Below are 282,783 nucleotides of genomic sequence, written 5' to 3'. Positions count from 1 at the left end.
TTCCTAAATGCGACCGAATCTTTTTCTGATTTTTCATTTGTTTATATTGTCTTCTACGATTAAATAGAATAATTGATTGAATGTATCTCAATTATCGACTTAGTTAATAAAACGACGACACATTTATTATCATTAGGTATCGGCATGGTTATGATATTATGTTGTCTTATTATTATGCATATTATGCTGAAATAGTAAATAGTAGGTAAAATCTCAAATCATATTAGTAGGTATTTAATGTTTTCGCAACCGCAGTAGTTTCTATAGCTGAATAAATGATACCTACTGATACGTTAACATAAATGTCTCAATTTGCTGCAAAACCGAAGACGTACGTAATTTATAATAGTATCTAGTGTGTTCAGTAATAGTGTTAGGTATAACGCACAGATTTGTACAATAGATATTATAAAATGTAAAAAATATGATGAAACAAAATATACAAAAAATAATTATATTCTCATATAAATAATGTGTAGGTACCTAGGTACTAACTGTCCAAAAAGGATTCGTATAATATTTAAGTCATATTATCATAATCATTGAAGAGGTTTCTTAATCATAATCCTCATAATCATTGAAGAAATTCTAAATATTATATTGTAATATTGCCTACCCATGCGGCGAAACGGCGTGATGGTTAGTTAGTTAGTTTTTTAGGATTCTAAAAACATTGTAGGTACCTATACAAGAAATGTTACTAACTCGACCGCGAAATGTCCAGGTAGGTACCTAAGTACAAACATTTTTAAGTTAGGAATTTTTCAGAATATGCTATACTGTCTTATTGCCATTGGGAGGGGTGAGAATATTTATATAATTTTAGAATATTGGCAGTGGTAAGAATGCTGCCACTTAACCGCGATAAAAACAGGGTGGTCATTCACGATCACGCAAGAAAAGGTACAAATAATGTTTTTCGTGCAGAACAATTCTAATTTTCTAATTTTCAGTAAAAATAATTTTGTAATCGAGGCTTAAATTTCAAAATTGTGTTTACGAAATTCAAATGCGATGGAGATCTACGATGTCAGATGAGTGTAAGTGAGACAGAGCGCTGGGCTACTGGGCTAAATGGAACATTTCTCTTCATTTAAATTTGTATAGAAGGCACTTCTAGTTTTCTTCTTTTTTTCTATGGCATAAGCACAATATTACTGGTATAATAAATAATTACCTAAGAGATATGTATATTAAATTTAAAATATGTACATTTACCCATAATACAATAATACAATTAATACAATTTATTTATAACACAATATTACGTAGTTAAGCGTAGTTCCAGGTTGGAATAATACTTTATTTATTTAAAGATAGATACAAAAGAAAGTACAAATTACATATTAGGAAGCTTTGCCTGTCCAACTAGGAAAGTTTACCGTTGCAGGACAGACAAATTGACAGGTGTAGTTCATATTATTCCTTAAGAAATGTACATAATTACATAACAAAAAATTCAATTTTTCTCTTCAACTAAGTTGTGTAATAAAGAAATATATATTTATATGTAAATTTTTTTTACAGTAGTATTTGTAAAGATTAACATGGTAACATATATTGCATTCGGATTTACAGTAGGTATAAGAGATAAATTACGTATTTACCTAATGAAAAGTAGAAATGGAGATTTTTTGTTGTTGTTTGTAGTTGTAACAATGTAGAAAAAGTAACCTGTTAGCATGTATTATATTCGAAATTTACCGAAATATAATATAATAAATAATTACCTAAGAGATATGTATCTTAAATTTTAAAGATGTACATTTAACTATATATAATACAATATTACGTAGTTATGCGTCGTTCCAGGTTGGAATAATACTGTTAATATCGCCATGGTTGAAAGCCCTACCAGTCGGAATCGAAACATATTTTGTTATTAAATTAAACTATCTTGTAATATTTCCTACATAGGTCCAATAATAACTAAATGGTTGATTGGACTAGGTAGAGGAGAATCTGAAAAAATGTTAAAAAACGTCACATAATAAATAGACATAGACTGATCAGTACTAATCACACACTATATGTATCGTCCACTATTCTAATTATTGCTCATACACAACTGAAACAAACACAACAGCTCAAGTTCGATTCTATCATAAGATTGTAACGATTAAACATCACAAATTAAAAAATTAATGAGATATATTATAGACATACACAAATCACACACTTACTTTCACATATTTTGGTTCCTTGGAACGGGCAATTTGCCTAGTTAGGAACCAATAATTTCGACCTGATAAGGTACAATAATCTATAGTCACTAAAAATATTTTAATTATATCTTGTATCATATTGTACTGTGTGTAAATCTAAATAAATAAATAAATAAAATAAATATTACACCCACCTTGTACTTTACGCCAGGACATCCTGTGTAAGGCGTTTCATAAAAAAATAATCCGCACGCCAAAAAGCAATCAAATCATGCATCATGCTTGGCTCTTTCGTAACATACGGCCGCAGAATACGATAATAACTATGATTGCATAACTATGGTAAGAACTTAATATCTGACAATTTAAATATATTTCATAGTATTAGGCGACCCAGTTATTAAAACTGTGTGGTACGAGATGTTAGTCACATGATACCTGAGTCAATAATGTTTATGAGAACTAAATTAGAATCGTTATTAATGGGTTTTTTTTGCACTCGTCTACGGCGAACCTACCTTTTCATGGGATTTTTTTAAAAATAGTACTAAATTATGTTTAGTAAAAATAACATATTTGAGCCCAAGAACGCGATTATTTGAAATATTTTTATTTATTTATTCAAGCCTTATTATAGGTAAGTTGTTCAGGTGTACAATAATAAGTGCATAATAGGTACATAGCATAATAAATTGAGTATGAACGATAACGCAGTTACAATACAAGTTATCATAGAGAGTTATGTTGTATAAAGGAGTTCAATAATTGTACATAATAATAAGTGTACAAAATAAGTACTTAAGGTGCTATGAAAGTAGTTATATGGCATTGTAACTTGTAAACTAGTAACTTTGTATTTAGCGAATTTTTATTACGCCAGGATGGGTGTTTTACAGAACATAGCTATGACGAAGTATGAAATTTGTATTTAAAGATATATCAAAAGTTGTACAATGGAGTTTAAAAAGTGTATTATAGTAATATAATAAATACATTATTTGACGGATAATGGCTGTCAGGGGATAGTGGTTATAAAAAACTTCTAAAGATGAATTTGAAAGCGAAGCAATGCCAAATCACTATTTTGATTATTCCTTATAACTTATAAAGAATTGGTGAACATTATGAATACCAAAAAATATGCTTTAGATAAATTGAAGGTTTTCCTATCGTTTCGCTTGAGTAGAGTACAAATAAAAAAATAAATTACTCAATAAAAAATTTAAATGTAAACTACTAAAAAAAATATTTTTTCAATAGAAATGTATGAACGCATAAAGAAAACAACATTTAAAAATACAGTATTATAGCTAAGATTACCTGTGACAGTTTCACTTGATTAACTCTTTTGCTTTCTTGTAAAATTATTTACAGAATAAATAAAAACCAGTTTTGTGCTTGAAATCGAACGTTTCTAGACTCCGTTTGTCAAGCGATTTTAATGCCTATTACCTACAATATAAGGTATACCAAGAATATACACATTTTTGGCTTGTAGCTTCCTCTTAATTTTATACAATACTAGTGGACCCGGCAGTGCTTCTCTATTTCTAGTGTATTCTCGGGCGTCTCCGACTTTTCCACCATTGACTACTGTATACCTCAATGTTACTGTTAAAAAATTACACTACATTGACATTATTTCGACTCCGTATCTCGTTCCGGTGCTTAGATATTGCGTTAAGTATTCCTCGGGCGTCCCCGACTCCTTCTACCAATCAAACAACTCTCTAAACACTGCTGGCACTAATAAGAACAATCATTGAAATTTTCAGCGATATCATTTATTTATTTTCAATTTTTAATATTTATTTTCACATACACACAATTTAACTTTCTTGCCTAAAAACTACCTCAAAACGTTACTTGCATTACCATGTAGAATCATCCCCCTAAGTTAGCACACTTTACCCCCGGAAACCCACTATATTAAGACTAGTTGAAGTCCCCGGCGTTGCCCAGGCTTTTAGAAAATCAGATGTAGACAGTAATAATTTTCATCTTATTTTGAACGTCAAATATGCAAAATTTCATCAAGAAAGAGGGTTCGAAAGGGAAAGAATCTCATCTTCGGAATAAACTGCCGATTTGTATTAAAAAAAAAAAACAAAGCCATGTCTCCCACTCGCCCGCCCCCTACAGACACGCTTCTTTAGATGGATTGATCTGAAATTTAACCTGGACTTTTTACCACTAAAGTCATCGATGCTTATAATATTGATTTTTAAAAATCGATAACCGATAAATTTCTGCTCAAATTTTGGTGGTCAATTTTTTTTTTTATGTAGCTAAGGGTCAATAATTTGGGTTGAGAAAACATCTGTATTAATTAGGCGCAGTTGTATTCAAGCCCTTATCATTATCAATAATGAATGTAGGTACCCCATTGATGTAATTTAGTCTATGAGGTACCCACAAGTGACATGTAGGTAGATACTAATGAAATTGGGTAGTTTGGGTAGTGCATAGACATATGAATATTAGTAGACCTGCCCTAAGTGATTAAAAGCGTATTATCCCCACTCCCCATACCGGTTCCATTGAGCCGGCTGGGCTCGCGTACGGCCTCAAGTGATATTTGAAAACGTGACGTCATCATTCTTGTGCGAACTATGGTCGAGGCATCATCGGTTCATTTTACGAAATAACACGGCAAAATGTTTACTTGTACTATGAAAACTGGTAAAAATAGATGCGAAAAAAGAGAATAAACCCAATTGTCGTATTACATTCCATATATAAGCATTATTTTATTTTATTTTAAGCATATTCACATCGTATAATATGAATCAGTTGTTACTATTACATCGAGAAACGTCTGGACGCGAAACACAAAGCTGGTTGGTTGCTGGGAAGTAAATTATGAACATTTATAAAAGTGTCTTAACTAAATACTCTGAAACTAACTACGACTCTGAATATAGAAGCTGCCTTACTTTGCCGAATTTGGACTTCACAAATTTGTTCATAACGTGGCGAGTAATTTGCGCTCCCATGTAAAAATGTCTATTCATTCAAAGCAGATTTTACTTTTAAGAAGTAAATGGTGATATTATAATGCGAGATGCCTATTTACTGTCAGATTGATTTATTGACGAATCACAGTCATCTTCACTCCCTTCGTTCTTCAACAGTTGATTTTACCCCTCGCCTTTATCTTCTCGTCTATTAATTCCTATGTCTGTGGGGTAGTGGTAGGAACCAAAGAAGTTTAGTAGGTAGGTAGGTACTCCGCAAATGGTAAAGAAAATTACACAATACATTATCTATTATTATAAATTCTATGATTTGTGAAAATTATCGGTACATAGTCATTTCCTATTATTTTAATGGGGTCATTAAAATAAAGTTTTATCGATGTTTGCTTATATGTAAGTGTGAGTATTTTAAATAAATTTTAAAACAAAAGGTATAGGAATTATCTAGTGCTCACTGTGAACTTTAACCTTGTCGTCTTCACGATTTTTGCTATGTGCATTGCAAATTATGTAATGTATTGATAGTGGGTATTTAAGAACATGTTATCCATTGGCAGTACGTCGGTTGATTTTTTTTGTTGTGCGCGGTGCGTGATACACAGGGAGTGGAAAATTTGCTATAAATCTTTGATTTTTTTACATTTAATTGAGCTACCCGTATGCGTGGTCGGCCCTGAGCCAAACGGCGCCTGCCGCTGTTGCAATTTTGGCACTCCTTGTCGAAACCAGTAAACGCCTAGGTAGGAGATCACTGTAATCAATAACATTCGGATGATTTGTATTTTTGTGTAGCGTAGTTTTTATGAAAAATAATCTCAAGGGCGATTTTTTGTTTAGGCTGTTAGGTATTATCAGCGCCTTGGCGCCTTGGTAATTCGGCGCCCGGAGCGGACGGCACCAATTGCGCCCGCATAGGCAGGCTCTGCGCCCATATGGTAAGACACGGAAAAGCACCGTTTATATGGTATGAATGGAATGGAATATGAATTATTACATCCACAAGGACAAGGAAAAAACACAGCAGGCGAAAAATTTTCTGGGTCGGAGGACAAACTAATGCTTTCGATTTTTATATTTTGGATAGTTAGTATCCCAACAATATTTAGAAGGGAACCTTTTAGTGTTTTTTTTTAAAGAAAATATGTTAGTATTGTTGAAAACAATAACCCTGCCACAAGGTTCTGTGGCTAAGTTTCTCTGTGCAGATAGAGAAACAATAGCGCGTGTTGCTTTCACGTCCAACAGATGGCGCTGTTTTCACAAAAGCCATTTGTATACTTTTACCGGTCCCAGGTGACATCTATATAAAATAGGTATATAAGAAAACATGAGTAATCGAGATTTAAGGTTTGGAACGAACGAACATTTACATTTTAATTTATATAGACTAATTTATAGAATATTAACTTATTTATAGAATTACCTAGTGTAAATTGTCACAATAATTTGTAAAATGTTCCGAAATGCATTTTTAAACATTGAAAGTAGGAAAATAGGAAATTATTCAGGTTTTTTATGTGATTAATAATACAATATTTAACAATCAAACTAAACAAACAAATTTTATTTGATTAATTTGTGTTATTTCAAAATTTATTAATTTAAAATGATATATAGTATACTTGCGGCACGTTCCAGATACTCTCAGAATTGCTCTGGTGTAAGACCACCATTCAGAATTGAAAATGTTGCTTGAAATGGCTTTGGTCATCTTTGGTGACCAGATCTGAATAGCCAGGTACTCCCCAACCTTCATATTACCCATCTCCTTCTCCTCCCCACTAACTTCAGCCCCATAACATATCCCTGTAGGGGAAGCCACATAGTCTCACTGGCTGACCTATATTTTATAATTTAAATCTCAAACAAATAAATTAGCATAATAATTATACCCGTGCCAGATATTTGCTACACCTGTTGATTAATAAATAATTTATCAGTTTGGTTACACTTTGGGACAATATTATTCCCTTTTTTAGACTGTAGGCATTTTCCTCATTTAACCTTTACAATATCTTTAGCCCTTATAGAAAGTGAAACTAAATTCGAGGATTCTGAACAAAATGGTGTATTTAGTTTGTTTTGACAAAATGATGGACTATTTCCCCTTCTCTCCCTGTTCCCTTCATTTAAGAGTTCAAGTTTTTACGGTCGTCTTTCACAGTATTATGGTTTACGAACTCAAGAATTTCTGTTGGGATTGTCCTTGTGAATTTCTTAATGGTTTGTTCCTGAACGATCCTGTTGCCATGGGCTTCTCCAGGCTAGTTTGTCCCTTCCTTACAGACGAGGTTATTGAGCAGTATTGAGGTTATCTTCAGCACTTGTAGCTTTGATAATGTTTTTCCTACACGTAGGCCCGGTCAGTCCGAAGCAGTCCGCTCCGGGTGCCACCACACAAAAATACAAATGATCCAAATATTGTACTGGTTTTGACAAGCGGCGCCAAATTTTTGCCGTTTGGCTCTGAGCCGGCCCTGCCTACGTGTCGTCCAGGCGATTCTCAGCATTTGCCTCTAGCTCCAAGGAAACCGAGTTAACCAGCCCTGTAGACAATTAGTAGGTACCTACTTACATAATTGATGCACAGAGAAAAATAATTCGTGCACTTGATTGTACAATATGATTAACATATCTACAAATTTATATTTATAATCTATTTAGCAGATCAGTGGGTATACAGACACAATTTATATAGATAGGTAATGGGTTCAATGACTAAACAGAACGGTGATGATAGTCCCAGCGAGAGCTCGTACGGATGTCATCGACGATTGTTCTCTTCCTTCTCACGCTTTTTGTTTAAAAACGAAAAAGACAGACGATACTAGAACGATGACGTTACGTACGATCTCTCGCTGGACTAGTATAAAACAGAATACTTGAAAAGTAAAATAAAATCGTTTAAAGTGATAAAAAACTAATCTAACCTAACCTTACTATGTTAACCTAGTTTTTTTTTTTCATCACTTTTCTTGACTTTATATCACGTCCACTGACACTGAAGCGTATTGAAATAATTTACGTATTCAAAATTGAAGAGATTTAATTGAAAAAAATTATAATGTAGAAATTATACGATGAATTTAAGGTTGATGAAATTTTTATAGAAAAAAATATTATCCGACATCATTTTATTTCAATTTTCTCAATTTTTCTTTCATATCATATTTTTAATATTTTAACAATACGAGTAAAAAATTTCAATTTTGCGGGTTATGAATAATAATCATTGTTTAGAAAATAGCAAAACATCAAATCTTCTTCATGAGATTAAACAAATTTAATGTTTTTACATGTATTTACCCTTGTACGTAGGTAGTATTATTAATTTTAATTGTTCGTCTGTCATATCGTATTATAGTAGTCAATATTTTCTCTTTGATTTTTCCATGCCAATTTAAGAATTTTGGGAAATATGATTTTATCGATGTTCAAACTAACAACCTCGCTAAAACCAACCAACTTTCCTTTTTAACCTAAATTATATTTATAACAAAAATATAAGGCCTTTACTTTTATTGGGACATAATTCATCAACTGTTAAACATTCTGCAACGGCCAACTAGTCAGAATGGCAAAAATACAATTATTATTGTCGACCTAATCTGACCAGATATACTTAGAGTAGGTGCCTACTTTTATTTTACATTCATAATATGTATATATACCTACTCCTGCCTAGTTTCTGTCTCCAGAATCAAGGAGATAAGATAACGCTCGTGAATCAGTGGTCGTCATTGGTCATCAGTGGAATTGAGTGAAATATACCTACTTAGCGTTTTTTCCACGAAGTGCGAAGTGCGAATGTAAATAATAAAAATGACATAAGTGGGTCAAAGAGAGGAAAGGTCGAGTATGAAGCGGTGCATTCTGATATGAACCAAAAGTGTATATTTAGTTTTTACCTAGGTCCTACTTATAACCTATTTTATCCTATTTTAGACAGCCGAGAGAAATATTGCACGCCTTGAGCCCGGATATTCTTTCCATGCCCCCAGATCATTCGATCGATTAAATTTAATTATACATGAACCAACAAACAGCTGATTCATTGCCAGATTGGCCAGTGACGTCACGAATGTGTACCTATCTGTCTTGCGAATCAGTCATAAGCGCAATTAACGCCAGTAATGTGCGTTTACTTTGAAGCTCATGTTTATTTGCAGAGGTTAAATTATTATGATAGTGCCTTGAAGTAGGGCAATGTTGTCGGTATCGGTAGCGGCCAAGGTGACCCTGTGTTTCTGTTTCTAGTGCACTTAGCAAGCACCTATGTCTGCCTCTGACAGGACCGCCCCAGGGGGAAATGGCATAATCATTGTGATTGCATGTATTTGCCACGGACAAATGAACACCGACCGTGTGATACGATGAGGCCATCGTTTTCCCCTCTCTAATACAATAAATTAACAACTTACAACTGTGTCTATTGTTAAGGTTTTAATATAGGTATATTCAGAATGTTGTGAATGTATTTTAATTGGGTCAATTTGACACAGAAAACATATTTTCTAAAGTGAATATAGTTGGAATCCCACCTGATCTAGCTATATCTATGATTTATTTCATAGAAAGAACCCTTTGAAAATGGAAAGGAATAATAGGCCACTTGCATCATATATTTTTTTATTTTTTTTCCGGTTAAGGAAAATATTCTAAGACATTCTGTACTATTATTATTTTTTTAATCGTATTTTTGAAACCCTGGGGATTTTTTGAAAATTTCAATCCGAAAAATCAGACCTTTTTTTATAAACCGGAAAGACGGGACATAATTTTATAGGCGAGAAAAAACAATGATTACATAGCCGAAAATCATTTTAAAAAAAAGAACGTTTTCCACACGAATGACACAGCGGAATAACGAGGCATACCAAAAATATTACATCTCATAAATATTTTTTTCCTTGATCCATCTTATTGATCATAAATCATTATAATGTACAACGTCTATATTAATAAATCCAATGTAATATACTTGTACTTGTAAATTATAATAATAATAAGAATATTATAAAATTTGATTTTGATAAAATCAGCACCATGACCATTATACCTCTAAAACACATACCGACATCTAAATTGTACGGGGTTCTCTTCACATCTGTCAAAAATTCAAACCAAATGAAAAGTTCGCAGAGAACAAACAATAAATCTAGTGAACGAATTCAAAAATTCGCCTGAAATCAAAGTGATGCCATATAAAAAAATTAAATCAGTGTGGAATTTTACCAAATTAATAGGAATTTTTCAGTAGACGGGACATTTTCATGTAGTGACGACACGAGCCCAAATAATGGATTTATTTATTTAAAAATAAAAATAAATGTACATTTCTACAAAATTTTACTAACATTTTCGTAATCTTAATAAAAAGATCTATCCACACGATTTTTTCCAAGTCGTTATGAAATCCATGCAAGTGGCCTATTGTTGTGCATACTGCATTCACACTTGCTCTATTGCATATATTATGCTGTGCATAAATAGGAGAAATTGACCGCGATCCGATTTGCGGTTGCAATTGCTTCGTTCCTTTCCTGTAATTCGTAGTTCGGCTCGCGGTAAATTTCTCCTGTTTATACGCAGCCTTACATTTCGTTCAAATTCGCTCTCTTCTATGGTCAATTCTATACAGAATAGAATGAAAATTGAAGTTGATTAAACATAATGGCGGATTCAGACATTTCAATTTTAGTCGATCAACTTTTATTGTATTACAAGAATTCTAACAAACAAACTTGATCAACTTTGTGAAAAGAAGGTTCACACTTGTCAATATACTTTCAAGTATCGAGTTGATCAACTAAAATTGAAACGCCTGAACCATAAATAAATCACTCGCGCCTGAACCCGCTATAAGCGGCTATTACTAATTACACGTCCGCGCAGAAAAGTAGTCCAAAAGTAAGGTAGGTTTACAGCAGCTTTTCCAAGAAGACCATTGTCCACTAGCAGGGTAACGGTACGAAATCGACAAAAAACGGAGACCCTGAGCAGAAAAATCCCACAGTGGCTACTCTGCAAAACGTAGTGAACTTTACTTTTATGCGCATGGTCTCCGATTCAGACGGTGCAATTTTAGTTGAACGACTTTTATCGAATGACTAAAATTAAACAAGATTAAGTTCAGACGTTTCAGTTTAACTCGAACCGATATTGATAATCAAAATGGCGTCAACTGAAATTGTTCGTGCGTGCGTCTCTATAATTTCTGAAATTTTGCGGAACGAACTTGAGAACATGTCATTGAAAAAGAGCAAAAACGTCATATCTGGGTTAGAAAATGGACTGGGTTAGTAGAATTGAATTAGGTGTATGTAATACTATTTTGAGAGAGATAGCATTACAATATTAAAAGTTACTGAAGGGTATCGAATCATTTACGAAATTTGGATAACAATTTGGTAAAGTTTCCGAATTCCGCTGCACATATTATATGCTTTTGTATAAAAATCAAATTATTTGATTTCAACTTAATTACAACCGGAAATAACAATTTAAGTCGGGGGAGATGGAAATACATGCACAAAATAGGTTATTTGTTTGGTTAATTGAAAGAATTTAAACGTGTTTTCTAACCTTCAAAATGAAATCAGAACGCGATTGCGGAAAAATGGAACCTATATTGATCTTTACCATCTCCCCCGAAATAAATAGTTTTTTCTTGTATTAGGTAATTAAGTTGAAACCAAGTGTTATTTAAAAAAAATTGCATACTAAGCGTGCAGCGGAACTCAACAACTCCCTCGTAAAAAACTTTTTTCCATGTCCCATTTCGAAAATAATATAATATTATTCGCAATTTTATTTTTAAATATTTCTTGATTTTGATCCCAAAGACAGGCATCGCTTTGGTAGAGATCAATAAATCTGAACATTATGTCATCTGACCACTACATACATTTTTGCCACTTATATTATGTTTCTAAATATAAACGTCTTCTGTCGCTAGAGGACGCAAGGAACTAAAAATCGCGAGGGAGTTGAAAGATTGTGTTCAGACGTGTCGATTTAGTGTAAAAATCGAACGATGATTCACACTTAAACAAAAAAAGTAGACGGGCTTTCTATTTTAGTTTCTCAACTAAAAACTTGATCAACTCCGTTAAAAGGGTGTCTATTAAATTTCAAGGGTCATTCAATAGAGAGTTGATCGAGTAAAATCGCCATGTCTGAATGGGGTATTGTAGCGGGTTCAGACGTTTCAATTTTAGTTGATCAACTAAACACTTGAAAGCATATTAGGCTCTGCCACACGTACACTTTGGAGCGGCGGCACCACGCGCCACTCCAGGTCGCCGCGTAGAAAAGTGGTACCGCCGGTCGGAAATATACGAATGTTTCACATGGGACAGACAGGAAGGGCTTTTTCACTAGATTCAAAGAGCATATTATTAGCGTTGCTATAATTATTGTAAATCCGTTTTTATCGAAAATAGTGATGAATCTAAAACGCATAAAAATAGGTCTGAGGGTAAATAAAATCATGTAAATTTCGCAATAAAAAAATAAATTTCTTGCAAAACTTCACAATAACATGATTTACTTAAAAAATATTAAGGTAATATACCAATTAAAAAAACAGTAAAGATATCTAGGGAAATGCAATAAATTGAACCTACTTATCGTTGAAAGTAAGTTTTTTTACATTGAGCCGGGTCATTTACGGGCAGTAATACAAAAATAATACTTAGAAAAGTTTGTCGAGTTCCAAAATGCCTGCATTTGGATGAACATGAAGTTGTTGAACAGGGAATTTTATTTAGTCATTGGTTAAACTATGTATTTACAACATTATGAAAAGTATTATTATTTTTCGGAATAACTTATTGAGTAAAACCTCAAATTATAATATTTAAATACTGAAGACAATATTAGTGATTTTTTCAAACGAAAATCTGAAACAGAAAAATCAGAAAAGGAAACGGTCACATCTGGGACTCGAACCCAGGACCCTTGTCTTTCCGGGACAATGCTCTACCAACTGCGCTAATGTCACTTTCCTTGTCTTAATGCCACTGTCACTTTTAACTGTATGGCATACAGTTAAAAGTGACCGAATAGGATAGGGTCCCATTAGCGCAGTTGGTAGAGCATTGTCCCGGAAAGACAAGGGTCCTGGGTTCGAGTCCCAGATGTGACCGTTTCCTTTTCTGATTTTTCTGTTTCAGATTTTCGTTTGAAAAAATCACTAATATTGTCTTCAGTATTTAAATATTATAATTTGAGGTTTTACTCAATAAGTTATTCCGAAAAATAATAATTCATTTTCTAGACTTGCAGAAAAAGTCAATAGATGTCGCACATTAAAAATAAAAAACAATAAGATAGGTTTATCTACAAGACGCTGACTAGGATTGCATTTAGTTCGGGTTGAATCTTGCGATCATACATAAAGATAGTTGCCAGTAAAAATGTGCGGTGAAAAAATGAAGACAACGTTGGTAGTTCTTATTCGAAGTATGATACAGTTAAAAGTGACCGAATAGGATAGGGTCCCATTAGCGCAGTTAGTAGAGCATTGTCCCGGAAAGACAAGGGTCCTGGGTTCGAGTCCCAGATGTGACCGTTTCCTTTTCTGATTTTTCTGTTTCAGATTTTCGTTTGAAAAAATCACTAATATTGTCTTCAGTATTTAAAAATTATGAAAAGTAATAAAAATACACGAAAACATGAGAAAGTTAATTTTAATCTGGCTGAAAAGGGTGAATTTATCAATTTTCAACTGTGAAACTAATTGACGTTTTTATTTAACAACTTGACATTTTGTCGGAAGATTTTGTGTTATATTTATTGCACATATTAACGGTCCATTTATTCATTTATGAATTATAAACGTCCTGATGGACTTTAACATGTTTTTTTTTAATATTTTATATGATTTAGTATATGATACAAAGAACAAAAAAGGTTTAAATGTTTAGATAACAAAAAAAATGAACATAATACAGGGTGGGTATAACGGTGCATTTAAGTGTATGTAATTTATAAGAGAAAAATAGAAAGAGAAAACAATAACCAGTCTTTAAATTATTGGAGATGACAAAAATAATATGGTGTAGGTTACATAACAAAATAGATGTCACGGAAAAATGAGAGGAACAATTTTTTCACTATATATAAATAGAAATTAAAAAAATTAAAAATATATATACACGCATTATACAATAATGTGATACTCCTAAATAATAATAAGATGCAACGTAAAAATATAATTACGATATCTCAACGGGTAAACTAAATTGAATATGTCGATATTTGAATTGAATTGTAATCATTTGTTTCCAAGTAAATGAAGGCGAGAAATTATGAAATCGAAATATGTATGTTAAAAAATTGGTTCCATGATAACTCCTCAAAATGAAAATTCAACACACATTTAAAAGGTGTTATAAAGTCATTAAAAGTGATGAAACAAAAACTAGGTTAAATAGTTACATATATAACCAATTTAACCTAGTTTTAATTTCATCACTTTTTAAATCTTTTTATAGGTGTGTTGAATTGTCATTTTTATGAGTTATCCGGTCACCTAAAAAATTGTATATGTGTTTGGGGAGTTAAAAAAAAACATAGTGATAAAAGTCACTTTTTGGAGTGGGACGACTTGAAATACCATTTTTTATAAGCTTATTACAACGTATATCCCCATAATATTGATAAAAATGCGATTTAGAAAAATACTAGTATGTAGTTTTATTATATATATCTCAAAAGACACTGATTTATCCGCGATGGTAAATTCGTCCCATATAATGGTACATATACATTTGCGAACCGAAACGCGAACCAAGCCACGAACTACGGGAAAGAAACGAAGCAACTGAAAACAGCGTTTCGCGCCATTTTCGGTTTTTTAATTTTCATCCCATAAGTTGAGGTAAAATTCGGCAGTTCGGCTCGCGTATGTATACGTAGCATTACAGTACCTACCTACTAACTGTAATGCGAATGTAGTTTTAACATTTTATCTTTTATCTTGACAGTGACAGAAGAAAGTAAAACTTTTATCTAAGCTTAAAGTTGAGTTTTGGTTTTGAGAGTTTGTTAAAGTTTATTTTGGGAGTTAAATTTGAATGCTAATAAAAAACTAATTCGAAGCGTTAAACGACGTACTTTAAAGTTGAAATATAGTCAGTGCTAATGTTTAATCAAAGTGATAATTTATTTGTCATTTGCGAACTGATACAAAACCCAAAGGGTTTGTGGTTTAGATAACATTAATGTTGTGACAAAAGAGCCAGTGCGAATGGTTACAATATGAGTGTAAGTTATAAATGACATGTTAATTATGATTGCAGTTGAGTTGTTCAAATATAAAGATTTACATACGCGACTGTTACCTGCATGATATATTTTGTATGCATAATTATTAACATCCACTGACAATGCAATAAGTTGGTTATTTTGAGGAATCATTTATTAATGTATTTCACAAGCGAACTAAAAGATCCCGTCTGGTTTGCCTTTATGTATGACAAACTGGATAAATCGCTGTTTCATGTTTCATTTCCAACTGAATTGAACACGCAAAAAAATAAGTTCATTCTATTCCGGTCAATGACATTACATTTTATACATCAATGACATTAGGTTGTAGAGCTCTTAAAATGGCAAACAAAAGATGCGGTAATTGTCGTACTTTCCATTTAGTACTAAACTGTTACGTGTTGTGTGAGGTGCGTTCTATCTTTGGTAAATATACGGAAAATAGAGACACGCTTTATACACACATTTAATTTTAAAAACACTTTGTACCAGTGAGATAAAATGAAAAGTAAGTATTTCAGTTACCAGAAATCGATAATAATGCATTTTCGTAGCTATTTCGTTAAACAAAATGGATAATTTAACGTCTTTTCTCTATGCCATATTTGACATAATAATATTAACCCCTCCGACTTTTCGCGAACTTGAAGCTAAAATGTCTTTATCGAAATGTCAATTTCACGAAAACGTTGTGTTATTACCGCCTCACAATCAAAGCTCTATAAATGAAACATTACTGAACGGAGCCGAATAGTAAAAACTGTTTTAGAAAGGTTACAAAATAGGCTTTCAAATTGTTGTATCATAAATAAATATTAACATTTGTAAATATTTAAATTTAGAATGGAAACATGAAAAAATTGTAAAAATGACTCACCTGTAATGTTTTATGTAAAAACGATACTAAAATCACGGATAATGTAAAAAAAAAACACTTATTTCATCGTACAAATGTACAATAAACAATTCTGTCACTTCACTTTTTGACCATTTCATACAAAATATATTTTTAAAAAAATAATTAAACTTGCGAGGCGGGTCGGCACGTCAAACGGCTTTCTTGGCGTCGTTTTACGATTTGGCGGGTAAAATTTGCTTCCACTGAGTAGGTCTTTTTACGGGTTTCTATGGATAACTTTGAATAGAGATGTGAAGCTTCATTCAATACGAATATTCTACTTTTTGTTTTAGGGATATCACTAGAAGAATAACGGAGTTATGACGATTTTTGTGGAAACACACGCGTTGACGTGTAAACACGCTTATTGTACTTGACTGCTATCGTTATTTTATCGTGTATATCTGCTTACGTTGCTGACCGGTTAAAACAGTTTTTTTAGGTAAGCATTTAAAAAAAAATCTTTTTAATTAAACTCGAACTAAGAATCTATTTTAGGATAAGGTAGGCGACACATTACGCTATACGCATCATGGCTTGGTTTATTTTAGCACATCACTCGCTCTACACTACCAATGGGAATGTATGGCGAGCGATATTATGTACATTTGCTATTAGTATGTACAAAATGTTTATTAGTGTGAATTATTACATTTTTTAGGGCAAAATGGAAAGCGCAGCTTCTAGAAATGTGGATAATGGCTTCTCTCGTCCTGCAGGGTCAGAGTTCCCTCCAATAGCTCCTGACTATGCTGTACCCGTCCACACTCCTCCACAGGGTGAGTACTACCTACCTACAATATTACCTCTCATCTGTATTACATAGACAACCAAATTGATAGACTTGCCCTAACATGAAATCCGAATATCATTTCGACGAGCTGACTATATTTTTGGCACCAGGAGGGTTCGAGAATTCTTTGAATAAACTACAATATCAGTTATACATTGACCACCGAAAGCTTTCATTTAAATAACCAGACCCTGAGCAGAAAAGTAAATTTCACTAAAGTCATGCAAATCCAATGTGGCACTTTTCTGTGCAGGATCTAAATGTTCGTTTTTAAACAAACCGCCTAGCAGCGCCAAAAATTATTGAGTTGGGTAAATTATAACACATTTGTAAAAGTGTCTACTTAAATAGTGTAACAAAATATTAATGTTATTTACACAGCCATCAATTTAAACGTCATTATAAAAAAGACTGAATAGTGATATTACAAAGCGAGTTGCCTGTATACTGTCAGATTCATTTAGTGACAAATCACTGAAAGAAAGATGGCCACGCTGCTTCCGTGCTCCGAGCGACTCATTTTGTTCCTCTTTCCCTGATTGGCTAGTCTATCAATTTAAATGTCTATGCGTATTATAAATAAAACCCGCAAGTTTAATACATCCTTTTTAATGATTTCCTAGAAAATATTTTGTGGTTTGACAATAATACACATAATGAAATAAAACAGTCACTTTGTAAAATATTACTGAGTTGTTAATAATTTAGTTTTGAAGTGAAAACAGTAGGTGACAAAAAAATTGTAACAAATTAACAGTAAATAATTAAAAAAAAAATTGTTTTCTTTCACAGTGTGTATTTCAAAATGCATAATATTATTGAGAGGGAGAAGTATTAATGTGGTACGTGTTTTCACTCATCACAACAACCATACAATAAAAGAATAGTTTAGACTTAATGATATACCTATTATGGTGTGTGTATTGTAGGTGGAATGGCTGGCCTGCAGAGCTTGTGTGCCGCATGCCAGCGTCTCTATCCCGAGCAGCCCAACCCGCTGCAGGTTACTGCTCGCCTCAAGTACTGGTAAGTTCCCTCCTCCTCCTATCCACTTCAATACCCTTCACTAGATGTTACCCTCTTGTTCACCTCTATAACTTGTCACTATAATGTGTACCTCAGTTTATTAATCAAAGTGACCAGTTTAGGTACATATTTTATCGAGCTACAGTATAGTGAAATTTGCCTGTCAGAAGCTGGGTATGCTGTAAAAAGCCTACAGGTAAATCAATAGTACACATCAGAGTCTACCTCTGGTCTGGAGCTCTTAGCTACCTGAAAAAAACCCTGGACTCGGCTATCCACCTCATAGATTTCAGTAATTAATGCCTTGCAATCGTTAGAGCACGAACAACAAGTGGAATTGCTTTCCATTTTATCAGCATTTCAATGAAAGACACTCCGATGAACTAGCATAATTGTATCTCTTCGGCAATCACATAGTTTATAAGGTTTTGTGATAAATCAATGCCCAGCCTATGTGCTCAGTAATGATGGTGATGCTCACAATATGGGTTTTTATCCCTAAAATACCCCCTGTACAGCATCCCTAGAGATAAGTCCTAAGGAATACTTTAGGATATATTATAGAGTTAATATAAGAAAACACAATGACAACAGCTGTTTGAAGTTTTCCTCAGTATGTTTAACAAGTGTGTTAAAGGTGTGCTTCTATGTTGCAGGCTTGGAGGCCCAGATCCCCTGGACTATATCAGTATGTACTGGAACCCCGGCCAGCCCGATCTCAGAGTCCCTCCCCACTGGCACTACATCAGGTCTAACATTATCTATAATGTACAACTTATTTGTTTTGTGATTTAAATTTGAACGACCAATTAATTTGAATGAATTGTTTTGTAGTTTTGGGCTTTCGGATCTCCATGGAGATGGGCGCGTGCACCCCAGACCAGCGGGGCCACCTTCCCCGGATCGTCCATCAGGTGAGTTAACATTTTGGAAGGAATATTAGAACATATTGAACAATTAACCATTTTTTAATAGTAAATCTCTCTGTTCGGGCATATATACCGATATATTTTCAACTATTATGTCCTACCTACCCGTCCTTATAACCCTGTCACCAGGAGAAGAAAGGTTCGTCAGTACGTGGCCAGTACAATTTCTACACCGCCGCTGTAAGGTTCCATTAAAAGTGTATTCGTGAATTTCTTTACGTGCTGGCCAAGAGGAACATTGGAGACACCATAACCAAGGTAGGACTTTTATTATTCTGGTGGCATCCCCTATAAATCCCGTTCGTTCCCTTTCGCTATACAATATTCAAGGAAGAAATTCGCGGCCGGAAATATATCCGGTTATTTCCAAGAGCTATCGAAACACTCTCTCTCAAGGAACCATAACAAAAAAACTTATTGAAAAACCTAGTTATTACATGAACTGCAAGATGTGTAAGCTATGTATGTTTTTATTTTTTTTATTTTCCAAGGGTCTGAAAACTAAACTTCTAAGTGTGAAAACTTTCTTATATGGGAACCAGTTGTGCTGGTTTTGCTGTGTATTATGTAGTTGTCTATTGAATTTTTTTTTTAAATGTAAATCCTTTAATATTTTATGCAATTATTAAGATCTTTTACAGCACGATTCCATTTTTTATTTACAGTTTTATAAATTTGTCAGAATGTTGACAGTGCTATGTGTGTATTGCAGGGCTGGGGATGGAGTTGACCATGCGGGTTGCGGGAGAGGAAGGTGGAGCACCCACGTGGCCGGCAGCCCTTCTTCAGAGGCTTGCACGGTACATCTTCACAACAGGTAAATTTTATCCAAATCATTGGTTACTTTAATATTTGTTGATTTCTCAAGGTTGTCTGTAATACTCAAAACTGAATATTGTTTAATTCCGGGTCCGGGCGCGTATAATGTGTAATAAGATTAAATATAAGGCATAAGATTAAAAAGTATTGCCCAATTCTATTTTTGATGTTATCACCATCAGCGATACAATCCTTAGAGAGTCCTGACCGCCTCTTGAGGACACCTCTATTCCTGCCAGTCTCCTGCTGTCTCTCTCCAGTTCCTTATGCCCAATGATTCACTGTTAGCCTCCGTACCATCCAGTCAAATAAAATAATATCTTTCATCACTCCACTCACATCACTCTCCATTAAGAAAAAAATTTGATGGTCAGTTATCTTCCATCCTTGCTACCCGCTCTACTCAATGGAGCTATCCCAGTTTTATAAGTTAACTTAGTTTATGAATTTGGTTTTAAAACAACACTATAGTTTGTGATTGTATTCAAAACTACATATTGTGATTATTTGCGACAGTACTTATCTGCCAGTCACCATTTTCTTAAGTGTTGATCTTTAAAAATATCAGACCCTTTGACCCTGAGTGTTTTAGAGTTTGAATTTGATTCGTTGAAGAAAGGAGTCTGGATTTCAAGCATCTTCGGAGATTACTACTACTTATACTACTTTTGGCTAAGAAGATCAACAAGCTCTAAGAGGAAATCTTTCTTTAAATGTTTTTATTAACCTTATCTACGCGGCTGTCGCATATGTGATTCATCTTTGGCTATTCACTTAAGTTGTTGTCGCATATGTGATTCATGAACTTTCTCTAAAACACATATATTGTGTCAAAATGTGCCGCGTGATGTGATAGATTGCGTTATAAAGGCTAAGGTTGTAGTGAAACCCCTTTAACCCTTTGCACGCGGCCGTATCAACTGTTGTTACAGTAAAAAGTCCATACTCACACGCGGCTGTATCAACAGTTGATACGGAAACTTTGAATGCCGATATTCCAGCGGTCTTTTGACATAAATTTATTTCCCGCTCGCTTGAACATTCGTAGAACTATCACGATGCTGACATCTACAAGAATTTCTCGAAAATAAAATTGTATTTCATTAAAAAACATCGATAATCAAGTGAGCCTCTTTGCGCCTTCGAGTGCCATAGTTTACAATTTTGTCAACGGATGGCGTTAGTTCAATTTTGTTTTTATATTAAGTGACATAAAATTTAAGTGTCCAGTTTTAGAAAAAGTTTTCATAACAAAAAATGATTAGTGCTCATGGTGTCCCACTTGTGTCTATCAACGCAGTGGCCTAAGTACACACACGCCGAGTGAATGGCGGGTCCACATTCAAAAGATACGGAACGTCTTTGTATGATATTTTATGTTTTCGTTTTTATAAACATCTAAGAGTGTTGACACACGAGGATTTGTTATCATATTGTGGAGAATAATCTGTTCTGTCTATATAGTCCAATAAATCATGCCAGAATGCTATAATTTGACATTTAATTGCGTGCATAGGTATTTGAAAATATGTACCGCGTACGGGTATAGATAAAGCGGAGCAAATTAACGCGTTCAAAAGGTTAAGAAGTTTATTTTCCCTTCCTTTGGAAAATAATATAGAGTTTCACCATAATTATAGTAATGTGTTTTGTTTCCAGGTAATTGCCTTTGTGTAGGCGATCATGTGTCTTGGCACAGTCCCCTGGATGGGGGCCCGGCTGGGGCGATCCGCCACATGCTGGTGGGGGCGGACCCTCGCCTTTCCACCACACACACACCCCTGGGAAAGGTCGACTATGTACAGGTACTCTACAAATATACTTTTGTGTTAATTGATAGTTGATGAAATATTTAAAGATGATTGGACGTCATAGAAAAATGAATTGTCTTAGAAGTGAGATCTATACAGATATTACAAGAAATAACTATTTATGTGGTGGGAGATGGTAAAATATGCAAGTAAAGTTATTTAATTTTTTCTCAATCAAAGTTAGGTTTGAAAGTTAGGAAATATGCACAAATTATTCAAATAACCGAAACTAAACCTATTTTGTGCATGTGCGACTTAAACCCCAACCTAAACAGTTGTCTCAATTCGATATTTAAGTTGAAATCAAGTGTTGTTTTTTTAAAAAGTTTAAAGGAATTCAACAGGTTTATCAAAAAAACTTCTGCGGGATAATTTGGCCTATTTTTCAATTTCGGTCTTCAAGGGAAAGAAAAACCAAACTTCTAAAGCCATTTTTAAGTGAGAACTTCTTAAGTGAGTTTCTCTATATTGTTAATTGATCATACTATTCTAAAATAGTATAATCGATTTCACCGGAAGCAAGATAAAATTGACCTTATTTCAGGCGTTCAGATGGCTACAATCCACTTCTATCGGTTTATCTCTTCTGTGTTGGACATGTAACTCCTTATGTTCTTCTTACCACACTCGTCTTTTTCTTTAGTCATTTCCTCATCGCTCCCTCTGAGAACTTCACCATATTGCTAGTAATCAATAATACATAATTATGTTAAGTACGTACATCAAATTGATTGTCATTGCATTCTGAAGTTACATAGAACAACATGCACTCCTTTTTGAACAACAGTCATAATATATTTTATTTTAAAATTTGGAATTTATGTTTAGCACTGAAAACACTGATTATTGAAGAATAATATTATCATATACAGTCGAACTTGGTTATAACGATCACGGCTATAATGAGCAATTACAAAACAATATTTTAGTTCAGGCTTACCTTTATATAATTGTTGGCTCTTATAATGAGGTCAATTCACTTATATACCATGCAAATAATTTTGTCGACACAATTTCTGAATACTTGAATGGGTTGTCGTCAGGTCTGAAAAAAACCCGAATAATTTGGGAATTACTCTCGAAGTAGTAACAAACAAAGGGGCGGTTAAGTGCAGTGGTTAGCTGCCCGGCGCACAACGGCGGCTGGCGGGAATTTCCTATCCCGTTAAGGACTGATTCATATTTTTAAGGCACTACCTGTGTAAGATTGTTGACTAAGTGAAACATTGCTATCCATCGGGCACTATGTAAATTTGAGCTTTGCAAATTTGTTTCCTTTTTATGTCTTCTTTTGTATTACAATTCATCGTCAATTTTGTTTTAAAACCAATAAATATGTTTATGAAGGTACCTTGTTACGAGTACCTCCATCACTCCACGGGGTAAATTTAAGAAAGTGATGCACAACTTTTTCTTTGCCTATTTTTCAAGCTGCTTGCGACCTACAAGTGTTTTTTTTGTTTGAGTGGGAGGGGGTTGACAGCGAAATTTAAGATTTAGGGTTTCTGTTGATTTTTTAGAATTTCGTGTTATGCAAACCGTTTCTTCAAATTTAGTTCCATTTATAGGCCAGTGCAATTAGCGATTCGCGATCGAAGTAATTCCGGTAGTCCCAATTTTTTTATAAGTTATATAAACTGATCCCCTGATGTAAAATCTGAGTTTCCGACCTTGGCGCACCTGTGCTCGCGCCGCCATTTTGAAAAAACTGGCCGAAATCGGGCCAAAATCTAGTTTTTCCCAAATATCTCATTTCCAATGCAAATTTCGGCTAAAATATTTTAACAAGTATAATAGAACATAAAATAACCTACAACTTTTGTTAAAACAAATTTCTTCTATCTCTAATAGGTACCGAGGTAGAAAGTTCGTAAAGGTGCGTATATTTTTGAAAAACAAGTTTTTTGCGCGACTAGGTTTGGTTTTTTATAAATACCTCGTTTCCAGTACAATTTTGTGAAAAATTTATTGATAATAATTTTGTAGAAAATAAAATTTCGTTAAAGAAATAGGTTTATAATTTATATTTTTTATCTCTATTACATATCCAAACTCTAATCCACCAAAACCAGGCCAAAAATTGAAACAGAGGTTAGGTGTTTTAAACTTGGCATTCCTTGATTTTATTTTTCTTTAACAATTATTGTTCTAAGAACATATACGTTGACAACAATCGTCATGCCTGTGTCAGACCTAGCTATAAATATAGTAGATAGACTATTTCAGCATATCGGTCGCCATACATTCCCAATGGGAAGACCACTAAAATAGGCCAAGCCACTACATTTGTGCTCGTAGCTTGGTCTGACATGCCTATCAACGTGATCACAACATACATTTAAGATTATTAATACAATTAAGATGATAAGGTACATAAAAATGATAAAAATTTATTTTCGTAAAATTAACATTTATTGACATTCTTTTCTTTATTAGTTAAGTTGTCAGCATAACAAACAATAAAATTAATGCTATATCAGTTTAGACAGAAGTACGAGCCCTTGACTATAGTTTCTTACTTCTGGCCCTGAATAGCTTCTTCGTCTGTCTTATCACCCAAATTTGTGGTGACTGGGTCATCATATTCCTCATCATCGTCATTAACGAAGGCTTCTACAGCATTCTCGCAGGAGTTTCCATTGCAATGAATGCAGAGTAGGGAACATTTCAAACCCGACTTTCTGCAGGTGCACTTTCCATCGCAACCTTTTTTGCATTGACATGATATGAAGTTCAGAAAGGCCTGAGGTGCAGCTTCCTTCAACATTGTTACTGGAGTAAGTAACCCAACAGCATCCCTTTTCCACCCCCATTCAGTCGGATCTTTATCGTTACTAAGCCAAGTCTGCACTTGCAAGTATGTTCTTGAAGCGTGTTGCTGGACTGCATCTTTGGTGGGTGGTAGCCTGGATAAATTGAATTTGTTCTTTTTTACTCCTTTGACAAAAATGATGTACATTAAATTTTCCAAATTTGATTTCTCGTTGCCGCCATACAAAAGTGCAAATAGTTGTTCGGCAGCCAAAGTGATTGTTTCTGTCTTTGCTTTTGGGTCTTGAAATACACGAACAAGTTTATTCACTGAGTGGTTCTTTAGAAGAATATTACAAAATTTGTGTTTGCCTTGACCGAACGGAGCTCCAGTTGTATCGCAACCACACATTTCAATGTGTTTAAAACATTTGTTCGAGTACAACGCGTTAGGTGATTTACCTTTTCCAACTTGTTGATAATATACGTTGGGAGGTGAGAGAGCTGTGAGGAGTACCAGCAGATCAATATCCTGACCAACGATTATGACTACATCATGTTGAGATGACATCGAATTTGCTGTGTTCACTATGAGAACGTCAGCATCCTCTTCAGCTTGTACTGTCGTTATGTGGGATCGTGCAAATGAGGTTCTGAGTAGGGAAATAAAACGATACTTGTTCTTCTCATTTCCCAGAAACTTTTCCTGTGGCACTTGTGGGTGCATGCTTTCAAAAAACCAAACTTCAGCAGAAGTTGTAACTCTAGCACGCCATGCTCTTTCCACCCCTTTAGTGCTTTTCTTTTCCATAGAATCTGGATATCCATCGAATACCAATACTGCATTGGATCCATAATGATTTTGTACATACCTGACATATTGCTGGAAAATTACTGAAAAAGGTAGAGCACGACCCCATACAACTTTGTGCAGTAAATATCCTCCATCAATTAGGTGTATTTTACTGCTTCCCAGTTCTGTATTATTTGGTAGAGGGTTGAATGATGAATAAAATATAGACTAGGCTATACTATACTATAATATATAATTATACTATAATATAGGCTCAAGACGTGAGACGCGGCAACTGAAGGGAACCGGCGGGAAGGAATAGAAGGGTGGGGGGTAGCCCCCCCCATACCGAAGTGCCCTCTAGTAAATTTATAGATGTATGTATTTAAAAATGCAAACAAAAATCTAATAACGTGATAATAAACCGTGATAGATTTTCTGTGCGTACCTACCTAGATTTGTTTATTCTTTATATCGGTAAAAAAAACTATATAAACATAAAAACTGCACTCTTTTTTGAAATTTTATGTTCTACATAATTGGTATCAATAAAATTTTCATGAAATTCCACTGGAAACGAGGTATTGATAAAAAACCAAACCTAGTTCAATTTTTGGCCTGGTTTTGGTGGATTAGAGTATGGATACGTAATAGAGATAAAAAATATAAATTATATACCTATTTCTTTAACGAAATTTTATTTTCTACAAAATTATTATCAATAAATTTTTCACAAAATTGTACTGGAAACGAGGTATTTATAAAAAACCAAACCTAGTCGCGCAAAAACTTGTTTTTTCAAAAATATACGCACCTTTACGACTTTCTACCTCGGTACCTATTAGAGATAGAAGAAATTTGTTTTCACAAAAGTTGTAGGTTATTTTATGTTCTATTGTAGTTGTTAAAATATTTTAGCCGAAATTTGCATTTGAAATGAGATATTTGGAAAAAACTAGATTTTGGCCCGATTTCGGCCGGTTTTTTCAAAATGGCGGCGTGAGCACAGGTGCGCCAAGGTCGGAAACTCAGATTTTACATCAGGGGATCAGTTTATATAACATATAAAAAAATTGGGACTACCGGAATTACTTCGATCGCGACCCCCTTTTTGGCGCTAATTGCACTGGCCTATTAGGACATGCAGCATAAATTAACCAAAACTCTATAAAGAAATGTTTTCAGCCAGGGTTTTCAAGAATTACCCCAAATATTTTTGTTTTTTCTCTATAGCTCTGGGCCGTATGAAAATGACATGCGAGCCGCAAGAATTGTGCTGCGGGCTGTGCATCACTGGTTTGTGACAAGTAAAATTTTACAGCCACGATAACAATCCGGCAAGCTATGACAAGTGAGATTTTACAAGCACTGATTGCACAAGAATGATAATACTATAGACAATTTAGTGATATTTTCTTGGAAGCCATGAACGAGGTGATGATAGTTATAGTTGATTGTTTTGAAGAGGAATTTGACAAGCACGAAAGCGACATCTTTAAAACAATCATTAACAGTAAATTTGGTTAGTAAAAGTGTATTTTCTAATTTATTTTTTTACTGGTAAGTAATACTTACTCGTATTTTGAAAATATACTGTACATTTGCGAATATATTGATAGTAGAGTTAGGTAGGTAGGTAAATACAACTTAAAAAAAAACCTATCAGGGATATAACGAGTAATGGCTATAAGGAGCAAATTTAGTTAGTCCTCTGGTGCTTGTTATAATCAAGTTTGACTGTATTGGGTTAATGTTTCAGCCTCGAGCCTCCAGAATTGGAAGACAATTTCACTCACCCATAAAAGTTTACTGATTTCTGAAAATATTTTGCTATCTTTTTGTTGTTGTTTATTTTATTGAATTTTGGTTTATCATGGTGATGTAAATTATATGTTATCTCGCTTGCAGGTGGTTGGAGTGACGGACTCGGAGCTCCGCTCAGCTCAACGTTGCGGGGGTGCCCCACTCCTCGCAGCCCTAGCCGATCTCGAAAGGTAGAATGCAGTGCTTTTTATTTCTCATTCTATTTTATTAAGTGTTTGAACAACCTTTAATCTTTTGTTATACATAGATAAAGCACAATGTTCTATCTAAGCACAATGGTGCCTATAGGTGATGAGGTCTGCAAGCTCATGTAAACACCTTTGTGCTTTCTTCAATGATTAACCTTGCTCCCATGACTTGCCCTTTAACCTTTCCCTTACTGTGCTAAAAAAATCCACGCATTCCAGTGCTGTGTAGTCAATACACATCTCAAAATAAGCGATTTAATATCGGAAAAATATGAATATTCATAGCAAATCGCTTATGTTTATTATATTTTATATCAAAAGTCATAATAATTAAATTGCTAGTAATTTAGTAATAGTAATAGTAATTTAATTGCTGAAAACATGAAAAAACCATCGGCAGATGCTAAAGAAACAAGCGAGAGGTCCACATCTAACGACGGTCTGCTTCCGACTGCCTGGCGGCTGGCGGCTGGCACACACAGAGCTGTGCAGTCGTAGGTATCGATGGTCTAAATCAAAATACAACTGCGGACGTGTGGATTTCTCAAGTTCCCGCGTAGCGAACTATAGCGGGACTTCAATAGCGTGTCATTTCCTCGCACACTCTTCGCGTAGCAGTATCACACTGTTGATTGTATTGGTGTATTTGTTTCCGATTTTTAACAAAAATCTCTGATTTTTAATTGAATTTGAAAAGTATTTAAAATATTATTTTTTAATTCAGTGCATAAATGTATAACGGAGGAATACCTAAAATCTGATCCCATAATTTACCATATTTATAGAGTTATTAAAGTTATTAGAAGCAATGTGTAGTAAATACACACCACAGATAAGGAAAGGTTAATAAAGTTCATCTGGGTTGTCATTGAGAGTTTGGCTATATCTCCTGGTTAATTATTTGATTATCGACTTAATCCTCTTTAATTTCCTACAGTTATATTATTTATTATTATTATTTTTTTAGTTATTTGTGTTTTTCAGTCTCAACAAAGTGTATTTATTGTTTTTGTGTTTAATTTGTAGAACTGCATTTAATTTAAAAAAAATTGAATTAAAATCAAATTAAATTATTAAATCCTAAAAAAATCAACAAAGTGTGTTCCTGAGGTGGTAGTGCCCTGTTATTAATGTATCCTAACCTTTAAGTAAAAATAATCTTTTTAGTTGTGGTCCCTGGCTGGTGACAGACATGCAGCGTGTTCAGTCGGCTGAACTCCCTGTGGACCCACAGGGCCCCTCTGACCTCAGTGGGGTGGCTGCCTCCTGCCGCTGGGAGCCCCTGCCCCCCGCCGCTCCGCCAGCGCCCGAACGGGACTCTTCAGACATCTCCCAAACCGTCAAAGAAGAGATCAAATGTGTCCTGCAACGCGGACTGTCTGATATCATCTCAAAATCTACAAGTCGGGATGACGCTCCTGTGGATGAGTGCAAGATGTCAACTGACAGTACTAAACTTTGTGAATCTTCCAAAAAGCTCCATGTCAACGATTTGACTGCAAAGTCATTAGCTGCCGATAAAGATATTTCCATGTCCACGGATAGTTTTAAAATGACTGACATGGAGAATGCCTTGTTGGAAGAAGTTATGCAGCTTCCTCCCAAGGGGGTGGTGGCAGGGGAAGGGGACCTGTCCAGGGTGCACTTGTTTTTCGATAAGGAAGCGGCCAGCCTTCTGCCCCTGGCGCTAAGAGGAAGGGTGGTGCACGGGGCCCACTTCACCTGGACTGCCGTTGGAGGGGTTCAGGCCATCACTCTGCTGGGCCCCGGAGTGGGTGGGGCTCTAGCTAGTGCCACTAAACCCATTGCAGCCCTTAATGGCTGGCTACAGGTAATTATCTGAATATCTCTGGATTTGTCAATAATTAAAGTTTCTCTTTGTATATGCATCTTGATGATGCGTATTTCCCTTTTCATAAAGTTTAATTTAAGCCATGAGGTAGATAAAAACTTATTTAATATTTTTTACAAATAAGTTACTGTGAATTACAGGGTCTTTGTAAGGGGATGATAAAGCGTACAAAACATTACTTATCTTACTACATATTTTTTTTGTTTAAATAAAAACCTTATTAGCATCACTTTTATTTTTTTTATATCTGTTACCGAACAGATTTCGCTATTACTGTAGCTTCTTCAGGGCCGTATAATACTCTCTTAAAGAATTCATTAATTTCTATTTTCATCTTTCCTCTGCCAGTTCCATGCCTCACTGCCATATACACCAGGGTTGTTTATCAGCCCTTCATTTTGGACTGCAAGCTTTGCCTCTTTGGATAATTTATTGTTTATTAGATCCGACCGCATTCAGTCCTCCGCTAATGGAGTTGCCTGCTTTATTCAACCTTCTTTCAATATTAATTATAATTGCAGGTGTTTATCCCATCTCCGCTGGCCCTGGAGATGGCAGAGCAGTTGGCGGGGCTGGAGGGTGCCGCCGTGGAGGGAGAGGTGGCCTCTCACTATGAGTGGCCTCACCACGGACTCGCCATCACCGTGCTGGACACCTTCTCATGAGAAAAGGCTGTAATATTAGAAATGCAAAACTAGTAATGGAATTAATAAAGTATACATATCTTCATACCTTAGTAATAGACAGAATAGTAATAACTAAAATGTAAATCTCCGTGAACACTCAAAAAGAACACAGCACCTTTTGCTTCCACTCCTAGGAAACGCTTCCTTGCAAATAGAGTAGTCGATGCATGGAACAAACTTCCACAACATATCATCGATGCTACTAATATAAACCAGTTAAAGCTTGATTGAATTCTTATTTGTAGAGAAGAAGGAAAAAATACTGTTAAACTTATTGCGAAATCAGATATGAGTGCATCATCGGAACGCTGCTTGCTCAGTAAATAATAATAATAACTGATGCTCTTAGATAAGGATACCCAACATTTTTGAGGTTAGGAGCTAATTTAATTTTCATGGTGATCGACTTCTAATAAGAATCTTATAAGAATTTTTGTTGTTAAACCATACCTTATGGTGCTAGAAAATTTCTCATGCTGTGTACTCAGAACACAGGATACACATTTACAGCCTTACTAATAAAAAAATCACTTCCCAACCGTTAAACTAAGTTGTTACATAATATACGCATAAAATATGCTTTTTGCAAGATATTGCTTTACAATTTTAAGACAAATTATTCATAGTCATATTGCGTATGTACGGGCGCAAACAAATAATTTGTCTTAATATAAAGCAATACATACCTTGCAAAAAGCGTATTCTAGTAAAATAAATTAATTAACGCCATCTATGAAAATATAGAATATAACGAGTGTCGCGTTTAACCTTAAGTAATTATACAATAATTACATGTTGTTAGTTCTACTTTCATTTTATGTCAAAAAGTTTGACTTTGAAACGTTTTAAATTTTATTGTAAAAATTTTATAAGATTTTCATGAAAGTGATGTTTTTTATAACATAAATGCCTAATGTATGTGTTGGTAAATATGTATCTGAGAAATAAAGGTTTTAAGATTTTCAAGCAATGAGTTTTTTTTTTTGGGAATTAATTGCAACTTATTTTATTTTATGAACATGGTAAAAAGTGAAGTGACAGTTTCTTTCAAATTTATTTAATAAAAGGGGCTCTGATTTTGAATTTTGAAATCTGAAAAAAAAAAATTTCAACTTTGATATTAAAATATTTGAATTTTTTATAAGTGTATTTAAAATACAAAAATCTAAAAAGTAATTTAAACTAGTTTCTTAAGTGGTATTTGATTTTGCGACATCTTCAAAAAGAAGAAATAGAGTAAGGATGCCATTTACCGGGTACTTTTTTTTGATCAGCCATAAAACGAAGAAATGATTGAATTTTCTGAAAATGAGTTTGTATGTGTATAACTGTATTAATCTTTTTTCATGTATGTACAATAAAAATAATTTAGCAGCCGTACTTAAAAACACAAAAGGAAAAATATGTGAAAGGAGAAATTTTGTCTTTGAATAAAAGAGGTCCTTATATCGGGTACCATACCTGCCTTTTATCGGGTACCCGGTGATAGGATGCCTACCATTTATCGGGTACCCGGTAATACGCATAAAAAGTATTTCTACAGGTGCTTTGAAAAAAAAAAAAAAATTTTTTAATAAAACATAGTTAATTAAGTTATAAAAAGGCTGTTTATTTTACGTACTGTTAAGTTCAACCGTTAAGGCAAATATCACATATGAAATCGAAATTCCCGTTACCGGAACATTCTACGTGAGCCCATTTTTTACATGCAATGCATTTTATCCATTTTTCTCCTCTGAAATTAGATGAATATGCTTTGTTACAGTAAACGCACGCTGCATCTTCTTCATCGGTATCTGGATCATCGTCGGTATCCATGAAAATAACAGAGTCATCGTTACTCTCACCACTGCTGGAATCTGATGTGTCCACTTTTTTTTGCTTCCGTTTCATCTTCGTTGTATTTTCAGTTTTCGTCTGTTTTTTCATAATGCGTTGTTTACCTATAACCAAATTTAATTTACTGACGCCTTTCTTATCTTGTTTAGCTGAAGACTCACTTAAATTGTTTTTGTATGGGGATCCTGAAATTAAACAAGCAGATCCGGTTCTTTTACTTGTGTTAGGTTTAACAGTGGGTAGTTTTTTAATGTCAATACATCTAATAGGATCATTGCTTGAAGATGCAGCAGGGGTATCTACAGTGCCAAAAGTTGCCAACGCCTGAGTGAGATGTATGCCAGAATCAAGTAACTCAGCTTCTAGCGTAATATTTTGTGATTCTTCCGGTTCTGGAACATCGTGAGCAGCAAAATCGTGGTCTCTGAATATGAAACGATTGTAAGGAAATATGCCACTTTTGCGGAAACCATTGATGGCCACTTCAACAGTTGCACTACGTTAGTATGCTTGCACCATAAGACTTACGACTTGTAATGGAGTCACCATTCTTCTGACATTATTCCTCAACCACGTAGTTACAGCTTTTGAATAATATGTTTTAAATGGCCCCATAAAAGCTAGGTCTAGCGGTTGCATCTTATGAGTTGAATGTGGGGGTAAACAAATTATTATAACGCCATTGTCGCGGGCCATGTTGATTACGTCAATATTTCGTGTATGCGAGTAATGACCATCAAGAATAAGAATAATTTGATCCCCTTTAGAAGCCCTGGTGTATTTAACGAAGTGGCGAAACCAATCAGTAAAAATATTTTGCCGAACCCAGCCTGAAGGATGGCACGCCGATATAGCTCCTGGAGGAGCTCCATCCATAAGTTCTGCTTTCATGTTTTTACGGGGAAATATGAGCATCGGAGGTACTTAGTTGCCAGATGCACTCATACGTGTTATAACAGTTATGAGGGCTCCTCGTTCTGCAGATGTTATAGCTCCGACTTGCTTCTTTCCTTTCAGCGATAATATTTTTGCAATTTACTTTGCACAACGCTGATACCGGTTTCATCTAAGTTGTAAATTCTAGTTGGGGAATTATCAACACTGTCTAGTTGTGCCTCCAAAATATCAAAAAATTTTGAAACATTGTCTGGGTTGAAACCTTTAATACGTGCCAAAGACGTGCCTTGGGGCTTCCTCTTGGCAAGATAGGGGTGTCTCTGTAAAAATAATTTAATCCATTTTCCACCAGCAGACCTTTTTTCGACGTTAAAATGATGTGGTATTTTGTTTAAATCGGCAAGTTGAAAAGCTAAACTTTTGACATCAGCGAGAGTGAGTCCGTAGAACCGTTCATCCATTTGAATACAGTACTGCACAAGCTGTTTTTCAAATCCTGCTGACAGTGTAGGCTTTCTTCCAGACTTCAGGGAAATCAGTTTGTCGATGCAACTTATTTGCTTCTTATTTCTCACGTAATCTTCCAAAGTAGTCTGTGGGACATGGAACTCCCGGGCTGCTTTCATATATCCCATCGTTTTGTTTTGAACAGCTTCTATAGCTCTTTTCATATCTGAAGGATCCCATTTTTCGCGTGTTGAAGTTGCCATCTAAAACAAATATTAGCTGAATAAATTAAGCCTTTTATCGGGTACCCGAAGTTGGCTATTACCGGGTACCCGGTATTGCGGATATCACAAATCTGAACAACGAAATGATGACAGAAACGTAACAGAGCGATGAAATGTCCAAAGAATGCATGTCGTGTGAACTTAACTACATAGGTTAAAAGAAAAATAATAATAACTCTAAAAAACACTTAACCTTGTTATCAAAATATGCCGTGTTAAAACTGCCTTGATAAACTATTTATCAGATTTTTTACAAAAATGCCTGCCACTTAATGAACGTGCGAGTGACGGTTGTCGATCTTCGCCTTATGATGGCAGATGGTAAGATCTCTATTTTACCGGTCGATTAGTTCGCGCAGTTGGCACCAGTTTCGACATAAAGGGATGATAAAGGGGTACCCGGAATTGGGCAACTACCCGGTAAATGGCGTCTTTACTCTATACAGTACATATAAAATATCTTGGAAAAATTCCGAAATTCGAATCTAGAAATTATTATTATTACATATTATAATATATAATATAATAGTTTATACAACCAATAAACAACCCTCTTTGGCTGTATAGACAATGTATATATTTTTCCTTGAACTATTTTTGGTCAGTTTTTATTTTACATTTCTATTAGTAAGGTTTTCACATACACATAATAATCGGGAAGTGGGTTAAATTCCACTTCAAAGATTTCTTTATGTAATTCATTCACGAAAACAAAAGTGAAATTCAAAAAGATGTATTTAAATAGCGGATTAGAAGAATGTTATAAATACGTAATATATTCCTGCAATAGTCAGGAATGAATGAGCATATCCCCGTAGCTTACCAACAGGGTTTCATTATACTAGAAAATTACAACTAGATGACTGAAATTTACAATTAATTTAAAAAAAAATTGTAATTAATTATTAATTAATTGAAATTGAAATTTAATTTAATTGTCTGGAAATAATTGAGTACAAATATGTATTTGGTACATTGTCATTTTTAGATACTTTCATAATTAATTGTCCCTAAAGAATGATCAATGGTCTTATTATTATTAATAACTTGAAAACCCTTTTTCAATATATTTTTTACTGTATAAATATGGAAAGGTAATGGTAAAATGTTTTATTTTTTGATAACTAAGCATATGTTTAGAAGTTCCATAGCTTGTGGTAGAAATATGATAATAGACAGTAAAAAAACGCAAATTTGATGATACCAGAATTCACAGATGTGTTGTTGGTTATTAGTGAGACAGACACTATAAGGAATTGAATTTATTTTATATTTAGTAAGAATCTCTACTGTACAAATATGCTTATTTTTTTAGTTAAGTCTTTATATTAAAATATTATGTATGTATATATTAGATTTACTCTGATTATGTTAGAAATTTTTTATATCAGTTTATATATTTTAATTTAGAAAAATATTTTGAATCTCATAGAACTACATATTTTTTGTTCATTACCTTATTTTAAATTTTAGTTCATCTGAAATTATACGAATTTGGTGATTACAGACTATTGTCAAAAATTGTGTCTAAAATAGCTTTAATAACATAATAATTGTTACACTCACAAAGGTTTTCGCCCACATTCAATAGAACTCTTCGGACTCTTAGGACGGGTTGTTTCGGAGAATTTGAACAATTCATCAAATTTCAACGTTCATTTTCAAGTTCTGTGAAAGATTTTTTCAAGTTCTGTTTTTATTTCAGTTTTGTCAAGCAACTAGCCTACAATTATATAATAACAGAACTTGAATAGGACTTTCACAGAACCCGAAAATGAACGTTGAAATTTGATGAATTGTTCAAATTCTCCGACACAACCCGTCCTTAAACTTCATTATAAATAGGAGTCATAACCAAAGTTTTGTGAACTTACTAATTATTATGTTATTCAGACATATTTTTTCGTGCATTTGTATTATGGAAATATAAATGTAAATCTCCCTTTTGACAATAATTATTATTATATAAAATCATATGTAAATATTAGATAATGTCTAGGTAAATAAAAAACTTTAAGCATTTCGAAAAAAGAATTATTATCATTGAAAAAGAAGATAATACTAACAAATCTAAACGAAACATGAAACAGAACAAGACACTGAAAATAAAAAGATAATGGTGGGAATTTGTCCCATATTTTTGGCAGCTACCTTTTTGAATGATCACAAATTTCTAATGAATTGGTTTGTAAACTAGATAGTGTCTCGGATAAACATATCCGATTTTTATTTATATGAGATGCCTATTGACTTTTTTCTAAAAGTCTGAATATTCAAACAACTTTTTTCAAGGTTAATCCCAAAAAGGTCCCATCAATTTAATTTACAGGGTGCAGCAAAACAGACAGTGCAGTTTAGAAGGGTACATCCCATGTGGTGGGGGTAGGAACCTGGGATGGGTCTCATTGTGTCTGGAGGGTCGTGCCGTTTTCACTAGTTACCGTGGTTTGGTCCGGATAACACCGGGGCTTCGCCGTATGCACATTTCTTAAAAATGGCGTTCTTTTCGGCTGCACTTCAATCGAAAAAATGTTGAACTGGATCCATGCAAGGTAAAGATTTTTGAGTTTACCTCGCGGTAAAACAAAATAGCATTCCAGGTTGTTACGCTCCTTAACAATTAATAAACGTTAAAAATAAATTCAATATTTTTTTGACATGGAATGCATTATAGTATTTTACATTGATTTATATGGGAAAAATTGTTTGAATTAAAATCGTTATGAGAGGTTCCACTGTAAGATTATTCTTTCATTATGAGGGAAAAAATTTCAACATTGTTCTCAAAGTTTAAAAAAAAAAATGTTTGAAAGATTGCATACCTTGTAAATAAGTTCATAAACAAATTCTTATTTATTAAAAACGCTCGGCATATAGATCAAATAATGTGATATTTTCAAAAGATAAGTTTCAGATCAATATAATTAGTATAATTTCCAATCGACAAATTGACAATCCACCTTAGGTTACTTTTGATAGCAAGATGACATTTCATCAGCATGTAAATGGCTAATGCAGCAGAGCATGTAAATTCCAGGGATTCATTATTCAGAGCTCTAGAACAGGGGTCTCCAAACTTTTCCGCCGGAGGGCCACATTGACTACTCCAGTGAGTTCAGAGGGCCAAAACCGTTTTAATTTCTAGACACCCATATTTTCTGTCCTAGGGTGGGGGGGGTGGGGGTAGACAATAGAATTTTCAGGGATGAAAATATAGATTTAGATAACGTAGCTTTGAAGATAATTTTTGATACTCGTTTCTCAGACATCATTGATAGATATCATTGCGAATCAAATAAAGATTTTTCAAAAAAATCCTCTCGACATATTCGCGCGATATTGGTGCCAAGTACCTCGCCAACGAGCATATTTATTTATTCGCACGAAAAAAATCTCGGCGTTTTCGCCCCTTCTGAGCAAGGTCTTAGCCATTAGCTGTCGCGGGTTCTTGATGACACTGGTCATAAGATGTCGCGGGCCGGATGGAAGACACTGGCGGGCCGGATGCGGCCCGCGGGCCGTAGTTTGGAGACCCCTGCTCTAGAAGATTCCGTAGCACAAATATAACTTGTGACATTGGACATCTATATATGTAATATAGGTATAAGAATATTTTTATTTATATAGATTGATAATCACCTTCTAACTTAAGTGTAATGTTCATTACTGTATTAAATAAATAGGTTCTTTTATACGAAGTTAAGTTTATTAATAATTCAGTTGTTTATAAAGTACAATGCAGTCTAACTGCTAGGAAGGAATTTACGAGAATGCGCTCCCGCGTTGCCCGACCGCCCGCTGTCCAGCAGAGTCGGAAACGTTCAACAACCCTCGGCTATCTCCGGTGAGCATGAACGCCTATATGATATACTACACCCTTCCCTCTTTAACTGCAGCGCTACGACTACTAAATAACAGAGATATAGGGTCCCTAGTTACCGCTTTATGTGGTAACCCTACTGCTAAAATCTTATCATTGTCAACAATATACTTGAAAAAACATATAAAATATACCACAAACATAAACTAAATATTTTAAACTAAATATTTCACACAATTAATAATATGTACATAATTTAAAACTCTTCAATAAACTGACAGTTGACTTGAGAAGTAGCCTGCTCTTCTGGGGTATTTTGTCTGGGCCGAAGTCGATTCGCCCACGGACTCCTTTGTGTTGGTATTGGTGATGCTCCTGATGGTCCTGGCCCGGCACCCTCCACATCTGCCAACCTGAAATCAGGAGAATACCCCTTAAAACCACGTAGTAAAACCGAGGTCTCCAACTCCTGAGGGTCGTTCCAACTGATCTCAGACGCGGACTGCGACCCGTTGAGCTCCTCACCCAGGGGCATTTCTCTCAGCTTTGGCCTTGAAACTCATTTGAAACCGCCACGCCCACCTCAAAATTCTTATAGAAAACGAATAATATGGCTAAAATCTCAGATCTCATTGGTGAGAGCAGAAGGGTTGGTTTGATCTCTCGCTCTACCATAATGACTCGTGTAACAGAAAGAGATGACGGAATTTTGCCGTGAGTGGTTTATTTATACACGCGGGTTGTCATTTGCTGCCGAAATACTATCATTTCCGTCGTTTTAAAGTTGTTCGTGATAAAAATACAATATAAGCCAGTATAGTGTTAGCGAGTTACAAACATATATTCAACCTACCTACGTAAGTTCAAGTTTAAAGTGAATTGACAGTTTTTAGGTTATTACGTAACATACTTGGCATATGTCTTCCTCCACAACGTATAAATGTTATTTATTATATCGACCAACTTATTCATGTTATTGATTAGTGTTATCCTGTATTATCTTATTGTTTTGGTGAAATTAAAGATTTTTAAACATATGTAACCATGAGTTCATGAGGCTAAAAAATGTCGGAATTCTTCGCCGTACTGTCGGACAATCATGTTTTGGAAATTTTCTTCAGTGTTGTTGCAAATTTCTTGTCATTTTGGGTTTCTTCTTCTCAGATTAACAAGTTTCATCTTGAGGAAATGCACTGTAAAAGTTTATTTTCTTAGTCAGATGAACCTTGCCCTTGGAAAACATTTCGACATTTTTCTGCTTCAAGGACATTTTTATTTTTAAAATATTTTTTTGGGCTAGTGAATGAATGGAGTAGGCCGAGAGCAATTATATTGTCTATGGTTGCATCTTACTTTTAGATGACCTTGAGTTTTTTCTATCTTGTCTACTGCTCTTTTCCGCACGGTAGGTACTGCTTGTATATCTGTGGTTAAGTACTGTATAATTCTGTTGTATACAAAAAGCCCGAAGATATCGATCTAGAGAGTGGTATATTTATGTCCTCACCCCAGCTTACTGACAGCTCCCTGATTTGATCCAAGTGTCTCTTCTACGTCACATTCGAATCTCCCACTCTTACAGTGAAAACCTTTTTTCCCAGAGACTTACAAATCACAGCTTTTGTCCATAATACTTTATTATTTTGGCGATAATCTCGCACAAGGCATTTTTGACCTATCCTAAATTTGCGAGCCTTGGCTCCACCAAAACCTTTAATCTGTCTATTCTGACTTTTCGCAATATTATCGTTGGCACGCTTAACCAACTCTGAGTCTAGTTCTAGCTCTCCCACCTTGGGTAGAACTAACCCGTCAAACGAGGAACGAAGCCTCCTGCCTACTAACAAAACAGCGGGTTCAACACCCGTCGAACAGTGAGGCGAGTTTCTATAATCTAATAGAAAATTCAGTAGTTTTATTCTATAATCTTTGTGTAAGCTAGAACCAACCATCACCTTTTTAAGAAAACCTTTTACAGTTTTCACTGCGTTTTCTGCTAGTCCGTTACTTTGCGGGTGTCTTACCGGTGACGTCATAAACTTAATGTTATTTTCACTCAAGAATTTCTTAAAATCTTCACTCGTGAAAGCAGTACCATTGTCTGACACAATCAATTCAGGGTTACCAAAAATCGCAAAAATTTTCCTTAATTCTAAAATGGTGTGAGTACTATCTGCTTTTGTAACCTCGATGCAGTCTATCCATTTAGAAAATGAATCGCAAATTACTAAGAACATCTTGCCTGATAAAGGCCCACAGTAATCTATATGCAAACGACTCCACACTCTCCCTGAATTTGGCCAAACAATTAATTGACTCTTTGGTGGTGATTGCCTATTAACAGCACAATCCTGGCATGATTGAACCGTCTTTTCTAGATCCTTGTTCAACGATGACCACCAGAAATACGCTCTAGCAACTCCTTTCATCTTGACTATACCTAAGTGCGAACTATGTAACAAGGTTAACACATGATTTTGTAAAGAAGCTGGAATAATTATCCTATGGTTCCAGAACAAACAATCATTTACAATAGAAAGTTCGTTTCTCTTAACCCAAAAATTCCATAAAATATTGTCACGTTTCATAGACTTAGGCCAGCCCTGCCTCAGATGAGTAACTACTAGCTGTAGAACTGTGTCTGAAACGGTCGCTGCTTTAACCGAACGCAAATCTAATTGTGTTCCTTCTTCTATAAAACTCACAAAATCTGCACTAAAATCATCATTCCCGATTTTATCTTTTAACGTGAACGGTACCGGTCTCGCGTTATGAAATACTGGATTTGAATCCCGATTGACTTTAAAACATACTTTATGTTTGTTAAATTTCCCTAATTTGTCTGAAAAAACTTCTGGAAATTCCTTAAAAAGTTCCTCTTTTTTTCCATTCACTGTAGAAACTGAATCACGATTAATCGGCGCAATTCCCAAGTCGAAAAGTTCCATGAAATCACGACCCACAATTAATTCTGAACCCTTAGCGACAACTATAAAATACATATTATTTTTAGTGTTGTTGTATGTTACCGAAAAAATTGATTTACCCACGATTTTTAATGGATATCCGTCGTAACCAGAAATTGTACGCTTGTCAGTTGACAACTCTATATTTTTAAACGATTTTTTAAAAACAACCTCAGGAATCACCGATACACTCGAACCGCTATCTACCATAGCTGAACATGAAATCTCATTAATTTTAATCTCGACTTTATATGGACTAATAAATGCAATGTGCTCTTTATGAATTGCCTTTTTTACAAACAACGGAGACACTTTATTATTCTTGCACATATTTTTAAGATGACCCACTTGTTTACAGATGAAGCATTTTGCGCTTTTAAACTTACAATCACTTAACGCGTGATTCGCTCCACAACAAGTACATTTCTTAAAACCCGAGAATTTCCTCACACTAGGGCTTCCCGACCGTGAATCCGTTCTTGAAAACTCCTGTTTCCCTCTAGAACGCGACCTTTGATCACCCCATGTGTTCGTTTTTTTCTTGATTGTACTCACAAAACTACCTACAGAACCCTCATCCTTAACTTTCACCCCTAGATGGTCCAACCCCGCAATCCTAATTGCCAGTTCCTCCATCTTAATGAAAGACAGACTAGGTCCCTCCAAATAGATTTTCTCCTTTGCTCTCCCAGGGATCAACCCCAGAGCAAATACATCCGCTAAATTCGCTTCTAAACGCGTCCCAAATTCACAAAATGTACTAAGACCGCGTAATCGCACCGCGAAGTCCTTAGCCGACTCCCCTGGCGATTGTTTAGCTGAAAAAAACAATTCTCGTTCCCTAAAAACCGACTTTGGCTTAGAACAATGCTTTTCTAATAATTCCAATAAATTATCGAATGACGTATCTGTGACCTTGGTAGGAAAACATAAATTGATCAATAAAGTGAGCGTTTCAGCTTCGAGAGAGCTCAACAAATATGCTCTCTTTTGAGATGCATCGAGTTTGACGGTTTTTGTGTCATCACGGATCAGCAGGAACTGCTCAATCCTCAGTCGGAAGATTCCCCAGTCATCACGTAAGTGGCTAAACCGCGGGATTCCACCTGACTCCATAGCTGCGAGATGCCTGGTCCGACACCCGAACCAGCAATGACACAGCAAAAATACCAACACAACTCGACAACAATAACCTCCAAAAGAGAAGACTACTTAACTCAACCAGGGTCCACGGCGATGGGCTGCTTGGCTAGTTAATTTGCTGACTGCTTGGCTAGTTTAGTCTTCCTTCTGGTCGGATTGACCGTCTTCCTTCAGGTCGGATTGACCGTCTTCCTTCCTTCTAATCTTAATAAAACAGACCGGAAACTTCCTTCACCGGATGGCAAGTCTTCCTTCCTTCTCAATATTAAGATTCAGCCGCCTTGGCCTGAATTTCCGTACTTCTTCACAACTGAAGCTCCTTGCTCCGGATAGTCCTTGCACAGAAGCGACCTTCAGATGTTTGTGACAATAAAATCCGTCTGAGCAAATCTGTCGAGTAACCCGCACACCCAAGTAACTTGTGTGTGCTAAACGACTTTAATTAAACACTTCGCAACGTATAAATCACTTCAGCTGCGCCAATTTGTAATGTTCATTACTGTATTAAATAAATAGGTTCTTTTATACGAAGTTAAGTTTATTAATAATTCAGTTGTTTATAAAGTACAATGCAGTCTAACTCCTAGGAAGGAATTTACGAGAATGCGCTCCCGCGTTGCCCGACCGCCCGCTGTCCAGCAGAGTCGGAAACGTTCAACAACCCTCGGCTATCTCCGGTGAGCATGAACGCCTATATGATATACTACATTAAGTAACAATATATTTTTAATTGTATAATTAGTTTTAACGGTTAAAATAATTTCCAAGATTTTAATTTTTCGGGACTCATGAAAACGCATAAAATCTATGGACGAAAAGTCTACCCTTTTTTTTCAACCGGTGCTGCATTTTGTATGGGAGTCTCTTTGGGAGTTTTTTAAAGAATTACCCGCTTTTAACATTGAAACACTAGGTAAAATTTCAGCATCTTGTCACTAATGAAACGAAGGAATAGAGTGGAATGGTTCTTCGTTGCGGACGTGTTTTAACCGCTCCGGTTTGTTTGATCCTTTCAGAAGGTTTCCCTTGCTAAGAGATCGCTGAAAATTGTTCAGCATCCGTGTTTTATATAGTGCTTACCTTCTTATTTCACGAAATGTGCGTAACTTCTACCGTTTAGCCGGAATTTGCAATTATTATAGCATTTTAAACCGATTAATTTTTAAAAGTGAAGCTAGAACGAAGATTTCTCAATGCAGTCGAAGATTTTATACCTGACTCAAGTGTCAAGTGGTGTTGGGATTTACGGGACCTTTTCAACCGAGGATGTCTGCATGGAGGACAGATAAGCCATATTTTGTTTAAAGTTTTTGTCTTTGTTTTTATTTTCTGTTTTTGTTTATGTATTTTGTTACAGATGACACTCATAAACTTCACTTTGACTTTGGTTCAAGATTTTGCTTATGATAGCCTGCGATAAGCGAGCCCTAAGGGTCTGAGACAGAGGTGTGAAATCGTCGGATCACGACAATAGAAAGAATGTATTGGAGCCAGGAAGGAGTCTGAAAGGGTCGAGAGGATGCACTAGGTGGCATGAAAGGCTGGGAGGTGACTGGAGAGACTAAGGTAAACTAGGATGAGGTGATTTTGCACAGCGGTGCTGCCAAGGTCTGTTATCTATGTGAGGATATTGTGTCGGCGCTCTTTATTGGCAGCAGACACATGTCAGCGCTATATTAGCGGCGGACACATGCCTGAACGGATGACGAGCCTCGTGCTGGCACAGTTGGTGGACGGGGTAGTCTCTCTCCCTGCAGCAGCTGGTACAGTTCCTTCGCTACCTAGGACTCTTGCAGCAGAGTCTCCATCTTCTGTCTTCGTCGAGCGTCACAGCGGTGCTGCCAAGGTTTGTTGTCTATGTGAGGATGTTGTGTCAGCGCTCTTTATTGGCAGCAGATACATGTCAGCGCTATATTGGCGGCAGACACATGCCTGAACGGATGACGAACCTCGTGCTGGCACAGTTGGTCTAAATAACAAATGTAGATCCTAGGAAATAAATTGTACAGCGCCCTTGAGGTGATTTTTCACAAAAACGGCGCTATACAAATTATCCACTTATTATTATTATTGTTATTGTATTGAACCAAAGTGCAAAAAATGCATTCATGACCGCACCTGATAAAACAATTTACTGGTGTTTAAAACCCTGCATTAAAAGATTTTCATCGGTTCAAAGCTGAATGTTGATCAGAGTTGCCAATGCATTTGTTCTAAAATACCCACAAGATATATTCAAATTCTCCACAAGTTCTGTTACTTCCAAAATGAAACAAAATTCTATTGAAATTAGCATTTTTTTTATTATCTTGTCATTTTCGGGTTTTCTCTCTCATTCAGGGTTTTAAAAAAAAATACAGTGTGTGGCAAGCCTACGCACGACGAAGTGAAACTTTTAGTATTCTTCTCTTTCTCTCTTTTCATTTCATATTATTATTATTCAGAATGCTGTACATTATAGTTAAAGCATAAATTTATTAATAGGCGTGTTGTTAACAAATGAACGTTTAACTAGATTCCTAATATTGACATATTTATAAGTAGCATGTGATAAAAAAAAATTAAAAGTTATAAAAATATGGGATTCGAACCCGGGTCCTGCATAACGAGTGTCGAACGCTCTGCCTCTAGACCGCGAGAGGTATCTCGCGCGACGAGAACCGCGTATACTCCTATCACATAACGTCTCGTTAACGCTTTATATAGGGTCGAATCGAAGATATATCGGCAGTGTGTAATAAGTCATATCTGTCGTTTTTCAAAATATTTCCGTATATTTGTCCGTTTTGGAAAAGATCTATCGTGTTTTAAGTCTCATACCCGTATGGAGTCTGAATTTGAAAAACATTTCTAAATTTTGAAAAACTCACTTACGGCTGTGTTTTTTACTAAAAAAACTTGTCATGCACATCTGCGAGGGTAATTAGTCGCGTTATCGGCCTTGATTAGTAATTTTAATGATTCAAAATAAAAATAATTAATCAAAATACCGAGTGACTCTACCGGCTCGATTTGTAAGCTATAATTCGACCAAAATATCATATAGTCAAAATATCTAAAAGTCGCAGCACGAGAGCATTTTATCACTTTTCCTCGTATTAAAAAAATCACAAAAAGAAAAAAAAAATTAGTTAAAGCGGGGATCGAACCTCGGTTCTTCACGACGATAGTCGGGCGCTCTGCCTCTAGACCGCGAAGCTGAGTTTGGAGAGTGACCTAAACTAGGTATATAATATTAGCTAGGCTCCTATAGCGAAATGATCACGGTTTTTCGTGACGGTCATGAGTCGGTTTTACTCCGGTCCTCGAAAAGTTTCACTTCAATATACTTTTGAAAATTCACTGCGGCCGAAAACGAAATATAGTGCGTTCTCACAATTATTGTAAATTTAAATTTACCAAGATTTGGAACCCTTGATGTGGATTTTTGTTGACCATAAATATATTACTCACGTAAACTGGTTGTAATGATGTGATGTGATGACAGACAGCAGTTGGGTCGATGTTTTAATGGGATGGTGATTTATTCGTTTTTAAATTCTATACAATATACAACTTATATATTCAGAATCAGCTTTTGTTGATCTATATGAAGATTTATTTTTTAAGCCATAATATTTTCACTGGAGATCCTTATCATGAACAAAATAAATAAACCTAAATTTCACTACACTAAAAAAAAAAACACAGTTTGTTTATATATGGGTAATCCATTTTTTGTTTCTTTTCGGACTTAAAACAATAATTTCTTAGGGTAAAAGTTTTCTGCCAGAACAGGGGGACGGAATTAGAAATAGAGAATAAGGTAAAGTATAAAACAAGATTACATTTATTATTTTTATTTATAACTCAATAAATTAATTTTTTTATAACTAATGACTAATGAGAAAACAATAATATATATAATATATACATTAGCAGTTATAATAAGATATATTTAGTGTTCTGCGACGTGGTACGTGATGGAGCAACAATACAGTCAAATAATTATAACTGTATTTTGAAAGTAAAATCGGTTTTTAGCAGGTGATAATAAAAAAAAGATTTGGGTAAACAGGAGTTGTTACAAATTGATTAAAGGTTTGTCGAGGGAATGAGATAAGAAAGTTTATTTTGTAGTATACCAACACGCACTGCCGAAGGAACAATACCATCTCCACATAATATGATTAACTCAACCATCCACAAACTGAACTAAGCAAACTCCAATTTATTGGGCACCCTCATAATAAAATTGATACAAAAAATTTAATAACTATGTAAAGTAATAGTTAAAAATGACATAAGATATTTCTAAATGATCTGTAACAGCAACTTCGAAGTAAGCTTAGTTCAATTTGGTTTAGAAAATTGTTCTGATTTTGAATAGTCGTAAAATAAAAGGACAGGACAAATATTCCTAATTCGATGTGTACTTACAGAAAATCACAGACCATCGTTTGATAGTCTAGGAGCTAGTACTGGATAGTGGCCCTTTACATCAGCTATCATAACACCATCCTTACAAATCCAAAATAAAATAATACCCGGCGGTCATTTATTCCGAGAGCCAAAAACTCTGTTCTTAACTTAAGTTGCCACATTCCATGTAATTTAATTTTTTTTTTTAAGTTCAACTATACAGGGTGTATCGGCAAGTACCCGACAAACTTTAACCAGCTATTCCTCAGTACATTTGGAGTAAAAAATGTTATGGGCGCTTTGCTGTCCGGTAACATTTATTTCCATTAAAAAAAAAAATAAATAAAAAATCCACACTCCGTCACTGTCATTTGCATTGAATCTCGTGTTCAACAGCTGTTATTAGCAAGTGTGTCAAAAAGTGTCCTCGCTCTTTCGTACACATTCAATAATAATAGTTAAAAATGAGACGAATGGTGCCGTGCCATTTCGTTGTGATTGTAAAAGGGCGCCAACGTAGGTACGTACGTACATTATTCAACGAAACTCGAACAAAATATTGCCAGATGGGTTTTCAAACTTTGACAAAGGATAAAACATTGGTGACATGTGGTGAAAATATGGATAGTAAATTTTTTATTAAAAAAAAATGTTACCAGACAGCAAAGTGCCCATAACATTTTTTACTCCAAATGTGCTAAGGAATAGCTGGTTAAAGTTTGTCGGGTACGTGCCGATACACCCTGTATGTGTCTACCAGTGGCGGCTCGTGACTTTTGGGTGTACTAGAGTGCTAATATTAAAAAAATGGCATTTCTGATGTTGTTATAGCTGAAAACGATTTTTTATTTTTTTTAGAAAATAGCCATGCGCCGCACGGAATTCCTGAAAATCTTCATACAAAAAACATCAGAAATGCCATTTTTTTAATATTAGCACTCTATTAACCCAAAAGTCACGAGCCGCCACTGGTGTCTACTAATAATTAAGAAATTAGACATGATATGTCTCGCAAAGTTAAGACAAATTTGTATAATGTATGCTTATAAATTTGCTAATGAAAAATTCTATAATAGTCTGTATGTACTCATTATGGGATGAATGTATTTTATGTATACATTGCTAGCATCAACACCACATGGTTCTCGTTAGTTCCTCTTTAAAAAACACAAGTTTATTTTGAAAAATGATTTCTTCTCAGTGAACAGAGTAGGGAACACGTCAACCTAATCGAGTTAGCTTTCGGAACATGAATGCAGATAAGTATCATGTATTTTAATAAAATTTAAAAGATGCATTAACAAAATAATAAAATATTAAAAGAAATTTATCATGCAAGTCATTGGCAACTAACAAAATTTAAATTACAGGCCTATCGACAAATTCTTTCCTTACAGCATCAATTTGGCGGGGTCTCTTGGTCAGGGAAATAAATAATAAACAAATCTTATATAAATAACGATTTCCTACACAGGCTCTGAAAATTTCAATTTAAACCAACTGGTGTAGTTGGTCTATTTACATAATATTATAAGTTATTTTAGAATATTATTTTGCCAACAGTTTTGAAATAATATACCAAACACAAGGATAACCGGATGATGCAACATGTGTGAAAAAAATAACAGTAATAATTCTTAACTTATAACATGTCTTTCTGAATATTATAATATATTACGGGCGGATATTGCTGTTCTATACGATGAAAATAAAAACTTTTCGTTTGAGTTTTGTCGTAAACATCAGAACAAAAAAATGTTTTTAATGTCTTACTATAGTCAATATGTATTAGTTTCATTGGTATATTAAACTGCCAATGAGGGATGGTTGGATCAGTATACATAATTAGAAATTTAATTTTAGGTATCAAAGGAAGTATTTAAAATATTGGGTAGCACAATAGATCTCTAAGGACGGGTTGTTTCGGAGAATTTGAACAATTCATCAAGTTTCAACGTTCATTTTCCAGTTCTGTGAAAGATTTTTTCAAGTTCTGTTTTGTCAAGCAACTAGCCTATAATGATATAATAACAGAACTTGAATAGGACTTTCACAGAACCCGGAAATGAACGTTGAAATTTGATGAATTGTTCAAATTCTACGAAACAACCCGTACTAAGCTATATAGAATTTGATCTTACTAATGTTAATAATGAGGCCTAAAATATCATATAAATGCTTTATAAAATTTTAATAGAAGATTCTCGCAAAGATATGAAGAGTTCAATATAAATTGGGGTAGACTATTTCTGATATCAAGATCTAGAAAAGCAAAATAATTTGTGTACAATGTCATGTTTTTATGAGAAATCACCTTATTGGTGTTTAAAATTGAATGCTTTGTTTTGTTCTTTCACACCCAAATGTTTGCCAACATTAATATCATTGTTATTGACTTGTCAAAGTTAGCTAACTCAAAATGATTTAGAAAAACGGGTGCTAAAATTTACAGTAAAAATTGAAAATGGGGACAGTTGGGAGTGCAGTAAACACTATAATTATTTAAAAGTTTCAACTTACATAACTTTATTCTAATAAATAATAAAAATCTTATAGATTGATTTCTCCGTCAAATAATGTGACCAGTTTATAGAAAAAACTTTTAAAATGACATTCAATATTATTATGCTACCTTCCCATCGTCCCAAACCGGAGACGTGTGAATTAATCTGTAAAAAGATGAACACAAAATTTAATGCAGATATAAGAAGAATAGATAACATATTTCTTCTCACTCAACTATTTTGAGTGCTCTATAAAAGACGCACAAGTTAATATTATTATCATCGTAAACAGTCACACAGTGCCTACCTTACAAACCACATAATAAAATTTTTATATATAGGTTCCCACTGCAATTTTTGTTCGTATTTTGTGAGAAAACATGAAAAATAACCTTATTCATAATGTATGTACATTGGATGTTTTAGTGGAAAATGTTAATGAGTAATGAATAAAACGGAATGCAAATGATCATGAGCTCCAGACGAATATGCATACAAAATACGGGAACATCAGAATTCAACCTTCCAGTATATATGTACTACCTAAAACTGAATATCCTAGTTTCAACAACGCATTTTCCCCAATGATGTTAGAATACATCGTTTTCCTCATTTATTATCTCATAGCTTCTGCCTACAATGATGTACTGTGACAAGTCTATGGAACCAAATACCATATAATATTAACAATACCTCCAACGTCTGACATTTCCCATACATTCTGATGGCAAGGTGAGTTGTGTGCCATCATTTTCTTTCATATATTTTAATGGATTTTATGTGAAATATAATTCTAATTAATTCTATAATTTACCTTAATAAATTATTTACTGTTTTTTTGCTCATACTTAAAACATATTAAAGCGGCGATTAATTCTGTCTTTTATGGTTTAGAAAGGTAATAAAATACTAACATAATAGCGAAAAATTTCTGCACATATAATAAATAAAAATATTTTTTATTTTAGAGCGGAGACGGTTTAGACAGAGTTCCCATGAGCCATCCCGGTCCCATTTATAAAGTTCACCATGGTCGTCATTGGATATGAGGCTATGTTTTCTGGTTCCACAATGTGTCTTCCCAGGTCACATCTCTCCTCTCCACTCCTATTTGGTTCCCTGAAGGCCCCGCGAGGGAAGAGTGCCTATAAATATATATTGATATATAATACATCAATATATAATTATATTCAATAATTCAAAACACATTTTACAAAAAAGGTGTTTTAAACATCAACATTGATGATTTATAACTTCAACATGAACAGAATTAACCTTAAGAATTTTACAAGTATATTTTTCGTGGTATAATCCACTTTTTACATAAACAAGAACATTTTATTTGCTAGGATTTAACAAACTCATATTATATTTCACCAACTAACCCGTCAACGTTTTTTTGCATCCTGAAAAACGACTTGGGAGTTTTTTGTTGTTTGAAATTATTACATCCATAAACTGCACACAGAATCTACTTTTTGGGACATTTTTGCATATTTCATGCCGAGAATCAAACAATTTAGAAAGTGCAAAACACCGCCTCTAGCGACCCAAGTTGTTGATATTGCCAATACTTTACTGGAGTTGGACGTATTATTAATATTCTAGGGTATTTGATGGAACAAAATAATAAAAACAGCATTTTTCGATAATAATTATATAAATCAAAGCAGATTGATCAGATAAATGTTAGCAGATTTCTTTTCAGACATTTTATGCCCATACTATTGCATCAATCAAAAGATTTAACAAGCTAACAATTTAAAAAAAGAAAAGAATGTGTAAATAGTATTTGAAAGAATCGATCAATATAATTTTTGATTGATTTACATACCAGAATGATCTATTCTTGAGTTCAAATGGAGTTCACCAATTTTAGTTAATTCGGGAGGCCAACAGTATTTAAAAAGTTTTAAAGAAGATTCTGCAGTTAACCTGTGGCACTTATGAACAAATTTCCTCAATATGGAATTATTGCACAAGGTTCAAAATAATTTAACCATTTTAAATACAATAACAAAACGTAACAATATAAAGTATTCATATATGTACAAATGTATATATAATTAAAAATAAGAAGTTTAGACAGTTGAATGGTTATCGTAGTACTTTGTAAGGTGGTAACAGTCAGGGAAGTCTGGGGGAGTCCAGCCTACTACCGTGAGGCCTGTTCTAATTGGTGTGGTCAAGCGGTGGCACAATGTTAGGGAGGATGTAAGTTAAGGTAGGAACATAACATTATACTATGTAGATTCGGGAGTCTGAAACTTATCTTTGGAGATTCTGAAGAGTCTCACAAGAAGGCATCTTCATACTCTGCGCAGCCTGGAACTGCTGCTTGTCCCCAAAGTTCTTTGCCTTCCAAGTCATGGAGTCACGGTAGTTGCGTTCCCGGTAACAAGAGTGTCGTAAGTTCCCTATGTATTCTTCCTGCACCGTAAGCTCCAGACGACGCAGTGAGCCCTGGTACTCCGTGTGGAAGTTCTCCTTCACATAGTAAGGTACCTTGAGCTGCTCTGTTTTGCGCTGCATGGGGAACTTGTGGCTGGGCGTGAGGGAGTATACGGGATCAGAGATGAAGAAGGTAGACATCATGGAAAGCAGGATCAGGCCGAGGATGGGCAACATCTGCAAGAGACTGGCGTAGCCACCCTGAGGCTCACGCTGGGCAGGATAAGTCTCCCGAGGGAAGCGTGTGCGCCGAGCGTAGACATGCGTGTTGGCAGAGCCGAAGAACATGTTAAACAGCTCCTCCGCTGTAAAATCAGACTCGAAGCCACGAGTGTACGAGTAATGATGCGCGTGGCCAGAGCGCTGTTGTACACGCTCGTCATCCGCCCCAAAGGCATCGTACTGCTTGCGCTTCTCTGCATCCGTCAGCACAGCGGCTGCATTGCCGATGGCCTTGAATGCCTCGGAGGCTCCGGGCGCCTTATTCTTGTCTGGATGAAGCTGCAGCGCCAACTTTTTGTACGCCTTCTTCACGTCGCTGTCCGTTGCATCCTTAGAGATGCCGAGAATCTCGTAGTAGTCTTTGCATTTCTTAATACTTTTGACGGCTTCTAGTTGCTCGGGACTGTAATCGGGCTCGCTAGGTTCTTCTTCGGCAGATTTTTTCACATTGGCAGGAGAAGCCTTACGACGTCTGACGTTTTCAGAATCGCTGTTCCGAGACTCGCTATTATTGGCACTTGCCACTTTCACTTTGGCCAACAGATCTTTCGCTACGTTCGAAGGGAACAGACGTTCCGCTTTGAGGATGAACTTCTCGGCCTTCTCAAACTTGCCCTCGAAGAATGCCCGTTTTCCAATTTCGAGGCATCGATCCGCTTCGTCGCGATTTCCGTCCATCATTCGATAAGATAACTTTCGAATGGGATAGAAATAATGTCGATTCTGTACGATAACAGAGCACTAAACAGTGTATTAAATTTCCTAGGACTGTAATTTTTTCACTGCACTGGGGAAGATCACGAAATAGGCGAGCAATAGAAATGATCAGAAATTGACAGATTCTGTGTAATCAGCGAACATAATACATAGACAATATGCATGGAAATTCCATAGATTATTTTCTTTTCCCATACATTCTTTATTGATAACCCGGGGCTTGTTGTTCATGATTAGTTTGATTTTTATAGATTGATTAACTCTAGTTGGTGAGTTTTAACACTATGTTCGCGTTATGCATAAGGTAGGAACAACAAAAAAAGAAGAAGCTGATTTTATTAATAAAATATAACCATTTATTTTAATAATACAAAATAGTGGGCTTAATACAAAATCTTAAGAAGGTATTTAATCAGTTCTCAAGTAGATAATTATTTTTATCTTTTCCGATTTTATGTCCGGGTTAAATCTTCCCCATAGGAAAAACTAAACCCTTCCACACACTTTTCCACAAATGATCATATAGTCAATCAACATTATGCAAGTGCATTATATAAGCAAAATAAATACAAAACAATACAAGAACAACACGTCAACTCACCAGAGATCAAATGGGAAAATAATTCACCGACTCCAGATATTTTCATATCAGAGGGTTCGGCTCGGTAAAACTCCTAACAGGGCCTATAAATCCTACTGATCCCTCAACATAAATATTTAAAAAATCTTTAGTTATCCTACATGTATTCAAAATGACCGACTTTTGCATCTTTATATATAAATTTTTTGATAGATCTAATACGCCTAAATTTTTAATGAGAGAGCTAAGTATAATGCCAGTAGCCGAAATAACCAATGGTAATATTTTTATAGTCTGAGAATGCCAAATTCTTTTTATCTCATTTCCTAAATCTGTGTATTTTCTTATTTTTGAATATTACAGGAAATCAGTATTTATTATTTATTTATTATATGATCATTATGGGTTTTTTTATAGTAACTTCACGAGAACAGTCTTACATTTTGATTCCATTATACTGTAACAATATTTTCAGTCCAGCCCTCAACCCAACAGCAGGGCCGGCCCTGAAACAAACAGCGCCTTGCGCGAATACAATATTGGTTCATCTTGTCCAGCAGACGCAAGGCCCTAGGCCAAGGCTGCCCAACCCCAGGCCCGCGGGCCATAATGTGGCCCGCGAACGAATTATAAGTGGCCCGCGTGAACCATTTTCAAAAAACCCGCCAATTTGAAAAAGTGTCGCGGGCCTGCGGTAAAACAAACAATGCCGCTTGCGCGCGGTCACCAGTGTTGCCAACGAAGGCGATTTATCGCTATTTGGGCTACTCAGAACGAGAATCAAAAAATCTAACCTGTTGAACTTACTTTTTAAACAAAAATACACCGGTTTTGATATAGTATTTTTTGCGTCCGAAATGAAATCTTGTAGCCACCCCCCCCATGGATTTCAAATATTTGGTGGGGAGCACTCATTTTGAATTTTTTTTGTGAGGAATTATGTTTTATAGAAATTCTCTAACAACCCCCCCCCCCATGGAAATAGGAGCCGTCAGGGATTCAGTGGCCCGCCAGTGATTCAAAATCGTCAATTTGGCCCAACTGTTAAAAAGGTTGGGCAGCCTTGCCCTAGGCCCTAGGTAGTAGGTTGTAGGTAGGTGATCACTGTAATCAATAATATTTGGATGATTTGCATTTTTGTTTAGCGCTGTTTTTATGAAAAATAATCTCAAGGGTGATGTGTTAAGACTCTAAGGAGTTAAGTATTATCAGCGCCTTGGCAATTCGGCGCCCGGTGCGGACTGCTCCAATGCATACAACCGGCCCTGCCCAACAGTGCCAGTGACATCATATTCGCCATAAATATTATACTTGCCATAAAATCTTGGAATCAATGTTATTGACATTGCAAAACTAAAACGCGCAAGGCGCTTTGGTCATTCATGGTCGGTGGTCCACGATGGATTCCGCAATTAATACATTATTGTTATTTTGATATAATAGATCGCACAGCAAAATGATTATTTATTATTTATTTACGGCACAAGTAGGTACCTTTAATTGTAGGCACAGTGGTCGTGGTTATGATCGAAACCCATCGAATTCAAATATGCAAATTAGATGTCACATTCAGACCTTCTGTTGATACCTACTTTTATGTTATTTTCATGTTAGGTAAGAAGCAATATTAATGATACTTCCAACTTCCGACATTTCCCATTTACATTCTGATGGTATCATGCTACACTAGCGCCTCCTAGCGGCGTGAGTTGTGCGCCTTGGTTTTCTTTCATACAGTATTTTTAATTATTTTACGTGAAATTTATTCTTTAATTTACCTTAATAAATTATAGAAATCGAAAAAAATAAATAAAAATTAAGTAACCCATATAAATATGACCATACTGTTTTTTTTTGCTCAGACATAAAAAAATATGAAAGCGGTAATATTAATATTATTGTGAGAAATATTACAAAACAAATTTCGTATGTTTAAGAAGTCATATACTGATTTAATACATCAATATATAATATTATATTCAATAATTCAAAACACATTTTATATAATTGAGTTTTGAACGTCAACATTGACGATGATTTATAACTTCAACATGAACAGAATGCCAAATGGAACTAACACAGCATTTCTGAATTAACCTTAACAATATTTTTCGTGGAATAATCACCTTTTTATGTAATCAAGACAGTCCTGGATTTGTCAATAGGCCTTATAGGCCGCGGCCTAGGGGCGGCAGAGTTCAGGGGGCGGCACTCGCTCGCTTTGGTAAGCCGTGTATGCGATTAGAAACAAAAAAGTCCCTGTGGATAGACAGAGTTTTATAACTATTAGACGATAAATATCATTTTTTACAGGTTCTAATTCCTAGTACTTTAGTTAGATGGTTACTTATATTTATATTACTGCCCGGGTGGCAAGGGTAAAGGGTGGCGGCGGATCGGGGGCGGGTGATGTGATGAACAGTCACCCCCGCTACCCGCCCGCGCCCGTACGAACACATAATATACCGTATCACGCGCGCGCCGGGCCGGCCTGCAGTGCAAAGCGGCAGTTTCGTGTGTATACTTGTGTCAATTAATTGTAGACTCTAGACCGGATGCAGCACACGTAGATAGCACTTGAAGTGAAACAACACAAAACTGCGCTTTATAAATGCTATGTTATTATTATCAACTGACACTTGTGATTAGATATGTTTTAAATAATGGAGAGCCATGTGAGAGATTTCTTAAATTCTTACCTTCTGTAGGACACAAGGCTCAAGATATGTTTGATGCCATTACTTCAGAGCTAGAAAAGTTGAACATAAATCTAGAAGACTGCCGGGGTCAGTCATATGATAATGCCTCGAACATGTCAGGAATTTATAATGGTTTACAAGCCAAAATTCAAGAACAAGCACCACTTGCCATGTTCGTCTCTTGTGCAGCTCATTCATTGAATTTGGTGGGAACCTCGGCCACTGAGTCTTGTACAGAAGCCTGTCACTTCTTCATGTTGCTGGAAGAGGTATATACTTTCTTTGTGAAGTCAACCGATCGTTGGAAAAAATTGGCCAATGAAATAGGAAAACGAAAGACGCTGAAGAGAGTAAACCTCACACGTTGGTCAGCAAGAGCAGATGCCTGTCAAAGTGTAAGAGATTCCTGGGATGAAGTACTCACGGTTTTAAAAATGATTGAAAATGACGCTACACAGAAACCCATCCCACGAATTGAAGCAAAGGGAATTCGCCTTTGAGTGTGCCTTGTGAGTGTTCAGATTCAGAACTCATCTGTTGATGTACTGGCGGTATCTGATCTTTATGGATCTCTTCTCGAATTTACAATAGCAGAGCGAGAAAACTTTGATTTTTTCGAAAAAAGTGCAATTGAAATGAGCGCACTTAAGCAATATCAGGGCGACATTAAGAGTAAGAGGAACCCTAAGAGAAAAAACTTCATAGACGAAGCATCAAATGAGGAAATTGAAACAACTTCCAGAGACCCTTTCAGAGTCAACACCTTTTTGGTAATTCTGGACAGACTGAGAGCTGAATTAGAGAGAAGACATGGTGCATATATAATTTTTAAAGAATTTTTTTCATTTTTAACAAGAATGAGTGAACTTTCAACATAAAGAGTCTCAGAAAAAGCTCAGTCTCTTGTGCAATATTACTGTAATGATTTAGAAGACGATTTAGTTCAGGAATGTGTACACTTTTGTAGTCTCATTTCCTCTAATAAGACGGCAGAGAAACCTGAATCGACATCATTACTGAATCTTTTTAAGTTTTTGAGGAAACAATCTCTGTGTAATGTTGAAGCAGACTTAATGAATACTATAAGCTATGAAGATATTATAGATGATTTTGTCAATAAAAAAACCCGAAAAAAATTGTAATTCTTTTTATTAAATTTGACTAATTAAATTAAATTGTACTAATTCGTTTGTTTATTTTATTTTTGAATACCTACTTCCTACATTTGAATATTTATTTTTAAAATTGTGTGTCACCTAATGGCAGCCTAAAAATGAGTGATTTTTTTTTTTTTTTCTTAATTTTTTTGATAATAGATATTATCGGTGGCAATTTCCAAGAAGGGGGTAGGGGGCGGCGCAAACGAAGTGGCCTATACTTGTGAAAAGTACAAATACGGCCCTGAATCAAGAACATTATTTTATTTGCGAACTCATATAATATTTCAAAAACTAAACTGTCCATGTTTTTTGGCATCCTGAAAAACGACTTGGAGTGTTTTTGTTGTTTGTAATTATTACATCCGTAAACTGCGCACACAGATTACACTTTTTCATTTTTTTTATCAATTTTGATCAATATACGAATTGAATAGCGCAAAACACCGCCACTAAGTACAAATAAATTCATTTTTCCGCTTTTGAAAGGAATGTCGAATGTCAATATCAACATGCTACACTAGCGCCTCTACCGGCCAGCGTTGTTGATATTAACAATCAGGTAAAAAGACAGGGGAATCAGGTAAATATGGGGGAATCAGGTAAAAAGATGGGGGAATCAGGTAAAAAGATGGGGGCACCCGGTTGGGTAGCGTTGTGAGGCAGGGGTAGGTTAAGGTAGAGGCTTTAGGAAAGGATTTGTTAATGCATGTCTTGAAGAGGCCCAGATTATAAAATGAACGAGGAAAAACAGAGTCTGGTAGCTCGTTCTACATACGAGACGACTTACTCAAATACTTACAGTTTATACTTTGTGTGATTGTCATTCCCTTTTTAAAGTGCTAGATAGTTTTTTTGTGACAAATGAAGTGTTTAAATTTAAAAAAGGTGGCAGTTGGAATTGATTTTAATATCAAGAGTAAATAATAGCATTTTACTGAATTGATGCTTTCAAAGACGAAAATTCGTCTAATTTTTAAGAACTTTTACAATGACCTAAATTTTAAAAAACAACAACGTTAAATTAGAAAGTGTGTTCAGGATGTTTTCAATGCGTTCAGATCTGGAACCTACAATTTTTAAAATTATGTAAGCATGCGTGTGATCGCAAGTAGCGTTTTTTTTCAACAACTTCATGTCGTCATTAGGGGGATAGTTAAGAACTCACAAAGTTTTAGTCATTTTTATTCTCAACATTTATTCATATAATTGGTCACTTTTAATTACGTGAGTACTTCTATAATGTTCATAGTAATTCATATATATTTCTTTCATTTATAATACCTATTCATTTATAAAATTTCGTTGATTCGAATAATATGCGTTCCTACATAGATACATCAATATGTTGACATATTGATAAGCAATAACGATTAGATTTAGGATAGAAATTTCACAAAAATGCATATTAATCTTAAGCATTGCAAATAAGGGAATCGTTGTTGTAAAGTTAGGTATTAACAGTTATGTGGTAAAAATCATGTTAAGAATTTTCAATGTGTTGTCTACCAGCGAATGTACACAATTCGACTTACTTCGTATCTTTGACATTGCTTGGACATTGATATCGACAGATTCATTCAGACCAGAGAACCCACATAGATAAGAGTATATTTTATTAGCCTTCCAGATCTATACACTAACCATAACATACAAAAATTTAACTATAACATGTCGAAGCAGGACTCATATTTATGTATACAGTTTTTGATTAAAAAATGCGGTTAATCTATTTTTTTGACAGTTTTTACAGATACAAATATTTTCTCTGACATCATTTTGAATGGCAAATGATGTGTTCAGACTGCAACAATACATTTCACCTTCAAAAATCCTTTTCTTGATAAGATAATTCAGATTCAAATTGATTAGTTAATAACTATTACCAATATTTAAAATTCATTCATATCTGAAAATACCCTGTAATATTAATAATACCTCCAACTTCTGACATTATTTCCCATACATTCTGATGGCAGCATTCTAGCGCCTCCTAGCGGCGTAAGTTATGCGCATTTGTTTTTTTTTTTCATATATTTTAATCGATTGTATGTGAAATTCTTTATTTTACATTAACAAATTATAGCAATAAAAAAAGGTAATCTACTTAAGACCTTACTGCTTTTTTGCTCATACATTAAATATTAAAACGGCTATTAACTGTGTCTTTGATGATTTAGAAAGGTAATTAGATTTTTATCATTAATTCTATTTATGTATGCTTTAATGAGGACTAATAAATATTAAATGGTATTTATTATGATTATAATTAATTCAATTCAATTCCCACAGTCATAATTAACCTGTCAACGTTTTTGGTATCCTGAAAAACTAGAAATTAGAAAGCGCAACAATGTACTAAATAAATTCAATTTGCCGCCATGCAAAGGAACGTCAACGTCAATATGCTACACTAGAACCTCCAGCGGATAGAGTTGTTCATAATGCCAATATTTTACTGGAGTTGAAAATATTATTAATATCATAGGGTATTTCATATATGTAACCGGATTAAATAAATTCACGGCGCCCATAAAATATGTCACTTATTTTGATTAAACCATTCAACCAATTAATTCGAAACATTATTGGTTAATTCCGTAAAATATTCACAAAACATTCAAAGGCGTTAACGGAATTAATTAATTGAATTGATTCGTCCGGCTTTCATCGTCATTTGTACCTGCACAGTAAAGTTTAAAAGCAAAGTCAAATGCTAATGATATTACGTAAAATAGATTGAGCGGAAGACTTCACATTGAAAACCCAACTCTAAGATCTGTCCAAGAATTAGATATAAGAAAAACGAGAGAAATTAATAATTATTCTTTCATAAGAGATATGTTGTAGTTAAATAAGTTTCCATAATATTTTAAGCATTTTCTACATATTTTATTTCATAGCAATAACATTACTTACAAAATTGGCACTCATTACTAAACGTCTAGATTATAGGAAAAGGGTGATTTATTTTTAGGGGATTTTAAATAATGATTGTCTAATAAAAATGTTAATGAATTGGAATAATAATCAAATATTTGGAAAGACATTTCTATTTTAATAATATTATTTTGTTGCGTTTGGATAAAAATATAACCATTATAAGTGTATAATTTTATAATTTACGTAGGAAGTTTAATTCGTCACTTTTATTGGATTTCCTGTACTCAAAATTCAGTTATTTTATAGCTAGTTTGGCTACAATGTTTCGGATCAACTACTTAGTTGTGATGAATAGAGAAATTATCGAAGAAAGTAAACACTGTGTGGCTTGACATTTTATAAATTACTTTGTTTTAAACCACTTTATTTGAGTTATAATAGGTCGACCGGTTTCGGTTGCACTCATCCTTATTCAGGAGAGTGGTAATATAAAATGATTTAACAGTTTATATTACCATTGTCCAGAAGAAGGTTGAGTGCAACCGAAACCGGTCGACCTATATAACTCAAATTAGGTGGATTAAAACAAAGTATTTTTTTTCATTGAATACAGAAAGATTGATGCTAGTCTATCGTAAGAAAAACTCATAATTGTTTAAATTTTAAATGAAAAAAAAGTGATTTTTAACATAACAACGTTTAAATAATTTTATCCCGCTGATACTCTTGTATTGATATGTGTATAATTTAAAATCAGTCTAATATCATTTATAATATGTACTAAAGATTTAAATTTAAAGCTTTCTTATTATACACCAAAAACGAACTTATTTTAGAAACAAAAACAATATATTTGAAAGTTACAAACAAATTGCTTCTCAAATTGAAATCCACGCGAAGGTTTTAGATGTTTTAAAAAACATTAATGGCTACACGCGATTTTCAATTCGTTACATATTTATAAGATAAACAGGTTACGTAGGTACTACGGGTAGAAAAAGCTTAAAAAGATTTATGAATGGTTTCCCTATAGATTTCCATTTACAGAATAGATTCAGTAGATTTAATGCATGACAAGTAATAACTAATATGTAGAAGAATTGAGGATATTGTTTTAATAAAGGGTTTGTTTATTTTTTTAATATAAATTGACACATTTAGAAGTAAAGTCTAGAAGAGGTCATGACTGGAACAGTTGTAGGGGTCGGGAGGTCTCGGAGTCATGGTGTCCTCGTAGGGCAGGATTCCCGAGGCCTTCTGCTCGGCGCTGACCTTCTCCACGGCCTCCATGACCCTCAGGAGGTTGAGGCCAGCCAGCTTCTTCAGGTCGTCCATCGACCAACCGTTAGCCATTAGCTCAGCGAACAGGAGGGGGTAGGATGACACGTCTTCCAGTCCGCGAGGGGTACTGAAATATTAATATTAATTAAAACATTTATAGTTATCAAGAGCAAACTCTGCAACAAAGCTTCATTTAGGCAAGTTTCTTCCGAATTTATACGGTCGAATTATTCAATTATCTCAACCATTATCACTCATCATTATGTACAGATCATTATTTATTTATTTATTTATTTATTTACACATATACGGCACAATACGTGCCATTAACATAATTGACATACTTATAATAGTACAACAACATGAAGAATAACAGTATAAATGTTAGTAAAATTTAAGAAAATAGGTAAAAAGTAAGGTAATAAGTAGTGTATAAAAACTATAATGTATAAAAGTAAATTGTAAAGTGAATAGTTTAAAATATAAAGTATTAAAGTACAAACCATAAATTATTAGGAAAAAGTAAAAATAAAAATTTAAAGATTGAAATAAAACAATAAAATGTACCAATAAGATACCTATCTCAAGGTACCGACAAAGATTCAAATATAAAAAGTAATAAATCCTGGATTATGTTAACCGATATGATAAATTTTACAAGTACTTATGATTTCTAGTGCATTAATGGTTTTAGAAGTACTGGTAGGCATATTATGTTTACATGATGTATTTACGTGGTACTAGCAAACAAATTTAGTTTAACGCATCTTTTGTATGAAGACAGATTACCGGCAGCGTGATCAATATTAGCATATTCATTGCCTAAAATATGCAAGCGATTTATGGTTGAGTTTTGTTCTGCGTTCGTCATAGTATTGTCACAGTGGAAAGGTGTTTTGAGTCGAGTCGGTCTACTAGGTACATGGTAATTTATTAATGAGACCAATTCAGGGGAGTCAAACCAGTTATTGTTTATTTTAAATAAAAAAATAAGATCATTGAGTATTCTTCTATCTTTTAACGATAAGAGTCTCATTTTTTGTAATAAAGATTCATAGTTTATGTCAACCGCGGGAATACCTAATTTGAAATTAATTGATCTGAGAAATTTGCGTTGGATTCTTTCAATGGAGTTTGCATGGCTTTTGTAGAAAGGGTTCCATATGGGGGAATTGTATTCTAAATGACTCCTAACCAGAGTTGTATATAGTATTTTAAATGTTTGGATATTTTTAAAATCTTTACAAATTCTTACAATGAAGCCCAGAATTTTCATTGCTTTACCAGTTATTATATCAATGTGATTGGTAAATAGTAGTTTAGAGTCGAAGGTTATTCCAAGGTCCCTTATTACAGGTACTGACAATAAACTGTGATTGTTAAAAGAGTAACTATATTTGATAGGGTTTTTAATTCTATAGAAACTCATGATTTGACATTTTTTTATGTTAAGTGTAAGTTTGTTAATGGTACACCATTCTACGAATTTTATAAAATTGGATTGGAGGGACAAGCAGTCGTATATATTTTTTATGATTTTATATATTTTCATGTCATCAGCAAATAATAATATGTTAACATCAGTGAATATGGAAGTGACATCGTTTATGAATAGTATAAACAATATTGGACCAAGGTGCGAACCCTGAGGCACACCACTAGTGGCTTCAAATTCGTAAGACAGGTGTTCTTTAATACAGACAGTTAGTACACGTTTTGATAAATAATTCTTAATCCAACATAATAAATTACCACTTATTCCTAATTTAGACAATTTATTTATAAGAATTTTAATGCAAACCTTATCAAAGGCTTTACTAAAATCCGTGTAAATTGAATCAACTTGTTCTCTATTAGCAAGAGCACCAGAGATAAAATGTTCATACAGTGTAAGGTTAGTTAAGGTAGATCGTCCAGAGATAAAACCATGTTGAAATGATGAGATATTAAATTTTATGCAAGAACATATTTTTTGGAGAATTAACTTTTCAAAAATTTTTGGTATTGACGATTGTATGCATATTGGTCTGTAATTTTCAACTAAAGACTTGTCTCCGCTTTTAAATATTGGAGTGAGAAAGCTATTTTTCCATATTTGTGGGAACTTGCCTGTTAAAAGTGATTGATTAAATAGTAGGTACAGAGGGTAAGAGACACTACTCCCACAGTTTTTTAGCCTTCATTTCATTATGTACATATCATTATGTACACATCATTATTTATACATCAATAGGTACACATCATTGTGTACACATCATTATGTAAACATCATTATGTACAACCGTGCCTCACAGAGGGTACCAAAAGTACAGATTTTTGAAAAAAAATTCTTCACTTGCTTTTTTAAAATTTTTTAATTCTGCTATATTTTAGTTTAATTTATTTTCAATTTGTTATTTCATATCTTACTATTCTTTTCTTAAATGTTATTAACAAAATGGGGGCCATAGCACGGGTAAAGCATGCAATGAGACCCACGCTATAAAACATTTTTTAAATATTATACCTAATAAAAAAATATTATTTTTATTTGATACAATAACTCTATAATAGTACATTATTTGATCGTGTGGGCCTCAATGGAGCTTTACCCTTGCGGAGGCCCCAATTTTACAGTTTTATTTATTATTCATTTTTCCATAAAACAGTTGAACACCAATATATTACGGAGAAAATTACAAATTTGAGATAAATATAGGCATAAAATGGTCATGGGGCAGTTTTACCATTTTGTGATATGCGACAAAAGGTAGTTGCTGAACTGTCTGTAAGGGACGTTGCAAATGTCGATGGTTTATAAAATGCAATGAATGAATACTATAATAACGGCGGTAGTGAAAAATAGGCAATATGAAGGATGTTAAGAGTCTGAATCACTTTACCTCCGGGAGGAATTAAAAAAGAATGAATTTATTATGTACTGGAACTAACACAGTTGTAAGTACGTGACCGCTAAAAACTTGGGCGTAACGGGCGGCAACATAAGGCAGCGATGCGCGCTTCACAGTCAGTCTACTTACTACTTACATAGTTTTTAACGCGCTAATCAAGATAACTTAATCGATTACTTAAATAATCCTTGCTGTTTCTATTGTAATTGATTACTTGCGTGGTAAATATACAATCTTATTTTTTTTTCATGGCTGGTTTATCCCGGCAACAGAATAAACCGATTATAAAATATTACATAATTTAATTTCAACACCGAACACATCTTCAATCTTCGCAACAAACATTATCAACAAATAAATATTAAAAGAAAGCAGGTGTCCGAACCACAGATTGACAATGCTTACAATAGATCAAACGCCACTGGGCATAAAACTAACAATTTTGATTTAATTTTAATGCGGAATTTAACATAAAATCGATAATGTGAATTTGCTTATTATTAGATACCTCGTGAAATTTTCGCTGAACATTCAAAATTCACCCCATTTTAAACATGCATCCCATACATACAAATTTATTAGCCCTCAATATAAATAACTATTTGAACTGCATTTTCAAGCAGTTAAATTTGGTCAATTGTAAATTAATTTGTAGCCATAGTGTGGTTTTTAATATAAATTGCACCGGCGAAAATATGACGGTTTTTAGAATGAAACATCGGACCAACTATATGGAAAATATCTATAAACCAAACGAATGGAATGGAATTAGAATGGAATTTTAGAATGAAACATCGACCAACTATATGGAAAAGATGTATATATATATCTACATACATACAAGTTATGAAAATTAAATATTATGGAAAGTACCCTAATCCGGGATGAAGTCGTTAAATAAATCATGTTTTTGAGGGTTTTAATTTGTTAGGACGGGTTGTTTCGGAGAATTTGAACAATTCTTCAAATTTCAAAGTAAATTTTCAGGTTCTGTGAAAGATTTTTTCAAGTTCTGTTTTTATTTCAGTTCTGTCAAGCAACTACCCTATGCTGATATAATAACAGAACTTGAATAGGACTTTCACAGAACCCGGAAATCAACATTGAAATTTGATGAATAGTTCAAATCCTCCGAAACAACCCGTCCAGTTTCGAATTTGATACACACACAATATTTTTTCTATCTTTGTTTCAGTGAAATGTCGAATGATAAAGTGGGAGAGACTTTATCCCCCACTTAACCCGTGGGTGCGACGATTTCGTTTCGCTTGAGTTTTGTTTTAAATAGGTTCTTTAAAGTTATTTAAAATTGTTCGTACTTCCAATAATGCTTTTTTTAAGGAATTGCTATTAATATTACCCCGTGAAGCCATGCTATTTTCTGTATATACGTAGCATTATCGACCTCACCCCTCAAAATGTCGAAATATTTTCATTTTGCATTTATCCTCATTTTACATTTACATTTATCCTCAAAAATGGATATTTAAGTAGGTTTTTGACAGAACAGAATTTAGAATATTACTAACAACATGTCAGCTAATGGTTTAAGCATGTGGATAAACTCAAAGCTTTATTAAATTGATCCTTGCACTAGTTTATTTATTTGAGGCAAAACTTAAAACATGTAAAATAAACGAGAACTTTGAAAAGAGAAATTTCTTTCGGCATCGTAAAAGCGACTACCCGTTTTCTTGATCGATATTTTTCTATTGGGTACTGGTGATAAAGCCGAAATTCAAACCGTAAGTTGGCAGCAGTGGTTATAACTGCAAACATAAAATTTAAGACATCACCCCACCCGATCGACTTCGCCCCGTTTTACCAGTATTGAGGATTTATTGTTATTATTATTGTCTCATTTAACCTAAACAAATTGTAAGAATTTGTATATCATAATAATGTCGGCATGTAAATTGATTACTATACATATTTATAAATAGTGACTTTGAATAAATGCTTCAACTTCAAAGTAATTTGAATTGTTACTTACTAATTGATCCCGTCGTAACCAGCTCCCAGTCCCACGTTATCGACCCCTGCCACTTCTTTGATATGGTTTATGTGTGCTGAAACAAGAAAAAATATCAGGGTGAGTAACATTATTATTAAAGCGACACTGGACTCTAATAACTCTAATAACACATTTTAATTAATTCCGACGAATTCGTAACAATTTTTTTTTCAGACCGATACCCAAGGATGTGAGTTATTTATATTTAAGTTTAATAAAAACAGTACCTTACCATTAAAATATTTTACGTGAGACGGTTAGAAAAAATTATATAAACTTTTTTATTTATAAAATTAGCACATGATTTTATATTTTTACAGGATGACTTAGTAACTTCCCGAGGTATTCTTTAGAAACATTTGAAATTTAGTAGCTCATTTACAGAATTAATTAAAATAAACTTTACGAAAAATCAATTTTCTAGGTCAGTTAAGGCAAATACGACGTAGTTCCATCTAATACGCCCGGCCGAACGCCGAAATTCTATGTACACGCCTTCTTCACTTACGTCGTTAAGTTCCCACATTATTTTAGAATATTTGCCAGGGCAAATTGGACCGTAGGTCCATCCAATACACCGGAGACGTGCGTCGAATATTTTTGTACACGCCTTCTTCACTTACTTCGTTATGATTCCGAATTTATTTTAGGGTATTGTGTCGTCTTAATTATTGCGTACATTAGAATAGAACTATCAAACTCAATCAAAGTAGGTATCTACATACTGAAGTTTAGTCATTAAATATGTAAAGCAGTTTATAATTTTAAATTTGCTTATGTTTCAATGACCAAGTGTAAGAAGTATTAGAAACGAAAAAAAAAGACATAAACTTTTAAAAAGTTGATCCATAAAGATCCTAAGCGACTACCGAAGTTTTAAATGCAAGTTTTTTTTTTTTTTTTTTTTTTTTTTTTTTATATTTACTCCACACAGGAGGCCCTGAAGAAAATAATTTCCCTCAGGGCCTATGTCATCTTTGGGGATGCTGTGTGGAGGGTCTTTTTGTGGAGAGGAAGGAGTGAACATGGGTCTTGAAGAGTCCCATGTTGTAGGAGGGAGGAAACACAGAGGCCGGCAGTTCGTTCCACAGCCGAGCTGTTGAACTTAAGAACGAATCGTAGAAGCGACCCGTTCTCATGTGACAAGTGTCAACTGTGTACAAATGTTGGGCGCGCGTTTGGCGTGTATCCCGACTACGCACCGGTGCCGAAGGGATCAATGACGCTAGTTCTTCAGAGCATCTTCCATTGTAATACCGATAGAACAAGGACAGCATACCTACCTGACGCCTGTGCTCTAAAGATTGCAGTCCGTTTGTTAAGATTGGGGAATCTATCAAACGGACCGCCCGTTTCTGCACAGAGTCAAGGGTTTTTTTCAGGTATTTTGGGGCTCCAGACCAGAGATGGCTGCCAAATTCGACAGTAGGGCGCACTTGCGATTTGTACAGGGTGAGCAGTTGTGTACTATTAAAGTATCTGCGGGCCCTGTACAGTACGCCCAGCTTCTGAGAGGCCAACTTTACTCTAGCTTCGATGGAGCCCCCGTACCTGAGCTGGTCACTTATAGTTACACCAAGCATATCAATGGAAGGCCTGTTCGGAAGATTGCTTCCGTTGAAGGAGACTAGATTATCAATATTCAGATTATCAGTAGTACCTGATAAGTATCATGTTTGTCTTATACCTATAAATGTAAATAATAATAAATAATATTAATTTGTGAGAATATTGTAAAGTTTATTTAGCATCATTATGAACTCCTGGCTTTACAACACCACATGGCTTCGTTAGAGATCTGGATAACTAAGATCTGATAAATATGTCCAAAATTTATGATGAAAAACATGTAGACTTGGCGTATCATTTTTAATAATCTCATTTTTTCTTATTGAACTATTGAAAATGTGGAGCATGAAATTTGATGTCATCTTTGACAGTTAACCGGATATTTCAGAACTCTATAGCAGTGACTCTTCTGTGAGCTAGAGTGGTAAGATTTAAAAAAAATACAATATAATTGATATTGTAGCTGAAAAAGAAAATCGAAAAAATTATCTTCAAATTGCTGTTAAAAATCCAGTCACAAATACTAATGTTGATTTCAAGGTGCCTTCACATTTCGAGAGTTTTGATAATTACAATCTACGATGTATAAAACAGTTTTTTTCATTTTTATTTGTCACGTAGATTACAGTTTTTTTCTAGAAAAGCGTTTTAAAACAAATTTATAACTTAAGATCTCAACTAAGTAGAATTTACGGTAAAAATTGGATTAAATTATAAGTTTTAGACCTTCCATTAATTATCGAAAATTACCTTAAAACAATTCAAAGTATTTCAAGACCTCTGATTACGGAAAAGATCATTTAGACTTGGAGGGTCCAGGTATAATCGGATTGTCATGACTGTGATTGATTCAAAGTTATTCTAAAATGATAAAGCATTTCTCGTATTCCCGGAGTGGCTCCGAAAAAAGAAAAACTCCCGGTGCTGAATTAATTTCCTCTCAAGACTGTTGGAAACACGTCGCAATTAGAGCCGAAGAACTATTGCATCATGCATTAAAATGGATGATGCAGGTTTATAAGTGTATTTGAGAGAAAAAAAATACTCTTACAGCTCTACTTTTGACCTAGCTAGATAATGGATCACGAATAACTCGGAATAACTAAAGAAATTGACAATCTAATCGAGCATGATACCATCGTAAGATTTTAAAGGACCCAAAGATTGCGATCGACTAGACTTGTTGAAAGAATGCGAGATGACAGGACAACAGCAAGTTCAACCAAGTGGGTGCCGAATAGAAGCAAACCAGTAGGCAAACCGAGGAAACGTGGAAGAAGATTGGAGACTTGAAATGTTTCTATGTTGTCTATAAAGTGTGATTCCCAAAGTTGACGATATCATTGGAGATGAACGGTTTTTCATAAAAGTCAGAAATTAAAATAATTATAAAATTTGCATAACAATATGGTTTCTGTTGGAATGTAGGTACCGAATGGAAAGCGCCGACAGCAGTGGGTGCATCTCTGCAGGTAGTTCACGTTTTTTGTTATTTGCAGTTAACATCGAAATAAAAATAAGTCAGTTCACAGCAGTTTATTAATAATTCTACTGCATTGGAACAGAAAATTATTAAACTTCCATTTCACTAGACCAAGTACACTACCTATAAACAATATCGTATTACGACCGGTGTATTGCACTTCAAATATATATAATTTTTATTTTAAGGAAGAATAAAAAAATATTACATTTCGCGTTCTGAAATAATAAAATTCGATGTTTTTTGCTGATATTTCGTTATTTATTTCCAACACGGGCGCCGAATTTAAATTTGGTGCCATTTGTTTTATTTGAAATTTCACCTTTGTTTTCGGAAATAAATGAATTTAAATCTTAGAAGCGAAAATTAACCCACTTCCCAACAACTGTTCGAGCTGAAACTTGGCAGAAAGACTCGTTGTTGATGGCAATGCATTCTTTTGACTCTTTCTTAATGAAAATCAAGTACAAACACTCGGACATGTAAGCATTTCTCTGAAGTTAGATCACATTACACCTATATTATATACGAAATAAATGTCGGTCCTACCCGATTGGCATATTGAGAGGACGGTAGAGTTGTCGATTCAAGTTGCTGGGTAGGAAGGTTTAATCCTCAGACAAATAATATTTTTTAATGTGTTAAAAGACCTTTTAAAATAGATATAAAGTAGTATAGTAGCATAGTAAAATAAAATGTTTTTATCATAAAGTTGGCAGCTGTAAATATTTCATCCGTTATCAAAACTTGGGATTAGTGAATACATGGAACGCTACACGACGGAACAACGCATTATTATTGATAATGCTCATGATGAAAGTGGCGTTTTTCTGAAACAGTTAGGAGGGGTTGTTTTATGAAATTTGATAAATTATTTAAATTCTGTGAAACAACCCGTCCTTAGTATTTTTTTCCTTTTGAAATTTCTTTCTTCTTTTCTTCTTTCGGAAAATTTCCTGGTCTTGTAATAACCAAGAGATGCGGATCAGAATTGGCCGACTAACACCATGACCGTTTGACACCATGCAACTTCTTTCTTCCGTGTTATTTGGAGTCAACTGTGTTTGGCAAAAGCCACGAACTATATTATAAGTAAGTTTCAGGAGGAGATCTGACATGTTATTGACATAATCGAACACAATAATTATCCAACGATGTTACCTTTAATTTCATCAAAAGATCGAGAGGTTGCATGACATTTTACACGACACGAGTCTGACATTTTATTCCATACATAATCGAAACATTTGTACTTTACAACAAAAAATATTATTTTCAATAAAGGATGTTTTTAATTCAGAAACTAAATCCGGCGCATTTATTGGGACACCCTGTAATATAATCCGCTTTGGCGCTGTAGAAAAGCTTTGTGTTTTGTTCAGTAATTTTTTATAACTTTTCACTTACCAGTTAAAAACTCATTTCGTTAAATAACAATCAAATCTTAAAGAGCCTAAGCGTAGGTACCACAAAGTCGCTCATATTAAAATGTTATTATAAAATAGCATATTTCACGCTTTCAATCTGAATAGTCCAGCCAAATGAAACGTGAAGTTCTCATTGCGGAATCTGTGGCAGTAATGAATGCTCAGAGGGCAGCAAACGAGGCGGCCATTCGCTGATTGCAGTCCCTACCCCCGCTCGGTCAGAGGCAGTGGCACTGCAACTAGTGCACCCACTGCAAGTACCACTACTGCTACTGTTGGCAATATCACAAGCAAGCCGCGCTAACGACTGAGTGGGCGATGGGGGTATGCCAACCGAAATGGACCGAGAGGATACATTGATTGCACTTTTGCCTTACTGTTTTAATATGTAATAACTTGCGGTCAGTAAGATATTGCAAGAATTGTACCGCCGTACTTCGTGTGGTGTAGTTATTGTATTATTTTTATGCCGTACTTGGTGTAGTGTAGTTATTATATTATTTTAACGTAGGGACGGCTTTAGTTACACTTGTATTATTAAATTTATTACCGGCTTACGGCCTTACCACGGACGTATATATAGCTTTGATAAGGGGGGGGTCCGCAAATTAAAAAAAAATATATAAGGTCATGTTTTCGTGAAAAAAATAGTCAGTCTTAATCAATCAGCCTTTATTTTTAAATATTATATATATAAATCATTCAGTCTCTGATATTTGAACTAAAAATACACATAACATAATTATCGCTCCTTATTTAAATAAAATCGCTTCGTTTATAACATAAAAAAAGAAATAACATAAAATAAAAGGTGGAAAACAAAATAACTTTTTTTTATACCTAATTTGTTAAGGTACACTAAACAAAAATACTCTTTCATCTTAAGAACAAATAATTTGTTTTAAAATTGAAACACCTTTTATTTAATCACATAACCAAATAATTTATTCTAAACTTTGGTCATATTGTAAGGTACTCTTTTTAATGAACTACAATTATAAAATTAAAATCAAAAAGTATCATCCTACCTACAATAACAAAATATTTTTAATGCAAATAATACTTAATGTATGAAAAAAATAAGCGTTTTCTCTCAAGCTAAATGAAGAGCTTTCATCTTAAGAACAAAATAATTTCTTTTAAACTTTGGTCGTATTATTATGACACTCTTTTTAATGAACTACAATATAATTAAAATTAAAAATTACCTACCTACCTACAGTAACACTAACAAAATATTGTAAATTCAAGTTATACATGAAAATAAATGTAGTTTTCTCTCAAACAAAAAAAACTGACACGAGATTCATTGTTTTACAACTACTATTAATTAAAAATTATCATTCCTTATTTCAAATAAATGGTTGTGCTTTTTTAAATAAGTTATAACTTCTTCGTAAATAATATTAAAAAATAAACAGTATCTAGGTATTACCTGTGTGAACATTATTAACGAATAACATAAAATAAAAGGTAGAAAACAAAATTACTTTTTTAGGTGCACTAATTTCTTTAGGTACCTACCTACACTAAACAAAAAATACTCTTTCATTTTAAGAACAAAATAATTTCCTCTAAACTCTGGTCATTTTGTATGGCACTCTTTTTAATGAACTACAATATAATTAAAATTAAAAAGTACCATCCTACCTACAATGACAAAATATTTTTAATGCAATAATACTTATTTGAATATAATGAAAATAAAAAGTGTTTTCGTGGCTCGCAGTTCAGTGCACCGAACATGTCCGACCGCAGGACGAAATCTCCCGAATTCAGTTTCGGTTTCGGCCGTAGTTTCGGCTGGATGGCGGCCGAAACCGAAACTAAGCCGAAACTCGTTTTTTGGCCGAAACTAGGCCGAAACCGAAACCGAAAGTTCGGTCGGACACTACTTTAAAGTAATACATTTAGTCTTACGTTTAATTGCTAACTGATTAATAATTTCTTCGGAATCAAGTTGCACCGCCAGATCTCGGTGTACGCTCATTAAAGCCAGACCAGTAAGTCTTTCGTCGCCCATTTTATTTCTTAGGTAAGTTTTTAACCTCTTTAATGTAGAGAAAGATCTTTCAGGGGTTGCAGTGGACACTGGGAGTGTGGCTAAAATAATTAGAAGCTTTTTTATTAAAGGGAAAAACTGATCATCGCAGTTATCGATGGTGTCGATCACAGTTGCAGGTTTTTGTGCTACAGATTTCCAGTGATTGTGCCATATCTCATATTCACTCAGAAATATTGTGCCTTTATTTTCCCCACCCAGAAATGTTTGTGTAATCTTGTTAAGATTTTCTTTTATCCTGGAGTCATTACTGGTTTTTTCAGGTAGCAGCATTTGAATTCCTTCGATCGTCGATTCATGTGGTTTAAAACGAGCGTCGAGTTCTGTAATAACATGATCAATGAAAGGGTAAAACACATTTCGTCGGTAGTATATTTCGGCAGTTTCTGCTGCAATATTATTGCGCAGGGTTTGCCTTCCAGTTATTCTTGGCATTACTATATCGCTTGAACTCATCTGCTGTGCTTGCTCAAAAAGAATTGCGAACTGACTTTCGTTCCGAACATTTAGTAAAGTCGTTTTTACATTTTTTGTATATTCGCAAATGTTGGTCAAATCGACATTGACTTTCTGCATTGCTTTGTTAAGGTTTGCTGTATATGAAAAAACTTTTCTCAGTATAACTAAAGAAACAATAAACTGGCTGTTATCCATAGCGATTTGAAGATGGTATGCTTGAGTAGCGACGTCGCTACTAGCAGCATCTTGAAGTGCCCCAAGTGTTTCGCATATAACAGGAACCATTTCTGCAAATCTTTCGACAGCCACGTGTTTCTCGGTCCATCGTGTCTCACAAAGAGAGATAAGCGTTGAATGAGATGAATTAATTTGATCCGCAATTTTCTTCAAAAGTCCGTCGCGAAGCGGTGATAGGCGAAAAAAGTTTATTACGCTCTTAATGGTTCCGATACAGTTACGTATTATTGGTATCTCACATGAATGCGCTAAAACTAAGTTGAGAACATGAGCAACACAGTGTACGAATTGCGCTCTCGGGTATTGCTCTGCGATTATTGTTCTTACGCCCCGTAACCGGCCGCTCATCACTGCAGCGCCATCATAGCCTTGACCAATCCATTTATCCATATCCAAATTATATGATAAGAGATGTGATATAATAGTCGTTGCCAAAGCTTGAGCTGAAACATCTTCTACGTGGATGAATTCTAAAAAATCTTCCCGTATAACCGATTTCCCAGATGAGCAGTGTACGTATCGTAAACATAACGCTAATTGTTCTCGCCGTGATATGTCTTGTGTTTCATCAGCAAGTACAGTAAAAAAACCAGCCTCTTTGACCCTATTAAGTACTTGCGCTTGAATAGCACTACCACATAGTTCAATCACTTGATTTTGAATTCCTGGTGACGTATACATGGCTCTACTGTGAATGTTTTGTGTTAGTAAATGATTTTTAAGTGCTTCATCGCCAGATCGCGCACGAAAACGAAGAAGTGCTCTAAAACTACCATCATTATGTTCGGGTTCATTTATCCCAATTTCTCCAAAATCACGACTTCCTCTTAGTGCTATTTCTTGCCTTCCACAAAGAATAATTGTTTCAACAATGGCTTTCAATCTTTTTCTGTTCTCTTCGGCAATTTTGCTGTTTTCTGCATTCATGCACTCTATAACATCAAACGTTTTTCCTTCCATGATCCTTGCAAAATTTGCTGCCTGCTCAACAGCAAATTTATGATACTTAGTATCTGCATGGTGATCAAAGCTCTCTAAAGCTTTCTTCCAGTAAGTAAATGGCTTACTAACCAAGGCTCCAAGTTCTTGCTGACCACGACCGCCATGCTTTTTTCCAAATAAAACACATACTTTGCAAAGTGCTCCCTGCATGACGTTTGAATATACAAGCCATGAGTACCTGGTAGTCCAATGGCGTTGAAAAGAAAGTTTCTTTTTACCAGTGATAGTGACTGGAAATTTAAATGTATCCGGAGGGGTCCAAAGCTCTTTTAATGCTCTCAGCTTTTCCTCGTCATTGCTTGGAGGATGACATACGTAGAGCGCAATATCATATCCCGTCCTGGCTGCGGCTGCGGACGTAGCCGAACACAAATCCATCCTGGCTGTAACAAAGACATATTTGACTAAAACAAAACAACAGCACATACCCATCTTCAAACAGCTTTTTGGTCATATTTAATTGTAAGAATAATAATAATAATTTGTGACTCTAATACTCTAATCCATACTATAATTAAATCGTAAGCGTTCCGTTTCTGTAAGTACATAAATATTTACAAAAAAAAAACAATTCATACGCACTATAATTATGTTACTGAGGTCAATAAAATAGTTATTAAAATTTTTGTCTGTTTGTCTGTGCGTTTGACCACGCTAATCTCAGAAACGGCTTAATCGATTTGTATGCGGTTTTGTTTAACATTTTAGTCTATGTTTCATTCCAATCGGTTCATAAACTAAAAAGTTATGTTAAGAATAAGAATTTTAAACTAAAAATTAAGTCTACGCGAACAATGTCGCGGGCACCAGTTAGTTGTTAGTTAAATATAATTGTATTTCTTTCTGTTAAAAGGCGAAATGATTTTATAACACTTAGGTACACGTCGCATATACACTGAAATTACCATTTGTCAAATATTTTATGCTCACGGCAAAACATTTGTTTACAGAAATTCTCTGGGAATAAAAATAAGAGCAGGATAAAAGTTTTTAAAATTCTAGTAACTGGGTTCCTTCCTAATAAAATAAACAAGAGACTTACCTTTCTTCACTTCATCGTCATCAGTATCTGTGGATGGCCCCGCTCTATTTATTCCTACTTCTTCAATATGACAGGATTCCACATTGTCTTTTGATAAAAGTTCATTGGGATTTGGTCTCTCTTTCTTAGAAAAAAAACTCAAAAGAGATACCTGATTTGATCGTTTCATACTTTTTAAATGCGACACTTCTTTCTGTATTAAAACAACTGACAAATGCGCAACGCGAAGAGACAAAATAGACTAAACTAGATTCTAGCTTGGTATGGTGCGCGCGGCCGAAACGCGGGCGGCGGCGGCGCGCCGCGGTGGGGGCACTGCCCATTCCCCCGCTCCCCGCACTGTGGCGGACTTAAGAAACTATCGTATTCTACAATCGGCGCGGTGCAATGTGGGGCGGGTCCGGACCCCCAAGACCCCCCCCTTATATACGTCCGTGGGCCTTACTAACATAAAAAATCATTTCAAAACCGTTAAACGGTGTTTTTGTTACACATTGTATTAGGACTGTAAAAGTTTAGATTCGAGTTGGTACTAATAAAAAAAATCTTTAACAGGGCTCCGAAAGAATTGGCAACGTCGCATTGCAGCAGACTGACACGTGAAATTCTCGTCTTGAAAAGTGAGGTTATTTTATAGATAGTATTTTTACTGACTGTTAAGGCGCGAATTTAATAAGAATTCTATGAAAGTGATGTTTTTTAATAACACAAATGTTTTATGTATGTGAAATCAACGTTTATATTGCGCTAAAAATATCATTTTTTGTTGTTATTGTTATCCTCTGGGAATTATTATAATAAAAAGTCAGGTGACAGTTTTCTAGCAGATTCCTTAAATAAAAGGAATTTGTTTTCAAAATTTGGCATTCTGTACAAGTTTAGAGTAAAAAATGTATGATTTTTATTTCAACTTTATCATGTTTGAAATTAAAATATTCCAATTTATGCGAATCAAAAAGAAATTTTATCTAGTTTATTAAAATGGTACATGTTTTTACGACGTCTTCAAAAAGAAGAAATATATGCATAGCACATTTAAAACACCTTGGAAATATTCCAAAATTCGATGAAAAATTTGATTGTGTAAACAATGTATATATCTTTCTATGAATTATAGTCAGTTTATACATTAGGAATGTTTTCACATATACGGTCGTTTATAGCGTGTGTTTTAAATTACCACAGGAAATTCATTTACGTTGTACTAAAATTTGCTGAAATAACTATTTGCCATTAGTTTTCAACAGTTTTTAACAATTTTTAGTTCTTAAATTTGATTAAAAACAAATGGACGTTAGTCATTTTTGACGGATTTTAATTATATTTTTTCTAGATTTATAAACAGCTTTAAAAACATAAATTTTAAAACCGATTTGCATTATTTTGAAATTCAACCAGTCTCCAACGCGCGCCGCTGCAGGTCTCATCATTGGCGTATCTAAATACAAGTATCACCATAAGTCAGCGCATCTCAGGCCCAAATGTTCCGAATGATGTAAGCAGTAGCAATGCTCTTGTTTGCTGGATGCCGATTGCTGGTGATGAATGGCTGCTACCTAGTTATTCGAATAATTATGCATTCCTGAAAATACCAAATCATGCTAATCAATCAGCTCTAAGGTCAGCAATGCCATCAGATGTTTGAAGGTTGAAGGAATCAAAGCGCAATTTTGATATCTGATTCAGAGATTGTATCTCGAGTTTGGAATGAATTCTCACTCAGATGAATTCAGATCACAGATTTCAAAAAGCATATCTTCGGAGAATCATATTTATGAAAAATAAATAAATTAGAAAACTTTATTTTAGAACTATCCCGTGTTACTATTATAACCAAACGAAACAGTCTTAAATCTTCTGTGTCAAAAACATTTTTTCATTTTTAATTCTCGATTCTTTTACAGCCTGCGATAAACACGTAAACGACACTTTTCATTTGTTTGGTAAATATGAAAATATCTTTATAAAGTGGTGATATTTCCCAAAATTAGCACTGGAAAAGTTACTGTAATAAATGCCATCTTGGAATAATGCTGACTTTTTCTAGGGATTTTTCGGGATGTCAGTGACAGAAAGCTCTTCAATTGACACCATAAGTTCTAATTAAGTTTTAAAAAGTTCAATGAATATAATGCGAGTAGGTGAAGAATCACGACGCGCGATGCTGTTTAAAATATAAGATATATCAGAATTTACGAAGAGCTTAGGATTTGTTAGAAAACCTACTTAAGCATCTACATTCCTTAATTATGTGCCATCACCGGGAGCGTGTGTTCAAGATGTTGCGCACGTAAAAGTAATTATACTTGAAGGATTAATGTAAGCGCTGGTGATCTTTAAATTACCTTTTCCTAATCTACAAACTTGTCAAATAAACAAATTGAAACTTTCAAAAAAGTCTCGGGTTTGTAAAGTACAAAGACAATTGGAGTGTACAGTCAAAACATTGAAAAATCCAGGTTGTAAAATAAAAAAATGTTTTTTTTGATAAAAAATGTAGTTGATTTATTCCTGAACCGGATATGCCGCATTTGGGATAAATGATAATAATAAAATTAATTTTATTACTTCCTACTTAATTCGCCCTTAAAACGCCAAAAATATGTCAAGACGATTTTTTGAAAATTATATTTTTACAAGTTATAAAGGAAAAATTAAAATAGCCTTTCCTCAACAATAAAGTGACATTGCTTTTCTAAACCTTTAATTTATTTATTTATTTATCGTTTCTTTACATTGTATCTTTTTCTTAAAGTTATAATTTTTAACCTCACTAGGACAAGCCTGTGTTGAGGTTAATAATTTTACAAAATATTAAAAAAAATAGTACAAAGATTATAAGAGATTTAAAATAGTACCAATATTTAAAAAAAAAATAATTCAAATATTAAGATAACAATATTGTTACATTGAAGTTTCTGTGAATTGGATACCTACATGATACCTATCAGCCTATTCATTACAATATAATGCTGTAAACATGTAGGGTGACCATGATATTTAATTGCAATAAAAATGTAACAAACTATTATTTTTTTAAAACAGAAAAGAAAGAAAGAGAGAAAAAAAAAAATTTTCATTAAAAAGAAAAAGATGAAAAAATTAACTTATTCAAAATATTATGCCACAATTTAAAAGGACAAAGATGAAAGAATATGTTGGAAAAATTGAAAAATTGCTCAATAGAAACATATATTTCCCAACAGTGTAGGATCTCGGGTGAAGCCGGGTGAGATACTTTTCACGGATATTACTATTATTTTTTTTATGCGGATACATCACAAGAGTCTCAACTACTCCCAACCGCCTGGAGCCAGTGAGACTATGGCATCCCCAATTGGGGTATGTTGTGAGGCTGAAGGTAGTGGGGAAGGGGGAAGGAGATGGGGAAGGAAGGTGGAGAAGTACATGGAAATTCAGATCTGGTCACCGAACACGTCTAAAGTCATTTCAAGCAACATTTCAATACTGAATTGTGGTCTTACACGAGGGAGATACTGAGAGTATCTTCCACTCTGAAATGTTATATAACTTATATTATTTTACATTGTGAAATAACACAAATCAATCTATTAAAATTTACCTGCGCATGCGCGCCAGGATTCGAACCTGCGATCTGCAGATTGCTAGTCGAGAGTCTTACCCCTCGACCGCGGAGGCCATCATGATTTAAATTTATTTTTTAGTGTATTTTAAAGGGCCATGTCTCTCTCTTGGATTCCACGATTTTTTTACGCGTATAATTAATAAGAACAATTATTAAGAACATTTATATTCAGAATGCATTAATTAATTTAAATGACAAAAATTTTAACCCCAGGGGTTTGACTTGGAAGTTCTTTTTGCTAATTATGAAGAAATATTTTTAGAAACAACCCCTCCCTGCTCATTCATTATACGTGGGTAGCGAAAGTTTGACTTTCTAAAGAGTAGCGGTGTTTGAAAGTTTGGGAGCCCCTGGTATATACTATGTGCACACACTAACGCCTTTTAATTAAAAAGGAAGCCAACTCAAATTTATTCCCAGTTTTTTAAATTATCCCAGCATTTAAAATGGTAAAACGTATTTTACCTAAAATAAAAAATGTTCCACGAATTTCACATTTAGGCCCAGTTGTTTCCCAAAATGTACGTATGACAAAGTCATCAGATCATTCAGCCATTCTTTTTTGACATTTGAAAGGTTCCCGTTAGATACCGATTCTAAGTCCGTTTCAGCTTTGATGTGATCAACAAGGACAACTATCATGTTGGTAAGCTTATTAAAAATTGATGGAAAGCTGAAACACACGTTAAATCAGCGCAATGGGGACCTTCCAACTGTAAAAAATAGCCATTTGATGACAATGTCACATTTAAATTTATGCGAAACAACTAGAACTTAGAAGGTATGAAATCAACCTCTTTCCCACTATAACTGTTATAAGAATTTAAAATATTTTCGATTACCGGGTTAACATTTTATTGTCTTGGGATTTTATAGTTACATGTTTCTCCATACAAGATATGTATACAGACGTAGAAACACAAGTAAGATGCACATCAGGGATGTCACCAACATTTCCAATTAAAGTGGGGGTACACCAAGGATCTGTCCTCAGCCCATTGCTATTCATAATGGTCATGAATTACCTAACGAGTCAAGAAATGAACAGTATTCTCAAGACTATGCTTTTTGCAGATGATGTAGTACTGATAGAAGAAAATCATTGTGATCTACAAAATAGCCTGGAAAGGTGGAGAAAGATCCTGGAGGATAATGGACTAAAAATTAGCAGGAAAAAGACGGAATATTTGTATTTACCATTTGAAGACCCAAATGCTGTAACTCCTTCGATGCAATTGGATGGAGTAACATTAGCCAACTGTGACTCATTTAAGTATCTGGGCTCACTCATCCACAGAGACGGAGGATGTGCAGCGGATGTCAACCATAGGATAGGAGTGGGATGGATGAAATTTAGATCCGTAACAGGAATTTTGTGCGACACGAAAATGCCAATAAAACTTAAAGGAAAGACATACCAGACTATTGTTAGACCCGCGATAATGTATGGCTCCGAATGCTGGACTATGTACAACTCCTATTCTAGGCAACTCGAATCAGCAGAAATGCGAATGCTTAGATGGACGGCAGGAGTATCATTAAAAGATAAAATTAAAAGCTCACGCATTCGTGGTAGCCTGGGTGTCACTGACATAAACAGTAAGCTAGAGGAACGACAGTTAAGATGGTATGGGCACATAAGACGGAGACCACCAGACCACACAGTGAAGCAGGCAATGTCTATAGAGCTTCAAAGACAGTCATCCAGAGGTAGACCAAAGAACTCCTGGATGACCCAATGCTCCAAAATCCTACAAAGAAACGGCCTAGATGAAAGCGACACTCAGAACCGAAGAAACTATAACCTGAGAACGAGAAGAGCCGACCCCAACAGCCTACCTAGGCAATGAGTTGGGATAGTGCTAGGAAGAAGATGTTTATAACTTGGGAATTTAGAGTTACACTTTTATAACTTGGGCTTCTATAGTTACATGTTTATAACTTGGGATTTTAGAGTTACATGTTTATAACTTGGGATTTTAGAGTTACATGTTTATAACTTGGGCTTTAAGAGTTACATGTTTACAATAAATAAGATGATTGGTAATTTTTGTACTTTGGTGTTTGTGCGGTAGTGATAACATAATGAAAAGTCGGCGATGAAAGATTTATCAAAACATGTATACATTTTTTTTGTTTTATTGAGTTTTATGTTTCAATGTACATTTGTTACTTAAATTTTGTTTACTTTTCAACCGGTTTCAACACAACCGTGTCATTAACTAGCAATCTTAAAACTAACTTAAAAATTATACAAGTAGTACAGAAAGATTTTGATTTTATAAGGTGAGTGGGTGAAAAATAAAACTCAATAAAACAAAAATGTCTAAAAATTGTTACATAGTTGATGTCCAAGAAATACAAAAAAATATATAAAAAACCCTCATACAAAAACCTTACATACAAATAAAACATTGTACAAATTAATGAAAAACTAAATATTATGTTGAAGATTTGGCTCGCCGAGATATTAGTCTAATACAAACTATTTTCAACTGCATATATATTTTTATAGTTTCTATATTATGTTATATCTCATTATTATTATTTTTTTTTTGGTAAACTAATGTTTTTAAGACAAGATTTTTTATGCATAGCACAAAGGGTAACAATTATTTTACAAGCAATAATTATTCGCCTGAAACACTCATCCACATTGAAAAATCTCCTGATAAAAGATACATGACGCCAACGGGACTCGAACCCGTGTCCCTTCGATTTCCGGTCGACAGCTCTGACCACTGAGCTATGGCGGCTTATCTCTTACCCGCGAAATTATTCAATATATACTAGTGTTTCATTGAACAATTACTGCTTGTTACATTTTTTCACCTGAAAACAACCAACTTTATTGCACCTTTACAAGCAGTAATTGTTCAATGAAACACTAGTATATATTGAATAATTTCGCGGGTAAGAGATAAGCCGCCATAGCTCAGTGGTCAGAGCTGTCGACCGGAAATCGAAGGGACACGGGTTCGAGTCCCGTTGGCGTCATGTATCTTTTATCAGGAGATTTTTCAATGTGGATGAGTGTTTCAGGCGAATAATTATTGCTTGTAAAATAAATGTTATATCTCTTTAGGTTATACCTCTTACGCATTTACTCATAGTTTTTATTTTTGTTAGATATTATCACGGTTGACGTGCCACATAGTTGATATTTAAAATGTTATTATTTTTAGTTTTTTATTTCTGTTTAAATATTATTATTATTTTATAATATGTTTGTTTGAGAACGTCTTTATGTATTTGTATGAATTGAATAATATGTTTTTTTCCGATACAAAAATATTTTTCCATAGAAGAATATCTATTTTCCCATACAAATAATACATCTTTTTAACAACTAAGATTTGAATTTCGAGAGAAGTTTTATTTAATTCTTCTTTTTTACTTTTAAAATCATGTAGAATCACCCCTGGAAGTTAGCGAACTTTATCCCCGGACACCCTGTATAACTACATGCACAATGTACATACCTACCTCCCTTAAACAAACTGAGTATAATAAGTTTTTTCAACGTTAAAAGCACCGAGTGACAAACGACTCAAAAGTATCATTGAAGAAGTAGATAATACTAAAAAATCTACACGAAACATGAAATAGAACAAGACACAGAAGAATAAAAAGATAACGGCCACAACTAGGAATCGAACGCAGGATCTCTTATCTTGCCGGGACAGGCGTCTTAAACCACTCGACCATTTTAACCTGCGTCTGGTTCTATTTTTTATGTTTCGTTTTGATTTATTGGTATTATCTTCTTCTTCAAAGATATATGAAAAATATATACTGAAAAGTGGTTTATTGGGACTTTTCTCTTTTATTATATTATTTATTTCTAATTATATAAAATTATTTTAATATAAAAAAATAAACAAAACAAAAACTTTTTGAAGAAAATGTCAAAGTTCATGTGTTTCAAATCAAACTGATTGAGAAAAGGTTAACTATTTTATCCAACATAAGTATGAAGCAACCACTTTGAAAATGTTCCCAAAGTCCTTGACATAACTAAAAGACGGATTCAATAAATCACGAATGAAGTTAGGTAGACTTCATCGAAATTTCAAGTTTCCTAAACGGGGTAAAACTTTTCCTAACCCATCTATTTTATATTATTTTACTAAACCATTGGGAAAAAAAGCAAAGCCAAAAATACATGTCTTACCCGTTTCTTCGCAATCATTCAAGATAAGAAGAAACCGAAGATTGTTTCGCTAGATATTTTCAAGAACATATTATTTCGCAAGAGCTTTTAGTTGAAACAATATGTTGTTGTTGCTATTTATTTGGTTTAGGGAATATTGTTTGAGAATAATATAATATATTATTTGATAAAACATTGGCTTCTTCCCTTTAAAAGTTGTGTGTGCCAACTGATTGGCGGTAAGTGCTGGGGGAGGTTTCGTATATCTTACAAAGTAAACAGAACAAGGGGCAGCTCTCCGACATTAGCGGTGGAGGGCGGAGGGATGGTAAACACTATGGCGAAAGGGTAAATTCCTTTTAATCACAGAGGAACACGCCAAATTGTCGGGTATTTTACATTATCGCTAAATAAGTTTGTGAATAAATTTGCTCGCATTAAACAAGGAGATGTCGGTTTTCGAACAAGTTGTGTACATATCTACATAATGAAAGATTTATGTGCTATAATATTACATTCAGGTAGGTGTAGGTACTGTAAAGAAAAATACATAATTTAAGCAAGAACACATTGCTGATCCGTGCAGCGACCCGGGGAAATTTATTTTGGACATGGAAAAAGTCTTAACTTGTCCACAAGTCAAACAGAATACTTGTACAAACACTGTCAGTCAGCGCCATGGATAGGATAGTATTGCGTTAGTTTGTTTTTTAGAATCACTTCCATTGTTTTTATTTACATTTACTCTATTTCCACAAAGTTTTCGTCGAATTCGAGAGTTGGTATTGCTTACTTTCGTGAGCTGGTATGTCAGTAGTCAGTTTTATTATTGGAAGATTATATCGGGTACTGGGTAGGTGCTCACCTATCGCAACTTGAACAGTAGCCATCGAGTTACATGACGAGAATTTGGTTGTTATTATTATTAGAGCAGACCCGTGAATAATCATAGGATATTATAAATATTATACTGATTTATAAGTTTTTCTAAATAACCTATCAGAACAAGGAGAATTAATAATATCAAGAAAAATATTCACCAAAATGTACGTATTTATATGTTGAATTCTATTCCAATTTTGAAAATGACACTTAAAATAATTATCTGTTAAAATATTATTTGTATTAAAAAGTGTTAGGTACTGTATCGATTGTTGAATTATTCACACAAGCATTTACTAATTTGAAAATGACGCATAAACTCAAACCAAAATCAAGTTAATTGAACCAGAATTTCGTAGGAGACATACAAGCGAAATTATTATTTTTGATGATTGATAAGTGGGTAGGTACTCAGTACTCACCTATCGCATCTTGAACAGTTGCCACCGAATTGCAGGATAAGAACTTGGAGTAGAAGTTGACCATAACCAGTCCCCGGTTGTTGGCCAGCCTCCTCAGTACGGGGTCGGGTACGTTGCGCGAGGAGTTGCAAAGCGCGTGCGCCGAGGAATGGGAGAACATCACCGGGGCTTTAGACACGGCGATTGCATCCTTCATAGTCTTGATGGAGACGTGGGACAGATCGACTATAATGCCGAGCCGGTTCATCTCTTTGACTATCACCTGCAATAATTATAACATGATAATATTTAAGAAAATTATATCCACTCTGGAAGAGCTAGGCATCCAATTAAACCTATCAACTTTCTGTCAACAGCATATCCTAAGCTACACAGTACACACGCTTAGTTTTATCTGTGCGATTAGACTGTGCAGTTATATCCGGGCGGGTGTAGCGAAAACTGTGCAGTGTTTCTACAATACAGTCCAACTGAAATCTATTCAAAAATTGAAAAGATAAAACTGTGCATTTTGAACTGCACAGTTTAAACTGCGTATCTGTACCAATGATTGCGCAGTTCTGTAAGTCGATCTGCCAGCAAACCTCGCATTTGGAGTGTAAACATCAAAATTACCACGACATAACCAAAAGAGAAGCAGCATAATAATTAGTAAATTGAAGGAAACCGAGCCCCATGCAAATAAATCACATTTGTCATAAAATATTAAGAATATACGATGCACTTATAAAAAAGAACATGAAAATTCGGAGGCATCCAAATCTGCTTCGAACTGAAATTATGGATAGCACTGATATAAAATGACATCCTACCGACAAATCAGACCATACTGCCTGATCCAAAGCCTGATCGCACAGTTTTAATTGAGCGTCTGGGTGTGTAGAAACAACGGCAATGCGTTTGAATTGACAGTACAGACGCAACTGAGCATGTGTGGCATGCTTAAGATATTTTGGACACGGTAAAGTGGAAGGCAGGAGAAGCTGAGGAAGATGCGTTGGAGTGATCAAATAGCGTCCCAAGGAGTCCCAAGCAAAAGTGACTAAATGGTGTGGAGGTTAATTCTGTAACGTCGTAACGAAAGAGTCCCAATCATAAGTGGCTAAATAGTTTGGAGGTGAATCCTGTAACGCCGTAACGAAAGAGTCCCAAGCAGAAGTGGCTAAATGGTGTGGAGGTGAATCCTGTAACGTTGTAACGAAAGAGTCCCAAGCAGAAGTGGCTAAATGGTGTGGAGGTGAATCCTGTAACGTTGTAACGAAAGAGTCCCAAGCAGAAGTGGCTAAATGGTGTGGAGGTGAATCATGTAACAGGATGAGATGGGGCTAGGATTCTCATAATGATGATATTATTAACTTCCTAAAAAAATGTTCATGAATGTAATGAATCACTTCATACAATCATTCGAATTTCCAGAACGAATATTAATCTGTAGTTATTTTGCGCATTATAGATTTTTTTAAAACTAACCGTTTTTTTTCTATTTATTGTTTTTGTGTTTAATTCGTAGAACTACATTTAATATATTTTTAAAATTCAATTAAAATCAAATAAAATAGTATAATTATTAAGTTCTGAAAGTATTTTTTGGTGTTTGTTATTGTTACAGCTGTTTCGGCTTTCAAGGCCATTTTTAAACTGTCCATTTTCAAAAAAATACTTGCAGAACTTAATAATTATATTATTGAATTAGATTTTAATTAAATTAAAAAAAAAGTTTTTTCGTTATATGCGGTGTACTTGTAAAATATAATAACACTTTGATTGGTTATTAGAGAGATAATGAGGCTATTCGACTCTTTTAGAACATAAATATGATGTTTAATTTGTGTAATCGTATGACGATATTTGACGATGAAATTAGCGCGTGAGGAGAAATATGTTGCATAGGGAAAGTGCAGAGGACACAACGCGCATTTGTAGAACAATTCTATTCTCGGTACTGGTTGTTTTAAAGTTTATATTAATATAGTTTATTATGTATTGACTTGACAGCACGGCACACGCAAATAGTTTTACGCGTTTTTGAGAGTCTGATGATCGGGGGTATGCGGTAGATGAGATGCGTACAAAACCTCTCCGTGACTACTATTTCGAGTAACAATAACACTAAAAAAATTATAGAAAATATATGGATTGCCGAATTTGCTGACTCACTCTCGTAAAATATCAAATTCGATAAAACTGCCTTTGTCTTGAAAGTATCTTAAAAAAACGATGGACGGCGGAAATTTTCCATCAAGGAAACTGTAGGACAGATGGTAGGTCCTTTATTTTCAGAATTATTTAAGTGCCTTTTTAATAATTAATGAACCGCTTTCCAGAAGATTTATTTCAAATTTAATACTAAAAAGGCGAAAATTGCAAAATCATTTTAACTTTTTTTGGCTTCGCGAATGCCATAGAAATTGAGAGCCGAAATGAAATTTTAAAAAGTTGGAATGACCCACTCCTGGGCGTGAAATGAATGAGAGCGAACCACCTGAATACTGTACCACTAATGATGTATGGCTTCTGCCTCACGTACAATCTGTAGGCACTTATACTATACACTTATACTATACACACATACAACCAGGCGCTCATGAACATCGAGCCACGTTACTCGCAGCTCTAGCTGCTTATAGCTGCCACACGCTTTTCACTGCAATACACTAAATTAATTGTATATTCATACCTACGCAAGTCGCGGCTCTTTGTTTGAGAGTTAAATTAACTAGGCATTCTGTTATTAAAATGTGATTAAAATAAGTTTCTAATTCAATGATATTAACTAACTAAAACTAACCAATCATAACGCCGATTCACAACGGCCGCCTTGGCACACACTCCTTGCCTTGATCGTATTCATACATAGTCTCATAAATACTCTTCTGTTATTCTGACTCTTGACATGGTCCGAATTAAGTATCTGGTTCACTTGATCTTAGCATGTCTTCCTCGGGTTTCCCTGACTTCTTCTACTAATCAAATTCGCGTCATATATTCTCCTTACACTCCTTTCTTCGTTTATTCGCTCTACATACCCAAAACTTCTAAGTGTCACTTTTTAAATCTTTCTTATTGCGCTTACAACAGTCTTGCATTATTTGCGAATCTACACACATTACACACGATCATGGTTTTACCACACATACTTAGGGATCGCATTTCTACAGCATTCAGTCTACTTTTGTCCTTCGTCTGCCAGGTCCATGTCTCACTGTCATAAGTTATTGTAGGTACCAGCACTCTATTGTGGACTGTTAGCTTTGCGTTCTCCATTTATGAAATTTCCTGCATTTACCCTTTTTTCAATATCTCTATCAGCCTTTCTACCTATCGTAAACATGCTTCTTTTTCGAATCGCCCCGCAACTTCTTCGAACCCTCCAAAGAATATTATACAGGTGTCCAGAGGTAAAGTGGACTAACTTTGCCATGTAATTCTAGATAATGCTATAAGTAAAAAAGATAAATAAATAAAAAATATAAAAATTCATTGTTTTTCCCCAACAAAAATATTTTTCCCTTGAAGAATTTTATTTTCTTCCTACATACATTTCAAAAGTTTTACCTCTAAACTACCAAAACTTTAAAAACAGTTAATTATCATTTTGTCTTGTCCTATCATCATAGCATCGAAGTTAGTGCACTTTATCCCCGGACTCATTGTAGGTGAAAATTATTAGCACGAATGGACGTGGCCACATAGGTACGTATGAAATATTAATTAAAATATATTTTAAGAAAGCTTTAAACTAGAAATTTGTGGAAGAAAAGGCAGTGCTACTTTTATAACCAGAATTTGTCCATTTGAGTTTTTAACGAAAGATAGACAGAGCATTCCTGATAAAATGTAATTTTGAAACTAAAACCTAGGTACCTACGTAAAACAATATCTCGAAGTAGAGCTAGATTATGATTTAAAAAAATAATTAAGTATTAATACGAGAGTGTAGTCGGGATCTCCATTTCCCAGCATTCAATAAACAAATTTAATGATTGTACCAAACCTGAAAGTTGGACAAACACGAAATCAATGTTATTCTGAACATCGGCAAATAATGGTACAATGATTAATGAGGATGACTCTTCACAAAGTATATGTTGGTTACACTTGTCAGAATATATTGAAGGTTCACGTTGTAATCAACAAAAATATTTCTAGTCATGGGCAGATAATTCCCTTCCATTATTAGAGGTATTTTCTGATTCGACCTCACTTTTTTGACAAGTTAGCAATAGTTTGAATACTTTCTCTTCATTTCATTAAACTGTGAGATTAGAGAGACGTTAGGAGTATGCGATATATGAGTAGCTACAACAATCAGCGAAATACCCTTTAACGTAAAATGCAGTTGACATGGGGTTGCAAAATTGAGAAACTCTTTGTGATGAGTCATTATAAGGCAAAATGTAATGGTTTTCAGTAAAAAGGATTTGAAATGAGGTTTTAAATTGTTCGCAGACAAGGACACTGTGTCCTGATATAAACATACCAAAGTGAATGTAACGACTGAAAAGAGTATTTTTGAGGAATAAATACAGCTTTATTTTCTGTATAACATCCACAATAATAATATTTACAAAGAGATTAAATATTTGAATAGTCTTCCCGAAAAAGTAAAAATGATAATAGGTCTTCTAAAAAAATTTAAACCACAATTAAAAAAATACTGAACACTCGTAACATTATCAATACAAAACGATAAATTAATTAATTCAAACTATATTTATTTTCATTAGTGTTACCTCTTCCTAGTACGTAAGATGCATTACATTCCTTTGTGTTTAATGCGCAGAATTAACACGCGGATCAGCTGGGCGAATCTGTCCGCCAAGCAAATCCGCCCATGGAAACATGGACATCCGAAAATTCGGACAGTCGAGTAGCGGTAGTGATGGTATTTCTAAGGAAATTTTCCTAGATCTAGAGAAAACACTTTTTATGAAAAAGAGAAAAAGCACAAAATGTGGGGAAACTATAAAATTTTGGTTCTGTCTTTAATTATGAAATATTCTGGGAATTCAGGAAAGTTTGGAATACGCCTAATACAAACTCATTCTGAAATCTAGGGAAATAAAATTTGGGCGTACCATCACTGAATAACGTCATGCTCATCGATTGCGAATGAGGTCATGCTCGGCGAACCGATCCGTGCGTTCATTCACACACGGATCGGCTCGGGAATACATGGCGGATCAAGATCCGCCTGGCAGATATGTGTGTGAATTCTGCACATTACTCTTGCATCAAACTCAAGATCCAGTGCTCTTCTTTGGCGTAGAAATTTATATAATATACTATTTTGTAATGTCATTACATGTTCACTGTAAAGGCCGGGAATATGAATGTCCGCTTTCCGATTGTCTGAACAGACTATCGGATCGGATGAACCAAATACACGTACGATTTTCGTGTCCAATTTTTGTTGTGGTTATAGTCGTTTCTGACTGGGGGTCAGTGTGTTCAGGAGAGACGGATGTATGAATCGATCCCTCCCACTGCGGTGCAAGGCGATGTTCTGAGAGTCCTGCTGGAGAGGTCATAAGGTCTCCCTCAATCCGACCTGCCACGCAGTTAGTGGGCAAACGCATCCGTCCCCAAGATCCGGACAAACCTCACGCCATGAATCCGGGCACCCCTGCTAAGTCACCAAACGTAGCGAACCATTTGTGTTGGTTATGCAAAAAATGGTTCTCGGGGCGGCGGTACCCATACCCGCATCCCATTGTGTAGTAAAATTTTCTGAAATGTTTTAAGAATAAGAACACAATCACGATGTTCATAAAATAAATTGGCAATTAATGAACGTTGCACATGCAATAGGAAGCGCCACGCAGCGCGAGGAATGAATATGAATGTTCCGATCAGGGATTTATTTCGCGGTAGATAAACATCGGTAGCGGCGAACATGTGGGTGAATCAGAGCGATCGAATGTAGAAGCCTGGTCCCGGCGTCATTTATATGAAAAGGCCAATTACATGCCGGGACCTTCAGGGCTGGCAGAGGGATCGATCGAAACTTAATTTTTAGAAATATTATAATTGCAGTTCTTGAAATCTTTTCTGAATATCTGACCACTTACTAAGCCAAAACATGACGTACGTATCTTTGTAGACAAGTAATGCAGGAACTAATCAACGATCGAAGATTTTTTTAATGTCAGTAGTATTTTTGTAATTACTGAGTACATCGATATATAGCTGGAACTATACCCACGAGGAACAACTGCGTTATAAAATACTATACAAAAGAAATAAACGGTCATTGTGCATACACAAAGTGATCTTAGCAGTTATTTGAAAGTTAAAATCCTTACTTTTTAAACCAACTCTACTTATAGGTGAATTTAACTCGTATATTATAACTTTCATCTAAGATTATAACTATAACGATGATGTTAATGAGTTTTCAAAGTGGCAAGCAAAAGAAACGTCAATTGCCGCGCTTTCGATTTTGTAATTTTAGTACTAAACTCTCTAATAGTGCTAAAATGCCTTGTGTGTGATGAAAGCTTTTGCATTATATTTCATTCGTGAATACACGTAAATTATTTATCATGATTAAAAATACAATTATTTTGATTGTTTCAAGAAGCGTCATTAGAAAAAAGTGAGAAAGCGAACGTACCAATACAAGTATAAAAAGGACAACCTACGGCACAAGGCCGTCTCATACAGCATTGCATATTCGTCTAGGTGCAAGCGAGTAAGCGTATCTTGTCATCTCAGTCACACCCGTGATGTAGAATGTAGTATTCGACGAATCTTTTAAATACGAAAACACCGTACAAAAAACGACCTTTGAATTAAGAATTTACTGGAAACATACTGGAAACATACTTGCCGCATTTTGTCCAAATTTTATATTCCCAACACTCATACCGCGCCTTTGTGGGTTCTCAATACTTGCTTTTGTTTTAAGTAAAACAATCAAAATTTAATTTAACGAAAATAAATCACTATCCCATGGGCTCCCCAACAGAACGAAGAATAAGTGAACTAAAGAAAAACTGTTTCATTACGATGTTTTTGAAGTTATTGCAGGCATTTATTGTTATGGATACGCTCCAGAAAGACAAAACACGATCAATTGATATAAATACGTGTCATGTTAAGTTTTATAATGAAGACAAGAATGTGTTTACTCTATATTGTGTTGATTATTCCTGGTGTCCGGCCATTCTCAGGGTTGCCACACCACTTTAACCATGACAACGTAACAAGCACGCTGTATTTAACCCGACGCCGACGCCTAAATCGACTAGCAATGCCGATGCTCGATCGCTGGACGCCTAATGGGGAGACGGGAAGTTCGGACAATGGGCGCTATTGGGAACTGGCCGATCTGACCAGCATTTGCACCGATATTGCACGACGTATTTCAATTTTATCGGTTGATTTATGCGAACGGCAAGAGGTCGCCAACGTAAAAAATATGTTCGGTTTTGTGTTTATGCAACCTTTACCTCGAAGTAGGTCGATGGAAACATAATTGACAAGGATTCTCGATTTTTTATGTGGTGCATTAGCAAGTAGTACCGACTTCTCCCTACGCCGTTCTGAACGATATGGTTCTTTTTTGACAATGGAAACAATTTTGTTTCCATGTCTAGACCATAGTTTATGCTTAATAAAGATTTTGGTAAATAATTTATTTTTGCCTACTAATTAAGCTTTTTTTATGAATTTTTTGAAGACCACAAAGGGTTATTTTTTATTAGCCAACACCTACCACACAAACACTTTTTTTATAAAAAAAAAGTTACAGTGTAACATGCATAAATATAAAGTAAAAATAAAAATAATAATGTCCTGCATTCCAAGCAAACGGGAGCTGTCATTATACTAACGGTATTTATTGGCAGAATAAGGATTGAAACGTAGGGAAAAAAAACAGTGGCCATGAGGAATATCGTTCATAAGCGATGCAAAACACGGTGATATTTGTTTAACAAAATCCAGAGATATTAAATATTTCTTCATGTTCCGGAGGAAAAACTCTGGTATCGAAGGGGTTAAATGGACATTTTAAAGATCGTGATGGAAATCATTGTTGATTGCTTTGTCCTAGAAAATCAAAAAAAAGAAAAGCTATGCAAATTTCACAAAATCAGAGTTCATCCTATTTCGGAGGCGAGTATGGATACCACTGCCCTGAGAACCATTTATTGAATAACCAACACCTCTGCCTTGGGTTATATGGGCATATGGTTCGCTACGTTTGATGACTTAACTGGGGTGCCCCCTTCATGGGGTGAGGTTTGTCTACGTCTTGGCGGGATAAGTCTGCACACCTACTGTGTGACAGGCTGGATCAGGCTGATCAGGCTGCAGGACATAGACAAGTTCAGGGAGACTCTGTGATGTCTCTGGCAGGATTCTCTCTATATACACTTAACGTATCCTATTGTTTGATTTTATTTTACCCACCCATTATATCTTTTTCCTACACAGAACTTTCTCTCATTCTTTTCCTTAAAAATACCCTCCCCACAGCATCCATAGAAGATGGCATAGGCCTTGAGGAAAATAATTTTCTTCAGAGCCTCCTGTGTGGAGCTAGTGTAAAGAAATCCTAAGACGGTTTTCAGGGAAAATTATAGCGACTTTCTCCTTAACGATAAGATTAAGAAGGGCTTTTGAAAGTAAATAAGTAAACTCTACATTTTATTATACCTATTGAGCTTTTCTTTTATACGTACGGTGTGAGGATAGGAGAGATGATTGAAAACAGTCATTATATTATTGAGGTTTCTCCGAATTTGCCCAATGAAGTGAACCGTGTAAATAACTTCAAAGAGGTCCCTCTTATCACATTTGAAGGGTTAACGGGGGCTAAACAAGTCCTTAATTTTTAACGGGAATATGTTTTGATCAAAATAAAATTATTTTTCATAAGATTTTACATTATTTAACTCCCTTAAGGAGTAGTGCAAGAAAGACAGATACATGAACTTTGATTGTCTTACAGAACATTATTTTTTTTATTACCCAACAAAAATTCCTAAAATGATTTGAATCGGTTATTTAAAAACAAAAAAAAAAACTTTTATCGTGTGTGACAGAGTGTGAGGTTTTTTTAATAAAATTCTACAGTCTTATTCTGAGATTAATGAAATTTTGCACACTTGACTTCAAAACAAAAATAAGGTCACGGCCTACGTGAGATTTCGAAAAACCACCTCTTCCCTTTTCCCACCTCTTAAAGCAGAATACAGCCCGGGCAACGCATAGCTATTCAACTAGTTCTTTTTAAAATATGTACATATATATATATATATTTATATCTTTATGTAAAAATAAATATAATAAGGCCGCCGCAACACATAAAAACGATTGAAAGTTTGCCTGGAAGCGTGTAAGTAAAATAAATATTAATGCTCTTACAAATAAACTTTAATCTTGAAAGCATCATTTAGTTTGCATGATTAGTTTTTGAAGACTCTACACGCGTAAACACACTTTTCCCCAGAATCTACACATTTAGTTTGTGGAGACTCTATACGCGTTAAAACACTCTTCCCACAATCTAGACATTGTCATCTTCGCTGATGATGAGAGCCGTTTCTTTTCAGTGTTTTTGTAAAACAATGTATTTTCTGTCGTAATATTATCTTTTTCTGTTTGCACATTCTAAATATTTCACGTTTGAGATCACCTTCAACCCAGAGATCTGTTTGCATTTTAGGAACATTTTAAATAATGGTTTTCCAAAACGTACGTACATAATTCAAATGTGTAATGTATTCAAGGGTAGCGGTGAGCTTTCAAGGCGGCCTTCTGCCGACGGAAGGCACTTTGTTTAGTTCCAACCCTGAAAGCGCTGAAGGGAAGAAAATTTACGAAATATACAGGGTGCGATAACTTCGGGAGGTGAATCTACATGATGATAGAAGTAAAAAAAATAAATAACTTTTTTCGAAATAACAAAATATTTTTGCATAGAAGAATATTTTATTTTCCCATACAAACAATTCGATTTTTTTTAAACTAAAAACTACATTAAAACTTTTTTTCACTTGTACTATCATGTAGAATCATGACATCCTGTATTGTATTTCCATATGGCGTATTGCATGATTAGGTAGGTAATGTCGCGGTGAAAACAAAATTCTTTTTTACCATTTCGGGTCGTGATGTGTTTTCATGCCGCCTTATTGAATTCAACTATCATCGTTTTATTTTGTTTCCGGGCGAGGGTGTCAATTTTGCCTATTTTTAAAAGTAACTTAATGAAGTGGAGGGTTATATTCCCAAAGCTGACCGGAAAACAAACATCGAAGGATGGGTTGCTTCATAGAATTTGAACAATTTATCGAATTTCAACGTTCATTTGTGAGTTCTGTGAATGTCTTATTCAAGTTCTGTTATAATATAATTATAGGCCGGTTACTTAAAAGAACTGAAATAATAACAGAACTTGAAAAGAACTTACACAGAACTTGAAAATTATCTTTTAAATTTGAAGAATTGATAAAATTCTCTGAAACAACCCGTCATATTGTCAGTTAATAACGGAATTTAAAAAAATTATTTAATTTTAATACAGCAACTATGATTATTTTCCAGCTCTTTTTAAAAAGCGAATGTACAGGGTTTTCCAATAAGAGGTGTTATTTTGATATTCAATCGTAAAAGATCAATGATTTCGTTGCTTGTGTGGCACGTAGCGCCGTTTTGTTGAAAGTAAACCTTTTCCAGATCAATATCATCCAATTCCGGCTATAAAAAATAATTAATAATCTCTCGATAGCGCAATCCATTCACCGTAACTGTTGCTCCAGCCTCATTTTCAAAAAAGTAAGGTCCAATGACTCCGCCGGACCATAAACCGCACCAAACAGTCACACGTTGAAGATAGAGAGGCTTTTCAACAATAACTTTCGGGTTTTCCGAGCCCCAGATGCGACAATTTTGCTTGTTGACAAAGCCACAGAGGTGGAAATGGGCCTCATCACTCAAGATGATTTGCATTTGATTCACTCAAGTGAATTTTAAAAATTTCAATGCCTTGTCGAATCGTGTATCGTTCCATTTTTGTTAATGGCGTAGTTTCTACATGTCTTATGTCAAAAAATGACAGCTTTAAAAGTAACATCTACCTAAATAACGGGCTATTCAAAATAACACCTCTTATTGGAAATACCTATATTATTAAAACATAATTTAAGTGTTCAGAGTTTTTAGAAAATTAAACGTTAGGTGGAGGGTTAACAAAAACTATTACGCGTGTCTGATGTTGGGGGAGATTTACGTATGAAATTTTCGTGATACTATTTGCTAAAATTAAAATTATTAAAATAATCCAATAAAACACTCATGAAGACTGTCAAGGAAAAAAAACCTTTTGCCTTTTATTAAGTATTTAAGCCAGCTACGTTAACATATAATTATTTTTCATCAGCCATGGCACAAAAATATATACAAATGCCATTTTAATTATAATTTTGTAATCTAACCTGAAAAGCATAATTTCAAGCGTTGAGGTCCGGTCTCTGGACATTCGAAAAGATTATTATATTAAGAGATCAAATAACTGTGTTCAACTCGCAATATTCTTTCCACTGTTGGCTAAAGAGCTTTAAAAGTTTTATTTATTTAACAATTGTTTAAAAATTAAAAGTCTTGAAAAAAGTGGTGAAACTAGGTGTAGCCGGGTTGTAAAACGAGTGTAGTGTGTCGTAGATTAAGGATCAATGGGACAAACTCAAGCGACAGAATGTATTTCTGAGCTGACCGGAGATTAAATCAATATGCTGTAGGAAGATCGATTTGTCTCGTTTGCGGGGGAAACTTTTATTCCTTCATTAATCATGACCCTTATTCCCATTAGCCCGTAAAATAGCATGAAATACTTGATCTATCGTCTTCTATAAAAGCAATCATCAATAAGCAATGACATCCAACATATAAAATCTTAATGGCTCAATTAACCACGGCTTAAAGCTCTGGTCTTTAAGCTTCAATTAACTGTAGACTTTAAAAAAGAAAGATAAAAGTTGAGAATTAGGTCAAGCTCTTGCTTTGTGTTTGAAGAGATCCAGGATTAGAACAGATTTTAAGTCCTTTCTGGAGTAAATTTTAATTTAACATACTCGTAGAAGCAATATTAAATTATTTAGTTTAAAAATGAGATCTTTTTCAAAATGTATTATGAACGAGGCACTCATAAAGTACCAAGAATAAATAATAAAAATTTGAAGAATTGATAACAAAATCCATAGCTAAAGCTTAGAGATAAGCTAGGAATCAAAAGAGTTAGAACAAAGTAAATTCTGAACTCATTTTACAATACAGTCAACTCATGGATGGCATCTTATGTCATCACGACTTTGACATTTGTGAAGTAAGCAGAAGAAGAACGAAGCAGAAGAAGACTTTGAATAAGAACGCTGTATAATAATTGTGTTATTTATAATAATTATTTTTATTTCCAAAGTTCTTTTTAATTTTTCAAATGTTTCTGGCTTTCACCCTTGAAGGAAGTTTCAGACCATCATTTAAAGTTATGGAGAAAGGGAAGGTTATTTTTTGTTGTTGTTTAAATGGGTAAATTTAAAAATTATATGGAAGATTGGAGTGGTGTTAAATCTTAGAAGAAATGAAATGGAGGGGAGGCAATTTTAGATAAGGCTTGATAGAGGATATTTGTTTAGAGAGGGACATCCAAAAAACATGTGATCAAAACTTCCCACTTCTAGAAGTGGGAACTCTCTGATCTAGAACACAGAATATACGATTTGGGGAGTCAAGCACGTGCATTTTATAAAGGTGAGGTGGAACAGAACAATATCTAATCCTTATTCAAATAAGTGAGGAAATTTCTTTTTTGGAAAAATGGGGGAATTGTTGAAACTAAGGTTTTGATGGGATAGTCCTTTGTATTGAGGGATAGCAGACTCCCTTGGATTGACTAGCAATGTGCCAATATTCTGCTCAAGCATAGCGGATATAAATATATATATATTTGAGGATGGAAAAAATGTCAAAGTGAATGTGGTTCATTTGAGGTGATTTTTCACAAAAAACGGAGCTGTACAAATCATCTAATTATTATTATCATTAGAAATAGGGTTGGATACTCCTTGTTTGCCAACGACTCAGCAATATCGTTACGCACGATGCCAACATGTTCAGGAATCCAAATCAGCAAAGCATACAAAGTTAGCATAAGGATGAAAAGGAGGACTGGTTTTAAGTTTTTAGGGGAAACTGAGAGAGTCATAGAGAACAAAGGAATGTTCAAAATTATATTCGATTATATATTTGAGAGATTCAATTATTGCAATGCACTCGGCTAAAAATATTGAAAATTGGTTTGGATTTGAATGAAATATTCTGTCATCAGGATTATTCTGGTAAAAGTAGGTATTAACATTTACCAGAATAATCCTATACAATAGTTAAGAAGAAGATTTGGATGAATCAGTACATAAAATGGAAGGCCATTTAGATGGAATAATGTTATTGAACATATAATTGACAGTACGGGCCGGGAGATTGGAATGGCTTTTAAAAATGTCGATCCCTTCTAAAATTGTAGGGGATAGGTTGACGTGACTATATTTATATTTGTATAAGGGAAGAAGATCATTTTGGATAATTTAATAATCATCTGAGATATACAGATAATTTTGAAGTGATCTATGTGCAAAGGGCATCCGTGGCTTCATTTAGATATTTTACAGCGGGTGGGATGTTTTGGATGATAAGAAATAAGCCATGTCATCTGCGAACTCAATAACTTTTACTTAAGGGGAAAAAGTGACATGCATATCGTACGTGTTTATTATATTATACAGCAAGGGGAATAAAACATCGCCTTCAGGTAGACCCTTACAAATAGATCTACTTTGAGGAGTAATATCTGGTAGCACAAGAAACAGATTAATAACACATTGGACAGTCATGGGGGGGTAGGCCGAGACCTAAAAGTTTTATTTTCTGGATCGGGATAAAAACATTATCGAAGGTGCCTTTTATGTCTATAAAGACTGCAAGATAAACTACCAGGTTATAAATGGATAAATTAATATCAGTGCTGATGATGACAAGGTTATCTTGATTAGATTTTTTTTCCTAAATCCAAATTGAGACGAGAGAGAAGCTATTTACTCTCGAAAAATTCTAACCGTTTTTTTTAAATATTTACTAAACTGAGGATGGATGAAAGAGCCATTGGCCTGTAGTTAGATCCAGAATTGAGCGATTTTAGGATTGGTATGATTATTTGAGAAACTCCAGTCATCAGGAAATATGCCAGTCTGGAAAATTATATTTAAGATGATCAAGAAGTGGCTTATTAACATACTTACTAACATTATAATTACTATTTTTGATTACGCTGTAGGGTGTATCACCTCTACCTAAGACGTTCGAGGAAATGTTGAATTGAAGGAGGATCGAAATCTTCGAATTGCAGACCAAACTTCCGAATCTATTGTGTTCGGAGATACCGAACTGCAGAAGTTATACCACCCGGATCTTTGATTTGACCTCAATACCCTTTCGGCGTTTTTGTATATAATATGGTACTCCATAGTCATGATGCAACGGTAGGAGACAGATTTGACTTTCCGAATTTCATTGGAATATTAGATTAGATAGATTTCAAAGCACTTAGTTCAGATTAAGATTGTTCAATTATTTTTATATATATATATCTAAATTATTTTATGTATTCTTTTGCTATGTAATGATACTGCTACCCGGCTCAGAACAGATATTGTCTAGTGAGTCGGGTAGCGCACATGATTGTTAATAACCCTAAATAAAGATTATATAGGTACTAAAAAAAAAAAAAATCTCATCCCACCAGGGAGTGAGTTTTTTTAAAGAGATTTAGTTATTGATGGAGGAGGAGGATTTGATTTATTTATTTCAGTTATGAGCATTGATTTGAAGTCATTAGAGTCATCTTTGACATTAATATATCGGTGGCGGGTAAATTTAGTAGCAGCTTATCCATATGTGAGTTAAATTCATCACATTATGTGGAGTTTTTGGTGTTTTAAACGTCAACGAAATATGGGACATGTCTGATTGGAATGAAGTTTGATAAGTGATGGTGATCGGGAAGCGATGACTGGAGCAAGGGTTGGGGGACACCACTCACGAGGCGAGAAGAGCCAGACTAGTAAAGCACATGAAGTGATCCACTGCACTGGGGTTTATGTTGTGGCATGAGATACTAGTATGTGCTCCGTCATTCAAAGGCAAAACGTTGGATTCATCTAGGAAATCTACCACAATTCGACAATCTCGGTCAGAGAAATCAGAACCACATATAGACAGACAGGGAAAATGGGTATTAAAATTGCCTTATGTGAAGAAGGAGGGTTTATTTGAAGAACGTTTTGCAACCAAGTTTGCTTATTGAAGTGGGCTGTTGAAAGAAGATAGATTGAAATACGGTATGCGTCCTTTATTTAAGCTGTAACCTTTTAGAAGTCAGCACTGGGGGGGTTTAATTATTTATTGGAAAAAAATTGTTTTTTAAAAAATAATATAAAAATTTTTTTTATAAAAAGGCAGATTCACCGCCCGTGCGTTCCGAGCGATTATCGCGGAGACAAAGATCCTCCCATATTAAAGCAGATGGATGAAGTAAACCATGTCTCAAAGATAGCAGCCACACAAATAAGGTTTGAATTTAATAGTTTACGTAGGTTAGGTTTGTTTGAAATAGCGCTTCGGCTATTCCACGGCAGAATTCTGGCATTAGAATAAATGATTTGTTTAAATAATAAAAGCAGCGTTCGACGGTAGATTAGTTAGTTTTTAGAAAAAATTAGGTCATTTAGAAGCATAATAGGGGTTTGGATAAGTAAAGAATTGTCTGAGGAGAATTTTCAGAAAGGCTGAGAGAGTTTGTTGAAGACGGATTATAATTATTTGCGGACCCATTTTGCATTTGGAAGAGATGAACCATTGTAGCTTAAGAATAGTGAGTTGTGTTGTTGCTGATCATATCTAGGAGCCGGTTTAGATTTAGAGTTTTTATACGTGAACCTAGTTGAACGTGAAGAAATTTTGTTGAAGAGGGAACATTTAGAGGTTGGATGAAGAGCTTACTGTATAAAGCCTCAGCAAATGATTTTCAAGCAGGCGGGAATAGTTAAGAAGCCTGCAGAAAATACAAGTTCTGAGAGGCCATAGAAAAGTCAATCTTTTTGTCGAGATTGTTCTGGGCAAGAAACATTGATATCGGAACGAGATCCTGAGTAGTTGAAACATTTAGGTGGAGAGCAAGAAAGACATTGGTCATTTGGGTGGCTTTCTTCACATTTTAAACATCTGGGCAGGGATCTGCATGCAGCTTTTGTATGACCAAAACAGTAGCAATCGAAACATTGAGTGGTGGGATAAGTGTACATTTCAACCGGTAATGAGTTAAAAAATAAGCATACGCGTGAGAGCGAAGAGATTGTCCTCCAAAGGTGGTGACAGAATGGGCGAGTTTCCAGGAAATGTTGCCCTCAGAGGTGTCCTTGTAATTAAGTCTTTTTTTAATTTTTTTTTTTTTTATTTCTTTTTATTTAGGAAGCAAACAGTAAACAGTACAGTAAAAAAATATAACAATAAACATTCATATGTTCTAGACCAATTAAGTTCCATTGAGTTAAATGTTGATTTAGTATTTTTACCTACACAACATATTAAATGGCAAAAAATAAACATTATAAAGAAATACATAAAATTAAAAACAAATAGAAAAAATACAACTTTTTGCATAGCTATACTATTCACTACGGGTGATAATAACGTTATTTTCACAACAAAAAAAATCGAATAAAATAAAAGTATTTTAATTTATTAATTTATTAAGCTGAATTTTATATGATATCAAATGTCTACATCTCGTAAGGCATTGTGAGTTTCACAGATACGTACTATTACAGAGTTTTGCGCGTATTTGGATTTACAATGTGGTATTCTAAATAAATCGTTCGATCTGGTGTTTTGCTTGGGGCAACGAAATGCAATCCTTTCTAACAGATATGATGAATCAACAAGGCATTTATGGGATTGCTGATATGTGGGGGGGTTAAAAGTGAAGACAGGATTTCTGCGGTCGGTCAGATTTGACCACGCCCATGCGAGTGACATGAAAAGATGGAATCTAAGCCTTGAAATTTGAATTTGATGAAATGAAGATGTTTTTGATGAAGTTGTTGGCGGTTGACCCCGTGAGGAAATCAACGGAGATTCGGAAACAACCCTCAGCTTTTACACCTCCAGAAATGATTGAAAGAGGATGAATGGTTTTACTTAGTTCGAAGCTCGAAGCTCCTTTGGGCCAACAAAATATGTACAGGCTACCGGAATGATGAGAATAAAAGTTTATTGGATGACGTTGAGTAAGTGCTTGTGGAGACTGTGAAATCGAAATCGAGTGGAGTTTAGTTGGGGAAGAGGGACTATACCATTCTTATACAAAATCGTAAACAGTCTTGTTGATTAATCATATCTGCTAGAAAAGATTGCATTTCTTTGCCCTAAACACAACACCAGATCGAACGACTTATTTAGAACACCACACTGTAAAGCCAAATATGCGCAAAACTCTTTAATAGGACGTATCTGTAAAACTCACAATGCCTCTAGAGATGTAGACATTTTCAAGTGTAACTTGAAAACATATAAAATTCAACTTACTAAACTGATAAGTCAATTTTTTATTTTGTGAAATAATCCTATCATATTGTTTATTTTATTGTTTTTATTATAATCATGCAAAAATTGTATTACTACTTACTGTCTTTAATTGTTTTTATAACATTTTGTAATTCCGTATAATGTTTATTCTTTATATTTCTAAGAATTAATGGAAAATTATTGGTCTAATATTGTAAATAATTGTTGTTTATGCTAAATATATAAATGACTGTTTCTTTCCCAAATAAAATAAAATAAAAAAATACATCCTTTTTTTAGTTGATTTTAAAATGGCAGATTCACTGTATGAGATTTCTGAGGTATTGCCGTCTGAGGGCCAGAAAGTAGATCTGGGGGTTTGCAAGGGGACCTTTTAAGAAAATCTTCGTATATTACCAATAAAATTGCAAACAACCACAATAGTATAAAAAGTGACATAAATAAGAAAAGTTTATAAATATCTGGAAATCAACATCGAAAAGTGACTCCTGGAAGATCAGGGGAAAAAGAATTCCCAAGGCAAAACACACTAAACTTTTTTGGCCAGAAAACAGAAAAAACACAAAAAGTTACTGCCTCAGGAAATCGAGTGAAGACTTTAGCTCCACCTTGTGTTTAGATTTTTACCTTCTTTTAAAATAGCCGGCAAACTGTGTTATATTCTCCATTCACTGTGTTTTGCACTAGCCAATCTATTTTTCATAAAGAGTGTGCTAAATGAAGGAACTGTTTTCAATAGGTCAATCACATTTATTATCCAACCAATTCCTTTATAATAATATAACGGTAGTGCACCTTGGTTTCAAAGTCTTGTTCTCTTGAGTTCGTAAATTAGAAAAAATAAAATTTGCTTCTGTTTATGTACGGTAAAACAGGAAATTACTACAATTGCCTTATTGATAAATCAATGGCACTGACAGAGACATCTATTGACAATTAGTTGCTTTATTAATGAGCAAATCTTTTTTAACCATAATCATTTATTAGCATTAACTTATTTATATATTTTTAGTATTACGTAAATTATGTTGTATACATTGCACTCTATTTTATACTTACCCCCTTATTTTAAATAACTTTTTATTCTGTTATTCATATTCAACATACATTAAAACTATACCTTATTATGTATATTTCAGTAAAGTTGTTAACAATTATTTTTCTTGTTACGTACTCCGTGCGACAATAAAGCCACTGTGGTATGAATACGCTTCCAGTAAATCCCACCACATAATGTTGTGATGTTATTATAATAATAATGTCTTTCAGCGAGATTTTAAAGGAAGCAAAAATTATTTTAAAAAACATTGAATGCAAAGGAAATGTGGTCACCGGGACATACACGCGGCGAGCGAGCTTTTCGTTACATTTTCTCATAAAAATGAGTTAGCATTCCGGTCTGTTTATTGTGATATTGTATAATAACAATACTGTCAAACTAAGAACAATACAAAGGCTTCACGGCTGGAGTGAGTAATGAGTTGGGAACATGGAAATCTTTTTTTGTTGTTGTATAATATGTGAAATAATGGTTGGAACAAAGGACGTCATTCGGAGCAGATCAGTAAGATCGTTGGCAATGTGGCCAAAGGTAACTTGTTCAAAATCTGGCCAAGCGCTAATAATACGCATGTCATTGATAAGAGTTTATACACATGCACAATTTAAATTTTATGACATGTTTTGTTTGCAGTTCGTTCCACAGTGAAAGATATGATTCAGAATAGAAACGGTCCTTAAGGTCAATTTCTACCGATTTATAACAACAAGTTTTTCGTTAACTTTTGAAGTTTATAATTTACAAAAAAAAAAATATTTTTGAAGATAATATCTATTTTTTATGTCGAATCGTTAATTATATAAAATTCTCTCGATGGAAAAAAATCGCAAAGTTTTATTTTATTTTTTTTTCATTTTTTTATTATTTTTTCTTAATAGCCTTTTTTTACATTTTTACAAGATTATGTATATTTATATATATGTATAATAGATTTTGATTATATTCGTAGTCCTCCTCACTAGGAGATCCTGTGTTGAGGGGGACTAGTTTTTGGAAGTTTTCAGCGACTTATGATCCTATGATTCGACTTCATGTTTTGTGTAAGGATTTCCATAACCTTCTACGACGATGTTTTAAGTATGCTAGTTAGCTCAACAAAATATTAAAATCACATTTTTTCTGTTATTTAATATGTTATATGCATGAAAAAAATCACAATGTATCTTTAAATGCACTCAAGAATTTGTCGACAGATTTTTGCTCTATTTCAAATGAGTCGTGTTTTATTAAATATTTTCACCATTTTCGCTTAATTATTATCGTTTTTTTTAATATTAGCGCTCTCCCTCTAACATTCGTATTTACATACTTCCTTTTCAGACCATCTTTGAACGCTTACTACGGGGCCTTAAAATGATGAAGGTACTCTGAAACCTTCTTCTCATCCTCCAATATTTCCGCACACTTCACCACATCCCCCCATGGAGGCTGCCACAGTCCCAAAGGCTCTACGCAATATATTTATTGGGTGGTTTATTCATAGCAGTTAAGTAGCCTTCTAAAAACCAAGGCCATGAGTATATATTCTTCGGGGAAAAACAATAATGTTAAATTGACAAAATTTATGTGATGTGAATTTTTGTGAAGATATGTGTAGGTATGTACATTAATTGAACAACGTAAATACAAAATTTACATGAATCGGGTTATAGTCCAGGGCCGGATTTACCAATAAGTGTATGCTTAGGGTGTAATTCGAGTAGTGTAACAGAGAGGGTCTCCATAAATAAATAAAATGTTTACTTATATTATGAAATAAAAATAATAATGAAATTGCATTAGTACCATTTATCAAAGACCTTGGTGTTATTTTTGACAGAAAACTTACCTTTGATCGTCACTGTGAAACAATTTCCAATAAGGCCATGCAAATTCTAGGTTTTGTAATGCGTAACACAAGGACTTTTCAAAACATTGAGTCAATTAAATTACTCTACTGCTCTCTTGTGAGATCGCACCTAGAATATGCATCTCCTGTATTGTCTCCGATTTATACCTGTAACTTACACCGCTTGGAGAAAGTACAAAGAAAATTACTTCGATACGTTCAATTCAAATTGAGACAGCCTGTAATTGATATCTGCTACAATACATTAATGTCTGGTCTAAATCTACCACTTTTTTCTACCCGGCGAACTATTAATGACATTCTTATACTTTTTAAATTACTGAACAATCTCATAGACTGCCCTCAAATGTTAAGTGTTATAAATTTTCGTGTCCCTGTTAAATCAACTCGACTCCACCACCTTTTCCACAGTGACAATCATAGCACTAACTATTTGTATCATTCACCGTTGGCGCGTTTTCACCGCACTGCCAACACGTATACAGGCCTTATTGATATTTTCAAAACCTCATCGTCTTGCATCAAGGCAAAAATACTTGGTTGTGAATGTAACTGATATGTTTGTGAAATGTTAAATGTCTGTTTGTAGTGCATCATACTGACATTTTCTTCTTTATGTGTAACATATATATGGTGTTCTTATACATATACATTCCACATATATACATATATGGGAATTGTATATGTATCGCATCTATATAAACTGCTTGCTTCAGATGTCTTATAGTATTGTCTAACGGATGTATTATTTTAATGAAAAATATATTTTAAATATATAAATATATATTTTTAATTGTCAAGTCTCTGACAGCCCTGAATTGTTGAAGCTACTTTGCCATACCCTCCGGCCATAGTGGCCAAGTGGAGATAAATTTGATTGTAACAATAAACTCACTACTATTTGCGCTATTATAATATTTTTCTAGATTATATCTGTTGGCAAGTCACCTTTTCTGTATATTTTATCCTGTTTAAATGAAGTGTTTTCTATTATTGTAGCATTCTATGCCTTAAGAAAATTTCAGCTGTATCACATTCAATGTTGTTTTGTATACATATTGTTGTGTTCTTAAATGTAATACTAATATTCGACTATGTACCACTGTGTACTTATAATCTCATGTATCACATTATTGTAAAAGCCTTTTATGGCGTTTAATAAATAAATAAAAATAAATAAAAAATTTATCTGATTAAATTTGATGCACGCGGAAATGTATTCGCTTTTTTTTTTTAATTTCGAATAATACTGCTTATTAAGTAACTGGATAGAACAGAACACAGACAAAATAGATCGTGATAAAATTATAGGTTACGTTTTTAGGTTAGGTGTGTTTTTCCACTTCTTTTATCTTCACTTTTCGCCAATGTTATGTTTTGTCATGAAACCGTTAAATTATTTACGTTTTTCCAGGGCTGGCGCAATTAAAGGTTTTACTTCAGCCCTGGTCAAAACCTTTTGGTTCTGTTAGATCTCTTTGTGTTGTTTTGCCGTTTGTGTCTACCCTCGTTGGCTGACATCACGTAGGGGGTATGGTAGGGGCATCAATCACAAAGATTATTCAGGGTCCAAAGTGAATCGAAGAATAAAGCCAATTCGTGACATTTTTACATTTGTGGCGACTTTTCGGTGGGAATGAGAAGGGACATTATTACGCGGTGTAATATAAACACGAAGAAAAATTATAGACCTCTACATCATTCCTTACATTTATAACCTATGAGGAACCTTTATAGACCTTTTTTAAACATAATATACACGATTTATTACCAAATGATTCCTGTACATGTTTGGTTTAAAAATGTAGTTGTCATTGACGTGTGACGGAAAAATGTATTTTTTTTTGTTTTTAATTGAAAAATAATCGTCGGACAGCAAAATGATACATGTTTGTTACTCCAATGTTTTAATTTTTTTTCTAGTTTCTTTAAAATTAACTAAATCAATTTGTAATCGTATTTTTATTCATTTTGCCTCTAACTGTGTTTAGTTTAATGTATGTAGAGGAAATGTATTTCCTGTACATTTTGAATTTTGTCGTTCGCGTCCCGCGTTGCAGATAAAGTTGAGCTTCTGAACTTGCAGATGATATAATGGAAAAATAAAACAGAACGAAAATCAAGATGGCCATATTTCGTCAGATTTCTACATGGTTGAAGTAACTAAACAAAATTAAACCGATTGTTAAAAAGAAATCGATTCAATAAACTTTAATGTCGTTTTATAATATTGAAATGAATTATTTTCAAAAGATTGAATAAAAAAATTGTTTTGGTTGCTCTGTAAAAAACAAAGCATCGCTCTCGAGCCACATACAGCTATTTGGCTACTTAAGTGCTCTCTTCGACGAACGACGTGTTTTAAATATTTATTTTTATTAATTATTAGTAATATTTCATAAATCAAGAAGTCAAAACAATTCTGTGATAACGGTTCTGTTTTCGTCCGCCAGGATGCGCTGTCGGCGGAGGTGCCTTTATGGCCGAAGTTTCCCTTCTTTCCTTATCTATGGGTAGGCATTTGAAGTGTGTCAGTTCTTTGGTGTCGAGAGTTTTTTCAAGACATTTTAAATTCTGCGTGGTTAGCTTTCATAAGTTAAGTGTTTGATTACGAATCGTTTATTTTTTAGACAATTAATTGTAGTTGAAAACGTCAGGAAAATGAAAAAAAAGTAATCTTAATATAATAAAGTATGATAAATTTATAGGTTTATTCAATACACCTAGTTTTAACCATTGAATAGATTATTACAGGAAGTGCCCTAACAGTGCAAAGAGATAAAACAAATAAATTACTTAAAGTATTGCATAGTTGCACTCTTCTCTCACCATCGCGCATCCCTTGTTAGACAGAGACCAGAATAGTTTCATCGATCTCTTTTTCAACTACATTGTCAAATTCCAATTTTTTCCAGTATTACGTGTGGAACCATTGTTAATAGTTTATTTAGTTTGAACTGTCCGTCGGAAAATTATAAAATCTTAATGAATATAAAACAACTACTTTGTTTATAACTACGTAGTTTAACTTATTTAATTTTCTATGACCGACCGGTTTCGCTTAGCACAAACATCTTTAGGGTACAAAATTAAACAACACAATAAGTTTAATTTTGTAGCCTGAAGATGCTTGTGCTATGCGAAATCGGTCGGTCATAGATAATTAAATAAATAAAATTTCGTGTAATTATTTTATGTTCATTAATATTATAAACATACAAGATTCCACGAAAGAATTCAGCCATCGAATATAAAATGTTTCAAAGGTAAGTGACAGATTAGGAAAACATTCCTATCTTTTGGCGTACGATATTTACATATATTTTTAGTTAATATTGTAATTACCGAGGAGCTTATTCTGACAATAAAATCGACCAAATTTTAAATTTCATAAAGTTAACGGCGGCCGTCGTACAAATATTTGAATTAAACAATATAGATACAGTGGCTCAGTGAAAATGCGGGGCGGCCCGGGCACTAATATATTTTGGCTTAAGACGAGACAATACCCCAAAAAAGCCAAAATTTTAACGACATAAGTGAAGCAGCCGTGCACAAAAATATGCGACAATAGTCACAACGAGACCCAAAAAGGCATTTTAAAGAAATAAATTTCAATAAGCATTAAAACCACATCATCTTGATTTGGACATTGCTTTGTCGCTAGGCCACCCCTGTGTGGTTTGTTAATTTAATGTTGCTTTGTTCATTACCTAATATATCAGACAGAACTAAGCCCTCCAGTTCATCGGAGTAGTATCCCGTGGAACTAAGTGAATGCAAGACTCCAGGAAATCACTATTGTTGAAATTGTTGCTGAAAGTTCCTACCCAAGTTGCGGTACGATTTGTTTTGTTTAGAACCTACCTTCCATTTACAATAGTATAACATGTTTGTGATGTAAGTGCACTTCTTAGGTTTCCAAGTGGTGCCCGTTGCAGCGAAAAAAATGGTGCTCAAAGCTACGCGATCTGAGGGTTGGAAGTCAACCACGAACTCTTCTGTATTCAAAACATATTGAAGTACGTTTCGTCAACAGAACATAGAAATTAACTCGATGGATGCATCACAACATAATCATACGTCGGTATGATTATGTTGTGATGTTCCCCCCGTTAGGTTTTCTTTCCGTTCTTAACGTTCACCCGATCTACTCGTTTAGGTTTCTAGCTAAAGGCTTTTTGTGGTACGTCAACCCTTCAATATTATCTAATTAATCTGTCACGTTGTGCATTTTTTTTCGATAGTGAAGATCAAAAAAAAAATTACCACGCCCCTAACCTTTTAATTTACCTAGTATCCACCTAGTAGCCACCTCTCTTTAAATTTTGATTGGAGAGACCAGAATTCGTTAATTTCTACAGTAAATGAAAAAAAAATAATCCAGGACGAGTACATCACATTGTTTATTAGGTTATGGGGTAATAACTAATAAAAAATAGATAATATGAAAAATTATGGATCAACGTTTTGAAAATGTATTATTATATCCTTGATATTTTCTACTCCTAAGCTTGCCAGTAAAATTATTATAAGTAAATAATAATAATAGTAATACAGAATTGTACAAAAAAATGTTTTTTTATATAAATGGAATAGTTTATGACTTATGATATTTTTTGATGTCCCCAAAAATCGAGCCACTGAATAATAACCACGGACACTGTCCAGCATTGACACCATCTTGCAGTCATTTTTATTCTACCGTTTGGACAGAATTTTTTATTGGTATGCCAAGTCCTCTCTTAGGTATTTTCATTTGTTTTAACCGACTTATTAAAACAGGGTTCTTGCACAGAAATTTGACTCTGAAAAGGAATCTAAATCGTTATACTGCTGATATTTAGCTATTATGATTAATGTTTTGCCGACCACTGGATATCTGGCACAATCGATCGATGAAGGATTTATCGATAACTTGTCGTCAGTCCCGAGTACGGCTGTAGATTGCTGACGTACAAACAATAGTTCATGTCGTATAATTAAACACTTTTTCGTTGTGAATCATTGTTTGTTCGTTGACGGTCTGCAGTAATGCTCAGGAACAAGTACAAGTTACCGACATTATCGATAAAAAACCTTATCGATCAACCGTGCTAGACACCCTGCGATAGGTAATGATGGGTTACTTGTTTGTTTACCTTGCCGAACGGCGTCAATCCCCCGTGCTCAGGCTTCGTGCGCGTGTCTGACATGGCGCAGTCCGCCCACGGCGTGTTGCACGTGGAGGTGAGCGTCAGGTAACGCACGCCCACGCGGTGCAGCGAGCGTAGCACGCCCAAAGACCCGCCGAGAGCGTGCCCGCCCTCCACGCCCACCAGCGAGCATACGCGTCCCGCTGCGTGGGCCGCCCTTATATCTGTAACAAACAATAACATTATAATGTTACATTCTGTCAATGTCCTTGCCTAGATCGAACAGACCATATCAAATACCTTGGTCTTATATTTGATCAATATACTAAGTGGAATACACATTGCCTACTTATCACGAATAACCTTAGAAAACATATTTATTTCTTCAAAAACATTAGAACTATACTAGACTCCAAATATATTAAAAAAAGTCTATTATTCTCTTTGTCAATCTATCATTGAGTATGGAATAATCGCATGGGAGGTGCAACACTATCAGCTATAGATTCATTATCGAAGGCACAAAAATTAATTATGAAAGTTATTCTTAAAGTTCCCTTAATAACAAGTACTGCAGATATATTCTACAAATTCCATGTATTACATATTTACACAAAAACTATATAAACTCATCTGTTTAAAAATAAAACACATACATTTTATGAAAATACCCAAAATATTGTAAACACGGTGCACAAAATTAAAGAACTCATACAAACACATAAAACAAAGACAACATTTGGTCAGAGAAATTTCAAATACATAGCGTCTAAAATTTACAATAAGCTACCTGAAAAAACAAGACGGTCGAATAATATTAACAAATACAAAATCCTGATCAAACAATGGATCATCGAAAAAGGTCGTGCAATAATTAGTCACCTCTCCCAAATGTGATCCTCTATCTCATTATTGTTTCCACTGTTGACAAACTGCTTTGGAAGATTAGCGGGTATAAATAATAAAAAATAAATAAAAATAAAAAACTACCTACCAAAGTGAATTTTATTTTTTTAATTTTTAATTTTTTTTTTAAATTTTTTTTTTGTTCGAAACAGCTGTCACATTAAAAACTGTAAAAATAACAGAAATACTTGCAGAACTTAATAATTATTATAACATTATTAAATTTGATTTATTTTAAATTTATTTAAAAAATTAAATGGAGTTCTACGAATTAAACACCAAAACAATAAATAAAGTGAATTTTTTTGTCAAATATTTTTGCTTTATTGAAAAATGTACTTTATTTTAATATTATAAAATATTTGTTAACTAGTCTGTCTCGACACAGAATTTCCTAGTGAGACAGGCAAAGCCAAAAAAATATATGAAATCCATTTTATATAGATGCGATGCACCTAATAAACAAAAAAATAAAAAAGTGTTTTTTTAAAGACGAGACCCTGAGTGGAAAATGAAAAGCAGGTTTTTTTCGTTTTGAATATACGAACTTTATTATCTTAATATATAAAAAAAACATGCGTCACTTTGTTCGTACACGCTAATTTCCGAAACCGCCCAACCGATTTCAATAAAATTTTGTGAATGTGAACGGTTTGTTCCAGTTTGAAATATAGGATAATTTTGGAACAAATACATTTTTTTCAACGATTTTTTTTTCAGATTTTTCATACAAAAATACATACAACCACAAATTTTAACTTACTTTCACTACATAGAAGACGGTCTGTGGCAGGACAACGTCTTATATTATAAAATGAATTCCAAATGGTTGTGTTAAATTCTAAGTGGTTTCTAACCTTCTCTAAATATGTTAACCCTTTAAATGCCGGAAGGTATTTTGCTTGGATGTACCGACAGGCAGCAAATTTTTTAGCAAAAAAAAATTATAAAATAATCGTTTTCTGAATTACATTAAATTGAAGACTTGCACATTATATTTTTAAAAAGTATAAAAAAGTCGATGTTCTGTAATGAAGTCGTAAAAAATATATATTCGGGCGCTTACATTGCTAACGCTGGCTAAACCTTATGAGATACATCAAATGATGTATAACGGAATTATATATCTTAAAACGGCCTACAGAAAAGTTCACGGTGCTATATGTCTAAGGATAACCCCTAGCAACGCCGTGTACATGTCAGCTAGTAATAATATATATATATATATATATATATATATATATATATATATATATATATATATATATATATTATAATAAAAAAAAATTGTACCACCGAATATTTACAGACAAAGAAGTAATCTAAAACTACTGTATGGTTCTGAGGGCCTACTTCCAATAAAGGGTCTTCTTTGGTACATTATTATAATGGATAATGAGGGAGATAGCAAATATAAAAAGCAACCGGTGCATAATCACACAACAAGATTCACTGAAAATAAGGGCCTCATTATTCCAAGAGTAACAAATAAGTATGGAAGCCGAACGCTTAAATATTTAATACCAGAGATTTTCAATAAATTTAATAATTCTTTCAAACCTCAGAATAATGAGAGACCCTGCCCCAAAAACACTAAGCGTTGGCTAATAAGCGACGAATCAATGTATCTCTGAACTTTATTATTGATGTACTCCTGAACATCTCAACGTACCTGCCTAAATAATTTGTATATAGGTAGGTACTTTGAAATATATTATTTTGTGATATTGTTTATTGTATAATTTTGTGACATACATGTATTAAAAATTAAAAATGTTTATATATATTATTTGTAGAACCTACAGACAAGCCGTCATGTGTGACAGCTTTGTGGGACTGCATAAAACTTGTATCTTTAAAAATTTATAATAAATAAAAAAAAATATATATATATATATATATATATAAATTCAGCCTGCGTAAAACTCGAAAAGTAGTCGAACGATATCGCTGGAAATTTCAAAATTGGTTGTTTTTAATGCAAGGGGTGTTTAGGAATGTTTAAATGGTAGAAGAAGTCGGGGACGAACGAGGAATATTTAACGCAATATATCTGCACCGTAGTGAGATACGGAGTCGAATAAAATTTGATGTAATGTAGTTTTTTAACAGTAACATTGTGGTATTCAGTATTGAATAGTGGAAGAAGTTGGAGGCGCCCGAGAAAGACATTAGCAATAGCGAAGTATTGCGGGGGATCCACTAGTAATTAAAAGTAATAATATTTTAAGAAAGACAAACATTCCCGGGTTACGAATGATCCGACAATATTTGACTAGCTCCTACTACCATCAAACTCAGCGGAAATTTAACTTGTGTCACGAGGACTTAGCTATAGTGGAGTTGTTATGTACTAGAACAGAACTACTAGCATAGGTAAGTACTGTTCACAGAACTATTAGCATAGTTAGGTACTGTTCACAGAACTACTACCATAGTTAGGTACTGTTCACAGTACTACCATTTTATTAAGCTACTTATTTTCAATAAAGTTTATTTTTATTTTTTATTTATTCACATTTAAACCCGCTAAACTACTTATGTAGTTTGTCAGCAGGGACATAGAGACAAAATTTATACACTCATAAGATACAATTTGAACGGTACATAATTACATAAATTGGTTACATTGCAGAAAAGTTTAAATAGCAGCATAAAAGCCTTATATAATAAGCAAGTAAAAATAAATGTATGAACAAATTAGTATTATCAACATAAAACATAAAAGCCTTATAAAATAAGCAAGTAAAAATAAATGTATGAACAAATTAGTATTATCAACAAGTACATCAATAGTTTCATAAATAGAGGTAGGTAGTCAGGTATTACAAAACAATTGTTTTTCCATTTTCAAAGAATATGAATTCCATTTCAGGGGCATCAGTATAGATCATTATTATCCAATAACCATTTCCTTAGATTATATTTAACATTAGCAGTATACATGTTATTATTTTTAATTGTCATTGGTAATAAGTTAAACATTTTGGGTACTATATAGTTTAAAGTTCTTTCACCATATTTATTAGTACATTTCGGAACTACCAGTCCTTCATTTTGAGTGAATCTTGTGTTATGTTTATGGCAAATTCTTTACCTATACAATGAATCAGACAATATAACATGTTGACTTACAATATTATAAAACAATAATCCTCTGACAGGTAAAATATTCAGAGACTTGTATATTAATTTAATGTTACTTCTGTGTTGATTGTCATATTTATGGATTAACAATTTTATAATGGAGTTTTGTAATGTTTGTATATAGCTTATATTAGTTTTACAAGAATGTCCACAAGAAGTAATTCCATAACGTATAGTGGATTCAGCCAGAGATAAGTAGATTAACTTTAAAGTACTTATAGGCACGAAATATTTTATTTTATAAATCCTACCCACAATATCTCGTAGACGTTTACAAACATTAGCAATTTGTACATCCCATTTCATGTATCAGTCAATAGTAACACCCAAATATACATAACTTTTGACAAAATCAATGGTTTCACATGAACAGGGCTGTGCAACATTTTTATGTATGCAGTCAAATGTGTGTGTATATAATGAAGGAATTACATTACATCTGGCGTGTGGAGATCTGATGTGCATAATTTTAGTTTTTTTGGCGTTTATAAAGAGGCCTGCATCATGCGACCATTTCAGTAGGGCAATAAAATCATGTTGCATAAGGTTCATTGCAGTAACCAGATCTTCGTGCGATATTACGAGCGCCGTATCGTCTGCATATACAAAATGTTTAACAAATGAAAACAATTTTCTCATAATTGAGACATAAATAATATAAAGGGTTGGCCCTAGAATTGACCCCTGTGCAACACCTGTTGAGATATATTTTCTTTTGCTAAATTTTTTAAGAATTTTTACTCTTATTTGTCGATCAGTTAGTAAATTTTTTAATAAAACTAGCAGCTTTCCTCTAATTCCTATTGCCTCCAGTGTTTCTAATAGTTTATTTGTATCAATGGTATCAAATGCCTTAGAGTTATCTATGAATAAAACCAAAACTTGTTTTTTTAGATTTAATTCATAATTTATGTGATTTGAAAATTCCTGAAGCAGCATTTCCGTACTTTTTTTCTTTTGAAATCCATATTGGTTGGGATCCAACAAAGAGAAAGATTCTAGATATTTATTAAGTTTTATGGAAATGTATTTTTCAAGTATTTTTTCTAGGGCTGGCAATATGCTTATTGGCCTATAATTTTGAATATCTGTATGTTTGCCCCCTTTGTAAATTGGCCTAATGATGCTACTTTTTAGTTCATCTGGTATTACTGCTTGCGATAAAATTAAATTGATAAAGTGTGTTATAACAGGCCCTAAAATATTAATATGTGTCTTAATGTCAAACATTCGAATGTTGTCAATCCCTGGTGACTTTGAATTGTTTAATTTGCTAACAATAATATTGATTTCTTGGCAGGTAGCTCTGGGTAGGTACATACTATGTTGCACTTCATTCGGCCTGACGGTCGATGCTAAATAATCACATTTATGTATCATACAGCTAACACTATTTGTAAAATATTCAACAAACTTATCTGCTACGGTTTCTTCATTATTCGTATTTAACATATATTTCGAGATTATTTCGTCACAACTACTTTTGGACTTGCGTCCTAATAATTTATTTATTTCATCCCAAGTTTTTTTTGTATTTCCAAAATAATTTTTGAATTTATTGTTAAAAAAGGTAGACTTACATTTAATAATTTCTTTTGTCACCTTATTTCTGAAAGTTTTATATTCCAATTCAAAGAATTGATTGCTAGGAAAATTCTTCCACCTTCTGTACAATGAATCTTTTTTTTAATGTTTTCTAAGATATTAGAAGTTATCCAAGGTTTTATTGACAGAGGTCTTTTTTTGGGTTTATAATTCATAACGATTTTACTCTGTTCATAGAAATTCTTAAAGTTGTTTTTAATTTTACTATATAGTATATTGCAATCTTGTTCCTCAAGCAAGGAGTGCCACTTAAAATTATGAATGTTTTTGTCGATTTTGTTTTGCGATAAAAACGAAATTCTTTCCCCGTGTTCTGGGGCTTCTTTCCTTGCACTATATTTAATATTAACTGCAGTTAAAAAGTGATCCGCTATAGTAATATTATTACATACACATGAGGAAAGAGAATCGCTTTGTTTACATCCACTGTTAAATCGGACAAATATGTGGTCTAAACAAGTACGAGTAACTTTTCCTGCTAAAACTGCTTCTCTAGTTACGTCACAAATACATTTGATTAAATAATTATCCGACATTATATATTCATATGCCATAATAATAGGGTTTTGACAATTTAACAAGTCTAGATTAATATCTCCTATAAGTAAAACATTTTCTTTGGGGCTTATAATATGCAGAATGGCAGATATTTCATTAAGAAATTGTGGTTGGCTAGAGTTGGGGGGGCGGTATATTGCTATGATGTTTAAAATACTCTTGTTTGGAAGTGTCATAGAGCCAAGCACACATTCAAAATGATTTGTTTCTATTGTTTTCTGTTGAAATGTGAATTCATTTCGAACATATAGCAATATACCTCCTCCAGATTTTTTAGTTCGGCAATAGTTGTAACAATTAAATCCAGGAATATTATACAGACAGACAAGATTCGGTGTTATAGCCGTTTCACATAACATTAACACATGAATATGCTTCCAACAAGTATTTAAGTAGACATTCAAAGTATCCCAGTATTTATAAATCGATCTAACATTCAACTGAACAATATTAATATTTTCCATATTGTAGTTGCTATGAAACTTTAGCCAATCACAGAAATTATGAGTATTTTCGTAATCTACCTCGTCATCTTCTTCAATGTAATTAGACGCCATAATCAATAGTTGCAAAGTCCTTGGCAAGGGCAGCCTTGTAGGCCGGGCAGGAGTCCTTGTCTCCAGTCGGATGTGCAGCGGGCTTCCCAAATCTTGTACAGGTGGCGCAGACAGGCTCGGCGGCGGCTTTTGGGCAGTTTATCCGGGCGTGACCTTCGCCTGCGCAGTGTCCACATCTTTGCTGGTCCTTGCAAAACTTGAAGGAATGTCCGATCATTTGGCACTTGGAGCACACTTGTTCGTGACTTCATTGTAAGTCCAATGAAGTCACGAACACGGCACACATTCCAGTCCACAAAGACTTTCCCCTGCTCCACCAGCACGTGACGAATGTGGGCAGGAACCTCGAAGACCCGGTGGCAAGTTGATCCAGTTCGAGCGCCAGCAAGGTGACTTAGCTTGCAACTTTTTACTGCGAAATCTAGGCCTGCTTTGTCCTGGGCTCCTGCTAAGGCATTTTTTAGGAAGCACTCGTCCGTTAGGTCACGAGGAACGTTGAAGAAAATCACCCTTGGAAGCCGTTTTGTTGGTAATCGAGCGCTTAGAGTGTCCGAGTTTGCTAGACATGGGGTTTTCAGTATTTTATCCTGATCTTCTTGTGTTGAATTGTGTTGTGTTGAATTATATTTTTGACTGAAGAAAAAAATAATTGGAAGAGAAATATATCCTTATATCACATTCTTTCTTATATCTAGAACAATAAAGATGATAAGGTTTTATTGAGGGGTTATTAGGTCCTGAAGAGAATCTTAGCTGCTATAAAGGCTCCTAAGGGTGTTTATACTCGTATCATGGCTGTGCGTAGGTGTTTAATTCCAGCCCTTGTAATAAAATTACGCGGAGAGCAGGTTTTGAGTTCACGACCTTTTTTATATTTAACTCACGGGATATTACTTAATTTGCATAGATGTTTTTCCTTTTAACAATGACCCACAAAAGTAATCACTATAAAATACATAAGTGGTAGGTATGTACTTAATCGCTTGTCTGGATTTGAATTTTTAATGTAATAATTTCCAGGACAAATAATATGCATTGTAGCAAACTTTGTCATTCAAACAATATTATATGTCTACTAGGTAGGTAATTTGTCGCTTCTCTGAATTATTAATTTATTCAGTTCCAATTTCGAAAATGACGAAAACCTACACGTAACACACAAAACCAATATAAAACACACATCACTCACAAACACACAAGATTATATTTTAAATGTATTATTTTCTCTTTAAATGTATTATGTAGATTATATTTTTATATTATAAAATGAAGGCCTCAGCACGGGCAAGCCACCCAGTGAGGCCAACATCACTGGATAATTTTGAAATGTAAAAAATATTGTACAAAAAAAAAAGATACGCAGGTGGCACAGACAGCCGAAATTAGTATTTTATAGGATAATTTATACTGTCATTAATCGCACTTTTCTGGGAACGAAAACGTATGGGATCAAACGTTGTTATTCTAAAATATTTAAATGATTAAAAAATAAACGAAAAGAGTAGATTCGCCAAATGCAAAAACATAACCAGAAAAATAGTAGAACAATCCTTTTTTACCGAACTAACATCGAACAAAGTTTTCATGAGAAGATCCATCTGGGATAATAAATCGTATAGAATTGAGATTCTGCCCAGTACAGAATAATCTGTTATTCAAATAACATGTATCAGAATACTCGATAAAAAAATCGCGATCTCCCCACTACCTGAGAACGATCGCGAGTTGTATTTGCGAGTATTGCGAGTTGATTCGGTTTATTGATCCAACGAATCACAATCGAATTGGATGCGACGAAGCGAGTCGTATTCATCAAGATCCAACATTAAGGCGATTTGCATAAATCACCATCAACATTCAGTTTGATCAAAATCACTAAATGAACGCTCACGGATTGGAGTCATTGGAATTGATGTGGGTCGTGTCGATCAGGCGTAAGTTGAGTGGATCAGAAGTGATTATCTTCAAGAGACTTCATAAGACTTAATAGTTTTGGATGGGATCACTTACTTACCATACAGCCGTTGCCTACTTCGAGGTTGGCAGAGATAATAGAACGCCACAAAACCCTACTTCACAAATCTTATCGTAAATCCGCATTCTTGAACAATCTGTCAAATTGGAAATACTCTCCCTTATTCAACAATATGTACTGATAACCCAACGATAATTGACAGTTTAGTAATATCGTTTCTAACCTATTTGGAAAATATTATTAAGGCTCCAAAGTCAGCGTTCAAAAAGAAGAAGATTATTTGAAAGGGAGACATGAAAAGACGAATGCGCGCGAATATTACAAAAAACGATAATAATTGAGCGAATAATTTGAAAATATTTTAAAACACGACTCGTTTAAAATATAGCAAAAATCTCTCGACAAAACCTAAGTTGCATTTAAAGAAACAATGTGAATGTTTTCATACATATTACACGTTAAAACATAATAAAATAGTATTTTTATTAATTTTCGATTATTATTATTCGAGCATAATTTAAAATTTTTTCCTATAGAGGGAAATTCATGTAATTACTATTTCTGCTCTAAAAATGTATAGATATTAACTAAAAAACATACATTATTTTAGGAACTTTAAAACCAAGTGTTCAAGAGAAATATGTTATGAATCCGTAGAAATTCAGAACGCGGGGGCTTAAAAAAGGACAGCATTCTTTTGGTTTACCGTTTTATTACGATTTGGCTTAATCATTAGCTCACCCATACATTTTATGACAAGGGTCACAACGAGAGCCAAAAAGGCATTTTAGAGAAATAAATTTCAATGAGCATTAAAAACACATCATCTTGATTTAGACAGTGCTTTGTCGCTAGGCCGCCCCCTGTGTGGTTTGTTAATTTAATGTTACTTTGTTCTTTACCTAATGTATCAGACAGCACTAAGCCCTCCAGAGCTCATCGGAGTAGGGGGGCCCGTGGAACTAAGTGAATGCACGACTCCAGGGGGTGGCACCGAGATGTAAAAATAATGAAACTATCATCCGTAATTAAGACGAGACAATACCCTAAAATAGTAAAAGTCTGAATTTTAACAACTTAAGGCGATGCACTACGACGTGTAATATTTTGAATCGATCCGCTATCAATAATACGCCTTACTTAGATGGCGATAAGGCTTAAATTCCCGCTTAACACAATCCACCTTTTCTGATTTATGCAAGAAAAAAACATGGCCAAAAAGTGCTTTTTATTTTATTTTGTGGATGTTCAGGCACAAATATTTGAATGTTTTTTGATCATTTTATAAATGACTTAATTTGCCACATTATACAATAAAACCATAACCGAAAATGGGTTCGTCAGTAGGAGATTTTGAATTTTAAACAGTTTTCATAAGCCTTATACATTATTTTTTTCTGGGCTTATAAAAAGTCTTATCTAAAAAATACTCGATTATTTTAAAGGCCAGGATGTATTCTACTCGCAGTATTTAATTAAAGCATCTGAAACATTTCTAGGCGACACAAATTTTCAAACCAAAAACACGTGATTTTGCATTACTACGTATGGCATCGCCTTAAGTCGTTGACGTTATTGACTTTAAGGCGAAATAGGTAGACTTGACCTGAAATTTGGCATTTTTGAGGCCACTTTTAGACGTATGGACACTTTTCTAGAAAAAAACACAAATTGATTTCGAAAGATCGTTATTTTATCTTGTAAAGTAAGATGTAAAATTTTGAAAAATAATATTATTTTCATATCATAATAAAGTGTTACCGTTGGACGATGCGCAGATTTGTTGCATTTTCAAAGGTGAAGTTGTATTATACAGCAAATATTTCAAATCATGGAATAATAATGTATAAACAATCAATAAATTATTTATCATATGTATGTATAAGAATTTTGTTTTTATTTCAAATAAAATTACTAATAAATAAATCCGAGTACGCGTTTTGTGACGAAAATCCCTCAATTGGACTATTTATTTATGGTCTTACAAATTGGTATAGTTCAGATTTTTTTAGAAAAATAATTTACCAAGACATAATTGAAACATTAGAAATAATTTATGACCAAAAAATATATTCTTAAAGTATATAATAGTAATTAATTTCGATTCGCGTTTGTTGTTTGTGTCTTGCCCCGGCGCAAGCCGAAATTTTATCATTCCCCGCTGCGACAGGGCGGCGAGCAGACGTCTATTCCACGCCAGTCTACTTGATAACATTTTAAAGAAATTCCTCGCTTAAAAATGAGGAGGAAAATACCCTCGAAAAAAAGTTTTATTAGATAGCACAAATTACGACATCAAAAACGTACGTGGGAGATATATTTTCAGAAAAAACAAAGGTTAGTGATATTTAATTATCCGTGTACATTGTTCGTACTTATATGCTACAGGGTCGTTCGAAACAATCAGTCAGAATAAGCACATATTTTTATAACATTTGGCGATAATTTTGTGTTGTTTAATTTCCAGGGAAAAGAATCAACTATGGACAGGAGTTTATGTCTGTTATCGTTTTTTCATGTATAAATGTTAAAACTTATGCCAAAGTACGTGAAACTGTTTGTGATTGGTAGTCAAAAAGTGACACGAACCAAATGAATTTCGATTCGTGATGTGCGATTCAAATCATTTTTTTGTTCATAATTTCTATTTTATTGTCCAATTCACTATTACATTGGTATAATTCAACATATTTAATGTTTTTTGTGTTACTTTTTGTCAGTTTCATAATGTCATATTGTGAATTGAGCTTCTTGTTTTAGGAAAAAAAAACAAGGTTATTTTTGACATACAAACCTATGATTTTTACTCGTGAATTTAATAACATTTCGAAAATTAGACGAGTCAGGTCGCTCCGTTAATCATGAAAACAAATACATGAAAGCGATACAATATTATGCAATCGCATAACTACATATGTAGGTAGGTACCGTAGAAAATAGTTGGAAATAAAACCTAGTTTTAATATATAAACTACTTCAGTTGTAAGGAATAAACCCTCTTTTCAATGTCATACATATCAAATCAAGTAATACTTTGAAGATAAGTATTAGAAATAAAACTTACCGGTAATACCTTTCGGACAAACGAATAAATAAGTAAAACAAAAGATTTTTACTCACCTTTGGAAAACTCGTGTAAAATATTTAAAAAAAAAAACAAATTAAACAAATATTTGAAATTTTTTTAAATGTATATTTATATACCTACATATTTTATATCTACCATGTCAACAAACTGCATTTGTATTTATTTATGTTTACGCACTCCGACGTATAATTTACAAATATGTATGTAACTACTTATAAGGAAGAAAGCTACAACCAAGAATTAAACAACAATAATTGTTATTTCATCGGAACCATGCTGTAGTTTTCACTGCCGCGCGAGTGGACGGCTCGCAGCGGAATGAATTCGGTATTTCTGTCTCGGTCTAAAAAAACGTCCGATCGCGAGATCTCTTTTAACGAAATTTGAATTCTCGTCCGCTGGTTAAATCGCCTTAACCCTTTCAGTACTGAATTTCAGGCACAAGTCATAAAAAATTGAAAATTGGTGTCTAGACTAATGAAATAATTTCAAAAATATTTTGTTTGAAAACTTTTTTGATAATTGTTATGTTTATTGTTGTACAGAGTGTCCATGTTCATGGACAAATGGTTACAAAGGTATAAAATTTTATTATGGTACTTTTGTATATTGAACCTTGTAAGTCATAAAAAATTGAAAATTGGTGTCTAGACTAATGAAATAATTTCAAAAATATTTTGTTTGAAAACTTTTTTGATAATTGTTATGTTTATTGTTGTACAGAGTGTCCATGTTCATGGACAAATGGTTACAATGGTCCCCTGACCATATTTCTTCGCAACCGTCAAATGCATTTGTCCATGAATATGGACATCGCTTTTCAAACGTAACTTGTAATCATATAACTCAACAGAACTTCGTAACTAAACATTTAAGAACCATCGTAAACATTTAATTTCCATGAAAAAAAATGCTCGGATAAATTAGTTGCTACAAATAATAAAGAAAACTAATTATATTGTAGTGTGTCTTACCAGGCAAGGGATGGTCTGTTTTCTCCATAGCTTGTTTATCATTTTAGTTCTTGAAACTCCGTATGATGGCAGCACCACACTGCTCTACTAATGTCCATGATCATGGACAAGTTGTTGTAATGATCAAAACCTAGCAAATAGCGTAATAACTAAAGATGAAAGTCGATGTCCACGATCATGGACATGGGTACTGAAAGGGTTAAGAAGCCGACATAAGTGATGAAGTCGTGTAAAAACATTGAACGGCGAGCGGCCAGTCCTAATGGACGGACCTAAGGTGGAATTTGCCCTAGCAGGCCTAGATAATTGATCTTTCCGTGAGGTTTTTTTAAATTACTTCTGATAAACTTATTACTAAAATCTCAGATTTTTCTGGAGGAATCTCTCGGGAAGTTAATAAAACATCGTCTATAAAAATAAAATCTGGAGCTGACCACTAATTTTATAGTGGTCAGCTCCAGATTTGAAAAACGTTTTATAAAATTTTCAAACTGTTTTACCAAAAATATTTTAATGGTAAGGCACTGTTTTTATTAATCTTAAATATAAATAACTTACATCCGTAGGTATCGGTAAAAAAAAGAAGCATTAACGGTGCGAATTCGTCGATCTTATTTTAAATGGGAGTCTCGAGTAAATCCTTGTGATTCGAGTCCTGTGTCGCCTTAAAGGGAAATAACCGGTAGTAACTAAGGACGGGTTGGTTCAAAGAATTGGAACAATTCTTCAAATTTCAAATTTAATTTTCAAGTAGGTACTGTGAAAGTTCTTTTCACGTTCTGTTATTATTTCAGGTCTCTCAAGTAACTTGTCTGATGATGTCTTTAAAAAAAAAATACCTTCTATATCGTTAAAAAAAAACTACCACACTAGGCTCATTCCCGTACTATAGCAACTAGAATAAGACATTCACAGAACTCGCAAATGAACGTTGAAATTTGATGAATTGTTCAAATTCTATGAAACAACCCATCCTAAAAATATTTCCTTTTGAATACAAAGTCGGTGTTTTGAAAAGACCACAGCGTGTCGCTTTTAGAGTAATAAATAAGTTTGCCGACAACTTTGAAAGATGCTGGTTTACCGATTGAATGATTAGCGGTCATTATATTTATATAGCACAGACTAAGCGCGTGAATTTGCTTCCACATGAGAAAAGATCTGGGATCTACCTTAGATCAACCGATGGGTCAGAATAGACTAGACCAGAGGTCCCCAAAGTGGTCTATATAAACACCAAGGGGTCGATATCGGCTTGCTGGGGGTTTCCACGAGATTCAAATGGGGGTTCATACGAGCGGACCCCCATTTACCTCAAGTCAACATTTAGGAGTTCCGTAAATGACACAATAGACCTAACACAAATATAATAGACTGAGAAATTAGTTATTTGATATTTTTATTATTATTTTTTTTTTTTTGGTAAACTAATGTTTAAGACAAGATTTTTTATGCATAGCACAAAGGGTAACAATTATTTTATAAGCAATAATTATTAGCTTGAAAAACTCATCCACATTGAAAAATCTCCTGATAAAAGATACATGACGCCAAAGCAGTAATTGTTGAATGAAAAACTAGTGTATATTGAATTATTTCGCGGATAAGAGATAAGCCGCCATAGCTCAGTGGTGAGAGCTGTCGACCGGAAATCGAAAGGACATGGGTCCAAGTCCCGTTGGCGTCATGTATCTTTTATCAGGAGATCTTTCAATGTGGATGAGTGTTTCAAGCTAATCATTATTGCTTATAAAATAATTGATATTTTAATATTTCGTAAAGTTGTTAATTGAGGTATTTAAATAGAGTCTACGTTCTTTTTCTCGTCAGAATTGATATATTCAAGCAAAAAATTGAACATTGGAAGCCGCGAATTTTCCTAGTTCCTCAACTTGTTTTTGAAAAACATCCAGGGTAATAATGACGTTCAACATTTAAATGCACTTCACACAGACTTCAAAACTAAGTTTGAGGACATTTTGACTATGGAAATGGAACTTTGAAGAATCGGATATCATGTAACAAGAAAAAGTGACCAGAATAAGCACTGACAAAGAACTCAAGGGGCAGTTCTGTAGGGCTAGCTACAGAAAGAAATTCCCGTTGCTTATCCTGCTTCATTTTCATTTGGTGTAATACCTCACAAGGACGCCCCTGTCTGCACAATGCAAAGACACAGGAACTATAACGCCGCCCGGTTGGTGGACAGGCAACGGAAGGGAATCTTCTTAAGAAAAAGAGAAATGATTATTACATAGGACGTTAATAGTTTTAGAAAATTTCAATATTCGGCAGGCAAGGGGTATAAGGAATTTTTTTTTTTGGCAAGACCACTGGACAAAAATGTTTGGAAACCTCTGGACTAGACTAACATGTCATTGTTTCAATGGGAAATAATAATATTTTATTGTGTAGACTTTGAGAATGCGGTATAAAAATATTTTCAAATTCTAGTTAAGCGACTAAAGAAAGGCACGAATATATTTTAACAAAATCATATAATATTTAATAATATTTGGCCAATTTATATAGCGCCGTTTTCGTGAAAAATCACCTCATCGGCCAAGATAAAAGTATTACTTAATTGGCCACTGTTAAGGATTTGAAGGTTATAGTGATTGACCTTGCCGTGCGTTTCTTGTATTTTATAATCGTTCATAATTGATAATTCTTTCATGATGGTTTGAATTATAGAGACCGATTGTATCGCGCAAGAAATAAAATTCAAAGCTTTTCTCTAAGCGTTAAGAGCTGCACGTCTGTTTCATTTCTATGAAACACTTCGTATTGGTTGGCACAAAGATGCGATAAGTTCTCCACATTATTGAAAACAACTATAAAAAGGCAAACCGATAAAACAAAATTTTAAGAGATAATATTTGAATTTTATTTGACTTTATACTTTTTATTTCAAAGTACATATTAGATATTTTTTTATTACAGATCACGACAGATTACAACTTTTTTACGAAGTTTACAACTGCCCGAAGCCAGTAGGATTATGATAACTGTCCTATTAGGTTTGAAGCCTAGAGGTTTTTGCAAGGGAAAACGATAGAGCAGACGATGTTTGAGGAACACCTGGCTAACGATTCCAACTATTTTAATGTTAGTTTCCCACGGAAGGCCTGAGGAAAATAATTTTTCTCAGAGCTCACGCTATCTTTGGGGATGCTGTGTGGAAGGCCTTTGTAAGGAAAGGAAGGAGGGAAAGTTCTGGGAAGGAAAAAGGTACGAGGGGTGGGTAGGAGTATGGGCGGTTAATGTGTGTAGGAGTTAAGGATGTATGAATCCATCCTTCCCACTGTGGTGCATGGCGTTGATGGGTCGAAATATTATTGCTGGAAAGGTCTAAGGGTTTCTAACAGTCTCTCTCACGATTCGGCCCACCACACACTGTGTGAGCAGACCTAGACAAACCTCAACCCATAAACCCGGGCACCTCTGCTAAGTCACCAAACTTAGCGAACCACTTGTAGTGACCTATGACAGAGGTGTTGGTTATAAAAAATGGTTCCCGGGGCAGCGGTATCCATACCCGCATCTCAAAATGAAAATGATCCAACCACAAAACATGGTTTAAGTCATTTGAAGCAAAGTTTCGATTATTAAAGGTTGTCTTTCACCAAGGTGACAATGAGAGCATCTATCTCTCTAAAACAAGTTGCAAGTATTATTATGTTTACATCACGTGCAAAATAATGGAAATTTTATTTTTATTTTATTTGAACATTCCAACGAGCTTGTCACTCTGTTAGGAAATTCAAAAATATTTATGACGTCAAATCAATGTACTTTTACTTGGATCATGCATCTTTTCATAGGAGGTTTATTAGATAATAATGAAAAGCACTTACCATAAACCAAACAAAAATGAAGGTTGTAAAATATTAACAACATTAGTACCTACGCGTTGTTTGGCAGATGTTCCGTGGGAAGATACAATTTCGCATTATTACTCCATCGAGGCGCTTTGTATGAGATGTTATATCTCTCGAATCACCAAGTTTTATTGACCAGCGGTGCGCTATTTCGAAGCAGTTATAAAACGATATCAGCAATAAACGTGTATCAATATTCTATACTGCAAGTAAAAGCTTGTCAACGATGCTTTGTGCAACTTTACTATCACTAATATGGTAATAAAAGGATTGTTACGAGACCACTAGGGAGATATTATTTACCATTCGAATTTTAATTGCAAATCAGAATAAATTTGGGAGGCGGGTTTGGGAACCATTTATTGGATAACCAACACCCGTCCATAAGTCATTTTATGTGATTCGCTACGTTTGGTAATTTAGCAGGGGTGGCCGGGTTCATCGGGTGAGGTGTGTTCAAGATGCGCCTGTCCAACAGCTGCTTGGCGTGCCAGATCGGGATTTGTGAAGACCGTTTGACCTCTCCAACTGGCATCTTGACCTATCGCCTTGCGCTTTTACTGGGAAGTATATATGGCCGTTACTCCTGGACACACTGATCCCTAGATTCCTACCCAGCCCTTATACCGTTTACCTTCCCAGAACTTCCTCTCCTTCATTTCCTTCAAAAGATCATCCACACAGCATCCTAAAAGATGACATCGGCCATGAGGGAAATTATATTCCTCACAGCCTCCTGTGTGGGGTTATTGTAAAAAATAAATCTTATTTAGTTACCTACCTTTTGTGTATGGGCACTTGTTACTCCTGATGTTACTCTTCCGCGCCGTGGAAATTTGAAAATGAAATAGAAAATGATCGGAACAAAATAATATGAAACTTTTATGTCTTAGGCGATACGGAGCTCTAATAACGGAGGTTTGCTCAGGGCTCACATTTTAATTCCTTCCGACAAATTCGTAACCACAGGGTTTTCCAATAAGAGGTGTTATTTTGATATTCAATCGTAAAAGATCAATGGTTTCGTTGCTTGTGTGGCACGTAGCGCCGTCTTGTTGGAAGTAAACACTTTACACGGCAACACGATAAAATACATTTAAACACCATACATACTCATTATGGCAAGCAATCCATTGGTTACGAGGGAAGCAACATATACAATTGCCTCCCAGACGAAATTAAAAATGAAAAAAGTATAGGTACATTTAAAAAAAAATATGTTCAGTTTTATGCTCAATCAACAAAACAATGAAAGTGAATAATATCAGTGTGTAATATATTTATGTGTAGTATATATGTTATTTCTAGTTAAATAAGTGAAAAATGTAATTTTCTTTTATCTAGAATAAAAAATAAAAAAATAAAAAAAAACGTTGTCTAGATCAATACCATCTAATTCCAGCCATGAAAAATCATTAATCATCTCTCGATAGCGCAATCCATTCACCGTAACTGTTGCTCCAGCCTCATTTTCGAAAAAGTCCAATGACTCCGCCGGACCATAAACCGAACCAAACAGTCCCACGTTGAGGATAGAGAGGCTTTTCAACAATAACTCTTGGGTTTTCCGAGCCCTAGATGCGACAATTTTGCTTTTTGACGAAGCCACCTAGGTGGAAATGGGCCTCATCACTCAAGATGATTTGCATTTGATTCACTCAAGTGAATTTTAATAATTTCAGTGCGATGTTGAAGCGTGTATTGTTCCATTTTTATTAATGGCGTAGTTTCTAATTGTCAAATATTGAAAAATGGCAGCTTCAAAAGTAACATCTACCGAAATAGCGGGCTATTCAAAATAACACCTCGTATTGGAAAACCCTGTATAATATATTATTTTTGTCCGATACCCTCGGGTAGATGAATAAAAACAGTAACTGACCTTTAAAATATTTAGCATGAAACGGTTTGCAAATTTTATAAAAAAAAATATTTTATAAAATTAGCAGTGATTATAAAAAGTTTTTTATTTTCATGAATAAGAAACATCCCGACGTACTCGACTACATTTGAGATTTTAACACACCTTCGTAACACTAAAATTTTTAGGCCTGCTAGGGCAAATTAGAACATAGGTCCGTCCAATACGCCTGGGCCGCCAGTCACATATTTTTGTACACGCCTTCTTCACTTACGTCGTTTGGATTCCGACTTTATTTTAGGATATTGTGTCGTTGAGCTGACGATGAGAATATAATTTTTGCTAGACTATCAAAGTTATTAATTGTGTCGTTACAGCTCATGTCTCGACGACATGAGTTGCAACGACTTCAAAGGGATGGTCGAGGGAGACTGGCACCGCGGACGAGTTTACAAAATATCGGCAACGTGTGCCTGTGTATGAACATGAGATACTTGAGTCGTCGATTATCGGATACATGCGCATCCCTGTAGAAGAAGGGCCTAAATTGTTGTCGCGCCTTTTTTAAGTATTTAAAACATCTCAAACAAAACAGTAAAAATACACTGCGTTGTGTTGAATTATACTTGACAATATAAGTTGGAAATTATCATACGTGAATGCAACTGTTGATGCAAATTTTTAAACGTTGACGGCATCTGGCTTTTATTTCCAACAACTATGTATATTTTGATACTGTATTAGTGTATACAACGTATTTAGTATGTTATCAATACATAAGTAGGGAAAAAGCTATGGTAAGATGGTATCAATATAATATAATATCTAAGTACGTACGTTCTCATAAAATATGGAACGAAATACCAAAGCGAACGTTAGGTAAATCATGCCACTAGGGCAGATAATACTCTTTTCTAGATCGTTTCAGCTTCAAAAAAGCAATAAAATAGGCAAGAATTGACCCCGGCTTTGAGCAGAAAGCACATCTCGCACAACGTGTAATATCACTTTGTGAAGTCAGATGGCTTTGAGGGGTTCTTGCGGAATTGAAATATCTCACGCTTTAAACACTTTGCTAAAATTACATTGCAACTGAATTGTGTCTACCTTATAAGATTACTGAAGGTTTATTTTAGAGTTTTTCTTTTAAAATTATGATTTTTTTTTACTTATTTTGTAGAATTTCGTTTAGATAGTAGGATAAAACGACGTAACCTTTCGCCTTCATGCAGTAAGAGGGATGTTTAAAACATCATGCATTCATTGACATATCCTCAAGCATAGATGATTTAAAATTAATTGAATTGATCTGAAATGAATACGTGTATCGTGACAATTCGTATTTAGATCAAAAATATTCTATTCACATACGTTTTTTTAGCAGGCACGTGATATCATAAATCAAACCAAATTCGTTATTACACTCAGATGGCAAAACTAATAAATACATATTAATGGACGGTGTCAGAAACACGGAAGGAAGTGGAAGTGTCACGACCGTGTTTTTCAGACAATTTTTTATTGTTACGTTACATTATTATATTTGCAATCTTTTTTATTATTTTATGTTTTTGTTCAAACTTTACCAAACCGTTATTGTTTCTCCATTATTCTATTTCAAAATACCGACAATTCCTATGAAACGACCACGATTTTCCACGTTCCTTGTAAAATGAGCTATCAAGTTTCACCTTTTGTGAGAGAGAATAATCATTGCGTAAAACAGCGCGTAAAACTTAAAGTTCGCTGTGCTTGATACAATGGGCAGAGAAATCGTTCCCAAAGCCAAAAATATTATTCTAAAGTTGTCACTTTCTAAAGCAAACTTCTTGAGAATTCGCTAAAATAATAAGGTGTCGGAATACACTTTGCTAGATTGGGTTTTGGGCGAGTGAATAGAAATAAGTCAGTAAGGAGAGTTCCCTTCAAATGTGTTCATAAAATAGTGACGGCATCCTCCATATGACCATTTTGAAAAACGATTAGAAATTTAAAAAATCTAAAATGGACTCTTTTTTGTTGTTTGTTTTTGGGGTGTTATGCCGTGTTGCGCTAACTCCTTCTTTAGCCGACGTTTCGGACAGCGTTGCAGTGTCCATCATCAGGGCAGATCCGGTAGATCCGAAGATGCACCCCAAAAACAAACAACAAAAATGCTTTTGGCCGTGAGAATCTAAAAACTTACCTAAAATGGACTCTTTTAATCTAACGAAACAAAATAGTCCATAGAAAAACAAAATAGGCCCTTAATCCGTACTAGTTCGGTTGTAGGTAACAAGTAATTCCCGAAGAAAATCCTCTGAAACGGAATGTTATATAATATTATTAAAATAACAAAAACCATGATACATCTTTGTTGACATACTGCATTCTCCAAATATTTGTATTTGGATTTGCTTGAAAGTATTTCAGTTTACTGAAATGTCAAAACTTTAAGAATGCAGTATAGTCAACAAAAAAGGTATCGAGGTTTTTGTTATTATAATAATAATACATAACAAAAACCAAGATACATTTTTGTTGAATATACAGCATTCTCAAAATATTTGTATTTAAATTTGCTGGAATGTATTTCAGTTTCCTGAAATGTCAAAAGAAGAATGGAATGTATTTTACGAATATTGAAGAAGGTCTCAGTTCTTTTATAAATCCTCTGGACAAAGCGTCGATCGTAAGATAAGTCAAACATTTTATTAAGAGTACCTAAACAGTAAATAAATTTAAAACGTACTTGTAATAAAAATATATTAAAATCTGAGAAAGTTTTCTTTACGTTTTCGCTTCTCAGACAAGCCGACACAAAACGAACGAAAATTATAATGGCTATTAGTGGCAACCGTTTGCGTGTAATTTTAAATTAAATCCACGAAAGCTGAAACCTTTCCTACTTGTCTCGTTAAACTTTTAACGCAGCACAAACAATTTTAAAATATTATGCTGTCCTACCTACTTTGCCGCAAAGCGAAAAAAAAGAGAAGCTGAGAGAAGCGGGGAGCCGCTTAGCGAAAGACCGAGCGTCCTTTCCTTAACGTGATGCCGCTACGGGTAGTGTTTTATTTTTTACAAAGAAATGCATGTTCGTATGAAACTTTCCAGACGAATGATTTAAAAGTTTTCACGAGAAACAAAAGATGCAACCAGTAATAATACAGTCCCGCGGGATCGTTAGGTTCTGGACATATTCGGTTAGAACTTTAAAAGAGTCCTTATTTTCAGACATTTGCCTTCATGAGAAGGCCACGCTAATTTAAAACTTTTTATAGGTTCCTCGGATATTGGACACACGCCAAATTGGCTACATCAAAACGTATGTAGATTTGCCAAGCGCCTGGTTAACAGAATGATAGCCGTTACTGATAATTATATGCGATTTATTACGATTATATTAATACGACCAAAAATAGTTGGTGAATTATCTATAATTTTACGTGCCCATATTTATAGGTATCATATAAAGAATTGGGGAGGAAAAGTAGCTTTTAGTTCGTGGAGTTTTATGCGGGTAGGTAGGGACAGTGCGGTACCTATACTACAACCCAACCCCAACAATATTGAAATGTGATCTCGCGTGGGAAATCAACCGATCCGAAAGGTTTTGTTCAAATTTTGTCACTGTGAATACTTATATTCAATGTATCTTGATCCGATTTTTTAGAATTTAAAAAAAATGTCTACATATAATTTCAGTGTGCAAACTTAATATTTGTCAGATTTAATATTCTGTGTTCACAGTTAATTTGTACCAATATATAAATATGTAGTTAATCTTTAAATTCTGACAACTGAAATATGATCCAATACATATTATCAACACGTATTGTATGTTTTTTTTATCCAGATGGGTATATATACCCTAAAAGTTAACAGTTTAAACCAAAATACGTGCTACTTTTAGACTGTTTAGAACATAGAAATTGATAAACATACATTCTATAAGTATATAAACATAAATGTTAATTTATTTAGATTTATATAGGTGCATTGTACCTACGTTAATAAAAATTTTATTGCGTGTTCCCACTAGATTGTATTATTTATTTTCAGATTTTTTTTGTTCACGCGGAGTACTTATCTTACATAGTAAAAAAAGCAAAAATGGGTTTCTTCGCTTGTTTTCCTGCTGCTACAAAACTCCTGTGAGGTATGGTGTTGTGAAATTTCAGAGACACTTTCTTTTGTGATGTTTATAGGTTCTTGATTAAAGAGAGAGATAGAGTGTAATATACTGTTACAATGATAATCGTGTGCCGAATAACAAAGAGAGGAAGAACTAACTAAATACACCCCAATACTTCTGCCGAAGAATGTAAATTAGCCAAGGCTTCAGGGCTAGCTGAAGCTGGCCTGAAAACAACGGTCGCACCAAACCACCTCCTCCGCATTACAATCCAAGGTCTTCCCCAGGAAACTTCGACTGATTTAATTGTCAACGCTTTCATCAATATTCTTCTAATGATACCGGTCTCTCTCTGGACATCATAAATAATCATTTTTGCACAAGCCTGGCCCGCGCACTGGTGGTTGCAATCATATTTTTAGATTGCCTCCTTCCATACACCATTATTTAAACTAAAATGACAACTATACCGTGTGAGAGACTGGGTAGATACCTGAAATACTGACCACATAGCTTCCAAATAACAAGCTAAAGTAGCCACTTTATCTTTACTGCTCTAAAGTTTGACATAACCGCGATGCATGCCTCAATAAGGAGAAATTCTCAATTCATAAAATTCAGAAATTTATTTTCTCCCAAAAACCTGCCCTCCCATATCACTGGATCCGCCCGCCAAGCTGCAGAGAGACGTTAATCATCTGGTGTAATTTTTTTTAGCTTAAACCTAGAACATCTTTTAGTCAATAATGATTTCATTTCGCTTCAGAAAAGCAGAGAACAGAGAACAAAACCTAATGAATTGAAAATGTATTATCAAAATGTGAGTGGTCTTAAAACAAAATTTTGTTTACTTCAGTCAACACTACCAATGTTTGAGCACGATATTATCCTACTTTCGGAAACTTGGTTAGAGCTAAATATGAACTCCTTTATTTTATTAATCATAACGTGCATAGATTAGATAAAAGTATTTTGACAAGTTCTAAAAGTAGAGGTGATGGGGTCTTAATAGCTATCAGCAAGATTAACATGAACAAGTCATTAGATAGCGCTGCAAAAATAGGTATGTGTCAACAGTCCACTTAAAAATGTTCACATCATGCACAGTTTAAGTATCATGTATATAAACTATGTATATAAACAGCAAAACGTGAACAAAGGCAAAAAAAGAAATATCGAAAACAAAACATACAGATCAATATATGATGCAAAAACAAAAGCAAAAAAAAAAAACAGAAAACAAAAAGAGTAAATAAAAAAAACAAACCAACACTCAAAATCTATTGCTAATTTGTTTTTAAAATAAGCGAGACTTTTTGCATATATATCTATGTAGTTACATTCAATAGAATTGTACAGACGACACATTCGAGCCAATGGATTGAAGTATGCAATATTGATGGAATATATTCTGACTCCTTAGATTACGTCTATTAGGAACTTTAATAAGAATATTGCTCAGACAATGAGTTGTTTCAAGCTTGTCATGAATAATGTTGTGTTGACTTATTTAGTCAGGAAATTGTCTTCTTTTATCCAGGGTCGTGAAGTTAAAGTATTGGAGTCGTTCCTAGTAAGACTGGGGTACGGCATTTAGTCCAAGTTTAAATGATAACAATCTTAGATTTTTTTGTACAGATTCAATAGTTTTTGAATATTTCAAGTAGTGTGGATTCCAGATAACACTACCATATTCCAATTTGATTCTGTTCAATGAGTGGTACAAGGTTGGGGATTTTTAATCATAATCTTCCAAATGTGAACTGGGTGAAACAATGGTGAACGGTGACAATGATATCTGTGTTAGTGAGTTTGAAGGCATTATTCTAGATATGGCATTATTCCTGGGACTGAATCATGCAAATATTATACCAAATAAATATAATCGCACTCTTGATTTATGGTTTTCAAACTGTATTATTTCTAATGAACATGTTTACTTTTAAATTGTCTTTCAGTTACCAATTTTTTTCAAAGCATTGTATGAGAAAATTTGTAATTATCTTCAGTCATATGATTTGTACAACACCTACCCAAAATGGTATTCCAAAGAACTTACAAATCTTCTAATCACCAAAAACTTGAACAAAAAAAAATGTTATTTTTATAAATCATTTTTGTTTATATTGAATTTAAAGATTTAAGAAATTCTTGTAAAAAATGTGCAATAGCTGCAATGGTAACGATATAAATAAAATTCAGGGCTCCATAATAAATAACGTCAGTTAATTTTGGAAGTACTCTAAATCTCATGATGATTCTGATTTTCCTAGCATTATGCACCTAAATGGAAGCTATTAAAATAATACTTGTTTATTATTGAAACAGTTTTGAATGATTGAATTTTGAATCTACCATTTTTCCCATAATATACCTACTATCAATTTCCTTCCTTAAAAATAGCCTTACCCACACTTGGAAAGAAGAAGATTGTTGCATTGTAAATTTTCGCAAGTACAGTACATTCGTATTCGTGTTGTGTTGCAAGAAGGTGTTATCGTCGTGTCCTCGTCGTATATTCACATGCTTTGTGCTCGGTTTGCAAATATTAAAATAAAGATTATCTCGTTTTGGAGGAAATTTCACCCTGTGAACAGTGCAAGTTCGTCGACAGCCCTAATGCCGGGATTCATGAGAATTCAAGGTAGGCTGTATCCTTCATTCCACATTTCCCGTGATTTTTCAAACCCAATTGACTGAGCTTTACATTGTATTTTTTGTGGATTTGATTTACAGTTCATTTTCGTGTAATAGAACACGTTACATGGAATTGTTACCTTGTTTGCAAATTTTTTCAAAAGTGTTTATTCAGCCGATTAAAATAGTGTTCCTATACCAACAACAACACTAGATGAAACTCTTAATATTTTACAGTATATCATCGTAAGGCTCTCTGATGTAATAACTAAAATTAAATCTCTAGATAGCTTCAAATCTGCGGGGCCGGATAATATATCCAAAACGTTTATCAAAGCAATAAATTGCTTTTCCATTAACTAAACTTTTTACTCTTTATCTATTGGAATTTTTTTTGACAAGCGGAAAATCAGTTATTTTACTCCAATTTTCAAAAAGGGTGACAAAAGTAATTTCAGACCTGTATGTATTCAATCCACCATGTCTAAACTCTTTGAAAGGCTTATATTGGACAAACTAATTACACAAATAAAACCCGTAATATCACCTCACTGGTTTCGATTTCTGTCAGGTAGAAGTACTCTTTCCAATTTAATTATCTATAAAAACATTTAATAACTACTGCTTTTAAAGAAAAATAACAAGTGGATTCTGTTAATAGTGATTTTAGAAAAGCCTTTGATACAGTTTCCCATATTTTTTTTATTTGGAAATTAGAAAAGCTTTGTATACTGTGCAACATATATGTTTAGTGGTTATCTTACTGGTAGACAAAATAATGTTTAAATAAAATACTATATTTCAGAAAAAAAAATAAGTGGTGTCCCACAAGGTTCACACCTTGATCCAATCTTATTTATAAATGATATGACAAAAAGATATCATAATTTATTTATCTTACTTTTTGCTAATTACCTCAACAATTTTAGAATTTTTCATAATATTTATCACTCTAATATTCTTCAAGATAATATCAACAAATTGATAGACTTTACTTAAATATCAAAAGTCAAATAGTCAGATTTAGAAAATTTAGTGATCTTTAATTACAACATTGATATCAATGCACTGAGAAATTAAAGACTAAGACATAATTTTTCAATCTTATCTTTCTTTTGTTAACCACATAACGGAAATATCTAGTATGTGGCTGTTGGGATTTATAACTAGATTAACTAGACATTTCAACAATATTAAGTGTATTAAACTCTTATATTTTGCCTTCTTTTTCAACTTGAAAACAACTCTCCCGTCTGGAACCCACATTACAATATTTAAGTACAAGCTATTGAAAGAATACAAAAATATTTTTACGTTTTCTTAGTTTTTAAATGAGTATTGTATATTACATAATACATATTACAATACTCTTTAAATGAAATGAATATGCTTAAATTGGTATCTATACATAAAATTCTAAATAATGCTTTTGATAGTCCAGAATTGCTTGCAGAACTAGAAGTTCAGTACAATACAGAAATCCTGGTACTAACTACCATATGTATACCCCACTGTCCAGAATACTTATGGAGGGAAATAGTTATACAAGTCAGTGGAAATCTTTGATGTATCACTTAACAAATACAAAACATTGTTACTGAGGTAGTTTAGTATGTATTAATATATTTTTATCAATATTAACATGTAAAAGCCACTAAAAGGGCGTTAATAAATAATTAAATAAATAAGTACTATGCAGAGTACCTTATGCATCACTGCAAGAATTATTTTTCGCTTACACGCATCCTTACACTATCATGCACACTACAACTTTCTAAGTGAATATCTAGGTCATTGTGTTTTCACGGATCCTTGAAATATGTATTTATTTGTCGAAAAATAGAAATTTTTTTCATACGAGATCTCAAGCCAAGAGGAACGGTAAATAATGTTGGTTGGTATCAGTACGCAAATTGATCATTGCATGACAATTTCATATTTTAGAAAGTTGCCTTCCATATGACCAATCTGGTAAACAGGGTCTTTACTCTCTTTAGTAACCACTTAACCCTTTTATATCTGAAATGAATCTGACAGTGGTAGAACATATTTGATGCTTATTGTCAATTTGTAGTGTTATTTGAAATTAATTGTAAGTATGTTGTTTTGGTCTCAAAGAACGTGTTTCATATAAAATGACAAATCGTACACTATATACGAAAATCGATTAAACACAAAAATTACCTTTCAAAATATAAAATTGACTACCGCCCGAATTGGTAGTTAAAAAAATGGCGCGCAAAGCCAATTATAAGCAATTGGAAAACGAAACCGTCACTTTTTGTAAACTAGGAATAAATTCTGAAATCTACGTATTTTCAAGTGTTAGTTAACTTATATTTTAGTTAGTCGACTTGATGACGCTGTGAATCAATATTACGAAACTTGGCTTCATAACATTTCATTGGCACTTGTGAAAATAGGTCAAAACTTTGAAAACTTCATAATGTAATGAACACATAAATCAACTAACTCGCGTAAAATACCAAAATAAATTACCCACTTGAACGTGTTTACAATATTCGGGTAAATATCTTTATTAGTCTAACAAGAATGTAACGTTATTAATTGAGAGGAAGTTAGAAACATAGTTTGTATTTAATTCAGATTGAAGATAAAACTTTATAAATATGCTTTTTATCGTTATTTAGAGAGTGTTTCGGTTGAGACTGTACAGAAAACTTAATTATGGATTTAATTTAAAGTAACTCTTCTCTAGAATGATGATATTCTGGTATTGTGACGTTAATTTTAAGATTAGAACCTTCAACAGGATTTACAAGTATCGTTTAAATACTAATTAAAAAGTAAAACAAGAATTGTGTTTGAGTTTCTGGTTTTTGAAAACTATTGAGCGTAAAAGCAATTATTTTGTCAGCATTAATTTTGATCTATTTGTTAATTATTCTTTATTGTAAATTATTATTCTCAACATCGGAAAACAATAATAATCGCGTCGCGGAAGTAATGATTGTTCAACGTTTTGAAAGCTTGCACTGATACATTTTTCTACGAATTGTGCCAAAAATGAATTTGAGTGAAAACCAAAACGATAAATACCTCTGGAATATTATAAAATACATATACGATGGCAGCGTTGCTAGTTTTATCGATAAGGTGAGCTCGTTTGTGTGTTTTTGTTTACGCACGGTAGTGCTAATACAACAAAAACAGTTGTTACCGAAAAAAAATAGATTAAGGATTTGTCTTGGAATTTTTTTTATTTTTTCTTTTGATTTAGATCTATGGTGATTGAAAAAGGGTTAAGTATGACGGGATGCTTTATTTTTTTACAACGATAATATACTAGCGTAGTTTGAGAGAGATCTCTTTGGAAATTTGCCAAATTTGTAAAGATACTGGGAATCAATTGAGACCATCCCCGGAAGCTATATACTACCCTTTAAATTTTAAAAGACCGACCCTTTTGTAAGAAAATGATCAGCCACTGATGGAATTGAAGTACGTCTGAATCAAAGAACAGCGTCTATCGTCTGTCGACTTATTTCATCAACTGTTTTAGTTATCAATAAGTGGTTACGTTAGTAGTTTTGTAGTAGTCAGTAGTTGGTTACGTAATTAGTAGTTTTTTAATGTCTGCAAGTAATGGAGGTTTTTAATAATTTTCAATCTGTTCAAATTATAATCACTTTGATTAAAAACAATCCTGTTCTTGTAAAATGTAGTGGGAAAACTTTTAGTCCCTGAAATCAACGAATTTGATTTAATGAAAATGATGTATTACAAAGTAACTTATTACAAATATTAACCAAAAATAAAAATCAAAAATCTTTCAGTAGGCACAAGCCAATTTTTTTATCATATTTTTTTTATCGTTTTGAAAATAGTGTTAAATAAAACAATACAATATCATTTATTTTTAGATCTCTTGTGTGTCTTAAAATTGCTTTATTCATATAATTGCTGTTTATTTTTATGAATTTTCAGACTTACTTTTATTTCCAAGAAAAAAATAAAGTTTTTTTCACATTATTCAAATCAATGTGTATATCTATATTGCACTAACCTCCCCACATCCTGGAACACAAATATTATTACTATGCAGCATATTGAACATGGCATTAAACTGATGGATAAATTTCCAATAGAAGAGAGTAGGCATAGTAACATTGTTTTCCCACTCGAAATTAATTAGATATTTCAGAGGTTGAAAAAACGCGGAAAAACTACAAGACTTTGTGAAAAGTTGATATGAACGTAATACTGAAGAGATGAAATTTTGAAAGTCGAAATATTATAGATCGTTTTAAGTTTCTCGGAAATGTTAAATATGCGCTGTTGATTTTTTCGAATTCAATACACCATTATATCATCAACTAAATATAATAAAAAAATTACCTTCCGCAGTCGTACAGAGTGTCAATGTAGGCTGATACTGTTCGGTTAGTCTTCTGATGAGATCAATCTGCTCGAAGGTAAGCTGCACAGCATCCCGGTGTTGTGATTCACAGGGGACGTAGGCGGCCCAAAACTGCAAGGAAAATAAGTTCATCATAACGGTGACATAGTGGCGCAGCTGGTTTTCATTAAAAAAAAAAACTTTGCATCGTTATGACCCGAACTCACCGATCTATTGGAGCGCCATTCATGTATTAAAAGGCCAACATCGCCGATCTATTTGGTGGGTTGGTGTTTAATTGCTTATTAACTCCCCATGGTTACTGTCATGGTGAGCAATATGATCTAAACTATCGCGATATGAGAAAGAGAAAATAAAACGCTTTATATTAAAATTTAAAAGATAACCACAAAAGAAATAAAATGTGCACCTCTTTGAAACTTAAGTTTCCGATCGCAAATTGAGTAAAATTTATGAAACTTCGTGAATTTTTTATTATTTTTTTTTTATGAAACGACGAAAAAGCGACATGAAAAAAGTTTTAAAATACACTTATCTAATCAAATATGAGTGTGCTTTTTTTTTCGTTATCAATAATTTTAGTTTTTTTTAAAAACTTTATTATGTTTGCATTCAAAATTTATATATATCAAAAATTATATGTTTATTTTTAATAATAAAATTCGAAAGCATATTTTATCACTTTTCAAATAAGCTTTTAGTTTTCGGACACGTTCAGAAATATTCCATTTATTTAGATTTTATTGCAAAAGCGGACATACTCTGACCTTCTGACAGAATATGCCAGAGGTATATCAGAGTGTGACGTCACACTCTGACCTTCTGACAGAATATGCCAGAGGTATATCAGAGTGTGACGTCACACTCTGACCTTCTGACAGAATATGCCAGAGGTATATCAGAGTGTGACGTCACACTCTGACCTTCTGACAGAATATGCCAGAGGTATATCAGAGTGTGACGTCACACTCTGACCTTCTGACAGAATATGCCAGAGGTATATCAGAGTGTGACGTCACACTCTGACCTTCTGACAGAATATGCCAGAGGTATATCAGAGTGTGACGTCACACTCTGACCTTCTGACAGAATATGCCAGAGGTATATCAGAGTGTGACGTCACACTCTGACCTTCTGACAGAATATGCCAGAGGTATATCAGAGTGTGACGTCACACTCTGACCTTCTGACAGAATATGCCAGAGGTATATCAGAGTGTGACGTCACACTCTGACCTTCTGACAGAATATGCCAGAGGTATATCAGAGTGTGACGTCACAAAAATGAAAAATCGCTTTTTACATAATTTATTATTATTATTTCTGTGTTTGAAAATAGGTTCACAAACCAAAGTTTTGTCCCAGTTTTAAATGTATTTTCTTTATTCATTAAGAAATACTGCGGCGTTTTCACAAATAGCAAATTTTCAAAACTGCTAGGGTAAAAATGGTTATGCGAACATATGTGTGACTTAGTATTGAAAGGTCCAATATCAAAAAATGGCAACAATGAGTTAATCTATGTCAATGTGTCTTAAAATGTCTACTCCCCACGGATGAGAGATTTACAAAAAATCCTTCGACAGATTGAACAGATACTGAACAATGTGATTTTTAATCCTTCCATTTCCTGAAATCTAAAAAGTCCTATGCCGCCATAGGTATTTTTTTACATGGAACATATTGTTTCTTCATAAATTATTATCATTTCGATAAATAAATAAAATACTGCTTTATTGAATATATAAAACACCAACCGGTTTCGTTTCAGATAGAACCTTCCTCATTGCTGTATGAATACGGTAGGATAATAATAATGGTAACACCGGCTATACTAAGAAGATAGTTTATAATGTAGTAGCGTCAGTAGTTCACCTCTCTCACCTACCAACTGTCAACTAGTAAAGACTCTGTAATCTTTGTATTTATTATAATAACGTATAAGCATTTATAAGGAACCTAATTGAAGCTATACAATCATCCACACAATTAACATTTTTAACAGTGGCGCGGCCATTTTAAACAAAAACATACTAAAAGTAATACGTAATTAAGTAAACTACCATTCTACTACCACTCTATCTGCCCGACATTAATAGCACCATTCAATTTATAATATTTTATACATAGATAATATTGTATTACAGTTAGCTTATCTTAAGACATTGAGAAAACTAAAAACTCATAAATGTTAGAAAATTTACATGCCTACCTATGTGAAAATTACTGTGCAACTTTAAACTGCATATTTATTTTATGTATTGTTAAAAAATCAGTTCTAATTACGAAAACTAAACTAAAATAATTTAAAAAAAATATATTATTATAATACATGTATAGTAAAAATGCAAATTTGAGTTCATTGAACAATAGTACGAATGAACGAATGACATACAGACGACTGAAATTAGTATTTTTAATAACTGTGGCGAATTCACATATCCAGAATACGATCTTTACACGGATTTTGAGAATTTGTATTGCTTGTTTAGAACATATTATAGGAAGATTGTTAAGCCCTGAAACTTCAAATTACTTATCCGTCTAGGGAAAAAAGTTTTCAATTTGTTCTGGAATTCTGGAGCACCGGTAAAACCATTTTATTACTGTCGCCGCGCCTTGGCATCGGGCGAATCTCCCCTTTGTTTTGTCGACACATTCAGAATGATTCGCCGGAGGAATCAATCGGCAATGAAAGGGAGATTTTAAATTAAATTAACCGAGACATCCTCCGCGTTAGCCTAACCTCCCCTGGCTCCGAATTCGCTGGATAATAAACTGAAGCGAAGAGCTGTTTGTACGTGAGGCCCATGCAATAAAAAATAATTGCCACAAATTTAAAGTTCCCAATTGCGTCTCAGGGTAAGTCGGGAACACTCAACACGTTAAGGGATGTTCCTTTAGCGTCTCGGAGACTCCAATATACCCCTGTTTTCCTTGAAGAGAAGTATCTCAAACAACGGAATTTGAATTACAAATTAGCTGCGAAACAATAGAGGTTCTACTGATCTACACTATACAGTGTTCAGTACAGAGTACTGTCTCTACACTGGGTATATTTACTGGTACTCGGTGACTACGCTCGATTCCTGTTCGGCGTGTTCGTGCAATCCTGCCCCTTCAATGGAGAATCACATCAAAGGATAATGAATGAGAATAAACAGAGCCTTTGTTCTGATCACCCAGAGTGCTTGATGAATACGACTATTTAAAGCTAAATAAAGCACTTTAAAACCAGATAAATCGATGAATTGGAAACGTAAACAATTTTATATATATAAATCGAAACGATTCCATCAGAAATTTAGCCGGTTTCTGATAAGTTGAAATGACTGCAAAATCATCTTTCAATAATTTATTAATACTTATTGGTCACATATCAGGAGGAGCAGCAAATACATACAAGCTTACCCAACTAAAAAAAAAATGGGGAAATTGACGTCCTATGAAGATTTCTATGAAAGTCCTGGGAGAGGAAAACTAAAATTAAAGCCTAAATTTCTGGTATGAAGGTAGCCTCGTCCAGTTGAAATCCAAAGATTATTCTGAGGATGGCCAACCTCTCATATGAAAACACATCAGACGTTCCAGTTCACTTGCCGCCTAACAGAACGCATTTCGGACTACATCTTTAGTATAAGCAAAATTGTAAACCTTAATATGTAAATGGAAACGACTATATAAATCTTAGTACTCCACGTAAATGAGAATGAAGACAGTTTCAATGATATAGGGTTTGTAATATTCTAAGATGTTCTTAAAATTGTCTTTAAATAAGAGCTAAGCGCCACGAGCTAAGCTGCCACCGGAACGGGTGCGAGACGCAGTTTGTTTGGGCAAACTCAGTTGTTGTGAAGCCTAGAAATTGGTCTCTTGCGTTGACTTGTGTATATTATGCTAAGGAGGAACTATAAAAGCGGTATTTGAGTGTGGATAAACCGGAAAAACAAAAATATGGTGAGGGATAAAGGAAGCATATGCCTGCTCGCATATTTATAAGATGTCTTTTATGCGTTTATTTGATTAAAATGTTTAACATTTTTCATTTCGACACGCACAATATTTTGGTTTTACTGCGGAACTCGGATTATATTCGATTTTGTGATTTGGTTTGAATGTATAAACCTTTAGGTTAATAAATATTAAGTTATTACATTGTACGCCCGTAGCAGTTTTTACACATTTTATGGTATAATAAATATCATGTCTACAGGAGTTGATGATTAGCTCATACAAACAGAACCAATTAGTCAAGTGGAAAAATATTTACAGGAAACATATCATAGGTATCCCACATGAAGTATCTTATTCCTGTATATTGTTTCATCTCTGTAAATCATGTACTGTTTGTTTCTATAATATAAAATGAAATAAAAATAGTATTTATAAGTTTATATAGCTTATAACATAAATATTCCGTGCAGCTGTATGAATTTTAATCCTTCTTAAGATTTGTAAAATATAATTGTCTCATACCCTTTCATTAAAATAATAATAGTCACCTAAAAAATAAACCATTTACATATTCAAAAACAAATTGTTGTTTCTTTTTAAATTTTTGTTTTTCAAACTGTACGGTCATAATTACATTCAAAAATCTACATTAAAAGCTACACATAAAAGATTCCAGAAATCAATGTGGGCGAAGTATTGGGTACTGCCACAGATCATAACTATGATCTACGGTACTGGACGCGGCTAATTGACGGCCTCCGTGGTCGAGGGGTAAGGCTCTCGACTAGCAAGGTGAAGGTCGTGGGTTCAAATCCAGGCCTGCGCAAGATTTTATTTGAGTATTTTTGTTATTTCACAATTAATTCATTAACATAATATATGGCATATTTGCGGCACGTTCAAGAGTGGAAGATACTCTCATTATCGCCCTAGTGTAAGACCACCATTCAGAGTTGAAATGCTGCTTATAATGGCTTAAGTCGTATTTGGTGACCAGATCTGAATAGCCAGGTACTTCCCCACCTTCCTCTTCCCCATCTACTTCCTATCCCCACTACCTTCCGCCTCACAACATACCCCAATTGGGGATGCCATAGTCTCACTGGCTCCAGACGATCGGGAGCAGTGGGGACTTGGGAAAAAAATAATTCTCCTAGATATTATCGTTTTCCACATATTTTTTAGATTCTATACATTTGCACGCGATTGCTGAAAATATTTTTGTTAACTTTGCATAGTATGCCAAAATGCTGTGTGTATATATTTCGTTGCATTTTCTGAACGAATTTTTATTTTGTTTGTAAAATCGGTCAGTAAAAAATATTTTAATCTTCAAATTTAGCTTAAGTTACAATATTATCAATAATAGAATATTCTGACGTTAAAATGATTTAAAAACGAAATCTTTTTTATGAGAAACTTATTTAATAGGAAATATTCAAGGATATTTTAGAATAAATTTATTAACCTATATTTTAATAATATTTTTCAAAATGACAAAACGGCATTTAACTTTTTAAAATTTTTTTATTTAAAAATATATTTCTTATATATAAAAACATAAATATGTTAAACTAAAAAAAACTAATTACAATAAATATGTTTTATTTTTAACGTAACTACCCAATTCAATAGAGAAAAACGTTTCTCGTGTTTGATTTGGGGAGTAGTGCCATTACAATATATTATATTGGGTAAAGAAAAGAAAGAAAGTTTTTATTTATAAAGTAAGAAATAAACAAAATGTATAATATATGATTTAAATAAAACGCACACTGTCGGGTAGGATATTTGAGATAGGGCTGTAACATTTCTCGGAAAGTATTTCAGAGTCAAACAATAGATGCGAAGAATCAATAATATAGCTGGTTTGTCTCTGGCTAGGTAACTCTACTCATCTACCTAATAAGCTGACCTACTGTAGTATGGGCATTGTTTGCTGTGCGATTATTCCTAGTACAGGGTTTCCAATAAGATGTGTTATTTTGAATAGCCCGCTATTTCAGTAGATGTTACTTTTGAAGCTGTCATTTTTTGATATTTGACAATTAGAAACTACGCCATTAATAAAAATGGAACGATACACGCTTCAACAACGCATTGAAATTATTAAAATTTACTTGAGTGAATCAAATGCAAATAATCTTGAGTGATGAGGCCCATTTCTACCTCGGTGGCTTCGTCAACAAGCAAAATTGTCGCATTTGGGGCTCGGAAAACCCAAGAGTTATTGTTGAAAAGCCTCTTTATCCGTGTGATTGTTTGGTGCGGTTTATGGTCCGGCGGAGTCATTGGACCTTACTTTTTCGAAAATGAGGCTGGAGCAACAGTTACGGTGAATGGATTGCGCTATCGAGAGATGATTAATGATTTTTTATAGCCGGAATTGGATGGTATTGATCTGAACAACGTTTACTTTCAACAAGACGGCGCTACGTGCCACACAAGCAACGAAACCATTGATCTTTTACGATTGAATATCAAAATAACACCTCTTATTGGAAAACCCTGTATATACAACAAGGTGATCCAATGGACCGAACTGATTAATTCTCTCTCGTATTATTTCTCGTCGAGAGCTATGAGTTCCTGTTAATTGTTTAGTGCTGGTAAGTACTGAATGTACCTACAATAGTTCGCGTCGCCTTTAGATTTATTACCCTGAGTTTCACTTTGAACTATATAGCTGTTTTGTAATATTGATTTTACGGGGAACTGTATCTGTCTATGTTGATACAATGAAAGATAAGAATAATTCAGATTTTTAAAAATATTAATCCCAAAAAAAACCCTTAGGAAAAAAATTTCTCTCAGGCTTATGTCACCTTTTGGGATGCTGTGAATGAGGTCTATTTAAGGAAAGGAAGGAGAGGACGTTCTGGGAAGGTAAAAAAATATGAGAGATCAGTGTGTCCAGGAGTGACGGACATATAAATATATCCCTCCCACTGGCGGCGGGAGGCGCAAGGCGATGGGTCGAGAGACGAGTTGGAGAGGTCAAAGGGTTTCCAAAAACCAGCCTTTCCCTATCCGGCACGCCACGCAGCTGTTGGGCAGGCGCATCCCAAATACACCTCACCCGATGAACCCGGGCACTCCTGCTAAATTACCAAACGTAGCGAACCACTTGGAGTGACCTATGGCAGAGGTTTTGGCTATCTAATAAATGGTTCCCGGGGCAGAGGTATCAAAACCCAGCTCCCAAATTGACACATATATTTAAAAAAGTAATCTTTATATTATATACGTCAAGCTCTAATGAATTACATTAATATTCAGGTTCTTATGTATTCTGTTGGAATAAAGAGGCATAATATGTCGATTTATTTTAACAACTGCGATGCTGGAGTTGGAAGGTTTGTCTCAAATCCTTAAATGAAATCTGGGTCGAATTTCATGTGCTAACCCTTTCAGACCTGAATTAAAACTGGCAGTAGTAGAACATATTTGATGCTTGCGTAATTGGAAGAGTAATTTGAAAAATCAAGGTGTTATTTTTCAACAATTTAGAAGTTATTTTAATTTCATTTGTAAGAACATAAGGTTTAAGTATTACACTGTACAAAAATATTACAAGTTATAAAAATATCACTATGAAAAAATACGCTCATAATATAATATTTTAAAAAATCAGTAAATAAATTTTAAATTCAAAATATTAAAATGGCTACCTCCTAAACGAGTAATATCCAGTTATATCAGCAATTGAATATCAGAAACGGCAAATTTATATTTCGCTCTAGATAGGCAGGAAGAAAATTATTAAAGGTACATATTTTGAAATGTACACACGGTCCGAAAGGGTTAACAAAAGATTATTTTATTAGAATAACTTAGTGAGTAAAACCTCAAATTGTAATATTTAATTATTGAAGACAGTGATTTCTAAACGAAAATCTGAAACAGAAAAATCAGAAAAAGATGCGGTCACAACTAGGACTCGAAACCAGGACCCTGGACCAGGAACCCAGGACCAGAACCCAGGACCCAGGGCCTTGCCGGGGCACCGCTCTACCAACTGAGCTAATAGGACCCTATATCCTTCGGTCATATTTAACTTTATCATACTTGGAATAAGAACTACCAACATTGTCTTCATTTTTCTCACCGCAAATTTTTATTTATATTTAAATGTGCGGTCAGAGAAAAATGAAGACAATGTTGGTAGTTCTTATTTTTTTAAATTTTATTTATTTCTATATAATTTTTACAGTGTTCACATAATTATTTATATTTGTACATGATACATTTCAAACTTATAACTATAATATGTTGTGTGTAAGGTAGGTTTGAGAAGGTGAAACTGTATGTGATTAATATTGTATGTTTCGTGAACACCTCACTAGGAGAACCTGTGCTGAGGTGTTTACGTGGTTATGTATAGGTGTGACAAGTATTCATGTGTTGTAGAAGAAAGTTTTTATTTTTTACAAGTTTTAATTTTAATTATTATTATTTTTTTCTTTTTGGTTTTGTGAATTGAATATTCATAAAATGTTGATAGTTTTTGTAAATTGAATATTCATAATGTATATGTAAAAAAAATATATTAATATATTATATATTAAGTGTATATATTTGTATTGTAAGTGTGAGTATAGTTGGTAAAATATCGAAAAACGTGTTTATTTATTATACACTTTTTATGGTTTAGTTATGTTTGGTTAGGAGTTATTATGTTTTGAAAAAATGAAATATCTTGGTTTTTGATCCAGGCTGTGATGTGTTTTTTGTGAATTTTTGCGGATGTATTTGCAGTTAGTAGTTGCTTCAGAGTAATGGGCATACAATTAAACAGTTTAGTAGCGTAGTATTTAAAGTGTCTTTGTCCGTGTGTGGTGTGTGTTATAGGTATGTTTAGTGTTTTATTTGTTAAGGATCTGGTTTTTAACGAAGTTTTTGGTTGAATTGGAATATGGAGTTTGTGTTGGAGGAGGTGTAGTAATGCAGATTTGGCATAGAGTTGTCTTATTGACAAGACTTCTAATGTTTTGTAAATTTCGCTTGATTCTGTGTCGAATGGTACTTTTAGGATTATTTTAATTATCGCCTTTTGAATTTTTTGAATTGGGTCAATTGTCATTCTTGTAGAACTTCCCCAAGCTAGTATTCCATATGTGGCAATGGATTGACACAGTGCAAAATATATGGATCTGAGTATTTTTAGAGGGAAAATGTTTTTGATGGACTTCATTCGAAGTATGATATAGCTAAATATGACCGAAGGAGATGGGGTCATTAGCTCAGTTGGTAGAGCGGTGCCCCGGCAAGGCAAGGGTCCTGGGTTCGAGTCCTAGATGTGACCGTATCTTTTTCTAATTTTTTTGTTTCAGATTATTTTATTATTTATGAAAATCTTTAATTTCTTAACATTGGATTTTAAACCAACAAATTTGTTAACATGGACGATTTTATCATTACGTATTTCTCTTTCGTGGTTTTCATGTATGATATTTGAATAAATTTAATAAAGATAAAATAATTTATCTAATTGATAATGGGATCTTCAACTAGATATACTGAAGAGATTATAATTTTCCGTGTGTTTTGTCTCAAACCTAGTAAATCTGTGATGGATCTATGACATAAGGTACAGTTGCATTAAGCTATTATTTTTCAATCTCTCTCCCTCATCTCACATGGTACTAAAACTGGGTGAAAGAGACAGGATTCAGGATCCGGAAAAGCCATCTCGACAAAACTTACCGTCGGCGTCGCTTCAACGCAGTGGCGTGCTGCCATTATATACACTATATACAGTCCCCTGAGAATTTATTATGGCCACTCTCACTTTTCCTCTAAATTTTCAGGCCTATTTTTTAATATATATTTATGGAACATAATGTTTCCCCCAATAGTGTACTACTAAGGCTATATTTTTTGGGGTTTAGTTAAATTTTGTTTTGTTCACTAATCAAATATAAAATAAACGAAAAAATCTCTTCCTCCTTTCTCATCCTCCTCCTCCAACTCTTCACTAATCCCTAATAACTCATCATACTTAGTAATTCAGGTTCACCGAATGGTTGGTAATGCCAAGTTAGTATGTATTTTGCCCAGAGGAAGGAACGATTGTTCCAAAACCGTTCGGTGGTTCAAATAAAGTAATATTATTTCAATTATTTATAATGGATAAGCGCAAAGTTATAATAAACTGAAAAACATATTACATTGAGTATATATTCACAAGTTAAATATATTCACAAGTTAAATTCTGCTGTATGCTTGAAAATAGCATTTGGTTTCAACTTAATTACTATTTACGTTGGGGGAGATGAAAAAAACATGCACCAATATAAAAATATAAATAAATTTTATTCAATTTTTATAACCTTGATTGAGAAAAATTGAATTTTATTGCATCTTTTACCATCTCACCCGACATAAATAGTTATTTCTAATAGTAATTAAGTTGAATGTAAAATTTGACTTCAATCTATCGTTTTAATATGCATTAAAAAAACAAACCTCTGATTCGACTTAATGGCAATACACAACAGCTTTTTGCATTTATGACTATTGAAAATAGTGGTATTTCATTTCATTTAATTTACACGTAAAATCCTTCATATTTGATATAGCCAATCGAAGTGAGGTTCAGTACGTAGGTACTGCCAACCTAAAAATAACCAGGGGCTATAAACGCAGGGTCTACCTCGTTCGAAATTGGGTAAGAAAACGAAAAAATAATTAATAATAATGAAATTTAAAAAAATTAAACAAATCTCTAATCAGAATCATTCACAAATTATGTCATTAAAAAACCAGGTGATATAAATACATTATACTCGTATATATTATTACAATGAAATAACCATTTTTTATTTTAATTTTTCATTTAAATAAATTGTGTATTGAAACAATAGCGCTTTTTACATTTTTACATTTTCGTACCTAATTCCAAAATTGGTGGAGCCTGCGTTTATAGCCCCTGGTTTGATTTTTTTAGGTTGGCAGTACCTATCTACCGAAACTCGCTTCGATTAGTTTGTACAATATTATGTCAAATATGAAGAATTTTTAGTATGTATTAATATTTACGAATATAATATTAAATGTCAGTATCTTAGTTTTTATTACATACTCGTAAACTAAGTAAATAAATGAAGAATGAAGCAGATGCGATAATAACATTTGTAGAAAAATAATATTATTTAGGGTGGTCTTAATAAAGTGTCAGGAGACTGTAGCTCTTACAAATCCCACAAATGAACGATTTTCATAATTTTTGTTCGAAAAAAAAGATTTTCTTGACAAATTACTTTTAATTTTTCTGTTGTTGAATAAATTTCAGATCAACTCCTTGTTTAAATAGTCGCGCACGCCACTCCCAGGACGTCGCCCAAGCCTTAAACTTCTCATGTGGTATTAGTTAATCTGTCGCTCACCGTGACTGTACAATTTAGTAGTAGTACTAGAAAAATCATGATGACTTCCACTCTTCTTCTTTCCACATACTTGTAATGCACCAACGCTGAAATAGCACAAAACAACACTTGTGCGATCAGTGACTCCGAGAAGAGTGTTACTAATGGGTTACGATACATTTTCACTTGCTCGATATTAGAAGTGTTCTGCCTCGAGCTACATTTAAATTTAAAAACTAAACTCGACATCCGGAGTTTATTGTATTGTATTTATAAAAAGCGTGGTGAAAAACGAACACATGAAAAATGTGAAATTGATTTAATTATTCCAATATAACGCTTTTACTAGTTCACATCTTGTTTATTTTCGTTATGGTTTTCAGATGCTAAAACGAAAACACATTCAGTATGGCTAGATGGAAGGAAAATGGATGTTAGTCATAGCGTCAAATAACTGGGACATATTATCACAGACGACCTGAAAGACATCGAGAATATGGAAAGGCAAAGAAGAGCGATTTCCGTTAGAGCAGGTATGCTGTCAAAGCGTTTTCATCTTTGCAGTACAAACGTGAAAAGATACTTTTCAACGCATTTTGCACTTCGCTGTACACGTCAGAACTGTGGGTGGATTACACTGCATCCCAATGGCATAATCTAAAAGTCGCTTGCAGTAATGCTTATCGCCAACTATTCCGCCTACCGAGATACTGCAGCGCCACGGAAATGTTCGACGAGTACACTCTTTCAGAGCGCTTCTCCGCCATCACATGGGAAGTTTATGGCGCAGACTGAGCCAATCAAGTAACAAAATCATCACTGCCATGGTTGCCTAGATGGAGTTCCCTTTGATGGCTCTCTGGAGACGGGTGTAATGTTTTCACCCTCCCTCAACGTTCTCGTTAACGAATTAATCTTTCGTTACACGTTAGGTTTTCAACTTCTCGCGGTTTATCAACCCTTCAATCTTAACGAATTAATGTGTCACGTTGTGTCAATTTTTTGTTTCGACAGGGATTAATTCATTGAAGGATCCTTTTAATTGGTTGTGGTAACTTTGGTTCTTTTTAGATGAGGCGTGTTACATTCTGTATGGTTTGAAAATAAAACAATGACCGACTACCCTGATTTTAACTACCTTTTCCTACCTTGTTTGCTCGCCCAAACGTTTCCGGTTGCTGCGGTCGATAAAGTGCTAATATAATGAGACAATTAATTAAAAGTACATGAAATTCGCTATACACAATTCAATTCAAGATGCACAAGATTCTAAGTTAATGATTTGACTATGGTTTGTTAGTTTTGTGAGTTATTTCTATGAGTAGGTATTTTCGGGAATAGCTAGAGACAAAACATGTGTTGCTTTCGATTGGTCTCCGTCCAAATCCCATCCATCAACGTGACCAGCTCGAGAGCAGCCAAGTTGATGGTCCAATCCCAACACCTCCAGAAATGAATTGAATATCGCTCAGCGACAGATGAAATAATGACATGTTTTGCCTCCTGCCGGAGGGTGATGAAGGTGGAATGTGGGTCCTTGGTGGTAACTGTTGATGTTGATGTTGATGATGAATGATGAAGATTCATCTTATACCGTTAGGTACAAGGAGCTGCTCCGGTCCGGTGGCATGATAGCCTGGTGTCAGGAACCATTTGGGTCACGTGGGTAGCGCGAGGTCTAGGTCGCGTCAACCTCCCCCAAATCGATGATGAGTTAAGCTTCGCCAGCATGCCGAAAATTAGGAGTCCACTCTACTAACCTCAAACATAAACATATACTGAAGTGGTTTGCGTCAGCAACGTCAGGAGTTCGGGAGTCCCGTGAACACCCCTCTGGTTTACGCTCGTAAGGATAATGATGAATTCAGCTTCAGTTTGTTCGACTTCGCCTCTGCAGTCACGCTACTCCAAATAGCTCCTGGCTCCAGTCTATACAGCTTCTCGTTCCAGTAGAGGTAATGACACATATTTATCATATGTACAATACAGAACATACTTCAAGTCTTTCGTCCACACTCAAAATAGTCATGTCAATATTTAATTTGGATGAGGGCGTCCATCCGACATAACGAATGTTTCCTAGACGGGAGATTTTACCCCACTTCAAAGTCATGGTCATTCGCTCTATCGTTTGTTACCCTCCGTTCGCTTCAAATATCAAAGAATGGTAGAAATTGATATCCTCGACTTCCGGCGCTAAGGATCAGGGATACTGGAATCATCAGGTCGTGAATCTGAAATCATCCGATCTCCGTCAGCTCAAACGGTTTCAGTCGGAGTCAATTTCCAACCTAATTCTGGATGACTTCTCCTCCTATAGTGGGGTAAGTACTTATTGAATTTGACAGGAAGGACGTCAGAAAGCGCCGAAACAACTTCATATTCGTCACGATCCCTTCGTTCTGTCAGCGAGAAAATCCTCTCCATACGCCAGACAAGAATAGCATAGCCCTTATCCGCTTTGTTCCTTCGTCTACCAGCTAACTCAAGTAGGAAAGCCCATTAGCAATTTTCGTTCCCTTCGATTTGAACTCCGTGAAAGCGTCCTCTCACCAGCTGAAAATACTCGAAACAGGGGTCCATTCAGGGTGACTATCTGAGGCTGGTCCGCCAACACCTTCGACAGAAACCGGTGCTTTTTACGGGAATAACTCAACCACACCAATAGCAGGGGAAAAAGCCGGCGCTGCTATACTAAAATAGACTTTATCTCGGTATCCAGGGTTATCGACTTTGCTAACACAAAAGTCCCTATTAGGCAAGCCAATTACAAATTTCGTTCCCTTCGCTTTTGTCGCTTTGGTAAGATAGGACAGCCTACGGAAAATTCGTACACTCCGTCCCCGCCAAACTTATGCAAAATGAAAGTCTCACTTGATAGAATAGGAATGCCAGACAGATGCATTCTCTCGGCGGCTAGCCTCGATCCGCTGCGTTATTCCGATTCAAAAATGAATTAAAAGAGTGATGTTTGAATAAATTATATTTAATTAAATATATTTTATAAATTCCGTATAACCTAATCGTTAAATATTATTACTGGAGAATTTTTAAATCATTTTAAATTGCAGAAAAAAAATTGTCTAACTCATAAACAATGTCTATTGTCGAATGATCTAAAGCGGTTTCAGGGTAACCGTTCTTCGTCCTTTTTTTAATGGCCAGGTCTCGTAATTTATGGCCTCCTTTTCTAACGGGTACCTATAGTGCTCAAGTTAAATACCCCTACTTCAAAATACAATTGAATTATTTGGTTTACATTAGGGAAATAAGTGTTAATAATTAGATTATAATAGACTTACCGATACATCTTAGTGTCAACAATCCAAATAATTATAATGAACAAACACAGTCACATGCAGTAAAATACTCATGCTGTTAGAAAACCACACCTTCTACACTAAATGACTTTAGCTGCGTTCGCGTCCCGACGATTAACTCTTGTTGACGCGCTCCCTAGTTTGTACCGACTCGACTATCCTAAAACGCTGACCGATCCTGATTATTCCTGACCGTCTCCCAGACCTTGAAACTCTGACCCCCTTGACTCTATTTCCCGCCTCCCAACGTTTTCAAAACCTGACTCTCTTGAACCGCTTTTTTTCACCCTCGACTATCGACTTTCTTCTTCCGTTCTTCAACGCTGACTGTCTCGACCGTCTCCCCGCGCTTTCAAATCCAGACTCCCTCCCCAAACCAACCCCCCAAATCGCCATATGCGATTTCTAATTTACTTCTTTTGAATTCTGAATGCTTTTTGTTTTCAAAAGACAGAAATGCACTAAAGGAACACATCAATTATGGCCCTAGAACCTGTCACATTAATTTTAAATCGTTTCAAAACCAATAAATTGTTACTTCTCCAGTAAAATGTCTAACTCTTTGTTCAAAGGATGAAACTTGACTACCCCCAGTCCAGTTTCCCAGCCCAAATTCGCTCTCCACTGAATAAAATCTAAGAATTCAAACCACATCCCGGAGGTCTCTGACGATACAGTGCATGTTCCCATTTTTTTCTCTACCCTAATAAATCTAAACACTTGTTTCTAAAACAGCTTTAAGCCAACATCTGGTAAACCCTTACTTCGTGAAATCAACTGAAAAATTCTTTCTAACCATAATAAATCAACAATAAAAAAAATTTATCCCAGGGCGAGTCCATCACACGGGAGATGTCGAAATATCCTCCATAAACGGCTGCTTACATTCGTTTTTTTTTATATTTTATCTTTTTTCTCTTAAATTCCGCTTTTTTCTGCCTATCAGAATCACCCATGTATTATTTTTTTTCTTAAGCTAATTATGTATATTATTTCAAATATGGAATGTATTGCATTGCACTACCCCTGCATACATTCTGGAATAAATTCTATTATTATTATATTTTATGTTAACACTCTTATAGCGAAAGATATTTCAAGGAATTCCATAGATAAAAAAAGTTCTGGCATTCCGCTTCGTAAAAAAAAATTATTTTGGAGTAATTTTTTTAATAATGCCACGCCAGTCCTGATATGACGCGACAGACATGTCTGTACACGAAGAAAAGTTTCTGATAAAAAAATTTGCAAATTTTTTTATCAGAAACTTTTCTTAAAAATCTCTACAAATTCTTGGGATTCCTGTTAAAAACGGGATTGTAGGCCACTAACGAATGAATTGGTATGTAATATGGTAGTATAAGTAAAATACAAATGTTTTTTCACGATGTCCGAACACGTATTCATAAAAGTGCTCACATTTTTGCATTTCGTCCTGATATATTATTAAAACCAACGCAAGTGGATGAACACATGTTCCAATATTTTTATGAATTTACCAGGAAGCTGCTTACAGTCCCGTTTGAAAATTGGCTCGCCTAGAAATGTTTCAGATGCTTTAATTAAAGACTGCGAGTAGAATACATGGCCTTGACCTTTGAAATAATCGAGTATTTTTTAGATTAGTCTTTTTATATGCCCAGAAAAAAATAATGTATAAGTCCTATGAAAACTGCTTTAAAGTTCGAAATCTCCTACTTACGAACCCATTTTCGATTATGATTTTATTGTATAATGTGGCAAATTAAGTTATTTATAAAATGATCGACAAAAAAATATTTATTCCTGAACATCCACAAAATAAAATAAAAGGCACTTTTTGGTCATGTTTTTTTCTTGCATAAATCAAAACAGGAGGATGGCGTTAAGCGGGAATTTAAACCTTATCCCCATCTACGTAAGGGTTGTTATTGATAGAAGCTCAATTTAAAATATTACACGACGTAGTGCATCGCATTAAAATACAATTTGCTGAAAGGGATCAATTTTCAAAAGTGGGATTTAAGAAGCCATATTGAAAAATAGAACGATAATTTGGTATTATTTATCGTCTTTTATGCATTTAATTAATTTTGGGAAAACCACGTAAATACCACATTAATATGTAAGCCCTTAACGTTGATATAATGTCACTTTCATTACTAATAACTAATTATTAATGTCACAATGTCTTGAGAACGCTTGACAATTACTGTCAGCCAGATATGAACGCATTATCTCCGGATGGCAAGACATTGATTTTGTAAAGAAAACATATCATCTGCAGAGAGTACATCTTTAAAAATAGAGGAAATCGAATTATGTCAGTTTCATTCGGAATATTAAGGCTCATATACACAATTAAGAATTGAAATTATGCAAATTGACAGGGTAACGAGGGTTGTAAATTAGAATGACAGGTTTCGAGAAGAAGTTTAGAGAAGAAATAATAAAATAAGCCAAACTTACCTGAGCTGAAACTCTACCCTGCTTAAGTCTGGGAAGATCTGTGTGGCTCCATTGGCTGGTGGACCAGGGCGGGATTGTTCTTAAGTCTTCATCAAACCTGTTACAGATAATAAACATAATAGATAAATTCTATACTTTGAACTTTTGTCAACAGATGGGAGATGTGTATAAATTAATTACAGTTTTAAATTTACGTCAAGAGATGTCACTCATCCAAGTGGTCTAACTCATGTTTTATTATAATATCGTGTTTGGTAATTTTGTTCTCATTCTCTACAACCTTCTTGAACGAGTGATATGTCAAAATTATTACTGTCAAACTTGTTGTGAAATCAGATATGAGCGCATCAGCAGAATGCTGCCTGCTCATTACATAATAATAATAATAATAATAATGTATGCAGTGCCCTCTAGGCGTTGAATCTGATTAAAAGAACGAAGTTCCAAAATTATTCACGATATTAATGTTTCTTGGTTGGACCACGATAGTCTGCATCAAACCTGCTACTGATAGTAAACATAATATTTATTAAAAGTTTGAGAAAACCCTGGCATAGTTATTAAGTATCATGCATATATGCACACAAAACTTTGGAAAATTCACCAAGAATATTCAAGTGTGTAATTCTAAGGACGGGTTGTTTCGGAGAATCTGAACAATTCATCAAATTTCAACGTTCATTTTCGGGTTCTGTGAAAGTCCTATTCAAGTTCTATTATTATATCAGTGTAGGCTAGTTGCTTGACAAAACTGAAATAAAAACAGAACTTGAAAAAATCTTTCACAGAACTTGAAAATGAACGTTGAAATTTGATGTATTGTTCAGATTCTCCGAAACAACCCGTCCTTAGGCTTTAGTTAACAGGTATTTTAAGCATCCAACTTCGTGCACGAGTGGATGAATAAATCAGGCTGAATGGTTCTTAGGAGAATATAATATTCAATATGTATTTCAAAACACCTCAAATAGAGAACTCAGATTATGGTAAGCAAAATAAATAATTGTGTTCCATTTAAATAAAGGATAACTCTTTATTCACAATTAAAAAAATATGTTTTTTTTTCTCATCATAAAATTTGATTTCAACTCTTTTCCACTAAAGTTAGATTAAACTGTTTAAATGTTTTGAGTAAGACTTTTTTTTAGTTCAATATAAGTATTTTCAGATTGCAGAATCAATTACATCGTGGGCTGTGAAAATTTAACAGACAAGAAGTAATACAAAACGGCAAACCGTTTGAGTATAAATTTTCAAAAGTTCAGTACATAAAATGTTTTGAAACAAAGACGAGTATTGAGCTGTAATTACCAGTACACAAAAATTCTATCCACTAGTTTTTTCATCCACTTTCGAATTTCTTTGAAATATTATAAATACCAGTTTTGTGGAAGAATGATTATTATTTTTAGCATGTATTTTATTTTTGCTATTAGTGTAAACTTAATATTGACCAAAAACATGAATGTTAAACAAAAGATTTATTTGTTACCAACATATTCATAACATAAAAAAATCTTACTGTTCGAAGCAGCGGTTTTCAAACTTTTAAAAGACCCCTTTTTAGAAAAAAAAATCATTTCCACGCGACCCCCCAGTTTTTTTATGTGTTAAATGGTGTGCACTTCTCATAAAAGACTTTGCACAAGCGTATATTTCTTACATGAGTGTGAGAAAAACGAAATAAACTAAAATTGGAAGATGACCTCATACTCTGTGCCTCGAAAACAGAGCCAACGTTCAATTAATTATTTTAATTATTATTTTTTAGAAATGTGGAACCGCACAAGAGTCCCAACTGTTCCCAACCGTCTGGAGCCAGTGAGACTATGGCATCGCCAATTCAATTATTTTGTAAGGCTTTTGAAAGTAGAGGGGAGGGGAAAGAGATGGTCACCAAACACGGTCATAGCCATTTCAAGCAATGATTCAATTCTGATTGGTGGTCTTCCACATGGGCGATAATGGGAGTATCTCACACTCTGGAACGTGCCGCAAATATACTATTTTTTTAAATGAGTAATTTGTAAAAAGCACAAATCGGTCATATAAAATTTACTTGCACACGCCGGAATTTGAACCTGCGACCACCAGCTTGCTAGTCGATAACCTCTACCACGGAGGCCGTCAAATTATAGAAAAACAAGCGCACCCGTCGCATTAATTTGTTTTTTTTTGCTGTTAGTGTCTTACTTCTTCTGTGATATTATGCCCAAAGATTGATTAATATAATAAAGTTGAAATTATGTTTTTGTAAATTTATCTATCTCGCGAACCCTACCTTGAAAACCGCTGCTGTAAAGTACGAACACAATAAATTTTACAATTAAAAAATTGTTTTATGTGGTTAACTGGGATAGTGAAACTCATTTCCAGTTTATTTATTTATTTCCTTCAAATATATCTTAACGAAAGTGGTTCGTAAAATAAAAAGGATTTTTTAATTTTGTAAATTAATATTCATGTATTTAAGCTGACGGAATTAATTATTTTTAAAATAATAAAAAAAGGTGTGTTGTTATTTAATTTATTCTAGAAAAATAAATTTGTATTTTATCTAGGAATTTAAAATATATATTTTTTAAATTTTAAATAAGAATATAAGAAATATTAAAAACGTTTGGAAAAATCAAAGGTTATTTTATTCAAAGTGAATCAATCGTCTAAATATAAAGCAGGGTAAATTGTTGAAACCTTTTTATTTCGACAGATTTCAGGGAAAATTAAATATTTTAGAATCACTATGAAAAATAATAATCAAAAACGTTTTTTTATCTTGCGTTCTGTGAAGTTGGCTTCACACAATACACAATAAAAGTAACAACTTCCACGACACTGAAAAACGATTGTTTTTGTTAAGGCCACCATAAATTTTCGTATATTGATAAAAAAACATATCACACGAAAGTTTGCCTACGCGAAGCTTCGCTTCCGAAATTTAAGGCTGATATTTAAAAATATATACGCGTCAGAGGTGCTCGCGGCGGAGGTGGGGTCTCGTTTACTAATGGAAATTAAAATTGCGTGAAAGAGAGGATGGAGGAGGAAATAATGTTAAGCGTAGTGGAATAATTCACCGGAGTGAAGTGTTGGAAATAATCTGTGTGCACAGTAACAGAACTGAAGAATAAGTCCTTGGAGTTAAGTACGCCAAATTACCCCTTGGTTCAACACCTTGCTAAATTTAGAAATATTTAGATAATAATAGTGTAAACTTTCTTTAAAATAGCATAAATGACACTCCGTTCCTGAATAGTTTTAATTTGTACAAGAAATTTGCCATTTTTTCAACCTGGAATTTGTGGGTCAATGAAATAATTTTTTTCTCGCTTCGAGACTTTGGTGGAGCTTAGATATTTCTATGTAATTTTGAAAAATAAGACACGACGTCATTTGTTTGTTCCACTCCACTTTAGTCTCGAAATTCAGGGAAAGCCATGTAACAATTAGTAATTTGTATTAAAAAATGAAGAAAATATCACCTGAAATTGACAAATATTTTGTGAAAAGGTTAGAAGTTCTCATTTACATAGTATTTGAAAAATAACGGCAAGAACAAAAAGTTGAGCGTTATTAAGCATTATATTTTATTTAGCAATTTTTGTTCGTTGAAACAGCTAGAAAAGCCTAATTAATAATAGATTTTCATTTATTTTTTTGAAACACGTGAAGCCACAAAATATGTTTGAAGAATGACAGATTAATTTTCAAATCACGGGATCGTTTCAACACATATTCCACCATCTACAACGAAAACTACATTTGGACAAAGAAATATGCAATATATCTGTATAAAATCTCCCTCTTGCAATAAGAATAATTTAAAAAATAGCCGACTTAAAAAGAAGTATTAATATTGAAGGAAGAAAATAGATACAATGTTGTAACCTAATAAATATTAACGCTTAAATTATGTTTTTCATATAGGTACTGATTTTTCTCTTATAGTAAATCTTTATCTTATAATATTTTAACATGCTTACAAAAACTTACATAAAAAGTGAACAAAATTACAAAAAACTTCACCTAATTTATAATTCATACACTGAACCATGTAAAATGTGACCTTAGAACGGGACCCCAATAAGATGACATTCTTTTCTACTTTTGTAGGTATTATATTTTGTTTTTTTTTAGTTCTCCTTACTATGGGTTTCAGGGCTGAGGCAGATTAAAACGATTTAATTTGATTTCATTAAGTGCTTCTTCCAAGTCGCTTTAAGTGTTGTTTTTAAGATTATTTATTTGACCTCTTTAAGCCAGACTTTAATTATTTACTTGTACTCATTACACTTTTTTCGTTTTATATCTGGGGGAAGGACGCTGAGGAATTTGTTTCAAAATATAACAAGTTTTTGAAGTGAAACTTCTTTACGCGCGTCATGCAATTTCGAGGACCGGAGTAAAACCGACTCATGACCGTCACGAAAAACCGTGATCATTTCGCTATAGGAGCCTAGCTAATATTATAAACCTAGTTTAGGCCACTCTCCAAACTCAGCTTCGCGGTCTAGGGGCAGAGCGCCCGACTGTCGTCGTGAAGAACCGAGGTTCGATCCCCGCTTTAACTAATTATTATTTTTTTTCTTTTTGTGATTTTTTTAATACGAGGAAAAGTGATAAAATGCTCTCGTGCTGCGACTTTTAGATATTTTGACTATATGATATTTTGGTAGAAATATAGCTTACAAATCGAGCCGGTAGAGTCGCTCGGTATTTTGATTAATTATTTTTATTTTGAATCATTAAAATTACTTATCAAGGCCGATAACGCGATTGCGCGGGACAAGTCAATTGAGGAGTACACGTTGTATACGCGGTTCTCGTCGCGCGAGATACCTCTCCTCGCGGTCTAGAGGCAGAGCGTTCGACACTCGTTATCCAGGACCCGGGTTCGAATCCCATATTTTTATAACTTTTAATTTTTTTTATCACATGCAACTTATAAATATGTCAATAGACAGAAAAAAAGAGAGAATTAAATGAAAAGAGAGAGAGAGAGAAGAATACTAAAAGTTTCACTTCCGTCGTGCGTAGGCTTGCCACACACTGTATTTTTTTTGGTCGCATGTGGTTTTGTTACTTGAATGTTTTGATCTAGTGTGATGGATACGCAATATAATAGAGAGTTCCGTATTTATTAATAGTTTTAATAGTATAATTTTGCTTTTATTTGTTTTGTATATGGAACGTCAAAACTTACAACCAGATAAACCATTAAAATTAGATTGATGAAATACATTTATTACTGGTGAAGAGTTGCTTAGAAAAATAATTTTCAAAATAAACGAATAAATTGCACAATAACGAAAGTAGCGCATTTTGCAAGCTTATCTATCTACATAAATAAAAATTTAAATGTTTGTTGTTCAAAATCTAAAATCTCCCAAAGTTATTCACCAATTGCTTTCAAATTTGGATACAACTTTGCATTCAAATACGCGTGTACTTTTATATATCTATATTATATAGATGTCACCTGTGGCAGGTAAAAACATGTTTTTTTTAAACAGCGCCATCTGTTGAACAAAGATGTTTTTTTGAAAAACAGCGCAATCTGTTGGACGTAAAAGAAACACGCGCTATTGTTTCTATATCTGCACAGATAGACTGAACCACAGCAACGCGTGGCGGGGTACAGTTAGTCGGAAATAAAATAAAATTTCCGGCATTATTATTATATTATTTTTTAATATGTTGGCAGATTGACATACAATACGAACCAACACTAAATATGCGGAAACTGTTTCATTTGATTTTTTTTTTAAATTATAAGAATTCAGGTAACCTCACTGCACCATTATGCAGGGAAATTCCTGAATTCAACTTTCACAAGCCGCATATTGGGACATTCCGAAAAATTTAGCTATAATATGACAATGCTTTTAAGTTAATTTTAAGAGATAAAAAATTTTATAACATATTAATTACATTGGGGTTTTACATATTAAGAGATTTGAATACTACTCTTCTATAGAAGCATTAGTAGCGTGTTTGTAGGAGGAGTGCACAGTACATTATTGTAGTTATTTATAAGTAATTAATAGTTTGATAGGCATTAGTATATAGATAGACTTCAGTTTTCAGTTAAAAGGAGTTGGGGGTATTGTAAAGTATATTGGACTAAGGCGTAGTACATTATATGTAGTTTTTTTTAAATTTTTTTTTTACAGTGTGATTTTTTATTTCTCTTGTATTTTTATTTATACACGATATATAGTTAAGTTCACTCAATAAATAAATATATTCATTTTATATTATTTTCTACGCTAAAATAATATCATTTTTTGATATTATTAGTGTTTAATAATAATACTAATAAGAGTAGCATTCAAATAGCGCAGTTTAGTGTCATTTCACTTCAAGTGCGCTTTACTATAAGAAACTTTAAATATTAATTTAGTATTAGTGGTCATGTCCATAAAATCATTCCTACAGATCTAATAATATAACACTAAATGTACAGTTTATACAAAACGATGACAAAACAAAGAATAAAAATAACTGTGCTATATAGCACAGGACAAAACAAGAACATTAAAACTAAAACATAATATAAACCAGGAGGCAGTTTGTGCTCAGAAATGAGAATATTCTGAGCAGACATTTAAAAAAAAGGTACAATAATGAGGCAACCGAAACCAAACAATTAACGGGAGTTTGAGAATATGGCTTATTATAAAACATTGAAAAGAAGTTTAAGAAATTTATGAATGGTAGGATTTTTTTAAAATAATATTGTTTTTGAAGCCAGTTTAAATTCAGTCAAATTATGGAGATTAGCAAGAGCTGAGGGAAGTTTATTTCTAAATTAGTTTTAGTTAAAGACTCTTGCAATAAAGCTTAGCTTATTTTTATATTTCGATAACATATATTTGAAATCATTGATAAATGAAGTATGAACCGTGTGTTCTATACATAGCTATTATATGGTATGTCGATTTGTTAAGGAGAAGCTTAATGCCAAATCACTATTTTGATTAATATTTATAACGAATTGTTGTACATTATGAACACCAAAAATATGCTTTAGATAAATTGAAGGTTTTCCTATCGTTTCGCTTGAGTAAACTAAAATAAAAAAATAAATAACTCAATAAAAAATTAAACTACTAAATAAATATTTTTTCAATAGAAATTTATGAACGCATGAAGGAAACAACTTAAAAAAAAACAGTATTATAGCTAAGATTATCTGTGACAGTTTCACTTGATTAACTTTTTTGCTTTCTTGTAAAATTATTTACAGAATAAATAAAAACCAGTTTTGTGCTTGAAATCTAACGTTTCTAGACTCCGTTTGTCAAGCGATTTTAATGCCTATTACCTACAATATAAGGTATACCAAGAATATACAAATTTTTGGCTTGTAGTTTTCTGTTATGTTTGAATTGTATTTCGTATACAGTTTATTAAATCTATTGAATGTCCAGTTAGTACGAATTTCACGAGTTCACTATTTTTATTGATTTCTATTTTTGTTGTAACATAATTATATTCTGGCAAGTAATAAGAGGGTGATGTGTCATTAGTGTAGGTTTTTGGATAACACTATCAAGAACGGTTTTTTAAAGTAGTAGTAGTAAACTAGATTTCAAATTCAAATATTGATCCCATCAATATATAAATATATTTCGAGTGAGGTGCGTTCAGGATCCGCCTGCCCACGGTGCCAGATCCTTTTGACCCCTTCAACTGGTCTCTCGACTCATCGTATTGCGCCGCAGTGGAAGGAATATGTTCATATGTCCGTCACTCTTCGACACACTGATCCCTAGATTTCTACACAGCCCTTGGTGATAATCTGGCTTGTAAATAGCACAGACCATCAGGGAATATTTTAATTCCCTATGAAAAAAAAATGAATTGATCAATGAATTCACTCTACAGGAGAAGACAACTTATAAACCAGCCACCAAATACATATAAACAGAAAGACTCACCAGAGAATCCCACTTGCAATGAGTTTTGCTCCTTGATCTTCAATCAGCACAATAATATATTTGAGTTCGCACTATGAGATTATAATATGTCACCAGCTCTCAAGAGAGTAGAATTATTAATGAAGATGAATCAGCACATTGTAATAATAAGCACTGCACATTATTGTGATAAAAAAATATTTCAATCATTTTTTTTGTCTTAAATAGACCTCTTTTGACAAATGATACAATCCGGATGAATCCAACTGATCAATGCAAAAGGTGACTGAAATCCGTCATCACTTACCTGCAGAGCAAAATCTATCCAAACTGACCAGAGATGTCTCTTTTGTCCATTATATATATTAAAAAAATAATTAATTCATATATGTTTATATTTTAAAAATTAATTCACACTAATTTAAATTAAATTTTAAATTTTAAATCGACTGCTTCTCCAGCCCTTACATCTTTTACCTTCCATGAACTTCCTCTTCTTACATTTCTTATAAATGTCCCTCCACACAGCATCCTTAAATATGCCCTGAAGTAAATTATTTTACTCAGGGCCTCCTCGTGGAGTTATTGTAAAAAACCACACCGATATGTAGGTAGTATACCTACCCAATGATATTTAACTGTGACCTAGACGTTATGAGTATTCGATACGGCAAAACTTTAAAATAAAGGTGACACTAAAAAGAAACTCGGAGCAGAGTAAAATATTTGAGATCTAAAATAAACATTTTGAAAGAAGAAAAGCTTTTGTAATCTTTATTAGTTTAGATCCTGTCATTTAATGAATACAAAAAGTACATGGACATTACACACACTGCGCGACTGAATAGAAGAATAAATTAGGGTCGTCCCAAGAAGACATGGCATAATCAATTGAATGGTTGTGCAGAGAGAAAGTCGTACCATGTCCATGACACATAATGTGATTGACCCAAGGAGTGTGAGCAAAGATAGAGTGTATGGTAAGCTAGTTTCTTAGAAAAGTAAAGATTTTAAAATACATTTCTAAACTCCGCTTTTGAGATAAATGTCCATTTTCAGAGAGCGAAATATATAAAACCCACATTTAAATAAACGAATCAAAAAAGGAAACGACGTAAAAGCTAGTGAAACGGTCCACTGTGCTGACTGGCTAAGAGACCCCCCAGCTGTCCATCAGGCTAACGCGCGCGAGAGCAATGTGTGTTTTAGTGCGGAGTTAATAAAAACGATGTAAAATCAAGTGATTTCCCCCCCCCCCCTTTGGAGGCTGAAAAGGAAATGATTAATGAAATGAGCTGTTTTTAATTTATTTAATTGCCCGCACTTTTAAAAAGCGCTCCGCACTGGCGTAATTTTTGAAAACACTTGAACTAAATTACACTTCACACTTAACACGTTTAACAGCCGCGTAAAAAACCGTTCGCGTCTAATCCGTGACTATTTTAATTTTAATTAACACTCATAATATTTTAATACTTTTGACTGGAAAATTCATATAGAAAATAAATAATGTAGGAGCAATATACTCATAAGCATTTGTTTGAAATATATATTGTTTTGTGAGCTCGATTGAATATCAATGGGAATTGGTCGACATAATTATCCTTTGAAGAAGAAGATAGTACTTAAAATAAAATCGAAACGAAACATGAAGCAGAACAAGATACAGAAAATAAAAATAAGATAACGGTCACAACTAGGAATCGGAACCAGGATCTCTTGTCTTACCGGGAAGCGTCTTAACCACTCGACCATGTGTATTTATTTATCAACACAGTAGAACAACCATTCTTGTAAGGTCCATCAATCTCAACCATCAACGTCCCAAGACCCAGACCCGACTCAAATTAAAATGGGTAGTGGTCTACGCTACGAAAGTTTTCATGTTTTGAGTTTAGCAACCACAAAATGGAATGACGAAATTAAATGTTAATTTATTTAAAAAAAAAATAAGATTCACATTACGCTGAAATTTTTAAAATATGATTAGCACTCTAGGACTAAGCTGTCAATTTAATTACTTTTTTTTCTAATTGTTACCACATGAATTAAATTGGCAACTGAGAGAGTGGATACCCCGCCGAGGGGAGGATACAGTTCAATTCTCATAATATATATAGAGATTAAATTAGTGTATTTATACATTTATATAAAAATTACCAATACATTATTTATACATACTAAATTAATCTCATTTCTAAAAATATGTGTATATGTATACAGGTTTTTGGTTTTTTTGTTATTTGTTTTTGGGGTTTTATGTCGAGTTGCGCTAACTCTTTCTTTAGCCAACTTTTCGGACAGCGTAACAGTGTCCATCATCAGGGCAGATGTGTAGGTTTTTTGTTTGTTATTTCTAGATAAAAGCATCTAAATAATAAATTATATATGTGTTAGATTTTAGTATCTTAACCGGTAGTTAAAAGTTAACCAAAAGGACTCTAAAACAGAGAGGTATACATTTTCTCTGGTTGAAAATATTGAAAATCAAGTTGATGTGGTGTGAAAATTAAAAAAAAATATGTATCCTTAATACAAATTAAGTAATTTTTCGATGACATCACAAAAACGAATTTCTTCATGAAAAAGTTATCATAGGAATTTATATTTTCTGAAATATTTTTGTGGTATTTCTATACGATATTTAGAGGACCCACTCAAAACCCATCCTTGTAGGGGATAGTTAGTTTAAACATTGAAGAAAAAGCGACAACGCACTTATAGGCCATATTTGCGGTGTTGTGTGAAATGGACGCCAAAGAGATCGAGGTGTGGGCAATTCTCGTAACGTGGCCATTTTGGGAACAGGATATCCCGTTCACGTGATACTCTTACGTGTCGTTCCCGCTCTTATCCTGGGAATGCTAGATAACCGGATCTCTTTATACGCCTCCCCTTCCAGAATTTGTATTCCGAACACAACAATTCAATGTAAGGCTGCCGAAAATTCATTGGCGAAATTTATTTCAATGAGGCCTTTCGAGCATTGAAAGGACACAAATAATATTTGGAAGCGTTGCCAAAGTAAATGAAATGTTTGGGACATCCTTGGTTTTGTATGTATCTTAGTTAGTTGTCATGTTTTAGGTTCGAGTTTGTTCGTTTAAACCTACTTAAGGAGCTTTTTTCATAAGTACCAAAATTCCGTCGGTTTAAGTAAGACCGTCGTCCCACGGGTCGGTAGACAATCGACAAAAATCAAAAACTGTAAGACCCTACGCAGAAAAGTTCCACACTGAACTGCAGATCTTTACTATAGCGAGCTCGGTTTATGATCAGTGAGCTTAAACTAATATTGGTATGATTTGAATAAATAATGTTTTTGTTGGTTTGAACACCATTATATTGAAAATATAAAAAAATCGGTTCTGGCTCATCCTAAACCTTCATTCGATTGAATAAATTCATACTTATAAGTGAAACAAATACATACATGAATACAATTACAACTCGATGAAGTTCAGGCTGAACGGAAATCGTTTTTTTTACATATTCTATAAAGTGGAGTTCTAACAAAAAAACAATTTTAAAGTGATTTCTTTAGCCAACGTTTAGGACAACACTACAGTGTCCGTCATCAGGGCAGATGTGAGCTGATGACGGACACTGTAATAAAATAAAGAAAGATGGGGTGGAGGAAAGAAGCGCAACACGGCATAATACCCCAAAAATAAATCATAAATCACTATAATACTTTGGGCCGTGAAAATCTCAATTCAAAAAAAGTTCTTATTCAATAAAATGATTATTTTCTATGAAAGAAAGTCGTTATCGTAATAACTAAAGTTTATTTTTATATCCAGTTTCACGAAGCAAACGACGACCTGCTTAGCAAAGCTCGTTCTTTCCGTAGAGGTCACGAATTCATTACTGAATAAGGGTCGGTAAAGAATCAGCAAAAACCGAATCCGGTATACCGAGAACCTACCGATCCATATATTTGTGTTGGGGCCTGCAATGGCTGCAGTGCCAACGGTCGGGGACGAGTGGGGACGACGCGATATACTTCCCGTACCCAGTTAGCGGTACCAGGTTTCAATGGGTGCTCGATATTTATCGCGTCACCGCCAATATCTTATAACAAATTTCTGATTTTTACAAATAACGTTCATTTTAGCTAAAATAATTAAAAAATGTTACTAAGAATTCATTATTTAGGCACATCAATAATTTCACAAAAAATCCACAACCTCATCGTCACTTGGTGACTGACTTGATTCACAGTTGTTTGTTATTGTTTACGGGCCATTCAGCCGTCATATCAGTATATTTTCAAATAACGATTCATATTTACATATTAAATTCCCTGTTATAATGGTACCCGTGAGACAATATGACGATGACAGAACAATGACATTCAACTTATAGGCTACAAAGCTACACAATTATTACTTGATATCTGCCTTGTACAGATAACATGCGGCATTCATCACGCAACATTTCCTACACCTTTACAGCACTCTGTTTATGTCCATTTTCACTGACCCGTGGGACGACGGCCTAAAATAGTGTAAACCCAATTACTTACTGTACGCCTCGTCTTCATGTCTAAAGTAAAAATAGTTAATTAACCCCGAGCGTAGTTAGCGAAGTTAATGAAAGTTACGAAGAGGTTAATGAAAATGGTTTACGCCATGTATAGTAACTTGAGTCCACAGGGCCCCTAGACTGGCTCGCAGACCTAGATACTCCTCTGACCACCTCACCAAACGAAAGAAAAAGACGTAACTTGATCTGAAGATCTCGGTACTTCCAAAACATTATCGTTCCATCCCTTTCTCATATTTTAGCTAAAGTTCTAGGCCCAAAGTCACGGGTTCAAAACCCGATCAAATTTTAACATGTAAGATTTTTAGATTTTCACGGCCAAAAGCATTTTTGTTGTTTGTTTTTGGGGTGTTATGCCGTGTTGCGCTAACTCCTTCTTTAGCCGAAGTTTCGGACAGCGTTGCAGTGTCCATCATCGATTTTTAAATTTTGAGTCTCGAAGGTAAGTTTTAATTGTTTAGTTTATAGTCATTAATACAATATGTCATTTGTCATTTTACACCCTCTGAGACCTTACGTGTTAATATCGTCTAAAGCAGTGCTCCGCAACCGGTGTGCCGTGGCACACTGGTGTGCCGTGAGCCGGACACAGGTGTGCCGCGGTCAAATTCAATGTATTTGACATTTTACAATATTTCATTATGTATTTAATACACAATGACAAAATGTTTTTCATAATATTGTCTATTTTTCATTGTCTGCAGATACTGTTAAAAGACGTATTCACAATATATTAGAAACACTGATTAGAAAACTGTTATTGGCTGAAAAATTTGCACTTCAGATCAACGAAACAACCGATATTAAAAATAAAGCACAGTTGATAGCTATTGTACTTTTCGTTGACGAGGACTTTATTAAGGAACATTATTTATTTTGTAAGGAGGTTCCAGAGTGAACTACCGGTGAAGAATTTTTTCAAGTAACCGATGATTTCAAGTAACCGATGATTTGAGCAATTGCATTGCTGTTTGCACGGATGGCGCTGCGGCAATGACGGGTAATAAAAAGGGTTTTGTCTCTTGTGTAAAACAAAAAAATCCAACGTTACAATTTACACACTGCTGCATACATCGAGAAGCATTGATGGTCAAAAATTTACAGGAGGAACTTTTGAACACGATGAATGAATGCATTAAAATCGTAAACACAATTAAATCAAGAGCCCTAAACTCGCGAATCTTTGGAATACTCTGTGCAGAAATGGGAGCCGAATATGAATCCTTATTGTTTTATACTGAAATTCGTTGGCTATCCCGAGGCAAAGTTTTGGCTAGATTGTTTGAGCTTCGTCACGAGGTGTGTGAGTTTCTTTTAAATCAAAATATGCCCAAACTGTATATCAGCACCTCGATGATAATTACTGGATAGCCAAACTTGCATACATACATGGCTGATATATTCGAGCATTTGAATGAACTTAATAACGAACTTCGGCAGAAAGAGTTAGTACCAAAGTTAGCCCAAGGATCAAGGTTAGTACAATGGAAAACTGTGGATCTGGCCCAACAACATTTAAGTATGCTTCAGCAGAAATTTGGTCAATATTTTCATTCCATTAATACGGAATAATACGATTGGATTCGAAATCCTTTTGCAACCAATGCAATAAATTCTACGGAAGCACTGCCTCTGCAAATTTGAGTGGAATTTACAGATTTAAATAATGACATGACATTAAAACTTCACTTCTCCGAAGATCAATTAGATGTTTTCTGGATTTACGTTAAAAAAGAATATCCTCACATTTTCGCCAAAGCATTCTTAACACTACTTCCATTTTCAACGACATATTTATGTGAGCAAAGTTTTTTAACGCTTGTATTAATTAAAAATGATAAGCGGTCATGCTTAAAAGGTCTTGACCAAGAACTTCGGGTTGCGCTGTCGAAAATCAAGCCGAATATAAAACTTTTGTGTTCATTGAAACAAGCGCAGGTTAATTTAACAATTATTCGCTCATTAATTTATTATTATTTTATAATAATTGTTAAGATTGCGTAAAAATAAATATGTTATATTTATATGTATGTATGTATACTTTTCAAATAGTAAAACAAGATTTTTTTGTAAAATTTGTGTATCAATTTAATATCTATAAATATTTAGCTTTTGGTGTGCCGCGGAATTCTAGGAAGAAATTTGGTGTGTCGTAGGTGAGAAAAGGTTGCGGAGCACTGGTCTAAAGTACTGAAAAATGACCCAAAAATTGAAACAACTCTACCGATTGTTACCAAGTATTAAAAATGTTTTACAATTGCAAGTTTTAATTTCGGTTTGAAGAGGAAGCTACATGCCAAAAATGTGTATATTCTTGGTATACCTTATATTGTAGGTGATAGGCATTAAAATCGCTTGACAAACGGAGTCTAGAAACGTTCGATTTCAAGCACAAAACTGGTTTTTATTTATTTTGTAAATAATTTTATAAGAAAGCAAAAAAGTTAATTAAGTGAAAGTTTCAAAAATAATCAGCTATAATACTGTATTTTTAAAAGTTGTTTCCTTTACGCGTTCATCAATTTCAATTGAATTTTTTATTTTTTTATTATTAGTTTACATTTATATTTTTTATTGAGTAATTTATTTTTTATTTGTATTCTACTCAAATAGGAAAATCTTCAATTTATCTACAGCACATTTTTTGGTATTCATTAGGTTTACCAATTTGTTATAAAAATTAATCAAAATAGTGATTTAGCACTAAGCTTCGCCTGAAAGGGAATAAATAAAAACATTTTTTGCAACCGTGAGAAAAATAATCTCAAAATTGCCCTGATGAGAAGACTACTATTCAAAAACATATCCTAATTGGATGAAGCTATGTTCAGTAGCTGAAATTGAATAGGCAGGTACCTACTAACTCAATCTTCTTATACATCTCCCTTTCTCTGCCCGATTTCCATCGCTTCATAACTTTCCTTAATTGGGTGCCATTACTAAAAACAGTCGCATTTAGAGGTAGCTCAGAATTATACCATTCATGGTTTATAATTCGTTATTATATTACATTACAAGTTTATTATTTACTAAATTCTACTGCACATTATGTGCGTACCATACAACACAAAAATTATTTACGTATGTATACTAGGGTGTCCCAAAAAAATTAAAGTTATTATTTTTGAACGCATACCCTCTAATTTTGTTTTAATAATGACAAAACACTTATAAAAAAAATTTCGTTTACTTTGAACAACTGCAACCCGTGCCGACTTGCATCGAAAGATGTCAGTACTTGTACATTAAGACGCCAGCGAGCAAACGTGTTGATGATCTTGTAGTAACTTGCTATTTTGTTAATAAACGAAAATCACTCGTTCAGGCAAGATGTTGTTAGATTTACGCACTTCTAAAAAGAGTATATTTTTAATAGGAGTCGTAAAACACCAAGTATCGGGTTCTAAACTGCCATCTAATGGACAAGTTCTTGAAGTTTTGTTCTACAATATCCGGAAAGTGAATTTAACTGTCAAAATATACCAAATATAGCCATAGTTGGTTGTTTTAAGCTGTGTTTGAAGTAAAAATCAGTCAAGTGACTACAAGCCCTGACATACCACTCTTCAAAAAGTTTCGAGATAACTGTAAAAATGTTGATCCCGATAAAATTCAGTGCTACAGAGAAAATCTCACATTGCACCTAACCGCTTCCGAAATCAATGATTTGTTTGACTTTTACCGTACTGCACTGACAACAAAAATACTTTTAGATGACTGTTGAGAGTTTTTAGAGCTCTGTGTGATAGTTTTAGGAGGAGATACAGCGAGAAAATTTAAGATTCGGCCTCCAGGTGCTCGATGGATGGAAAAGGCGCTTTATTCCTTGAAAATATCATTAATTTGTGCGCAATTTAAAATTACCGGTAAGGATATGGCGGCACTTTTAGACGTTTGCCTGTTCATAGTAACATCCTATGTCAAGCCATGGTTACAATGTGTTATAGCAGTTAAAGCACCTTACCAGGACTTGTGCTTTTTGAAATCGATGAAGGCTTAAGAAAAAAATGATGAAAACATCTCAATGGCAGCTGTATTTCTGTTCAGTAAGCAGTTATGGTATTTGACCGATGAAGGATCTATTTTATCGCTATTTGACGACACTGTGGATCAAACAACTAAAATAAAAATGCTCGAAATATCAAAAAAAAATTTATCAAACATGACAAACGTTACATCCCATCGAAGGAAGATCTTGATGGTAAATTGTATGGTAAGTTTATTAAGTATTTTAAATTATGTTTTGTATTGAGGTTTTTGTTCATATCATAATTTAGTGACTTTTTTTTCAGAGAAAAATATTTACGACTTCATTTCAGTTAAGAGCAAGTATTTGTTTGATTGTCTGAACACAGATGCCAGTTTTCTTAACGAACTCCCTACGATGTGGTAAAATAATGCTTCGTATCAAGTAGTCAGAAAGAAGGTGTCGCCGCTGAGGGTAGTGAATGATACAGCTGAAAGAACTTTTTTTATTTTTTTTATTTTTATTTATTGAAACATATAAACAAGGTTACAATTTTTTTAACAATATAAACACCAATATATCAATCACTCTCCTAATAAAGCAGCTGCTTGTGTTTAGGAGAGGACAACAAAAATATTTTTACATTTGTTTAAATTAAACAAAAAATATTAGTAATAAAACAAAAAATAACACAAAAATAACAATAAAAGTAATAAAAATATAGGTTAGTTAATAAATGATTCAAAGAATTTAAAAGGCAAAAACATATTTCTAAACAATAAGTAAAGTTATGAGGTGGTACAAGAGTATTTTAATTTAATTTTTTTTTTATATTTTTCGTAGTTTTCTTCCGATCGTATATCAAGGGGTAATTTATTAAATAATTTTACACCCTTGAATATATAGTGATGTTGTGCTGTTGTGGTTCGTGCTAGTGGCACGGTTAGTCCTCCAACAGATATTATTCTTTTGCTAATATTCAATTGTGGTAAATTTTTTTTACTAAAGAAATCTTTATGTATTTGTAGAAGTGCAATTTTGTCATAAATTTTTGTAAGTGGGGGAACCGGTAAATCTTGAAAAACATTTATAGTTGGGTGGTAATATGGCTTTTTTAAGATGATTTTTATTAGTATTTTTTGAATAGTTTCCAGTGGGAGTAGGGATGATTTATATGCACCCCCCCAAGCCACGATTCCATATTGTAGGACAGAGTGCGCCAATGCATAATAAATATCTTTTAGTATTTTTAATGATACAATATTTCTTAGTCTAAAAAATATATAGATTAGTTTTCTCATTCTGTCTACTGTGGAATTTATTTGACTTTTCCATTTAATGTTATTATCAATAATTATTCCAAGATATTTTATTTCTTTTTTACTACTAATGTTTATACAGTTTGAATTACAGGGTGCGAATTTAAGGAGGCAATTTCTTTCGTGAATTTTTATGTTTAGATTTACATTTGAGTTATTCCCTGTTAGGCTATAAGGTATAAAATGGGTTTTTTCGACATTCAGTGTCAATAAATTTTCGTCAAACCATAGTTTAACGATATTTATTGCATTATTAGCTGATACTACGACCTCATTCCATGAATTTCCTTCAATAGTTATAACTGTATCATCTGCGTAAGATATGATGTTTCCAATGATTGGGAGTTGAAAAAGTTCATTAACATATAATATAAAAAGTAAAGGTCCCAAAACAGTTCCTTGTGGAATTCCAAAATCTATATTTTCCTTTTCACTTAATTCGTTGTTTACTTTAACCTGTTGAGTTCTTTGATAGAGATAACTTTTTAACCATGTTTTAGCTTTGCCAGTAATTCCTATATTATTTACTTTATTAATTAATTTTGAATGTGAGACACTATCAAAAGCTTTACTGAGGTCAATGAATATACTTAAGCATTTTTTGCCTCTATCTAATGTTTTGTAGATAAGCTTAGTTAATTCTGCAATTGCGTCTTGTGTGCTAAGTTTATCTCTAAAACCGTATTGACTAGGGTTAATACTTTTTTGGTTATCTGTATAATCAGTAATTTGTTTTTTATTACTTTTTCGTGTATTTTTGCAATGTTGGATAATAAGGATATTGGGCGGTAATTGTTTACTTCTTTTGGATCTCCGGATTTATATACTGGGATTATAATGGCTTTTTTGTAGTTAGACGGGAATATTCCGTATTTATTACTTATATTAATTATATGCGTAATCGGTTTGGTTAGAAAATTGCAGTATTTTTTCAAGATTTCTGTAGTTATACCGTCGTATCCTGGCGCACTACCATTTTTAAGTGATTGTAAACTTTTTTCTGAAGTCGGTTTAAAAATTAAAAGATTGCTATTTGTTATTTTATCTTCATGTATGTCATCAGGTTGATAATTTTGGTCAATTTTATATGCAAGTTTTTGACCGACGGTAGCGAAAAATTTGTTGAAAATATTTGCGCACATTTTTGGTTCACGGATAGCATTTATTTTAGTTCCATTATTGTTTATGACATTTATTGTAGACTTATTTTTATTATTTTTATTCATTATTTCATTTATAGTGTTCCATGTTTTTTTAGGGTTTTCTTTTGTGAGGATTATTTTCTCCCTGTAATATTTTTCTTTTGTGTCTTTGATAATTTTAATGAGTTTGTTCCGGAATATTTTGTATTCGTTTTTTACTTGGCTATTGGTAGGGTTTTTTTTTGTGTCTATGAAAAGTTTTTCTTTTTTCCGGATAGATATGAGTAATCCTTGCGTAATCCATGGTTTGATTTGCCTTAATTTAGAACTTGGTTGATTATTTATAAAGGTTGTACAGTCTGCGATATGAGCATTTAAAGTTTCTTCAAAGAAGTTTGCGCACATGTCTGGGTTTTGGCAATTTAGTATTGAGGACCAAGATTCGTTACTTAATTTATTGTTTAATTTTACATTGTTCAATTTGGAAATTATGTTAATATTTTTTCTAGAGTCATTTAATCCTAAGTTTTTATTGAAATCATAAATAAAAATATTTGTATGGTGATCTGTTATATCATTTTTCCATATAATAGATTTAATTTTTTCTGTGTGTTTAATATTGCTCCATATGTGGTCCAGGCATGATGGCGATTGGTTTGCAAATTCTCTTGTAAAATTATTAACACATGATATAAAGTTCATTTCATTCATAGCATTTATATAATCTAATTTATTTTTACAGTGGTTATTAGGACCAATATTAATATTTAAATCACCTATTACGATACAATTTAGATGGTTTTTGTTACATAGTATTTTTTTTAATTCTTCTATAAATAAAGGTACATCAGAACTGTGTGTTAGATATATTGCGATTATATTGAATGGCATATTATTTAAAACAAAATTTAATGACAAACAGTTTGCTTTGCATATGTGTATTTCGGTAATATTGATATCAGTAAATTTTTCTTTAGCGTATACTACAATTCCACTATTTTTATTAATCTGATAATTTGTATTGTAATTTTTGTAGTTTGGGATGATTGGTATATTTAATAGTTAAGTTAATGCAAGATTTTCATTGCCTAATCTCACGGTCAAAGAGGAACAAAAATAATTTTTGTTACGATGCGTTTAGGAACACCGGAAGATTTATCCTGACTGTAAAAAACAAACTATGAAGAGAAAATTTAATCAATAAACCATTTTTAAATATAAACTACAACATAATTGAACATTTGTGCATTTTTAAATTTTATTTATCCGACAAAAATGAAAGTTGAAAATCCTTCCATATTAACTCTGTACCATATGTTTGGCATCAAGTCGGCACGGGTTGCCGGTGTTTGATCAAAATAATATTTATTATATGAGTTATTGGGATCAAATGGAATAAAATAAGAGGGTATGCATATTTAAATTCATGAAAAAAAAATTCTTCCTTATTTCCTGGGACACCCTAATGTATACGAATTAGGATCATAGTGGCCTAACTACAAAAATTGGTGTTTTCAGTTAAGCTTGGTTTCGGTATTGCCATAGTCACATTTATTAGTGACAGGGAGCTCTGTCTCGTACATACAACCATTTAAGGCGATGCACTACGTCGTGTAATATTTTAAATTGAGCCACCATCAATAACAACCCTTACGTAGATGGCGATAAGGTTTAAATTCCCGCTTAACACCATCCGCCTGTTTTGATTTATGCAAGAAAAAAACATGGCCAAAAAGTGCCTTTTATTTTATTTTGTGGATGTTGTGATATAATCCATATTGTTGTGATATAATCCATATATCTGAGCGCCACTGAATGACGTCATTTAAATATTAATTTGCTTCGGTTGTGCATGTATGTTATGTGGGTAACAATAAACTCACTACTGACTATTATCATAGTCACCTCAAATAATTTTACTTATGACAGGTCTTATACAAACTTTAGTATAAACTAGTTTAAGGCGATGCACTACGTCGTAGAATATTTTAAATTGAGCCGCTATCAATAATAACCCTTACGGCGATAAGGTTTAAATTCCCGCTTAACACCATCCGCCTGTTTTGATTTATGCAAGAAAAAAACATGGCCAAAAAGTGCCTTTTATTTTATTTTGTGGATGTTCAGGCATAAATATTTAATTTTTTTTCAATCATTTTATAAATAACTTAATTTTCCACATTATACAATAAAATCATGACCGAAAATTGGTTCGTAAGTAGGAGATTTTGAACTTTAAAGCAGTTTTCATAGGCCTTTATATTATTTTTTTCTGGGCTTATAAAAAGACTTATCTAAAAAATACTCGATTGTTTCAAAGTCCAAGATGTATTCTACTCGCAGTATTTAAAAAAGCATCTGAAACATTTCTAGGCGACCAAATTTTCAAACCAAAAACACATGATTTTGCATTACTACGTATGGCATCGCCTTAAGAGATACAGTTGGGCGTATGAGCATTATAATCTTTATTTGCGTTTGTATCAATTACTACGACTAGGGTCGTATAGCTGGTTTGGGCATGCATAGAAGAAGTCGGGGACGCCTAAAAGAAGCATGGCACGTTCAAGTGAACCAAACACTTAAGTCGGACCCAAGAATCAGAATAACAGAAGAGTATGATACGATGTATGAATGTGAATTAGGCAAGGAGTGTGTGCCAAGACCGATTTGTTTGGCGGTCCGTCCTCTCTGCGTATTCCAGCGGGGAAACGGCGAGATGGTTAATTAAGCATTTGAGAAACAAAATATCTAAATTATAACCTTTTTGTATTTAAATTAAGAATAGAAAAACACGGTGATTACAATTATTACTATTTTTAATAATTGAATCGATTAACTAAACAACACTTTAAGTATTAACTTGTCCCAAAAATAAAAAATAAATAAAAAATACTCCGCGCCGTGTCATCACAGGGGTAGGCAGAAAAATCTGGGTTGCCATACAACTCACAAACTTGGAACCCATTCCTTCTTTAATACATTCATTGATTGTTATAGGTACCGACTCAATCGATTGTTGACTTATTAATTACATCCCGAAACAATGTTAAACTAAAGTCACTTACTTGAAATCCTTGAGCTTATTATGCAGGAACTTTCTGATATTCCAGGGCAGGTCATTGTGCCCGTCGATCAGGGGCGTCTCGTGCAGCAGGCGGGCCGCAAGCTCGAGGCGCTCGGCCAGGGGTGCTCCAGCCGAGGCCCGCAGCGCTATGGGCCCCGCCACGCCCGCGGCCCCCACCACCAACACAAGGGCTAACACCAGGGACCACTGTTTACTGCGTGAGTTGATTCCTGCAACAAAAGCACGATTATCATTTTTAATTATTTATTTACTACCATAAAAAAAGTCTTTTAAAAATAAATACATTATATTACGTTGAAATATTTATTTATTTATTAAACGCCATAAAAGGCTTTTACAATAATGTGATACATGAGATTATAAGTACACAGTGGTACATAGGCGAATATTAGTATTACATTTAAGAACACAACAATATGTATACAAAACGACATTGAATGTGATACAGCTGAAATTTTCTTAAGGCATAGAATGCTACAATAATAGAAAGCACTTCATTAAACAGGATAAAATATACAAAAAGGTGACTTGCCAACAGATATAATCTAGCAAAATATTATAATAGCGCAAATAGTAGTGAGTTTATTGTTACAATCAAATTTATCTCCACTTGGCCACTATAGCCGGCTTGTGTGGCAAAGTAGCTTCAACAATTCAATATGATTACACTTATTGATTTATTTTGATCAAGAGGAAAGCTTACTCACATAATAATATTGAGGTGATTATAATGGCGCCGTTCTTGCGAAAAATCACCTCGGGCTCTAACTAAAAAACATCCATTCCCCAACCTTTTGTTAGTGAGTTTTTTTCATATTTTTTTTCGCGCCCAGCTGGGCTTTGACATGTTTATATATTTTTTAAAGCAATGAACATCTAATTCAGAACAACATGAAAACAAAAAGCCAGGCTGGGCGTAAAACCAAATAAAATAATATAAAATAAAAATGTGAAAAAAAACTTTACGATTCAAGAGGGAAAAATAGAAGATAAGATAATAGATAAATACTAAATCATGGAAACACCATTAAAGAAATAGGTCGAGAGTACATCCTTAGAGTACTAAAATACTCCAGTGTATGTAATTGAACAACTGTTCATATTATACAGATTGGTATGAGTTGCACAATAAATAAATTAAATAAGTCGAACAGGCAATTTGTTCGACTAGATTTTTTGTTCTGCTTGCCGAAATGAATATTAATTCCTGTTTGTATTTAGTGATTGACACGTTCAATATGTCAACAACACCCTTGTCTTCACTACCAAAAATTCTGTATACGGCGAACAGGAATATGCAATTGCGATTCCGTGTTGGAGTTATCGAAATAATACAGTAGATAATGTCTCTATATCTTGCTTCTTTATTATTTATTTTAATGAACAGTTTAAAAAAAGTTTTACTGGGTTTTAAGGTAATTACTATTTCCTTTGTATTTGCCTATAAAAAAAAACAACGAGAAGGTTTTGGCATAAAACAAGTCCCCGGTAATATTATTAACGCCATTTAATATTTTAACCGTCGATTCTCGGCCCGTTTTAGCGTTTGGTCAATTTTTGACCAGACTCCAAGAATATTGGTTATTTTGTAAAATATGACAAAATATTAAAGCTAAATGTAATGAAAAACGAATTTTTCAGCGCCACACGGCTCTCATAATGACCAACTCATAAATGCTTCACAGCTCTCATAAAGGTGAATTTTTATTCGTCATCAGAACTTCGACTGCGAACATGAGTATTTATTTATTTTAGTTATAAAAGAAGAAAAAGAAATACATGAATTAAATTGGACAGTTAGCCGGAAATATTAAGTAAAATAACTACAATCTTTGGCAGAATTGCCAACATATTGACAACCGTAAATTATTAAATGTAGGTACCATAAATTATCATTTGCAAAAACAGAGCGTTCGAAGACCTACTTGTTTTATTTACAAAGAAAATAAGAAACCATTCTTCCATTATTCCATTTCTGTAATATCTTACATATATAAAATGATAATGATATTTTGATATTAATCGTACAGGAAATAACGGAAAAATCTATACGATTTTCTTGGTATCTTTTTCTTAATGTATATTTTTTGTTAACATGATTCTAACAATGAGACTCACTGAAGCAAACTGTTCTTTTATTTCGTATCTAAAAAAGACAGTACTTTAGGCTCATTGCGTTGATTCATTAATGGAAACTTTTCACGGTACGTAATGAAGTTTAATTGATTGCAACCATAAATTTTCTCTAGATAGAACAGGGCAAAAGCTCTGGCATCACCATTTTTCTAGCAAGGTTTTACAGAACGGCTGAAATAGCTTTAAAATAGATGATTTTAAAATTTAAATCTATCGGTATCTGTGTTTTTCTTATATTCTTATTCACCAAGATTTAACCTATTCCGTCCGAGCAGTGACAATAATTTATCGCCTCTGTAAAACATGTCACAGCGTCCGAGGGGCGACAATTTATCCCTTGCGACAGAACGAAAGTTATTATGTGAATTATTGTATTCATTGCGATCAGACGATTTATTTGAGAATTGCGATAGATTAACATATCATTTACTTAGATGACGACGAACAGCGAAATTGACGCATAATAGATTTTTAAAAATCTTAACAAAAGCGTTAAGTTATGAAAATTGAGGGCGATTGCTTTGTTTTAGAATTTTGACGAAAGTGTCTGAAAACGATTTCTTTGTCAACAGAATGCTTGAATTGCAGGCTGAATTTTACTATGTTTACGGTGTACAATATTATGTGATCATAATATTATTTATAGGTGGTATCCGAAACTTCAATATCGCAGGGTCGTAAAATCCTTTTACGGGCAGGTAACTACGCCCCTGATAAAAGCTGTCCTTGGATTACATTACTCCGCGTGCATATTATTTCCGAGATAGGGTAAAGTTGTCTTGTCGAATGAAGAACATCAAGACTATTGAAGTAGAAGTTGGTCCCACGACTTGGTGGAGTGCACCTTCGGGAATGAAACGGAAAGCGACGCCGTATCTTGACACGCCATCTCCTGGAATTCCCCAGAAGTCCCTTCAGCGTTCAGACCCCCCTCACCCTCCCACCGGCAAATACACCGCCGACTAAACCAGCACGGAACAAGTGGAAAGTCATTCCTCTCCACTTCTGCAGCAGTTAAACTTCGAGTTTCAGGGAATGTCGCCAGTCGCCATCATACCTCCCCGCTAAGCAGAAAATGCCAAGTAACTTCACGGAGTTCGCGATTAGTGCGAGGAACATATTGAGCAGTCAAAGCACGTTTCAAGTGTTCGAACACAATGTTTATAAAACGAAAACCATTGATTTTATCATAGGTTTTTAGTGTTATGATAATTCCCATTTTTATTTACATCCTCTAGGAAATAAGAAATTTTCACTGAATAAAGAGAATTGTTTCGTTTACAATAAATTTCACAGAAAAGCGACCATTTTATCAAAGTAATCATTCCAAGTCCCAAATAATTCGTTTGTCTTTCGAAAGAAAGAACTTGTTCTTTCCTTTCAGCAAAACATTATTTTCAATCAAACGTATATTTTATTATTCCAACGATTTTTCTCACTGATCGAAATTGAAAAGGTCCCCTTTCTTTTGGGTTTTATTTACCTAAATTAGACAACCTTCGTAAAAGCAAAGATAAACTCGGAAAGGTAAATTCTGAATTTGGTTAAATCCCAGGGAAACGACTCCGAGAAAAAAATACACATGACATTATCTAAAGTCTACCTTTATCCTCAGAAAATATTGGCACCTCGATAGGATATCTGAAATCTTAGTTGTAATAAAAACCCTAATGAACCCTAAATCTTTGCTACTTCTGAGCCACAAAATTCTCCTTAAAAAATAATATGTTTACCCTTTTTATTACGCTTAAATAATACTCGCTTTTCTCCGGTTGAATAGTAATTTAAACAAACTACTTAAAATGCTAAATAATACAATGGATCCCGGTTTCAGATTCACGAAAACAGGAAACGTTTGTAAGATTTTAAATATACAGTTATGCTTAGAACGTAAATACATTCTTCTTACAAGTTGTGCAAGTTGAAGGGTGCCCACGTAAAAACATAGTTAAACAGAAGAAGAAATATGAAAGGGCTTAGAAGGCTTCTAATATTAATGTAGCTAACTTCCTGTGAATTTATTTTGATTTAAACTTCTTTTAAAGATCATTTTATTCCAATTTATTTTATCTATCTATGTAGAGCGGACAGGAAAAAATTGCCACGAGGAAATCTTATCCATAAAGCGGAAAGTATGTCTTGCAAAAAAACTCGCGAACAGTAAGCTCTGAAGACTTACAACTTACACAACGTTTTGTCTCTGGTTTTTCGGTCAACACGACAATAGCTCATGTCGTAATTTCCACCACATTGATCTAGCAACAACATATTGTTAATTTCATATTTTTCAGGCGAAGCCCCTTTTGTTATCAGATTTTTAATGATAAACTTTTACAGATAAAATAACTACGGAAGGTAATTTATTCTTGTAACTTTAATATGTAAGGGTTATAAATATTCGGGTTGGTATGGGAAGCAAAAGTAAAAAACCTTTTCCTTTACCGCATATCGTTCTTATTTCCCTTCCCTCAGCCCTATAGTATTCCCAATTAAAAAAAAAGTAATTAATAAATTAAAATGTACGTATCCTAGTACGCACATACCGTACAAAGTATGCAAAACTTTTGAAAAATATTTGTTATTCACTGACTTATTAAATTTTTATTTCCACTGCATGCGTCTCTTACCCACAAAATATTAATTGTTACACGTGATATCTCAACTCAGCAACGTAGTTTGTTCCATTCCGCAAATAGCGTAATAATCTATAAAATTAATCGGCGATCAACAATGACCATAAAGCGTAATCAATTTGCTCTGCGGTGTTCCACGTTGAAAAGGCAACGCAGCCAGTGGTGCGGCGGTTGCGCGAGCACGTACCCACGGATGCGGGGCTGGAATGGAGGACTTTGGTACCGCCGCACAGTGCTCAATAAGCCGATAACAGAGGAAATATATTTATTAATTCACTGGAACTACAATAAACATGTGATAATTCGATCGTTAATTATACCTTTGCGAAATATCACCATCCTCGAAACCATTTTTGTAAATACTCTACGAGTTTAGTTTAGAGTGTTTAGCACTTTGAATTGTTGTTTCTATTGAGTAAATAAAGCATGCTTGCGAAAATAAGTTTATTTCTACACCGAGATAATATATCTGATAATGCTTTTGCAAGAACCTAATTATACCGATTAGTCACTAGCATTCGAATGTATTCGACTTGTTCCAGTTAATCTGTGAAAGACGTAGAGATTTTCCAAACGATAATTGATCTAAATCGACAATTAGACATATAACCGGTGACTCTATTTTTTGAGTAATAAGTGAATTTTTTTTGAAAAGAAAGGTAACCATTTAAAGGTTAAAAATAATAACACAAATAATTTAAATCCCCCTGCCAACATAATTGTAAACGAAAACAAACAATGCAATGTTGGAGGCCTTAACGGAGGATCGAACCCGTCACGGAAAGTTGGGAATCTAACGTTTTGAACAACGAGGGGGTATGATCTTTAACAACGAATATAAAGGTCGTCAGATCACCTTGGATGACCAGATCTGAATGGTCATGCACTTCCCCGTCTTCATATACCACATCTCCTTCCCCTATCCATTATGTTCAGCTTTACAACATACCATAATTAGGGCCATAGTCCTACTGGTTGGGATCAGTTGTGACACTTGTTCAGTTTCTAGAAAAAGTATGCACGGCGATTGAAAATTTTTATTTCAAAATCAAAAATATTAAATTTGGTTGTCTGTGTGTCCTGCGTAACACTGGTTCAATGAACTCGAGTTTGATTCCGTGATATTTTACGGGTACACGCTAATCTTTTAATGAGATTAAAAAAAATATAGTATATTTTTGTATATTTGTTCTATTTAAACAGGTAAATTGAGCACTGTGCGCCGAATGGTCGCGCTTGCGGCCGCGGTACATACAACAAAATGACATAACTGAGAATTTGTGAAAAGCGAGTCGGAGCCGATTCAATAATGGAACCGGTCGGCTGCTTGATTAATGGGTACCGACTACCGGCGGCTGTTGCCGTTCTGAAACCGTTATTGATTAGATACCTTTGGGTCTAGGACTTGGCTTGCCCTGCAGCAGATTTACCAAGACACGACGTGGCGCAAGGAACTTTCGGTTTCCCCTCCCTCACCCCTTCCCTAAACCGGCGTTTCCGCTAACAAGTTTCCCGAACATATATTAATCAAAAGTTGGCCCTTTTTGTCTGCATTGACCTGCCCACTTTTCAGTATAATTTATTCAATGGTTTTAGATGCTCGTTGCTTGCGGAACATAGTGATTAAGTAAGCAATCTTTGAACTGGGATAGATACTGGGTACCATATACACTGGCAATCGTATACGGTTAATTTGTTTGATTTTGCTTAGATTAAAAAATATCAAAAAAGTTTTTGTTTGCTAGCTCAATACTATGAAATTTCAATTTCTTAACTTAACACCTTAACTTGCAGTAGTAGGTATCTCTCGAACGGTTAGTTTCGTCATTATGAAATTTCCAAGGTATAATAAAGTATTGTGTAAATTAAAGGAATTCTCGGATTTCTAGGTTAAGGAAACTCTTTAAAGCTTTGAACGTAATTTCCATCACGAGCTGTGGAGCTTGTGCTTTCAATTATTTAGAGATAAAGTAAAAAAAAACATTAACAGAATTATGAATTTATATTATTATTTTTATGTCTTCCGCAATTTAAAAACTGGTTTCTGATTATTTTTCTTCCTCTTGTCACCATTTTCTAATATATTTTCACATTGAAATGCATCTTTAATGTACTTTATTCATTTTTTATAATGTTTATATTTGTGTTTTTTAGTGGACGGAAAAAAATAATCCTGTTAAAAAAGTGACAGTGTGCTAAATTCCTCATAAAAAAATGACGATAACACGTGTTATTTTTCTAAAAGATATGACGTGCTACAATATAATATCATTGTCAGTATTTATATGAACACGTGCTATTTTCATAAAAGATGTGACGGAGTGCGACAATATAATATCATTGTCAGTATTTATATGTACACGTGTTATTTTCCTAAAAGATATGACGGAGTGATACAATATTATATCATTGTCAGTATTTATATAAACACGTGTGCCGCCGTGCCCATAAAACATTTCCTATTGACTGATACTTTGTTACGAACTCTTTAAATTCATTCGTTATAGGCCCACAGTCCCATTTTTAACAGGAAAACGAATAATTTGACCAGATTTTTAATAAATTAACAGTATTTCATATCAGAAAGTTTCACCGTGTGAAACATAAAAAAAACTCTTGCTGTCCCTGCATCATAAAAAATATAAAACTTTGAAAAAGCCCGTCAGGGCGATTACGATTATAAAATAAAAACAAATTTTGAGAAAAGAACGCCAGGAAATCGAGTGGTAATTATATACTAGTGTACCTACTATATAAAGAATTATCGGATACGTTTTCTGAATAATATACCAATGAATCAAATATTACTTTTTAACATTTTTGAATATGTAATTATTCCCTACTCAACTTCATTAATTAAACAAGGCTCGTGCTCCATAACTTTATACACGTAAATCACAGCCTGCTTTTATGTACGAATCAAAGAAAATCATTTTTTTTCGATCCAACCCAGAACATATAATTCTAATATTTTTCTGCTAATTTATTTCAAGAGAATTAATCGTAACGAAGTACTTCTTATTACTTGATATTCAACATTAATATTCTAATATTCGCCCCTTAGCACAAATATTCCCAAAGTGGTATATGACAGTATTTGTTGTATTTCTTGGGCATTAACTATGTAACTATTTCGAGAAATCTTTAAGATTGACAATTACTAGACACTAACAATTTCTAGACGGTTTTAAGATTGCTAGTTAATGACAAGGTTGTGTCGAAATCGGTAGCAAAGTAAACGAAATTTAAGTAACAAATGTACATTGAAAAATAAAACTCAATACAACCAAAATAAATAAATATAATCTACGTTCCGTTTTTCAAAAATACATACTTGTTGCTTATACTGCATTATAAAGTATCTCTAGATAGTTTTTGAAAGCTTTTCCATATTCATACCTCGTGGGAAGAGGTGTTAGCGCGGTAGTAAATCTTCTTACGAAAAAAGAAATCAGTTGCAAAACACTGGAAGTTGAGATAGATTAGAGGCCTCAGGGATAACTCACTAATTTCAAGCCAAATATTGAACAATTGTTATCAAAGCTCATCTCTCCCATTAACAGCATTATTATTTATGTACGAGTTTTCCAATAAGAGGTGTTATTTTGAATAGCCCGTTATTTCGGTAGATGTTACTTTTGAAGCTGTCATTTTTTGACATATGACAAGTAGAAACTACGTCATTAATAAAAATGGAACGATACACGCTTCAACAACGCATTAAATTTATTAAAATTTACTTGAGTGATTCAAATGCAAATCATCTTGAGTGATGAGGCCCATTTCCACCTAGGTGACTTCGTCAACAAGCAAAATTTTCGCATCTGGGGCTCGGAAAACCCAAGAGTATTGTTGAAAAGCCTCTCTATCCTCAATGTGTGACTGTTTGGTGCGGTTTATGGTCCAGCGGAGTCATTGGACCTTACTTTTTCAAAAATGAGGCTGGAGCAACAGTTACGGTGAATGGATTGCGCTATCGAGAGATAATTAATGATTTTTTATAGCTGGAATTAGATGGTATTGATCTGGACAACGTTTACTTTCAACAAAACGACGCTACGTGCCACACAAGCAACGAAACCATTGATCTTTTACGATTGAATATAAAAATCACATCTCTTATTGGAAATCCCTGTATTAAGTATGTGTATTTTGATTTTGTTTGGTTTTATGTATAAAAATTACTAGGCTCGGATCTGTTTCATCCAAATCAGCTGTAAAAACACATTTGGTATCAATAGGTTTAGGAACCTCTGCCTTAGCATGACACAGCTTTAGGAGGTTTTCAAATATTAATTCATTAATATTTAGAGTTATTTGTTTTTTTTTCGGACAAGAAATCCTCAATATTTCCTATTCATTTTCATATTCAACAGCAATAAAAAATATTTTCCCGAATATTTTATTGTGTGAAAGTTATTTGCGTGATGCCATTTAATACATAAGGCCGATTGATGGCTAGTAAAATATTCAAATTTAATTGCCTTATTTCAACGAACGTACCAATTAAACTATTGTAATAAGGACATATATTGAATTTGTCCTTGTTACAAAGCAGAAAAAGGGTTAATAAGTAATATAGGAAAATAATATTACGTACACTGAAGATGTCATCGATGGATGTGTATTGTGGACGTATCCGAGTTCTCGGGGAATTTTTTCTTATTTTCGGTGTATCGGTTGGAACTTTTATTACAATAATGAAATGCTTTCTTGAATAATTAATTAACAGGAGTCGAAAGGTTTCACGTAAGCTGGCGACAACGGCTTTTCTTCAAATCACATAGATCACACTTAGGATGGGTTGTTTTAAAAAAATTGAACAATTCATCAAATTTCAAACTTGTTATTCAAGTTCTGTGAAGGTTGCCATGTAAATTTTGCCATGTTCTATTCAAGTTCTGTTATTATTTTATTATTGGCCAGTTGTTTCACAAAACTTTAATAATAAAAACTTGAATAGAACACTCACCGAACTTGAATGAAAATCAACATTGAAATTTGATGAATTGTTCAAATTCTGACCAACAACCCGTCCTTAATTATAATATTTTTTGTGTATCAATAATGAAAATACATTTTACCTCAAATTTTCAAAAGTTGAAACTATATTAAAACTTTAACTATAATTTTACTGTTAATGAAATTTAATAATGTTGTTATAAAGTGTGGTAAATACGTTACATTTAATTTACTGTGATAGATATTTTGTCGTCTAAATCACTTTAAACATCACACAAATATAAGAAGGGAAGGGGTAAATAACTTAAATAACACGTAAATTGATAAAAACACGTTAAATAATACGTAAATTGATATTTTGCAGGAACAGATTTTAAACAAAATTTCAATAATGTTCTACGAATTTAACACAAAAACAATAAATAATATATATGTACCATCACAAATCTATAATAATTGTTACATTTGTATGAACATGACGAAGATAGCATAGTTTCACGTTCGCATTTGTATTAAAAAGCTAAAAGGAAACTCTTTTGTCTAGTTTAACGAATCAGAAGGTTGGTTTCCTAATTGAGACAGATGAATGCAGCAACGAAAAGCTGAGAAAATCCGCTAAAGAGAAAAGTAAAGCTCGATGCAGTAGCGCGCTTCTTTATCGTAGTTTTCCTCCGAAAGGTGTGAGAAAGAATGGTATTTAGTTTTTCCTAGTTATTTATGTCACATTTTAGTGTCAGTCTGGTGTTATAATAACAGGGAACTTCTTTAATTAAATGTAGGGTTTTACAGGTTGATAAGAATACGAATCCTTAGTTTTTTTATTGAATTATTTTTAACTACTGCATCGTTGTGTTTTATTTATGTGAAGCTTGTTGTAGTAGAAAATTTGTACGCTTAAATGGATTATTTTCACAGCGATATACTACATTGTATGTAAGTTATTATTATTCTGGAGAAACGTTTGCAGTTCTTAGATTGACCAATTTCGAATTTGACGCTGTTTCTCACTGAACTTATTTAATGCCAAAATACCCAATCAAACCGACTGATCTTTTTAAATCAAAAGATATAGCAAAAATCTTTTTATAACATTAAAAATATAGCCATTTACAGATTTCGATTTTTCAGGATTTAAGAGGCAACTCGGCGATTAAATGTGATTATTTGTGAGTTAATGTAATTAGTTAATGTAAACAAATATATTTTGCTCTACCAACTATTTCAATATGACGAAATATAAAATACATAAAATTTATGAAACGAACACCGATTTTATAAAAACAAAAACTAAAAGAAAGACAAACATTTCTGGAATACGAATAATTTGACTACATAATTATAATCCTCCTATTTCCATCTATTGTAAGCGGAAAAGTTGGTGGCGCAATGACGGGGGACTTAGCTTGCAGATAATTGAACCACTCGGTTACTAAACGCTCTAAATACTACTAAACGCTGTACTTAAGTAATATACACGTTTCACTTTCTAAGCTTAAGTACAATTGAAATATCTTAATATTATTGCTTACTATCTAAGTAACAAATATGTTACTTAAGTTAAGAAAGTGAAATATGTATATAGAAGTACATTTTGATTTAGCTCACTAATCTTAAATATGTTAATTCTATTTTCTGTTTTGGAAGGAGATTGTATATGTGTACTATGGCCTATGTTCCTTTTACTGTTTAAGTTTTTACTGAATTTGTGTATAATTTATTATATTTTCTTGTGTACCTAGTATTCATGTACTTGTGATGTTTTTATACATGTTGTGTTCTTGTGTATAAACCCGTTTTGGAATTTGGGTATTAATATACATGTTATATTCGTATAGTTTTCTGATTTTCAGTAAGTTCGTTTCGTGGTTTACTTTTTTGGTGGGGGCATCTGGGTTATAGTTTTTAAAAAAAATATTTTTATTACTTTATTCAGTATTATTTGTAAGTCATTCAAATGTGTGATGTGTGTTTTTTCACATATTTTTATTAGATAATTTAAATGGGACTGGGTTAAACTATAATAAAATCCCCTCTGTACTTGTCCTGGTAGAAGATGAGTTATTCTACAAAATACACATTTTTCTTTTAGATTTCGTACTAGAATGTACTGCTTAAATGACAAGTGTTTATTTATATGAAGTTTCAGGTATTTTTTACTTTCTGAAATTCTGAAATTTGTAGGTTTTTTCCTTTTTTCTCAATGGTTTATGAGCTTAAGATAATTAGGTTTTAAAAAAAGTAATTTATTTTTTATACGCCAGTTATAATGAGGCAATGATAAGAATATGTTATGATCTAGTTTTGATTTTTCTAGAAAGCTTTCTAAGTTTTTGCCATTGTAAAATATAGCAGTATCATCTATAAATAAGAATATTTCTCCTTTTAGGTTTGATTGACAGATATCGTTTGTATATATTTGAAATAAGAGTGGCCCTAATATGGATCGCTGAGGAACTCCATAGTTGAAACTATGTTTTTGTTAACTACTTTTGTTATCTAAGCTGCATGTTACATTCTGTTGTTTAGACGGAATACTTTTTGATGGTCTACCAGCATGGATAATAGAAATTATGCTATGGCAATAGCATAATTTCCATTGTCCATAATTTCCAATGGACAATGGAAATTATGCAATGGACAATGGAAATTATGCAATGGACAATGGAAATTATACTATTGCCATAATTTCCATTGACCATTGAAATTATGGACGGTGGAAATTATGCTGTTGCCATAGCATATGCTAAATTATGCTATTGCATAGCATATTCCATTGTCCATGCTGGTTCTCATTATATTTATCTGGTCATTCGTTGCCGAAAGAGTATTCGATTTTTTCTAAAGCCGTATTGTTTTATTTATTTTTATTTATTTATAATGTATTACAAAAAACATGGTAAGGAACACATTATTCCCAATGAGTTGAGATAAAACTCATTACGGGAAGTACAGACACATAAAATACATTTTACAAGGATATTACACTTTTAAAAAAATACAACATATTGAAAAGGAAAAGAAAAATAAATAAAAAAGGAAAAATACATTGTTAAGAATAGAGATTTTAGAAATACTGAGAGACATCTATACACATGAAACATAGTAAACCAACATATGAAAGCGAGCGAAAATTCACTGGTTTAAAAACATTTTCAGGAAATAATCTTTAAGCGTTTTAACTAATATTTTTTTGTTAGTTACTGATTGCTTTATTTCATTAGGTAATGCATTGTATTGTCTATATGCAATATATTGTAATGAGTTAATACCAAATTTTGTTGTGTGGGTAGACGATGCTAGGTGTATTAGATTTTGGGACCGTGTTTTGTGCTGGTGTATGTCTGAATTAAATGCTGGTTTGATGTTAGTGTGTGAGGATCTATGTATGATTTGTAATATTGTACAAGTGATATTGTATTTAGGTAGAACCGTAAAAGGAAGTATGTTTGTCTTTAAATATATATCTTTGATATGTGTATCCCACGGTAGACGGTAGATATTCCTTATTGCTCGATTTTGAATCACTTGTATTTCTGATTTTTTGTTTTTTAGTAATAGTGCCCCAGATACTAACTAAATAACTCAGATGGGAGTGAATCATCGCATAGTATGTGGCCCGTAGTAGAGATGTAGAGAGAAGACCTTGGAGTCGGTACAGTACGCCGGTTATTGGGGATATTTTAGATTTCACATGCTCAACATGGGAATTCCACGAAAGTTTAGAGTCTATTAATAGCCCTAAATATTTCGTGACTTCTATATTTTGGAGCTTCTCAGTTCCAAGTGTGAAATTCATGGGCACATAATCCTTATTACCGAAAGTTAGGTAGTGCGTTTTTTTTTATATTGAGGCTCAATTTATTAATACGCAGCCAATTAGCTAGAATTGAGACATCTACATTAATTTGAGACTCCAGGTCACTCAGGCTTGTACTGTGATAATAGATTACAGTGTCATCCGCATAAAGTTGGAGGTTTCCAGAGATACCACATTTAGTTATGTCATTGACATATAGCAAGAAAAGCAGAGGCCCAAGAATTGATCCCTGTGGCACTCCACATGTGATTTTACCTAAGCCACTCGAGACACCTTTGACTTCAACAAGACAAAATCTATCATCTAAGTAGCTTCGGAGGAGATTTAGGGGCTTCCCAACAATTCCCAAATATTCCAATATCTTTAAGAGTATTTCATGATCGACCGTATCAAAGGCTTTTTTGAGATCTATAAATATGGCTGCCACATATTCACCCTGGTCTATATACTGTTGAAGGTTGGAGATAAAATCAAAGGCGGCACATTGAGTACTAGAATTTTTCCGAAAGCCATATTGTTGTGGTGTAAGGATATTATTCGCAGATATGTATTTTAGGAGTCTATCTTTGATTATGGTCTCAAATACTTTTGAAAAAACCGATAGAAGTGATTGTCATATAACAGATTTTAGGCGCGAAGATCCTACAGTTGCTAGCCTGAGTAGCGGGAACTATCAGGTTGGTTGCTGGACCAAACGGAGTTGAAAACGCACAAAAGATCCGCTAGAGTTCCCCCCACCCCCGGCGACCAAGCGCCTCGTCCCTTCTTACGCCCCGACCTCTGACCTAGCTGGACGTGTGCGCGTTCCGGCCCCGCGTTCCCAAATTCGCACCGCACGGTCGAAAAGCATAATGTACGAGAATGGCGCGCTTTGAACATCGACAGGCTGGCACCGCTTGGTTGAAACACGGCGCTCAGCCCTACAATCAACAGGATGCCCCGAGGACTCCCATGCCCCGACCACGCCACGCTGTGAGTTTCTTACGCTTCCTATTACCCCTTGAATGTGTCCGCTAATAACCTAAATTCGTCCACGCTGCCTGTCGGTCTAGAGAGAGAGCTGTTAATTACTCCCCAGAGAGAGATTAGGGAACCCTTTGATGATAATTCCAGTTAGGATGTAACAACCTGTATTCTATTGTTATTCACCCATGTAATGTCCATTTTGCCGCTCAAATACAATGTTGATTCATAAAAAACCTAACCTCTTTCATTTGGGGATAGCAGTCGTATGGGAGTGTTTTGTGTAGACGGTGGGATATGGATTCTTGAGCCTCGCGCTGACCCCGAACCCTGACTATGAGAGAGACGTCTCATGCCCCGCTCTGAGCTGGCCGAGGGAAAGTCAGGGCACCCCTGGTCCAACGCGCGACATGATATAGGACGGTAGTTAGAGATACATGTTTTACAGTCTCCTTTGTGTATAGGTATTATCTTCGCTAACTTTAATTCATTTGGAAACTTTCCCGAGGACAGTGACCAATTAAAAAGTTCTGTAAGGTGACCCGCTAATTCTTCTTTACAAGTCTTAAGAACTGATGGTGTTACTCCATCGAGTCCCGGTGCTGCTTTCAGCTTAGTTTTAGAGATGATCCTCAGTACCTCATCTTTGTTTGTCCTAGCCATGTACAAGGATTGGCAAGCCTTAGATTCCACAAATACGGTATTACAGTCATCCAGGAATGACGGAATGGTAGCTGCTAGCTTTTTTCCTATTGAGAGAAAAAACTCATTAAATGCGGATGCTATTTGGCTCGGATCCTTAATTACGCAGTCATTTACCACGAGAGATTCTATTTCGTTAGTTGGTTTATGTGTTCGGTTTGATAGAATAGTGTTTATGATTTTCCAGGTTTTAGTGGGGTTATTTTGGTTTTGTTGAAAGCTGTTCGCATAATATTTGTGTTTTAGATTTCGCCTATAATTAGTAATGGTATTTCTCAATCTCTTTTTAAGTGTTACAAGAGTAAGATTACCAGGGTCTTGTTTCCACTGCTTGTGAATCTGGTTTCGTTCTTTGATTTATGTATTTAATTTGGAATCAAACCACGAAGTATTCAGTTGTACCCGACTTCTTAATCCTGTTTTTGGTGTAGTTGTACCTGATTCTATTGCCTTTTTAATGTGATAATCGAAACTTTTAAAAGGGTCTTCTGAGTTGCTTAAGTTGATCGTGAAATTGTTATCAAGAAGATAGGATTTTACTGACATACTGTTGATGATAGGTCTCGTAATCCGGGATTTGGTTCTATTATTAAAACATTTTTTTAAGTTGTTCTTATAATCAACAATAAGTATATTATGGTCACTAAGTGGATCATCAATATTCGATATAGTAGTCTGAATGTTTTGCCTATTTGATAAGATGTGATCTATTAAGGTGCAGCTTGTACCAGTGACTCTCGAGGGAAATGTTTTGTTATGTATTGAAAAATTGTAAGATTGTAAGATGTTGCAAAAATTTAATGAAGAGTGTGTGGATATGGATATGTCAATGTTAAAGTCTTCGAATATTAATGTATCTTGTCTACTTTCGTTCAGTATTTTTTCTAGATGTATTAGAAAATCCTGCATATTTGTGTTGGGTTTTCGATAGATAGCATAGATTTTAACTGGTTTCCTATCACTGCTACTAAGCGTTATACCTAAAAAGGAATTTTCATTTGAGAAATTTTCAATAATTGCACACTTCATAGTATCAATCACATATATTGCTACGCCGCCTCCTCCTTCGTTGGGGCGAGAAGCAAAAACACTTTTGTAACCATTCAGGGAGTAAAACTTTTCCTCTCCAATCTTAAGCCACGTTTCCGTAATGACGAGCACGTGTACAATGTACCGCAAACTTCTTACTTTTTCTTCGATCTCATCAAACTTATTACGGATGCTTCTCGCGTTCATATACATTATTCGTAGACAGTTCGTCACGGGATTATAATTCTCGATGGTGAGGCACTTATGCTCATGTATGTTACACTCTATAATCTATAGTTGCAAGGTCGTTCTTGAGTGCAGCGATGTAGGCCGGGCAGTTGTCCCTATCTCCAGTTGAGTGATCAGCAGGCTTGCCAAATCTGGTGCATGTCGCGCAAACTGGTTTGATGGTGGAATTTGGGCAGGACTCACCAGTATGATTCTGTTGAGCACAATGTCCACATGTGGGTTTGGTATCTCTGCAATACTTGTATGAGTGACCAATCATGTGGCATTTGGTGCAGACAGTAAGGCCAATAAAATCTCGGACGCGGCAAATAGTCCAGCTTATAAATACTTTCTCTTGCTCGACTAGAAATTTACGTACGGTAGCGGGTACTGCGTAGATACGGTGACAAGCGTTACCTGTGCGAGCACCAGCCAAGTGACTTAGTTTACAGCCTGCAATAGTTTCTTCAATGTCTTCAACGTTGGGAATACCAGTGAGAGCCATCCTTAAAAAATCTTCGTCGGTCAGGTCCCGGGGAACATTAAAGAATATCAGTCTCGGTAGACGCTTTGACGGTAGTCGGGCCTTCAGTTTGCTCGAGTTGTCGAAGCAAGGTGCATTTAATAGCTTTTGTTGTTCGCCCGTGGTTGCCGTATTGATCAAGATACCTTTATTTCTTATTTTTTTTATTCCCGTGACCCGAACGCCTAGTTCAGATGGCCGAATTGTATCTTCAATCATTTTTTTCGTACCGTCACTGTCCTTTGTGGCGTCCACATCCGTTGGAAAGATGCAAACGGCAGGTCTTGGTGGTCCGACGCGATGTCCTTGTTGAGTGATTGATGGGGGTTGGTGAGCATCATATGGCTGTTTTCGGGCAATGTCAGCAAAAGAGAGGGTAGCCTCCGTTGCCACTGCCACTCTCCGCATTACAGGCCCGAGATCAGACTCTAATTGTATGATTTTTTGCTCAAGGTGCCTTTTTCCCTCTTCTCGTGGCGTATTTTTATTTCTGCCATTCTAAGTTGTGCTGTAACTGTAGCTAAATCCGCACGCATCGTCTCGCGCTCCAACAACAGCTGAGATACGGATCTGAAAACTTCCGATACGTTTCTAGCGATCCTCAGCTGCTGGTCTTTTGAGACCTTAGATTGCTTCTCTGCTAACACAAGTTGAAGAGCTGTCAAATGTGCTTGGGTTTCATTGGCACATCTACTCCTGAAGCGCAAGGATATTCCGCTTCGGTGACGTCCGAGCCTTTGGCTGACGTAATCGAGCTGTTTTCATCCGCATCCTCAATCGTGACGCACTTTCCTCCTATATCCTCTGGACTAGGAGACATCATGGTGCTTATGTGTCGTTTTTTAGGACGATTCATTATTAAACACTACTTTATAAGGACACATAAAAAAAACAATGTTTGAAACAAAGTATTAGTTCTGTTCAGCTTTGCGCCTGAAAATTCGTAGGTGGGCAATCGGTCTAGCTCTATGTAAATCAAAACAAAAGTCGCCGTATCGAGTTTTTATATCACGATTTTTTTTATATTTGCACTAATTGAGCACGAATAACTTTAAAAAGTTTATCACTATGAATGTATCTACGAAATCCACTATCGGTTTTACCGAAAAGTTTCTGTTTTATTCACGAAATTATCGGATATGTTTTTTTGTAGGTTTTGGATAATTTTATTTAAAAGAAAAAATACACAAATGTATACTAAAAAGTATTTTGCGAGATGAGAGTAATCTCTTTCGACGCACAATTGTCACTTTAAAAGGATTTAATACATAGAATTTAGATAGTTTCGATTGTAAACAAGGGGTATCACAAATTCACAACACAAACGCAACCAATAGGAGCCCTGAAAGGTGAGCTCATAATTAAAGCGGCCAATCCGCGCACTTTATCCGTTGTACACAACACTTTGGTTTGGGATGCAGTGAATTTTATAGTTTATATTATTAAAAAAACAATGGTAAAATGTTAAAGAGTCACTGGAGAACACTACCACGTGTTAAACTTTCGTTGTTTTTAACGACGATTACGTTTTTTCTTCCGTCGGATTTATTATAAAGTTGTTTACTATTATTAACGATAGCTTGACAGAGCACGACGCTTCGTAGGTACTTCGTCTCTTTTATTGTAAACGTTTATTATTATGAACCAGAGATTTTTAAATATAAAAACTTGTTTAGCCTTTCAAAAATAACATGTTTAAATTTTTTTGAGAAAATTGGTAAAATTGAAATGGACTGGTAATTTGAGGTATCATGATTTTAAAATTGGTATTACCTTCGCAATTTTAAAGCAACCTGGAAAAGTTCCATCAAAATGGAAAATTCCTGGAAAATTAACAATGATTAATTAATTCATTAATTTTGATATTATAGGAGCCAATAGTTAGGACAGATTAGGTATAGTATTGTTTTACATTTTAGTGTTAACTTATTTTAAGAGATTTAATAATTAAATTTATTTCAAGCTTCGTGATTGGTTGAAGATATAGTGTTTAAATGCTCTCATTAGCTAGGTTGTGTATAGGCTTATTTTTAATTTTATTAGCTGAGGAGGATCTAATTTTGCAAAAGTAGTCGTTGAAATGTTTGCTTAAAATATCGACTTTATATGAGAATATTTAATTATTGATTATTTACTTATTACAAGGTTTATACAAAAATAGGTTTGTGTGTTATTAATTAAGTTTACCCTTTTTTAATCATTTTTGGAATTTTTAAAGAGTGTGGTGTAGTGTTTAATATATATTTTTTGAGTAAAATTATTTCGCTCATTTAGGATTTCAGTTTTCAATAATAAGTTTTCTGTTTATTTTAGTTTAACCTTCCAGCGGGCGCGTTGAGAAATTTCCCTTGAGCGGGCGCTTGTCGTAAATTTTACGTCATCAAGTTTTCTCCATGTAGGTGGTGTTTTCTTTATACAAATGTTAGGGAATTTTTTTAAGGATATGAAGAACGATAATAGGCAGTACTTAAAAAAAAAATTGACTTTCTTAAAAAAAAACGAAGCAACCCTCACAACATTTTAATATTTCAAAACAAAATTTGTTATCGACCTATTTAGTCAGAATCAATATTCCCATCCTTACAATTGTTACAAACCACCTCAACTGAATAATGGTTCTTGCATGTAAAGGACTGGCAACGGCAACACTTCATTAATTCTGAGGATCTTTTCTTATCCAGTGCACATAACCGACAAACACCGAGTTTTGGAAAGCTTATGTTTTCTTCTTCTGTCATCGGTTCGATTGCCCTACCGTAACTCACTTTGAGAAAAACATTTATATCTTGCGGTAAATGTTTGACATTTGATTTGACTCTAGCATAGCTCGAAGCTCGATGCTTACAACTAAGTGGAAAGAGTGGGGGAAGCGATAAGGCGCGTCTGTCGTAAATTTTATGACAGCGCGCCCGCTGGAAGGTTAACGTGAAATTGTTTATTTTTAAATTCGTTTTGTTTGGTTTTTTATTAGTTTAAAAACATTCTAGAGGATTCCATTTTTTAGGTTATTAAAATGAATATGTTTGTATTCATACGAAGATGTTAAGGATGAATGTAAAGGACATAAAGCAGTAGTATGTTGTGATTGGATATTGCCTCATTGCAGTTCGTTGGTGAGTACAACAATGTGAAAACGGAGAAACAAGCTCTATGATTGCGTTAGTATTTTCTGTGATGCGTATCACGTGTTAGTTGTTTATTTTATTAAAAATGCTTTAATTATTTCTGTGACATTAAGAGTTTGTGTAGGTACTTGTTGAGTAGTAGATTTATGTTGAAAATCCAAAAAAAATATAGACCTTATGCTTCTAGTTTGTCCAAAAAATCTTGATAGTGAGTATTAGGTTTTTCATACACTGCGGTTATGTTTAAGTTAAGATTATTTATATGTATCACCAGGAAGTTGTTTTCGGAGTCATTCATATTGTTGATCACATTATATTCAATGGTATCTTGTATGAATGACTCCACCACCAGCTCCTTGTGGGACACGGTAATCTTTTAGGTTGATACTTTATTTCGTTTTCTTTTAGCCAGGTCTCACTCATCAAAATAATATTGAAATTGGAATTTGTAGTGTTGAGTAGACATACGACGTCTTCAATAATTTGAGTAGGTAGTCGTCGATAATTTTAACCCTAAAAAAGGACAAATTTAAAATAAAAGTTCAATGATGTCCTTATATTAGATTAGGATTTTAAGTTTGTTAGGTCTGCGGTCTGCGCCTTGTTAAGCTAAACATTCAATATACGTAGATAGCTTATGTAGACAGCCATCATAGATTCAAAAGACCAGAAAGGAAAACTAAAACTTTCCTCTGATCCCGACTAAACCTTGGAGCTTTAAACGTCTGTTGGATAAACACCACAATGGCGTATTGCTTGTTCTTATTTGAGTTCTTTGCTCGATTTGGGTTGTCGGTTAAAGATGTATGGGGATTACATTAATACTTGCCAGACTTTGTATCACTCGGTAAAAGCTTTGACATTTTCGAAGCGGTTGATAAGGATGAGAAATAATTCATAATTCTTTTTAACTCAGAGCGAATAAGTAAAGTTGGTAGATCTGAACAAAGTAGGGGAAAATAAATGAAGTAACTCTGTGAGGAGAGAATGGGTCTGTAATGAACCTAAATAACTCAACATAGGGAAGCATTATCCACGCAAAGACCCGACTCTATTTATAGCACAAAAAAGAAAACAAATAATGATTTCATTGTTCACATATTCTTAACTATAAAGTAAACAACACGAGTCTGCGTACATATTGCAGTAAAAAAAACTTTCGATCGCTCACGAGTTCTGATGTCGTGCAATTTGAACATTTTTTGCACGGAAAGCTCGCAATCTCACAGCTTTTAACTTTTCAAAAGAAAAAAATGATAAAATCACTGAAGATATAACACCATAGAAATTGGTTGTGGGCGTGTCTGTGTACTCAAAGTAAGGTCAATTTTAGCTGATTTTGGGTGAAATCTATCAATATTTTCAAATCCCGTAATTCTGAGATCGAAAATTCGGAAGGTTTTATGAATATTGGTGTCCACTTCTTCTTTCAAATCGGTATAGATAACAATCTTTGAATTAATGTTCAGTGTTTAAGATAGTATTGAAACTTGGTGATGCCGGACACTGAAGATACTATTGATTAGAATATATATTTGAATGCAAATTTATAAATTTTAGTCCTTAGAATTTTGTCCTATGCAAACTAGGGTTGACTTATGGCTCTTGATTTAATCCCCAGTGACACCATTCAGGCAGCTTCATAAATCAAAGAGCACCTACAAATAATAATATAAAAAATGTGGCAAGCAAATACGAGAGCAAAAACAAGCGCTCATCAAAAAAAATTCTCAATCGAAAAAATTGAGTTAAAACGGTAAGTCCTTCCGTTTTAATATTCTTATTATTCGAAACGGAAGGGAAGTCTATTATGTAATATTTATAAATGCCATTTTTGGGGTTATTTAAGGTGTTACACGTGTTTTCACCTAATTCGACGTTTGCCACAAGTGTTGACGTTTTTTAAAGCTATTTTCGGCGAATTAGACAGGCTTTTGACATTGTTTGACGTTTTCAACATTATTTGAGGTTTTTTAATATTTCCATTTCTTTTTTCAGATACTCAGATCAACACTGAAATCTATTACCATATTCATCATCAAGGCGTGCAATAATAACCATTTACTTATCGGCTATTTACTTCGACATTTTTCAAAACTTCCGCAATTTTTTGATTTTTCCAAATTGTCCCTTTTCTTCACCGTTTCTGTAAAAATGTACCTCCGAAAATCTACGTAATTGCGTATATTATAAGGCGTTTAAAAAAAAACTATTATGTACTTCTTACTAGAGCAATCCTGATGAGTTACCAAACTCATTATAGGACGAGATGAACTTACAATACATAGGTGGGAGTTAATAGGCACAATTTTAGATCGGTATTTTGATATCAACATTATCATATAAAGTTTCACATACAAATAGAAAAAGGGAGGTTAAGTAGAACAATCAAGAAGAAACAAAAAGGAAACAACTAGGGATATACACATAAGCATAGAGCCAAAGTAGGAATTTAGAAGAAGGTACTTACCCACTTATACATTGGTAACAATAGATTATGGTCGATTACAAATACACGGGATAGAAAAGAAGAGAGAAAAAAACAAAAAACAGTATTGTTGTACTTACAACACAACAAGAATTACGTAATTTCGTGTTTATATACTTAAATATTCTTTTCATGCCTTACTTTGAATTTTTGGATTATGCTGGCTGTTTTAATATATATATATATATATATATATATATATATATATATATATATATATATATATATATATATATATATATATATATATATATATATATATATATATATATATATCTGGAAGAGAGTTATAGAGTGTGTAGGCAATATAATTAAAAGATTTTATTCCATATTTCGCAGTGTGTGTTAGAGGAATGCGGATTATATTGTTATTCAGAGTATTGTGGTTGTGGACGTCTTGATTTTAAAATAGCTTGATGTTAGTGTGGGTTGATTGTTGGGTAATTTGTAGGATGGTGCTCGTGATTTCATGTTTGGGAAGGACTGAGATTGGAAGGATACCGGAAATTGAATAGATGTCCTTGACATTTGTGTCTCATGGAAGACTTTAAACTGGTCCACACAATGAAATTGAGAATGTAGGTATACCAGCTGCTCATTGAAGTGATTCGATAGAATGGTTCGATATAATATGTTTCCTTTTCTGAGATGTTCAGTGTTTTGCCATTAATGGAGCTGAATGTGTCAACCAAACCTTCATACAGTTCAAAGCGTGTCTCATATAATATACGAAGATTTATTGTAAGAAACACTGGCTTTGATACTTAGCAAAGCAATTACTTATCTAAGCAACACCAAGTGATTTTCCATTTGTTACATTTACGAATATATAGTTCCAAACATGGCGCAGGAGTTGGTTTTCCATTAAAAATATTACGTCGTTATATAAATTTAAATAAACTTTTTTTAACGGTGATGGTTGTAGGCTGAATGAAGAAATAGTTATAATAATGAATTCATTTTAGAACAATGCTAATTTTTAATTTTATAGGCCCAAGCATTTAGGAAGAGATTCCTCCACAAATATTTTTTTTCTCGGAGATTGAGGTAGATAATAGATTGAGGTCGGTTTGTTTCACAGAATTTGAATAGTTCATCAAATTTCATAGTCGATTTTCAAGGTCTCTGAAGGTTCTATTCACGTTCTGTTATTATATTATTATTGGACAGTTGTTTCGCAAAACTGAAATAATTACAGAACTCAAATAGAACCTTCACAGAACTTGAAAAGAAACCTTTAAATTTGAGGAATTGTCCAAATTCTGTGAAACAACCCATCCTAAGGACGGGTTGTTTCAAAGAATTTGAATTAAAGTTCTTTTCAAGTTCTGTTATTATTTCAGTTTTGTGAAACAACTGGCCAATAAAGTCGGTTAGAACAATACGAATTTTGAATAAGAAAAGTAAAGCTGTTTTTGATAATGCTTTCATATATTTATTAATATATAAAGCATTAGACAAAACAACAACAAAAAACATGATGCGACCAAAATTAGAACTTTTCCTCTAACCGATATGGACGTTAACCAATTGTACGAACTTACCCCGTCTACGTACTTCCTATTTTCCAGTAATTTTTATAAATTCGAAAAATGTTAAAAATTATTATTATCATTTTTTACCGTTGTAGTTCCTATGGCAACGGCACGGCGACGGCAACGGTTTTTTTTCTTTAATACGTGGGAGGAAGATGTATGATAATGATTACATTTAACTTTTGGGGGAGGCAGACAAACGTCCACCGTTTGTCTCATTTTATATATTCAGCAGTATTGTGATAAAGAAAGCAAGTTTTATGTTTTATTTGTGCCGGAATTATAAAAACGTCCATTGGATTCCATGAACGTAAGCGAAATTTTATGTAATTCCAATATTGTAAGCGAAATGAATATTTCACTACTCATTTTGTTTCTGAAAAAAAAAGTTCTTTTTATTTTTATTTTGCAATTTGACTTTTATTTCCACGCTTTTAAATCATACTGCAATACCAGCTCTTAGAGGATTGGAACTGGCTGTATGGAACCTCATCTACATACATAAGCACACACTTAACAACAACCTTTGATTACACATCTGCCCTGATGATGGACACTGTAATGCTGTCCGAAACGTTGACTAAAGAAGGATGTCAATGAGGATGCAAATTCCTATTAATCAATATAGGAGAATTATGCCAGACCTTGTTGTATTACACAGAGTCATTAATAACTTAATTGACATCACAATTGTTGAATAGTTTTAGTGATTCGTCTTAAACGTAGTATTGTACTGTTATTGTTTCATAATTAGTTTGAAAAAATATATTTTTCATTATATTCTCATTAGACTTGTAATCACAGTTTTATATTTGTGTATTCATCATTCACCTATTTTGTACCTACTAAAATGGATTACAACTAAGTACTGTTATTATTTCCTATATAATACAGAAATTATCCTATGTATGTAAAAGCCTATTTAGGTGTATAAACAACAAAAATAATATGCACTTAACAAAAATAGGCGTGAAGTATAACTAAGAACAGCAACGGCGCATACAGCACGTACATACAATGAATCAAAGGCAGGAACACTTGCATGTTGTCTTCATTCGACACAAATTTGTTCATGTGTGCGAGACACTAGTTTGTTTTAGTGTAACGTTTAGGCAGTGCCTTTAGGTGAAAACTACGAATGTAGCTATCAGTGCCATCTATTAGTTGATATCTTTATTAATAATTACAATTTTACTAAATAAATAATTATCTTATTACGTTGGCATTTCTTTCATGAGACAGTCGGTCGAAAAAATAGGGGAATTTTATGTATCCAGAAATTGTTTTATAGTGTGCGTAAACGTCATGGTTGTTTAGATATTCGATATGGCTCAGGTAATCCCAACCAATATCGGCTAAAGCCAGCAGTTGTGCAATTCATAAGAATGGCTAAAAACTCTATCCACACCTCTGGTACACCCCTGTCTCAAATTTATCTCTCGTGCGTAGATTCCCCTCAAGATAGTTGTGGTTTACTCGTTCAAAAGCAAAGCAGTCAGGGGATCACACCAAAATCAAGGTAATCACATGTTTGTTCTATTAAAAGATATTACCTTTTAACGAGTGGCCTATGAAACTATTCCCGCATTTGGAATGTTCAGTACTAAAGCTCTTACCTTCTTCGAAAATGAACGATTACACTTCCGAGTGCGGAAATATTGTTCACATTCTGCTGACATTCAAATCGATATAGAGGGTCAGATTTATTACATCGTATGTCGACTGTCGATTTTGTGTTCAGCTCAAGTTGCGGTTTGGTCAAGAGCTTAGATTATCTTGCAACTATTAAAGATGATGGATTTAAACAAAACGTTGAACAGAAATACATAAAAAAATCTTTTTTTGTATTAGATAAATAGATAGTTAATAAAGCTGTTTAGAATAGTATATCATGTATGACTTTCGGATAAATCGTTTTCGATCATTGGAGAGGCTTGTATGCATTTAGGCATAGGTACATTTTGAAATTAGATTATTCGTTAGGTATTACAATAAAACCCAACAACGCAATACAATGGACATGCTGAATTTTAGAATAACGGCTAAAGTAGTTTATCTAAATAGATAATATAACCAGTAAAGTATTGATATATTTTTGGGGTACTTTGCCAAGTTGCGCTACCTTCTTCTTACAGCATTTCATGGTCCATCATCGGGGCAGATATGTCACATATGGTTTCCTTATTAATATACTCTAATAGTTTTACTAAACGAAGCAACCTTTTCGTGTGTAATTGTGTGATACATACACACAATTACACTATTATGTCTACATAATAAAGACACGCTGATTCACCTTTCATCTCATAACATCTTTCATTGTTTCTATATATCATAACCGACAAATTTATAAAAATAGTTTATTTATAAACTGGTTCTACTGTGTAATTATTATTATTATGACAGCTGTTTTGCTTTCAGTAGGCATTAAAAATGTGATAAAACAGTTTGAAAAATTGGAAATATCTTGGTGTACTCAAATGTAAAAGAATAGAGGTTGCGAGATGTTGTGTTGGCAAATAATCCTAAAATGAGATGCGCTCGACAGTCAAACGACTCAGGAGCAACAATCTTTTAATTCCGAAAGAAGTAGTCATTCATCTTAGTTTTTTCAAAATGTTTGCTTTTGTCATCATCTTCATTTGTTGGTAAGGTTGTCGAAATTCTATTCATTTTGTCATTTTAAATTCCGTATGGTTGTTGGGTTGATCTGTCTGTATTACACGCCTTCATATTTATGGTATCTAAAAAACCATCGTTTAAATGTTTTTAAACAGACCCACTTCCGTAAAGATTATTTTCGATGTTGCTACGTTAACATTTAAAAAAAAAAATAAAGAGAACCGGATAGGATCAAAGTCAATTCTCAAAGTGATTACGTCATTCATATTGTGATTTGAAGTGCAACCAATGTGCATGCAACTTCAATCGACGTGTCAATATTTTCTCTCCAGTGCTTTTTGGACGTCTGTGGAGACAGCACCTAAAGTGTGCAATACAATGATAATATTCACTGCAATTATACGTCAAATAAAATTTCTATCCGTGATAAAATAGAATTCGATAGGGCCGATTGAATGAACGATTGTCAATCGCACAGCGAAACGATCATCCCGCCACGTCTAGAGCGGTCGTCTGTGCGCATATAAAAATACCCATATTCTACCGTCAACGTTAAGTTGTAATGTAATGTTAATGGCATCAGTTGACTATGTAAACGATCAATTATCAATTGTCAATCGCATCAATGACGTAAACTGGCGTAACTATTACAAAAATTATATTGATCTTCTTCCGGCCGCTTTACGTTTTTGTGTGCGGAATTTACAGAATCTATTGATTCAACTCCATTTTTTTTTCACAGAATGCTTTGGCAGAGTCCACCACATTGCACAAAAACATTCAATATTACACAAAAGAAAAGGCTTAAACTTTTTACTTAAAAAAGAACTTTTACTTTAAAATTACTTGAAAAAGTAATGTTTAGTAGCTAGCATTGATTAGCCAGGTACTTTCTCAACTATTTTGCTACCGATTTCCAGGGTAATTGATTAGGCAGGAACTGTCCTCTATTCTTCTCCTATAACACTTTTTTTTCATCTTATTTCATTTTTGTAGTTTGATGTCTTGCGCGGTATCTAATAAAAATGATTTACATAAAAAAAGTTTAATCATATCGTTTTTAATTGCAAAAATTGCAGTGCTTGTCAAATTACAAACTGAAATCAAAATCCATCTTGCAAACTTTGTAACGAAAATCAATAATAATAATAAAATTTCAAGCTGCAAACTTTCCGCAACAATCAAAACTTGTTAAAGAGTTCAATCAAATTACCCGAGTGCCAACTAATCGAGTAAATGGAAATAGGGAGGATTAGTAAACGCCACATTAAACATTTTGGTATTGGAATGAGAACAGCAAAGAAGGATTATCTCTTTAATTGCTTTCAGACTTGTTTTTCTGACTTGTAATCCTCAATCTTCATATTATTGAATCCTTTATTCTTTCCCGTTAACTCGAAACAGCAATGTTTTCTTACTTAATTGAAAAGAAGAAAATGAAATCATTATGAATAACAACATATAAACTGGGTCACATGGAATGGACGAGAATTCTAAGTACCTACTGTGAACCACTTGCGACAGAGTGAACAGATTTTAATGCAGAAATTTATTGGAAACGCTAGTAAAAAAGGCTTATTTGTAGTTTTTTATAATACAATAAATAAATCCGAGTTTAATTGGCGTGTGCCGTCATTTCGCAATGTTTTTTTTTTAATTTATAAGAAACCTTAAGTAGAACGGCTATACGGCCTTTTTTATACCAAACTCATATTTGGATTAGAGGCCAAAAACCCATCTAAACAGATTTTTTTTTTATAAATAAAAAGGTTTATCAAATATCAAGTACGAATATTTAATTTATTTGTGTTTTAAATTATTGAATAAAGGCAAATAAACAATTTAATTTTTTACGATTTTAGATGCAAACTTGACAAATTAACTGTGAGTTAATGATAAACATTTAAAATTTTAATTTTGGCTTTCTAAATATAAACATATGAAGAAATATTATATAAAAATGACACGAAAGGCATTTTAAGAGGATGTTAATTTTAATTTTATAGACCGATTTACGTTGAAACAAATTTTTCCCAATAAAAAAATCATAAATAAATAAAATAGCACGAAACCTTACTAGATATTTGGTATACCTTTGGATGATAAAAATATTATTCAGTTTGGTTGGGCATTTTAACCTCAAATCCAAATTTATGTTTTGTATGAAAAATTCCGCACTCCCCTTAAGAGGAACGGTTAAAAAAATAATTTAACATTTTGATAGTGTAAATTACTAAATACAAAACACAAAAATTTAGCACACAATATTTAAATTTCTACCCGAAATGAGCCATTTTCACAATGTTTAATTTTCTACTTTTTCTTTCATTATATTAATTAACACAGTAGGTAGAGGAAGTTTGAAGGCCGGCATAGTCCAGTGGTAACGCATTGGACTGCCATTCCGAAGGTCGCGGGTTCGAACCCGGCGTGCGCAAATAAATTTTATTTGATTAATTTGTGTCATTTCACAATTAATTAATTAAAATAATATATAATATATAGTATATTTGCGGCACGTTCCAGAGTGGAAGATACTACCAGTATCGCCCTGGTGTAAGACCACCATTCAGAATTGAAACGTTGCTCCAAATGGCTTTAGCCGTGTTTAGTGACTAGATCTGAATAGCCAGGTACTTCCCCACCTTCCTCTTTCCCTTCCCCACTTACCTTCAGCCTCACAACATCCCCCAATTGGGGATGCCATAGTCTCACTGGCTCCAGACGGGAGCAGTTGGGACTCTTGTGAGGTATTCACTATAAAAAATAAAAAAAGTAGAAGGTATTTTTAATAATTACAATTAATTCTTTAAAAAATGCCAAAGTTTAGCTTTTAAAATCGTGAAAACTTTATTTTTTCCATGGCCTATATCATAATTTAAAACACAAATAAATATTATTATTATATTATATTTGATTTAAAAAAAAAAATTTAAGTTTGGTTGGTTATTTTGGCCTCAAATCAAAATTAAAATTTTGTATGAAAATGCCGCACAGCCGCTCCCTTTAAGTAAATTACCATTTTTATAACACTGGGTGGTCAAAGTTCGAAATTTAACATTTAGACATTCAACACCAACAAAATTAAGGCTTGTCAATGTTTACTGCTTTTAACGAAATTATACAGAAATGTTTACAAAAATTAGACTTAATGAAAGTAAAACGATACTGACAAGTAAACATGTTCCATAAGGTCTCACACATAACGCCATAGATTATAAAATAAATAACAACATAGTTTTAAGGACAAATTGTCGTGAGTATTTACTTACGTGTAGCTGTACAATTCGGCGAAACATATTAGCAATTAGGCGTTGACCTAATTGAAGCAGAATTGAAATTTACAGCTGCAATATTTTCGTGTTGCCAGGTGCCATCTAGCACTAAGTTACACAAATCAACTGGAATACTTGTTAGCACTACCCCACTTAGGCTTAGGTTGATTCCCCCCATTACACCAAAGCTATTAAGTTATGAGGGTCCCTTCAATTATTGCAGCCTGTTTCATAGATCCAAGATATTTACGTTCCAACAAAGATGGTTCCATCGGTTCCATCTCTTGGAATTGTTCAACTATTCTACTACGGATTCAGCGCACTGACCCTTGGTATGATTCAGTTCTCTCGGAAATTGAAGTGGTACTCCTTTGGGCCCGAGGGTATACTCATATATTTCCTCAATAATAGCGGTATTATGCTAACCAAAATTTGTTGATATTCCCCGTTGGTGAATCAGTAGGTACTTTCAGTGGATGATCGACCTTCCGGGCAGCTTAGGTAGCTTATAAAAGTCATGTAAATGCTTGGGTCTGCGCATCAAAAATGAATACAATCATTTAATAACACATACAAAATTATAGAAGTTATGTACTCGTACATGCTCACCGTTCTTTTATTTGTTCCCTTTCTTTTAAATTACCGTTAGAACAATGCGTATGTTTATACAATTTTTACGCCTTTATAGCCCAATTTTGCTATTGGGATTTTTAACAATAAGTTTAGTTAAAAGATTCGCCAGACACTCCACACAACACACGTGAAATGAAATCAATTGTGACTTTACTAATGTATTAACTTACATGCTAGTGGGGAACAGCTCGCATGCAATATAAACAATTAATCCAATTTAAAAGTTAATTTTCGAGTTAAGTGAAAGTTCTATTCAAGTCCTGTTGTAATTCCAGTTTTGTGAAACAACTGCCCAATAATGTTATTTATTTATTGCATCTCGTTTTGTTTTTTGCCTGTAGCCTGTATCGAGGTTAGCAATTAACATTTGAGTGAAGCAAATATAGAGTAATCACAAACATAAATTAATACTACATATAAACTCAAAATATTACAGAAAGAAAGAAAAAAAATGTAGTAGATGAGTTACCAGAAGACAATTTGACAGTATATTTTAACAATATTTCAACCATAACTAATCATTAATCATTATTTCCCAGAAGAAAGAAAGTAGATAATAAAGACAGCTAGGGTGACATTCAGTTTTTGGCAAATGGGACTTAATATAAAATCTTATTATAAGAAAGGACAACAATGAAAAAATATTAAGACAATCGTCTGTCAATACAAACAACTTAGCTAACTTTTAAAATTTAATTAAGGAATTGGTAGACTTAATATGATTTGAAAGAATATTAAACATTAGTGGTGCCTGATATAAATAGTTTCTTTGCCCAAAAGTAGTTTTAGAATGTACGGCCACAAAGTTCAATGTAGAGCCAATTGTAATTTAACGAGTTTGTTGTGTTCTTTCTGCAAATTTGATATTGTTAAAAAATCGACAAAGTATTTGAGTAATATGTTGTTTATGTCACATAACTCTAATAATGTAACGCTGTTTTTTACACATAACGTTACATTCCTTATAAAGTAGGCTGGTTCTTTTTTTTGTACATAACTTTAAGGATCAATTTTTGAGTAACAATATATTATCAGAACTTCAATAGAACCTTTATAAAACTTCAACATTAACTTTTGAAATTTTATGAATTGTTCTAATTCCGTGTTATAAACCGTCCTTAATTTTTTTTATTTAGAGACTTACTTAAAAAAATGTTAAAAGAAACGGTATTTCTAAAATTAAATACTAAAAGTGTAGTACGCAATTAGACGTAGGTACCCAACACATATAATGCCACTTCATCATATTTCTGTAATAATAGTAACACTATCATTCACTTGCAATACAACAACATTGAACATAGAAATAACTCGACGCCGTTCTTTTCACAAAGTTGTTCGGGGTTTGTAAAGTTATCTCTACGCTACTGAGCTTGTTTAACATAATATAATACATATAACAATGAATATACCATGCATGTCCTGGCGCGTTAAAGCCACAAAGGACTGTTCAATTACGCAATATTAACAACCCCTTGTTAGGAGGGCGCGGGATCAAACTTTGCGGTACATTAATTAAGGATCATTAATTATTGTTTCCCTTGCCGATCCGGAGTATTGCTCAGTAATGATCAATGAAGGCTTCTCCAAATCAATAAGGCTTTGTTATTAACACGAGTAATTAGAGAAACACGACCCAAAATGTGTGGTTAACACGATTATTCAAAGCGTTTTAGTTAGACTTACCAAAGTGCTGAGTATTCAAAGGAAGTACTCCTATGTAACTTCCTGTTCGAATATATCGATAATGTATTTAGGCATAATGCAACTTTGAAAAACATACATTTACGAGTAAATTATTTTTCCGGCTTTGCCAAGCTTCACAACTAGATTTTCGTAATGATCAAAATAATAAACTTTTTTTGATATTAAATTCACAATTGGGGATGCTGTATAAGGGTTTGTTTAAGAAAAGGAAGATCTGGGAAGGAAAAAGGTATGAGGGGTGGGTAGGAATCTGGAGGTCAGTGTGTCCAGGAGTGACGGAAGTATGAATCCGCCCCTGCAGTCCAAGGCGATGGACCGAAAGAGTCCAGTTGGAGAGGTCAGAGTGTCCGTCAACCGACTTTTCCCGATCCGGCCATGAATCAGGTCCCCCGTGCTACGTGCCACGTTTCACCAAACGTAGCGAACTACTTGGGGGTGACACGTGTCAGTGGTGTTGGTAATCCAATAAATGATTTAAGCTTTTTTTTTATTTGATAGGACAAAGAAATCAACAACGATTTCCATTACGATTTTTTAAATGTTAATTTAACAATTTCGATACTAGAATTCTTCCTCAGGTACATGAAAAAACAGGTGATCTATGTCGTAGGTTTTGGTTATCCAATAAATCGCACTGCTATATTTTTGGACAGATAAATGGATATTTCAATACTCCACAGCATGAAATAATATGAAAAAACGTAGCGGATTGAAATGGAAGTATTGACTAAGAAATGCCAGAAACACATGTGCAATTTTGAGATTACTGTACCATTCAAAAGGTCTTACTGCGTAAAAAACGGAAACACATTTTCTTTATTGTATTATTTATGGATTATAGTAGAAATAACAAACATTGTAGTAGAAAAAAAGGATTTATAAAATAAAAAGTAGACTGGGCTTACTTGTCTTATTGTATCTATCGAACGATGTTGAAATAAATAAATAAACACGTAAAATTTTTGAAAAAGCATTCTTGTTTGAGTGGGCGGATTAAACAAGTTTTTTTGTCAAAAAAAATTATACGTTCGGTTACAAAATTTTCTTATCTCCGCTTCCTGACGTTCTATCAAAACCTGTTTCTCGCGAGAAAGAAATCAATTATATCAGGTACCTATGCTTTTCAAGATCGTAACAATTTTTCATTGTAATAAATCGATATTCATTTGAAGCAATTCTGCATAAAGCATCGCTTAATTTAATCCGCCGTGATGACAGCTTTTAGCTTAAAACGCATAAATATGAATTCTGGAAAAGTTTTTAAAATTTAACCCGAATAAATAATTCCCTCGAATAGCCGATAAAAAGTGTGGGCAATAAATTTAATAAAATAATTTCTTCGTGATGGTGAACTTCAAAGCATGAAACATGATCCTTTGATTTTTATAGGGAAAAGGCAACGTAAAGTGGGGAATTGATGGTGTTTAACCTAGACCCTCCCATAAATCTGCTCGACTATAGTATAACCTATACTTGCATGACGCCTGGGACGAATGGAGGTTTTCTTTATTTCGGGTCATAGAAAGAGCGTTAATCTTTTAAGAAATTCTGTTTCCTCGAGAGCACTCTCGATTCGTTGGCAATATTTGCCTTGACATTTCTGAAAAGGAAACTGTATTATCTTACTATTAACTTTTCTCTACAATAAGAACAAATCGTCTGTAATATACGACTGTGTACTCACTTTAGCTTTTAGCAAGCGATTGTTAAATAAATCTGTAAAAAAAACTTTTATCATATCAGAGATTTATGCTTTTTGTTCAGATTAATCCCAGTGGTTATAGGTATATTTTCAGTATTTATTCAGTACTACTAAGCTATTATTCATCAGATGAGTTATTCAGACGCACAAGAATAGCGGGTATTACAGAACATATTGTAATATTATGTAAGTCAGTAAAATATAATTCAAATTTAGTTCACCCAGAACATGACCATTTATAGTCCCCCTTTTTTGTTGGGATTGGGTCCCGTTGCGTCGACAAGGTCCCTCCAGGCGTCCATATCTAGTGCTACTTCGGTGGCTCGACCTAGTGTCTCTCTGTACCTTGTTAATGTACACTATACGTGTACAGGTACACTGTGCACCACTCGTATTTGTTTTCCCGCTTGTCTTTCCCTCTGGGATTGCCAATGGGATTTTGTTCGGCAGTCTTTTTACTGCTGGTAAATTTCCACGTGCAGAAATATTTCTAAAACAAATAAAAAATGTTTGATTCCAAACGTTTCTCAAAATGATTATTTTCTTATGTGAAGTTTGTTAAAAGTTATTTACCCTGCTTTTTTTGGAGTCCTGGGTCATATTGACCTTCGTCCGCTTTCATAAGTCAACAAAAATATATTTGTTATACTAATGCGACGTAATTTCAGGCGGTTTCCGTGGTTGACGGGTAAGGCTCACGACTAGCAAGCCTTCAAAATCAGTATCGCCCTGGTGTAAGACCACTATTCAGAATTGGTAATTGGCCAGGCACTTCTCCACCTTCCTCTACCCCATCTCCTTCCCAATATCTTCAGCCTCAACCCCGATTGGGAATGTCATAGTCTCACTGGCTCCAGATGGCTGGGAGCTGTTGGAACTTAACTTCGTTGCAGTTTCGCGGCAAATATTCTATTTAATTTGTCGGTAGGCTTCGTGCATCTAAATCATATTTCAAACTTATTAATCAATCCGATTTCAGAGATGGAAGCAAGAGACCAATACTATAATTGAGAGCAAACGCGGAGTGCACACTGCACACTGCACACTGCACGGTAAACACACACCTCTCCTTAAAACTTACGACCGAAACTTAATAATCAACTTTCAGTTAAATACCAAACAATGGCACCGTATGTCACCGGTGCCACCGTGCTTAGACCCGATTTCCCAAACTTTCGAGGAAATTTGTTCCGCGTTCGGAGAGCTTACGAGCGCCGTGAATTGGATTGCAAGGATATTTTATGGAGTTTAAATTGCTGGGCCAAATACTGAATAAACAAGTTTCGTGTTTTACGGTTGCCTGCTAATTAATTGCCCCGTGTGAACTAATAAACTCATTGAGAGTACGAGCTCAGTACAGTTTGCATGTTAGTATTTATGGATGATTCTAATAACTTGAAAAATATGCTTCGGTATTATTACAGATGAATGTTACCGGTAACTCGAACGATGTTAAAGTATAATAAAAACACATGCAATATACCGAAATAAGATAAATGTTTAGGTACTATTAATTTTACCATTGTGACCTTGCGTGTTTTCAATTTTACACTGAACAACTATTACTAATAAACTTTGATAAACAACAATTAATGTGAAGTAAATAGCTGTAACAGTTGTGTAAAATTTTAAACCCATATTTAGTAAGGGGTAAAAAATAATAGCAGCGATTACCGCGACACAGCGATTACAGCGATCTGATAGATAGCAGTTTGTCAACAGGTTCTTAATAATGATCTACTTATGTATTGTGTTTAAAAAAAACTTAGGAACACTAAATAACTATTTAATAATGTTGTTTTTTTCTCTTTTTTATTTAATCCATTATCACAAAATTGTTACGTGTAAAATTAATTTAAATACTTGAAATTATTGCACTTTTTTTGACTGAGCGTAGCGAAGCTCTGTTTTAACATGAACATTTGGCATTTTATCTGAATGTATTTCAGTACTAACCTATAAATTTTATGATTACAGAGGTAATTTTGGTTTTGATTTAATAAAAGAGAAAATAAGAAACATATATTATTGGAAACGAGATCCACTGTTCACAGAACTTTTATAAATACTTCTATAGTTTATTTGTTATTAATAATAAGTCGTAGTCAAACTACACACATATCGGGGGTTTAGAAGCCTATCTACAAAAACGTATAAAAATACATTTTGAGATAAACGTAAATAAATATTGGAATGCTCATATGCCCAACTCTATACCCAACTGATATGCCCAGCTGTATACCCAGCTGATATGCCAAACAGTATACCTAACTGAATATCTTAAACAGCTCTGTGTTCGAGATAGAGCTTCGTGTCATTAGTAAATACAATTATGGCATTATCGAAACCAAGCTTAACTCAAAACAACCGTTTATGTAGCTAGGCCCCTGTGATCCCTAGCCACCAAATATGCTTACATAATTAAAATGCATTATGAAATAACGTTGATGTATATTTCCTGATAAATTCTGAGTTAGGTATAATTATAATTACAAAGCAATGTCATTAAACTTTGAACGATTACGTAAATTCTGGTTATCGCGTGGATACTACGGCTATCAAATGCCGAGTGCATTGATTAGATTAACCACGAACACTTCCACAAAAACGTATTGGTTAAACATGATAGCGATTTCAATAGTAAAATAAACCCCCCTCTGTCCTTTCACTGGATTATGAATTAAACAATTATCTTAATAAAACTTCATGACGGTCATATGTTGATTAATAAGAGTTATGGTAATTAACAAAATATATCATTATCTTCTTACATAACAAATATTTCGCAATAGGAATTTTAAAAAAAATATCACACGTTACAAATTACCCAGCTTCGCCTGAATTACATATATTTATTTTATAATTCAAATTTTTAAAAACAATCACTGTATTTTAATTTTTTTGAGAAGTTAATGAATATTTCAAAGCTCCATAGCTCATTACTTTAATTTAATTTAGAGGTGAAAAAGTTGACAGGAATTTCAGATTGAAAAAATTGCTTGAATTTCCGGACGCAAATGTTCATTCGACAGTTTTTACTGGTTTATATTATATATATATATATATATATATATATATATCCCGCTACATTTGTTGCGTCCGACCCCTAAAAACTCCATAGCATTGCAGCGTCCACCGACTTACAGCGTCCGATATACGGACGCTGCAATGTTTTGACCTCAAAATTGGCCAGAACGATGCTTACCCCATGTAGAATCGTATGGCAAAAATTTTTGTGGAAGCAAAAAATGTCTCAGAATGTCTGGAAACGAATATTGAACGTTTGACATTTTGCCGACAGGTTCGCTACACGATGTATATATCGAGCAGTGTATGTTTTTATTCATTTCTACGATCTTGCCGCGTCCACAAAGTAATATAATTTTCGATACATAACGACGATCATGCTGCGTCTACGCATTACATCGTTAGTATTGCGTCCTCAAGACCGATTACGAGTAGATATTATTTTATATACATAACGACGGTCGTGCTGAGTCCACGCATTACGTCGATAGTACTGCGTCCCCGTAGCCGCTCATGAGAATATACTATTTTTAACTCATAATGACAATCATGATGCATCACGTCGATAGTATTGCGTCCCAGTGAACGATCACGAGTAGATATTATTTTGAATATACAACGACGGTCATGCTGCATCCACGCATTACTTTGATAGTATTGCGTCCCCCTGGCCGATCACGTTGAAATATTATTATGAATACATAACGACGGTCTTGCTGCGTCTACGCATTACGTCGATAGTACTGCGTCCTTGTGGCCATTTGGAGTACATTGGTAAATATTATTTGAGCGTTTGCTTGAGTAAATCATCAGATTTGGCAACATTTGGTTAATTTACAACGATGCCGCTTGATACTCAGAACTAAGAATCGTCTTGCGTGGTTGTTAATGCATGACGACGATTTTGCTGCGTCCACGCATTACTTCGATAGTAATGCGTCCCTATGGCCATTCACGAGTACATTTTTATAAATTATTTGAGCGTTTGGTTGAGTAAATCATCAGATTTGGCAACGTTGGGTTAATTTACAACGATGCCGCTTGACACTAAGAACTAAGAAGCAATCTGCGTAGTTTTTAATGCATAACGACGATCGTGATGCGTTTACGCATTACGTTGGTAGTATTGCGTCCGTTGTTGTTTTTTTTAAAAGAAAAAGCGTTTTTTTTGGGAGCGAAACCCGGTCGGCACAAAGTATAAAAAATAAAAGTGGTGTTTATAAAGTTATTGTTTTATTTTAAATTAAATATTGTTGTCAATTGAAAAAACAATTTATAAGTTCCCGAATATTATCTGAATATAAAATAAATCTTATAGAATAAAATAAAAACCTCAAGATATGAATTGAAATCTAGCAAGAATATCGTAACACAAATTGTGAGGATTATTATTAATATATTCATAGAATTATAAATATATATTTTATCACACCTTCATAAATGCAATGAAAACTTTAACTTAAATGAAATCAACAAAAAATCAAAATATAGAAGAATACGTATGTGAAACATACAGCGAATGCACTAAAATCTAGAACAATATAATAAATCTACTAACAATCTTGCACTTAAACATAAGGAGTATAATTTGAAACATGGACGAACTTCTGGTATACCTTTGTATTTAACATTATGTCCACAACCAGATTTTTTAATACTATCCGAGGCACACTCGCATGCAATACATAAAAATATACCAAGTATTCCAAACTACAAACAATATGTCACAAATTATCACAAAAATAAAAGTAGTGGAATTGTAGTCTATGCTAAAGAAAAATTTACTGATATCAATGTTAACGAAATACCAATATGTAACGCAAACTGTTTGTCAATTAATGAATCTAAATAATTAGCCAATTAATATAATCGCATGTATCGAATACATAGCTCGTTATACCCTTATAATCCAGTAGGTACCCAAGCGATTCCTTCAGAAACTTGATCAGCGTGCTTAGGCTGTGAACATCTTGGAATAATTATCGATAATAACATCAAATGGAAAAGTCAAATAAACTCCACAGTAGACAGAATGAGAAAACTCATCTTTATGTTTTTTAGACTTAGAAATACTGTATCATTAAAAATACTTAAAGGTATTTATTTTGCACTTGCTCATTCTACACTACTACAATATGAAATCGTGGTTTGCGGGGGGGGTGCGTATAAATCATACCTACGTCCACTTGTGACAATTCAAAAAATATTAATAAAAATCATATTTAAAAAAGCCATATAACTATCCAACAATAAATGTTTTCCAAGGTTTCCCGGTTCCCCTTCTCACAAAAATTTATGACAAAAATACTCGTACATTAAGAACTTCAATTACATAAAGATTTATTTGATAAAAATAATATTCCATAATTAATTTTAAGCTAAATAATTATTTATATTGGAGGACTAACCGTACCACTAGTTCGAACTACAACAGCAAAACATCATAATTTATTTAACGGTATAAAATTATTCAATAAATTACTCCTGGATATATCTATGACAGTTACAAAAAAAAACAATTTAAAATTCTCTAATACCACCTAATAAATTTTCTTATTGTTTTAAATTATTTATTTATTTATTTTATTTCAGGGAAATCAACAGTTTACAATGTGGTTCATTCATACACGTGTAATTTACCTAACTGAGAAACCAATTGCAGATTTCCGCAATATTCTATTCTATTATGTATGTAAAAATTTAAAAACTATACTTACAAGAACTAAAAAATATTAAATTTATCGAAGAAAGCAAACACTTAGTGGCTTGACATAATAAAAAATGAAACAAATACTTCGTTTTAAACCACTTTATTTTTATTTATATTTCGTCGACCGGCTTGGATTGAACCCAAATATTGTATAAAATAAATATAAAGTGGTTTAAAACATAGTATTGTTTCATTTTGTAAAAAATATAACGTTATTCAAGAGGTAGATTATTATAACATGAGATTATTTTAACTGGAGATTATTATAACAGGAGATTATTAAAACAGAAGATTATTATAACGTAATACTACATAATATATGTCATTACATAATATAATAACATTTTATGAAGTTTGGTACACGTTTAATACATTTTTAATATAGTTTTTATATTTATTTTGGTTACATCGAAGATAGAATCAGAGAGAATGTTATTATACATATGTTGAACATATTCTTCTAAGACAAGCATTTTTATTTTACTAGATTACATGAGCGTGTGTGCCGTGTAGGTACTTTCAAATCAATTCTGCTTAATAAACTCCACATATTATGTTTCTGCTTATCATTCCTTGGTATTATTTATAACTAAGCTGTTTTTATTACTTTTGTTGTATTTTCTTGTAAGGCTATTAATAGTTTTTGTAATAATATTTGCAATATAAATATGTAAAAATATATTGCTGTCCTCTCCTAAGCACAAGCATCTTACTTATCAGAAAAGTGATTTAAATATTATTTAATATTATGTTGTAAATATTGTAACACTAAAGATGTTAAGAAATAAAAATAAAAAAAATATTTTTATTTTGAACTTAATGGTATTAATAAGTTTAACTCATTTATTAAAATATTGCAATTTGAGGTTGAACTAATTAAGTTAAATATAAAAACAGATATTATTATATTGAATACGTAACGACAGAAGTTCTGCGTCGATGGTATTGTATCCTCGTGACCAATCACGAGTAGATATTATTTTGTATACATAACGACGGCCGTGCTGCGTCCACGCATTTCGTCAATAGTATTGCGTCCCCATGGCCGTTGGCGAATTTGTACATTTTTATGTATTGTTTGAGTCCTTGGTGAAGCAAAACCCCAGATTTGGCAACATTCAGTTCATTTACAACGTTGCCACTTAGCACTCAGAACTAAAAAGCGCCTTGCGCGGGTGGACATTTTTGTAAGATGGTTTACAGTGGACGGTAAATTGATATCCCGACCTAAAAATGTCCGACCGCCCTCTGCAATGGAGCGAACTGGCGCGTTATGAAATGATACATTTTTACTAAGGATATCGTTGTAAAAAAAATTGTCGCACGCCTGCGCCCAGTAGGTACGTTTGTATACAAGGTGCAACAAGATATTCATTAAAACTTCTCACTATCAATAGACAGTTTGTTGTCAGGTCTGGTGTGTTTCTGGATGTCAAAAAAATAAAACATAAATATATATACATATATTTTTTATAACCGCACAAGAGTCTCAACGGCTCCCGTCTGGAACAGCGAGACTGTGGCATCCCCAATCTGAGTACTAGGGTGAAGGTATTGGGGAGGGGAAGAAGATGAGGAAGAGAAATGTAGAAAAGTACCTGGCTATTTATATCTGGTCACCAAACACGGCAAAAGTTTGGAAATAACGTTTCCATTCGGAATGGTGGTCACACACCAGGGCGATACTGAGAGTATATTTCACTCTGGAACGTGCTGCAAACACACTTTATATTATGGTTAATGTATTAATTGTGAAATAACACAAACAAATAAAAATTTATTTGCGCACGCCGGGTTTGACCGTCAGATTACGGGCTTCGGATTGCGAGTCGAGAGTCTTATCTCTCAACCACAGATGCTGTAATTAATTAATTAATTCACTATGAACGTGAAAACTTCACTAGAAAAGTAAGAAATATTTTGTGTTGTTTATTTATTTGTTAATTTATTTATTACACCTAATAGACGTTTACATTCTAGTTTAATAGTTGAGTATCGCAGTTATTATAAATTCTTCAAAATTAAAACAATAGAGAAATCAAAATAGAATGAAAAAAAAAATGTTACAACAAAAGCGTATAATAAAATAAGATACATTGGTAAAAATGATAAGAAGTCTCACATAAGTAGATATTCAAAATAAAGAAAAGATTGCAAAAATTAAAGATGTCTATTTGTCTCGATATATAAAAGAATTAAAATAAACAATATTTCAATTGATTATTTTTAAGGTGAAATATATCTCCCATATCAGAATAAGTCATGTAATCCTAAGGGGTTTAATAATATAAGGGGCATAACAACGGCCTAAATTTACCTTTTGAAACTCTCAAAACAAATCCAAGAGTCTTAAGGGCCGTATATACGGAAGACGTAAAAATTAAATCGACCTTCAAAACGCCATGTAACAAACAAATAATATACACTCGGACGCAAGAATATATTATTCAGTATGGACGTGAAACCTTTATTAGAATAGTCAGCAATATACGGCAGACGTAACAATTAAATTAGAGTGAACGGACGTGAAACCTATATTAAAAGGAATCTTCAATATACAAAAAATATACACCCGGACGTGAGTATGTACGTGACGCTAGAAATGTATGAGAGTGTAATAAACATCAAAACCTGCATTATTATGAATATTAAAAAAATATAATATTAGCGATTATCGTGAGTAAGACATAGTGCAATATTCACAAAAACAATCTAAAAAAAAGAACTAGAAGTGCTGGACGCCCAAAGACGGATTTACGCACGGACGCAATAAATGTTGTGGGACCTATATATATATATATATATATATATATATATATTTAACGGTTACATGCTCAACACAGTGACTATTCAACACACTTTTCAAAAGTGATATAAAGTCATTAACGATGAATATATTTTTTTTAACCTAACCTAACCTAACCTAAACTAACCTAACCTACTTAACCCTGCTAATAAAGTTTTTGTTTCATCACTTTCCATGACTTTATATTACTTTTTAAAGATGTGATTAATTATCATTTTGATTATTTATCCGGTCACCATATTTAAGAATTCGCAAGCTTTCTAAACTTTAAAACTGTTCTCAAGCCGCAACTTTACGCATGACACTAATAGGTATATATAATGAAAAAAGGAGCAACTAATGTAGAAAGTACAAAAAAAACACCGTTCCCTGAATCTCCACAAGCGACGCCATCGACTGCAAAATTATAAATGTCAAGCTGTAAGCGGGAAAATTTTTCACTCTTGACCAATAGCAGCACTCTGAGATAACAATGGCCATCTCTTAAGTGGGCTCAAATAAATCGGCACCCCTACTTTTCTCTAGACGTGAACCCTGTGAACAGTATACGGTATGCGGAGGAAGCGAAATAATGTAAAAAATGGATGCCTTCTCCGAATAGTCTGCTTGAGGTAACCGTATGGAGTACGAGGCTGCTGTGCACAATTTCTACAAGCTGAAAGGTTCATAAACATTCTGAAAAAAACATCATACCATAAACAGTATTCAGTTTTCAGGGACTTAAAGGAACAGTATGAAAGGTTGTATTGAACGAAATTTTAAACACTATTAAGCAGTTTGTTTTCAAATAATCTCAGAAATAACATGAAATCATAAATAGTCCTAAGCAATTTGTTTTCAGTAACAGGAATCATAAAGTAAATAGTAGCAGTTGGTTTTCAGAATCTTTCAGAAATAGCAGCAAAGCAAAAGAAAGGAAAAACAGATGCTGGTAGCTTACTCCACATACGTCTTTCACAAAAACAAGTCGAAGAAGCGGCCCGTTCTCATGAAGCCAACATCAACTGTGAACGAGTGTTCCGATAGGGTACGTCGAGTTTTACGCACGTGCATTGGTGAACCGAGGATCAATGCTGTTAGTTCCTTAGAGCAGGCTCCATAAAAATACCTGTAGAACAGATTCAGTATGCGTCTCTACTTCAGAGATGGCAATCGGTCTGTTAACAATGGATTGTCAACAAGACGTACAGCCCTTCTTTGCACAGAATCAAGTACGTTTTTCAAATATTGTGGGGCTCTAGCTCAGAAGTGGCTCCCGAATTCAATTTTTGGGCGTACTTGAGATGTGTATAGGGTCAGCAGCTGGTTACTATTGAATAATCTTCTAGCCTTGTACAAGACTCCCATTTTAATCTGGCTTCAACAGAGGGTGCTTACAACAAATTGCAGCAGACAGTCATTGATCTCCCTCTTTGCCGAAATACGACACGCTTGGGTTTTTGAGACGTTGAAACTGACCAGGTTAGCCTTACCACAGACACGAAACTTTTCGAGGTGGTGGTCAACTTTTTTCTCAAAACTTCCCGAGCAGTTCGGACATCATAAGTGAAAAGGGGCTTGTCAAAAAGATAACATTCGTCAATGGTGTTGTCAACAGAGTAGCAATTAATTGGTACACATTAAAGAATATCGTTGATTTGTGTTGCTAAAGCTGTTTTCTTGCACGTTGATCGTAATCGTTTGTGCAAGAAAACAGATTTGGTGACAGCACAGATCCTTGTGGCACCCCCGCATTGATTTGGTGCGAAGAGGAAGAAGAGCTGTCAACTACGGTTTGAATTCTTCTTCCTTTGAGAAAGTCTGCAATCCAACTATGTAGGGTGGGGTGGATCCCATACGATGGTAACTTTCCGACAAGCGCCGGTGCCAGACCCTATCAAAGTCCTTGGAGATATCCAACCTGACGGTTTGAGTTTCTCCTAAAATAACTTTTGTTACTATATTCAAATATTGAACTCCTTTGTACAACAGAACTCTATATGATAACTTGAACCTGTAACTTGTTATTGTATCTGCTTACGTCGTTCATACTCAGTTTATTATGTTATTTACTATGCACTTATTATTGCACTCCTGAATAACTTGCGTATAACTATGTACACATGTAAAAGCCTTTGAGGTATGAATAAATAAATAACACGACACCGTGAATATATTACTAAGCTATTAGCTTTAAGGAAATTTCAGAAGCAGAATGAAATCATAAAAAAGATCATTATATTAGTTTAAAGGATATTTCAGAAATAGAATGAAATCACAAATATCACGAAAATAGCATGAAGTCTTAAATATCAGGAAAAAGCATAAATTAATCATAAATATCACGAAAATAGCATAAAATCATAAACAGTACGCAATTAGTCGCCTTCAGGTAATTTGGCCCCTAAACAAGGCATGTTCAAATACTCACTACCTCCGCTCGGTTGGCTATTGTCCACAGATAAATATTAATTGCTTCGTAATAATAATAGTTATTAATGTTTAATTTACGTTATTGCTCTAAGATCAAAAATAGATTTTTCTTGGTTTGATCTTTGTGTATACACAAATAGACAAAATACTACTAGGAAATTATTCAGGACTTCTGTACAGCAGTAGTTATAATCGAATACCCATTAAGTGAAAGAAATTTTTCCAATTGACTCACTTTCAATTATTTCGATTGCGATATATAAGGTCATGGTAACAATAATAATTTTTTTTTTTTTATTATTTTTTTTTATTTTTTATTTATTATAAATTTTTAAAGATACAGGTATATGCAGTCCCACAAAGCTGTCACACATGACGGCTTGTCTGTAGGTTCTACAAATAATATATATAAAACATTTTTAATTTTTAATACATGTATGACACAAAATTATACAATAAACAATATCACAAAATAATATATATCAAAGTACCTACCTATATACAAATTATTTAGGCAGGTACGTTGAGATGTTCAGGAATACATCAATAATAATGTTCAGAGATACATTGATTCATCGCTTATTAGCCAACGCTTAGTGTTTTTGGGGCAGGGTCTCTCATTATTCTGAGGTTTAAAATAATTATTAAATTTATTGAAAATCTCTGGTATTAAATATTTAAGCGTTCGGCTTCCATACTTATTTGTTACTCTTGGAATAATGAGGCCCTTATTTTCAGTGAATCTTGTTGTGTGATTATGCACCGGTTGCTTTTTATATTTGCTATCTCCCTCATTATCCATTATAATAATGTACCAAAGAAGACCCTTTATTGGAAGTAGGCCCTCAGAACCATACAGTAGTTTTAGATTACTTCTTTGTCTGTAGATATTCGGTGGTACAATTTTTTTTATTATAGCAATTTGTAAGTTTTGTATATATTTAATATAAATATTGCTTGAGTGCCCCCAAGTTCGTATGCCATATCTGAGTATGGATTCGACCATAGAAAAATAAATTATTTTAAGAGTACAATGAGGCAAAACAAATTTCAGTTTATAAAAATTACTTGCAAAAGATCGGAGCTGGTTACAGATTTTAGCCACTTGTTTATCCCATTTAAATTTATTGTCTACTATTAGTCCCAGATAAGTATATTCGTTAGTAAAGTCAATTGTTTCACAGTGGCAAATATTTTCAATTTTTCTATGAATACATTCAGAATTATGAGCAATTATTTTGGGTATATTCCATATTCCCAGGCTTGGTGATTTTACATACATACATTTTGTTTTTTTAACATTAATAATTAAACCAACATCATGAGCCCATTTAAGTAGCTCGTTAAAGTCACTTTGCAATTGTTGAATAGCTATGATAGGATTTTCATTGGATACTACAAGTGCAGTATCGTCAGCAAAAATGAATCTAAAGGCCTTTTTAAAGAGTTTTGACATAACAATAACATATATAATGTACAATTTTGGACCTAAAATTGATCCTTGCGGTACTCCTGATTTAATATGTCTTCCTTTACTCATATCATTTAAAATCTTTACGTTCATTTTTCTATTAGTTAAGTAGTTTTTAAAGAATGAGAGGAGTTTACCCCGGATTCCAATGTTTTCAAGAACCTTAATTAATTGTATATGGCTGAGAGTGTCAAAAGCTTTTGAGTAGTCAATAAAAAGCACCAGTACATGTTTTTTAGAATTAAGTTGAGAATTTATAAAATCAGAAAATTTTTCCAGCAATTTATCACAACTTTTTTTTTTCTGGAACCCGTACTGGCATTCATCTATAATATTCAAATTATTCAAATATTTATCTAAATTTATCGAAATATATTTTTCTAAAATTTTTTCTAGTGCCGGGAGAATAGAAATTGGCCTGTAATTGTTAATTTCGGAGTGATCTCCATTTTTGAAAATAGGTCTTACAATGCTATTTTTTAATTCATCGGGGATGAGGCTGGTATCGATTATTCTGTTGATAAAGTGAGCAATAACAGGGCTAAGTAATTTGACATGTTTTTTTAAATCAAACATACGAATTAGATCTATGCCCGGTGACTTTGAATTTTTCATACCTCCGATAATATATTCAATTTGCTTAGCATTAGCTCTAGGTAAGTACATTGAATGCGGTAGGGATTCTTGCAAGTGATTAGACGCTCGGAAATCACATTCATGTAACAACTTATTAACTCCTTCATCAAAAAAGTTAGCAAAATTTTCTGCCACTGCATCAGAAGATTGTGACTTTAGGAAATATTTAGATAAGACTTCATCGCAACCAGATTTATTTTTCCTACCCAAAATTGTATTAATTTCATTCCATGTTTTTTTAATGTTCTTGAAACAGTGATTAAATTTGTTATTATAGTATGCCTTTTTTGTGTTTAATATTTGTTTATTAAGTTTATTTCTATATTTTGTGAAAGAGATTTCATATTTTTTTATTATTAGGCGTGTTTTTCAACTTTTTCCACATGGCATCTCGTATTAGAATACTTTCAGCGAGACTGTCATTCATCCAAGTTTTTTGGTTATTTCGAAATTTTTTTGTTTTTAATTTTGTAAAGGTACTTTTTTCATAAATATTTTTAAAAATCGATTTTAATTCTGCATAAATAATGTTTGGTTCAGACAATTTTAACATTGCATTCCAATCGGTGATTTCGATCAATAAATCAATCCTTTTGTCCGATAGTGCAGTGTAATACTCTTGGTGCGATTTGTCGACGGTACATTTATCATAGTAACAGAAGTTAATACTAGCTGCAGTTAGGTAGTGGTCAGCTATTATTGAATCGCATACGCATGAACTGATTTCGGTCGTCTCCTTCACTCTTACATAGATATGGTCTAAACATGAAGCCGTTACATAGTTAGTCAATATCGCTTCTCTAGTCACATCATTTATACATCTGGTCATTCCAAAATGAGACATGAGGTTTTCATATTGCATAGTTATGGGTTCGTGTACATTTAATAAGTTAATATTCGTATCACCTAGAACCAATACGGATTCTTTTATATCAATATTTCCCAATATTGTCTCCAGCTCATCAAGAAATAATTTTTTTTTTGTATTAGGCGGTCTATATATTGCTAAAAGATGTAAGCGAATATGTTTGTTTACTGAAATGGTTCCGTAAACGCATTCAAAATTATTAGTCATAATATTTATTTTTTCAAATGTAAGGTGATCTTTCACGTACACAATAATACCGCCACCCGATCTTTTTGTTCGACAAAAATGGTACGAATTAAATCCCGGTAATTTATAAAGATTTATATTATTTTCATTAATAGACGTTTCGCATAGCGAAATTAAGTCGATGTTTCTCAAAGAGCTAGAAACAATTAATAGTAAAGTGTCCCAATATTTAGATAAAGATCGTATATTTAAGTTGAGGGCAGTTATTTTATTATTTCCTAACACATGTTTTTTTGTAGCCCATTTTTCAAAAATTGACGTGCGTTCATAATCTATTTCTGCTGAATCAAAATCACAGTTCAAGTCACCCATATAGAATAATATTTTAATTGGCAGCAATAATATATAAACATGTATTGGGATTTATAAATATAAATACGATAGATACATAACAATATAGCAGTTAGTATTTCCGATATGTTCCAGGTTAGATTATAGTTTTGTACAGAACAAGGTAGGTTTACTAATTGGCAACAATAATTACATATTGAACTTTTTCTACACAAACGAATACACGAAGAGTGCGCGAACATCAATATAATCATAGATTTCAGTATACTAGCGTTTAACACTGTGGCAATGGGATAATGCATTGTAACATAAATGGCAAAAATTTTCGGCAAGGATATGAAATATTTATGTCTCAATAAATTATATACATTACGATGCATAAATGAAAGTGATAATATGAAGTTAAAAAATGAAAAAATTGTGATTAGCATTGTAATTGATTTTTAGAATTATAATACATACCTAATCATAGTCTATACGACTTTGAGCGATATGCATCATCTTTTTGTAGTAAGAACAATTAGTATTATTAGCTTTGTGATTGGTATTTAGGGTCATCTTGAATAAGGTGTTCTGATGTGCACAGTTACTACATTTTTCTTCAGTGTTTTTGTTAGGGCATTCCTTCCATTCGTGATCTTTTGCGCAATGTAAACACGTCGCACGTTTGTCCTTATTAAAACATTTTAATGCAGTGTGACCAAATTTGAGACAATGGTAGCATTGCGTCAAGGGGCTGGCATCTTCCACTCGTACTCTGCTAAAACCAATGTTAATTTTTTCCTTTTCCATGAGGTAAGACCTTACTGCTCCGCTGGTTTCAAATATATAATTAGTGAGTCCATTTTGGTTTTTTGGTTTAAACATTTTTATTAGTTTAATCGTGTTTTTAGTATCGCTATTCATGATATCTTTTATTCCATCGTTTTGTGTTTTTATTGCCTCAATTATGTCCTCTTCAGTTAAATCTACTTGAAGATTTCTTATGAATATTTTTGGATTTTTCTTTCTTAATTCTTCTGCAACCATGTTTTTTTTAAGGGTTTTATTGATTTCATCTGTCAATTTCTCTGCATGTTCTTTTGAAGGACAAGATATAATTAATTTATTTTGCGAGGCTTTTCGTATTCCGTTCACTGCGATACCCAAGTTTGCTATTTTAATTTTCTTAACGATTTGTTCTTTAATAGCATCCGATGTCATGTTCGAATCTTCACCTTTGATGATCAATGAGAATTTGGATTCCGGGATTACTTTGAGACAACTTGCGTATGTTTTTTTTTCAAAATTGCTCGTATTCTCGATTTTTTTTTCTAATTTTTCAATTAGTTTTGACTGGAGACAAACAATCTCGTTTTGAAAAGATATTTTTTCCTGAGTCCATTTTTCTTCTAATAGTTTTATATTTAATTCCAGATTATTTTTAGCTTTCGAGTCCTTTACCGTAGAAATATTTGAAATTTCTAATTTTATGTTTTCTATTATCGACAGCACGTCCATAATGGGTTAAGCTTGTGACCGCCTCGCGGAACACCTCGCTCCCGGCAAAACTTAGATAAATGTGACAATTCTCTAATAAAGTATTGTCTTTCTATAAACACGTCTACACACTACCACGGTAGAATGACGAATTGATATTGCTAGATGCTGTAATAAATATTGCAAGCCACACTAAAGCAGATATTATGTAGTAAGTTAATTGAATTTCAGGGCAACATTTTGACGGGGAAGATTGGCGGGTATGTAAATAATCATTTTCTTATTGAAAAAATCGATAATAAATTAGAAATAATTATATTGAAAGTATATATTATATTGTGTTAGGTTAATAAGGTTATTTCATATCTCTCATTCAACAAGTTGAAAAAAGTACTTACTGTATTTGCACCATGTTCCAGAATTGTAGGCTCTCTCAAAATCGTTCTGATGAAAGACCACCTCTCGGAGTCAAAAAGTTGCTTAAAATGGTATAAACTGTGTATTGAGCCAAGTCATTTCTGAACCCACTTTTTCCCATCCCCGCCCCACCCCCAACTTCATGTGACATTACAACATGCCCCAAATTGGGGATTCAAGAGACCTAGTGGCAGTGCAGGATCCACGTCAGGATTTAAAAATAAAAATAAAAAGTAAATGTATTGTCATTTAAAATAATGAAAACTTATAGTGTCACGACTGGTTGTTAAGTGGTTTAGTGCAAAAACTTAAAAATATAAATTAATCGTCCTTGAGAGCTCGCGCTGTGATAAAAAAAGAAGTTGTGCGGCTTAAAATTTTCTCAATGGTGGTAAAATTAAAGGATTCTTTTATTAATGTACTCCAATATTTCATTACTTTGTAATTAATGGCATTTAAAGCTGCTAAGAAACCATTAAACGAGGATAATTACGAAAGATGAAATAAGTTCGCATTATCTCAAGCCGAGATGGTAGAAAACAAGATTAATCGAGGCGATGAAGCGATTGAAACATACTTTTATTATATCTAGGAATTAACTTGAAATGTTTTTAATTCACATACTCGTATATACTATTTTATGATACCAAATATATTTTCAGAATAGTTTCTATATGAAGTCTTTTTTTGATTGCTTCGTATTTTCAGCATTAATTTTTTGAAGAGAAATAATATTTTACAATTTTTTTTTTCGAATTAAAATTAAAGTTCTAACTACCCAGTGCCCAAGGGTTAATGTCAACCCTTTGTTGATATATATGAAACCAATGTCTCATTTTTGTCATATCGAAACGTGAGTGACAGTTCTTCATAATTATAAAAATATATATATGTGTAAAAATATTTTTGAATGATGCCATTGCAATTGAACTCGAAACATAAATATTTATTTACAACAGATGGCGCTGTTTTATTTATAAAAAAAAAAATAAAGAAAAAATTGTTTTATCTGTCACTGATGATATGTATATAAAAACACACGCGTATTCAAATGCAACGTTGTGTCAAAATTTCAAAGAAATCGGTGAAGAACTTTCGGAAATTTTGAACAAACCTTTGTTTTTTTTGCTCGCTGAAAATTAGGCGAAAAGCGACCTCTCTCCCCCTCAAGTCGATAGGACACGAGGTTCGTTTTGGCGTGCGAGAAAAAAGTTGCCTTTCATTTGTTTCGGTCTTCAGGCAAAAAGCGACCGAGACGCCTCTCTGTCGGCGTAGAACCCGGCGTTCAATTTAGCATGCAAAAACGTAAAACAGGAGTCAGACTAATTTTGGGTAAGCTCAACCGAATTCGTACGGGCAAAGATGTCGGCAAAAATTAGAGGAACTCTGGCGGCAGAAACTGGAAGCGCTCGAGGCGCGCCATACTGAAGCGCCTCACTGCGCTTTCCCGCCGCCAGGAAGGCCCCACTCTGGCAAAAAGTTGATTGCGGCCGTTTTATTGTCAGAGCTTCTCAATTGGGAATCGACGTTTCCCTTCCCTTTCGTGGTCATAACGAAACCACGTGGTACGATTTATTTATAAAATGTACACGGTCAAACTGATGATTGCGTTCCATTTCTATTTATATAGATATATTACGCCACGGAGTTAGCGTCTTTCTTTCTAAGGTTCTCCATTAAACATTTTTTTAAATGCTCCACGCTTTATCACGTACGTCAAGATAAATTTAAACGTTAAAAATTAAAGTGTTACGAAGTTTTATCGCCAGTACTATGTCAAAAACTAGACATATTATGCTTTCCTGCCTAATTACTCTTCATCTACCTTTATCATCGTGTAGGCAATAAACTAAATGGGCACATAAAAATACGTAAGAATTTAGTTATTAGAACTTTTACCTCTGCCATGTATTCGCAAAGAAACAAAACCCATGCAATTTTATTTATTCCAATCACAATGTCACCTTCTGGTCAAAGCTCAACGTGGCATTCCGCCCACGTGCCGGAATAGTCACGCACTGAACAAGGGAATCGATAGACCTGCCGTGAAGTGTCAAGTATTCCAGCCACGTCCCAATGATGGCAGCGGTTATGATTAGCAACTTTGACTGAGTGGCGGGTAACTTTCCCGGACAGAAGTCGCGGAGGAAACCTGGCACCAGCAAACTAAATGCAAAGGAGCCTGTATCGCCATCTGCTGGTCCGACCCATAAAACAAATGATCATTTCACGGGTTTTATTCGCTTTTCCCACATTACAACCATCCCAAGTCCGGGTTGAGTAGGCCTATAAATTTGATACATAAAAAACTCTCGGCGCTCATTAATGCAAACTACAGTTTCTGTTACATTTTATCGCGCCTCAGCTTTATTCCAATATGTCTGCACTCAAAAAGTTTCATAAATAAAAATAACATGATGCCACATTAACTTTTAATGTGGCCGCTATTCGTTATGTTCAAGTCCAATTAAAATGCCAAAACCAAGAAAATAAACTGTTCGCTGGTTTTACTAAATCCCCACAAACTGCTAAACTTTACTAATTTTACTCACTCGAATAAATTCAGCCTAACCACGTTGTACGTTGTTGTTAAATGTTTTCATAAATGCTTTATAAATAACAAAAGAGTAACCCTACATGGAGATATTTACTTTTAAAAACTTTGGCATTTACGAGTATCTACACAATTCCCAACTGATATCCTTTTCAATTCAGTTTAAAATACAAGAAAATGAACAAAAAAGTGAAAAAAAAATATTGTGGGTAAATAGAAAAGAAGTAGTATGAAACTAATAGCGAGGTCGCATTAGTTTTCAGATTATACCATTATAATCTAAGTGGAGATGTGACATAAATGTTACATAGTAAAAGCGCGTTGAAATGTCGTGACATGGTTTACTTATACAATCTAAGTGGAGATGTGACATAAATGTTAGATAGTAAAAGCGTGTTGAAATGTCGTGAGATGGTTTACTTATACAATCTAAGTGGAGATGTGACATAAATGTTACATAGTAAAAGCGGGTTGAAATGTCGTGAGATGGTTTACTTATACAATCCAAGTGGAGATGTGACATAAATGTTACATAGTAAAAGCGCGTTGAAATGTCGTGACATGGTTTACTTATACAATCTAAGTGGAGATGTGACATAAATGTTATATAGTAAAAGCGTGTTGAAATGTCGTGAGATGTTTACTTATACAATCTAAGTGGAGATGTGACATAAATGTTACACAGTAAAAGCGGGTTGAAATGTCGTGAGATGGTTTACTTATACAATCTAAGTGGAGATGTGACATAGTAAAAGCGGGTTGAAATGTCGTGAGATGGTTTACTTATACAATCTAAGCGGAGATGTGACATAAATGTTACACAATAAAAGCGGGTTGAAATGTCGTGAGATCGTTTACCTATATTTATTGAATTCGATTGGAAAATATGACCAATACCGGCAAACTTGTAACATATTATGCGGATTCTAGGTATAATGAATACACGCGGGGATTGGTGGGTATCTTGTTACAGTGAAACATGTTCCAATATCTCGTTCAGAATACAAGAGTTTTCTGAATTTAAAAAAGGATTTTGAAAGACTTTTCACAAATTTTAATGGTATTTGGGCATTTAGGTCAATGTATGTACATTGCGTTTTTGTGATGTCCCATGGTTTTGATTGGTTTTTTCGTAGTAACGAATTATATAATAATGGAAAGTTATATATTTTTACGTGCAAATTTATTCATTCACTTTAATTACCTTAGTTATACAACTGTCGAACCTGTATATATTTTTAATTAATTATTTAGATCAAAAGAAAGCGTGTTTTTACAATGACCCATTTCTATATTCAATTGAACAAAGTGCGAATTTGTATTTAATTTAAGGTACGAGGATTAATTTTGTGATGTCTTAAATAGCTTGCGTAATGATTTTGGAAATATATAGTTTTTACATACATTTGGATTAACATTGAAATAAATCATGTTCAAGATTTCTGGTAAATTCTTCTATTTATTTTTAACGCCCTTTTAAGGGACTTTTACATAGGAATGGTTAGTAAAATTATATTACTAATAAACGGTTTTATTTTCATAATAATACAACATAACATATGTTATAAAAGAAATATATTTATTATTAAGATAAATTAAAGACGTTCACTGAAGAATCCACATTATTACCCTCCATTGAGGAGTACATATTAGTCCCAGAATTTATGCACTGAAAAAAAATCCTGACTTTTAGCAATTTGATATTGGTTGAAATTTATTTACAAGCGTAATAGAAACGCAATTTATTTTTTTATATTAAAACCCAACACAGGAGGCCCTGCGGATAGTAATTTCCCTCAGGGCCTATGTCATCTTTTGGGATGCTGAAGGGACTTTTTTAAGGAAAGGAAGGATATAAAATTCTGGAAAAGTAAAAGGTATGAGGGTAGGAATCTAGGGATCAGTATGTCCACTTGTGGCGTTAGGCGATGGGTCGAGAGACCAATTAGAAAATTCAAAGAGTCCCCAAACTAGCCTCTCGGCAGGCCCGTGCTAAACACACTTCACCCAATGAACCCGGGCACCCCTACTAAACCACTAACGTAGCGAACCACTAAGGATGACCTATGGCCGAGGAGTTGGTTTTCCAATTAGTGATTCTCGGGGCGGCGGTACCCAAACCCGCCTCCCAAATTGTAATTTAAAAAATGATAACGTTAACAAATAAAATTTATTTGCAATGCATTAGAAGAATACAATTGATAACATATTATAGTAAAAATGGCCATTTATCAGTTTACTGGCAATAAAGTGGCAATTATTTTTGTCATCGTTCCTTACTGAATGAAATGTTATGTAAATATCTACTTAAGGCGATGCCATACGTAGTAATGCAAAATCATGTGTGTTTTGGTTTGAAAATTTGGTCGCCTAGAAATGTTTCAGATGCTTTAATTAAATACTGCAAGTAAAATACATCTTGGCCTTTGAAACAATCGAGTATCTTTTAGATGAAGTCTTTTTATAAGCCCAGAAAAAAATAATGTATAAGGCGAATGAAAATGGCTTTAAAGTTCAAAATCTCCTACTTACGAACCCATTTTCGGTAATGATTTTATTGTATAATGTGGAAAATTAAGTTATTTATAAATGATTGAAAAAAAATTAAATATTTATGCCTGAACAATGAACATCCACAAAATAAAATAAAAGGCACTTTTTGGCCATGTTTTTTTCTTGCATAAATCAAAACAGGCGGATGGTGTTGCGGGAATTTAAACCTTATCGCCATCTACGTAAGGGTTGTTATTGAAAGCGGCTCAATTTAAAATATCACACGACGTAGTGCATCGCCTTAATCATTGAATCAAGAAGTAATCATCATAATACCCATATTTTTAATAAAATTTCATTACAACCACCAAAACGCCACTGGAAAAATTATAACTGACACGTGGATCTTTTGCTTGTGTACGAGTTCCATAAATATAACAGAATATTATAATATATTTAAATAGAGACTCAGCAGTACCCACTGAAATAAGACTTTTAAGAAAAGTACGATTTGGTAATAAAAACCATATGTTCGTGCGTTATTTGCTGGAAAAATATCAGAAGAAACAGCTTTCTGTGGGTACCTACATTATGATCTTTATTAGCCTCTGTACTTTTACCTTTTTATCATAAAATGAATATTTATCATGATTAGAAGAAATGAAATTAGAAACATTGTTTACCTTCGCTCCCTCCTAAAATATTATATACTTTTTATTATTTTGAGCATAGTAAAAGGCTATGGATTAAACATTCACTTATGTACCCACCGTGTATGGGTAAATTATAAAATTGTATTATTTCAGAGAGCTTGCCTTTGTTGTACGAATGCACAGGGTTAAAATGTTTTATTTTTATACTCTCCTCTCAACGTGAATAAAAATATACACAGGCGTTTCAGTTTGCTCGTCGTGCTGTTGGGTTTCGTAAAGTAAAAAAAAACAACATCTTAACCTTACTCGACCCAACCTAACATAATTAACCCTACTAAACGAGAGGCCTAGTTTAATCGGTTTTAAATCAAAAGCCTTTTCTAAATACGAGGTAGCAGTATGTATTGTATGTAGGTTCTATGTAAATATATAACAGTTTCTGAGCTTACTTGAATCTTCCAATGGAAATTGGAAGGTCTCACACATAACTCTAGCAGTCATTAATTTGGATTAAAATACGTATGAACCCTCAACACTTGGTGCTGTACAATAAATAGTAGGTGGTACATTATAATTGAATTGGATGAACGAACACGAACACATTATCCGTAGGTAGGATATAATGAACCACCCCACATGAAATCGTGAACCCCAAGGCGACAGACACAAATCATACGAACTACCACTATCCGTGTTAGCACCGTCTTCATACGAGAAAAGGGTCATTAATATGAATCTGATAACGCTCTGCTATTCTCTCCGTATCCACAAACAAATGTTATGACGGGAAATGTTTGACAGGAAGAGAAAACTTTCCTCTTCGCAAGATGAACATTTTCTTTCAGCGATTTGGAGAATAATAATGTTCGTGTCGCTTCTTTTCCACGGCGTCATTTAATCTTCATCAGCCGCATTATTAAATCATGAAATCAAGAGCCTCCTTATTACAAATGATTAAAGTAACGCGTAAGTGCGTGGGCGAGATTATAATCTGAGAGAGAAATTACATTACATGATATTATAATATGTTAGAGCTTGCAGGCAAATGAACTCTTAAAAAGCACCCTTAAAATTTACTTTTTATCTACAGAGGAAGTTGTAGGAAGGACCTTTAAAAAAAGGGCAGTGAGCTTGGTTTTTATTTTGTAGGAGAGAGGAAACGTACAAAGCTGACAAATCGTTCCACAGCAATGTTGTTGTGCACAACAATGTCATCACATCACAATCAGCCTAATGCCAAGCGTGGAAAAATATTATACACGAGTTTTTTCATTTCTTCCCGTCTATAATGCTAGTTTTTGGATTTTAAATACCAGTAGAACAAACACAAAATTAGCATAAGACCTGACGTTTGTCTTCAATACATTACAATTGGTCCATTAAGTTAAATCTGTCAAACCAATCTTCCCTTTTTGCACTGAGTTTTTTTAATTTTATTTGTTATTCCGTGACTTCAATGATTTCTTGTCCCGGTAAGACAAGAGATGCTGGGTTCATGTCCTGGTTGTGCCGTTATCTTATTTCATTTTCTGTATCTTTTTCCGTTTATATTTATTAATATTATCTTCTTCTTCAATGAATAATTTCTTCCTCCTGATTTTTGCTTTTCAGCAGGTACAAAATCAGATAATATGTTAACTTGTCTGACACATAAAAGGCAATTTTTAAAATATTTATACGTATTTTGCTTTTGTACCTAAGAAAGGTAAATACCAAAAGTGCCAGTATTTGCCAAAGGTAATAGGTATATTAATATCAAAAATGTATGTGGGTTAAACTTGCAAGCAGGAACACAAAAGGTTTTTTTGTTTACCATTCGGTTCCTCCATATTCTTCAGACATGCCAGGTATTAGCATGCACATATTGCACATGCACACTGCACACCGCACACAGAACACAGTGCACATTGCACAGGCCGCATTGTGTCTGCCGTATTCCAAGAGGCGTACCTCAAGTGCATACAACTTGGAGCTTTCTCGCATTGAGGCAAAAAAAGTCAAAACCGGCAGACGTGTTATTGAAGGTGCATGGCTGCGGAAGAAAAAAACGTCAGTTACTCTTGTCTTGTTTTCTTATCTTGTCTTGTCTTGTTGTGGAGTTATGTTAATAACAATCTAGGTTGAAGATGTACATGTACAAGGAAAAACTACTTTGAACAAAGAGCTTCGCGTCTATGAATCGAATGTGTCATTCACTTCTTGTCTTGAAGTGTTCTTAGGAACAATCTAGGTGTCTACCTTTCTGTCTAGATATAGTAGGTTTAATTTTAATATATTCAGAGCTTCGATTCAATAAGTTTACCAACCAAAATGCTAACAAAGCTAAATATTTAAATAAATTTATTCACGGCTAATACACTTTATAGTGAGTAATATCCAAAAATCATCCTTCGGTGCTTTAAAGCTAAAAAAAGTTTACAGAAAGGTAAAAAAACTACGCATTAGGTAGAAGGTATAATGTTTACTGGAAGATAATATTAAAATACTGTAGTTTTTTATTAGGCAACATATTATCACTTTATTTCAGAGGTTTCACAATGACACTTAAATAGTTCAAATGGAGATATAAACACATGTTTTTGTACGAATACCGCTCAAGAGTCTTAACTGCTTGTGCAAGTGGAACTATGGCATCTCTATTTTGACGAATGTTGCAAGGTTGCTAAAAGTTAGTAAGGGAAGGTGATGGAAAGAAGGAGGTTGGTAGCTATTCCAATATGTGGTTTATTATACACTACACAATCCATATTAAGTAAAATTTTGATTCCGAATGGTGTTATTTCATCAAGGAAATAATGAGAGTAGATATTATACACCCGCTTCTCTGGATTAGTATTTTAAATGTAAAATAAATCACTTGAAATATTCGAATTGTCATCCGCACAGCCAAAAAAGCCTAACGCTCTGCCGCGAAGGTAATCATGATGGTAAAATCGAGTGATCAGATAAAAAATGTGTGATGGTTGACGTATCAATTTAAATTTAATTAAAAAACATCACAATATCAAAAACCCGATAAGACAACCAACTTACCTGTTGGTACCTCTTAATTCAATGTTACCATATCCTTTTAAACATTGAATTAGTCGAAAAGAAACAGTAAAATACTATTTCTGCATTGGCTCACACTCATTGCATAAAATTATTTATTTATTTCATAAAAAAAGTGAGTTGTCTACCTACACAATTCAATTTATAACTTAAAATGTCATTATTTTAAAACAGACTTATTTTATTATGTGATTATATCTGTACTGTTAAGGTCACTTTATCTTAGTTAAAAATTGTTGGAAGACAATTTATTTTACTTAAAATAACCTTAAATACCTTCGCAAAAAAATGAAATAGACATCTTCATCTTCTCAGGTACAAATATATACATTAAGGCAATATAAGACTCTAATAACGGGGGTTTGCTCGACGCTCACATTTGAATTATTTCTGATGAACGTATTACTAAAATCCCAAATGCATCTAGAGGGATCCCTGCAAACGTAAGTTATTTATATTGAAGATTATTAAAAACAAGACATTATGACAATATATGATTTAAAACGGTTTGAAAATTGTATAAAAAGTTTTTCAAAAATAAAGATAGCGGTAAGCACTAGATTTTATTTTTTTAGACGGTGAATCAGTAACTTTACGAGGGATCCCTTTAGAAACATTTGAGATTTTAGTAATATGTTCGTCAGAAATAATTCAAATAAACCCCACGGAAAGTTCGATTTTCTAGGCCTGCCAGGGTAAAGTCGACCGTAGGTCCGTCCATTACGCCGGACCGCGCGCTGAATATTGTTTTTACACGACTTCTTCACTTATGTTGTTAAGATTTCCACTTTATTTAAGAGATTTGATAGGGTAAATTCAACCACGGATCTGTCCAATATACCAGGGTCACGAATCGCATATTTTTGTGCGCGGCTGCTTCACTTACGTCGTTAGGTTCTGGTTTATTTTAGGGTATTGTCTCCTCTTAACAGGAACCTTTTATTTTATTCTACCTTTCTACGTCACATTAGGCTTGTTTGCATCTTATTGGGATGAGTCAGCATTTTTAGCAATTTCTTTAACAGAATTTTATTTCACATCACTCACGACAACAAAGAAGGAACATGGTATTCAAATTCAAGTGAGAACCAAAGAAGTATAAAGAAAATGGTTGGGTGGATAAATTTACTATATTTATGAATTTTGAGCCCAGCACCAGCACTCAGCACCAGTTTGATCTCATTTTCATCCAACGAATTATCTAATCAATGCATATATTTTTGGACTTTCACAGGAAAATATTCCAAAAATTAGCATTATTCTTCGGAGTTTTTCATTAAGTAGTTATTTTTTGGCTTCACCCGTGTTCTAATAACTTCAAAATAATTCAAAGCTCCATATCCCATCATAACGTCATGATCTGCAATTGTTGCGTTGGCCAAAATAAAAATAAAAAGTGCATAATATTCATGATTTCATCATAAAGTGTTTAAAGATTTATTGAGTCGAGAAAAACTTCATGGATACGTGGCGTGCACCGCCTTTGTGAGGCGACCCTTCATTGGAGTACGTACGCGTTATTTTCTCTCCGTCATTCTTCTCCCCCACCACCCGCCCCTGGAGGGACTGCTCTTATCCGTCCCATTCATACCACGCCATTTCAAACCACAAAACTCTTAGCTCACAAACTGATCCCCACACTCCAAAAACAACGAAGCAATTCGAAGAAGGTATAAAAAAGTTGAAAAAATATTCATAACATGAAAAAAATAAATATATAAATATATTTTTGTTTTTACTCCGTGCCTCCAGTATTTTCTTACTCAAGCTTCGTATTTCAGCTCTCTTCAGTACAAATGCAGAAACTTCAACCTGTCTGCCACATTATGTAAAGAACAGAGGTTCTTCTCTTTTCTTATAATTCCTCCAATAAGACTACAAAAAAGTTCACAACGAGATCTCATTTACATAGTCAGAATAATGTAACGTTCCAAACATTCATTCACTCAATTAATAGAAACAAAAATGAAAAGTTTTCGAAATGTTTGAAAGCTGCAAAATAAATAATCTAGATTTTTACGTAAAATTAATTAAATGGACGTCTTAAGAAAATTCGGATTCGGAGCAATTATGAAACTTACCCCGTTAATTTATGTAATTAGTTTATTCGAATTGTTAAGTAAAAAATGTTTTTTGAACATTCTAACTCCCTCCCACTGAGTGAATAAAAAGTTCGTACGAGAAAAAATCTTATTGAATAATGGTAAACGTGGGTAAGACGGTACACAAAACGAATCATAAAATAAATAACTATTTGTGTAATGAAAATCACAAAGAAATTTTGTATTTTTTTCGCAACTACCCACTCCATAGAATAAAATATGAATAACATTGTATGCACGATCCCACAATTTTGTTCATGTGTGTTAAAAAAGTATAAATCTATTTAAGGCTTGCATTTATTTTTGTTAAATCACTGGCAGGCAATTCCCATATTAATTAATTCTCTTTATATTTATGTTTTTATGATTCAGTGAAACTGCCTTTGCATTATGCTACAAAATCCGCTAAAATCCATTTCGACTGATAACACAGAGTTTATGATTATTTGTAGATACGAATTACATCGTTATAATAATAATATTGAATTTTTAAACCTTTTTTCTAACGCTTTCGAAAGCACTCTTTCTTCTACAGGATACAAGTTTAAGTAAAAATAATTTCTTACGTGAAAAATTAATGTTAAAAGTAAGAAACAATCATTGTGCATTTGTTATAAATTAGACATTGAGTTTATAACGAAGAAATAGGGCTTTTTTGTTTTACGTGTATACCACACAAGAGTCCCAACTGCTCCCAACCGTCTGAAGCCAGTGAGACTATGGCATCCCCAATTGGGGAATGTTGTGAGGCTGAAGATATTGGGGAGGGGAAGGAGATGGGCAAGAAGAAGGTGTGCCTGGCTATTCAGATCTGTTGGTCACCAAAACACGGCTAAAGTCATTCCAAGCAACTTTCCAATTCTGAATGGTTGTCTTACACCAGGGCGATTCTGAGAGTATCTTCCACTGTAGAACGTGACGCAAGTAGGTAAACTATAAATTATTTTTAATTAATAAATTGTGAAATAACATAAATCAATCAAATAAAATTTACTCGCGCATGCCTGGATTTGAAACCGCGATCTTCGGCTTGATAGTGTGATGATCCTAATTCTTCTACCTACGTTAAAATAATGTCTGATTTGTAAAATGTAACATCCTGGTCTTTGTCCTCCAATTTTCCTATACTAGTGGTGGCACCCTTTAGAAGGCATACCTTTAAAAGGAAACCCTAGCTAAACCTTTCGATCCCTGTATGGAGTATACAGTAACAAGATCTTAAGAGTTATTTTCGCAATAGTGCTCTTTTTCAGCGTTGTGTTATCTTTTTTTTTTGAAATTCATATGAAGGGGACTTCCCCTATATGGACGAGCTATTAATGCATATGTTTGTAGTAATCCAGTTTTGTTTTAATTAGAGTGAGTGATCTCTTCACCATTGAAATTGTTAAAACTTTCCTAATAAAACCGTGCGCCTAGCTTACTCTCGTCCCCTAAAGTACGCCTTACTCTAATACAGTAGTCGTCACTTGTATGTTTTAATCTTTCCGACCTTAAATAAATCCGAGAACATGAAATAGTTTCATTATTGCACAAATTAGTATAGTATTGTACCTACATGCATAGGGTGTCGGGTTTCGGGGAATTCCCTGCCATCTCAGCTCCGGGGTCGCCTCCATCTGTTCTAATATATATTTGTTTTGTTATTCGACATTTAATCTTATTAAAGGGAAAGAATGAGACTGGGGGGGGGGGGGAGAGAAGAAGAGGAAGGAGAAGGGGTAAACTATATGAATGAAATCTTTTTCAAACTACGTTGGCTCCTCCACTAACCAATACAATAACGGTGAATGGTGATCAGAAATCAAACATTGACTCCGACGTGTCTGGACTGTCCTCCATAGCTGGCAACCCATTTCATAAAGGTACCCTGCCCTATGCGGATCCGTTCAAGTCCGAGAGAAAACGAATTAAGTCATCACGCCATTTCCGAAATCGCTCCAAGGCCCATACCTCTGGAAGATCTACTGTACTGGCTCTAGATGGGGAAGTTAATTGCATCCCACATCATAATACTAACGCGGAAAGTGTGTCATGTAGGTTTCGTCTGATGAAGCTCATCTCCCACGCGCTGTCAGACCTACACTCCACCTCAAAGAAGCTGTTGTAATTCCGCCAAGGGAGCGTTCCAGTTGGCTTACATAAGCTTCCAGGTCGACACCATTGGATAATGTAATAGCGCTGCGGACTTATTCTCACGTGATATCACGTCATCGCCCCGTCCACGTGGATTTCACAGACACTCCGAGGTATCTTCATCCTAGACGCCCCAACAGCGGACCATATTCACGTTCATTACGTGAATATGTGATGGATCCCAATAACAAATTTACCAAGGAGCATATTGCCAAAATAATGCCCAAAACTAATAATATCCTAGGGTCCATAGGCCAAATGGCTGCAAGAATGGCTACCCTAGAAGGTGAATTGTCAGTGTACAAAAACATTCCTTCTGATGTTACCACTACTAATTTACAAACAAATAACATCTGCGATATTATTGCTGAGATGAATGATCAAAATTTAAGGGAAAAAAATATTATAATATGTAACCTCCCCGAAAGCAAAGCAATAACCCAGACTGATATTATGAAAGACGACACTACCAGCATAAAAAAAATCATTTTCGACCTGGACAACTCTACCAATTCTCTTGACCTGAAAGTTTACAGAATCGGGAAAAGGGATACTAATAAACCGAGGGGTGTAAAAGTCGAGTTCCCTGAGTCTAAATGGCCGAAAATCTTACTCGGTAAAAAACACTAGCTGAAGAATAACATCCGCATGTACCCTGATCAATCAGTTGCTCAAAGGAACTATCTAAATAATTTGCGAATCGAACTAAAAAATAGGCAATCATCGGGTGAGCAAGACATTACAATCAAGTAAATTAATAATCACCCAACAATTGTAAAATTAAATCCAAAAAACTGACCCACAAACTAATAATATATTATCAAAATGTGAGAGGACTGAGAACGAAACTTCAAGAACTAAAATGTAATTTACCAACGATGAATTACGAAATTTATGCTCCTACTGAAACATGGCTAAATGCTGGCATAAACGATCAAGAACTGGGATTTTTAGATCATTTCATTTAAAGAAACGACAGATGTCAAAGTTCCAGCAATAAAACAAGAGGTGGCGGCGTACTATTGTCAGTATCAACCAAACTGAATTCGAAGAAACTGAAATGCCTTCACAAACATCTTGAACAAGTGTTTGTAATGGTTTCCTTAAAAAATGAAAAACTTATAATCGGTTGCACATATATACCACCATCCTCCGGCCTGCAAACATATAAGGAGCACCACCTTGAAGTTGAAACTATGCGAAGAAAATTTCCTGATGCTACATTTATTCTGATGGGTGACTACAACCTCCCAAATATTGTATGGGACATTGAGAACATCGCGTCCTCGAGTCCGGACAACATCAATCATGGCTCCCATGAAATTATAGAAATGTCGAACTTTTTAAATCTGCATCAGAAAAACCATGTGTACAACATCAATTCTCGTCTTCTCGATCTTGTCTTTACAAATTCTTCTAATGTTAATGTGTATGCCTCTGATGAAATGATTCTTCCATTCGATAAATACCACCCCCCTCTAATAATAAATTACCTCAATACTTATGTTAAGGTAATTGACCCCACGATTGTCAAGCGTAATTTTGAAAAAGCAGATTACCCAAAGATTATAGAATTTTTATCTACTTATAATTGGACTTATGATCTCACTTGTAAAAGCTCAAATTTAAATGAGGCCTTAGAATACTTTTACAATGTAATTTATCAAGCAATCGATAGATTTGTACCCCTACAAAAATATTACACTTCTAAATTCCCTAAATGGTTCGATTCTGAACTAATTAATCTAACGTATGATAAAAAAATTGCCCACAAACGTTATAAAATAAATAGAACGCTAGATAATTATATCGCATTCTCCATTCTGCGTAAAGATTGTACTAGGCAATCGAAAGTATGTTTCAAGAAATACACCAACAATGTTGAAAATTCTATTTTAACAAATATTAATAAATTTTGGAATTACGCTAACTCCTTTCGGAAAAATAACTCTAACTTTCCCGGTACAATGTTTTATGGGAAAAAAGTGGGTCATGACAAAAACGATATTGTAAATTTATTTGCAGATTTCTTCAAGAGTGTATATGTTGAAGACAATGACAACATATTATCTGATAAACCCCAATTTACCGAAAGCTCACTCAACTTGCATAACATCCATGTGGTAGTAGATGATGTTGTGACTTTTATCAAACAGCTGGATAACAGGTCAAATTCGGGGCCAGATATGATTCCCTCAATATTACTTAAAATTTGTATTCATGTTCTAGCTCTTCCTATTACTATAATTTTCAATTTATCCTTATCTACAGGTTGTTTTCCTGAAATTTGGAAAAGTAGCTTTATAACACCTATTTTTAAAAAAGGAGATAAATGTAAAATTGAAAATTATAAACCCATATGTATTATGTCATCACTACCTAAACTTTTAGAAAAGATTATATTAAGTAAAATCATGCATCAAATTAAACCAATTATATCAACATTTCAACATGGTTTTATGCCAGACAGATCTACGTCATCTAACTTATTGCTTTACGAAAATTTTATTTCTAATGCACTGTCCAAGGGTCTTCAAGTTGATACAATTTATACTGACTTTAGCAAAGCCTTTGATACTGTTTCTCATCGCATTTTAATGGAAAAATTAGAACACTTGGGAATAAGCGGCAACTTTCTCGAATGGCTTAGAAGTTACTTATCATACAGAAAATTATCTGTAAAAATTACCTCCACAACTTCTTACACTTTTTTTGCCTTAAGTGGGGTCCCCCAAGGTTCCCACCTAGGACCAATTCTTTTCCTACTATTTATTAATGACATTTCACTAATTTTCCATAATATTCACTTTCTTATATTCGCCGATGATCTAAAGATGTTTAAATCGATCGGTAATTCTTCTGATTGTTTAACTCTACAAATTAGAGAGGCTTTTCAACAATAACTCTTGGGTTTTCCGAGCCCCAGATGCGACAATTTTGCTTGTTGACGAAGCCACCGAGGTGGAAATGGGCCTCATCACTCAAGATGATTTGCATTTGATTCACTCAAGTGAATTTTAATCATTTCAATGCGTTGTTGAAGGGTATATCGTTCCATTTTTATTAATGGCGTAGTTTTATTTTCTTCAAGCCCTCCTGTGTGGAGTTAATATAAGAAAAAAAAAAGTTTCTACTTGTCAAATGTCAAAAAATGACAGCTTCAAAAGTAACATCTACCGAAATAGCGGGCTATTCAAAATAACACCTCTTATTGGAAAACCCTGTATTTCTTTGTCATTTATAAATATATTGTATAGGTGCAAATATTGAATCAACGACTAGAATTAATGTAACATTATTGGTGAGAGGCTTGAATGGCAAGAATGACCCTTAGAAGTGCTATTTGTAATTTTAGAGGGTCAAGTAATGTTTGGAACATCCTCCCCATCCCAAGGATGCATATAAGTTGCTATAATATATGGAATGTTAACATTATAATATTGTCTTTAATCCAAAGTATACACTCGCTGTTGAAATATCCTACACAACATTATCAATAATCTCATTACTCATTACCAAATTGAAAATTATTTATAGAATGTTTTTACTAATTCGCCGGGAGAAAATCCAAACATAAATTTTATAAACCCATTTTTCGCAGTGAGAAATATTTTATTATCTTAATTATAAGATTTACCGTTTGAAGGTGGATTGAATTAAGCTCACCCGATTCCCAGCCCTATTACGCATTTTCTCCCCCCAACACCCCCCTGCCTTAACTTATCCCAGATTAATAATTTAAAATATTACTTTAATTATTCAACTTGTTTTTAGTTTAAAAAATAATTGCGCTGAATGGGTAGCAAGTTTCTTCGCGATAAAATCAATGAACCTTGTCCCAAATAGCAATTTTTACACAATAATGAAAGAATTCACGATTTGACCCAAATTTTACTCGAAATACCTTTTAGCAATTTTGTGAATTTCGTCAACCATTTAATAAACGTAGAAAAATAAGTCGTTTCAGGGAAAGTGCCAATGTTAAGTTAATCAAATAAATAAGTTATTAATCGTAACATAAAATGACAATTTACGAATGTAAATGAAGAAGTTATGCGGTGTTCCATATTCAAGTTTACTGTCTACTTCTGCGGGAAATAATGATGGCAAGTAAGTAAGCTAGTCAAATATTTTAGTCTAACTCCTTGAAAACAAATCCTAAATATCTATCAAACTTTCCAACAGGACAAAGGAAATTTAAAAAGTTTTCGTAGCCGACCGCATTCTTTCCTTGATAACAAATTTTATCAACCACAAAAGTTTATCAATTAAAAAATTCGAAATGAAGCATTATTTCAATAAGGCCAACGAGATTGGATAATAATTACAAAAGCCCATAAGTAAGTACTACTACTTGAATACAGGAGATCAAAGAGGAATTCGTAAATTTTAATATAATAATGCATTCCTTTGTAATGAAAGCTTTACATTCATGAAAGCTTTACAACATAACATATGTTAGCGGAAACTCGCATTCCAGAAATTTAATTTATTAAATTTATTGCCCTGCGGATATATTAAAAACAAAGTTACGGCACCTTTCTAGTAATCACTCAAATAATATGAAGTAATGCAATGCTAAAATTGCGTTTGTTTAGAAGCCAGAAGACGAATTCACCGAATAGCGTTTGTTAGTTACATTAATAAATTGCATTGTTCTGCAAGAGGTCTCAGTCATCATGATTCTTCGTAAAATAATATATTATATCATCTGCCATGGAAAGTTTTGCGGCAAATTGAAAACGAAAAGCCGAAGTCAAAGTTCCGCAAAGAAAACTTTCGACACATCTTTGGTCCATGTTTAAGATTGAATATAAATTAATCAACCCTCAAGACAAATTAAAAAACCCTTAAGAAAAATAACGTTTTGATAACCGAATAAAACTTTCTAAGTGATCACGAAGGTAAAGTAAAACTCTTAGAAAGGATATTATTTGACAGCTTTAAGGAAATAAGGATTCATTTGATTACTGAATTTTCATAATGAAGATACTAATTTTCTCTGGGTTTAGACTATTTAGAGCATAAGATGATTTAAATATTGACATTGTTAAAATATCCATTCAGAATACTTGAAATAGTGCTTGAAATTCGCTCCCAACTTTTGTTTGCACAGTTTCCATTTCCCACCAATTTTTGATGGCCTTCGTGGGAATGGGTTCAAAGGCACTTGACTAGAAAGTTGTAGGTCGCGGGTTCAAATCCCGGGGTGCACAAATACAATTTGACTGTTTTATTTGTGTTATTTCACGATTTAAATTATTAAAAATAATATGTAGTAAATTTTCGGCACTTTACAGAGTGCAAGATACTCCCAGTTTTACCCTGGTGTAAGACCACTGTTCAGAATTTAAACATTTCTTGAATTTCGGCCGTGGTCGATGACCAGATCTGAATAGCCAGGTACTTCCCCAGCTTCTTCTTCACCATATCCTTTCGCTCCCCACTATCTTCAGTCCCACAATTTACCCCAATTTGGATGCCATAGTCTCACTGGCTTCAGATAGTTGACACTCTTGTGAGGTTTTACATAAAAAATATAGAAATGCACTTTATCCGAGCAGTTGAAACTCTTAAGGTAATTTCAGAAAAAATATGCTTATTTTAACGATACATAGATAAACAACATTGATTAATTTACTCTCCATTTAAAAATTATATTTTTACTATCACTAGTGTTTCGCTATAATGCGTCTTTTAATCTTGTTTTTCTCGCCTTTACTTAATAGTCTAATAAGTTAGTCTATGTAGTTGACATTAAACTTAAGAGAAACTCCATATTATCTAACATCATTTAGGTAATGGTTCCGTAAAAGTATCATATGTGAATAAATATTGGTTTCAAATGCTTTTCCATTATTAATTATTGTGTACTTATTTACCTAACGTAGTTCGTAGTACAGTTGACCAAAAAGAATTACTTTATTTATTTATTTTGTAAGAAACAAACAGCTTTTAAATAATATACAATGATAGATATAAATATACAAGTTAACTGAAGTCAAGCCACAGAAGTTTCTTATGTTGAAGTTCATTAGAAATGATGTTTTAGTATCTTAAAATTAATTTGGTGTTAAAGGAAGGGGAGAGGAAGAGGAAAATAGGAAGAGGATAGGAGATGCTGCCGATACATTCCATACTCTCATATTAATAATCGATCGTACGCATTACTTTATATCGATATTTCTTTAGGTTATTACCAAAAATGTCAATGCTGTAAAATTTTGTATTATATTGTGCATATATACGAGGAATTGTAGAATTTTTTCGAATGTTTGTTCTACACAAGGGTAGATAAAATAAATCAGATTGTCGGGTTGATCTAGACGGAATATGAAGATTTCAAGTTCTGGCGAGTCTATACAATTATTAAGGATTTTAAATAATAAAATTTGATCAAAAATTAGACGTCGTGTTTGGAGGGAGTTCAAATTTTGAAATTTAATGGATTCGGTATAATTTGAGAAGTGTAAGTTTAGTTTATAATTTATGTGTTTTAAATTTTTTTTTAAATTCTTTCTATTCTTTCGATATGGGCTTGGTATAAAGGAGTCCAGATCGGTGTACAGTGTTCCAGGTGCGGGTGAATATATGAGGTGTAAAGGGAGAATATAGAGTGTTTATGTTGTGGAAGGGTTTTGCTATGCGAATTATAAATCCCAGAATTTTATTGGCTTTGTTAATGATGTCATCAGTGTGTTGGATAAAGTTTAATTATCAAATAGTAATAGTGTCACCCAAGAAAGTCAAAAAAATTAAAAGACTTACTTGACGAGCTGCCGGTGGCGCTGGAACTCTGGCTGATGGGCTGCGGCCAGGGCGGGGCCCCCTTGAGGGGCGGCCCCCCTGCCCCTGCACCCGGCCCGCCCAGCCCGGCGGGGCCCGCCCAGGCCGTCACGTCGGGCGCCGGCGGAAACGGCTTGTCATCCTGCCAACACAGAGTTCGAACCCATTAATCTCCAATTGTCAGAACAATGACAAATTTAATAACGGTCGTCTAGATTCGGGAAAAAGGCACATTACGAATAAATCATTTGATATTTAAGTTTTCAAAATGTTAGATTTCAATAATAATTTATTTTTTTCTCTTCGCTATCTATATATCTATATAAATAAAAATATGCAAATGTTAGTTTGTTCAAAGTCTTAAATCTCCGAAAGTTCTCCAGTAATTGCTTTGAAATTTTGACACCGCAACGTTGCATTCGCATACGCGTGTGTTTTTATAAACCCAGACTATATAGATATTACCTATGCTTTTTTGAACAGCGCCATCTGTTGGACAAACATGTTTTATTTAAAAAAGCGCCATCTGTAGGACGTAGAAATAACATGCGCTATTGTTTCTCTATTTACACATAAAAAATGAGCCACAGCAACGCGTGACGAGGTACAGCAAGTAATCTAAGTAAAATGAAAGCGCTATTTTTAAGAGGACAGTTAATCTAAACCATTTTCAACAATATTACAGGCAATATATTTACAGGCTCTCCACGGTGGGTTCAAAGATTTTCCGGTAGCTTGATGGTCTGGCAAAGGTTCTGAGATTCAATTCCCGTTCAAGGATTTTTTTCTCTCCAATACTATTAATGTATTAACTATCATTTTGGGTATCGAGGAAAGATTGGTAGAAATTGTCTTGTCAATATCATCAAATAGAGAGTAAAAATGTTTTTTTGAACAGCGATGGGAAATAAAGTTCAGACCCTAAAACACGCGTAGCCAAAGTCAATAGTTTTGTAGAGAATTCTGAAACTCGAGTGGTGCGTGAAAATAGGAATTTTCACAATTTGGATCTCCATTCTCCATGCTCCAATGACCACTCGACGAATTCGTATGTGTTACATGCTCCCTGAATTCACAAAATATCGCGTAATATTTTTTCTGCGAAATTGTGTGTGTTTTTTTTTTTTAATGTGAATCCGTACAAGAATCCCAACTGCTCCCACTAGTGTCGAGCCAGTGATACTATGGCATTCCCAATTGGGGGTATGTTATGAGGCTGAAGGTAGTGGGAAGGGAAGGAGAGTAAGTACCTGGCTATTCATACGTGGTCACCAAACACAGCCAAAGCCATTTCAAGCAACGTTTCAAGTCTGAATGTTAGTCTTACACCAGGGCTATACTGAAAGTTTCTTCTACTCTGGCACTTGCCACAAATATACTATATATTATTTTTAATGTTCGATTTAAATTGATCGATTTTTCATTAAATTAGGCTAATTTTCACTATTCCGCGAATCGGGTTGCAAAGTTACACTACTTACGCTTACTTTATATGTTGAATTCATTCGTATAATATACGATATTGATTATAATCATTACATCAAACGTTTTAGCAGAAATACTCGGAAAAGTGTTCGTGAAATTCGTTCAACATTCCTGAAACTTAGATTGGCAATACCTACGTAAACACATAAAATCAAAAGCATTGATTGATGAGTTCTCTGAACGCACGAATGATTTTGCTGGTAAAGCAAAATTTTGTTTAGGAATTCGATTGATGACCCATGACAGAAGTCATGGTCCAATTAACAAAAAATAAAAATAAATGTTTTGGCGCGACGGTCATTGGAGAAAATCGAAATGAAAGCAGTATGATAATTTAACTGAACAAGCATTAATATAGAACTTTGTCTTAAAACAACATTCTTAACATAAAAATATAATATCTGAAAAATGTCTACCTTTTGGCTATAAATATGGCTATTTTTTAATGATAAACTAATGTTTATAAGACAAGATTTTTATACATAACACAAAGGATAATAAATTATTATAAGCAATAATTAGTCGCCTCTAAAGCCTAGTGGGAAATTTAGCACTAACAAAGCCTTTCATAAAAAAATAAAGTTGGTTGTTTACAGGTGAAAAAAAAATAATAAGCGGTAATTGTTGATTGAAGTACTAGTACATATTGAATTCTTTAGCGGGTTGGAAATAAGCCGACGAGGCTTAGTGGTTCAGAGCGTATGCCGGACATCAGAAGGCGCGGGTTCAATTCCCGTCGGCGGCATTTATTTTGACTCGGGAGATATTTTCAATTTGTATTGATATTACAGGCGACTAATTGTTGCTTATAATAATTTATAAATATGGCTAGTTACGGGTTGCAGTGGTGTGCACAGAAATTAAAATAATTACATTGAACCAGGAGAACGCATTGTCTCAAGAGTGGTCAGTGATTTTTTAATGCTTTTTCAACAATCCAACCACTCATTTCACTTGCTCATAAAATAATAGTAATGAAAAGGCGATTTTAGAAGCAAAAGTAACTAGACATATACTATTAATTACCATACTTTTACCGCAGTAGGTTTGGTTTATTGTGACTACGAGTAACGGCCCTGAAATACTAAATTAGCTTAGCCCCTGAGAGCCCGGTTAAATGCCACCAATTAAAATTGCACTTGAAATAGATTTAGCGGTTGTTTAGTGACCAGAACTGAATAGCCAGATAAGTAGAAACTTGTTAACTTTTCCTATCTGCTATACCTCCTCATTTCTTACAGCATTATAACATATCTCACTTTGGAATATCATAGTTCCAATGGTTTCAAGAAGTTGAAACACACGTGCAGTATTCACAATTTTAAAAATAAGGAATGTACGTGATATATACGTGATATATCCGTGATATATATTATACATATGTGATCTATCCGGGACGACCCGTGATATATACGTGATAATCCGTGATATATAAATGGTAATACGTGATATATACATGATATATACGTGATATACATGACATATACGTGATAATACCTGATATATATATATGTGAAAATACGTGATATATATATGTGATAATACCTGAAATATACGTCTCAAAATATATAAAAAAGTACAGTTTTATCAGTTAGTTACCGAGAAACATTATTTTATGGGTTCACGCTACTGATGTAAAGGTAAATCTATTTTTACCTACAAGGAAATGTGGAATAAAATCTACGGAGGAGTTTTTTAAGGGCGGTGAGTTTATTCACAACACCAACGGTTTATAAAATTTTTTCATCATACTCGTATCATGTACTGTCGGAGATTATTTATTATTTATTATTTACATCTAGGAAACAAATACTACGATGTTGTTGATATATTTAGTACATCAATTTCAATATATAAGCATACCCTTTTGAAGTTTTTTTCATCAAGTAGTGGAATATTTTAATAAAGGTATTTATATTGATTTGACTAACATATAATAATTTTGTCAACTGAAACAGAAAAAAATATTTTGGATTTTTTATGTTTTGTGCCTGCATGCTGTGTAGATCAAGTTCAGTGATATTTTGACTTTATATTTATTTTTCTGCAATTGTTTTAAATAGTCGTTTCATGCACTATTTTCATATACAATTTCGTAAATATTTTTATATATATGTATGTAAAAGCCTTAATAGGCGTGAAATAAATAAATATAAAATTTTCCATCATACTCGTATCATGTACTGTCGGAATATAAAATTTTCCATCATACTCGTATCATGTATTTTCGGAATATAAAAGAGCAACCTTCAGTTTAATAAAACGACTCTTTCGGAATCTTCACTGGTTAATAAAACGACCTACGATGTAAACTCAAATATTCAAATGACAGCAAATATTCATTACACATTATTCCTGAAGGCTAGGCAGAGAGGATATACAACTCTACCACGAAACATGCTCCTTGGTTTATTCACATTCATGAATTGTTTCATAAATACTCTTATGTTATTCTGATGCTACCCGACACAAGTAATAATTGACTTGTTATGTCTTTCTCTTGTGTCCCCAACTTCTGCCATTCACTATCGCGTCGTATAAAATGAACTTGTTTGTTGCATCCCAAACAGGGGATAAAACCAAAACCTCCTATATCACAAGGCTAGGACACTGAATCAAATCAGCCTCCTAACTTTTATGAGAACCTCCAAATTTTTTTTTTGTTTTAAATTAACTAAAACATTTTAAGATTTTTTTAAATAAATAAGAATAAAGTGAAAAAAAAATTTTTTTTTCTAAAAATTACTTATAAGTTAGGAGGCTGCTTTGAATGATTGCCCCGGCCTTGGGATCTATGAGGTTTTGATAAAACACGATCAATACACAGCTAAGTGGAAAACAATTTTTCAAGGATTACGATGTACCCATGTATTCCTTGTTTACGTTCGATATAATCTACCAGGATTATCCAGATATTAGACGATATTGCTTAAAATACGTACAAAACATGCATTTGTACGTATTTTACCAGATTTTGAAAGTGGAGTAAACTTGTTGGAACTTAATGTAAATTATGTAAGTTTAATCAAATTAAATAAAATTTATTTAGGTCAGTGATTTTATAATGGCTAGAAAAATAAAATGAAGACCTGGGTGTTATTAATCATTGACTTTCGTAGTAAATTTGAAAGTAAGTCAAAGTTTAAATATTTCGTAAAATTAAAATTTAATTAACTTCGTGACGTGAATTTTTAACATTGTCGTCTTAAAACATTAAACTTCGGTTTCCACTTCAACGAAATCGTGTTTAGAGAGGAATTTGTTTAATTAACTTTTATTAATTATAATAGTTATTACAAACAAGCGATTCGTAAAAATGATTCACAGTCATGGAAAAAAAATATTTATCTACAAAACAAGTAAGCAAAAAGTTATCGAAAAATAGTTTTTTTACAATTCCCCATAAAATATTAGTCATTCAGAATATATCGAGAACACGTGTTTTTTTCCCAATAATATCAGTACGTCAATATCAATATTTGTATGAGCACGTGTTCCGCCGTCCTCATAAAACATTCGCATTTAACTGAATAGAAAGACCTGAATAACCAGGTATTTCCCTACAGTCATCCCCCCCCTACTACCTTCAGTCTCACAACACTCATATGGGGTGCCATAGTCTCTTTGGTTAAAGGCCTGCAGTCCCGTTTTTAACAGAAAAACGAATAATTTGACCAGATATTTTATAAATTATCAGTAAGTTTTCTTCGTGTTTGTGGTTTCAAGAAAAAAATAAGCGAGAATATAATAATTATAGTGTTAATGAAGTACATTTATAAAGATTGTTTTCGATATTACGAAAAAAACTGATGTCTAATATATTTATTTGTTCTTGAAAATGTTAAGTAGAAGGGCAGCAAGGTCCTTTTCACATAAAACTTAAGATTGAATTGGAGGCCTAAATTTTTTTCCAATCTTAATAATTATTGTTTATATCAAAAGTTTTGGTAAATGTTTATTTATTCGTATTCAAAATTATTAAATATACGTCATTACATATTTTTTTTTTATCATTTTCAAGATACGTTGACAACTTTTTGTGAGTTAATGGTAATTATAAAAAAAAATCTTTGCCCAAAATTATCATTTTTATTTATTTAGGAAACAAACAGTCATACACTTAAGGATAATAATAATAATAATAACAAGTTTATTCCGGAATGTGTGGAGGTTTGTGCAATCCACACATCCCATAAAATATAAACAACAATACTACATTATTATACAATAATAAGAACGACATCAAAAAAAGACGTTAAGCATTAGATTGACGGGGAGAAAAACATTCTCCAGTGCGCTGCGATGCTCGAGTCTGGACTCTGTCAAAATTCCATGATAAGGGGTTGTTTGTCTTCTGCCTTGAACCTTGGTTTTTATTAGAGTGGTTCGAGGGGGTTTCAATTATGGGGGCCAATATCTTTCTACAGCGCTCTTCGATGCTCGACCCTGAAGACATACGGGATTCAATGATAAAGAAATTTCTGGAGTTGCTGATCCTTCCCCTCAGTCCTCCCACCCTGTTTCTTATTAGAGCTGCAAATCCGGGAACTCGCCCTTCCGTGATCATTGAATTGCCACTGCAGTGCCTGGGAAGTCCGAACATCATACGGTATGCATTGTTGTATTGCACCCGAAGACTTTCCATGGTTCTCTATTTCATATTTGTTTCAAGTGCAAATCTTAAGGAGAATTCGTAGTCCCCTTATTGACGGTGCCACCAACACTATATCGTCTGCATAACTCAAGTTGTTGATGCATTGTCCTCCGATATGGCAGCTTACCCCAGCATTGTTTAACCTATAAGTTAGTTCATCCATGTACATGTTAAACGATACTGGGGACAAACATCTCCTTGTCTGACCCAACGTGAAGGGACCCCACAAAAGGGATCTGAAAAACCATCTTTCCATTTCACGAGGTTTTCCTGTTGACGGTGCCATGTGTCGAGAATTCGAAGTATTTTCCATGGTAGACCTCTTTCGTTAAGTTTAGTCCATAATATTGGGTGGTAGATTATTCTAGAGTCCGTTTTACGCAGAATATGTCCATGTGTGACTCCATGAAGCACTCTCTTTTAAAACCCATCTGATTGTATTTTGTTTTCAGTTGGGGTCCGACTTGGTCTAAGAGAACCCGTTCAAATATTCTAGCGATGGTGGTGGCGACGGATATTGGTCTGTAGTTTTCCTGTAAAGTTATGTCTGACAGTTTACAATTTATTTTCCGTATTATAATTGTCTTTGTCCTATCTTTGGGTAGATAACCACTCTTTATGATGTCGGTGAACAGTATTGCCATTAGTTTCAAAATCGCTACCCCTGCATTTTTGACGTGTTCGGTGCTTAAGCCATCATAAACAACAAACATTTATATGTTTTAGACCAATAACTTTCCATTAAATTAAATGTTGATTTAGTGTTTGTGCACATAATACACAATAAACATTTTAAAGAAGAACGCAATATTATAAACAAGTTTAGGAATTCAGTTTTCGCATGATTATACTATTCTAAACAATAAAATATACTATGGATACTGATTTTCACAAAGTAAAAGTATTTTAAGTATAGGGTATTTCACTGTTATTATATATTCTAAAGAAAAGAGAAAAAAAAGTGGGTGTGTCAAGCCTACGCAAGACAGAAGTGAAACTTCTAGTATTCCTCTCTCTCTATTTTCATTTCATCATCTCTATTTTCTCTCTTAGGTTAGTTTGAAAATTAGAGGTTAAATAATTCAACGACGAAGCATGGATTTGCTTTTTCTAATATTTTCTTATAGATGAATGACGTTCGATTAATGTATAGTTCCAAAAATTTTCAATTTATTCACAAGTATACAATATTACATAAATAACAATATTACAATTAAAAATTACAAAGAAATTACAATGACAATTTACCAATCATGTGCCATTTTCATTGTCAATTTCATGAATATCATTTCCTAATGTCGTGATAATTGGGTTATGGTAACTAAAGTGCGAGATATATACATGAGCACTTAAATCCTTAATGAATCGTGCAAAAACTGCATCGATTGTTGTCCCGTGTCGGGAGAGAACGTTCGTGAGCGGCTCCCCCACCTCAACAAGCGCATATGGTGAGAGAGGGACAGTGAACGGTGAGCGGTGGTGGGGGTACCCGCATTTTCGTGTCGATCCTGACTCGGTTTTACTCCGTCCCCGAAAATTCATTACGCGCCTAAAGAAGTTTCACTTCAAAAAAGCGATAATTATCGTATTTATATGTACTTTTATGTTGACGAATGTATTTTCTATAACGCCATAAAGTGTGCCATTTTCGATTTGTCGTTAAAACGACATGTTCGTTTTTCTTAGTGAATTCGGCGGCGTTGACGTCACACCGGGCGATGTTGGTGACAGCCGTCTTACCAGAAATTGGCAGTTTCTATGTCATACTGACGTTGTAACCAACTGGAACGGTTTCAAAATATGCGATATTTGGTTTTTAAAATCGATAATTATGAATGAAAATATTAAAATTACATATAAGTACGATAGTCATAAACACAAAAAATTAAAATTTAAATCTTCCACACATTTCTAATTATAGTCGTATTTTTTGAAAATACCCCATTTAGTGTTTTATATGATTTCAAGTAACAGTTACTGATCAACTCATAATTCAAGTTACTAATTTATGAATTGAGAATTACTAATATTCAAGTTACCAATCAATTCATAATTTCAAGTTTAGTTATCATCATTACTTTTGTCGACATTATTTATTTAGTTTTATTATGGATAAAAATAAATATTGGAAGTCATCGTTAAAAAGATTGCAAATTCGCTGACATCAATCACTTGAGTAAATGTTTTTTATGATACATGTTATTAGGTAGTTCTGAATTTATTTTATTTAACTATGTAAATGAAATTAAATTTAAAAAAATAAACCTTGTAGAGAAATAATTTTTTGGGTCAAATTATTAAATTTATCTACGACAAATTTATGTTCCCACGAAAATTAGTTGTCGTAATTAAAATTTAAGACCATCAAAATTAAACTTTTTTTTAACATTTCATGTATTTTAATTTGATACTTGATTATATTTACATAGTAGAAGGGCAACATTATTTTTATAAATTGCCTCTAAAATTGTGAAAATCATTATTTTATTGGACTATATTTTATAAACTGACATTCAAATAAATAAAGGAGCACATATCCATAACAAATATTAGTATGAAGTACACCTTATTTATGTTGTTTGTTTTTGGGGTGTTATGCCGTGTTGCGCTAACTCCTTCTTTAGCCGACGTTTCGGACAGCGTTGCAGTGTCCATCATCAGGGCAGATCCGGTAGATCCGAAGATGTGACATCTGACATGACATGTCACATCTTCGGATCTACCGGATCTGCCCTGATGATGGACACTGCAACGCTGTCCGAAACGTCGGCTAAAGAAGGAGTTAGCGCAACACGGCATAACACCCCAAAAACAAATAACAAAAATGCTTTTGACCGTGAAATCTAAAAACTTACCTACACCTTATTTAGTTTGGTCAAGTATTTTCACTTCAAATCTAAATTTATGTTGTGCTTTAAAAAAGCTGCTCAGCCATTCCTTTAAGGATTTTTTAAAATTTCCTACTTCCGAAAATAGAAAACTGTTTGTTGATAAGTACGTAGTGCTTCCATAAAAGAAGCACACATAATTGAAAGAGTAAAAAATAAACCTTATTAAAATAGTGGGTGGGTACGGGTAAGCCGCTCCGAGAACCAACACCTATGCCATAGGTCACTCCAAGAGCTTCACAACGTTTGGTGACTTAGCAGGGGTGCCCGGTTTCATGATGTGGCTGCTCACCTAGTACGCGTTCGGCCGGATCTGGAAAGGCTGGTTGAGGGAGACATTTTAACCTCTCCAACAGGACTCTCGACCGGGAGGGATAGTCTCGTATGTCCACTGACACACTGACCTAGATTCCTGCCTACCCCTCATACATTTTCCTTCCAAGAACTTCCTTTTCTTTCTTTCCTTAAAAAGTCTTCTACACAACCTACAGGCCCTGAAGAAAATTAGTTTCCTCAGTGCCCCCTCTGTGGAGCTATTCTAAAAAAAGTGGTGGAAATATCAACTGAAAAGTAGCCAAAATTAAAATAAAGAAACAATAAGTTTACAGTCCCGTGATTTGTTTACCAATATATTGCGCGTAAAACGAATATGATTTCAAACAGCTTTGACTTGTTAAAATACCCACAAAAAAACGACACAAATTAATGTTCATCATATCACGTAAAATATGGGTTAAATAAGGGTTTTAAATTTTTTGTCGGTTTCATTAATGGGTACTTTAACAGTACAACGAAAAGAAATCTATGAGTTTATTTATTATACAAACCGAGTTAATATTTCAATGTCAACACACCACATAAATATTAAAGTAACAATAGTGGCTGGAAATCGTCCTTTTTACAAAGTAAAACTTGGAATGTTAGAGCTTCATAAATGGAAAAGAATTCTTAAGTTTTTTTAGTGAGTGCGTTTACGTATTTATTATATATACCCAGGGCCGGTCAAACGGCGCCGGGTGAGAAAAAATTTGGCGCCACTTGGAAAAACCAGTAGATTCCTAGGTAGGTGATAACTTTAATCAATAATATTCTATGATTTGTATTTTTTCGAAGCGCCGTTTTCGTGTAATCTCAAGGGCAATGTGTTAGGATTATTAGCTGTTAGTTATTATCAGCGCCTTGGCGCCTTGGCAATTCGGCGCACGAAGCGGACTGCTCCAATTGCGCCCTCATAGTGCCGGCCCTGATTATATCTAACTAATGTGTTTTTGACGTTCAAATAGATTTTCACAGGAAAAAGGCTTGATTTTGTCGACTCAACGAACTATTACCTAATTACGTCAATTTATGTAGGGGTTTGAACAGGGGGTATTATAATACGGTTCCATGCTAACTCAACACAGTGACTATTCTACTACTTTTAAAAAGTGATATGAAGTCATTAAAAACGATGAAAAAAAATTTTTTTTTGACCTAACCTAACCTTCTTAACCCAGTTAATAAAGTTTTTGTTTCATCACTTTCCATGACTTTATATAACTTTTTAAAGATGTGATGAATTATCATTTTGATGATTTATCCGGTCACCTTATAATACATATGGTTTTTGAATACATTAATTTTTGGGTTATTTTAAAATCAAAATTTGATGAAAATATTTACCTTTGGCAAACTTCGAACGATGTGGAAAAATGTGATTTTTTTTGTATGTCCTGGGCATTTATTAAATAGAAATTTCATTTTGTTTTGAAGAGTTTTAAATAGCAAATTAATAAAAATGAAGTACCAAACTTACACGTGAATAAAATTCTTCAAACAAAACTTTCCAGATTCTTTAAATAATATTGGGCTAAACATTAACCTTATGAACAAGGTGGCATAAACTCGATTTCCCAAGGCAGTAACTTAGTTTGTAAATAAAAAATATTATTGTAAAACGATTAATCTGAGAAGTACGCGGATTATCAATGCGTTCTGCTTCTGTTAAATTCACAAATTAATGTCAAGATGATATACGCAATTTGCAAAAATGAGAGCATCTTCAGGTAGGGTGAGTAATATTATAGTTATTTTGTAATAGTTGATATTTATAAGAAATACATATTATATATGCACATTTAATTAAGTAACGGAAATTTTTGTCAATATGAAATATATGTCGTTAACAAAGCTGATCGGTTTGTTTTTGTTTGTCTTAAAATCCGTTAATTGAAAAAAAAACGCGATAATTTTTTTTAGATTTGGATTTAATAGGTACTAAGAGTTAATTAGTTAAATTTAATAAGTATTTAGATTTAATAGTTACTAATTCATTTCGATCTATTGTAATTTAAAACATCCATTGAATCAACCACTTTTTATCTATGTGCATTTAAAAAATAATTAAATGGTTGACTTTAGTTTGAAAACGTTTCACTAGAAATAAATGGAGGCCAAGAAATTAGAAATATTCGTTATTCGGCATTCAATTTGGGAGGCGTTCTTGGGTACCGTCGCCCCGGGAACCATTTATGATATAACAAGTAGTTCTCTACTTTTGGTGATTTAGCAGGAGTACCTGGGTTAATCGGGTGAGTTGTGTTTAGGATATTCCTGCAGATCGGGAGAGGCTGGCTTGGAGAAAACCCTTTGACCTCTCCAACTGGATCCATAGCCTTGCGACGCAGCGGGAGGAATAGATTAATACGTCAGTTACTCCTGGACATACTGATCCCTAGATTCCTACCTACCCATCATGCCTTTTCTTTTCCAGAACTTCCTCTCTTTTCTTTCATTAAAATGACCCATCATACAGAATCCCCAAGATGACATAGGCTCTGAGAAAATAATTTTCTCCAGAGCCTTCTGTGTAAAAAAAGCAAATTTTTGTACTTAAATTATCTATTGTGGTTTTAAAATTATCAGTAAATTATTAGATTAGTTTTTTTCATTTAAATATAACAAAAAACACGACTTAAAAAGAATGCAAACTTTAAAAACAAAAACAAAAAAGAATTTTTACAATTCTAAAATTCCCACGAGCAAGAATTAGTAAAATCATTGTCCCATCGAAAATGTTTAAACGTACCTCCAGGAATTCCGAGAATTCACTAAAACCTACATAGGATAGGAATGAGTCCGACCATTCTGCCACCGGAGTTAGGCAAGTCTGAATGATCAAGGTAAAATTACACTCTGTTAACCCAATTAAATGGTCAATTACTCATCCCCGCTTTGCAAATGAAATATACGCTTTTTTTATCGGACCATTCCTCCTCGAATTCACCAGTTACGAAATTAATCCTTAAAAATATGCTGCGTTATCCCATGAGATTGATGTAGGTAGCTTCTCGTGAGTGCCGAACACCAACTATGGCCGTATAAACTCATGATTTATGGCCAGAAACAAAACTCACCCCATTCGTTGCCCAAATGAACAAATTAAACTCAAAGGATCAAACAAAGTTTCGGGAAATCTTTGTGCATTTATGGAAATGTTTCATATTTGATAAATATTAATGAAAGCATGCACGGAGAAAAATTAACCATTAAAAAGTGATAGCATGCCAATTTCCTGATAATATTTCCATGTCATTGCGAATATATCAAGAACATGTGTTTTTTTCATAATATAATTTCCTAATTTGAAAAAAATATCATAAAACTTAGAAGATATAGGTCTTTCTGACATAGCCGTTAACCTATTCAAAGAATATCTCCAGGAAAGAAATCAGGTAACAAAAGTTGAAAACTCAGTATCAGAACCGACAGAAAACAATCTAGGTATTCCGCAAGGGTCAATATTAGGCAGAGGTGGCTCTAGGAATCCAGAAGTGGAAGGTAAATTGAAAAAAAAATTATATAAAATAATCACTATTTATATAGCTAGTTATAGGCTGATATTTTTACACATCTCCCTCTAATATCTTAATAATCTTAGGTCGTAAATACCTCCATCTTACCGCGGTCATGTCCGAAAACCCATTTTTTTATGATAGTAAGCATACGTCCGACATAATAGTGTTTACCTCCTTTGTATCTATAGCAAAGAGAAAAAAAAGAGATGGTTTTAGGACGAAATTTATAGTGACCCACGGTAGGTATATTCAATAGCTTCTCATTTGGATGCTAGATAGCACTGGAACGAATAGAAAAAATGTACGAATCTGCACGAATATTAAAACTTTATTAATAATCGGGTAGTTTGTTTAACCCCTTTTAATATTAATACTATTGCAGCATATTTTTGGGAGGTCATTGGCCAAATGACCCCCATAAAAGAGCCCCCACTAGTATTAGACCAAATTTTATTAATAATTGATATAATTAAAACCATAAAACATTGCAAAATTAGACTATTTGCGAACGATACGTTGATCTATGTATCATGTGAAAAGTACATTGACGTAATAAATAACATAAATAAATGCCTACAAAATATTTTAAAGTGGCTAAAAATCAATAAGTTGAAACTGAATGTACAAAAAATAAAATAAATGGAAATAGGAAATAAAATGCATAACGTAGTGTTAAATGTGGCAATTAATTATGAAAAATAGAAATCAAATATCTAGGTGTAATATTGGATTCAAAACCAAATTTTACAGCAAATATTGAATATGTGCTGAAGAAAGTATCAAAAGAGGTAAGCTTTCTTACAAGACTGAGAAATAAAATAAAGTAAAAACACTACAGAGCTCATTTTCAAAGCAATAATTGCTCCACATTTAGATTACTACTCCTTGGCCAGCGAAGGAAACCTGAACAAGCTGGAAGTTATTCAAAATAGAGCACTGAGATGTATACTAAGGAAAGGAAATAGCAAAGGTTAATCAAATGAGAGAGGAGCTGAATTGGATTCCAATAATAAAGAGACTGATGTATAATGTGTTATTTTTTTATAAATAAAATTATGAGTAACCAAATGCCTAAATACCTTAAGAATGAAATAGTATTTAAGAAAATAATTTATAATTATGAAACAAGAAATGTTAATAGAATTAGATTGACGCATACGAGAAAAACAGAATCACAGAATTGTACAAAGGATTAAAGATGTATGATGAAATGTCTGAAAGTCTAAAGAATGAATGTATTTAATGAAAATGTCATATTTAATGCAAAATATTATAATAAATAACTATATGTAACCATTTACATTTTAGTTTATGTACATAAATTGTTAAATGAAAAAACTCAACATACAATAAAAAAATATATGACGGAATGCGAAAATATCAGTACGTAAATATCAATATCAGTTTTTGTATGAACACGTGTTCCGTCGTCCTCATAAAACATTCGCTTTTAACTGACACTTTCTTAAGAAATCTGTAAATTCATTCGTTAAAGGATTTTTAATAAATTAACAATATTTTATATCAGTACGTTTTGTATGTGTAAAAAAACGAGTAGCATAGTTATTTTAAAATTAATTTTAGAACGAAAACCGATTTTAAATTAATAAAAAAACGATTTCAAATTAATAAAAAAAAGATTATAAATTAATAAAATAAAACCGATCAACCGTAACACAATAATAATATAACTCGAAAATAAGGCTATTTTAACCCTTTTTTCGTTTTGTTTTAATTTAAATATAAAATCTAGCTATTTTCCACGGGTTTAAAAATTTTGTCATTACGAATGTTTTAAATGTAGGTATTTTTAGAAATGTGGTAATCTATAACGAAATTTCATTGCAAGCAAAGAAAATGGAACGCCACAAACATTATTTACCTAAAACATATTAAATTGGCGTATAGGTTCACTATACTTCATTAGCATGCATACATTGCATACTCTTCTGTTTTTTAAACTCTTGATAGACCCAGACTCAAGTAATTAGTTCACTAGAATTTATCCACTTACGCGTCATTTCCCCCCTATTCACTACAGACACTCGATTCCGATTTAAATGTCCAAACCGTCTAAGCGCCCCTTTCATAATTTTTAAAACTACTTTTACATTTTTTAATGGTTTCCTCGCCGGTAATTATATGGTTTAATTAAATTTTTGCCAACGCTTGTTTTAAAGAGAGATATTTGTTTTATTACCTTAATGAGCATACATTTTATTTTACGGTATGAGAACGCCGCAACGCTTTGTAAGTTGTTAGGGCTAGAAAACTTTTGATACAATAACAAATACAGTGTGAGAATTTTTTGGTCACAATATGGGACTTCATTTTATTTCTCTGAAATGTTGGAAAAAGCAGGTTTAAGGGTCTTGGCGATTTATTATATCCCTGAAGGGGGACGTAGCGATAACTACCACTTCCATTAAATAAATTCGCCTTACAATACGACCGGACAAATGATTGGTGGCGTAACCTCTTCGACGCAATGAAAGGTCATAATAACTTTCGAAGGGTAAGGTTTGAAATGGGAAGCATTCTAAAGTAAATGGTTACTATAAAAAATATTATTTCTTTTATCTTCGTTTTACCCAAATGCTCCCATATATAATTACACGAACATGCTACCGTTTGAATACCGCAGAAAAATCCCAACTGCTCCCAACCGTCTGGAGCCAGTGAGACTATGGCAACCCCAGTTGGGAAATGTTGCGAGACTGACGGTAGTGGGGTGAGAAGGGACAGGAAGAAGAAGAAGGCGGGGAAGTACCTGGCTATACAGATCAGGTCACGAAACACGTCTGAAGCCATTTCAAGTAACATTTAAATTCTAAATGGTTGTCTTACACGAGGGCGATACTGAGAGTATCTTCCACTCTGGAACGTGCTGCAAATGTACTAAATATTATTATGAATTAATAAATTGTGAAATAACATAAATTAAACAATTAATATTGAAATGCATTAAACATATGGTTATAAATCATTACTTTTAATCGTGAACAATAATTGTAAAATTTAGTGTGAAAGATATGAAAAGGGCTTTTGTTCATACTCGTACGTCAAAACAAATATTTTCCAGAATTTTGAATAGATTCACCAAAAGATAAGACAAGTTGAGCAGTTAATCCCTTTCAGCAGGTATTCATGCCGACAGAAGTATTCAACACAAAGATAATATTACATAATCAGACAACACGCATGTTTGGCTGTGGTTACTTTGTACATAGTTTACCTGCAAATGGAAATAGGATCCCGGGCATTTGTTGTCGTGACTTCTCGTGTGATTGTCGCATAGACAATGGTGGTAGCCCGCTAAATCCTGTTTCGTCTCCAGCATTATCATATCACATTCTGTTTCATCACCTCGTTTGAATGTCCGGACCTCCGCTTGCCGCCCGCCGCCGACGCCAACCCCCAGCACCCCACTTCCGCCCACGATACTACTACCCCCGCACACGTGGTTCCCTTCCATTGTCTCCACTGTTGACTCCCTCCCGTCGTAATTCGAATAAACAATCGGTTCAGTAGACATAGAATAATTCGATAATATTCTATCCTTCCACAGATCGCTCGAAGACATTATCTTTCGAGGAGGTATTTCTATTTGCGAACAGAACCTGTCGATATATCTGTCATCTAACGTGACGTTAATGGAACTAACGTTCAATGGATTTTTTCTGTGAACGCCGGTTGTCTCGCTTTTGCATCCTTTGCTCGGAAGTTGAAAATTGGTATTCATGAGCGAAGATGTTCTCATATCCGGAGAGTAATCGAATTCGCCTGGAACGTCAATATTTACAAAATCGCTCTGCGGAATAGTGTTGAAATTTGAAGAAGAAAAAATACAATTTGCGTTAATTCCCCGGTCCGACAATTTAAGGTGCCTGACCAAGCTATCAGATTTTCGTTGTGGAAAATCTAGAGGTAATTCACTCAGCGGGACACCGTGATTGTTTTTTTTCGTTCCGTTATCGCCTCCGATTTTTTTCAAAGATGATAAATTTCGTTTTATTTTCTTGACGAAAGAAGAGCTCGGATTCGCGTACGGGATATGCCTGGGAATAAAACTGGCGACACTTTTCGTCTTGACGTGTTTGCGATCCAGACTGCGGTGGTAGGAGTTATTGGTCTTGAGGTAAGAGTGTCTGTTGCTTAAATTTTCGAAATCGCTGATTAATTTCTCGCGAGTCTTGGGGATGTCTTGAAGAAAGGAATCTCGTTCCGAGTTGCAGTTGCAAAGGAGGTCTATGCTATTTTCTGTCTCGAATGGTTTGTTCCAGAACTGTTGACAGTTGTATCCCGAGGAGTGTCCGCAGGCCTCGCAGGCCTCGCCCAGGACTCGCCCAACGAGTAGCTCCTCGCTGGTGTTCCTGACGAAGGAGTCACTGTAGGTGCGGGGGCGCGTGCCCAGTGCGGGCCCCAGCTCCCCGGGGCCCCAACACTCCCCAGCAGCGCTCTGCATGTCCTGCTCCTGGCTGACCTCATCCACCATGGTGGCGACATCTCGATTCACTTGTATAACGCGCGGCGACTGACGACCTATCTTATTTGGATCCTTACTTTTTTTGATGGCCGTTGGCGATGGCCTCTTTGAATGATGCATTTTAAATCATTTAGGGGTCCTCTGTTACCACTTAACCGAAAATAGACCGCCTACTAAAATATTCAATTTAACTAATTTTCAAACAGCAAAACATAAAAATAGGTCAACAAAATATAAAATTAAACAAATGTTTTAAATCTCTGATTATGTTTTCAATAACTTTATTTGCCAGCTTTCGAGATGCTTTATGCTTATCATTAAATATTTACTCTATGGGAATATTATTAAATTGACGAGAGCGGCACTTCAAAACATCAAACAACACATTTTGTGCAACTAAAAAATAAAGTTACTTGCTAAATAAATTATTCACGAACATCACCAAAAATAATAAACTTGTGATCACCACACTCCCACATGCGGCGATTCTTAATACAATATTAGGAAGAGTTTCTGAACAAAGTTACGAAGTATTAAACCGGAGACTGGAGTATGAAAGCAACACCGCGGTTGAAAGCGTCCGCTCGCAACGAGACTGAGTTCAGTACTAATCAAATCCATACTCCGTTCTGGCTACGGGTTCGTAGCGGCGCGGCGTAGAGCCGGTACTCCCGCCATTTCAAACAAACGCCGTAGCGAACGGAGTCTATAACAAACGGACGAATATCTTATTTCCCCGGGAAAAAAAAGACGATATCTCAGATTTGAATGAATGGAAAATATCCGATATTTAAAATGCTCGAGCCTACAGCTATAGTTACGGAATATTATTTCCGCACACTTTGCAAATGAGTTGACATTTATTATAAATTCACAGTGCGTTGTATTATTAAAATATTAATAAATTAAAGAAAATCTTTTTTTATTTAGATTCAACATTTCCAGAAAAAAACACAAGCACTATCGAAAATTCATTCCGCAAAAATCAAGATCAAAATATATAAACTGTAAATTAAAGTATTCGTTACACTTTATTATACTATAAAAGCACTCAATTTTTGTATTCAAAATTACTCAGTATTAAAATTTCTTTTACACCTGATAGTCAAGGGCGTTGATAATATACATAAAGTAATTGTAACCTCTAAATGAAACTGAGGAGAAAATGTAAATACCTAGTGATAACATTTGTCACAAGACTTATTTAATTCATTTAGCCTTCAAAGGAATTATATACTTAAGTAAACAGAAGAAACGTAGCTGTCTGTTTTATTAGTTTGACCGAAGGCTGACTGCTGACGTGGTAAGTACTCATTTACACAAAGCATTTGTCTAACTTAATTGTCGACTGGATGACACCCTTCAAGAAGCGGAACAGCCCCAACGTACCGACCAAATTAACTTTTTTTACGTTTAATGATTTCAAAAAATTAAGGGGTTAAAAAATGTTACTGCTCTTTTCGATTAACAAAATAATGCGAAGATATGTTTATGCATTTACGGAATATTCAAAAGAGTTGCATATAGTAATCTTTTAGTACCATTTTCCATTGAAAATCAAGGTTTGATAATTTTTTTAAATGCAAATATTTTTTTTGTATTGAATTTTAGAGAAATCAATTTTTTGGTTGGAAAATCGGAAATAGTGAAATAGCTTAACTTCTTTAAAGAGATTTATTAAAAACACAAATAAATTAGATTTTATATATACACAATTACATGTTTCGCGAACAATTTTCGTTTCTTTATGAGTAAAGGTACTAAAGTTAAAAAATTAAATATCGATCAATTTTGAAGAGGGTTGGTACAGAGAGGGGATTGGAGTGGGGAAAGCTTATAAGAATTAGGATTTACAATATCATTAGAAGGGAAACACCGGTAAATGGGAAAATATTTCAAAAAAGGTTTATTATTTTTTTACTTAGTAATATTTAGTCGAAATTCTGAAATTAAAAATTATTAATCTGCGATGCCTTATAACTTATATGAAGTGTTTTTATCCCTGTATTTACCTCGAAAGTGTAATCGTTTTACAATAAATGATCGGCTCAGATTCACTATTGCAATAAAGAGACAGAGAGAGAGAGCTCTGGGATGTAAAAGCCTCTTGTAGTTCTAACTCCCTGTATAAAAGAAATTGAAATCATCACAATTTATAAACTCCGATTTTTTTGTTTAGTTTATAAACTCCTATTTTACGAATATCGCAATCTTAGTGTTAAGTATATATTTTTTCCATTTGTACGAAACGCTGGTTAAATAGTACCGGGAATATTTTTTATTACAAATTCTCAGTCGTCGACTGTGGATCATCGTTTATTTATATCTTTAGACATTTAACCGAATCGTAATTAATTTATTTATCATAGAGAGGAAGGCCGCGAATTTTGAGGAAAAGGATGATTTGATGAATTATTAATCTTTACGGAAAATATAGAAATCTATTTTATTACGTGTTAAAGCTAAATGTAAATAAATTCAAACTTTAGTGCGAATTGAATATGTTTTATGTAATTTATTTAGAATTTTTAAGAACATGTTCAACTGTATTTCTGTACCTTACCAAATATAAGATTATGTCATCGACGTATCGTATATAGCAATAAACATTTTGAAGTAAAAACGTACCTCTATTAAAAAACTTTTTTTCAAATATTATTAATAAAAATACTCGTATATGCAATCAAATGGCTGGTACTACTCCACAGTGCTAATCCATATTTATTATTGTATAATTGAACTGAAAGTAGTTCTGTTTAAAATTTATATCGAATAATAAAGTTAAATCATAAATAAGGTCTTTCGGCAAATTTGAAGAATTTAACAAATTATTAATACTTGTTTTACTTTCTTCTATTGGGATACTCGGAAATAAATTAATCACTTCAAAGGATACCAAAATAGCGTGGTTAGAGATTTCCAAATCCTTTAAGTAATTGATTAATTCTAATGGATATTTACCTGTGTATATTGGTTAAAACACATTAGCATTAATAATTACTTTATTTATTGTTGGTGCTAATTTGTATGTTGGGGCATTACAATTAGAAACTACTGGCCTAATAGATTTGTCCCGCTAATGTATTGTTAATAGACTATGAAGTTTAAATTTCTGTGGACCTCTTTATGTTTAGTGTTCGCGGAACATGCAGATTGCGTATCTATATAAAAATAAAGAGATGTAAAATAATGTTTATCTTTTTAATAAATTGTATAATGCCACTGGTTAGAAAAACTTTTCTACGAAAAAAATTAAAGGGTTGTTAATGTTTAAGAAGCCATTCGTATTTTAAAGGTGAGGTGTAAAAATAAATATTAAGATTTAATAATTTTATAAATTAATATATCATTGAAGCAGAAACATAAAAAGTTAACGGTCACGACTAGGAATTGAACCCAGGATCTCTTGTCTTGTCGGGACACGGGTCTTAAATCACTCGACCATTGGGATCTATTTATTAAGCGTCATATTTGTCGATATCATATTTCAAATTCAAAATTAACAATATCATCTCGCAACTAATTTTTCGTATTTTTTAGCATCTACCTTTTTATATGGAACCAAAGTCTAACGAAATCGGTTTGTAACCTAGATAGTTTCTTGGATTAACATATCCGATTTTGATTTATATGGGATACCTTGACTTTTATAATATAATAAGCTACAATGTCAATCATGATAATTATTGCATAGTGTTACTTGGAAAGTCGAACAAGAGAAAATTATACCCAAGAGCAAAGGAACCAAATAAATCCGGTTCAAACAAATATCACAAGTATGCATTTATGTTAATATCAAACAATAGCTAGTAGAACTATGAAACACCCAATAAAATAACATGCCTGTATTTGATAAAATGTTATTTTGATGGTTAAATTAGTTTTCAAAGCCTGCCAAAATGATTGAAATCTGGTGAGGTACGAATGACGTCATATGTACCTCAGTGTTATAGGCTAACAGAAATACGGTTCGGTATAAAACAATAAACACAAAATAAATAATTAGCAAGATTTAAAAAAAAAATCTTTGAAACAATTTTATACCGCGTGTGCGAAGCGCGAAATTGCTCGCACTTCCCCGCTGACCAATCACGGGGCGTTTAAGTCTGGTTAAAATCGTAAATGGTTGAAATCGTTTTTAAATGATTTAAAATTGTACGTATATATTTATCGTTTTATATGTATATTATAATAACAATTAATATAAATTCATAATTAAAGTTTGTTGATCTTTATCATGTTATCTTTATCTTTATCATGATAATATACCAATTTTATTTAACTGGCGAGGTGAAATGAAGTAGGTGGGGAGCAGAAGGAGAACGATGAATGATTTATAGAACAGGTAAATTATTTTTAGGTATTAATTTTTTTAATTTTTTAATTTATTTATTAATCAATGTATCTGTGCATACCGATAATTTCAAAAGTTTCGTAAAAAACTAGTTTGGAACACCCGTCCGGAGTTAGAATTGTTTTCACCTAGCATTATTACTCAAATACCTTAAATTTGACAATGTTCTTTTCTTTATTCCAAGGTTATTATTTGCACGCTATAAGCTCCCTAACAAAATTTTATATTAACCTTCAGCTTAACCAAACTAACTATAACTGTAAGAAATAAGATATACTATTAATACTAGGTATTTTATTCGTAAGATTTTTAAAATTTGAATATGAATCCAATTGTCAAGCATTAAAAAAATCTAGTACAACACTTACAAACAAAAATCTCTTAAAAATAAAATTTACCTGTAGCCGGATCTTCAAATATAGATCAGCTTCGTCCGAGAGACAGACATGATTATTTTTACGATTTTTGCTTTTACTATTGAAAATTATGGAGTATCGTCTTACTTTTTGAAAAGTAAATGGGCATTTTAAAGCTGCGTATCTCCTGACGTAAATTGATTTATAACTGAAAATAATTTATTTTGTCTTTTTGGGTTTATTTTTTAGACTATCAAAGTTCTTAAAAATGTTACTTATGTAATTAATATTAAACAACTAACAACAACATAGTTTAATTAGTCATACTTGGTAAAAAAAAGTTAAATGAACTTAAATAAAAACACAGGAATACAAAATAAAAATTGTGGTAAAAAACGTGCAACTATAAAGGATGTGAGTTGTTGTTGTTTTTGATTAATAATAATTACTATGAACAAATTTAAAAAAAGGTTGAATTTATCTAGAAAATACAAGCAGGATATCAAAATTCAAATTCCTCGAAGTTCACAGTGCTGTGAACGAACATATTTTTTTGTCACTTTTTAATTTATGTTTTTATGTGATATGATTCTCTGGAAACTGAACATAATCTGAAACTAAGAGAGAAAATAGTATATATGTATGTGTTAACACCCACAGCATCCGCGGCAATATTTGCAGCACTTAACCCCTTTACCCCTTTAGTCCAAGGCGATGTGCCTCTCGTCCCACTAACTGGCTGGAGGGCGGCCAAACTATTGTTGTCAATATTATTGAAGCCATTGACAAACTCGCATTACACGCCACTTGGACTCCGAAATGAGCACTTTATAGTATATACTTCACTTGTTAATGTTAAAACCACGCCATAGAACCCCAAGAAAAGTGTATCTATATATACGTAGCATAATATTGGATGACTTTTGAGTCGTGGGGCGAATTCGAACATCGCGGTTACAAGCAAAAATTAATCGATCTTTTTTATATTTCGAAGTAAATTTTTAAGTTCTATTTTTTTTCATTTCTGTTGCAACTGGCCCATAATTATATTAAAAAAACAGCTTGGAAAATAAGTGTGACATTTGTTGGTCTATAATTATTTTAAAACCCGATGGTGAAAGGGGTATTTTCATGAGCAACGAATACCGTTAAAAATGGGAGGAAGATTTAAGTTTATTTTTCTGATTCTGATTCATGTACTAAAAATGAAACAAAGTATTTCGATTTCAAAAAGTGTTTGATTAATTTCACCAGAATTAAGGATTTTTTTCTAATTATAAATAATAAATTAATGAAATAAAACTTATAAAAAATTATTACACTTCGGAGTACAGTGCATTTATTATAACACACAAAGCACAACTCAAATATTTTTATTTTATTTTTATCTAATATACCGTATACATATATATTTTTTTATTTATATGCATATATTATAATAATATGATTTAAGATTTTCACGGCCAAAAGTATTTTTGTTATTTGTTTTTGGGGTATTATGCCGTGTTGCGCTAACTCCTTCTTTAGCCAACGTTTCGGACAGCATTGCAGTGTCCATCATCAGGGCAGATGTCTTATTTTGACATAAGAAATAAGACATCTGCCCTGATGATGGACACTGCAATGCTGTCCGAAACGTTGGCTAAAGAAGGAGTTAGCGCAACACGGCATAATACCCCAAAAACAAATAACAAAAATATATTATAATGTATATATTTTTTATTATATTTATATATAATAAACTATATGTATTTTCATTTTATTTATATTTAATGTACTGTGCATATTTTAATCTTATTTATTAGTAATATACTGTATATATTTTAATTTTATTTAAATATAATATAATGTATATATTTTTACTTACATTATAATATGAGCAAAGATTATAAATTTGACTGTCCTAAACCGGGAATTTCCTTGTTGGAGAGTAAGTTTCAATATTCTATAGAATATTTTTTACCCAATAAAATTAATATTGATAACTTACTATTTTATTCACTTTACTTAGATGTTAGAATGTCGAACATCCCAGCGCAAGACAACAGTTAGATATTTTAATAAACTATAGAAGCACGTGATTTGGAATTGAGAAGATTGAGATTGGAAAGACAATTGAAATGATTTTTCTTACGTTATAGGTAGGTACTTAATCGCTTATCTGATTTTCTCTTACGTTACAGGTAGGTACTTAATCACTTATCTGATTTTCTCTTACGTTATAGGTAGGTCCTTAATCGTTTATCTGAATTTGTTCAAAAAACAGATCCGATTTTTAAAAATAAGCTTAAATTAGAATTTTTGATTACAGAAGTGCGTTATAAATCTTAATATACAAAAAATCAGCATGCGTATGTTTGTTCTCGCAAAACTCTAAAAGTAGTCGACCGATATCGCTGATTTTTATTAGTACCTTAAGTGATTTGTTCAAATATTTATTATTGGGACGATACTTCTTATCTGCACGAACAATATGTAATGAATATTGACCATAAATTCGTGGATAGTAGTAAAAATCAATAGAAAATATCTTGACATTATAAGAATAATAAATTGGTCTTAGATCAGATGTTAAATATGGTTGATAATACGGTGTATTTAAGCACCTACGCAGAAAAGTAAAAAAAATAATTTTAAAAACTATACTATTTTTAATTGAAGTATTCAAGCGTGATACCCACTCGTGATCCAAAACAAAATTAAATACGGATTAGTAAAGTTTGAATTGTGTTTCATTTTTTTACTGATTCAAAAAACGTAATGTCACACGATTTAAAGTTTAAACGAAAAAGAACAAGTTAAAGGAGAAAAAAACAGTCGACATAAATCAATAAATGTCTCTTACAATAGAATGTGGGTGGTAAACAAACTTTTAAGAATGTGTGTAGCAATTGGATAAAATTTATCATGCATAAAACGTAATTCGTGACATTATATCCAATTGCTTAACCTGTTTCTAATTCTTCTCATAGTGGTTTGCTAAAAATAGTGGTGCGAACGTAAAAAGTCCTAAATTGAATTTTGTACCATAATTTAGTTCGCGAGTTCAGCTCAACCGACACCCCCGTCTTCCCTCCGCCCCCTCCTTACTTCCAGGAGGCTGATACCACCCCCACCCCTCCCCCATTATCCAACCGCTGTACCATTTAACAGTCGGGTTTCTTTGAATTGTTAAAAAGAATCCATTTCGTGATTTATTGTTGCCATTTTCCCCAGCCCCGCTTTATATTCCCAGGAACGTATGAACCTGCAAAGCTCTGTTTGCTCATTCTTCACTCTTACACTGATCTTTTTGATGGTGGGTTGAACATGGACATGTGATGTTACCTCTTATGAAGGTAAAACCTCATCAATTATTAATTTTATCCACGGCATAAATAAACCAATATTTTACTCATCTCGTGAAGAAGTATGATGTAACGGAAACCGTGTTCGCGGTATTTCTCGCGAAGATATATTAATAATTTTAAGCGCCATTTGGTGTTTCTTGGTGTAGACACGATAACTGTTTACATTTGCAGTTTAATATACTATGGAAATGAACATTTGTTCGTTAAATTGCCCGAGCAATCTGTTCCGCTTTACATAATTGTTGTATCAAACACAATTAAGGGTCTCGCGGAGTCCGCAATTAGGGGTTTAGTTTTGGAATACCTTAATAACAATAAATTAGAGTTTATTCGGTAATAGCTTCTGGTAATAATAACTGAATAAAATTATTACACGTATATCAAAAAGTACAAGTAGATCCACATTACGACTTTGTTATAGGTACTTAAAGAAATATTATGGACACAAAAAATGAAATAAACCTCAAATAATACTAAATAACCTTGCTTTTATCAACAAGTTTTAAAATTGTGTTTACAGGGTTTAAATATATATGGCTAAAACGATTCAATTCGTTCGATTGCTCTCCCCGTCGGTCGGCAAGATCATTGGCAAGTTAGACCTACATGCCGGGATGTGTTCCAACTAACTGTCCGTGTTGTCCATGTCGGAGGTATCAAGGAAGATATCCACCGGGAACATAAAAGTGAAAGCTTTTCATTATAGATAGTTTCCAAACCGCTCACGAATCAATCTGTAGAATGTGAAGCAATGTACACGTCTCTTCTGACACGCGGAGAGTTCGTTCCGAGCAAAGTCAAAATGTAATAGATAGGATACGTGTAGCAACCCTAATCCATCAGGTAGAAATATCTCTTCATCGATTTGAGATGTATGTAAACTACGAGATGTATGTAAACTCGTATTTATCATAACAGTTGATGACTCAATATTACAAAGGAATTTTTTACAGCACTGTATTATATTTTGGAAAACGATTTTATAAATATACAAAATAAACTGAAAACATCTCTAAATTATTGCCTCTACCCAACATTTTTGTCCGTCTAACGTTTGTATTTCTGTCAAAGCGTCACTCATCAGCTAAAAGCAGTGATCTTTTGTAAAAAATGAGGAATGTTTTGGAAATTTTATTTATATATAAACAAGAGGCCTTAAATGTCGCCCTGAGGAGCGTAGGTTTAGGTGGAGGTCGGGAAATCATTATCACCTTTCTTTCAAAATCACATTTTAATCAAAATAATAATAAATTTATATAAAAAAAACTGCCAGGCTGTAGGTCGGCAGATCAAGAAATTCTTCAATGGGATGATCTAGACTACAGTGTTTAGTTAGTTTCATTTGTGCACTCGATGACGTAAAATTTACCAATTTTAAATCTGGCTACCTACGAATGCTCCAAACTGCCTGTCGGCAGACCTATCTTTTCTCATCTATTAATCGACCCCTATCGTAAGAAACCATTTCCGTTCATGTGCCTTATGACGTAATTTTGAAAAAAAAATCGTTCACTATTTACATGACTTCGCGAAACCCTCCAAAAGGCGCATCGGCAGACAATTTTTTTTAAGGCTTACTAAACATATATTCTCATTACAAAGTAGTTTCATCTATGCACTCGATGACGTAAGTTTTGTTGTTTCGGGATCCTAGACTTTATATGTGCTAATTTGACAGGCTCAAAACGGAATTCTCCCTATTTGGAGAGTCAAAATATTTTACAAATGTGTAATATGTGTGTCCTGTACTAAATAAATAAATAATAAAAATAAAAATATATATGTGGCTAGAGTTCATCCATTGCGAGTGTTTTCTGGGATAAAAAAAATAGAATAGAGTCATACCGGCAGATAAAATCGTAAAAAATTTCATACATCACTGCCTAATCCATAAATGAAGGCTTTTGAAAGCACTATCAGAGTGTGCAATTTGCATATTACCAGAGCTCACATTTTAAGAGTTGTTGCTGCTTCATAATAGGTATCTGAGAATTTCCATAAATATATTGGTGCATAATTGAGTGCTCATAATTTCTTTCATATCACTATTCGATTGAATTTGGTGTGAATTTTAGATAAATTACCTATACATTTTAACTTCATTTTATATAGATACGCACTCGTCAATTTTATTAAGAACGCATTAACGATGCGGAAGTCTTACGCTAACTTAGCGTTTAATTATTTTGTGAAGTAACCGTGTCTGAAATATTAAACGATCCTCGCATCGAGCATTACGGCCTCGAAAGGAAGAATTCAAATGTTTAAATTAATTTCGTAAGCGAAACACTACGGGAGACGAACAAACAAATGAATTAATTCCGTTTTCGAAAAACGTATTTAATCATTCGCCACGTTGCCAATTCTCGCTACTCAGATTTTCATTGAAAAATTAAAAGAATTAGTATTTTCATACCTAAGTAATAAATAATTATAATCCTTAAGGCGATTCAGAAAGTCTCAAATTTATTTTTATTGTAATTTTTTTTCGTGAAAAATTTAAAAAAAGAATCATATTGAATTATATTCTATTTGAGTTAACTCAAACAAATTATTCTTACAAGACTCAAACACAGAATTGTGTATATGGGCGCATTTGGAAACACTTCCTTACGCTGAGAAACGGGCATTTGTCAAGGGTGTTAGATTCAAAGGGCAGTCAGACAACATAGCAAGGGGCCCTTGAAGGGGGGGGGGGGGGGAGTTTTAAATAAAAATTAAATCCATGTGTTTCTTTTTTGTATAGCTAATTACATACGAAAATATAAAACAGACTGATAAAATTGCAGATTAGTCCCAAAAATTAGTGAAAAAAATATAATTACATTAATACATATTAAATTTTACAAAAGGGGATTATTAGAAATGCTTACCTTTCAATAAAAGAACAGATTTTGTGCCTGATAAGGGTACCATAAATTTTATTTTGAAATTGATTTCTCGAATTGTTTTAAAAAAAATAATACCTATCCGTGACTAAGTCGTGAATCGTCGGCTCTTCCTGCTAGGCCTCCAAAACTCTTTTCGATATTTTTGCTTCTATTCTCACTAAAATTGGCAATGCCTCTGTGTGTTTCATCAATTATGATGAAATTTGAATACGTATTGTACTGCTTAGCGTTTATTTAATGATAGTAAAATAATTGTTTTATGATCAATAATATAAAGACTTGTTTACTTTCATTTTCACTTCATTCAATAAAAATAAATTTTGATGTTTCACATTTTCCAGGCATCCCGTAACGGCAATTATTTTTTTTAATTGCTTATTTTAATTTCTAAAATTATAATATTTAATTGTGCACCTCGGGATTTGAAACCGCTTCTTTCGGAAATTAATTTAGTAGCCTCACCCCTCGACCAAGAAGAGAATCTACTTATGGTAACATTAATGCAAATCTCACGTTTTTTTGTAGATCCATCGCCCTAATGTGGATTACGAAAAGTAAGCATTTAAGCGTGCTTTGCTTTTACGAAATACCAACAACAACAATATGTGTCATTAAATGGTTAAATCAATGGCGTTCCGTCTTTTACATATATTTTTTTTAATTTTTCTTCACAAAATTTAATGTGAGTGTTGTGGTGACCGGATAAATCATCACAATGGTAATTCATCACATCTTTACAAAGTTATATAAAGTCACGGAAAGTGATGAAACAAAAACTTTATTAACTGGGTTAAGTAGGTTAGGATAGGTTAGGTTAAAAAAAATTCATCGTTTCTAATGACTTTATATCACTTTTTAAAAGTGTGTTGAATTGTCACTGTGTTGAGTTATCATGGAATCGGGTGTTGGATGTATTTATATCTTTTATTCGTTCAATCTTGTAGAAATTTTTGTTGCTTCGACAAGATACTTTTGACAAAAATATTTTTTTAATATGTGTATTCAATTACAAAATTATCATTGATGATTGTGGCAGACATTTTCTTATTTCTATAAAATATTAAACATATTTTCTGCAAGCTGGATCAAACCCCGGCGTGCGCAAGGTTACTTTATTTGATTAATTTGTGGCAACTTCCAGAGTGAAATATAGGCTCTCGACTAGCAAGCTGGAGGTCACGGGTTGATATTTTATTTGTTTAATTTGTTAGTTTGTGGTACGTTCCAGAATGGAAGATACTCTCAGAATCGCCCTGGTGAAAGACCACCATTCAGAATCTAAAAGTTGCTTGAAATGGCTTTGACCGTGTTTGGAGACCAGATCTGAACAGCCGGGTACTTCGTCACCTTCTTCTTACCCATCTCTTTCCCCCACTACCTTCAGTCTCACAAAATTCCCTTATTGGGATATCATAGTCTCACCGGCTCCATACTGTTGGGATTCTTGTGCGGTTTCACATTTAGAATAATGGTGTTCGTGTTCCTTCTTCTTTAGCCGATGTTTGAAACAGCATAACAGTATTCAACATCAGAGCAGATGTGATATGCTTGATGCATCTGCCCTGTTGATGGACGGACCCTGTAATGCGGTCCAAAACGTTGGATAAAAAAGGAGGAAGCGCAACACGGCACAATAACCCAAAAATTATCACAATAATCTTGAAAATCCTACATCTTATCTACACCATATTTCAATTCTACATCTTTAAAAAGAGTTTTATTCAACGAGAGGTAATAATCCCGCTGAAAGTAATTCACAGAAATGTAAAAAACAAATCATTCTTGCACTTCCCTGCCTCGTAAATACATAAAGGGAGAAAGTGCGACTTTTGGTAATCCTATAAACGAGTATGTAACAAACAGGATTGACAAGCAGGGTGGGTAGTATTTACCTTTTATAACGCATTAAAAGGACTTTTATTTGAAAAGGATATAAATCGTTCATTTTCATTTAGACACATATATTATTTTTATTCACAGTGTGACGGAACTTTTCAGTTACCCATTGCAATAAATCTTTTTTATGTGGCTAATGACTTTGGGATCAATAATAATCAAATGTAGGTATATATTACAAAACAATAGTATCTTAGTAAACCCATTAGATAATTTTTATAACATTCTGCAAGATGAAATATCCCAGATCCTGAAAAATGAAAGTAAAATTGTTGTAACTAAGAGAAAATATAAAAAAAATTAACCATGGATTACTGTTGGATTAATCGTTTCAATTAAACAAAGAGGTAAACAAAAAATGTTAAAAAAGAAAGTAGCTGGCCAAAAGAATAACCTTGGAATAATTTAGGTATTTTATGAAAACAAAACATTTTTGTTCATTAATGGCGTTAATCTTCTTCGAGTTTCACAGATTCGAGATATCGGTGTCTTATTCCACGAAAGTCTGCAGTTTAACTTACACATCGATGAAACTACAAATGACGCAATGAGAATGCTCGGTTTTATTTTGACAATGGGGGAAAAGTTTAAAAATGTGTTAACTTTAAAACATCTATATTGCTCATTAGTACAAAGTAAATTAGAATATAATTCAACGGTGACTGGATAAATCATCAAAATGATAATCCATCACATTTTTAAAAAGTTATATAAAGTCATGGAAAGTGATGAAACAAAAACTTTATTAACTGGGTTAAGTGGGTTAGGTTAAAAAAAAATTTTCATCGTTTCTAATGACTTTACATCACTTTTTAAAGGTGTGTTGAATTGTCGATATGTTGATTTATCATGGAACCGATTTTTTTTGTATATTGTTATGATATTATCCATGTATTATGTTACACGTACATACATAAATTGTCAATTTTCTCAGTAAAAGGGCTGGATAGTAAATAACAAATAATAAAAAACATCAATTTCGCAATTTTCAATCATGTACCGCATTATAGGATGGAGTGGTGCGGTTTACGAATTTATTAAGCCTTCACAAATAACTCAAAAGCACACTATTAAAGTTATATATAATAGAAAGAAACACTATTTGTAAACATAATTGTTATTATATTTAAAAAAAAACCTGAATCTTCATGTATCATTTCTATGACAATATTTACATCAAAACATTTATTTTGTTTATTTCTATTCTTATTTTACTAATATTTTTTTATATTACCGCATAAAAAATTATACGCATGTATTTTTTTACTATAAAAATGTGTTTTTAACTTATGTAGAAAAAAATAATTGGGGAAAAATAAAGGGAATAAATAAATAATTTTAAATTTGGAAAGGTATCTTAGGGTCTAACGCCTATTAACATTGCCTAACAGGGATAGGAATGCCCTTATAAGAGAATGTTTCATCATGTGATGTATCACATAAAACTAAAACCTTGAAAGAAACTTATCTAAAAAGCGAAACATCAGTTCGGTAGTTAAAACACTCGAAAGGTGAGCTGCAGTGTTATGAAATTTTCAATTATTTTTTAGTCAGAGTATTCTAAACCAACCCAATTTTTAGATAATATGGTACTTTTATAATTTATTGTTTAAAAATACGTAGTTTCACATAACAAACAACAAACATTTTAAACTGATGAAAATTTTGACAAAAGCAAAGAAAAAGTTGAAACTCTGGTGATGCCGGGTACTATCCAGTAGTCTGTTTCCTATGTCATGTCAATCTTTGCTGCGCTATGTAAATTGGTTCAAACCCATGTTTGTTAGTGCGCGAAAGTTGAACAATGTATTTCTGAAGTTAAAAGATACACATTTACTTGACTTATTTCGGACGACAGTTTGCGAGTTATGTTTATCTCAGGACAAAGATAAACGTTTGTACAGGAAATGCATTAAAATATACAACATTTATTGATCTTTCATCTTGCCCACCGGCGCTTAACGCGACAATATTGATCGTTTGGTTCACAGGTCTAGGAAAGGGTAAAAATAAACTGAAGAAAACCCTTCGCTCCACTTCTCACGGTGGATGTCAAGCGAGCTGATATCAAGTAGGGTCGGCCATGTGCCAAATAATAATGACCAGCGTTACTTTGATTCACAACAAAATCGAATAACATGACATTTTGTGACAGTTCAACTTAACGTCCTTTATGCATTTCAAATGATTATCTTTCTCTCTCACGCATTCAAACCTCACTTTTCTTCTGTTTTCTTGACGAACCTACTACGATTTTAAAGTTTTACAGGCCATAACGTACCCAGTTTTAAAAATAACTCACCCTAGCGGACTTTGAATATCGAACCCCACATAAAATATTTACTGCTGGCTGCCATCTTAGATAGTGTCACATGATTGACATATGACCACTCAGGGTATTATTCCTCTGGCGAGATGTATATTTATTCGTGATATTCAACTATCGAATCAGTCGCTGTGTTTAACATGTGTCGAAATTATTTATTGTTTTTGTGTTTAATTCGTAGAACTCCATTTAATTTTTTTATAAATTTAATTTAGATTAAAACACTTGCAGAACTTAATAATAATATTATCAAATGTGTCGAAATTGATAAAACTACGCAGTCCTAGACACTCGTTTTGAAGGAAACATGAGACCAGAGGCGGCTCTAGGAGTCCAGAAGTAGAAAGTCATACGAGAAAAAGAAAGAATATGAAATGTTAAAACATATTGCTAATGCGCATTGAATATTATAAAAACGACAATATATGTAATTAATTTACCGGTACTCACATATTCTGAAGTCGGTTTTACAATATTGTTTAATTTGAGATTATTTATTTACACATATAACTAATTGATGTTTTTTTTTTGAAAGATCTTTTCCTCCTAAAAGTTTTTAAATCATTAACTCCAACCATGCTCATAAGTAGATTTAAAAAGTAAACAATGAAAGCAAAATTACCTATTCGTTCATTATATTGCACGCGCAAAACCACTGACAAAAATTATAACTTTCCGTTATAAAATATCGTTTTTAAGCATAACTAAACAAATAGTCACTTCATTTGAATACGTTTGTCATGATTCGATGAATTGTTTGCGATTTCTTTTAATAAAATATCCACAGAATTTGTCGTTTTAAATTATTCCAAGCAAATTACGTAAACAATGATAAACATAATTTAACTAATATTCAAGTTAAAAATGGCTATAGATTATTTCACAAAAAACTTTCGATTGACATTTTTTCACAAGTTCCTCTAATACATTGATAATCCTAGGTCGTAGGTACCTCTATCTCACCGCGGTCATGTTCGAAAACACCTTAAAAATAAATTTTGTATGATAATAAGTATACGTCAGATATGATAGTGTTTACCTCCTTTGTCGTTATAGCAAAGAGAAAGAAAGAAGATTGGTTTAGGACAAAATTTAAAGAGACCCACGCTAGGACATGCAATAGCTTCTCATTTGGACGCTAGATGAAACTGGAACGAATAGAAATAGCGTACGAATCTGCATGAATAAAAACTAAATTAATAATAGGATAATAAAATAAAATACTTTTTTGTTTTAAAACCACGATATTTATTAATTTATGAACCGACCGGTTTCGCTTTACTTAAGCATCATCAGGGTACAAATTAATACTAAACAAGAAGTACATAATGTGTGCATATATATATATAACAAAATATAGAGGGAGACAACATGATACAAATATAAGCAACACAAAGACGGTCATAAAATACATTAACATAAGTTATTATGCCAGATAATTATGTAGACTAATGGGTTATACCAATAAATCGGGAGAAACAAAGCATCAACTGGCATGGTGGTAAGGAGGTAAGGAGAACTGGGATTTAAAAAAAAAAAAATTTTTATGGGTTTATTGGAAACCTCTATATTTTTTATATATATGCACACATTATGTACTTCTTGTTTAGTATTAATTTGTACCCTGATGTTGCTTAAGTAAAGCGAAACCGGTCGGTTCTTAAATTAATAAATATCGTGGTTTTAAAACAAAAAAGTATTTTATTTTATTAAATATGTCAAACCACAAAGTGATTGCTTTCTACAATAATAATAATAAGATAGTTGGTTTAGTTCTTTATTTAATGATAATACTATATTGCAGCATATTTTTGGGAGGTCATTGCCCAAATGACCTTCTTAGAAGAGCCGCCACTGCATGGTACATACTATTGGTACCTAAGATTTATAAGACATTGTCTTGGTAAAAGCTCTTTGAACAGACTCAACTAAGTTTTGGTAGATTGAATAAAGTGGCCACCATAAAGGGGAACTAAAAACACACAAGAGATTGTACTTAGGTACTATATTACCAAAAAATCTCTTAAATGCGCCAAGAATAATTACACTAATATTATCTAAGACGTATGGAGTTAATTATTTGTTGAAACCATTTGGAAATGTTTATGAGCTGCTCTAACCGGATTGAGGTCGACCCAGGCTCTATCTCGCCATTCAATACTCTCTGATAACCAAAAGGTTATATAGAGTTTAGATTTAAATTGGTATGTAAAATTTTGGTGTTGAAAACGTCTTTGGACAAACAATGTGATATTTAATATTT

The 282,783-nt window shown here is 33.7% G+C and overlaps 3 protein-coding genes across 3 annotated transcripts; 1 reads left to right on the top strand and 2 right to left on the bottom strand.

Moving 5' to 3' along the window:
• The first annotated feature begins 15,184 nt into the window (after positions 1 to 15,184).
• Positions 15,185 to 30,715, top strand: Su(fu) (suppressor of fused domain protein). The gene is made up of 10 exons (XM_089631294.1): positions 15,185 to 15,415; positions 16,978 to 17,095; positions 18,039 to 18,135; positions 18,792 to 18,884; positions 18,970 to 19,049; positions 19,777 to 19,881; positions 21,543 to 21,688; positions 27,147 to 27,232; positions 28,418 to 29,081; positions 29,624 to 30,715. The coding sequence occupies exons 1-10, from the start codon at positions 15,410 to 15,412 to the stop codon at positions 29,765 to 29,767; spliced, it is 1,539 nt and encodes a 512-aa protein (XP_089487420.1). The 5' UTR covers positions 15,185 to 15,409; the 3' UTR covers positions 29,768 to 30,715.
• A 14,352-nt stretch (positions 30,716 to 45,067) lies between these two features.
• Positions 45,068 to 51,607, bottom strand: LOC149424345 (dnaJ homolog subfamily B member 12). The gene has a single exon (XM_089651471.1). It carries the CDS (start codon positions 51,441 to 51,443, stop codon positions 50,358 to 50,360), a length of 1,086 nt encoding a protein of 361 aa, XP_089507597.1. The 5' UTR covers positions 51,444 to 51,607; the 3' UTR covers positions 45,068 to 50,357.
• A 7,988-nt stretch (positions 51,608 to 59,595) lies between these two features.
• LOC149424344 (uncharacterized) lies at positions 59,596 to 265,467 on the bottom strand. The gene is made up of 11 exons (XM_089631060.1): positions 264,522 to 265,467; positions 264,309 to 264,464; positions 264,097 to 264,251; positions 247,981 to 248,140; positions 177,761 to 177,989; positions 155,795 to 155,891; positions 138,685 to 138,817; positions 109,026 to 109,243; positions 83,330 to 83,591; positions 64,964 to 65,039; positions 59,596 to 60,206 (listed from the first exon to the last, which is right to left on the bottom strand). Exons 1-11 carry the CDS (start codon positions 265,465 to 265,467, stop codon positions 59,969 to 59,971), a joined length of 2,670 nt encoding a protein of 889 aa, XP_089487186.1. The 3' UTR covers positions 59,596 to 59,968.
• Between the last annotated feature and the right edge of the window lie 17,316 nt (positions 265,468 to 282,783).

The sequence above is a fragment of the Hesperophylax consimilis genome, chromosome 4 (genome assembly GCF_061612785.1).
Source record: "Hesperophylax consimilis isolate HC1 chromosome 4, BYU_Hcon_1.0, whole genome shotgun sequence".
Classification (NCBI taxonomy): Eukaryota; Metazoa; Arthropoda; class Insecta; order Trichoptera; family Limnephilidae; genus Hesperophylax; species Hesperophylax consimilis.
Note: the sequence above shows the minus strand (reverse complement) of the source record. Positions and strands in the feature narration are given on the sequence as shown.

Coding starts and splice junctions, on each gene's coding strand:
- LOC149424345 (XM_089651471.1), bottom strand. CDS start 51,443: ATGATGGACGGAAATCGCGACGAAGCGGATCGATGCCTCGAAATTGGA.
- LOC149424344 (XM_089631060.1), bottom strand. CDS start 265,467: ATGCATCATTCAAAGAGGCCATCGCCAACGGCCATCAAAAAAAGTAAG. Junction 264,465..264,521: donor AAAAAATCCATTGAACGTTA/GTTCCATTAACG, acceptor GTTCGCAAATAG/AAATACCTCCTCGAAAGATA. Junction 65,040..83,329: donor AACTGTTCAAGATGCGATAG/GTGAGTACTGAG, acceptor TTCTTGTTTCAG/CACACATAAACCATATCAAA.